The 287,431-nt window shown below is 46.5% G+C and overlaps 3 protein-coding genes and 1 long non-coding RNA gene across 13 annotated transcripts; 2 read left to right on the forward strand and 2 right to left on the reverse strand.

The window, feature by feature from the left end:
* The first annotated feature begins 7,218 nt into the window (after nt 1–7,218).
* On the forward strand, nt 7,219–225,166 carry Tead1 (TEA domain transcription factor 1). Of its 10 annotated transcripts, none has more exons than NM_001198589.2 (13): nt 7,219–7,435; nt 80,411–80,666; nt 162,155–162,219; nt 164,764–164,826; nt 177,795–177,806; nt 178,589–178,723; nt 179,595–179,641; nt 180,473–180,534; nt 182,266–182,390; nt 195,757–195,930; nt 209,876–210,016; nt 212,711–212,863; nt 217,128–217,241. In NM_001198589.2, exons 2-13 carry the CDS (start codon nt 80,510–80,512, stop codon nt 217,239–217,241), a joined length of 1,248 nt encoding a protein of 415 aa, NP_001185518.1. In that variant the 5' UTR covers nt 7,219–7,435; nt 80,411–80,509. The 10 variants fall into 10 exon arrangements, with proteins under 10 accessions (NP_001185518.1, XP_063123542.1, XP_063123552.1 ...); XM_063267472.1 differs by lacking the exon at nt 177,795–177,806 and adding an exon at nt 164,612–164,674 and having other exon boundaries at nt 7,305–7,435; nt 217,128–225,166; XM_063267476.1 differs by lacking the exons at nt 7,219–7,435; nt 177,795–177,806 and adding exons at nt 63,430–63,708; nt 164,612–164,674 and having other exon boundaries at nt 217,128–225,166.
* On the reverse strand, nt 93,298–105,676 carry LOC120099907 (NADH dehydrogenase [ubiquinone] 1 alpha subcomplex subunit 2-like). The gene has a single exon (XM_063280979.1). The coding sequence runs from the start codon at nt 103,395–103,397 to the stop codon at nt 103,098–103,100; it is 300 nt and encodes a 99-aa protein (XP_063137049.1). The 5' UTR covers nt 103,398–105,676; the 3' UTR covers nt 93,298–103,097.
* LOC120099908 (uncharacterized) lies at nt 128,468–130,818 on the reverse strand. Its single transcript, XR_005499383.2, has 2 exons — nt 130,729–130,818; nt 128,468–129,898 (listed from the first exon to the last, which is right to left on the reverse strand). It is a non-coding gene; the product is annotated as an uncharacterized LOC120099908 (long non-coding RNA).
* Nucleotides 225,167–272,857: 47,691 nt separating the features above from the next.
* Nucleotides 272,858–278,171, forward strand: Rassf10 (Ras association domain family member 10). The gene is given in 1 exon segment (NM_001400602.1): nt 272,858–278,171. A coding segment is annotated over 1 exon segment (1,524 nt). The 5' UTR covers nt 272,858–273,081; the 3' UTR covers nt 274,606–278,171.
* Nucleotides 278,172–287,431: the final 9,260 nt, after the last annotated feature.

A 287,431-nucleotide genomic window follows, 5' to 3' on the forward strand; every position in this document is an offset into this window, starting at 1 on the left:
GGGATTTAAGGTGTGCTCCACCACAGTCCAGCTACTTTTCCCATTCCATAGTCATCACCAGTCTACATTCCAAACCACTTGTGTTGTTGTTATTGGTTGTGTTTTATGATGGGTTGCTTTTTTTCTTTGTTTAAAAATAGGTTCTCATTATGTAGCCCAGGTTGGCCTGGAACTTGCTATGTAGATCAACCTGGTCTCAAAGCTCACAGAGATCCACCTGCCTACCTGAGTGCCAGGATTATCTCACTGCAAATGAAGGGGTCTGCTTAATATTTCACTGTGTGTACATACCACAATCCTTTATCCATTCACCCAGTGATGAAGATGAGGTTGATTCTATTCTTAGGTACTTTGGATGATGCTATGATAAATGTGGGTGTACTGTTATCTCTGTGCTACCCTGGGCACTGGCTTAGGATTGACACTGTACTATTTGAGGCAGTGTCTCTTACTTTAAGTTAGAGCTCTGTAGCTAGTCTAGCCAGGCAGCCTGCTCTGGGGAGGCATGTACTGTCTCCCCAGTGGTTTACAGACAAGGCACCATGCTCTTCCAGCATTTATGCGGATTTTGGAAATCTGTACCCAACTCCTCATGCTGTACAGCCAGGATTTTATTCAGTAATCTTCCCAGGCCTCAGACAAGAAAAAAAAATCAGACATGTTGAGACAATAATAATGGAGACTGGTCTCAGTGCAGAGATGGGTTACTCTGAGCCAGAGGGGAGTGTAAGAGTCATGTTCTCCTGGCCTAGTCCTATGTCCAGTGGGTTTTTGGGCAGTTGATTGTTTGGTTTAGAGACTAAAGTGGGACCATAGCTCAGAAGACTGATAGGAGGAGAAAACACCGTCCTTTAGTGGCCCGTCTGTGTTCTAGACTTAGCCTAGGCTGGCTTTGAACTCTGAGTGATCCTCATATGTCAGTCTACATTGGCTGTTTCAGGCATTGCACATAGCTATAACAACACTTGTTTATTCTCTATGGGAGTGCCAAGTGTTCCATTAGGAACTGGAGAATAGGATCACAGCGGTCAAATAGATAGAAGTCTTTGTAATGAATTCTTTGAGACTTATGCATGCCAGGAAAAAGTCTCCTATCTAAGCCTCACACTCTCCCCCTAAGAGCTCTCTCTCACAGGTGTGATCAGAGTCTAAGTGACTCACTTCTTTTTTTTTTTTTTTTTTGGAGCTGGGGACCGAACCCAGGACCTTGGGCTCCCTAGGCAAGCGCTCTACTGCTGAGCTAAATCCCCAACCCCTCACTTCTTTCTAGTGAACAGAGCGTTATAGACATGAAGCTCTGCAGCTTCTGGGGTTAGTGCATCTAAAGGATGCCCTTTCCTGCTGTCTTCTTCCCTCCCTCCCTCCCTCCCTCCCTCCCTCCCTCCATCTCTTTTTCCTTCCCTCCCTCCTGCCCAGTCTCTCCCTTCCCTCCCTCCCTCCCTCCTTCCCTTCTTCCCTCCCTAAGTCTCTCCCTCCTTGCATTTACCCCAACCCCATCTGTCCATTTCTTGATTTTGAAGTCACTTCAACATGTAGGGAAGCTCAGGAAATGTGCATTGGCCAAAGCAGAGAGAGACTGGGGCCCCTCATGATGGCCAAGAGGTGCCTGCCACATAGGTGAACGAACATTCTGGCTCTAGAAACTTAGCACCAGGCCAGGAATATGGCTCAGTCAATAAAATGTCTGCAAGGAAAGCATGAAGACCTGAGTTTGAATCCCTAGACCCTCTGGAAAAGTCCAGGCACAGGGAAATATGGCTGAAGCACCAGTCCTAGGTGGCTGGAGGTAGAATGGGTAGACAGGAAGTCCAGAGCTCACTGGCCAGCCAGCCTAGCCGAATTGAGGTATTTCAGTTTAGTAAGAGACTTTCAAAAAATAAAAGTAGGGAATAATCAGAGAAGATAGCTCCATTTTCCACTGGAACATACTTGTGCATGAGAATGTCCACACATTTACACTAACAGGTACCCCCCACCACCACACACACTTTTCCCAGCAGTTTCTGATGAGACCACCAACAAGAACTACCATTTCTAAACAACACCCATCCCACAAACAGGAATTGATAATGAGTGATTATTACTATTTCAAAATAGTAAATTTTAGAGTGACTTTTGTCATACAGCTTTAAGTAAGCAATACAATTAGGTCATCAGGAGATAAAATAGAAAAGATAAAGTAAAAAGACTTGTTTTGATGAAGCAACATTTGGAGAGGATTCCTTGGGTAAAAGAGGACAAGCTAGTTTAAGGAGCTAAACACCCTATAGGCAAATGACAAATCTGAGGAATTAAAAGTGACCCAGCATGGGTACTCTCAAAGAGTTTTAGATAGGAGGGGCTGATTCAATCCTGACATCTAGTTTTCTGTGAATTTCCTAGGAGATGACAAATGTTTAGGGAAAGCAGAGTCCACAGTGGGAGATCGTGGTTCTACACAGGCTGTTTGAGGCATTCTGAGGTATTCAGATGGTGGGGTCAAGCAAGAGATTTGGTACACCTTTGACACGAGAGAGAGAGAGAGAGAGAGAGAGAGAGAGATATTACACCTGTATGGTGAAATGACAACCAATATATAGTACTGAGATCATGGGAGTGAGATAAGGGATATAAAGTAAGGCCAGCAGGAAGTCCCCCATACACAACTACAAACTGTGAAGCCAAGTACAAGAGAATGAATTCTCAGAGGAAAGGGAGCAGAAAAATCCCTGGGAACAGGAAGAAAAAGAGGAAGTGGTCGCATGGAGGTGACAATCACAACCGATTAGTAGCTTGGATGAGGAGTAGAACCCTAAATGGATGGAGTAGATGAGCAGAGAGCCCAGCTGCAGAGGCTGAGGGGCCAGTGGGAGTACTAACAGCTCCGTCCACAAGGCCTGCAGTGAGAGGGAGGACAGGGATGCTGAAAGGAAAGAGCCCATCTGAAACTGCAGAGCCAGAATAGTGAATGCAGAAAGGACTTTTTGGAATCAGAAGGGCAGAGATTCAGAGCCCAGTAAGCTGCTGGTCACTGGGAAGAAGTGAAATATAGGTATGTATTTTATAGTTCTTAACAAGTATAGATCTAGGCTGGAGAGATGGCTCAGCAGTAAGATCATTTGTGGCTGTTCCAGAGAACCTGGGTTCAGTTCCTAGCACGCACACACTGGCTTATAACCAGTTCCAGGGGATTGGATGCCCTCTTCTGGCCTCTTCAATCACTAGGCACTCAAATGGTACACAGATATACATGCAAGGCAAAACACCAGACATATAAAATAAAATAGGTAAGTAGTAGAAGAGTAGTAATATAAACCTTTAACCCCAGCACTTGGGAGGCAGAGACAGGAGGATCTCAAATTCAAGGTTATAGCAAGTTTGAGGCCACCTCAGGCTACTTATAAGACTGCCTAAAAAAAAAAGAAAGAAAGAAAGAAAGAAAGAAGAAAAGAAGAAAAAGGAAAAAGTTGGATGTGATATATGTGGTGGTGCATGTTTTAATCCCAGTACTGGGATGGTAGGGTGGTAGGGTGAGGTAGAGGCAGGTGGATCTTTGTGAGTTTGAGGACAGCCTAGTCTACATAGTGAATTCCAGGTCAGCCTGGGCTATCTAGTGAGACCCTGTCTTAAAAAAGGAAAGGAAGGGAAAGGAAGGGAAGGGAAGGGAAGAGAAGGAAAGGGAAGAAAAGAGGCAAGCTTAATTAGTAGAAACAAATTATTGTTACAATGTATTTTAGTTTGGAAAGAAGTAACTGTCTTGGCCATGCCCTTCCTCAGGGTTCTACCAAATCAGAGGCCTGGAAACCTCTTTCTCAGGGAGATGTCTTAAAATCTCTCTTATGTGTTACAAGTTAGCCGTTAGCTTCTTTCTGGGGTAGGCTTATGCGAAACAGACTTCTTGTATCATTAGATAGTATAAGGTTACTACATCTCAGGGTCAGGGGCCCCTTCAGGCCACTGGTTTTTTTAAGTTCCTTGAAGTGCTGCATTTGGGTTACTGAGAGGCATGGCTAAGAGCACAGAGTCTTAAGTGGAACTGCCTGGGTTTACATCCTTGGTCTGTATTTACTAAGCACACAACCCAGGCCAAGTTATCTTACTTCTCTGGTCCTCAGCTTGTCTGTCTATAAAAGGATAAAAATAAAAGTACTTAACTCAAGGCTGGGAGAGATGGCTCAGTCGTTAAGAGGGCTAACTGCTCTGAGTTTCTAGTGCTCAAATGGTGCAGCTTACAACTGTTTTAACTCCAGCTTCAGGGGAATCTCACTCCCTTGTCTGGTCTCTGTAGGGACTGTACTCACATTCACACTCCCCCTCCATATGCATACAATTTAAAATAAAATCTTTAAAAAAAGCAGAACCTCCATCACAGTGGGTCAGGTGAGGCAATGAAAGGGCAGCACTTAGAACAGTGCCCGGCTAATAGTGCTTTCTGTATGCATCAGAAAGAATTTGGATTTAGGTTTCGTTTTCCATCCCCTGCTTGTCCTTGCATCTTGTTTCTCATCTGTATAAACTGGGGTGAGAATTACACTTTGTACAGGTGCAGTGGGGATTAATTGAGATGGTAAAAGCAAAATACTAGAGGCTAAGTATGAATTCGACTCGGGAAAGCTGCTCTCATTTTAGCAGGTGGCAGCCACTGTTTCCACCCTCAGATGGGTTCAACTGCTCACAGCTCAAAACTCTTAAGGCCCTGTGTGTTGACTGATGGGGAGATGAGGAGAGCACAGAGTATGGGATAGATGGGTAGAGAGATGACGTTGCACTTCCTATTTGTGAGTGAGTTCTAGACAGAAAAATCTTAGCTGAATGAGACCTAACCATTGTCTCATACAGGTGAGTCTGTCCAGTAACACACATATGCTGTGAACTAACAGACCAAATACACAAGACATAGATAGCTGGACCAAGTGGCTTCAGGGGCCTGGGAAGGAGACATCTAGTTAACCAGTCTTCCCCCTCACACCCCAGCTCTTTCCCCACTCTCTCCCTCTCCTTTTCTTTTCTCTTTCCCTTCTCCTCCTCTTCCAGACAAGATCTAGTTCTTTTTTTTTTTTTTTTTCCGGAGCTGGGGACCGAACCCAGGGCCTTGTGCTTGCTAGGCAAGCGCTCTACCACTGAGCCAAATCCCCAACCCAAGATCTAATTCTTTAGTTCAGAATTTCTTCAAACTCACACCAATCCTCCTGCCTCAGCCTCCTGAATGCTGGGATTATATTGCCAATGTGCCTGGCTCCACCTGAACAGACTTCCTTGGAGAAAAGGTTTTTAGCATACATTTCAAAGAAGGTGTGTGTGGATGAAAATAAGTTGTAGAAAGCACAGGCCAAGCAGTTTTAGCACATCATGAGCGGCTTTGGAAGTTTGGTCAAAGAGTCTTTCCTAACTCAGTAGAAATGAGAGAACACCGAATCGCCAGGAGCAACTGGAGTCTGAAGGGTAACCAAGCCTGTCATGGGCAAGATAAATACTGGTTTAGAAATTTACCCACTGGTAGGCTGGCTCTGCTATCAGACTTAAAAAAAAAAAACAACCTCTTATTTATTTATGTATATGAATGTTTTACCTGCATGTATGTACACCATGTTTGTGCCTGGTGCTCCCAGAACTGGAGTTACAGATTGTTGAAAGCGACCTTATGAGTGTTGGGAACCTAACAGGAGCCTGGTCATCTACTAGAGCAGCAAGGGCTTTTCGCTGGTGAACTATCTCTCCAGCTTCTTCTGCTCTCCGGAGACTTTATTCGCTGGTATTATGGGGGGTTATCTGGAAAAGAGATACACCTCTGGAGTTTTAACGGGAAAATAGTTGTGCATTTTCTAATACTCTGCCAGGTGTATGAGGTTCTTATTGTCAGCCTGTCATATTGCTGCATATTATTAACTAAAAATAATACACATTTGTACTTGATTGTGGTGGGCATCTACACAGGTGAGAAATTATAGAATTTATAGAATTAAACAAATACACAATGATGTGTTTAAGTTGATCTGGAAAATCTGCCCGAAAATTAATACCCCGGCTGGGATAAAATTTTGGCTGACATGGCTAGGGAAGAGCTGGGCAAAGCGAACAAAGAATGTCTCTGTATTACTTTTTACAACGGCATGGGAGTCTTCAATTCTCTTGACATAAAATTTTAAAAAACGCATGGATGGAAGATATTTTTGCCTTAAAAACGCACTGGTAAACGTTGTTTCCGAGCAAACAAGGCGTAGTGAGTCCCATTCGCTTTCCTGAGTTTATGCACACTCCAGGAATACTCCGGCACAAAACAGGCGCCATTAGTTTGTTCTGAAGCCAGAAGGAAGTCCCAGTGCGGGAAGGGCCGTCTCCTTTCTGGGAAACTACGGACTGCAACCGGCCCAAACTGCCAGCATGTCTGTCCCAGCCACCGTTAACTTTACCCGAGTTTCTGAAGTGCTGCGGTGTCGTCCACTCCAAAAACAGAGTTCAAACCGTTTATGATTGATTCTTACGTTCTCCATAAAGGGACGGCGCGAAGCTGCTTTTTGCAGCCAGGCAAGACTTTATTTTATTTAAGTGGGTGCAGGATTTCCTTAGACTAAACTCGCAGTACGAGTGAACTTCACTTCTAGAAAGACAGGGCAGGAAGCGGGCGAGGACTCTGCGACGCTCCAACCCAGTCTGCGAAGCCCAGAATTTGCGCGAGCACCGCGAACTTGGGTAAAGCGAAACGGCTTGAGGAGGAGTGGCGGGCTGGGAAGCTGCCCACTCCGGCCTCAGTTTCCTGAAGAGCAACCTCCCTTCCAGTCTGGGAGCGTCGCTGCCAGCGCACACCAGGAGGGGGTAAACTGAGTCACAGCAGGAGGAAAGCGCACACCCCGCCTTTCTAGTACCCGGCCGCCCCGCCTCGGACCGCACAAAGCCCTGAGCGCGCGCCATCGCGCGCGGCTCGCTCCCCCGTGGGCGCCAAGTCCCGCCCCACGCGCCCCGCCCCACATCATGACGTCACCGCGGCGGCAGGCCACGCCCCACCCCGGGCCCGGCGGCATGACGTCACCGAGGCCCCACCCCTCCGGAGCGAGTTCGGTCCTGGCGTTCATTTCATTCCTGTCCTCATTCCGCACATTCTTCGCATCGCTCGCGCCGCGCCGCGCCGCCCGAGCCGAGCCGAGCCTCCGCGGCCCCGCCGCCCGCCGCGGGCGCCCCCCAGCACTTCGCACACTCGCTTCCAGCTCGCGGGGAGTCCGCGCGCCGGGGCCCGGGCCCGGGGCGGCCGCGGCGGGGCGCAGGCCATGCGCTGACCCCCCAGCGCGCAACGTCGCCGGAGCGCGGGCAGCTGCCCCGGCGCGCCCTGCTGGTCCGGGGAGCCGGCGAGGCCGGGCTGGGGCGGCCGGGCGCGGGAGTACCGCGGGGAGTACCGGCTGGAGTAGCGCGGGGGCGGTGGCCCAGCGCCCCGAAGTTTGCCGCGCCCGCTCGGGCGGCCGAGGTAAGTTGCGCGCGGGGCGGACTCGGGGGCGCGGGCTGTCTAGGCGTCACCGCGATCGGCGCTTTGTGTGCGGCTCCCGAAGGGGAGCGGCCCCGCCGCCCAGCAAGTTGGGCCGCAACCTCGCGCGGCAACAGGCGGCCCCGCTCGGCTTTCTGCGCGCCCCTCTCTCCAGCGTCTCTCTCCCGCGCACCTCGCTCCTTGTCTGGGAAGCGCCGAGTTCGGCGCGATCACGGGTGGGGAGAGCGTCCGGCGTGCAGCCTAGAGCCTGCAGCCGGGTGACTCCCCCGGCGCCCGGCCCCTTCGGGGTCCGCGCGGATCCCGGCTCCTCCTCCCGGGAGATGAAAGAGGGCTCTCTCGCCCTTGCCGCCTCTCCAGAGCTGCTGCCGCCGCCGCCGCCGCCGCCGCTCCAGTGCACATTCAAGTGGAAAATTTTCAGGAGTCAGCAGAAACATTGTGTCCAAAAAAGACTGAGTCGCACTTACCACCAAACCCGGGAGTAGACTCTCCCTGGAAAACTTCCCTTCGGTAGGAAATACTGGGGGATTTGTTTGTTTATTGGAAGAGAAACGATCCCCAGGAGGGCCAAAAAAAAAAAAAAATTCTGGGGACACTTTTAGCCTTTGTTCGCGGCAGCACCACTTGTTTTCAAAGTCCAGAGGCCCGTTTGAAAGAAAGTTCAACTTCTAGGAGTTTCCTTTTTCTTTTTTAATGCATTAAAAAAAAATCAAAGCTACATTTAAAGAAGTAGAAAACAATGAAAGGCTCACACTTATCTTCCCGTGAAAATAAAACCCAGACTAGTTTTCCTCGGTCTTTAATCGTCTTTCTTTTTAAGGATTTATTTAAAGTTGAATGGTGTCACCCGTATAAAAATATTTATGAAACAATGAAATGCCAGCCACCAGCGTTTCTCAGGAGGCTTGTTAAGTTCTTAGAAGCTGTCTGTGATTTACAGAAATGCAAATTGATCTCAGCACTGGAAACTTACAGACAGATATTCCAGAAATCGGAGTGTAGCAAGGACGGGTTTTAAAATAGCGCCATTTGAAAGGAGCTAAGGTCCTTGGAACAAAATGGTCTGTAAATACGATCATATTTCAAAATAGTGAAAGGAAAATATTTCAATTCCTATAGATAATGCAAAGTAACAGAATCTTAGTTTCCTCCACGCCTTGTGGCCTGGATTCGTTCTGGAAGTTTAGGTGGTCTGGTGGCTTAGAGTGTGCTTGAGTGCTGGCAGGTGGTTCCCCGGGTGGACAGATCCTTCCCGTTAGGGAGACTCAATCTACCCGGAGCCGAGGGGTAGCTTGTCTGTGCAAGCCTGAGCTCTTGGGTGGGGGCTAATCTGCCTTGAGACTGGGGCTGGGAATAGTCCTCAGGCTGTACAGACTGTGCCAGGGGCTTCCGCCTTTCAGCGGAGTCTGCGATTTTCTGTGAATAGCAGGATCTTTGGGCCCAGGCACATCTGAATGCTTATAAGGGCCAGACTTAGATCCAACTTTGGTAAGAATCTTTCCTCTTTAGAAGGAAACAGTAGACCCAGTTACAGCATGACTCCGGAAAGACAAATGCGTTTAGCTGAACCTTTGTCAACAGCAAGGTTTTAAATTGTTGATGATTTTAAGGAGGAAAGGCGCATTTTTCTAATCTCAGTATTTCCATAAATGGTCATAAGATATTTTTGTGTAGTATTTCTTTGAATGTGTAACTCTGTGTTGGACTCTTAGATTACAGGTTTTTAACAGAGTTTGCAATTCTTTTATTTGTTGTTTGTATAAAAAAATAAACTGATAAGCTGTCTCCATTACTGAGTCTTGTTCATGTCCTTTAGTAAACCATTTTATTTTCTGTTTAATGGCAAGTATTGTTTAAATTAAAGATTTAGGGGAATATTAGAATACTTTTTTTATCTTTTTAAAACAAGTTTGAAACAAAGCCAGAAAGACACTTTGCCTTTACAAAAGAGTTTAAAAAAAGGAGGTGGGGAGAAGGAGGGGGAGAATCTTTGTGTGAGTTTCTTCTTCCTGGAGTTCTTTATAAATCCTAGGGAACATTCTGGGATTATTGGAGATTTTGTACAAGCAAAGGCCAGGACTCACCAGGACGTGTATATAGTTAGTGACCTTTAATTTGAAGCAGGCAGACATTGTAGCATAGTCTGACCCAGGCTGTGGTCACTGCATGAGTTACTTGCTTGTACTGGGCATACAGTGTGTGCTTCCCACCCTCGATTGTACTGTGATACATACAGTCTGTGCTCTCCTTATAGCACCGTGAAATCATGAGGGTGGGCTTGCCTGGGTCACCTGGTGGGAAGCTGGCTTCCTTCCCCTCCCTTTCTCACCCCCTCTTGCTGTACACAGCTGGGATTATACGTTCACATAACTTCTTTGGATTCTGGCATCTTCTGATTTGGGAAGAAGAGAGAAAACTTAAGAAAAAGATTTTTTTTTTTTAGAGTTCAGTAGTGCATAACGAGTTTTGATTTTAGTCGGTTCTGACGATACGCAGAAGCAAATGTAAGAAGGTATACCTTTATGGAACTGTGTTGGGAAGGTATATAACAAGGGCAATTGGGGGGATGGAGGCCCCACCTGTGAGACAGGCCGTTAGCAGCATTAGGAAGTTGTTGCCAGCATTGGAAATAGATAGATTCCCTCCCTCCGTCCCCGTCCATGCGTGTACAAGAAGAGCCTGAACATCTGTAGGATTACTCTGCTCTCTAATCTCGTGTGTTACGGGTTAATTGTGAGTGTAATTAAACTGCTTGCAAATGGAAATGGTGATGGTGTCTTAGTCACTCCAGAGGTCCTCGCAGATAACTGTGTACGACCCAGTGGGCTTAAAAAGGTGAGCCATATCTGTGCAGAGAAATTAGGGCCCTTGCTTCGAAGCTACCATTTTAGGCGTTTGGCTCTGTTTCCCCATAAAGGGAGTCTGAAAGCAGAAGAAGTCTATGTGTGTGTTTCTGAGTAACAGCCGTTCGGAATCAGTCGAGTGGCACAACTTTTGAGTAGGGTCTTTCCTTTTCCTTCACAGGCTTAAGAAATACTGGCTAAGGCAAGTGCTCAGCTTTCTCCCCCAAACTGCAAGAAGGCCTCCGTCATTTTTGTTAATTAAGGCAGGCTTCTCTTTTATTAGAGTTCTGTGACTGGAATCGCACACTGCTTACATCCTACTTCTGAATTCCGTAAGAAAAAAAATATATTGTTGCTCACCCTCATTGGCCAGCATGAGCTGTGCTTGGCTGCCTGGGCACTGTGAGGGCTGCCGTTACGTTCTGTAGCTGAGAGCTGCTGCGTTTTCTTCTGTTAGCTGAGAAGGCTTCAGATCATCTTAGTTTATGGAGGAACCCAAGTCATGTAGTGTTAATGTGTTTTATTTGCTATTCATCAAGTTGAATAAAATACGGCAATCCAGGTCAGTCCTTAGTACCGTATCAGGGCTGGGTTTTTGGTAGACACCACTTAGACCCTGTTGTGTGGCTCTTGTGCATATCTGAACAGGCTTCTAGGGCATAGCGTGTAAAGTTGGGATATTCCGGTCTCCTTTTTTTTTTTTTTTTTGAAGGGCTCTTGTTCAGCTTCAAAGATGTGAGCTGTGTTGCCAGTCCTTCAAGGTTCTCTCTTATGGTTCTCCTTAAAGCTGGTCCACGTTTGAACTTGAGGTAGGAATAGGATCATTTTGTGTTGGGGCAGAGCAGGAGAGTTTTGAAATGTGTGAGCAAATGGCAGGTTTTGGTTTTGCAGGGCAGGGATCAGGTCAGTGTAGCCCAGAGGGTGGGCTACTCCTTGATCCCAAGTTCCCATTTTGTTCACTTACACAATTGGGTGTCTCCAGATGGTTTCCTCAGGCTGGGGGTGGGGAGGATAATGGATGTGTGTGTCACACACACACACACACACACACACACACACAGAGCCTCTTCTGATTGGATAATGGAATGGTATTTCAGAGAAGCTGTCTTCACTTTTGTGGCAGTCATAGGGAAAGCTGTGTACTCCTCACCCCCTCTTTTGAAGCTGGTATTGTCTATGTTCTTTTCTCATTCACACCGGTGTTTAATGCTTTGTCATTCGATTTCATTAGATTTTTATTTGTTTTTTGAAGCAGGTCCCATGCACCAGACCTTCAACTTACTGTGAGTCCAGCATGATCCTGGCCTCACGATCTTCATTCTGCTGCTCACATGCTGGAGTGCAGACCCGTGTCACCATGCTGGGCTTCTGTTTCATCCTTGCCTGGGATTGTACCCTGGTCTCATGAATGATAGGCACCTCCATAACAACTGAGCCACATGTCAGCCCCGTATTAGCATTTTTTTTAATGGGGAAAGACAGAGTGTGGGGAAATGAGCTTACACTTAAACGTGGGCTGATTCACCGATGAAGAAGTTAAGTTCCTCTGCAGGGGGAAGTTCTGGGAGCCTCTAGGCATCTGACAGTTTTGTATGTATTATAGCACTGAGGCTTGGGAATACACAGCAGTACTGATAGGTAAACTGAAAAACTGCTCATACTGCTCATAATGGTGGGAAATGTTAATTATGTGAGAACATACTGAACTTATATTCTCTGGCATGAACTTTTATAAAAAAATAGATCAACTCTGCTGTCTGCTTAAAAATTATAGGCACAGCTTTCTAATTATCATAATTCAGTTCAGCTTAGCTCTTGGATGGAGTTCAAGTGCAGTCTCAAATTAACTTGAAAGGAGATTTTAAAAAAAAATCTGAGACTGTTTAAGAAAATTTGAGAAGTTCATCCAAGAATGTTGTCCACCTAGGTATGGGGATGGTGTCACAGATGAAACCAGCATCTTTCTGCGGAAGCTCTGTTGAGGGTATTGAGGGAGAGCCTTCTGTCCCCATTTTTTGCTATGAACAACCTTGAGGACCTGCATCGCAGGACAGCTTTTATGTCACCTGATACTGTAGCTACAGAGTTCTTATTGGAAACCAGTGCCTTGTCTCTGATAGGTAGTCAGCTAGATAGATGAATATTTTATGATCATCTGCAAAGACAGGAAAATCTCTGGGAAGACACATAGAACACTTATGAATTCATTGGACGAGAGTCCCGGTCAGTCTTCTGCCCAGCCTTCGGAAGGTGATACCCGTTTGCTTTTGCACCGTGACTTCCTGATGGAAACACCATATGGGGCATCCATTCTAGTGCCCCACATCCTAGAATTTCACTACGGCCTTACTGCCTCTTCCAAGCAAACTGAGTTAATGAGGAAAGGACAACTTAGATGGCCCGACTCCTACTGCTGAAGTGCAGAGAACCTACAGAAACCAAATGACTTCATTTGCTCTGGCTCCGAAGAACTGAATTCACTTCCATGGTGGTGGAATAAAAGAAGCCAAGTGTTTTAAATAGCCACTCCCCGAGGCCCGCCTGGCCAGAGTGTTTTGTTTTTTTTTTTTTTTTTTTTTGAGAAAAGAGCATTGTCTCTGCTCTCGCACTAGCTAGGAGCCTGCCTGCTCACCCTGCCCCCACCAGCCATGTTCTCATTCTGAAGTTGACATCTGCTTTTCTTGTTCACCTGCTCTGTCCCCATTCACAAGCACATATACAGCGCCCAGCCATGTGCATTCTGCAGGTAGCTCTGGTGTCTTGACACGAAGCATATGTGGTGTGCGTTTCAAGTTCCCGCTGGGGGACACGCAAAGCTAACAGCGCAAAATAAAATGTAAGCACCGCGGCCGGGCGACGTGCCTCTGCTGCTGAGCTTCCGTCCCACCACAGTGCTTTCTGGGCAGCCAAGCCTATTGTTGCGGCAGCAACAGGCAGCAGAAGTTGGGGCACCATATGGTCCATGAGGGCCTTAGATAAGCTGTCTACTGAGTCAGCTTATCAATAGCACTTTGATATGCCTTGTTTTTCAGATCACCCATCACCCGGGCTGGGGTGTGCTGGGGCCCGATTCCCAAACCATTGTGAGCCCGTGTTTCCTTTGGAAGCATTTCTTTCAGTCCTTTCCCCCTCGCTGCCTCCTCACCTCAGAGCCTCTCCGAGACAATGGTGGTTCAAGTCAGCTTCCCACCCACTGAAAGGGACAGGGGTGCTGCCCCGAGGTTGGTGACTGTCGCTGTCGGCAGACCGGCAGAGACTGGCAGAGAACAGGATGCTAGTGTTCATTTCCTTACTGGTAGAGCTAGAGTATTGGCGAGATAACATTGCTGATGTTTCCAGTGTGGTGAAAGGTTTCTCGTAACCTCCTGGAAACTTCCCTACTTTTCTTTCACCTTCATCGTGAAGCACATAAAACAGTTGACATGTATGTCTGGTTGACATGTATGTCTGGAAAGGGCCAGTGATTTGGAGATGGGAAGTGGCTCTTAACCAGGAATTGTTAATGCTTCTAGAGTATCGCTTAGGTGTCCTGCAAGGCTGAATGCGGTCAGAATCACCCCATCGAGGAGATGGCTGGAGCTGTTGGGCTCCGTGCAGCCATGAGATGGTTTAGGATGGCTGGCTGTGTACATGACCACTGGCTTATCAGCTGCTGAGCAGATGTTTTCCCTCAGTTACACATGCCTGGGAAGTTATGGTGAGACCCTTTTCCCGTCACCTCCCCACCCGAGTGTGCTCTTCCGGTCCCTCACCTGTTTTCACATCTTGACATTTGGATTTGTAACTGAGGGCACAGGGACCCATTTAGAGGCTGACTTCTGCCCCAGACCCTGGTCAGCCTCTACTTCTGCCTATACCATGAGCACCAGTCATAGAGCCTGAAGGGCTGAGTTCCTTAGAGTTCTGAGACCTTGGAAGACCTGTGAAGACACCTCCTCAGGAGATGTTCTACCTGTTTTTGTTTTTACCCTGTGATAGAGTCAGGGTAAGTGGTTTCTCAGTTATCTGTGCCTAGGAACTTACAGGAATCTTCCTGGATAAAAAACAATGTGTACAAAGTCCTACCTTATAAAGAAACATTATTATTGAGTGTGAGTGTGTGTGTGTGTGTGTGTGTGTGTGTGTGTGTTTGTGTGTGTGTGTGTGTGTGTGTGCCATCTCACTGGCCCATCTTTTTGTACAAAAGAAGCAGACCGGCCTCTCTCTGTCTGGCATTACCACGTCCCCTGGAGAGGCCGGTAGTTGTTAGTTGTTTCCAGATGTGATTCCTAGGGCTTAGAGCAGAGTTCTGCTCTGGCTGCTGAGGTCCTATTCTGAGTGGGATATGCTCTAGAGCCCCCTCCTGCGCAGTTGCGCACTGAGGGGTCAGGGGCAAGCTCAGTAGCAGCTCCGAGTCAGACTTGCAGGGACCGTGGTGCCCAGCCTCTGTTCCTCATGCTTCCTCTCCCTAACTCTCCGGCACTAGGGCATCCAGATGCTCCTGATGTTTATAGAGCTGCTGCTTGCCCCTGTGACAGCCACTTGGTGATCAGGAAAAGACAGGCAGTGAGCAGTCTCCCAGCCCCTCCAAGAGGAGTGAGAAGGTAGAGGTAGTGAGAAGCTAGTAGGTATGTGTATTGAATTTCCTTTCTCTTTACTTTGGTGGTGAAGAGGAACCTCCCTATCCCCCATCTTTTTCTTTTTCTTTCATGCTTTCTTATTTCATGTGTCTCAGGCAGGCCTGGAACTCTCTCTGTAACCTGAGGATAACTTTGAACTGACTGTCCTGTTCCTACCTCCTGAGTGCTGGGTTTATGGGCATGTGTCACCGTGCTGGGTTTATGTGGTGTTGACACCAGAACCCTGGGTTTCCTGGCAAATGCAGGCACTCTACCAGCTGAGCTATACATCCCCAGCCAACTTGAGTGTTCTGGAGTTGGGATGTGTGTGTGTGTGTGTGTGTGTGTGTGTGTGTGTGTGTGTGTGTGTAGAAGGGGAGAGAGAATCTTGTGGCTGGCTTGATCTTCCACATGACTTCAAACACACTCTTCAAACAGCCTTTATTTAGACTGCAGGCAGTTGTCCTGAGACATGTCAGTAGTAGTAAGCACGTCTAAGAATTATCACCAGGAGTGAGGTTGTATGGACTTTGGTCATTCCAGGCTGTCTTGGCTGTGACCTTGAGCTGATCATTTTTGTCCTTAGGCTTTGGTATCTTGACCTGGAAGTTTTCTCTCCTCTCCCATCCCTTTCCCCTGTCCTTTTAGGGCAGGGTCTTGTAGTATACTCCAAGTCATCCTGGAATTCATGATCCTCTTGCCTCAGCTCTTGGGATGCTGGTCTGCCTTCCTGTCTGTAAATCTGTAGAGGAGGTTCACTGGATCATAACTGTGAAGTGCTCGTGCAGTCTTGATTTGGCAGATCGGGACTGCCTGGGAGTCAGCCTGCAGGGTGACTCCTCCAAAAATCAGGGTCTCACTGAAAACCGGCAGCCCTGAAAAGATTCTGCCTTCATTGCTTATTAAGCTCCCCAGTACAGTAAGTGGAGGAATCCATCAGCAAATATATAATAGTTGGAGTTACCTTTGCAAAGTGCTAATAAAGAATTAAGTGAAAATTCTTCAGAAAATATGTGATTTATATCTTTCCAAAAGAAAGGTCTTTTTGAGGCGTTCTTCCCGATTCTGAGCTTCGTGTCTATAAATTCTTTTGGTGACTGTTGGAAGGGACCATTTCCTTAGGGAGACAGTGCAAAGGGCTTGGACCTGGAACCTAGTTTTAGGAGGCAGAGAGGGCCACAGCTCATGCATAACTTCATTGTTCTCATTATAATTTTAGTTTTTACTAAAGTAGTTGTGGCTCACCTGGATCTCAGGCTAGCCTCAAACTCTGCCTCCCCTCGTCTGGTCTTTGAAACTCTGCAACTACTTAAGGCAGGCTGTCTTCTATTTCCTCACCTGGAAAATGGCGTCAGGCATTGGAGTGATGCTTCCACTGACTGGTCAGTGGCTGCTCCCAGCAGGCTGCAGGATTGGCTCTTAGCTCCCTGGCGCCCCCCCCCCCCCCCCCCCCCCCCGTGCTCCCAAAGACTGCAGACTGCACAGTTGGTCTTTGCTCCTCTAAGCCTCCCTTTTTCTGGATCAGGTACATTTCACATGCTAATTCAGGTGCTTGTGGGGCGGGCACAACCTTTTCCCTCTGTTTGTTCTCTATTTGCATATTTAAGGGGACAGGACATCTGTTAGGTAGCCTAAGTGATGAGTGTCTAATTCCAGGTATTTGCTGGATAAGTGAGCCTTCTGCTGGACTCCCCCTTGGAAGCCAAATTGCCTGTTGAGTTGTTTTTTATTCTTTTGAATCCTTTCACAGTTTCTTGTGAGTAGTTTTTGAAGTCAGCTGTTCTAACTGGTCCTGGTCTGTGGAGATTCTCAGCTACAGCTCAGGGTGTGTCATCGACCCTGGTTTTTAGGTCACTCTGGCTGAACAGGCTGAGTAGTTAAAGATTGCTCTGTGGGAGCCCGAGCCGGGGACCACCTGCTTTTTATCAGCTTCCTTTCCTTATCTCTGAAGAACCCATGTGTGGAAGGGTGTGCTGTGCTGCTCAGTCAGGTTTCCCAGTCTGAAAAAGTTAAAACTAAAAATGTCTCAGGAGGAGAATGGTTGGGAAGGAAGGAGGCCTTCAGGCGGCAGGCAGAGGGACAGCAAGATTTCAAAACCAGACAGTGCTCTCTTCTTTTGCTTTCCTGAAGACAATGTGTTGTATGCTTTCAAAGGTTAAGTTTTACACTGTGTGGATTGTGTTCAAAGTAGCGAACCTGGGATGTAGTCTCTGCTCTGATTGCTCCCCTTGCCATGTCCCCTGCCATGTCCCAGGGGTTTTGTTGGTGGTTCAAGCAGTTAATATTTAGACCCAATGAAAAAAGCTTATATCAGTCTGCTGGGTTTAGTGTAGAAGGGACAAGAAGACCCAGAGAAATCCTTTAAAGCAGCAGCCCTCAACCTTCCTAATGTTGCGATCTTTTACGCAGTTCTTTGGTGGTGCTGACCCCCTAACCATAAAATTATTTTGTTATTCATAACTGTAATTTTGCTACTGTTACGAGCCATAATCTAAATATCTGATGTGCAACTGCAAAGGGACTTGGCTCATAGGTTGAGAATCACCGCTTTTAAAGGGAGCCACAGGTGGATTTCAAACGGAGCATATTGGGTTGAGTGTAGCCCAGTAGTAGTCCTGGCCCAGCATGTACCGAAGACCTGGGTTCTAGTGTAATCTGAGCCCTGTGAGTCAGAAGCCAGCAAGCAGATCTGAGTTCCAAGCCAACCTGAGCTATATACTGAGACTCTGTCTCAAAACAAAGTGTGGGAAATGTTTCACTTACTAAAGCTTGTCAGGTTGAGCATTGGGCTTCCAAATGATAGATGCCCTTGTGAAGTTACTGATTTACTTTCTTAATATTTCGAGACAGGGTCTTATGTAGCCAGGCAGGCATCAAACTTGCTTACTGTATAGCTGAGGATAACCTTGAGCTTCTGATCCTCCTGCCTCCACCTGGTGTGTTGTGATCTAAACCAGGGAATTGTGCCTGCTGGGCAAACGCTCTTGTCAGCTGTTCTTAAGCTTGATGGCATCTAGTGAAATGACGTCATGAGGATCAAGTAGAAGATGAAGTCACCCGTGGACACCATTACCATGTCCAGTTTGTAAATCGTAAGGTGGTAGTGGGGGAAGTCTAAGTCATTTTAATTGAACTTTCAGTCTCTGGACTGCCCAGTTTTCTGAACGTTCGCAGGGCTTTTCTTGCTCCCATCCTGATTGTCTTCTTCAATATGGTGGACACTGTTTATAGTTTCATACTTCTGCTCAGTGTGGCATGTCTTGGCACCCTGTTTACTTTCACAATACCTCAGTTCATAGGATGTGGTAGATAGCATTTCTAATAAGAGAATGGCCAACTCCCTATTATTAGGTAGAAAGGACAGGAGGTTTGAGTGGCCTTGCACAGTATGCTTGGTTGTGTGTGTGTGTGTGTGTGTGTGTGTGTGTGTGTGTCTGTCTGTCTGTCTGTCTGTGTTTCAGATCCTCTTTTGGAGCCTGTAGTACTGTGGAGAAGGAAGGAGTAGGGGTCCTTAGGCTTCCAGTGTCCTTTGGTTCTTAGGAAGACTAGACTAAGGTCCCACACATGGGTGGAATAAATGGGTTGGAGTCTGAAGAATGTTTGGAAGAAATCTTTGCCCCAACCCAGAAGTCAGTATGAATCATTTAGTGCTAGTGGGTCTTCTGTGTTTGTCTTTGAGATAGGGTCTCACTGTATAGCTTGACTGGCTTAGAACTCTGGACCAGACTTGCCTTTGAGTTCACAGAGATCCCTCTGCCTCTGGAGTACCAGGATTAAAGGAATGTGCCGCGCCCGGCAACTGGGGCTTATCTGGCTGTGCTGTCTTGCGGTTGTATTCAATTCAGTGTCTTTGAGGTTCGAGGGAGACTGGAGCCTCTGGATTTGGTCTATGAGCCCAGGAACTCATCTTTTCATTGGTGTTGTTGACTGAGGGCATTGGAGGTACTCAGGGAGTTTAGGGTTTGGTCTCTCTGCTCCCTGGCTGGTAGTGTAGAAGTGGCTGGAAACCTCTGCCGTTGGTTTGTTTGTTTGTTTATTTATTTATTTTTTCCATTTTTATTAAATTGGGTATTTCTTATTTACATTTCAAATGTTATTCCCTTTCCCATTTTCCTGTCCATCAGCCCTCTAAACCCCCCTCCCCTTCAATATGGGCATTCCCCTCCCCATCCACCCCCCATTACCGCCCTCCCCCCCAACAATCCCCTACACTTGTGGTCCAACCTTGGCAGGACCAAGGGGTTCCCGTTCCACTGGTGCTCCAATAAGGCTATTATTTACTGCTACCCCAACAATGCTTATTCACTGCTACCTATGCAGTTGGAGCCCAGGGTCAATCCATGTATAGTCTTTGGGTCTTCTAGCTTAGTTCCTGGAAGCTCTGGTTGGTTGGCACTGTTGTTCTTAGGGGGTTGCAAGCTCCTTCAGCTCTTTCAGTCCTTTCTCTGATTCCTCCAACAGGGGTCCAGTTCTCAGTTCAGTGGTTTGCTGCTAGCATTCGCCTCTGTATTTGACATGCGCTGGGTGTGTCTCTCAGGAGAGATCTATATCCAGTTCCTGTCAGCCTGCACTTCTTAGCTTCATCAATCTTATCTAGTTTTGGTGGATATATATACATATATATACATATATATATATATATATGTATATGGGCCACATGTGGGGCAGGCTCTGAATGGCTGTTCCTTCAGTCTCTACTCTAAACTTTGCCTCCCTTTCCCCTCCTATGGATATTTTTGTTCCCTTGGCCTCAGGTTTGTTCTGGGCATGGGACTCAAGGTTTCATATGGGCCAGGTGAGGTCTCTACCAGCAAAGCTCTCTACCAACAAAGTCATGCTGCCAGCCAAGTACGGGCTTTAGATCTGGGGTGATGTTGGGGTGTCTGTCCCTGATGCTGCCTGAGTATGTGAGATGCATCTGGGAGCCCACCGAGCCCACACTTTTAAAGTCAGTTCCCCTTTTGTCCATTTTAGTTGTGATAATTCCTGGGCTCTTCCGGGTTGGAATTTGGGTAAAAAGGGGAGGTAGGTTCTATTTTAAGCCTGTTCTTAAACACCAGCCATTCAAATGCAAAAGCTCCATTTGTAATTGAGAGCTGTGAAGAAGCTCCAAGAGGTTTAGTGAGCCTCCCAAGGTCACAAGCCAGTTCTTAGATATGCTGGCTAACAAAGGATTTAGGATTAGCTCACCTATCAGGTTTTATTGTGGAATTTGAATGAGTTAAGGTAGCCTTGATATGGAAACAAAGAGACTTCTCTGTTAATGGTTTTGCCTTGGAAAGAGGAGGGAGACTTTATCTCTGGAAGTTCATTTTCTCCTTCTGGAGTATAGATGTGTGACTGAGATCTTAAACAGATGGGTGTGGCCCAGAGGAGCCTTCAGTTTGTCTGGCAGGTAAAGAGCAAAGGTCAACTGTAGCTTTTGGCTTTAGTTTTTCTGTGCTGTGGGGACCTGAGACTAGCCACTGGAGGTCAGAGCTAGGGGTCTGCCTGTTTCCCGTAGCCTGGGGGGAGGGGCAGCTGTGGGTGGGACGCTGGAGGCTGCTCTGCCCTACTGGTCTCTAGGCTGGTGTTAGGCTTTGCCTTCAGTTCCCCCAAGGCTCCTTGATGTAAATGACTCAGGGTACCCGCAGGTGATCTGGATGAATTCTACCTTCTCCTTCCCCTTGGGCTATCACCTTTTCACCTGAAAACGGCTATCACCTGAACTTTGAGATGGGGTGGAGAAGAGGGTGACATTCATCTCTGACATTTTGGTTTTAGGGGTAGGGGTAGGGGAGAGAAAGGTTCTGCTCCACTCTTTTTTTTTTTTTTTGGTTCTTTTTTTTGGAGCTGGGGACCGAACCCAGGGCCTTACGCTTCCTAGGTAAGCGCTCCACCACTGAGCTAAATCCCCAGCCCCTGTTCTGCTCCACTCTTAGGTCTGTCGGTGGCTGCTGTCTCTGCTCACCAGTTGTGAGTTCTTGTCTTTCCCTCCATCACAGGCAGCGAGCGCTCTTCCCAGTCTTTTTAGATATTTGCATTGTAGAGTTTTGGTGTGACTCCAGCTTAGTCACTATTGGGCTTCTGCAGATTAGGTTGGCAGAGTGTCCATGCCATCTGACATAGGTCCAGGCCCTTTCTGCTACTGGCAGTGTGACCCAGGCCAGGGGCTGTGTCCTCCTTGAAAAGTGGGTTAAGCAATAGTGCTCGAGGGTGTAAGGCCCATGAGCCTCACAGCCAGCCTTCGGGAAGAGGCTTTACCGTGTGCCCCTCCAACCTTACCTAAGCCTTTGGCTCCTTCCCTCTGTCACAGGTCTCAGTACCTCTAGGACAAGGCCTTTCCCACCTGCCCCCACCGGGGAAGGGGTGCGTTTCAGGCTTCCCATCCCTCTGTGCCGGAGTTCTTCTTCAGACCCCATCCCTTTCACCCTTTTTCTTCTGTCTTTCACCCGCCTTTGAGTATCTTGCTGTTAGCCTAATCTAGCTTCTAGCATGCATCCTTCCCCTTCCCCTCCCCCTCCCCAGGTCTTCTGAGCTCTGGGATTACAGATCGCCAGCACTGACTTTTCTCCCACTTCAATCAGTGGTCCCCCTCCTCCTCCTCCTTTTCTTCTTCCTCCTCCTCCTCTCTCCTCCTCCTCCCTCCTCCTTCTCTCTCCCCTCTTTCCTTCCCCCCTCTCTCCCCCCTCCTTCCTTCCCTCCTCTCTCTCCCCTCCCCCCATCTCCTCACCAAAAATGGCTATGGGGGAACCTCTCTCTCCTTCTGTTGTACTGGAGTTCTTGGCTTATAGATCACAGCCCTCAGTGTTTTTGCAAAGATGGCAACGTGTGATTTTCATCAGCCTTTGCACTTGGGAGTTTGACTAATGTTCCACTCCAGGAGCTTCGTTGATCCCGAGGAACGTTCGTTCTTACCTGTGGCATAGGCAGTTGTGGGCTGGTGCCTTATGAACAATGAATGCGGTTGTAATTTGGACTGTGGTCACCGTCGCCCTGAAGCTGACCGCTGCCTATTGCCTTTGCTGTCTGACTTCCTTTTGTTTTACATTTTCGGTCATGAGAAAGTGCAGCCTAGTGGAGGTCAGGGAAAGCACCCCTCCGGCACCCCCTTGAGCCATTTTTGCTACTCACCAGCAGCCCTGCTCTGGCTCTCCTCCAACTCTGCCTTGAAGCATTTCTGGGTGCTGTACAGGTTCATCTGTGAATTTCAGTCTGTGTCCCTACAGTGATCGCTTTTAAGAACTGCAGGGTGTGGGGAGGTGGAGCTGGAGAGATGGCTATGAAGTTAAGAGCCAGCACTTGCTGCTTTCTCAGGAGAGGACTAGAGTTCTGTTCCAACTACCCCTGTCTGGCTTGTAATTCCAGTTCCAGGGGATCCTATGCCCTCTTCTGGTCTGTACAAGCACCTGTGCTCAGAAACATACACACCATTACCACATGAACACTTGTGCGTGAGCACATGCGAACACACTCACATGTACACACACTGAAACATTAAAATCTTTTTTTTTTTTTTTGGTTCTTTTTTTTCGGAGCTGGGGACCGGAAACATTAAAATCTTAAGCCCCACCAAGCACAGTATCACAGTCGCACTGGCACCTTAATAACTGCTTAGCATCGCTACTCAGCTCCTTGATTGCCTCATAAATGTTTCCTCTAGTTAAGTTGTTCAAATCAGGGTTCAAGCAAGACCAGCAGGTCAGGCTTGGCTGCTGTTTCTTAAAACCCTGTGGGGTTGTGGAGATGCCTGGGTGGGTAACGTGCTTGCCACACAAGCATCAGGACCTGAGTTCTGATCTTTAGAGGCCACATAAAGCTGGAGGAGGAAGCACGAGTGCCTGGAAACCCAGTATTCCTACAGCGATGTGAGAGTTGGAGGCAGGAGAATCTTTAGAAGGCCACAGGTCAGCTAGCCTGGACCATACACCAGTGAGCAAGGTCCCTGCTCAGACAAGGGAGAAGGTAAGGATCTTCTGACCCCTGAACTCCCTCTGTGACATGTGTGCACTTGAACTTACACATAAATGTTTACATGCATTTGTGTGTGTGTGTGTGTGTGTGTGTGAGAGAGAGAGAGAGAGAGAGAGGGAGAGAGAGAGAGAGAGAGAGAGAGAGAGAGACAGTGTTTCCTAGCTGTCAGTTCCATCTGGATTCTGCAGCTGCACCACACAGTACAGTTGATCGTGCTCTCTCCTCTGGGTTGTATTTCAGCAACTGAGAGTTAGGTCTGGAAGCTCTTAAATTTGGAGTCTGATCTGTTTTGGGTTGGTTTAATTTTTTGTTCTTAAAAATTATGTCTCTGTGTGTGCATGTGGGTGTGTAGGTATGTGTGCGTGTGTATGTATGTGTGTGTGTACACGCTTGTGAGTGTACATGTGAGTGCAGGTGTCTGCAAAGGCCTGAGGGGTTGAGTTTTGGAGCTGGAGTTACAGGTGGCTGTGAACTGACGGTTGTGAGTCAGATGGCCGAGGACGCTCCAGCCCCTAGTTATTTAATTTTTTGGTTGACATGCACATAATGTCTGCTCTGTCTCACGATGGGAACGTGATTGGTTATGCTTGCTGACTTTACGATTGGATACTCCCTATTCCCGCTCCATATCCTGGATTTCAGTTGCTTTTCCTCTGTTAGAGTGCTATTGCAATGAGATGCGTTTGGCAGCTGTTTGTTTAACCTTGCCTTCCATTGCCTTAAAAGGAAGGCAGTGCCACTCCCAACCCCTTGCCAGTGTCTGCCATTCTCCGTTGTTTTGTGATTTTTTTTTTTTTTTGTTGTTGTTGTTGTCATAGATTTTAGGTTTTCTGCTGTGTCTGAATCCATTCCAGTCACTGGCCCATGCTCATCGCTGGCCAGCAGTGGTGGCTTTCATTGCTTCCTGGGTCCTAATGGACACCTTCCTAGGATGCTTCCTTCATGCTCAGCCTCTTGTGAACTCTGAAGTTTATGACAGGTTCTCTGCAGTTATGTCCCTTCTATGGGAAGGATTTTGATGTCACACTTTATTTTAGCCAGAGTCTCGGATTATATCCTGCTCCGGTTTGGATCTCACTTAGTACAAATGTCTACTCCTTGATTCATCCTAAGAATGCTTTATGTGCGTTCCCATGCTTGGCTCTTTTGGGTCTCCTTTGCCGCTTGCTCACATCTGTGGTTACCCTGTGTTTTCCTAAAGAAAAACTCTAGTCAGGTACAGTGGCATGTGTCAGACAAAGCACTTGGGAGACTGAGGCAGGAAGAAAGCCTGCCTGAGGCTATATAGTGATCCTCCCCATCCCCAACACTCTTCTAGCTTCCAAATCTACCAGACATTCCCCAAATGGAAGACTAATTTTTTTTCCACTATGGTTCATGGTTTGACTCCAAACACCAAACCTCCTTTCCCATGTTGACCTGGTAGGTGTCTCACCTCCTGTCTACCTAACCAAGCCCAGGGGCCATGGTGTCTATGGGTCCTGCATCCTGCATGCTTTATTTGAAGATGCTACTGGGGCCATTTACATACATCTGTTCAGTAAGTACTGGATTCAGTCTGGTAAGTCCTCTGTGAAAAGTATTTAAAATAGAATATATATTTAATGTTTCAGCCATTTAAAGAATTTATCACTAATTTATTATCTTTATAAGTAAAAAAAAAAAGGTGACTTTGTAGTTCCTGGCAGGTCCCTGAGGAGCACAGCCATCGCTTTACTGCATTATGGGAATGTGCCAGCAAGCCCTGTCCATCACAAATGAGTGTATGTTTTTTGTTCGACAGCCTGTTACTTAACTTACCTATAGTTATTCTTGCCTCTGCTTCTTGGAAACTGTTTCAGGCCCATGTTGATACATCACTTAGGTAGGAAAAGGTGCGGGGAGGTTTGTGTTTAAAAGTATAGCTATAATCTTTTCAGAAGTTCAGTTGGCCCCTGGGCCTTCGCCGGTGGATTCTTTCTTGCTGGCAAAACAAAGCCATGAACACACACAGCCTAGAGACAGTGTGAGGGAGTTATCTGAAATTATGGTCTTCTAACTCCACTGAGTTGACCTCCCTGGCCTGGGCAGTCATGTGCATTTATTGTCCCAGCAGTGTTACCAGGTTTGTCTCCACCCTTTTGCTCCTTGGGTACCCAGAAATAGGTGCAGACCTTCTTAATTCACAAGGCAAGTCTCTGCCTGGAGGGAATTTTCCTTGCCACCCTGTGGCTTCCCAGCACAGTGGAAGCTACAGGAGGCATTGCTGAAAGCCGTCAGAGAACTCTGGAGAGGAGTGCCTGCCAGCCCCTGCCCTTTGGCCTCCCCTGGTCTCCTATTCTCTGCACTCTCTCATCCAGCCTGTGCTCTTGTTTTCTTTCCTCCCTGTCCCCTTTCCCTCTGTGCAACCCAGCTTGTATTGATATCTGTAAACACCTATGAAAACCACTCTTGAAGCTTGTCTTGTGCTTCTTGTTCTGTATTGGCATTGGAGAGGAGACCCCAGCATCCATGGCTTATTGGGTGTGGAGCTGAGGATCCCCGCACCCCCAGGTGGGCATGTCTGTGCTGATAAACTGATGGAGATTGTTATGGGGGCATCCAGAAGTGCAAGATTCCAGTACTAACAATTTTATAGTTTATTCTTTGACAGTCTCATGCATCTATAATGTATTTTGATCATCTTCTTCCTCTATGAAACCCTCAACACCCTTTATATTCACCGAACCCTTTCTTCCCAGAAAGCCCCTCCCTACTTTGGTGTCTTCTGTGACCCACTGAGTTTAATTAGAGTTACTTACAAGAGTATGGGGGCTGTTCTTTTGCAGATTATTGCTCATAAGTCCTGCGCTGTGTGTGTACTTGTGTGTGTCTATGTGCCTGTGTATGTGCAGAAGAGAAAGAAGTCTGGTCAGTAAGAGTATGAATAAAATTTCAGTCTTCCTGCATACACAGTGAGTGTTTGTTACCCATTGCTTATTGTTTCTCAAACAATTCCATCCAGCCACGTGCATCTGCACATCTTGGGTATATGAAGTCTCAACCTCACATGGGCCTAAATTAAAATATTGCTCTGCTGAATCTATTTTTATATCTAGGGGAATGATGTCTGAAAATAACCCTATCCCACCTGTTATCCACTTTGGGGAAGTTGGGCTGTTGTCAAGTCACAGACTGTGGATTAAGCTCTGCTCACCATTGCCACGTGATGTTCTTCACTTTCCCTGCCTCTGCCTAAGGAATGGGAATCTGGTGTCCGGTTTATTTTGCCCTAAATAGTCATTTGTACTGTAAGAATGGAGTATGACTTCAGGTTGGTTTTGAAGTTCCTCAGTCTTTGGGTCAGAAACATATTAAAGGCAGTATCTTATCCATGAATCATGGGATGAGTCAGTTCCTGAAACCACTACAAGCCTCATAGTTCTTGGCTACAAGTAAAAGCAGGAAATCCAGGCTTGAACGACTTCCTTTCCCAGTCCCCGGCTGTAGCGGCGGGAGGCTCCGCTGCCTGCACGGGTGTCTGAGGAACAAAGGCTTCCAAGTCAATTTGCTGAAACTGTTGATAATTTGTGGTCTCCCTCTGAATCTCAGGCTGTATTGACACTCCCTGATTAGCTGTAGAGCCCTGCACAGCCCAGCCCCAAAGGCACAGACTACATCCCCAGAATTGCTGCTGCACACTCGGGGCACACGGTGCCAGGGAGTCCTCTAACCTGGGGGCTCAGGAGCAGAGCTCTTCTGTTTATTCCCCTTGTGGGGGAGAGACTGATGGCCACAGAGAAACACAGAGAGGGAGAGAAGCAGACAGACATATCCTCCCTTTAGTCATGCGTGCGTGTGTGTGTGTGCGCGAGTACACACACACACGCACACACACACACACACACACACACACACGGAGAGAAGCAGACAGACATAACCTCCCTCTATGCACACGCACACTCATGTGCACACGAGTGCCCGAGGTGGGGTTAGTTAGCCCAACAGCCTCTCTGCCTGTGTCCTGGCCTGTATCCTGATTTTTCCTGCAGTTGACTCCCTGATGTGCAGTCTTTTGTGGCTGTTCCTTTCGCAGTGTTCCAGCCAGTCTTCCATTTGTTTCTTGCTTGCTGAATCAAACTGTTTTGTGAACTCTCTTGAAAGAGTAAAGGAGAAACATGAAGCAGTCTCTAAGCACCCTGGCTCTGGGGCTGCAACTTGCATTTCTTTCCCAGCCCTCTCTTTGCACAGAGCCAGCACTGGTCCGTGCTGGGCAGGGACTCACTCTGTGTGAGTGTGCCTTGGTAGATGTTCTCAAGCTTGGAAAGCGTTTGAATGAAGAGCTTGCCTTTTTTGGAGCCTTTCATGGGTCCCCTCTGATAATTGGTGTTGGTTGCAAATTTTGCTAAAAAAAAAAAAAAAAAAAAAAGGAAGAACCTGCAGGAGACCTCTCTCCCTGCTAAAGGTTTTATGGAGTAGTCTGTCATTGGAAATTCTGATTGGATTCTAAAAATAGTGGGTCAGCAGGCCAGCAAGAAGCCACTGAGAAGAAAGACAGACAGACAGACCAACTGTACAACGTGTCTTTAAGTGGGGACTGTCCCCAGCTCATCCCCAGCAGCCATTCTTAAAGGCCAGCAGCTCTGTCAGTCCCTAGAAAGAATAAAATCAGAGCAAATGAGGAAGTTTGCCTTGATTTTTGTTTTATTTTTGGTGCTGGGGACTGGAAACCAGGGCTTACTGCTTAGCACGCAGCCGCGTGGGGGCCCTTTATACTTACCGGTCACTTGTGTTTGGGGTGCGTAGTAGGTAGTGCTCTGTCCAGATTGAAGGACTCTGAAGGGCTTTGAGAGAGACGGGTTTATTTGATCTTAGATGTTCCTCATGTCGGCCTGGTATGTGACACCATCCCCACCCCTTTCATGTTAGGTGAGGTGTGTGGAAACCATTCTGAAATCTATTTCCCTTACTCAGGTGGGGCGGGTACTATCTAACCATAGAGGGGTTTTCCCTCCGCTTGCTTGGGCACTGAACTGAGATCCAATTTGTTTTTATAACTATTGTCTGGCATTGAGCAGAAAACACCTGTCTTTTATTTTGTAGATTCAAGGCTGGGGTTAGAGACGAAATCTTTGTATTGCTTACTTGCTGTGGACCTAGTTTTTCATTGGGTCAGAATTGATTCATTAATTAAAATCAATTTAAATGGATTTGTAATCCTCCTGTAACAGATTATCTTATTAGCTATCTCACAGAGCAGCCCATGGTCTGTGAGGAATGTGCTTGTTTCTTTAGGTGCAGTGGACACAGAAGATGGGCTCTGAAAAGTTCAGTGGTGTTTGTCAGGATGGGGCTCTGGCCTATAACCCCTTCTTCAGATGTCTTCCTATTGCAGGAAATGATTCCTGATACTGCTCCAGAGTGCTCCAGCTTTGTGTATGTTGTATATTTTATAATGTTGTGGATTTTTGGTTTGTATCTTAGATATTTCCTGCTAAGTTTTGTGTGTGTGTTGTATGTTACATTTTGTGTGATATATGTGCTGTTTGTGTGTCATGCATGTCTGTGTGTGCCTTTCCAGAAGTTTTCTAGGACCTTTGGGTGTCTTGGCCAGGATCTGCTTCTCTACACAGGCAAGATCCCTGCTGAGAACTTTCCTCTAAGGAGACAAAGAGGAACCAGAAATAGCTTCCCATTTTATAACAAATGTTCCCCTACGAACATGTAAGCTAAGAAGATGCCTACTTATCTTTTGAGGGTCTGATGGAAGAGTCCTGCTCCTTGGATAGATGATAAAATTACAGGATTGACACCCTTGTAAAACTTGGGCTGACAGCAGAGTCGGGTATCCTTCAGCTGATGTCATTGATGTTGGTGTTAGTTTTGCCATTACACGTGACATGTAGATGCTTCCAAGAGTAAGACCACCATGCCCACTGCTCCTCCGATGTTAGGATCAGAGAGCCCACTGACCCAGGTTTGGTCACCTCTGCTTCCCAAACTCGGGGCTTAAAGTGGTATTCCCAACTCATGCAGTAGAGCTCAGGCACACAGTGTTTAGGCAGATGCTACCTGGGGAGTAGGCTCTGGTGTTCGGAGAAGCATGAGTGAAACTGGGGTTGAGGGGCTGACAAAGTGTGAGTTCAGAAGACTGGAAAGACCTTGGGAATGTTGGCATTTCCTGTTTCCTGCTGCCTGTCTTTCAGGAGAGAGTTAGGGTCTCTGGTAGACTAGTTTTTTAGTGAACCTGTATCCTTCCCTGCTTGTCCCTTAGGTGAGTGGGAGTGGGTTCTGCTGATGGAGCCAAAGGCTGTCTGGTCCACACACTTGTGGGCAAGTATGTTCTATGGAGTGCTAGAAAGGCAGCTTCCTTGGACAGCTGTGCCTCCAAGCTCTTCTGCCTTGGTTCTTGTTCTCCCATTTGATCTAAGGGACATCATTGAAGACAAACTCTCCCCCTCCCCCATTATCTCCATAACAAGAAAGGGGATGTAAACTGTCTCTGACTTCCATGCCAGTCTCCTGCCTTCATTTCTGCTGACTGTCCACCCTATGGATGGGTTGAGGCTGTGCAGAATGTGGTTCGAGTGCTTGGCAGGTGAGGAATTTTTCCAGTCTGCCTCAGGGCACCATAGAGTTCTGGTTAGCTGAGCATCTGGCAAAGAGGCAAGCCAGGTGTGTCATTAGACCTGAGCGTCTTGCCTGGTGGCCCCTCCCCTTGCTTCATTCCATCTCTGAGCAATATGGAAGAAATGTTCTAGAAGCCCTTGGCAAGTGCTTGCCTGTGATCAATTGTATAAATATGCAGCGCACGTGCCGAGGCTTCCTGTGTCAGAGTCTTTGAAATTCAGTGAGTTTTACTATTGGATGCTTCAACAGCAAAAGCCCAGGGACTCACACATTGGGAGGAGACAGACTTCCACAGGTTGTCTTCTAACACACCATGGCAAGCATTCGCTTACACACGCGCGCGCGCACACACACACACACACACACACACACTAAATGTATTACAAAACTACAGTAATTAGCTGACAATGATAATAGAATATATTGAATTTGGCGTAGGGGCACATTAGGGAGGTCAATGGAGATGTCACCTCTGTGGCAGGAGGCCAGCCATTGGGTCTCATTCCTAACCTCACTTCCGCTGAGCTCTATCTGACTGGTTGGTGCTGTCAAGTATTTAATATCTAACTATTCATTTCTTGGTATTTTTTAAAAAGATTTTTTTCTGTCTTTTCCTCATCAAGTTTACATTTACTTACTGAACTTTAGAAAAAGCTTATTTGGGGGGCTGGAGAGATGGCTCAGCGGTTAAGAGACCCGACTGCTCTTCCAGAGGTCCCGAGTTCAATTCCTAGCAACCACATGGTGGCTCACAACCATCTGTAAAGAGATCTGATGCCCTCTTCTGGTGTGTCTGAAGACAGCTACAGTGTACTTATATATAATAAATGAATAAGTCTTAAAAAAAAAGAAAAAGCTTATTTGTATAGATTACAGCAGGCCTTTCATTTGTGTTAGTCACTTCCTCTACCTTTCAAAGAGACACTTTGTCTAAAGTGTTGTCTGTTTAGTCCTTTCAGTGACAGACCTCATCATCCAGCTTGCCCACTAGATGACAGCCTCTCAAGAGGTCCTGTGTATGTTGTGTTTGCTGGTGTGATTGCTCGGTCTCTGGTACCTGACTTCTCAAGCTTAGTCTAATCGAGACTCCCTTTTCACCCAAGAAATGCTTTAGTGTCTCTGGTCTATAAAGTGAGTGTGTAGTTCAAACATTTGCTGAAAATGCTGAGAACATGGTTTTGCATAAATATTTAGTACCAAATGATATAGAGTTATAGCTAGTAAGAGCTAGGCTATATCTTTTGAAGAGGACCTGGGCTTGGTTCCTAGCAGGGAAAAAAATGGCTCCTAACTGCAGTTCCAAGGGTCTGATGTCCTCTGTCTTCTATGGGCCCTGTGTGTGTGTGTGATTCATGTAAACTCACACAGGCTTACCCACACATACATTTTTAAAGATATGCTTAGGACTATTTCATCTCAGTTAGCAAGTTTTAATTATGTGTGTGTTTTTGAGATGGTATGGGTGGGTGGATGGGTGTCATGTAACACACGATAGTGTTGAACTGTGTAATCAAGGATGGCCTTGAGTTTCAGATCCTCCTGACCTCATTATCCCTACTTCCAGTCCCAGTGCTGGGATTACAGTAGCGTTTACCCAGAGGGTCTACTCAGTGATCCATGATACCCACCAGGGCTTAATACCTGCTAGCACTCTGCTAACTGAGCTACATCCCTAGCCCACAAATAGCAATTTTAAAAATCGAAACCACATTCCAAGATAGAATTTGGTGTTCACATGTCTACAAAGTGCGCTACAGAACTGTTGCATTTGCTTACTCTAGACCATGGTGTCTCTATAACAGTTGGGCACAGTGCAGTACAAATATTCCTGTAGCAGCATCTAGTAGCCTTGGATCTGAATCAAGGGGTTCCACATAGCATCTTTGGGGTTACATGGGTGACATCATGCGCAGTACAAAGTGCACGTGCTGTGAGTTTGGAATCAAGGTTGTAGCAAGTGCTATGATCCATCATGGCTAAGTGCAGCTGGGAGCACTATGGGTTTATAATACACTTGGTTTTTAATTGTTTGGTTTTTTTTTTTTTTTTGGTGGTTGTCCTTTCAGAAACTTTATTGTTGCCAATTTTTTTGGTGTCCTCCCCATTCAGTTGTTTGACTGAGCCACGCTAAATCCCAACCCACAGTTTCTAAACTGTGGTCTAGGAAATTCTGGCATGTGGATGTTCCACATACGTTGGTTACCAGAGGCTCTGGCCATGTCATAAGACGGTCAGTGAGGTGTGGGATGGTCTGACATGGATACTGGTTGAATTTGTCACACATACTGAGATTACCCTGTGTTGTTTGGCAGATACTTAAGTTCTCTGCCACTATATCAAGGCTGGATGCGGTGACCATTCTTTCAGTGTGCTGACAGGGTTCCTGAGGAACAGCCGAAAGTAGGAGGATTTTAGTTTGGTTCATGGTTTCAGTGGGCTCATGATGGAAGGATGAAGTTGATCACCTGCTGGTGGCCAGGAGGCAGAGACAGAAAAGTTCCAGGACAAGATACAGCCTTTCTTCACCTAGGTGGCATCCCTAAAACTCTGAATCATTTCTCTGAAAGGCCAGCGGACCGTCAGTGAACTAATAAATAGGTCAGAGCCCTCAATTCTAGTTTCCTCTCAGTGATTTGAGCCCACAAGCCAGGAAGTCTTCTGTAGGGAAACTGATACCTAAACTATAACAGTGAGGGTGTCCTGAAGTCTGACAAGGCGTGGATTAGTGTGCAGAGTATCAGCACAGTCTGCTGGGACCGTTGGGAAATAATTCTGTCACATTGTATTTAGAACCATCTCAGTTTTAGATTGTTCTGGGAAGCGTGTGGTGGTGGTGCATAGCTTTAGGAGAGGCAGAGGCAGGCAGGCCTCTGAGTTGGAGACCAGCCTTGTCTGCAGATCTCTGAAGAACAAGTTCCAGAATAGCCAGGGCTACCCAGAGAAACCCCCAGGGCTACATAGAAAAACCCTGTTTCAAAATAAACAAAGAAACTAGATTGTATTTGGTAATAGTTTTAAAAAATAATTATTTTAAATATTTACATATTTATTTGTGTGAGTATTTGTCTGCATGTTTATAGGCCCGGTGCCTGCACAGACAGAAGACAGAGGAACATGTTGGATCCCTGGAATTGGAGTTTGAGATGGTTGTGAGTCACCATGTGGTTGCTCGGAACTGAATCCAGGTCCTCTGCAAGGGGCTCTTAATTCCCGAGTCATCTCTCCAGCTCCTGGTATTAGTACCATTTTAATGTGAGAAAATAAAAAATAACATTTGGCTTAATTTTTTTATCATGTAAAGGTATACATGTGCACTCGTTATCACGCCTATGTTGAGATGAAAAGACTCAGTTTTCTTCTACATGCTAGTCATACGGATTGGAGTCAGGTGATCAGGCTCAGTGGCGAGCATCTTTACTAGCTGCAAAATAAAATGTTTTTGCCAAGAACTTTTGTTCTTTATTTTGTAAGTAGGGATTCCTTAGAGAAGATTGCATTAACTAATTAAGCCATTTCATTTGAGATACAGGTAGCCAGGAGTAGACTCTCTTTGGTTTTGTAACTGCTAACACATGGGTGTTAAAAAATGCTCAAATAGCAAGCAAGGACAACCAAAGAACGGGAGAATACTCAATGCATTTGAAGTCCCAGGCAAATTGAGAGATTATATCTAATTTAGTTTTGGACTTGTGGATGCATGCATAACACACACTCTCTCTCTCTCTCTCTCTCTCTCTGTGTGTGTGTGTGTGTGTGTGTGTGTGTGTGTGTGTGTGTGTGTGTGTTGGTAACTCCTGATGCTAGAGATCGGAACTCAGGTCTTTCCCCCTTCACAGCAAGCACTTTATTTACCAGGACATTTCCAAAGCCTGATGAAAGCTATTTTGAGCAGGGCATGGCGGTGCACACCTTAATACCAGCCTTTGGGAGGCAGAGGCAGGCGGATCTCTGTGTTCTAGGACAGCCAAGGCAGTTAGAAACTCTCTTGAAACACACATGCGCATGTACACGCACGCACGCACGCACGCACGCACGCACGCAGGCACACAGCTATTTTGAGCTCAATTACCTCGGCCCTTATCAGGATGTTATCTTCATGTTACCTTGTCTGCCAGTCCCCAAGTAGCTTTACCTTGGACAGGATAAAGCAGGTACCTGGGCCCTTCCTGAGTCAGTTCAACTTTTGATTTGAGCAAACCATAGTGGTCCTTCCCCAGGGACCCTGTTACCTCTCCCACCCCTTTGGATTCCTTATGTGTACAGTGTACTGTATTTGGAAAGTGTAGAGCCATTGCGTTTTCTTTAATAAAACTGTGTTTGTCCTTATGTGGATAGACTGTGTCCAGATGCTTAGCTAGCAGGGTGAGCTGTTGACTTAGATTATTTTTTTCTTTCTTTAAATAAAGGTTTCCTCTGGTTCATCAGCTTTAAAACTGTTGAAAACTAGCCAGAAAAAGTCAGTCAAAGGAAAAGGCAATATTCTGGAGTGTTTTTAATTTGAGTAACTATATTTCAAGGATAATACAGGTTTTACTTTGCCAGAATCTGTAGCAATAAAAACAAAGAACTGAAGATGTCAAGCCTAAGTAAGGTGAACTTTTTCATCTCAGGCTGGAAGTAGACGTTTAGGGGAGCTAGTCAGGGTAATAGTCAGTCAGGGTACTAGTCAGGGTACTAATCAGGGTGCTAGTCAGGGAAGCTAGTCAGGGAAGCTAGTCAGGGACGCTAAGCTCAGGATACTTAAGTCAGGGTAGCTAATCAGTCAGTTCTCAGTGGGCTGAAGAGTCTCTGAAAGGGAGGGGTCATGTTTCGGGTTCTAACTCACTGTCTAAAAGGTGGTGTGATATTTCAGTTCTTCTCCACCGGAGTCTGAAGTGTATGGTAAAGATTCAGGAAACAAAAGAGAATCCCAAAACTCTACACTATTGGGTCAGGGAACCTCAAGAAAGTACCGGCATCAACCAGCAAGGCTGTGAAAGCATCGTTCCAGGCTACTGCATCAAGTCCCATAGGGGAGGTGTGCGGAGGTGTGGGGCCTGTCTGAAAGCCTTGGGGCTGGGGCTCCGGATTTTTTTTTTTTTTTTTTTAAAGACAGCTAAAAGTCTTATCCTTCGTGAATAGGAGCCCATGGGTTACAGAAACTACATAACATTAAAAGCAAATTGCAAATCTATATGAAATCCCATCTAAGAAGTGAGGTGGTAAGGCAGGAACTGAAAACACATTGGGTTACAGATGGAGGCAGTGCGAGCGCCTCTGCCTGGCTGGGGCAGACTGCTCCTTAGCTCCCCAGCCCCCTGTGGCCAGCTCCAGATCCCTCTCTTCCTGGGCTGCTCACCTGCTTTATGGCTTTATGGCTAGGAATGAAGCAAGGGCTGTTACTTTTTTTTCTGTTTACTTCCTTGATCCATGCAATACCTTGCTACAGTGAAGTCCCTTGCAGGGCTTGGGGACTGCCCCTTAGACCAAACTCTTCGGTATGTTTTCTGTTTTTTCCTGTGGCCACCAGACTATTCCCAGGCTGGGGACGCATAGGGTGAGGTGTGGGACATGGCACCTGGGTGATCCTATCTTCTACCAGTTAGGTTAGTGGGTTTCCTTCCTGTTTGCACTCTCTAGGTTAGTTCCTTTTCTTTGCCTGTTCGTTTGGTTCATGGCACCATCTGTGTTCTGTATAGTAAATCTGTGCGGCCAACTTGAGCCTCTTAGCTTTGCACAGAGCAGGGGATGTGAAACTTGGTGAGTACTTTTAGAATTGGAAGGCCTGGGAGAAGTGAGCCTGCACGTGTGAGGATGGACTGCAGGCTGCAAAACTCCTGGATAGGACAGACTGACTTCTTCCCTCCTTCAGCCCGCCCTCCCTCCCTCCCTCCCTCCCTCTCTCCCTCTCTCCCTCTCTCTCTCTTTTTCTTTATTCTTTTGAATCAAGAACTCATAGAGCCCCAGTTGGCCTCTAATTCACTATGTCTCTAAGAATGACCTTGAACTTCAGATCTACCCTACCACCTCTTTGTGTGTGTGTGTGTGTGTGTGTGTGTGTGTGTGTGTGTGTGTGTGTGTGTGGTGGGGGGTGTTACAAACATGCACCACTACACAGGTTTATACAGTGCTGGGATCAATACCAAGGCTGCTTCAAGTATTCTACATAAGCCCTTTAATTGTGCCACACCCCAGTCCTGTTTTCAAGGGCTCATTTAAGTGTGTATGTGGGTGAGTGGTGGTGTATGCACACACACACACACACACACACACACACACACACACACACACACACACACACACGCACAAGTGTGGTGGCCAGAGAAGAATGTCAGGTGTTTTCTCAGGTCAGTCTCTGCCTGACATTGGGACAGGTCTCTAGTGAGGCAGAAAACCTTGTAATTTTGGGCTCTTGGTGTCTCCAGCCCTCATTAACATGGTTGCTAGGAGCTTGAATCTTGTCCTTAATGCTTGCAGTACAACTGTTTTTACCCTCTGAACTATTCTTTTCCTTTCTACCTTTCTTTTTAAAGATATTAAAAATAATATACATATACCTGTGGGGGTGTCTTTAGAGGCCTGGGGTGTCAGATCCCCCTGAACTTGGAGTTACAGGCATTTGTGAACCACCCGGTGTGGTCTGGAAGAACTCGTAAGCGCTCATAAGCCTGTCGTCCAGCTTTTGAAACTGAACTCGTGCCTGTCTTGAAGAATGCCTCAGGAGAGAGGCTGGCGGGTGCTCCGGTTCACTCTTCCTCTTGTTGGTTTGAAGGATGGTGGCTTTTGTGCCATTACATATTTTCCTATGACCACAAGTTTTTACCCTGTTCCTCAGAATCCTAGAAATCCACCACAGATTTTGAGGTGTCCCAAGTTCTCACTTTGGAAGCTGCCATGAGTTCATTTGGTGCCATTGTGGCACGGTGATAGTTCAGAAAAGAGCTCTGGTTGATCCTGTGGTGAAAGCTCAGCTAATAAACACAAGTAAGACCTGTTCCTTTAGATACTGGAGAAAGCTTGATCTGATATCCTGAGAACAGTGGTTAGCAAGACTACCGACAGGGTGGCGTGTGTAGCTGCTGGAACCTACAGTGGACTTCGAATATGCCGGCTCTGCTTCCTGAATGCAAAGCCTTTGAGGACAGCATGGAGTGTTTGTCATGCTAATAGAGCTTTTTTATAGATTCTTCTGGACTATTTCTGGCAATAAATGTAATAATTCTTAGAAGCCGACGTTTGCAAACCAGTTTGTTGACTACTCAAGGTGAATCTTGAAGTGCACGTGTTTCAGTGATAAATGACATTTTCAAAGGCCTCGCCTCACAACTTCCATTTCTCTAAACCTCTCAAATATAACAGTTGTTGCTTGTGTGTCTTGTGGGATTGTTAAGTACGCTGCATTTAGTACTGAACCAGTGGACGAAACTTTAGGCTTACCTTGAGCTGTTCAGGGGAAACGCTGCAACTGGGACCCACATTTAAGGTTTGTGTTCAATAACTGTTGGGCTATGACCAGGCCTCTGGGTAGATCGAGAGCTGACTTTGTTATATTTCCCCAGATAGAGCTAACCTGGCTGAGGAAGTCATTCTGTAGCCACTTCTCAGTCCAACATTTTCTAACAAGAAGTAGAAGTAGGGCTTTACTTAAAAAAGATTTTATTCTTTTGAAACATTTTTTTCATGCACTATATTTTGATTATATTCTTTCTCTTCCCCCCAGCTTCTTCCAGATCTTCCACTACCTGTAGGGATGAAACTTTATGCCATTTCCCTTTCTCAGAAACAACAACAAACCAAAACATAAGTCTGAACAGATAACCTTAAAGAAAAAGAAACAAAAACAAGGGAATGATAAGACACAACACAACAAAACCAAAAGTGCACAAAATGCCATGCAGTCTTTCATGTTGGCCAACTGCACCAGGCATGGGGCCTGCCCTAGAATGTGGGTGATGTACCAAGTGACACTCCACTGGAGGACAATATTATTTTCCCTTTCCCAGCAGGTATCAGTTGCAGATAGCGTCTTAGTTAGGGATAGGAGATCTTGAACTTGTGTCTTAGGAAAGATTTATTCCTTTAAATAGTGTGTGTGTGTGTGTGTGTGTGTGTGTGTGTGTGTGTGTGTGTGTGTGTCACTCTTCTCCTGGAGGTCAGAAGAGGGCATTGGATCCACCAGAGTTGGAGTTACAGGTGAGCTGCCAGGAGTAGGTGCAGAGAGCCTAACTCCAGTGCTCCACATGCAGTATATGCTCCTAAGTGCTGAGCTGGCCCTGCTTCCACAGCTTCCTGTTGCCCTGTGTGGCAGGAGGCTTGCTCATGTGCCTGGGTGCTTATCTCCTTTCTTCCCTCTGGGGGACCAAGGTTGATATGTTGTTTTAAAACCCTTGTCCCAAGTTCACCCTTTGCTTCTCATTGTTTTTATCCTGGTGGCCAGCTGGCTGCCTGGTTCAATGCCTCCAAAAAAAAATTCCTTTATTAAAGGATGTGTCTGAGCTCTGACAACTTTGAGGCTTGATACTCCAGATTTTTTGTTTTTTAAAGATAGGCTGTTGCTATGGTAGTACAGACTGGCCTTGAACTCAGCGGTGCTGCCTCCTGGGCTGCCACGGTTCTGGGGATGAGTCACCCGTACCTGGCTTCAGGATTCAGATTGTGTGATGGCCTTAGAGAATATCTCACTCCATACTCCATTTCCCCAAGCAAATGCTGAGTCCCTCTCCCTGAAGTCTTTCCCTGAGGGGCCTGGATATGATAACTGAGGCCTCAAGTTTGGACCAAGTTCTTTATTCATCGTTCATTCATTTGTTGGTTCCTTCCTTCCTTCCTTCCTTCCTTCCTTCCTTCCTTCCTTCCTTCCTTCCTTCCTTCCTTCCTTTTGAGTCAAGGTCTCTGTAACCCTGGCTATCTTGGAACTTTTTTTTGGCAGACCAGGCTGGCCTTGAACTTACAGAAATCCACCGGTTGGGATTAAAGATGTGTATCATCATTCTCAGCTGTCAAGTCCTTTCTTAATTGCTACCCACATCCACTTTAGTCCTTCATGTTCCCTTCGCCAAGGAGTGATGGTAGAGTCACTCGCCCCCTAAAGCTCAGCAAACATGCCCTTTACCCTCCTGGGGTTTCCTAAGAGCCACAGGGAAGCTGGTAAGAGGGGAAGAAAACAGTAACAAAGGTAACCACGGAGGTGAGGTTACAGATTGATAGTCCCAGTTCAGCAGAGAGGCCCTCTCAGAAGCCATTGTCCCGATACCTTGTTCCTGACTCCCCAGGAGGCTCACTAGGCTTCCATGTCATCTCTTACTCCCATATGCCCTCAGATATGCTAGCTCCCCTCTTCCGCTCCCTTTCTCCAGCTCCCCCTCCATGGCAGCTCCTCTTAGATGTCCACTACTCACCTGGATAATGGGACATTCTGAAACAGTCCTCAGCTATTAAGTAGCCGGAAGTCTTCCTAAAGTATTTCATGGGATTACCCATCTTCCTTAGAAATCTCCCCCTGTCTACCCACTCACCCACCACCTGTTTGTCTGTCAGATAATTTACGCTCCCTTTGGGACCTGTCTCACTGTTCTCCTTTGCCTCTGCCCCTTTGCCTCAGGACCTGTGGCTGGTATGTGGCCTCTTCCACTCAGTTTCACTTGGTGTCTGGGCTGGGACTGCCTTCCTGCACAGCTTTTGGTGAGCTCCTTCAGCTTGTCTGTTGGCATGTGGACTCACTGTGCTTATCACAGCTTTCCTTGAAGATGCTGCTATTAATTCATGGGAAACACTTGGCCCATTGGTTGGTTCAGATACCGCGGTCACCATCATTACTGTCAGAACTGCCACTGTTACTAGTGTTCTTTTTACCTTTGGGAGACTTGGTTTTCTGTCTAGATACTGGATTGTTTTTTCTTACTCCATTTTTTTGGGGGTGAGTGTATGTTTTTGTGTGTGTGTGCACATATATGTGCATATGTGTGTGATGCATATCCATGAATGAGTGAATGCATCTGGGAACCCGAGGCTGATGTCAGGAGTCATCCTTGGTCATTTACCTTATTCATTGAGATGGATTGCAGCTCAGAGCTCAGTAATAATTGTGCAGCTCTCACTTCCTCTGGGCGCCCTTTGTCTCGGGAGATCTTCCGCAGTTGAAAGTGCTGGGGTGTCCACTCAGGTTCTGGGACTCTGAACTCTGGTCTTCCTGCTTATTTCTGTGGAAAGCACTTTAACTACTGGGACATCTCTCTAGCTAACAGTTGGATTCTTTAATTGAAGGGTAAGTGCTTTTTGGGTGTGCTTTGAGGTCCGTGCAATAAATTTTGGGGTTCTGAACCCCTTGTGCATGCCCCTGAGTGTCTGCAACTCCGTTTGGTGGTGGGAATGTCGTTGTGGTTGACACATGGGTGTTTGCAGACCTGTCTGAAAGCCTAACATGCAAATTCAGGGGAAAATATCATCAAACAATCTTTTTAAGCGATTGGTTCTTTATCATTGCATATTTAAAAGTAGGACCCTGTCATATGGGTGAGCTATAGAATGTTCTTGTATTAAAAGGAGTTCCCAAATTAGTGGTCGAGTCCAGGGCTATAGATTGTACCTGTGAAACCCAACGGCTGGTTCTGGCAGGCAGCCTTCTAGTGTGTGCAGTGTGACTGGAGGGTGAAGTCCATGTGACATTGAACATGGCTTGGCAAGGACAATAGAGCTCTTACAGGACAAATTCCCAAGGTAGGCAACCTTAAATTGGCAACTGGGGATCATCCAACACCCAGTTCTTCCCATTTCCCACTCTTCTGTCCTTTAATTGTTATCTTTTTCCTTTGTGGTCCACAGTGGCTACAGTAGCTCCAGCCATCACATCCCCACAGGAATGCCTGGGAGTTGTTCTTTTTCTCAGTAGGAATCTTTTCCTGTTGTTAGTCATCCCTCAGAAATCCTTTCATGCCTCATTTGGACAGTAAGGTGTAAGTGAAGTACTTATTCCCAGATGAAACCAAGAACCCAGCGAATGGAATCACCATGCTCAGGAGTCTTAGTAGAAGAGGACCACAGTCTGGGTTCAAAACTTAGGAAAGGTGGGTAGACTGCAATTCTACAGGCAATTGAACCATTAAACTCTAGGCAATCAAGGTCTCAGTAGGATAATGGCCACACAGCCTGTGACTGTCCCCTGTTGCTCCAGGTGATGTTCAGTCTTAGGGACAGAATCTAGGATCTTGTGAATGCTTGCCTAGCACAGCACCTCTGAGCTAAATCCTTACTCCTTCTTTTTGGCCTTTTTACTGAGCGCTCATCACTGTCAAAGGCCTGGAAGATGCTGCTGAGAAGAGAAGTGACAGGCATGGGCGCGCCCTCCTCTTGGCTGGTTTAGTTGTTCTCAGGGCTGCCATAAAAAACACCACAGATGAGGTGGCGAGACAATAGACATTTCTGTTTTCACAGTTTGGGAGGCTGAAGTCAAAGATCAAGGTGTTGGCACATCCATGTTTCTCTTGAGGACTCTGTCTTTGGCTTGCAGACAGCCTCTGCTGTGTCCTTACATGGCCTTGCTGTGTGTGTGTGGGGGAGGTTGGGGGCTTAGGGAGGGAGGAAGGCTTGCCTGCTACCTTTGGATGATGTCAGGAGAAAACATCAGATCCCTTGGAACTGGAGCTATCATGTTGATTGATGATGGAAACCAAACCTGGGTCCTTTGTAAGAGCAAGCATTTTTAAGCAGTGAGCCATCTCTACAGTCCCTAGATCTCCTCTCTGGAAAACAGTCAAATGAGAACCCATTTTAACCTAATATTACCTGAGGACATTTAAGGAGTCCAACTCCTTTCAAAATCAGTCACATCTACCTTTAGTCATTAGGAGTTTGGGTTTCCATGGATTTTTTTTTTTTTTTTGGTGGGGGGTCATAGGTCAACTTATAACGATCTCACAGTTATCTCTTGGATGCGAGTGTCAAGCATGGTACTAGACACTAGGATGACAGCTGTGATTTACTGTAGATACCTTGGGTGGCAGCTTACTGTTCCCCGGTTACTGCCTCTGGACTTGTTCTAGGAACCTCTAACAAAATGACGACAGTGCCTCTACCTGCAAGGCAGCTCCTTCAAAACCTGTATCATGTACATTGCTCATCAGCTCAACACCAGTAATGGTGGCCCGGTGTCGCCAGGAAGGGATTTTTTTTCTAGTTGGAGGGGTTTCCTGAGAGAATGCAGTGGGGGCCAGGGTTGGGTACATTAGGAATAGGAAAGGCAGGAGATCATCTCTTTTGGGTAGCACTAGTTGGCATTCCTGTCAGCTGCAGACTAGAGATGGTTGCTGTGTGACTGGTAAGGCTGGAGCCTTTATCCTGTGGTGGCCAGGGGAGCTGCACTGAGGCAGGACCAGGTCCAGACAGCTGTCATGCTGGGGTTCAAGGGGTCACCTCTTTGGGAAACAAGGAGTGATTGTTTCTGGCTCGAGTGCTAGGTAGGATGCAGGATGCCCAGGATGCACATCGGATGACAATGCGGATGACAACGTCACTTCTCTGCACATCCACGATTACATTTCAGGGCATCAGTATTTGGACCAAAGGTTTACCTAAAAAAGGAACAACTTGAGCTTCAAGTGGTGCCCTGTTTAAAAAAAATATATTTATGAAATCTTTAACCTGAGTGATTTGCAGAACAAAGGAGGCAAGGATGATGGGGGGAAAGGAACAGAGTCAGTCTTAACTCATTACAATATGAAAAAAAATGTGGCAAAAAAATTGAACTCAGTTAAAAAATTTTCGGATTTAAACATTTAGTTTTCATACAGTATATTTTGATTGTATTTTTATCTCCCTCAACTTCTCCCAGGTCATCTGTCCCTACTCAGACCCCCACAACCACAAAAAACTAATATTAAAAAAAAGAGGGACTCATGTTCTGTGTCATCCCATTCACAGTTCCCCTGAGCCTGATTGTCACTGTCTTTCCCACTAAGCAGCCTCCAGAGATGGTGGCTTCTTGATGCTGTAGGCTGGGCCTCACATCCCTCTTTCAGTTGTATTTGAGCTACAGGATAAGTGCAGTGTCCTGGTTGCAGATTCTCTGGGCCGTTCATCAGGCAAGGGTACTTGAGCCGTCTGACGAGGGCTGAGAAGCTATTGTGTATGTTTTCATCCTGGACTGTGCCCTTATAGGTCAGAGCCTTTTCCCACTAGTGCTATGGCCCTGGCTTGTATGTTAGCAATCAGCAAACTTTAAAAGCCAGGCAGTAAATATTTCTGACAACACGTGCCATATGGTCTGAGGCACCCACCACCCGGCTCTGAGGAGTGAGTGTGCAAGTACCCACAGTGTGTAAACCTGTTGCTGTGATTGTGCCCCGAGAAGAACTCTCTGGGGACACTGAAATGTGAATGCTAAGTAATAGGCCCTTTGGGTTAATTTTCAACCATTTAAAAATGGTAAACTCATTCTTGTCCACAGGCCCTACGAAAACAGATGGTGGACCATATTCGGCCTGTGAGCTTCAGTTTGTCAACTCTCTTCTGAGTCATGGACACAAGAACATAACAGATCAGAGGCCGGGCTGCAGTCCCCAGGCTGAGTGGTTTCCCTTCCTCATGTCACAGCTTCTGCACCTCCCAGGTGCCAGATCGGGCCAGGATATTAATGACTGGGTTTAACTTTTCAGCTACCCTCCAGTGTAGGTCCAAGAGCACATGACATTGTTAGCTACCCAAAGAAAGTGGTGGACCTGTGAATGCACCATTCATAGACGCTCAAGTCTAGCCAGAGGAGAGTCAGTATTGTAATGAATGTAGTTTATAATGATCACAGACTACAATATCCCGAGTAATTTTGGGCTAATAAATAAGTAACCAGCAGAATTGCACGCCGGACATGATGTGTCCCTCTGGAGAAATGCCACCTGGTACACAGAGCCCTGTGCATGCTCACCATTGTGTGGTCTAAATGGAAAGATCAGATTAGCTTTGACTTCCTGTCACCAGAGCAGAGCTGGCTGCACCTTGCATCCAGGATGGGAGGCAAGACCTTTCATTCCTGAGAACCGTGACGGATGGAGGCTTTGTGCTTTATGGATGGAAGATGTTCTGGGTGCAGCGGACAATGGAATTACACCTCCACAGACATCACCCCTAGATCGAGAATCAAGTTTGCACGTGTGCCCTGTAGCATTCCCTCTTGCTGAATGCTGAGACCGGCTTCTTATTAGGTTATGTCAGAGCAGTGCTCACTGCAATAATGCACGATGCTCCTGTGGTAACTCAATAAAGTCGAGGGAGGGAGATGGGAAGGGTGCTGACTTGCTTATTTCTAAAGTGCTGGGAACAGCAGGCAGTTAGGGTTCTGGGTCCAGCCCTCTCCCTGGAGCCTTGCTTGCTGGTGTCGAATCTGCCAATGCTGAGGCCTTCAGTTAGGAAGTTTATCTTGGTGGTCAGTGGAGCAGCATCCTGCCCCCGCTTCCTGGCTTCTGACCCACCGGCTCTTTCTGCTTTAGGGACGATCACTAGATTTTGTTGTTTATGGAAGTGCCCAGTGAGGCTTGTACCAGACCTTTTCTGACGCATGAGTCATCTTTTTTATTTTAAAGAGGGGAGGGAGAGAGGCGGGGCGGGGCGGGGAGAGCGCTCGTGATAAGCTCATGTGCATGCATGCGAGCAAGCATGCCTGCTCCCTCACTCCCATCTTCTTGTGCTTGTCCTATGCAGTTTTTCACACCTGTTCCATTCTTTACACTGTGCTAATGGAGTCCGGGAATGATTTCACCAGAAAAGAAGATGCTAGGAAACACCTTGTGCCCTCTGTTTTAAACACTACCACTGTTTTGTGGTGAAGTATTAAGTAGAGAGAGCACCAGCCTCTGAGTAAAGCCCCCGTCCCCTCCCATGCTCAGTTTTATGTGGTTAGGGGGATGGGCATGAGAGTCTGGACGTTGGGACCTGGAAGCTGTTGGCCGGTTCAATGCCTACGTGAGAGTTGCTTGGAGAACTCGTTTAAAGGCAGGCTGTGGCCCCTCACTTTGACATGCTCTCATTCAATGACAGCTGGCCTTTAGCCTGTTCTAACAGGAATCTGGATGCAAGTGGTCAGAGGACTTACCTGGAGGCAGCGCTGGGACCCCTTCCTTTTATGGAGGGAGAAACTGTTTTCAAAGAGGAGAGAGACCTTAGAATTTGGAACTGCAGTGAACAGTGTGGACCAGGGCTTTGGCACTGCATCACCTCATAGCCTCTTGCAGGCACCTTGTCTAAAGACAGATGTAACCCACTTCTCAGTCACTCTTCTTCAAGCTTCTTGCTGGGAGCCATGTAACTGGGGACAAAGCTAGGGCAGAGGCTTGAGGATAAGTGCAGTCTGTGCCCGACCCCCCCCCCCCCCCCCCCGTATGTGTTTGGTTCTCTGAATGTGAGCAAAGCAGTTGTTTGTCCCCCCATGATTTTTTTTTATTTCACAACCCCCTCCCAAAAAAAACCCCAAAATGACAACACCTACTACAACAAAAATCCTGTAATCACAATAAAGGAAGCAGAACAAAAGAGCAGGAAAAAAAGTTCTGTTTTAAAATAACCAGTAGCCCCCCATGATGTGTCATGTCTCTTCCATAGGCTTACTGGCGCAGAGACTCCGTCAGACCTGCCTGCTGTTCTCCTCAGTAAACCTTAAGTAAATGCTCTCCTTATGGCTCTGTCCTTTGTCAGGATGACTTTTAATGGTCTCACCCTCTCATCCCACGGACTGAGTTTACTTAACCATTCCTCTGTTGTTGGGCATTTAGATGCTCCCCTCTCCCGAAGTTTTATGCTTTTAATAAAAATAATACTTTGAGATGCAGCTTCCTTGTGATTGTAGATTATTTTCTTAGGGTCAATTCCCAGAAGCAGGATTTGAGGGGTTAAAAGACAAAGGATTTTTTTTTATCTCAATGGATACTGCTAAATTGTTTTCCAGAGGAGTGTCCGGAACTCCACTGCTGATGAAGGACCCCGGTTTCAAGTCGTGGCCCACTGTAGACACTGAAGGTTTTGCAGAGACTGCTGTTCAGTTCTTTCTTGGATGGTGGACAGGTTGCATATGGCTTTATTCTTCTTTTTAGGCTTCCATTTCCTTTGCTTTTTATAGGCAGCTCCTCGATAGCTAGCTCAGGTCAAGTGGTTTTTTTGGTTTTTTTTTTTCCCTGTGTAGAATTTTTTAGATTCCTGGATTTTACAGATAAAACACAAACCAACTAAATTAACAACTGAACCCAAATGCCATCTGTATAATAAATACTTTGGACATATTTTATGGTTGGATTAGCTGTTTGTGATCTTAACTTCCTTACAGGTCATGAGTTAATAGGGTGACATTCGGGGAGAGCCGAGGGTCTTTTCCTCTTCTTCTTAGACTTCTCTTTGTTCTTTCCTTCCAGCCCCCACCCTCATTTCCTGTCCCCCCACCCCCATGCACTGAGTTTGCGTCTTTGGAGATAAAAACATAAAAGGACTGGTTTTTACTCATGCGCCTTCAACTCTCAAAACACAGCTTTGCTAAATTATGTACCTCAGAATGAGAAGAAAATCACAGCATTGTAACAAATTGCATGTGACTAAAGCAGGAAATCTTAGAAAGGTGTGTTTGAGGGTGCAATCTTAGCTGGTAGTGTGGGGGAGTCCGGCGTGTTTTTCAAGTTGGTCTTGACTCACCCTGTTCTTTCTGGAATGTTTGCTATCCTCAGTATGACAGCGTCTCCTTGATGACAAGCTCTCTCACTGGTCCATGCATACCAGGGCCCCAGAACTGGTTTGCTTTTTTGCCTGGGGTAAATTGTGGAAACACCCCTGCAAGGCGGGGGGTGGGGGGGCAGCCTTGCAACAGCAGCACTTAGCATCTGATGGGCACTGGGTGACTGCTCTCCAGGCTCACGGTGGGGATACCAAGCTTAGGTCTGGCCTCACAGTGCCGCCCTGTCCTCCACCCCTCCCCCACTCCTCCCTCACTTAGTGATGGCCGCTCTACCTGGGCCATGCTGGCCAGGCAGTTGCCTGGTGGGAGAATCTAAAGTTGGCAGTATAGCCGGGTGTGTGGCAGCTCTGTTGCTATTTAATTTGTTAATGAAACAAGGGGCACATTTTCCCCTCCTGCACACCTCTCGGCTGTTTGCGATGAGGCACAATTAATTTATTTGTGCTGTCTGTGGAGGCGGATGCCAGCTAATGCAGTGAGGGCTTTTATCTTTACGTTTGTAATGAAGAGGGGCAGGCTGCTGGCAGAGTGACAAGGCTTACAGATGACTCACTAGCCGACTGCAGATGCTTTCTTCTGAAATAATAAAATGTGTGCACTCTGAGGCCGGGTTCCTGCGTGAAACAGGCAGAGCAGGTTTGGGAAAGTTCATGCCAAAGAAAGAAGAAGGAAAAGGCGGGAAGCTCCCTGTGGGCTGCCTGGCCTGACTGGGGAGCTCCCAGCCTCCCCTCCCTGCTCTAAGCCACTCTCTGGGTTGGCTCATTTGTGTTGCAGTGGACACCATGCTCACAGCCACCTCTTGTGGGGTCCGAGGCTTCCCATGCCCCATCCTGACTCACCTGGTGAGGCCTACTTAGGAGACCCCCACATCTAGGGCCCATTTGGTGTCAGCCTGGGAGTGTATCCGGGGTTCCTCTGGCTTTTGTAGCTCTAGGCCTGGGCTTTGGTGGTGGAGTGGCTCTCTGTCACTTACTCTGACATAACAGTTACTATAGCAGCTTATATAGTAACTGCTACTTAATGTAGGAAAACTGCGTTTTATAAGTTGAAGGTAGTGGACTAAAATGACTGTTCTTCTGACTTTCCAGTTGCAATATTCTGACGTTGAAACTTACGTGAGTTGGATTTGTTGTATTTGTACTAGAGATCAGGAAATGGAGATGGGTAGATATTAAAATATAACATGTCTGTATCCACACGGGAAGGTACTGGCCTTGAAAACCCAGTGTCCAAAACCTGACCTTAAGATCTTTCTATGACATTGATACCCTAAGGATGAAATGAAACATTCATAAATGGCTGGCCATTACAATTCAAAAATTAGAATATATATATATACACATACATATATACACATACATACATACATACATATATATATATATGTATATATATATATATACAGACACACCCCCCCACACTCATGATATATTTCCATTGTTCTGTAGGCTAGCTGAAACCACAAGATACTGAACATTATCTTTTAAGCATACCTGCTGTTTAAGCACTCATGTGGCTGAGGCAGGTAAATTGTCACTTGTTCGAGATCAGCCTGAACCTGGACTACAGATTGTGACCTCCCACACCTCAAAGAACCAGGGGATGTGGGGGAAAGCATAAAGTCTGTGCTGGGTCTGAGAAATGCATTGTAAAGTGTATCCAAGAAAAGTTTCTTTGCCGATCAGTCACCTGGTACAGCTGGTTGTGCAGAGGGCCAAGTGTCAGCGACTAGTTGCACCTGCTCCTGTGCCAGTCAAGCAGACAGGAACGTGCCTTTCCTACCTGAGCCAGAGGAGCCGTGCAGGTTTACAGATGAAGCGACTCTTAGGAAGATGCTGTTCATTTATCCAACCCATGCATCCCCTAAATAATCAACTGAGCTCCCGAGGGCTGGGAGACAGGCTTGGGCTGGGAGTGGAACATGCAAGCCTGTCTCCAGGGAACATGGAGCCGGTGGAGAGAACACAGTTGAGCGGCTACAGTCATGGCAGGTGGCAGGGGCAGCGATGAAGAGGATGCTCCAGTAGAGGGACATCGAGGAAGAGGCACCTTAAAGAAATGGCACTGATCGGGACACTTGAAGGTTTTTTCAAAAGTTAAAAATTAGGTTTTTAGGGGTTGGGGATTTAGCTCAGTGGTAGGGCGCTTGCCTAGCAAGCACAAGGCCCTGGGTTCGGTCCCCAGCTCCCCTCCCAAAAAAAAAAAAAAGTTTTTAGATGAATTCTCAAATTCAGTTAAAGTCAGTTGTAAGTAGGCGTGGCAAGAAGCTGCTGAACAAAGCCACTCTGTGGACAGCAGTGCAGTTTATTAAGAGCAGAACTGCTGAGCTGCCTGGGATACTGGAGGACAGCATCCAGCAGCAGGGACTCCAGCCGGCTCGTGATGGTGGGAGACCCGAGGAGATTCTGTCAGAAGAATCTGGTTTACTGACCATCTGGTCAGTTTATTGATTTCTTTTCTTTTCTTTTTTTTTTTTTTAAATTCTTGAAAAAAAATCTGAGGAGATGGGGCAGTTGTCACTCTGATACGAACATTGGAGGTCAAAGGGCTGAGGAGCATGATCCAAGGTCCCAAAGAGCCAGCACTCACAGGTTTTTAATCCCCTCTTCTACCTGGTTGGTATTTATTCCCATTGGACACCTACCCCAATCCAATCCTCTGGGAAGCAAAGGTATTTGGGATTATCATGTAACTTGGAGCTGGGAGGTGGGGTGAGAGGCTGATCTTCAACAGCCTATGGAAGTGGTTAAGTGTCACATTTCCTAGAGCAGGATGCCTAGGGGGTTGCAAGTGAGGTCAACAACCAGAGACTGGGCAAAATGTGGTACTGAGGATGAACCAGGTTTTGGTGGCTTTTATCTTTAGTGCTTGTTGCCTTGTCTGGTGGGGAAAATGGAGAATTCCCAGTAGCAGCGGAAGGAAGGAACCCGTTATTAGGTGTCCCTTGGATGGAAGGCAGACGAGAGCTTAAGCTTTAGTGGTCCTATTGACTGACAGACGTGCTTACTAGAGAATGGATGCAGAGCCTGTTTGAGCTGTGACAGATCCACGTTGAGACTTCCTGAGGTTTAGCTGCCATTGTTGTGGTGAGGATGACCAGATGTTGACTGCTCCAGCATAGATTGAGGGCCTGTGGGCTAGAGGCTTTCAAATAAATCCAGTCTTTTGGTAAAATGGTGGGTGATGGGATCAGTAAAGGGCAGAGGGAGGACGTGTGTTCCCAAAAAGGTGTCTTAAGAGTGAGGAAAGCTAGCAAGCAGTCCTGGAGTGGCCTGGTTCCAGAAGACATACATTTCTCAGAAGGATGGTCCCTTTACCTTCTCCGAGGACTACAGAATGTAAAGGTGCTATTGTACCTCTGGAGGCCTAGAAACTAGCTGGGTAGCTTTAGAGATGAGTGTTGGGCCATTGTCCACTTGTACCCTGGAACTGGTGTGGACTGAAGGAAGGAGTTGGCCGTAAGGTGTGCTGTGGGGAGGTTTGGGTGCATGCAGGTGGAGCATCCTTGGGTGACAGTCTTCAAAAGGGCAGAAAGGCCAGGGTGGAAGAAAGTGGTAGAGAGGATGAGACCCAGTGTGAAAGGCCTTGTGACTTTCTGTCAGAAAGAACTTTGCTTGAGCATCAGGGGAACAGTACCTATCTAGTAGAAGCTAGGCTTGGAGCCCTGCAGTGGCTTCTGAGTCCTGGAGGGCTTGTCTTTGGGACTCAGAATAGGTAGGAGTTAAGTTTGGAGGGGTGGGGAAGAGAATGGAGAAACGTAAGTAGGGGTGGGTGTTGGCTGACCTCCACAGTCTTGTCGGATAAAGCAGTTCCCAGTTACATCATTGATAGGGGCCAGATGACCTCAACAGAGAATAGCCGCCACCTGCTTGAGGAGATAAGAGGCTTCTAGCACTTTAGGGTTATCAGCCCAGTGGTACTAGATGTGGCCTTGGTGATGGGGGAGCCCCTCTCCTGCCAAATAGAAGCATGGCAGTGTAGCATGTGGGATGCATACGTGTATTTTGATGGTCGTGTGCTAAAGTGAGGGCCTTGTGAGAGCTAACCTTTGGTGGTAAATGGTGGATTCTGTAATCTGGTCAGAAGAGCTTCAGGCATTGTCTGCTTGGCAGGAGGAGCTGAGAGAGCTTCCATCTACAGTCAGGGTGTGGCAGAGGGGACATAGGGAGCTTTGGATTCTTGTAGGTGAGGGAGTCTAGTGATCCCAGACAGGAGCGAGCGGGTAAGGGTGGTAGTTGGAGGGACGAGCGGAGCTGAGCTAGGAAGGGGGCAGGGGTCGAGAAATACTGGAACCTGCCTGCCTGCCTGCCTGCCTGCCTGCCTGCCTGCCTGCCTGCCTGCCTTTCTTCCTTCCTCCCTCCTTCCGTTTGTTTTTTGAGACATGGTTTTTGTGCTTAGCCCTGGCTGTTCTGGAACTTAGTCTGTAGACCAGGCTAGCCTCTGGAGTGCTGGGGTTGAAGGTGGGCATCACCCACTTGGCGTTCTCTCAAAAAGTGATATAAAAGAGGTGGGAGTTAGAGGGAAATAGAGCAGCAAGGCTTCTGTGTGTCTGTAGCTCTTTGAGCCTGTGAGAGGAGATTGACCAAAGGTGGCTTAGAGGCTTCCTGGGTTAATAGTGAGTCTGCTGCTAGCACCCATAGGCAGGATGTCCCCAGTTGTTTGGAAAGATAAAAAACAGGGGCAAATGTGTGCCCTTCATCTGACCCAGGATCCCCAAGGCCACTTGTCATTTTTCAGTAGCATAGAGATAGACGGTTGGTCAAAGTCTGGTAGAGCCAGAGCAGGAGCTTGTAAGGACAGCATTGTGGGGACAAGAGTAGGCAGATGTGACAAGTGTGATAGATTCCAGAGCTTCCGATAGGGACCCCTAAACTGCTTCACAGAGGGGGCAAGTGAGAACAGCAGAGTTGGGAATCCGGGTTCTGAGGTACTGAGGTATTCCATAAGACCCAGCAAGGAAAGAGCAAATCTTTAGTGGTGCAAAGATCAAGGGACTTTAGACACCATGCTGAACAGTGAGCTTGAGAGAGCCAAGACAGCAGAAAATCTGAGTTGCACCTTGGAAGGAGGGACCCCTGTGTCCTGTTTCCTGAAGGTTGAGTAGTATGTTGATGTGATAAGAACGGGGTCTGTAGAGTGGGAACTTATCTACGTAAATACATGTTGAATCAAACAACTGGGAGATAAACCAAAAGGTCAGTGTCTACAGCTTGGAAAAAAATGGAGGCGATCTGCTCTGGTGCCTGGGTCCTCCCTGGTGAAGAAGGCATGGATGGTGTGCAGGTTGGTGATGTGATAAGGTGGGAAGGGAATCCCAGAGAGTAGAGTGTAGAGATTGGGCACCACAGGGTGGATAGGGAGGACATATACCTTCATAATCCTAAGGTCCTAGACCAGGCTGCAGAGTCGTCAATAGGTAGCATGGGGCGTCGAAGGGAGAGTGGGGGACTTGATAATATGTTTGTTGAGTTGTGAGGGAGGTTTCAGGCCTTGTTTATGTTTTTCAGGAGGTATATGGTATTGAGGGTGACAAGGGTGGGGGGTAGGGTTTGGAGTCAGAGCTTCTTAGGGGAATGATGGAACACCATTGGAGGAGAGAAAGTACTACATACCTCGGAGTCCACAAAGGAGGCTGTGAGAGGGTTGGCTGATGCCCCAGTTTAAAGAGGAGCAGGAAATGCCCTGAGAAAGTTGGATGAAAAGACAAAGAGAAGTGTATGTTAGCCATGATGTCTCTACCCAGAGACTGGTTATAGTGAGGAAGGGTGAGTGATCAGATAGCCCCGGGGAAGCAGGGATGCAGACCTGTAGCCGTAGGCTGGTGGGTGACCCTCAAGTCCCATGGTAGATAGAGAAGTTGAACTGAGTGAGCCAGGAGCTATAGATCAGGTGACCCCCATATGAGTCAAAAAATGACAGGGACTTACTACCATCTAGACCGTTACCACAGACTCACTACGGCAATCCTGATGGCTTGATGAAGGCAGAGGTCCCGGGGAAGGTGCCCAGTCTACCCTCAGGTACAGCATGTATGTAATAGGAGTGGTCACAGACTTTGAAGATTTAATACTGAGGGTTAAATGCAGAAATAACTTACTAAAAATGTTGCTTATGTTACCTCTGAGTCAAGTTCAACATGTTTTCAACATGGGCTAATAGTTATTAAAATTAATTTTTCCTGTTTTCTTTGAACCTTAAATAAGGTTTCTGTGGGTGGTGAAGCTGGGTCTGGGGGTGCAAGAGGAGGTGAGGTTAGTAGAAGAGACAAGGTTTTTTAGAGTGAAAAGTTATTAGTAAGATTTGAGGTATAACTTGTGAGGTGTTTCGCACCTCAGCTTTCCTGCTATTTCTAACATGGCCTTAATTGAAATAAAGCTAAAATGTCTATGAAAAACATTTTAAAAATATCTAAGCAGGGCAAGGGCATGGTGGCACTCAGGAAGCTTTGAGGCAGGAGGATTGCTGAGTTTTGAGGCCAGCATAGTGTCCCTGTCTCCAAATCTCATTCAGTCCTTCATCAGGACTGACTGACTGAATGGGACCCTGTTGCAAGCTCTCAGGTCAGGGTGTAGTTTCCCAAATCTTAAGTGAAAAGCTCATCCCACTGAGAACGGTGGCTCTCTTTGTGGTAAGACAAACACCTTCTATACATTAACTTGTGCACTGATGATGTTTTCCAAGGTAGACAAGAACTGTGGTCATTTGGAGACTCAGAGCCTAGTATGTAGAAAACATTGTCCATATGCACTCAGGGGGTCAGGTCTGTGAGGTGCTGTGGATAAGAAAATTTCTTCTGTGTTGCACTTGGCTGACTGGGTGGTAGGAATGCCCGAACATTGAAGCCTAGTTCTAGGCTTTCCTGGTTCTCAGACCTATATTGTCTTCCTGAAGCTTGTCTATTCTTGATAAAGGTATTGCCACTTGACTGCTGTTTCCTAGAAACCTGGGATGGGGAGGAATCTGCTGGGCTATAGGGTGTGATAATGAACTGGCCACAGCCCTGCACCCAAGGGGTTTCTGCTGGTAATGCCCGGACCAGATCTAGGAATAGGCATTCCTCATGTGCTGTGACTGACAGGGTGATTCAAAACACCAAAGGGAGTGGTCTTGACCCTTGTCTGGCTGCCAGGAATCCTGTTTCTTACCTTTCCCCCTTGGAACATTGAAGCCACTGATCTGTGTTGGTTTAGCTCTCTGCCCACTCTCACGAGCTCAGCACCTCACAGCAGCACTCAGCACCTGCCTTTGCTTCCACCAATTTACTTGTGCTGACATGGGGCGTAGTGCCTCTCCTGACAAGAATAGCACAGGCTGGGGCTGGGGATTTAGCTCAGTGGTAGAGCGCTTACCTAGGAAGCGCAAGGCCCTGGGTTCGGGCCCCCAGCTCCGAAAAAAAGAACCCCCCCCCCCAAAAAAAGAATAGCACAGGCTAGCCAGAAGGCTCTCAGAGGACAGAGTCTGACAGCTCAGCAGGTGCATGAGGTAGCTATGACCTGGTATAGTCAGCAGGCAGGCAGATAAGTCATTGGAGTGGCTAGCATCTGATATATACACATCCCTCCAGGCTAGTCTTAGAATGGTAGTGCAGAAATACACTGGCCTCTAGTGTGTTCCCAGAATATCTCTATCTGCAAAACATCTTTGAGGAGATGTTTGACTTGCAAGCTTGTGGTTGATAAAATAAATATATTTTAAAAATGTAAACCTCTTTGGGAGAGGTTTGAGTTTCTCCTGTCCCCAGGGGAAAGGCAGGCCCTTAGTTAACCTCTTTTCCTCCTCAGTGTAGAATTCTTGCTATGCTTTGTAAGAAGAAGAAGCATCTTTGGAATGTGGCACCTGCAGAAATAGAAGGAGCTCTGTTCAAACCGTGGGGCCTGGCTATTGTCTGGGCGTGTCTCAGCCTGACACCTGAGGCTTTCGAGGGTCTGGAATCCATGGCTCTTACTCTATGTGTAGCTGAATTCTGAGGGCAGGCAGCATGAGTGTCACTGAGGGAGTCTTCTTCCCATCCAGTAGAGATGCTTGGGACCTGTAGAGATGACATGGCAAGATGTAGGAGCTGCAGTTCCTGAGTTGGTGAAGGGCTGAGTGAATGAGCCAATGAGTAGGGTTCCCCAGGCCTGGTCTGTGGACCAGCAGCATCAGCCCTGCCTTGTTTTAGTGTGTGTGCATCTAAAGGCACATTTGGACTCTGGGTCTAGAACAGGCTCTAGCATCTGATTTCTCAGACGCTCTCAGACCATCTCAGCAGTGCCCAGTCATTAGTTACACTGTCATCATTATATCTCGAGTAAGTGTCTAGTGTGCACTCTGGATTATGGGAAAAGGGGGAAGCCTTACATGATGAAAAAAAGTCACAATCCATCCATGTAAACCGGAGAGAAACTCCATTACTTTTGATTGGTAGGGTAGGTGGTCAGAGGAAGGCTAGAGGGGTGAATGGGCTTCTCAGATAGCTTCACTCCTTTGGCTGACGGGAAGACTTGTCCTGAGGCAGGCCTGTAGGGGTTCAACTGTACCTATAGGAGAGTTTTAACCTATGTAACCTTGCCCAGTGGTCTTGTCATTGGGTGGACACTTGGAGTGTATGCAGGCAAGCTTGTAAGTGTGTGAGGCAGATGAAGTTGACTTTTCCTGTGTGCATGGTGGTGCCTGTCCCACTTCCCTCAGCCATGAGCAGGCAAAGTTGCACTCTTCCTGCTGACTTGATTTACCCAATAGGTATATACATGGGAGTGTACACGCATACACAAATGTTTGGAGACAGACCTCTGTTATAGAAACATCTCAGAACCCAGACATGGTTTCTTAGAAGAAGGTAGATGTAAAATTAGGTTCATTTAGCTTAGAGCTTTTGTGTTGATCAAGTGTTAACATTCTGCAGTTACCCTTACACTTTAATAAAGGAATTTAAAATACAGAGATTAGGGGAAAAGAACTCAGTGTCCAGACTTGGGAACAGTCCAGAAAAGTAGGAGCTGGAATGTTCCAGGTTTCCAAGGACTTATCCTTTAGGTTCAGGAGTACAAAGACTTCCATCTAATGATATGCAGTCTTTCCCTTGCCGCACAGTGCACAGTTAGCCAAGGAGTCACCACCCCACTCCTTTCCTTGGGTCCCTTTTCAGTTCATTCCCCAAGATTTTCACACTAGGGAAGGAGCACGGAGAAGGAAAGGAAAATAAACTGACAAACAGCTCCTCCTTTCCCCTCTTACCCTCTTGTAGTTCTGGGTCATTTCTGGCCCCGCTCTGGGCAGTGAGCAGCACAAGGAAGCCCTGAAGCTTTTCCAGGAGCAGGGATTGGGGTGAATGCCTTTGCCTTGGCTGTATTCTCTGTACTTCTTACATCACAGGCCTCCCGAGATCACACAGGACACTGAGTTTCACCGAGGCAACTGTGGTACCCTGGAGCCCAGCTGCAAAATGTGGCCTCTTGGTCTGGGTCATGTCCCACTCTACCTTTCTTCTAGTTCTCTGCAGCTCCTTTTTGCTTCCAGGCTGTCTCTCCTCCCCTTCCCCCACCCCCTTTTCTTCTCGTACCTTCCCTCTTGTGTTTTTATTTTTCTTTGTCCTTGATTCTGGGGTTACAGGTGTAACCAAGGCAGAAAGATACCTGCGTGATGTGTGTTGACATGCACCCCCCGCCCCCGCCTCTCCTGCTTTCTCCATTCCTGCCCCCCTCCACCATTACTGTGGCCAGGGCGCCTTAATATTCCCTGCTGCTGTGCCTCTAGCACTTCATGGTGAGGCCTGTGAAGGAGCAGCCTGTGATTATCTACACATAGCACCTAGTGTGACCCGAATCTGGCTGTGTGCCTGCTGGGTGATTTAGTCTTATACGAGGACAACCAATGTGTGATTTTTTTGACTGAAACCTTATTATTTAAGAAGGCCCCGCCCCCCAATCACATACCAAAATTATCAGGACCCAAAGTCTGCACATCTCAGTTGGAATAGTGGTTCTGAAGCCTCGGGTTTTTACATAGGACCTTATACTTTATCAATATGTTTATGTACTTATCCATGACCAAGCCCAGAAAAAATCCAGGCAGCAGCATTAGAACTAGAGTAGTTAGCCTTCTCTTTCTTTCTTTCTTTCTTTCTTTCTTTCTTTCTTTCTTTCTTTCTTTCTTTTTTCTTTTTCTTTTTTTCGGAGTTGGGGACCGAACCCAGGGCCTTGTGCTCGCTAGGCCAACCCCTAGCCTTCTCTTTCTTTCATAACCATATCGATTTCCTACCTTCAGCCCATCCCTACTCTCCAGTACTTGGCCGTTTTTATTCTCTTTTTTTCTTCATGTGTACATGTATTATTGGCTAGGTTTGCCTATGAGGGAGGACATGCTGTTTTCTGAGACAGTGTGATCTCATTCAACGTTCCACATTCTAAGTCCACCCATTTCCCGCCGATTTTAAATTTTCACTTCTCTTTAGAGCTGAGTAGTATTTACTTTCTTCTGTGCACCAGCGTTTTCATGCCCACTCATCTGTTGATGGGTAGCTAGGTTGATTTCAGTTCTTCACCTTAGTGAATAAAGCGCAAATACCTCTGGGAGGGGATGGAGTTCTCTGGGTGTGCACCAAGGAAAGAAATAGCAGGGTCATGTGCTGGCAGGTGTCCATGCTTCTCAGCGATCTGGGCTGAAGTCTGGATGGTGGACTCGGGTCCCAGGTTTTCTGGTGCAGATTTAGCGTCCATCTTAACTATGTGGTTAGTGGTTGGGGGGAAACAAGGGAGGTACCTTGCTCAGTGGCAGATCCAGACATTCTGTTTCTCTTACCTAAAACATAAACCAGAAGTAAGCTTGGAGGTGTGGTTCCTGGAATAGCTTGGGTGGGGACATGGCGGGAACCATGGACGATGGAGTACGATGGCAGCCTTAAGGGATGGAAAGGACTTGAATCCAGGAAGGAAAGTAATCACCACCCAGTCCCTTCAGAGCTGACCTGTAAGCAACACTAGTGCTTTAGCAGCTGTGACAGGTTTTCTGAGTTTAGTCCAAAGAATAGGTGTCTGACAATGGATCAAGTTTCAGTTTAAACTTCCATTCTTGCAAAGAGGGAAATGCAGTTGTATCCTAGAGAACTGGAAGGGCGGCACCTGTCAAGCTCCCTGTACTGCATCTGAGTCTTAGTCCTGGGCTCAGATGAGTGCTTGGGGGCTGACCTCTGTGAACGTGGACATTCTGGAAATCACCTAGCTCACAAACAACTAACTCACACACATGCGAGCCCCCCCCCCCCCTCCAGAGGAAATGGAGGAGACAGAATGCTTCCTCTGTGGTGGGATGTTCTTCCATTGTGTTTCGGGTGAAGCTCTTGTCTGTTTGCTGGGTCTTTAATCACCTTACTCACCACCCTGAAAGAGGCCATGTGTGTGAGCTCTGAAGATCAGCCCCCTAGCCCACCCCTGCTCTCTGGCCTTCAGCAATTTCTGTGTGGATTCAGTATTGCTTAAAGAGGAGAGGTTCCGAGCTGAGTCAGAAGGAAGGACAGGAAGACAGGATGCTGCCTTAACTGACACTGGGAAGGTGGTTGTGCTGGCTGGTTTTACAAAAGCATGAGATGTCATCTGAAAGAAGGGAAATCTCAGTGAGAAAATGCATCCGTAAGATTGGCTATGGGGAATTTTCTTATTCAATGACTAATGCAGGAGGGCCCAGCCTATTGTGACCAATGGTCCTAGTTTCTCTAAGGATGCAGACTGAACAAGCCATGATAAGCAGTATCCCATGTGGCTTCTGCATCAGCTCCTGTCTCCAGTTTCCTGCCCTGTTCTAGTTCTTGTCCTGATTTCCTCCAGTGATAGAGACTATGATGTGGAAATGTAAGCCAAATAAACCCTTTCCTCCCCAAGTTGCTTTTGGTCACGGTGTTTCATCACAGCAAAAATGAACCTAACTTGGACAGTGGTCGTGACAGGGAGATGCTTAGATGCAGCAATCAAGGCTGTGGTGGGGTGGGAGCTTGTAGCAGTACTGTTCAGATGGATTTGGGTGCCCAGGAAGGCTTTAGGAGAAATGCAGGTCTGTCGATGGATGGACAGACTCACGGCAATGTATCAAGCGTCTGTTAGATGCCGATCCCTCCATTGGCAGGAGTTCATGCTTAGAGCCTGTGATACAAATCTGATATGGTCTGATTTCTTCCAGGCACCTCGGATGAGCGAGGTCATTACAGTCCTGGTCCTTTTGTTCTTGGCTTATTTCACTGAGGGTCCTCTTGTAGCATTTGTCAGAATCACCTTGTTTTCCAAGTATGACTATTCCAGGTCTTATTCTTACCCCTAGCATGTGTGAAGTATTTCTGCCCAGCACACTCGTCATCTTCCTCCTGTCACCAGTGTCTGCCTCTCTTCCTGACTTTCAGCTATATAAAGTAGGTGATAAGCCCTTCATGCATGTTTATGTGAAGAAAACAGAGGGCTTGGACCAGTGAGTGTAGAAGAGAAGGATTGAAGATACCATTAATTATCTTTGGTCTCTGAGCTTTCTTCTATTCAGACGCTCAGCTGTCTCAAGATCTGACATTTACCCAAACCTTCGTTAGAAGCAGCCAGAATACTTTTTAGAAATTGGTTCGTTTTGAACATGTGTGTGCTGTGCTTCAGTATGGGTGCACATGTGCCCCATCGCACAGGTGTGGAGGGCTATGACAGCTTTCAGGTGTCACTTCTCTCCTGCCTTCTGCAGCACCGGGCCAGTAGTTGTAGTGCATTAGTGCATGTTTTTGCACTCATTCTGGTTTCCTGTTGAGTTTTCTTTTTGGTAACTTCCTAGGAGGTCACAGGATTTGAGCCTCTTGAGGCTGTTGTCAGTGTAGCTTGTAGGGTTTCCACAGTTACCCTCAGAGTGTTAGTGGGATTTCTTCACCTTGTGTCGTGGACATGTGAGTCTGCTGATGTGTTTTAAGGCCCTGCCGTAAGTGTGCTGGATATGGCTCATTCCCCTCTCTCGTGGTGAAGATGCAGATGCGCCCACTGCCCGCTGTGGGTTCTCCATCTGTTTCCACTTGAGCTCTGTGTGTATTTTCCAGTGTAGATTTTAATTGTTTATCACCACAGAGGTTGGTGTTGTATGGGAAGAAAGTTGAGAGGCAGGGTCCTAGGCAGGCAGTGTCAGACTTTCCTGGCCATTGAGGGTGTGGAAAAGCAGAAGAGGGCAGTGCATTTTGCTTGTATCTTCATTCTAGTGATCAGCTGGGCTCTGAAGCTGCCTTTTCCCAGGTTTGTCTCCAGCTGCTTTTAAAAATAGGTTTTATTTGTGTGTGTGTGTGTGTGTGTGTGTGTGTGTGTGTGTGTGTGTGTGTATACATATATGTGTACATGTGAGAGCATGTGTGTGGGGAGTAGAGATAAACCTTGGGTATTTTTCTTTAGGTACCACCCACTTTCTTCTTTGGGAGACAGTCAGTCCTTCAGTCGTCCCTGATCTTTCCAGTAGACTAGCCTGGCTGGCCAGTGAACTCTAGGCTCCAGCTGCCTCTCCAGCACTGGAATTACAAGTGTGCATTAATGTCCCCAGCTTTTTAGAAAATTATTAATAGGTTCTAGGGATCAGGTCCTTACTATTGTGTGGCAAGCTCTGTGCTGATTGGACCATCTGCCCAGTGCTTGGCTGGCCTTCCCTGCCTTTTGAGAGCTGAAAGGTGCTGTGTCCTGTAATCTTAGTTTAAGGTATGTTCATATCATATGTAGCCTTGCTGGCTCTTTGTTTCCCACCAGCACGTCTCCCAGAATGGCTACACCTCCTGCAGAACCTTTCTGCCATTGTGGATCAGAAGATGGACCAGATCGCCCCTGACAACCTTCCCTTTCCCAGTCTTTCTCATATATTCCCGTTAAGACAGCCTGTAGCTATTGATTATGTCCAGTGATGTGAGCATTAGCACCTCATAATACAGTTAGACCTTAGGTTCAAGGTAACAGGACTTGGCTTTAGTTTCAAGTTTACCTCTATCAGTGGTGTGACTTGAAGTCAGTAATTTAATGTTTTAAAAGCTATTTTGTTGTTTCAAATACTGGGAAGAAAGATTACATCTCTACCTCACAGTAATGTTGGGGATAAACAAAATAATGAAACCATGATGGATCCAAGAATGTGGAAATTGGGACTTAGAGGAGTAGAAGGCAGGTTGGTATTCGTCCACAGGCTGGGCATCAAGCACAGGAGGACTGGACAGTGAGACGGCAGGTAGGTGGTCGGAGTTCAGGGAGGGATGAAGCCAAGACTCTGCCCTCTATTTCACAGCTCTATGGCCGTAGCTAAGATTAATGTCTGTTTAGGGCTCTACAGTGTAGGTACTTGTCACCAAACCTGACAACTTGAGGTCCATTCCCCTGAACCCACGGTATGGTAGGAGAGGAAAGAACAGAGTCCCTACAAGCTGCCTCCTGATCTCCTCAGGTGTGCCCCAGCGTGCACATGCACACAGGTACAGTAAACAGAGCTAAAGAAATTATTTTTAAAAGGTTAATGTATATATTTAAATGACAAAACTGGAACTTTAGACAGAGATGATAACATATTTGAGATGATAGACCTGATAGCATTCTAACACACTGAGTAAGGCATCCAAAGGTCGATATTGATCCTGTGCGATACTAGAAATTAACTTCTTAGTCCTTATGCCTCAGGTACAGGTTGCAGAAACTCACTGTGAGCGTGAGGTGCTGATTAGGTTTTGACCAACTGGATACAAGCTACGTTCATCTGGGAAGAGAACCTCAGTTGAGAAAATGTCTCCGTTAGATTGGTCTGTTAGTAATAGATGTGAGAGGGTTCGGCCCATGGTGGGGATAGTGTGTGTGTGTGTGTGTGTGTGTGTGTGTGTGTGTGTGTGTGTGAGTGATTTCTGTGGTCCTGGATTATATGAGGAAGCCATGAAGATCAAGCCAGTAAACAGTATTCCACCATGGTCTCTGCTTCAGTTCCTGACTCCAGTTTCTGCATTGGCTTGCCTTGGTGCTATGACTTGGAATATGCAAGCCAAATAAAGTCCCTTTCTCCCCAAGTTGGTTTTTATCGAATCAACAGGAACTAAGCTGAGACGCTTAGCATCTTGCTAGGCTGGTGCCAGAGCCGTAGCTTTGCTTTTCGCTTCCACAGTGGTTCTGCATTCGGAGTTTATTCCTTCACAATGTAGACTGCTGAGCACTCTCTTTGAGCTTCTTCTAGTTGGGGCTGAGACCTACCCCCGGGCTGGGCAGGGCTGAACTGCATCCAGGTTTGCATCTTCTCTGCTTTCAAAGTCTGCTTATACAGGCCCCTTGTTTGTCTCTCTTCCCTCCTTGGCTGGTTTTCCTGCCTTGGCATCCCCACTAGAGGACAGATGAAAACATTGCAAAGAAATGAAACTCAGTCCACATGCTATTATCTATTCCTTTCCACGGGAAAGCACCAGGCTTTGCCTACAGTAGCGGGAGAGTTGTTTCCAGATGCATAGCTGTGTGCCCAGCCCGTAGCTGTGTGCCCAGCCCGTGGCTGTGTCCAGTCAGCTTTGCTTCTAGTGGTACTGTGGGTGAGTCCAGATCGGAAGGGTTCTGGCAGAAGGCTGGGCTCTGTCTGCCTCCTGCTCAGCCCCAAACCCCAGCATCTCTTAGCCTTTGCCTAGGTTTCGCTCAGAGGCCAGTTGGAGATGTGCGAGCTCCCTGAAGTCCCGTGTGGTTCAAGCAGACCCTTGGGCTCTCCATGCCATTGAGATTTACTACTCTTCTGTCTAAGGGGACTGTTTTGCATTGAGCAGAAACAGTTGCCGGTGAGGTGTGTTGGCGAGAGTGTCTTAATGATTGTTATTTTTGTTTCTTAAAAGGAAGTATTGGGGTTGGGGTTGGGGAGTTTTAGCTCAGTGGTAGAGCGCTTGCCTAGCAACCGTAAGGCTCTGGGTTCAGTCCCCAGCTCCGAAAAAAAGAAAAAGGAAAAAAAAAAAAAGGAAGTATTAGGGAATTTAAGAAACCACGTCAAAGTGATGCCGATAAAGATTTTAAACACTTGGGAGGCTGAGATAAGGGAATCACTGTGAACTTGAAGTCAGCCTAGCTATGGTGAGTTTTAGGCTAACCTGGGTTAAGAGTGAGGCCTCATCTCTGCACCTTTAACAATGAAAAATGGCTCGTATGTTAGCATGATTTTATACAGCAAGTCTTAAGTAAAAGTGCCTGTGAACAGGGTTATTTAAAGTATTATCCATCATTCTGTAAGGGTGTCCCAATAATAGGACCCATAGTATGCTGGGCTTTTATTCACCCTTTACTGTTTCAATGTAGGGCAGGGGAGTTGGCACTTGGAGAGAGGGCAGGATCCTTGTGGGGCTGTGTGTGTGTGTGTGTGTGTGTGTGTGTGTGTATGTGTGTGTATGTATGTATGTATGTATGTTTGTTTTAGGCAGCCAGCATTGCTGTACCAAAGAAGTATGCTGAGGGATGAGTGGGGACCTGATTTGTCTGGAGCAGGAATCAGAAGGGCTGGAGGTCTCTTAGCCCATTGCTGAAGAACTGAATGTTGTGCCTAGACTTGAGGGATGTCCTGATCAACTGAGATGTTCTTATTTATGCAGAAAGCACTTAATGTCAGAACTGTGGGAGACACATGGTTCCTTCTTGTGGGGTGATGGGCAGTGGTCTTCAGTCTATTTCCAATTGTTCCTGCCCTGTGACTCTAGGTATGTTTGGCAGCCAGGTGGTGGTGGCGGTGACCGCTGAGTAGGCCTTTAATCCCAGCACTAGGGAGGCAGAGTCAAGCAGGTCTCTGAGTTCCAGGCCAGCCAGGGCTACACAAAGAAATCTTATGATGTGTAGGTGTGTACAGGGTTTGTGTGGATTCTAGGGGAAATGTTTGGTACAACAAGAAAACTTTGGACAAAAAGCTGACTGTGATACAGAATGAAACCTTGAAACAGGTATGGTCTTGAAGCATATTTCTTTTCCAGCAGTGGGAGAAAGGGTCTTCATGCTGACCGGAAATGCTGACCGTAAGATGTTACACCCAATCTTCAAGGCAGGGTGACAGCAAGTATTAATGCAGAAAAACAAAACAAAAACTGCCGAGTGCATGGTTCACACCAAATATCTTGATGGTACAGTGTGGTTAGTGTTTTCTGGTACATTTCTCCATGTGATGAATGTTTATAGTGAGAGCTATTCCTCAAATACTAGACTTGAGGAAAAAAAAATCCCATTAAATGTCTGAAGCACAAACCGTCCGGTTTGTGGAAGGATGTGTTGAATTTGTCCTATTAGAGGCACATCGGAGGTTGTGTGGATAGCCTGTGAAGGAAGCCGCTGACTCGATGGGATAAAAATAAGAGCCTAGGTCAGCCTCCCCATGCTGCCACCTGGCTCTCCCAGATGCAGGCTTCCGAGAGGCCCTAATGGGCTTGTTGAAAGGCCCCACTTGGCTTCTTATTAATGTCCCTCTCTGAGCCGTGCTCAGCTCTCTGGCTAACCTTGTCAGAAGGTTACCCACGGCCCTCCAGGGCTCAGCTAATTTTAAACCTAGCCAGCCAGTGCGGTGGCATTGTGCTGCAGAGACATCAGTGGCTCCCTGGGAGACGCGGCTGGGGAAAGATGAGTTGAGCCTGTGTATTTTTCTCATCCTCCTGTAAGTGGCCAGGCACACTGACCAAGCAAAGAGAGCGGGGATAATAATGAGAGCTTTTATGGTAAACACCAGGATTCTTACAGAACTTTGAGCTGGTTGATATATGCATGGTGTGCAGAGCTCCGCATGGAGTGTCTTGATTACGACCACTGGGGCAGGTAGATGGGATCCTGGGTTTGGGAATGGAGGCATGGGTTGTGAAATGGGATTCTTGGTAATGGGCCCTCTGAAGCGCCTCACTGATTTAACTGGGAGAGGGGCTGTTTCTTACAAGCTAAGGAAAAAAAGGAAAAAAAAAAAAACCCAACAAAACCAGAAATCCCACTGTTCCTGCCTGTCTGCATGTCTACTGCTGTTGTTGCTTGCACTTAAATATTCTTTAAAAATTGTTCTTATTTTGAGCATTTTTAGTAGTTCCTTGTTTAGAGACTCATCCCTTTGTTTTAATATAAAACATAAACCAACTACAAAGCAGTGTGGTTTTTGGGGGACCCACCCCCCTCAAAATTAAGTTAAAAAGAAATTTTAGAGCCAGGCAGTGCATGTTTATGATCCCAGTACTCAGAAGGTAGAGACTTAAGAACCAGGAGTTCAAGGCCAGTCTCGACTGCCTATTCACACAATCAGAGGCTCTCCTGAGCTTCGTGAGGACCCCGAGAATATGAAGAAAGCTAAACCCCAAAAGCGAAACCCAAAACACAGGGCTCCTTCTAAAAAGTCTGAGATGCTGATGAGTGTTGGTCTGCTCACCCTTACACCCCCACTTTGGGAGTCTCTCCTGCTTTTTAGAACGAGCTCAGCCTTCCTGGTATTCCCAGTTTCTTCCCCACCTGTGGGATTTCAGTGGGAGACTTAACCCGCCCAATCGATGGCCTGCTCTTAGGGTTACCAGCCGGGTCCAAAGGAGAGGAGCCTTGGTGCTGGGTCCACACCCACCCACTTATAAAACAGTTTCCAGGAGCCAATTAAAGAGGCCGTGAGGGGAGCAAACGGAGATGAAAGCCTGATGGATGGAGAATCAATAATGTGCGGACTCTGAGGAGTGATTGAAGTTCACTTTATTTGAAATGGCCAGGCTGGGCCAGACCACATCAAGCCAACTGTGCACCTGTGTGCACGAGGGCAGCGGCACGGGAGCGAACTTTGATTTCATCTTAGAAAGGAACAGAACATCGAATAAATGCCTTTTTACTAGCATTTTCTTTCTTGAAGGCCTGCCTCTCCTCCCGTAGACCTAATTAGCTTTGTGGTGCTGGAATTTGGTTTTGAGAACATTGCTTTAAAGCTGAGCAGCATCAGGGATTTGTAGAGTTGATAATCCTTGTACAAACCTTTGACTCCAATCTGACTTTTATGTATGCTATTGAAAGAAAACCTCCTCTCCAGCTTGCCCCTGAAACAGTTTTCAAAAGCACCTTCCAAATGGTGAAGTATCATAGAGACAGAGTTCCCCTGGCTTCTGAGGGAATTAGAAATTGTGGGGTCCACAGTGGAGATATGGAGAAGGCAGGTAGGAATTCTGACATTCTCTTAAGGTGGAGGATTCACTCTCTCCTACACCTATTCACAGGCCTGCCGCCTTTCCTCTGGGGCTCCTCTTTCTCACCTCCTGGACACTCCCCTCCTGCTCTTGGCAGGGGTGTTGACTGTTCTGCTGTTATTTTTGTAGTAACCGGACACTTAGAGCAGCCCCCTGGCCTCGGGACTCAGACTGGCCCTAAATTGAAAATGGTGCTCAGACCCATGCTGTTGCAGTCACGCAGGCCAAGCAGCTGCCTTGGGGGAGGGGTGGGGTCACTAGCACAGACCTCAGGTCCCTGCTCAGCTGGTCCTACTGGGATGGGAGGTGGGGGCCTTGGAGTCAAGAAGGAAAGGGTTGGTGAGTTATTGAATCCAGTTGGGATTTGGGGAAATGAGGAATATTTTTAAGTCAGCAAGCTACCGCTTTTGCTCTATGGGTCTAGTCTAGGTAGGGTATGCCTGAATCAATCCTTGAAATTTGTTAGATGAGGAGAAATTTTGTGTGCAAAGCGCCCCCCCCCCCCCCCCCCCCCCAGTGTACAGCCCAAGCAGGCCTTGAAGTGCAGTCCAGCCTGGCTTGATTTCTTAAAAGTCATAAAAAAGAATTAATATCTGACGTTTAAATAAATTGGATGGTTATTTACTGAATTGTGTTAGGTGTCATGAGGGGTACAAAACAGAATGGTAAATAGTTCCTGCCTTTGAAAATCGGTTATATAGAGGTGACATTTAAACTGTAATTATCAAGTGTTGTTAAGTGCATTTATTCAGCAGTTGCTTGAGAATCCTGCAGCCTGCCGACAAAGTCAAGATGCGTGTACACTGAGGTGTGGAGGAACACACCTTTAGTCCCAGCACTGAGGAGGCAGAGGCAGGCAGATCTCTGAGTTTGAGGCCAGGCTGGTCAGCATAGCCCACTCCAGGTGTGGCAGTGCTATCCGCTGAGTCTCCAGAAAGAAAAGATGTGTTCACACCAATGTGTACAAATCCAGTGCGTTCACACCAATGTGTACACATCCAGTGCGTTCACACCAATGTATACACATCCAGTGCGTTCACACCAGTGTGTACACATCCAGTGCATTCACACCAGTGCGTACACATCCAGTGCGTTCACACCAGTGCGTTCACATCCAGTGCGTTCACACCAGTGTATACACATCCAGTGCGTTCACACCAATGTATACACATCCAGCCCATAACTGCCTGTTAATGACAGAGGCATGCAGTTTATTTAGGATTTATAATGATTCTTATCATTATAGGATTGTTCATTTATACCATCTCACTTATTTATCATGGTGGTTATAGTTTACCTTTGAGGAAAAAGAAGCTGGGGACAGTTATTAAGTGTAGAATTAAAAGTTCACGCAGACTAAGTATTCAATGAGTGCTGTCACAGAGACAATAGTCACTCCCTGCTGTGGTTTTGGTTAGCTCCTGCTTTAGTTTGTGTTGGCTTTGCTGGCCTTAGCACAGGACCCTGGAGAGGTGAGGCTTGAATCACCACACTCATTCTCAAGCTCTCTGTAGGGACCAGGGGAATATGCTGGAAGATCGAAGACAGAGTTGGGTGACTGACTGCCCCCTCCTCCAGCAGAATCAATCCACGCCTGTGGCTGTTCAAACAAGCCACCTGTGTAAACTGTCTCCCTGAGTTGTCTCTCTGAGTTGTCACTCTCATGCATTTGTAAATTTGGAATTCTTAAGAAATACCTACACTGTTATTCCTCAGATGATCTAGGGGTTTTCCTGGTCTCAGACCACACTGAAAATGCGTTTGATTTAAAAACTGTGGTTTCAGATTGATTAAAATAATCTTACCCTTTCTCCCTCTAAACAGATATACACATTCGTGCATATACATTTCCAAAGATACATGTGGACACTTATACACACATGCATAAAGCACACAGTGCATGCGCACGGGTACGTGTGTACACTTACATGCACACTTGCACGCTCGCGTATGCACTCTTATGTACTCCTTCTGTAATTGTTTGCCCAGTCCTGGTGTTCTCTGGCTTGCTTTGTGAACAGTTTCTGTTCCTAGCCTTTGGGAGTTTGGCGCTCTGTTACTGTGTCTTGGCTTCAGCCTTTCTGCTTTCATTCTTAGCTGTGACTTCAACACATTAGTGCTGCTGTATTCTTACAGAATGTATTATCTCCTTCCAAGAAACTTTTGTTGATTTGAGTCACAGAGTTGAATTCCATTTCTGTGCTCTTGTGTGCATTAAATAGTGGGGTGTGTGTGTGTGTGTGTGTGTGTGTGTGCGTGCGTGCGTGCGTGCACGAGTCATTCAGTCTCTTGTTCATGTGTTCCCCCTTGAGCTCAGTTTATTAGTTATTCCTTCAACTAATATCTGGAAAGTCAGTTAGCATGTGCCAAAAATTCTATTGGATATCAAGGACAGAAAGATCCACAGAGGTCTACAAACTGGCAAGGGTGATAGACAGACAAACTATCCTGTTTATACACCAACTATAAACTACTCGTGGGAACACAGAGCAAGCTGGAGGGTCAAGTCAAGCTTCTAGGGAAGGAGGGGATCTTGAAGGATAATTAGTCTCCTTTATGCCTTCTGAGCATAGAGTGCTCTCTGAAGTCTTAGTTGAGTTTCTGTTGCTGTGATAAAGCACCATGGCCTAAAGCAACTTTGCAAGGAGAGAGTTTTACGTGATCGATTTTATAAGTATGCATCCAGAGAAGTGAGGACAGGGACTCAGGTAGGAACCTGAAGGCAGGAGCTGATGCAGAGGCCATGGAGGGGTGCTGCCTATTGGCTTGCTTTGTATGATTTGCTCATCCCGTTGCTTAGCACCCAGGACTCCCAGGCCAGGGATGGCACTACCTACAGAAAACTGAGCCCTCTACATCAGTCCTCAGTCAAGGAAATGTGCACAGACCTGTCTGTGGTTCAGTCTTATGGAGGCACTTTCTTGATTAAGAGTCCTTTGTCCCAGATGAGCCTAGCCTGTGTGTCTTGTTAACATACAAGCTAGTTAGCACACATAGTATCCTTAGTGATCTCCCATCTCTTGTACCTGGCCGTGGATAAGGAGGCACAGAGTGTAGGCCTCATTCAGTATACACTTTATTACATTAAATGAGAATAACTAGAAATTAGAAATGAACACCCCATCCTCAGAATGAATTTAAGAGAGCTTAAAAAAATGCAGTATAGCAAAAGCACAGAAAGAAGTAAATTATGGAATAGGAATAGAGGACCAAAGTAGACTTCAGGAAATAACCCAAATTTGAAGACCCAGATGGCCTTCCGGTTTGCTTGGGGCACTCCTGTGTGTTTCAGTGCATTCTGGCAGTCGGAGTGGAGGGTAAAGCCTTTGCTGACTGTGGTGTTCTCTCTCTCTCTCTCTCTCTCTCTCTCTCTCTCTCTCTCCCTCCCCCCCTCCCTCCCTCCCTCCCCCTTCCCTCCCTCCTTCCTTCCACCCCCTTCTTCCCCTCTCCCCATCTTCCTCTCTCCTTCTCTCCCTCCCCCCTGCCCCTCCTCTCTTTCCTTTCTTTAAGGATCTTTGTAAAAAACTATGTGTGTGTGTGTGTGTGTGTGTGTGTGTGCGCGTGCGTGCGCGCGTGCCCGAGCCCGAGCCCGCCCAAGTGTGAGCGTGCACTGGGGAGAACCCAGTGCCTGATCTCATTGGATAGTTCTGCTGTGCTAATCCTTGGGTGCTCATGGCAACACATCCTACACCTCACAGTCAGAACAATTGTGCTCAGAACTACTGGGATAGACTCTTGAGTAACCCAGAATAAGAATGGTCCTGAAATACACAGGTGGTTTTCATTATCTTCATCCCCTCTCCCCCCAACACACACACACACACACACACACACACACACACACACACACCCCGCGCGTGCACTTCTTCTTTCTTTGGAGATAAGATCTCTCTGTATAGCCCAGGTTGGCTTCAAATTTGTGACCTTTGGTACATGGGGCATGCTTGGCTGGGTCCTCTCCCCTCCCCCACAGGCTTTTTATTGAAGTGTAACTAACACGCTTAGAAAAAGTGCATGCATCATCAGGTTTAAGTCCCTGTATTTTTCCTTTGAGAACACTTACACATCCAGATCTTTTTGTTTTGGAGTCAGTCTCTTGTAGCCCAGGCTGCCTCAAACTTACTTTGTAACCAAGTATAAAATAAGAATTTATGCTCCTCTTACAGGCATGTGCTATTACTCTCAACCTCCAGGGTAGGGGTGGGCTGTTGTACTCACTGCTAATAACATTGGTTAGGCTTTTTTTTTTTTTTTTTTTTTGGTTCTTTTTTTCGGAGCTGGGGACTGAACCCAGGGCCTTGTGCTTCCTAGGCAAGCACTCTACCACTGAGCTAAATCCCCAACCCCTGGTTAGGCTTTTCTTGTAATTCAGTTATCTTACTCTAAAGACAGGCGAGGTTTCACTATGCTGTCCAAGCTGACCTTAAATGTGAAGTCTTTCTTAACTTTGCAATGCTAGAATTGCAGACATGTGCTGCTACACCTGGCTCATAGATTAGTCTTGTTAGTGCTTGAACTTGTGAATGGATGCCTGGAGGACATTTTTCTTTGTATCTGGTATATGCCACCAAACATCACAATCACTGTGCACTAGCAGCATCCTGTAGGACTTTCACAGTAGCAAAACCACTTCTTAGCTGTTTTGTATTACACTGTAGCCACTAGCCACAGGTGGCTCCTGAGCTCATGAAATGCTGCCACTTTAATCTTAGTGACTGACATTTAAACGTTCCTGTTACTAACGTGGACCATATAGGACTGTGGGTTTTTCTAGCATCCATTTTATGAATATGATGTAGGCTATGTGTGTATCCTGTAGTTAGTAAGAATTTGGCCATTTCGGGCTGCCCTGATGAGTGAGCATATAAACGTTCTTATACCCATCCTCCAAAGAACCTCTCCTGTGAGGTTGGTGGGAAGGAAGAAAGGACGGACAGAAGGAAGGGCTGAGTCAGCAAGTGTGCATCGAGTCAGTTCTAGTGGTACATGGTGATTGTCAAACAGTTTTCTAGAATGCTTGGACTACTTTATACTTCATCAGATTTCTGTGAGGGTTCTGGGTGCTCAGCATCCTTGACAACATTTGTCAGCATTAGCCTTTTATTTTCTGGCCTGAGAAGATGGCTGGGCAGGTAAAAGTGATTGCTGTGGGGCCTGATGTGTAGGTCGCTTCTGTAACTAGTGGGTTCCTAGTTCCTCCACAGTGGAGGCAGAGACGGGAGTCAGCCACAGGCTTCCGGGCCCGCTAGCCCAGAACATGCAGTACAGCTGCAGAAACAACTGGAAAGACCTCAAGGACGTTGGAGAGAGAGACCTGAGTGTAAAAGTTGTCCTCCGACTCCACATGGGACACATAGCTTCACTGTGGAGTGTGTAGTAAGTTTATTGTTCCTTTGGTTTTTTTATATAAATTTGCCGTCTGATTTCTTATTTGGTAGGAATTTATTATGTATCAAGGAGATGAGTGTCTATTATGTGACTTTGCAGATATGGTTTCTTCTTAAAATTTGAGACAGGGTCTTACTGTGTAGCCTTGGATGTCGGGAACTTGCAATCCTCAGTCACAGAGACCTGCCTGTATTCCACCATGCCTGGTGATTTTATTTCCTTAACAAGCAAGTTTTTACTTAAAACAGCCCCTCCCTCCTTCCCTCCTTCCATCTCTCCTCCCCTTTCTACCTCCTCCCCTCCCTTCTTTCCTCCTTCTGAGTCTTGGTTCGATATAAGCTGGCCTTGAATTCCTGGGTTCAAGTGACCAAGTATTTACTATTTCTGGCCACATTTTCTTTTTAGTATTATTACTGTTAACTTTGTTTACTTTTGTGTACATGAAAACAAATGCCCAGTGAGACCTGAGGATTTTTGACCTGGAGTTACAGGTTGGGAACTAAACTCAGGTTTTCTGCAAGAGCGGTATGTGCTCTTAACCAAGGAGCCATCTCTCCAACCCCATGCATGAATATTTCAGATCTGTCTGTCTGCCTGTCTGTCTGTAGTGTATATGTACACAGGTGAGCAGGTATGTAAGTCATAGGACAACTTGAGAGAGTGGGTTCCCTCTGTCCTTAGTGTTGAGCCTCAGAATTGAATTTAGGTTAACTGAGAATTGGGCTTAGTTCCAAGTACCTTTACCTACCTTTCCAATTTGCAGCCTCATTTTATCCTTTTACAGTAATAGTTTGATATGTTAAGGTAATCTTCTGGGCCTTCTTCTAAAGTCTTACAATCTTGCTTCTGAAGTTCAGATTTAAAGTCCCTTAGGTTGAATGTAGAGTATGGCATGAGGTCGGAGTCATTTATTTTGGTCATGGATATGGATTACCCTTGTTCATGTATTGACAAAGTTGCACTTTATCAAAGGCGACACAATGCTCCCTTCTCACACCATGTGCACACACATGCATCGGGTTGTTCCTGGACCCCTGAGCCATTGCTCTGTTTTGTATACCTTAGTGACATGGACTTACTGTGTAACCCAAGCTGCTCTCAGACTTGCTTTGTGACCCAGACTGACCTCTTACACAGGATCCTCTGGCCTCAGCCTTCTGGATGCTGGGGTTACAGACTGTGCCATGGTGCCTGACGTGGGAGTTTTAATATAGGCCATTGTAAGCCATTCTGCTTGGGCTTCAGAATTGCATGGGTGAGGATTTGTTACACCAGGTAAGTCTTACCCACTGCTTTATCTAGCTCCGTTTTTTTATTAGTGTCCTAACAGCCACTGTCCTAGGTCCTAGTGACCGCACAATATCAGGTTCTGTACCCTTGGTGTTTAGGGATCATGTTTGGGACTCAAAACCAACATTCAAGCATGATTTAGGTTAACTGTCAAGGTGTCTGCTCGGATCCTTTAAGAAATGGATCCTCAAGGAAGTGGTGGCCTGATTTTTGACCTGCTTGTTGGGAAGGAGAAAGAACGAGCAGTGACAGATCCTTTCTTGATTACCTTAGCTTCTTGGCAGGTATGTTTTCCTTTGGGTGTGTTGGAGCCTAGATGTTTGCATCTAATGCAAGTGCTTGGGTGATGCATGAGGATCCTCTGGGTCTTCAGAGAAGGTTTGAGGCCAGTGTTTGTGGTAGGTGAACTAGAGCAGGGTTTGGGCTCCTTAATTCTATAGCTCAAAATGCCACCTTGGTTCAAGATTTCTTGTTGTCTGACTTATGACCCAGTGAGAGATGAGCTGTGGATTTCTTCCCTCTCTCTGTTCCCCGTAGCATGTGCGTCAAACCCATCAATACTGATGGAGGCCCAGAGAGAAAGAGAAGCAGTATGAGTCCCAGAAGCTGGAGAGAAAGACAAGGATGGGTCCCCCAATATAGTGGGAGTGATAGTTCTGAAGCTGAGAATGTGCCTCCCAAATCACCTGGGGAGGGGGTGATCTGCGCAGGTCAGTTGCTGGGCTGAGTCCAGAGCCCCAACACATTATTAAGTTGGCTGGCAGCAAGCAGTGACACTGGGTGAATCTATTTTGTAATCAGGTGACTCCTGAGGCATTTTCCTATAGACCCGGGAGTTCTCTCTCTACAGGCATCACTTGAGGTGTGTGCTTGAAGACTCTTTGGGAATGCTGGTTCCATACAAGGTTTAGTCCAACACTTTGTACGTATTTATTTTGGTATGTCTTAAAGTATGAACTTTTGGGTACAGAGATTGTATTGTCAGCTGTATGAGCACTGGCTGCTGTAAAATACTTTTTTTAAAATAAAAAAAATGCTTGTTTACTTTCAGATCTTAAAAGAACAAAGCAGAACATGAGTAGCATCTCTGTAGGCGTGTGCACACGTGAGTCCAGGTCCCTTGGGATCTAAAAGTGTAGGATTTCCCAGAGCTGGAGTTACAGGTGGTCGTGAGCTGCCTGACAATGGGTGTTGAGAACCGAACTCTGGTTCCCTGCAAGAGTAACATGCACTCTTAACGGCCGAGCCATCTCTCCAGTCTCACTAAGTGCTAAGATAGTCTGAGAGTGAACCAGACTTTCTGAGCAAGTGGGGTTATGGCTATATATAGGTTACTGCCTGGGAAGTGTTAATCTTACTGATTTTTATTTTTAGCATGAGTTATGGTTGACCTGTCTACCTGAGCAGCATTTGTTTGTTAGACCTGTTAGAATTCAGAGGTACTCCTGGGGTTTTGTCTGTTAACCTCTGGGCATAGTTTTCTTCTCGAGACAGTAATGGCTGCTGGAGGGGGAACTCATACTGTGGTCATCTCTTGGAACTGGAAAGAAGATCTGTGTGTGTGCGTGTTAGTCTGTTTCTCCGGGAGAGTTGTCTACTGGGCGTATTCATTACACTTCTCTTGCTGTGACAAGGTAGCTGGCAAAAACAGCTTATGGAAGGAGGATTTCTTATGGCTCACATTTCAAGGGGTTAGCCCATCGTGGCCAGGAAGGCACCCTGTCAGGAATTCGAGGCAGTTGCTCACACCAGGTCCGCAGCCAGGAAACAGAGTAACAAATATGCTCTGAGCTTTCTCCTTTTTACTCTGTCCAGGACCGCAGCACATGGATGGTGCCGTCCATGGTGGTTAGTGTGAATCTTCACATCTCACACAGTCCAATCTAGATGGTCTGTCACAGACAGGCCATCTCTCTCCTGGGTGATTATAGACCCTGTTGAGTTGGCAATCAGTATCAACTCTCACATTAGAGGTTCTGGATGAGAAGTCTGCTGTCTGCATCTTACTGTGTTCACTGTGTCTTTATGTCGGGTTTTGCATTGGAGAGGGCTGGGTGGGATAGACTGCATGACACTGGGTAGGTGGCTGCATCTTTTTTGAGGAATTTACAAAGGAGGAGGAACTGTGGTCACCTCAGGTGGAGGTGGAGGAAGGGACAGGGTTGCTGTTCTTAGTGGGTCATGAGTGGAGAAGGTAGTTCCTTTAGTGACCAGTAGCAGTGAGGTAGGAGCTGTATCATATAGAGTCACAGGTTTTCTTGAGCCTTACCTGGGCATATACTCAAGCCTGGAGGAGCTGGGAAATGGAGTATCTCAGGATGGTAATGTTAAGCCTGCCGGTCGGATACTCAGGAATGGAGGAAGAGGTATTGGCATGGGATTCTGGGACAGGAAGGTGAATTTTGAAAGGAGTAATTATAATTAGCCTTTCTTTATTGGAGCTCATGACACCAAACTGCTCACTGGTTGCTGCTGGCTATGTGGCCGACACTGGTTCATTCTAGGGAGTTCTGCCTTCTCTTGACAGTTACACATAGTCTTTAGTTCCACCCCTCTGGCTGCTGAGCCTTACGTGATTAGGCTACTTGTTAGCAAGGTTTGTGAGTGTCTGAAATGATAGGAAAATAATTACATGTCCCACTTTACATATGCAAAAGCAATTAACTGTCATTAGTGCCCGAAATTCCTCCCCACTGCCCAGGGAGGTGAGTCAGTGAGTGTCCTCACTATTCATTAGGAATTAATTAGGCTGCATGGTGATGTCAGCTGTGGACAGAGCTGGGAATTCAGCACTGCCTTCCTTCCACCTACTGAGGATGGCAAGTCGGTCGGTCTGATATGCCTATGGATTCACTCCATCTGGACAAGAGACTCCGTCTGTGAAGCTCTTGACTTTGGGCAACTTCCATCTCTGGACCTCCTAAGGTGGGGCTAATGCAGTGATAAAGGGCCTGCAGACACAGACTCTTTGTCCTTGTTATTCTCCTGGGAAGCTGTAGAAATGTATTTAGATGTGCTGACTGAGATCATATTGGAAGGAAAGTTCCTTGCCACCTTGTGTTTTTTTCCATATAGCTTTTTTTCCTTACATAAAACATCTGGGTCTTTGTGAAGATCACTGTGACCTTCAAGCTGTCCAATTCGTGGTCAAGCTGAGGGCTATAAATACCTCTCTCTGTGATTCCCTTTCCCACACCCCCCTCCCTCAATGGCTCCTGCTTCTGGCACCTCTTGAGCTAGTGAAGATCTTTGCCTATCAGCTCTCCACTCTCCCGCCCACCTGCCTCCTCCCTGATCCCTCACTCGTAGGTCGTAGGTCGGCCTTACCAGTTCACCCCTTTTTGAAGTCCTTTCTAGGGCTTCTTGGCCACTTGGTCTTCACATCACTTTGCCATTCCCTGCCTTCCTTACAGCACTGCCTTCTGGTTCTCTCTCTTCTCTGGCCGTCCAAAGAAGAGGGAACTGGAGAATGTTAGAAGTTCCTAAATAAGGTGTGTGATGCAAGCAGCTTGCCCCTTAGCATCAGGACCCTGTTGTCTTTTGTATATAACTGCTAGTTGTCAGGAGTAATGACTGGTGCACAGGAAGTGGGACTGTGCGTGCTCTCTCTGCCTTCTGTTTTCTTCGACATGTGTCTAATATGGTGACCTATCTTCTTGTGGTATTGTGGATGACCCCAGGATCGCAAACATGTTTGCTATTCACTCCATCACCAAGCCCCACCCCAGTGGTTTCTTAAGTACTTGCTACTCAGTGAAAGTTTAGTTAGCATGAATTTGGGGCATGAGCAGTCATGTTATCAAAGCATGCTCGGGTCATCTGGGTGATGTCCACTCCTTTATTAGCTGCTTCTGTATCAGTGTTGCGGCACCACCAGGGTGAAAAAGATGTTGTTACGGTGAGCATAATGGTCCCTTCCTTCAAGTACACTGGGATGCAGTTAAAGGGCATAGTTCTGTTGTAGGCACGGTCTGTGGGAATACAAGATGATGGGTAGATGGACAAACTGGCCTTCTTCATAGTTAACAGTGGGCACTGAGGCTCATGGGATACGGTCCTGGGTACTTAGGGAGACATCTAACTCTTAGGCTGGCTCCATTTCTGTTTTCATAGACAATTAAGGCATTGGCTAAAACAAGGTTTATGAATTTAACTTGACCCTCATGCTCAGTGAGGCTGATTTTAATGAAGGAGTAAGATGTTTACATGGTGAGGCCTCCTGGGAACCTGTGAAGGAAACAGCACCTTCTCTTGTCACATGTCACCCTGTGAAGAGTGGAGCTGGTGTCAGAAGTGCCTGCATTTGCCCTCCCTTTCCTTCTGTCCCAAGGCTCTCGGAATAGGCTGTGTGGGTCAAGTGCTCTCTCGACAACTCCCCCTGCCTCATGCTCTTGTGACCCTTCTTGATGTGTCCGTGGGTTCTAGGAAAGGAATGTCTATGATGGGAGGGCGGCTGTTTAGCTAATTAGCAGGCTACTTGGGTTATTCAACAGCTGTGTTTTAAGTATCTCACGCTAGGACATTTCAGGAGATGAGGAGCCTACTGGATGGAGCTCCTGATGAGCCTGAGGTCCTCCGCTTGCTTACACATGTTTTTGTTGGTTTTAACAGCCTTTCCTTGGAGACAGTGAACCACCTTGCCCAGAAGAATATGGAAACTGTAATTTGTGAGAAAGGCTGATCTTAGATGGATATTATTGTCAACAATCTGAAACTTCTCTTTTGTCTTCTGAAAACTTTTGCGAATTGATTTCCCGATTAAGTGAGCTTTCAGGGGAGGCACTGTCCTGTGTTTTGCAGGTATTTTGGCCTCATAGCGTGCTGCTGTCTGGAGAGGACAGACTGGATAATGAGTGAGTGAGGGCACATGGATTTCAGATGTCAGAATTCTTCCTCTTATCCCATTTAATCTCATGGCAATCATGGTGCAGTTGCCCTCTTCCCATTGGTTTTCTGCATTAGGAATAGAATCTAATATTGTGTGTAAGTGAAAACTTTAGCTTTAAAAAGATTATTTGTGGGCTGGTGAGATGGCTCAGCGGTTAAGAGCACCTGACTGATCTCCCAGAGGTCCTGAGTTCAATTCCCAGCAACCACATGGTGGCTCACAACCATCTGTAATGGGATCCGATGCCCTCTTCTGGTGTGTCTGAAGACAGCAACAGTGTACTTAGATATAATAAATAAATAAATCTTTAAAAAAAAAGATTATTTGTTTGAGCCACGTGGCTTGTGAGTCAAGATTGGATTCTAGATCACAGTCTCAATCAATCAATCAATCAATCTCTCTGTCTCTCTCTCTCTGTCTCTCTCTCTCTGTCTCTCTCTCTCTGTCTCTCTCTCTCTGTCTCTCTCTCTCTCTCTCTCTCTCACACACACACACACACACACACACACACACACAGAGGGAGGGAGATTACAATCGCAGAGGATAGAGAAAGAGAGTTCTTCCTTCTGAGGGAAGGAACTGAGGGAACCTGAACTTAGACTTTCAGAAGCTGTGTGGGGAGAGAAAGACATCAGCTCCACAGTTTGTCTGTGAAATCCATTGTATTCTATGGTGGGGGCTGCGGCGGCAGCAGCAGCATTGATTGTGATGGCGGTGGTGATTGAGACCAGGTCTCACCATGTAGCCCACGTTGGCCTTCCTTTCAGGATCCTCCCAGTCCCACCCCAGAGTTCCGAGGTGACAGGTGTATGTATGCCACTGTGCCCGACTTGATTAGATCTTACTGTTGGTAATAGTAGGCAGGTGCTTTTTTTGTATGCATTCAAATCAAGTTGGATTGAGCAGTAACCAGCTCTACATATGTAGGATGCTCATAAGATGTGACTGATACTCTCAGAGTCACTAGAGTGACAAGGACAGTTTCCAGGATGAGGTGGCTTTGGAGCCGAGGAGTGAACTGCCAGGATGGTTATTTTGGTACCTGGTATGGGGAGTTTTCTCAGCCAACCCCACCAGCCTTGTGATCGGAAACTCTCTGCCCATACAGAGGCTCATCTTACAGTTGGGTTGTAAAACCAAGGGCCTGAGTAGCTCTAGATTTTCTAGGTGGTGTTTTCTGTTTCATGCCCAGAGGAGGTAACTCCATCCTGCTGAGCAGATTGCAAGACGTCCTTCTCTTAGCTGGAAATGAACCAGAATGTAGGAGTGTTTAGAGCAGTGTGTGTGCATCCTGGGTGGATAGATCAATTAATGTGTGGGATGCTGAGCCCAAGAAGCAGCTTTTGAATGTTGTCAGAAGACTTCGCTGCTAGTCTTCTCAGTGAGCCATTTTTGTGGACAGCTGGGCTAGGGGACAGGCTTTTTTTTACCATGGCCCCTTCTCGAATCACAGCGATGCGCTGACTCCTCCCTTGGGATTACCCTTGAGCAGAGTTATGAAGGTCCGGAAGGATCCCAAGGGCTGATCAGGCCATGGGAAATGGAGAAGCTGACCTAAAGGATGGATAGACCCTTGGGTGAATAGGTTAAAGTCAACGGGGGAAATGGCTTTGACCTAATTGGCCGAACAGTTTCAGCACAGCAGCGTGATGGTGGGAGGTGCTGAGGAACCAGTGAGTGTCCTCCCACTGGTGACATTCCAGCATAACCTGTGTGACCAGCTGGGGAGATGGTCTTAAGACTTTGGGTGGGGGTTGTTGGTATGTTTTCTTCTGGAGATTTTATTTTTGGTTGCGAAAGAACCTTCTTCCCAGGCCTGCGAGGGCCCAGGCTCCTCAGCCCTCCCTTGCTGTGCTGAATTCCATCCCTTGGCCATACCAGTTGAGCACACACATGTCTTATGTATATCTTTAAATCCAGCTTCCTTGAGTAAATTCTTTTCCTGGCTTGGCCCATGGCTTTACATGTTGTGTGCTTTGCTTTGTTTGTTGGGAGAGAGGCCAGCCACTGTCAAAGCGCTCCCTCCTATTCTTGTGATTTCTCCAGTAAGCAAGCACTGTGGTAGTTACAACTTCGCTCAAATTGTATAGAACTCTCAGATCGCAACCCAAAATATAATCACTTGAAAATTCAAAAGGCCCACGAGGCAGGCACCCAGAGTTCATCTTGAGGCCAGTCACAAAACCCTTTCTAGTTTGATAATTTAAACCTTAACATTGGCATGTTTTGAAGTCCTTTGTAAGCATATGTGTGTTGGTAAGGGGCTGTCAGTATGTATCTTGCTGACATGTTCTCTGAATGATGGCTTGGCGGTAACAGTTGAAAGGAAGCACGCTAATTTTTTTAATGTGCAAATGCTGCCAAGTTGAGAAAGTCAAGGTGAGGAGTCCAAAACCAGCCATCAGTTAGAGCACAGATTTCACAATATTGAGAGTTTCTGTCCCTGGGATTGGGGTAGCAGGTGATCGGGTGCAGTTAGTAGAGTCAGGGAAGAAACTCAGTTTTGCTCAGCTGACAGGAACGTGGCCATGCTTTCCTCCGGTTTCTTGTGTTGAAATACTTCAGGGATGTAAGGGAGGGAGCAGCAGTGGTCACACGAGACCTTCCCTGCTCAGCACACTGCAGTTCATTTCTTATTCCTTCTTTTGGGGAGTCACTTGCATTAATGATCTGATGTGGTTTTCACAAAGCAATATTGATATGTTAGTGTGCAGCCAGCGGGAGTCCTGGATTTGATCATTTTCAGGTTGGTGTCAAGCCAGTGTGACTTTTGTTTAGAAAGCTTATCCCCCTGTGGCTGGAGGGGCATGTATAATTGAAGGGGAATTCATCTACGTCTTGGAAAGATTTCTTCTGGTTCAGTTATCTTCATTGCCCTGAAACTTAAGGAAAGATTGCTCCACAGGTTCCATGTTCAGAGTGTGCTACAGGGCGCTGCTGCCCCATGGGGACGGGACCTTCCCACAAGAGTGGCAGGTATAGGAGAGGACGGGACTGGTCTCTGTTTCCTGCAGGGATAACGTTGTGACCTGCCTCCACAGGATAGGTTCCACAAAGACAGATGCCTAGGTCTAGGTCAGCTGGCATTGCACCTCCGTAGGACAAAGTCTGCCGCACTGAAGTGCTCTCATTTCTTCTGTCTCCTGCATCTCGACGGCCATTATTGAGATGGCTTGACATTTCACCCAAGTTGTCAGTTTCTAGAGTGAGTCTGACATCTTTTAATTTCTTATAAACTTGTTCTGCCAGGGGGACTTGGCTGTCCTTGAGCACAGGTCTGTTTGTCGGTGTGAGCACTTAGTAACAGGTTTTCAGGTGAGTCTTGCTGATGGGTAGCTCTGAGTGAGTGCCATCATTGCTGAGAGTTTTCCCTCATCCAGGAAGATTACCCAGCTGCAGTCAGCCATTAGTGTCTTTGTAGGGCACTTAACAGGACACACAGTGAACAAAATCATCTGGGATCTCAGAATTCCATAGTCTCCTCCAGGAATTATTGCCCACATAACACTACCTATGACCCGAGAACCCATAGTGCAGCTTGTAGTTGTAATGTTGATAGCTACCTCAGCCTCACAGGACTTTATGATCTCTTCTAGGTTTGCTTTCTTGAAAAGGCTCCAGGCTTCGGCTTGGAAAATCCAACCGCCAAGATTGAGCCGAGCAGCTGGAGCGGCAGCGAGAGCCCTGCCGACAACATGGAGAGGATGAGTGACTCGGCAGACAAGCCGATTGACAACGACGCAGAGGGGGTCTGGAGTCCGGACATTGAGCAGAGTTTCCAGGAGGCCCTGGCTATCTATCCGCCCTGTGGGAGGAGGAAAATCATCTTATCAGACGAAGGCAAAATGTATGGTAAGTGGCCTGGAACATTCCTTTCGGGGCCTCCAACCTGCCGCAGCGGGAGGGGATGTTCTCTGAAGCCGGCTCGGATGATCTTTGTAGAATGACATTTGGCTATCCCAGAGACCAGGACTCCACCATGGAGAGGATCGTGGTATACCATCCCTTGGGGTTTTCTCTTCATGCTTGACAGGCCTTCTGGCTGATGCTGTCAAGGTTCAGGTGCCCACGGTGGTACAGATGCAGGAGAGAACAAGTTCTTCAGCATGCTCCCTTTATCTCAAGAGCGCATGCTCATTTAGCCCTCCGTGGCTGGCGTCAGGAGTTGGACCAAGTCTCTGGAGTCCTTCCCACTCTTGCAGGAAGATCCTGTGATTTAGATTTGTACTTGAAATCTATTCTTTTTATTGGCTGGGGACGTGGCTCAGCTTGTGCCTAGCAGCACAAGTCTCTAGGTTTAATCCACAGTACACGGGAAACTAGGCATGGCAGTGCTCGATGTAATTCCAGCACTCAGGAAGCGGAGGTAGGTTGACCAAAGTCTTCCTCTACTACATGGAGAGCTTTGGCTAGCCTAGGCTACACGAGACCCTGTGTCAACATTACGCCCCTGTAAAAATACTGAAATTCCCCAGTATAGGAACAATCCTTACTGGCCTCATAAAACACACACACACACACACACACACACACACACACACACACACACACACACACACACACACGAGCTTGATTGGCCTGTTTCCATTCTTCCAACCTGCAGTTGAATGGCTAGTTGAGGTGTTGTTGTGTGTCCTGTCCTGTTCCGTCTGTCTTTCCCACAATCTCCAAATGCATGTGCCCAGCTTCCCCTCCCTCAATGACTGTCCTCTGAGTAGGTTCTGAGGGAAACTGTGTGAGGGTAAGGAAGGCAAGCCCAGCTAACCAAATGTCTCTAGATGCCAACAGTGAAGGTCCACGCCCTAGCTAGTATAAAACTTACCTGCACAGAGTTGGGGTATTCTTTTCCTTTCCAGAGTGCTCCCCGCTGCAGACCTGCGGTTTTTTGGCTATCTACCTTCAGGGAAGCAGATGGCAGGTGGTTGCTTGTACATAGTGCTTGTCTAATTGAGTTGACAGAGTTTGTGTTGTCACCAAGTCTAAAGAGATGTAGCCAGCATAAATTCCAAGAACACCGGCTCATCCACTACCTGTGGCTCTTAACTCAACAGAGGAGTGATTTATTTCTCAGTAATTCCCACTATTTCTGTTATAGGGTGTTGTACCTTTAACCCTGGGTGTCTCTGTCAGGAGCCCAAGGAGGCTGTGCTCAGACCAGCAAAGGCTTCTGAGGGGAGAGCAGATGGTAGTACAGCTGCCACCAGCTGTGCCCCGCCTGCCCTCCCCTTTCACCACGGATGATGTAATGGAAACAAAGACACTTTTGCTTTCTGTGGCACTGAGCCGCTCAGCCTGTCATGCACCCGGGAGTGAGAACCCAGACTTGTGGCATTTGTTTTAATGCTCTTGTGAGCAGCCAGAGAATCCTCTTTTTATCTAGGGTAGAGAAGTCGGACCCAAACCGCTCAGTGGCTGCAGGTGGATAGTTTCCAGGCCTCAGGTGTCCTGCATTCTTTCTTCCCTGCTTCCCCTTCCTCAGCTTTTGTTTGAAGATGATTTGAAGATGGGGTTGTTAGCTGTGCTGAAGTGTAGCTTTGGTGAGGCTCCCACTTGTTTGCTCAGGAATTGTTTTAATCTAAGTTGATGGCGTAAGGCAGACTTGGTAGTGTACAACACTCAGTCCCAACACTCAGGAGTGTGTGGCAGGAGGAAGGTGGGAATTAGAGCCAGCTTAAGCTATCCAGTGAGATCATATCTCCTCAGGAAATTGTCCCCCCCCCCCTCTATTTTCCTTTGTGAATAGTTGCTCACCTTGCCTATAGCTCAGTTGTAAACTTTTTATGTGGAAATGGTTGTTAGGATCTCTTGCTGGCAACTGAATCACGGGAAGCTTCAGATTGGAGTTGTTCTGTCAACAATTAACTTGATCGCTTTTGTGCTTGGTGTCAGTCTAGGGCTTCTGGGAAAAATGATCAAATAAATGATGACCATGGGTCCTTGGGGACTTGCCATATTGGTTATTGTGGTTTGGGGGTATGGAATTCAGCAGGGTGATTGGACATTGGTAAGTTTGGTGTTGGCTGTGGGACATGTCTCTAGGACCAAGGTAACTCAGTTCCTAGTACTCTCCAGTTGTATCTGTTTTTGAGTTTGGTGTCTTTTTCCTTAAGTCAACACTATCCGGTTACTGTCTGTGTTGGTGGCCAGCCAGATTTAAAATGAGGCAACCGTTTTTTTGAGCAGGCAGTCTCAGAAATCACAATTCACTAGGGAGAAAGAGTCTAGTACAGTTGTGGGTTTTCACAGGGCAAGAGAGTACACAACCTGTTCCCTCATCAGGAAGAGATGGATTTTCTGCACTGGCCTTTCAATATCTCCATCTCTCCAGGGAGGAACACTCCTCTTGTCTCCCTGTTGGAGACTGGATCTGCTTTAATCTTGTCAGGGACTTTTGAGATAAGTTAACTCTCCACAGTGCTATCTCAGCCAGTTGGGGACAGAGACATGTGAGCCATTGTAAGGCCAGGGTTACCCTTTCTGATCAAGCTTCTGCTATCATCACACACATGAATCTGGACATGGCTAGACCAGGAGTCAGCAGTCCCTAGAGCATTCCTTTTCTCTAAGACCTTTGGAAATGAATGCAATGTGAAGTCAGTCAAAGTCATATCCAAGTGAAAACGCCTAGCATGTGTTGCTTGAGGATTTCATCCCTCCATTTCTGAGCATTTACGGAGCTCTCTGTGATGTCACTAGCTCTGAAACACCGCAAGAGGCAAGGTCAAGTGATTTATTTTGGTAATGAGATTTCCATCGTGGTTGGCAGGATAGTAAATGGAGAGTTCTTTATGATAAGCTTTCGTCCCTTGGAAGAGAAATGACTTAATTTTCTGTTACCTTGGACGTTGGGCAGCTGAGGCTGTGTAGCCGCCCGCCTGCTTCTGTGTGTCTAGACCTTTTCTGTGCTCCCTACAGTGCCTGCTCTCGGTTGCTGCCTCTGACTTTGCTCTTAAGGTGCACAGGCCTTTGTCTTTTCTCTTTCATTTCTTAGCTCAGTTTTGCATAGTTGTGTGTTTCTTTTTTTGGGAGGTAGAGAGGAAGGATGGGATAGGAGGGAAGTTTTTAGTGAATATGCTTCTCTGAAATTGGACACCACAGTTGAAAACAAGACCCCCCCCCCCCAAAAAAAAAAAAAAACGAATAAAAAAAAAAAAAGCGATCCACCGGAATACTTCATCTGTTCCCTCTGTAACTGAAGACACAGTCAGACAGTGTGGTCACATGTCCTTGGAGTCCTTCAAGGGTTGGGACAGGTCAGGCTGCAGTGATTGTCTGCCCTAGAGGCAGGCAGGTACAGCACCTTAGCAGTTTAGACTGTGTAAGTAATATGAATCCTGGCCCAGCACTTTTAGGTCTCAGGCTTCAGGCAAGGGGCCTTAATTCTCTTGTGCTTCGAAGCCTGAAACTGCAAAAGAGAGTGCTAAATAGACCCAACTTCAGAGGAGTGTCACAGACGTTAACCGGAACCATTGTGATGTGGGACCATTGTGATGTGGGATCATTGTGATGTGGGACCATTGTGATGTGGGATCATTGTGATGAGGAACCATTGTGATGTGGGACCATTGTGATGAGGGACTGCCTACGATGCTTGAACAGCACCTTGTGTACAGTTGAGTGCTAAATAAGTGTTTGTGAACTGAAAACAGAGTGGAGGTTTCTGCCTTTGCTGACTAGTGTGTTATTTCCAGCTGACATTCCTAAGAGCTCTCTGAGGTGTTGTGGTGAAGGGTTGGGTGAGAGGGACAGCATAGTCTGAAGCTAACTAAGATAGCTGGAAGATTAAGATCCAGGCCTGTCTAGCTCCAGAGCCTGGGCTACCCCTACTTTGCTTTCTGTCTTTCCTTGGTAGAGGCCATTGCTGTTGAGCATGAGCTGTACGCCAGCCTCATGCTGGGGTGGCCAGGATGAGGGCTGGGAACGAGACACACAGTCAGAGTCCCTGCCCTCATGGAGCTGTCACAAGTTCATTTGCCGGCATCTGACCTGAGGTCAGGGCTGGGTGCCAGAGATTTCTGGGAAGTCTGAGGACGCTTTGAAGATGGTCACCTTCCACTTAGCCTTTTGAAGCCTGTTCTTGGCTACCAAAGTCCAGGACACCTGGCCTGCTGCTGGCAGGAAGAGAACACAGCAGGGAGGGTCCAGATCACAAGGCTGGCCCTGGAGCTGGCCAGGAAGATGTCTGGAAGGTTCTAGTGTCCTAGGTCGTTGCAGGCTGACTGGGCACAGCCATTGGTAAGCTTTTTCCTGTGAGCAGATGCCTGTACTCTTCTTCTTGAGAATAGCTGGGTGGGAAGCAGGGAACCCTCACCTCTAGTTGTATGTTTGGTTATTTTTTCTGTTTTGCTGGGGGTGAACCTAGGATCTCATGATTGCAAGACAAGGATTCTGTCAAGTGATCTATGGTTGGGGTTGGGGTTGGGGAAAAGCCATTGTTTCTTACTGGGATACTAGACCTACTACTGGTCAGTCCTAGAGAGAAAGCTGTTCAGGAGGATGGGTAAGATGTATGTATGCCTCTGCCCCATTGCTGACCTGTGCCTTGACAGTCATGCACAGGCTACGTATGGATTGCCTGCTGGCCTGGTTTCAAGAGGAAGGGGCTTGCTTAGTGAATCAGGGAATCAGCGGGAGAGGCTTGCAACTATGTGTCAGTCAAACAGCTTGGCGGCAGCGGGAGGATGCTGTTAGAGTCCAGGGGCTGCCCAGCACTAAGAACCATTGAGGAGAAACAACTGTGTGCTTCCACAGGAAAGCTGCTCTCTCTCATGGTTCATTTTGGGGTGAGGAGGAGGCTAAGTCTGTGGAGCTCTCAGAGTCTGGTGAATGACACCAGTGAACCACAGTTGCTGGTCCTTAAAGTGTCTCTTGGGGCCTGAGTTGAGCATACTCTTGCTAGTTCCTCATCTGGGCGTCCAATGGCGTCTTTCACCTTTTTGACCTGTTGTTTCTGGCTGAGCGGTTAGACTAAAGCTTATCTTTACCCTGGAACAAGCAGGAAGCCGCAACTCTGTGTTTCTTGCATGCTTTGCTGTAGGGTCAGTGCTTGGTTCTTGTGCTCTGAGAACTTCTTCTGTGGGAAGAAATGCTGGGAAAGGGGAAGAGAAGAGAGAAGCATTTGCTTATTTTGTTGCATATATCAGGGCAGAGGAGCTCCTGGTTTTGTTTTGTTTTGTTTTGGTTTTTGTCTTTGCAGCTAGTGTGGGCAATTCTTCATGAAAGTATTAGGAAGGAATTATGATTCGAATAGGGACAGAGGGGAGGAAGCCAGGGTGAGTTCTAGATGAGTAATAGGGGATTTTGACCCAGCCTGGTTCCTGTGAGACTAGCCAGTGTCATTAGTATTTCGATTGGGAAATAATGGGGAGGGGTTGGGGGCAGGCGGGCAGAAATTTATTCCCAAGGTGTGTGGCTTAGGAATGGGTCATGAGGGAGGAAAAGGGAAAAAAAATGCTAAGTCATTCTCAACTTCTACCTCTTAATGTCTTTGCCATGACAATGGACAACCAGGATTTAGAAGATTCAGATGTAGAAATCACTGGCTGAGGGCTGCAGTACACTCTGAACATGAGTGGGGCAACATATAGGGAGTAAGGAAAACCGATGACCTGTTTGATTTGCCTTAGAATGGCATTGTCTTGCTTAGTCTTCCTAACAACCCAGTGACAAATGAATTCTATGAGGAAGCTTGCGATCACCATCGAGGTCAAATTATTTTTTTCAAGGTCACTCAGCAAAGGAGCTGTGAGGTAGACATTTCCAACCAGGCTAGTCAATCACAATAAGTGTGCAGTGGAAGTATATTTGTTCTAGGGATACACAGTTTAGTGTTGGAGGGTAGAGTTGGGGAGGGAGGGAGCGAAAATGATCCGGAATTTCTGTATGTATATTTGAGAGTGGGTGAGAGGGCAAGTGAGAATGAGAGATAGGCAGTTTTCTGCTCTAACTTTGAATTTTGGGAAAAGAACCATTTAATGGTTTTCTTTGGATTATAGACCTCTTCTGGCCAGAGATGGTGAAGGCATGTTTGTAGATAGTCAAAGTTGTGGTAGATGACCACACAAATTAGCTTCATTCAGAGTGGTATAGCCCTAGATGTTGGCAGGAGACATCACATGACTTGTGGAGCCTTAATTCAGAATGGTGGGATGAAGGGGTGGGCTCCTTACCATGAAAAGGCACAATTCTGAGCAGGGAAATGAGTTGGCCACCTGGGCACCTGCTAGAGATGCTGCTGTGTAACTTGGTACTGTGTGGTGGACGGCACGCACACCATACCAAGATGTCTGGTGCTCATTCCCAGTGAAAACCTCTGCAGTGGTTCAGGAAAGGTAACAGCTCATCCGTGTGTTACAACACCAAACCTGCAGGCAAAGATGAGTTCAGTGGCTCTTGCAATCTTCCTTGGCATTGGCACTGATGCTGGAGTATGGCTTGGGGATGGTTTGTGTTTCCTAGGTGGCTTGTGAAAGCCTAGGTTTATGCTGGGGTTGTACCCCTGGGTGGTGGGGAGGTAGGTGGACTATGAAATGACGTGGGGAGTGGAGACAGGAGAGGCAGGTTTGGGAGAGGGTGGAAAGGAAGTGCCTTGCGTCATGTGGTTGTCCCAGGTATCTGTCAGTGGGGCTTGCCCTTCGGGGTGTTGGGAACGCAGGTTTAGAGCTCAGGCTAGGATGCATGCTGAGAAGCACACCAGTGTGCCCCTTTAGAAATAAAGGACTAGGCCCTTGGTTCCTCTCTGCTTGATTACCAGGAGCAGAAGCCTGAGGAGCTGAGAGGGGGAGAGGGGACAGGACAAGTGCTCAGAGTGTCCTTGAGCTCCGAGCATTTGGGTGTGTTAGGTGGTGATCACACTTTGAGAACCCCAGGGCTGGGCAGCACTTTAGTCTTGCAAGGTGGTAAAAGAGCCAGGGGAGCACAGGGGCTCCTGACCTCATGTTTCTAACTGAGTTGACTTTTTCCATTCAGTCTGCTTTTTTCCCACCAGGCTCTGAAGTGCAGTGAGGTAGTGATCTTTGACCACAGGTGGGAAGAGACATGATACTTTGGGTGGCTTTCAAGTTAAGAGAAGACTTAACTTTTAGGGCAGGGACAGGTTTGGCCACTTGGTGAGCTGGGGAAAGGAGTTTGTGAATTAAGGGCATTTTTGATGGAGCAAAAGCCAGAAGGAACTTTAAAGGGTAGGGTTTCTTCTGTTTCCAGGCACAATGGAGGGGAGAGGACTTGAGGGCTGACAGTGATTAAGGCCACATGGCTGAGCTGGCCCATAGGCTGTGGAGAAATGAAGCAGGCCTATTACAGCTGTGGGAGAATGGGACCTAGACAGACAGGGTGAGCAGAATTGCTGGCCGAACCATGACGGGCCCAAGGGAAGTTGGAGGCTAGTACTTTCTTTCTTTATTGAAAATTTTATTGAGATAATTATAGATCCACATGCAATTGTAAGAAATAATACACAACGGGTTCCTTTGTGTGTACTTTGCCCATTTCCCCCAGTGGTTAGATTTTGCACAATTGTGATACCACAGCCAGGATGTTACATCAGTATAACCCATTGAGCTTACTTAGATTTTCCCAGCAGTGTGTGTGTGCAAGCACATGAGTGAATGTTTATGTGCATGCGTGTGCACATGCATTTAGGCATGTTGGGTTGTATATAGTGTCTTTCCTGTTCTGTCAGTCAGAGTACAGAGTAGTTCCAGCACCACAGGGAGTCCTGGGTTGCTCCTTATTGACCTTGCTATGCTCTGTCCTACCCTTTCCTTATCCATCTCTGTCTTCCGACAACCACCAATCTGCCCACCACTTCTTAGATGTTATCATTTTAAGCTTTTTTTTATTAGTAGAATTGACTGTGCTCTGCACTGTCTTTTACAGTAGTGTTTTTCTACTTCACCCCATCTAGTCATTTAGGGAAGATGATCCATCTGTATGTTCATATGCCCTTTTATCATTAAGAAGCATCCTCTGGTGTGTGTGAACAACAAGCCATTTAACCTCTGTGTGTTTGTGTATGTGGTGTGATATGCATGTACCTGTGGGCATGTGCACTTATGTACACACATTTAAAAGCCAGGTAACATCAAGCATTTTTTTAATTGCTCTCTGCTTTATTCCCCTAAGACAATGTCCCCCTGAGGAATCTAGATCTACCTTTATAACTAGCGAGCCCTAAAGATGCTCTTGTCTCTGTCCCCTGCACCACAGTCAACGGGTGTGTGTGCTGCTGTGCCTTGAGTTTTACATGGGTGCTGGGATTTCGTGCTTGCACAGTTACATTCTTAGCCACCAAACCCATCTCCCCATCTTAGGTTCAGATGGGTAAACATATGTTGGAGGGCCTCTTCGGTTGACTAGCCTTTTACCACCTCTCCTCCTCCTCTATGGACATTTGTTTTGGGTTTTTTATTTGAGCATGTGGGGCAGATTTCTTTCTGAAGGGTAAATAGCTGGGGCAGAGGATGTGGAGCTCTGCTGTTTTCCAGGATGGCTGCACTGTCACAGGTTCTCGTCTATATTCTCTGTATCCCTCACCACCATTCGTCCTGTATCTTTTATTTCAAGACAGGGTTTTTCTGTGTAGCCCTGGCTGTCTGGGAGCTCACTCTCTAGGCCAGTCTGGTCATGAGCTCAGAACTGGGATTCACTTTCCTCTGTCTCCTCACAAGTGCTGGGATTAAAAGTGTGTGGGGTTGAAGGTATGCCCTGGCTCTACTGTTAAATCTTCTACATTGTAAACAGTGTGGGGTCAGGAGCTCCTGTGTTCCTTATTTGCATTTCCGAGTGACCTCGGAAGTTGACTGCCTTTTCCCTGTGTTCATTCAGGTTATGGATGCTCCTGGTTGGTAACGTCGTTTCTGGTGTTTTTTCTCTTACAACCAGACATTTGGAGAATCTTCTAGAGACAGGGCTTTGTAGGGCTTCATGGTTTACAAGTATTTTCTCCATATTGTAGTTTGGTTGCTGTCTTTTTTACATTGGGGTGGGAGGGGTGAGCACCAATCCAACCAAACAAGAACTTCCAGGTGAGTGAAACTTGAGTGGGGTGTTTGAGACAGGATCCGGCCTGAGGCTGGCCTTGAACTCCTGATTCTTTGCCTCTTCCTCCCAAGTACTGAGACTAAATGTGTGTGCCACCATGCTCAGTTGGGTAAAACTTATAACAAAAAAGTAGAAGCTTAGTTTTCACACCGTCTGTGGGGTTAGCCTTGCTTTCTGCCGTCACGCTCTGTGCCTAGCCAAGAGTTTCTCTGTTCTGTTACTCTGAAAGTGTCATGTTTCAAACCACATTGTGCAATCTGTTTTGAATTAAATTCTGTGTAAGGTGAAGAGCTATTTTTTTTTCAAGAGAGGCCATTAGGCTGGTTGAACATCTTGGGTCTACCCATAGCCTTGCATCAGGGTAGGAGATAGTGTGTGTGGTAGTGCAGATGGAGAACTGGGAAACCCGAGGGGCCAGTCATGACTGGTGGAGACTGTTAGAGGCCTGTTGGGTCTGGGAATGGGGACAGGATTGCAGGCTCCTGAGTGGTATAGCCAGGACATATGAGTGTGGGCCATGGCCATGGAGACCAGGAAGAGGAGCATCTGGGCTGTCAGCGCTCTGTGGTGAGTTGGGTTGACTAACTGCTTCCTTCTGAAGAGGCACAGTGCACATTTGTAAATTTGCTACCTGAGTAACCCTCCTGGGGGACTGTAGGTGACCCCTCAGCTATGAGCAGGACTTGATAGATTTCAATAGCATAGACCCAATAAACATCAAGTGGCAGGAGGGATTTTAGGGTCAGAAGACATGTTTCTCCTTTTTTTCCCCTCTCATCCCAGACCATAAAGTACGTGTGAAGGTCTCCTTGGGCCAGTTGTCATCAGAAGATTGGAGACAAGAAAACCGGGGTATCCCTCCCTACTTCTTGGTGGTGTCTGGGGAGAATGCAGTCATGTGTGAGAACATGTTTTCAGCAGAACTGGTCTAGGGTCTGTCAGGATGCTTGGCTCTGTTAAGGAGAGATTGGTCTGAGCTTTCATTTTGCAGACTTTCTACAAAGGCAGATAGTGGAGTGTGTGGAGAGCAGACTTTCATGGGCCTTTGTTATGTGTGATGGGAGGGGCAGGGGGTTCTGCAGCCTCAGAGAGAAGGAAGAGGGTACGAGCTGTCAGCCATATTGCCCTTCTCTGCCAACCCCTTCTAAAACCCCAGGTCTTTGCACAGTGATAGCTTGCATTTCACCCGAGAGTGTGTGGTTTAGTTTATCTTTTTGCACCCCATTCCATTGATGCTGAAGTCTGTCAACAAGTGTAAATTACCATTTATACGTAATCCTTGCACTGCTTTGTTGATTACTAAGTAAAGGTTCTGTCTTTGATATCATTCAGCGTTAGTGAGTTTGAAGTATTATAAATGCATCGTGTGGGTGGGATCACAAAACAATCTGGAGTCATTTACAACCACTCACAGTGGCTGCCGAGGAGAATGGCATTGCAGCGCTCCTTTCTATTATAGGCTTTGGTATTAATGGGCTTTTAAAAATAGTGAGCATATGTTACTTTTGGACTTAGAGGAAAAGAGATAATTATATCAAGTTTATTTTTTCCTCCAAGTAAGAACTACTCATTAAAGACAATTGTGATGAGAGGCACGGATAGAAAGGGAGCCATGATGCCTGGGTGCACTTGGGTAAGGTGTCTCCGGGGTCCTGGTTTGGGCAGACACAGCAGGGTCCCAGGGTGGGAGTGTGTTGTTTAGTGAGCATCTCTTCCCTCACTTGGGGTGGTTGGGATATCAAGCTTGGGCACAAGGGGAGGGGTTGCAGGTCTTCTCCTGGGATGGAGAAGACAGCATTGTGTTCTTAGCATGAGTGCGGAGTTAAACAGCTGCCCCACCACTTGGTCCGTCAGTCAGCTGTCCAGACCAGCAGTCAGCCATATCCTGTGTATGGTACAGTGCTGGTGTGGGTTGCTGGGGGAACATTCATATCTTTTCTTTGGATGCTGGGGGCTGGGTGCCGACAGAGTGAGTTGGACCTCTGCCTAGCTAGGATTTTCTCTGTTGTTCAGCCTGTACTTGACAGTAGACCTGTTTTTTTTCTGGGGGTGTTTGGGGGAGTGTCTGTTTTTTAAAATGCCAGTAGTTTTTCTGATGACATGCTATTCTTTGTAACAGATTCCTGGCAAGTAATCATCTTCTTGCCCTGCCTTTGGGCACAGTTGGTGCGTTTAGCGTTTGAAAATGCTCCAGGGACTTTATGGCGTGTTGCAAAGTCTCACTTGACTCTAATCACTCATTAGATTATAGTTCATTGCAGATGGGTTTCATTGACCTGATGCTTCTGTTAAGAGTCTATCCACCCTCCTTCCCTTTCCTAAATGCTACCACTTCAGGCAAACAACAAAGTCAAATCTGTACTTTGAAGCCGGTCCGGATGTTATTTCCTCAACTTTTCTCCCTGTCTCAGTGTCCTTCCTCTCCCTCTTGGCCTTCTAGAACAACTGCTGAAAGGTGTGGCCATGAAGCCTGGTGCCTGAGTCTTTAGGTTTATTGAAAACATTTGCCAGGAGTAGGTGTACACTCTTAGCAGGTTGGTCTCTGTGAGTTCGAGGCCAGCCTTGTCTACCTAGTTAGTCTTAGGATAGTGAGAGCTACACAGTGAGACCCTGTCTCAAAAGGAGGAGAGGAAAGGAATGGGGGAGGGGGCAGCATCCCTCCCTCCCTCCCTCCCTCCCTCCCTCCTTCCCTAGGAGTCATTACCTGAAAATTTTCTGCAGACCATTGTTCTTTTTGCAAGTATCACAGAATCCTAAAGAAGGGACTTCTCTGTAGGATGTTAATGATGAGCCCAGTGGCGGGTAACATTTATCCTGTTTACAGGTTGAGTGTTCCCTGTGACTTGCTCTTGCCTGTCCTCTTTATCACCTGTGAGTTGTTCACTGCAGCGTTGAGATAGCTCTGGCAGCTGTCCCCAGATGAACGATTCTATTCCAAGCACAGTTGCTTCCATGACAGCTTTAGGAGAGCTAGCTTTTCATAGCCACTTTCCTGAGTAAGGTCTAGGGCATGCATGGCGATGTCAAGAACTTGCATACCTCCAAGTAGCTATTGTGAAAAAGGTATTGGGAGGCTGCATGCCCAATGTTATGTACCAGATTGTGTGTTTATTTAGCTTTCAAATTACTCACTGGGATGTGTGCTTGTGTTTTGTCTTACAGCAACACACAACTTACAGTGGAGATAGATGTTGACTATGAAAGATGCAGTCATCTGACTTAGGCTACTAGGGTTGTAAACTGTGTGGGCAGCATTCTCAGTGGCTGGGTGCCCTGTAACATTTCCCATGAGTGTTTCTAGCTGCAGAGGCTTCTTGTGTAGCTTGTGCAGCTTGAACACTGGCATAGTGATAAGAGCCTTTAGAAAGGTGTTTTACTATGGCTGGGTGTGGTGGTCCTTCAGAGGTAGAGGCAAGCAGACCTGAGTTTGAGATCAGCCTTGACCAAAAAAGAAAAGTGAAAGAAATATATGCTACTAAGGCCTGACCTGAACTGGGCGGCTGTTATCACAAGGAATCATAGCAATACTAGTAAGAACAACATTAATTATTATTATCATGTGTGCAGTATGCCTGATACTATTCCAATACCTGACATTTAAGCCTCTGGATCTTTACAAATGACTACTGTCATCATTTCATAATACATAGACCATGTGACTTTCTTAGGAGAGCTCACTGGTTTTGTCCATTTTCTTTCTGAGAAGAGATCGAGGGCGTGGGCAATGTCTGGATAAGGACATTCATACATCTAAAGTAGCCTCACACATTAGCACGGTTCAGAAAAGTCTACCACCTTGCCTAGGTTTATATAGCTGGTTACCGTTCCTGCCAAGTCACGAGGCTCAGTTTGAGTTTGGGTCCAGAGCCAGCATTCTGATCTCTTTGCTGTCCCAGGAGTCTAGTGTCACCACATTGCTACCCGCTCTGGTGGTTTGGATCCACGGAATAGTGTAAGAGGGAGAGTAAATTTTTCTAGATCTGGGGACATCCTTGATCCTGCTCTCCTGCTTGCTAAACTCCTACTGGACTTCAAGGCCTTATAAAAATAAATACTTCATCTAGGACTGGAGGTGGCTGAGCAGTTAATAATCCTGGTGACCTGTGCAGAGGACCTGGGTTCCTAGCACCCACGTGTTAGCTCATAACTGCTTGTGGCTCTGGTTCCTGGGGGATCTGACTCTTGGCATCCTCAGCACCAGGTGTGTACTTGATACTTATGTATATGCCTGTGGGCCCGCACGCACGCACGCACGCACGCAAACACACGCACACAAGCACACACACATCACACACTCGCGCACGCACAAATGCATGCAGGTACTCCCAGGTATTCATAAAATAAAAAGAAATCTTTTAAGGAAGACTCTTGGTCTCTGAAGCCTGTCATTCAGGCTAGATTTCTAGGATCTTTCTAAGACATCATTAAGCATCTGTCAAAGAGCTTGGCAGACTTGACTCTCTTAAATTATGCCAGGAACTGTTGAGTTCACTTTGGGGTGTGTGTGCGCGCGCGCGTGCGCGCATGTGTCTGTGCCTGCCTGCCTGTCTGTCTGTCCCCAATCCCTTAGGACTCTTCCAGGGCAGATGCTGTGAATCGGCCGCTCTCTGATTCTCTGTCCTCAGCACAGCAGCTGCTCCACTGCAGGCTTTGAAAACATGCGTGACCGAGTGGAAGGTGTTAGTAGAGAGCTCACTATGCATCCTGAGAGGATCCCCTTTATTACAGTTTCATCTTTAAAAAAAAAAATCACATTTAAGGATATTCTGATGAAGTTTTGAGGATAGCCCAGGATGTTTTTTCTGGTGAGAGGAAGCTTGCAGTGGAGCTTTGGTGGCTGTGTCCGTCTGTGTGCCTGGGGCAGTTTTACATGACAGGAATGGGTGGGTGCACATGTGCAGGTGCTCCCTTGCATGCTGCATTCCCTTGATCCACTCTGGGTTTGAGAGTCACTCTCAAGAGTGGCCATTCCCAGATGACTTTGTATGTGTGTGTGTAATCTGGTTCAGCTTGGGTTAGAGTAATTTACCAGACTGCAGTACTGACTGGCCACTGGCTTAGGGACTTGTGAGCCAGCTCATAGGAGTCAGCAGTGTACAGATTGAGAGTAGAGGTAGGATGTAATGCATCTAGAAGGACAGAACTGGAGGCATGGTAAAGTCCAGAGAGCCAAGGCTGGGAGGAAATACCGTAGATGTACTTTTAGACTTCACTGCTCGTGGGTCTCTTCCATGAGGACTGAGGCTAAGGGAGTGACAAGGACAGGATATAAGGTGGGAATGGGTTTTTAGGTTATTTATCTATTTATTTAATATAAGTACATTGTAGCTGTCTTCAGATACACCAGAAGAAGGCATTGACTGACACTACAGATGGTTGTGTTGAATTGCTGGGAATTGAACTCAGGACCCCTGGAAGAGCAGTCAGTGCTCTTAACCACTGAGCCATCTCTCCAGCCCGGGACTTTAGGTCTTATATCAGAGACTAGTTATTTGAGCTTACAGTGCAGGGGTCGTAGGATGGTGACCTTTCATCCACATGGCTGACTATCATTTGCAGAGAATGGTAGGCAGCAAGGAGGAGCAGGCTTCAGTGGGCAGCTCAGGAGTGGTGCATTTGGATTGGGGAGTTTCCATGCAGTGGGGCTTTCTGCAGGTACAGTTAAGGATTTGAGACATCAACACAGTTAGGGTTAGGATCTTGGAAGTGGGTGAGATTGTATTGTTGATATATAGAGAGGAAGACTGAGAGAGAGCCCTAAGGAGGCTGTCAGAGCCACCCATGGTCTCAACTCCATGTAGCTAAGCCATGCAAAGTCTTAGTAAGTATCTGATGGTTCATGATGGTGGACGAGCCTGGAGTCCTGTGCTGGCTGCATAACACGTTCACTGTTGAGACATACCTTCTGGCCAGGTGGGATGCAGGCATGATGGTTTTCCCATAAGCCTCGGCATGTAAACGCCCTGACCTGCTCTACTGTAGGGGCTCCCCCAACCCTCCATGAGCCTAGCCTTTCTTAACACCAAAGCTGTCTGGACCCAGTGCCTGGGGTGGAGGGGTGTGCCTTGCTCCAGCCTCCCCAGGAGTTTGACTCCCTATGTGGTTTCCTTTTTGCAGCTCCATCTTCACTAAGTGGAGATGCTGGCAGGAGATAGTCCCCAAGCCCTCTTTGACTCATTGTTCTGGATCCAACCTCAGGGTTTTGAAAATTGTAGAGAAAACCCAGAGATGGTTGGTAGGCGGGTCCTGTCAGAGTCGCAGGGCCTGCCCTTTCTCTGCATCAGATCAAAGGTAGCTTCCCAGTCATTTGATACCCTCATGTGAAGATGGCTGGGGCTTTCTGGGGGCCTGGGAGCTGAGGACGTGTAGGCCTGCATGTGCTCCTGTGGGCTGGGTGGAGGGGAGGGCAGGGCAGGCTCACAGCAGCTGCCCCTGGAACTTAAGGCTAAGAGATCTGGCCGCCTCAGCTTTCAGAGAAGTGATGCTTCCAGTGAGGCCCTTTCCTAGTTCCAGTTCTGGGGACACACTGGCTGCCTTGTTTGCAGCTGCTCCCACATAGCTGTCCCCTTCTGACATCCTAGTCCCAGGGCTCAGATGTTGTTCCCAGTGTGTCCCCAGCCTAAGCTGGCTGTCCTGTCTAAAGTCCAAACAGAAACACTTTGGAGAGTAAGTGGGTGGTGATTGTAACGACACCAGGAGAAGCAGAATCAAGCAGGACCATGTTAGGCAGCGCCTCAAGTGGGACCTTCCTTCCCATACCTCCTCTTTGGACCGATGACACTGACTTACCCACCAGCCTCCATCCCGGGATTTTGGGTACCAGGAACTTTAGATTGAGGTATGGTCTATGGAGCAGAGACTTCAGACCCCTCCCACACCAGAGGCCCAGGAAAGCAGATAGGAACCCTGAGGAAACCCTGAAGACTGCTCCTTTGAGAGCCCATCCATGATCGAGCAGCATCTAGGTGTGGATAATTTGATTTTCAGGACTTGGGATGGATCTGTTAACATTGAGTAGCTTTTTATTCTAAACAGGCTCATGGGCTTCCCATGACCTGCTGGTGGCACATGAGTCACAAGAGACATTTCTCCTCCAGGGTCCTGACTAGCTGAAGCCCTAATCGGAGGCATTATGCAGGTGCAGAGCTAAGCCAGAGGCTGCAGGCTCCTGGCAGGAGGGAGAGGGGAGCTGGTTACTTGCCCCTCCTGTATTGTTTCCATCTGAGCAGCTGGGCCTCTCAACCCTTGGCAGAGCAGGATCTTTGACAGCAGAAGAGGTGGACGCCAGGGCTCCGTCCTGTGGCTGCCTTAGCCAGCACCAAGCCTTTTCTCATCCAAATCTGGCACTACTCGGTCACCACAGGGCCTCTGTAATAAAGGACAGAAAAGGTCACTGGGTCTTCAGATGGCACCCTAGAGTTTTGCCTCCCCTGGAGGTCTTGGGTGGGCTGAGTCTGACCATTCTCTCCTATAATTAATACTAAGATTTCCTTGTTTAATGCGAGGTGCCCAGTTAGATTTGAATTGGGCATAAGTCATTTTCTAAATCAAGCATGTCCTATGCAAAGGTTGTGTTTTACATGGCAACCCCAGTGAGGATGGACAGGCCAGGTTTGCTCACTGCAGAGGGAAGCCAGTCATGTTGCTCTTTTATTTAGCCCAGTGGCAGTTTGTGGAGTGTCAGGAACAACATATGGCGAGGCTGTCCCAAGCACTGTGGAGACTACAGTGAGTAAAACCAGGTGTGAGCTCCTGGATTCGTGGAGATTACAGTGGAGTGTGGTGGAGTGTTTGAGGGAGTGGTGGATAAATATTAATATGTTAGCCCCATATCCAGTTAAGAAGAAACAGCCAGAACAGATTGACCACTCCTCCATGGTCCTCTCTCCCCTTCTCTTGCTTGTCTGGAAAACAGGCCCTCCTACTTTAATGTACATCTGTATATAGGTGTATATACGTATTTATAAAGTATGTATATAAATTCCGAACAGAAATCATGGTATTTTGTCTGCCCCAGTGCCTTCATAGAGGCCACACTGAGCCTGTCCTACCACTCTCTCCTTTACACTCTGAAACAGCCTCTCATTGAACCTAGAACAAGGCTCAATAATACCCCCGTCTCCACCTTACACAGTGTTAGAAGTGTGGCAGATCCCATGCTTTTTTGGGAAGCCCTCTTTCTTACCCACTGAGTCATCTCTGCAGCCCTGAAGTTGTTTTTGGTAGACTAATTGACTAAAATTGAAATTGCCAGAGAACCGATGGGCCTGACAACTTCTTTCTTTTCCAGTCTGAAAAGGCAGATAAGGAACTCTGCTTTACCTGCAGGGGCAGCCTGCTTGGAGATTCAGAGAAGCCAGGAGCCATCTTTACAGGTGTAAGCCCAGCCCCAGGGCTGAGGTGAGAGGGTAGAGAGCTCGAGGCCAGTTGGGCGACATATCCAGACCGACTTCATATGCAGTGTGAACAGGGTCAGTATGGTGCATCACAGGTAAAGAGCTTGCTGCCAAGCCTGGTGACCCGAGTTCAAGCCCTGGAACCTACACAGTAGAAGGAGAGAGTGGACTCCTGTACGGTGTCCTTTGACCTCCATACCTGCCTTGTGGCTCACATGCCAGTGCGCATAAAGACAAGTAGACATGAGGGGAAAGATGTTTAAATGTCACACAAATAGTGATTATATTTAAAAGTAAAGATATTCGTTTGATTTCATAAAATATGTTCTTTGTGGGGGGGAAGTACCGAGTCTATACAGGTTTGGCTTTTAAGTAATGAAAATTATTCTAAATGTCAGCAGTTTTGATGGGAATTTGACAGTACAGGCAAATATTTTCCAGAAACTGTTGACAAGCCTGCTGACTACTGGCAGCCTGGCAGAGCAGCTTTGCTGAGGACTCACTGAGCGCTTTCAGAGGACCCATGAAGTGCATCTGAGAAGGCGCACACTTGAACCCATCAACCTCCCACAGTTTCAGATGTGAAAACAGACCAGGTCCCCCCAGCTCAGGAGCTGCTATGAAGGCCCAGTTGGCATCTCACATGAGAACTGAGCTGACCCGGCAGCCAGTGTTTGGTGCCTCAGGCACAAGCTGAGGTAACACGGAAGGGCTGACTACTTGGAGTGAAGTTAGAATCCAGGTGTGTGTGCATAATTAACAAGAAGGGCAGTTGTTTATAATAGCTTTCTTTCTGTATGGTAACAGCTTATTTTTGGTAAGGGAGCGGGTCAGATATTTAAACTCAATTTAAAAGTGTTCAAGTGTATTTGAGGCTACTCACTGTGGTGAGGGAGGGAGTACTTACTTTAGAGGAGAAAGATCTAGCATTATTGCCCATCACTCTTGACCGATTTCTTTAAGTCATAGAGCCCTTTTGTAGAATGGAACTGGCAGGACGGCCCAGTGGTTTGGTAAGGCTTCTCTTCTCTTCGCTGAGCCTGGCGGCCTCAGTTCTGTCCCAGGACCTCAGATGGTGGAAGGAGAATTGTCTCCTGCAAACCGCCTCAGACCTCCACACACACATTGTGGTAAACCACCTCCCTCCATAAATAAATAAATTAAAAATTGTGACTAATAAAGCCAACATGGAAGCTTTCCGAGGTGAGGTGGCTTGTATTGGCCCGTTCCACAGTACCCAGCTTTTCACATAAGTTGGTGGTCTGTCTTGGCCAACATCATCCTTATCAGAATTGCTTTTGTTATTAAAGGTTTGCTGTTTTGTTTAATATTTTTTAAATTAAAATATTGCCTTGCTTCTCCCTTCCAACCCATTTGCTTACCCTACCTTTTCTTCTAATTGTTACACATACAAATGTGTATATGCATCCCTATATGGAACCTGCTAAGCCATTTTTATTACTTTAAAATTGTGTGTGTGTGTGTGCCTGCCTGCCTGCCTGCCTGCCTGCCTGCCTGCCTGCCTGCCTGTGTACATATGCACAGGAGTTACAGGGAGTTGTGAGTGTCCCGTTGTGGGTGCTGGAGCTGAACCTTGATTCTCAAGAACAGTCACTTGCCTTTAACCAAGCCATCTCTCTAGCCCCATTATGTGTTGCCTGAGACCTGCTGATGTGTTATCCACGGACATGCCAGTTCAAATTCTAATGCCTTGAGGGGGAGCAAGCAGGTGAGGTAGAGTTATAGGCCCCGAGTAGGTGGGAGCCCTAAGTTCCAGGGAACGTGCCTTTCTGGCTGCTATCTCTCCAGATGGTTACCCAGCTAGCTTGATAATTAGCATCAGCAAATGTAAGCTGAGAATGGAGCACGCAGCATGTAGAGATCTGTGTCTGGCTGGGGGTGCAGCTGGGCTCAGCTGGGCTGCTGTAGGCATCACCCTGAGTTGGGCCTATGCTGGGCTCAGCTGGTACACAGACAGCACTTCACATTCTGGGTCTTGCCCACTGGGCTAAGGGAGCAGAAGGGCCCCGGTAGGGGGCTGTGGCCTCCAGCCGCTTTGATGCCTGTGTTAGGCCTGAGCTGCATGAATCCCTGCACTGCTATTTAAATTTGTCACTGGCTGGTGACAGATTCCTACCTCAGCAGTGTGTGTGTGTGTGTGTGTGTGTGTGTGTGTGTGTGTGCGCGCGCGCGCGCGCGCCAGCCACAGGTTTCAGCTCATTACCTCCGCAGGGCTCTGGTCTGGGGGATAACCGTGATTGCAGACCTTACTCTCCAGGGGCAGTTCTAAGCTGGAGATGCTCCGAAGCCTCTTCGAGTACCTGTTACTTGCCGCAGGGGACCCTTTTTCCCAGCATGTCCAGAGATGGTCTGGTTCGGTTTTACTTTGATACTTACTTGTGCATAACATGTACATGTTGCTGAAGTCATCGTACGGAAGCTGCGCACAAGTATTTATCTCTGTGCTCCTTGGGGTAACCATTTGCCCACTAAAAGACTGGTTGGTTAAATTTGGACAAAGAGGACAAAAGTGTCCTCACCCCTGTGTGAGGCTGAGGAGAGAAGGAGGGTGCAAGTAACTTGTTTTTTCTTTTAAGCTGGGGCAGAAGGGACTCTAGTGAAGGGACATTTGTATCCATTTACTCTCTCTGATATGACATAGGCTCAAAGAGAAGCTCTTGTGTGTGTCTCATTTACCAACCCAAACTTTCACCAATGTCGCTCGTGGATCTAAGCCGGCATTCTCTCTTAAGAAGGGCATAAAAACTGCCAAAAGGCACACAGGAACACCGACTCCACTGTCTGCTGCAGACACCTTCCAGTCCTTAGGACAACTGTGCTCAGCAAGCCTGATAGTGGGGAAGACCGGGGAGTTGGGCTTCCTCTCACATAAGTGGGGAGAATTCGAGAAGTGAGCTTTCTTGGACAGCAACCAGGAAGTTCTTAGATGTTCTGCATAGAGTTGTTCTGCTTGAGTCAGTCTATCCAAGAGAAGCAAACACATTTATATGCATACTCACACTTCAAGGAGCACTGCTCTCACAGGTGGCCTCCTAGGGACTGGGTATGAGGACACTGCCAAGATGTTCCCGGGATGGTTTTGTGTAGTGGGACTTGTACCTAACAAATGCCAGGTATTTCTTTACAACCTTTGTGTTGCAAGAAAGAATATTGGTTGTCTGGTCTTGGGAATGCATGCCTTTAAGCCTGGGGCTCCGGAAGCTGAGAAAGGTGGTGGAAACATTTATCCATGAAAGATGTCTGTCTAAGGTCTCCCGGGCCTTAGTCACCTACATTCCTCTGAGCCAGCGTGGGTGGACCTCTGCTGGTTATGTGGGTTGCAGGCTTTGGAAGAGAGATTCCTGGCTAATGGAAAATTCTGTCAATACTGAGATGCGATAAAAACTTGTCAGTTTCTGAGGTGGGTGGGATCTTCTTTTAGAAGTTACAGTGATTGAACTTCTCGTGCACTGGAACAACAGGCTTTTCCTGGTTCCAACCAGTTCTAGGTGACAGGTGGTTGAGTGAAGGGTAGGAGTTACGTTAAGTATCAGCCTCAGGGCCTTTTGACCAGGATAGTCTGGATCAAACAATCTCCCACATTTGGGATATGAGTTCTCTAACACTCATATTCATATAATACTCATACTTATGTAATGGCTACTAGGATAAAGTAGATGGCCCCAGGAAACCACAGAGCTCTAAACACCTATGAGACCTAGAAATGCTCACCAGAGAACAGTTGGAGTTGTGGATTCTTTCCTGAAACTCAGGCTAGGGTCTGGGAGGTGAGGCTGCAGGCTTGACCTTGGGTGTGTCGGGGACACTCCCGAAAGTGCGTGGGGATACTTGTTCGCCTTCCTTATTAGAGCCCTTGGTAAGTGACCTAGAGTGACCTAAGATGAAAGTAGGTATTTTTAAGATTGATTTCCATCACAGTCTGGTAGGTAACAGTGCCCATCCCCTCTGGGGCATTTCTTCTGGCCTGGAACTTTCACTGGGTTGGGGACGAGTTCTAAGGACTCTTGAGGGCAACAAGGAAAGGAAAGCTGTAAGCCCCGTGCAGTGTGCAGTACTGTGAAGAAGGTTTGGGGCCAGTCTGGAGACGCTGCTGTTTTGTCTTAATGGAGAGTGTGCCTGGGTGATGCTCACACATGCTTACAACGTGGCTGTTGGGGACCCCTCCAAATGCTAGACTCTCAGGAGTCCTGGGGTTAGACTATGAGGCTGGGATGTGCACTGAGAAGCTTTTGTCTGCAGAGCCTGTGTACCCATTTCCTAGTGGGAACCCTTTAACACCGGGCAGGCCTGGGGAACAGCTGCTGCTGTGAGGATTAAATGAGACATAGGAAGGTTGGTACGCTGGACTGTGGTAAAATGCTCCATCAGGGTTAGTGACCGTATTATCTTCTATGCAAATGATTCTTAGTGAAAATTGTAAGTCAGAGTTTCTAATCTTAAAGTATACTTGTTTTCCATTTTACTCGTAGCATTAGAAGAAATTGAAAAACATTAAAATTAAGTTCCTATTCTGGAAATTAGTCAAGTTAATATTTATTTGTTTAGACATTGACCAAATAGGAGGTAGTACAAGGAGCTGCCAGGAATATTGACCACAGCCTAATTAATAATAGTTTGGTATATATCCTATCTCACCCCTCCCATCGCCCCCAGCTCGCAACTTTTTATATAACTGACATTTAAATTAGCTTCTTTTTTAAAATTTTTTTGAAGCAACACTGTACAGCGTAAGCTTTATAAGGACCAAAAGAACACATTTCCCCACATTGTCTTCAGTCTGGGAGGTTCTGGTGGGCTTGTTCAGTCCTCAGTGGAGACACTTCCTTCAAGCTTTGCTGCTTAGCACATTCTCCATGGCTCTGGTCACCTCAGCAGCACTCAGATTGTTCAGAGACACGTTCTTCTCTTGGCCAAAAGCATAGTGGGCCCAGAGCTTGGATTGCACCTCTGAACATTCGCGGATTAGAATGGGCAGGTCGGGGTGTACCTTCTTCAGCTCCACGTACCATTGCTGGATGAAATCCCTCCCACCCTGGCTGCCTGGGGAACGCTGGCATAAGTGAATGTGAATCTCATGCAATGCTGGCTTTGCACCGACTACTGGGCTTGCAGCAGCTGCCGCCATCTTTGCTAGCAAAGGAGCACCTAATCTAAATTATAGCTTCATAAAAATACTTTTTTCAGGACAGATTTCTGTATGTGGCCCTGGCTGTCCTTAAACTTGCTCTGTAGTCCAGGCTGGTCTGGAACTCAGAACCGCCGGCCTCTGCCTCCTGAGTGCTGAAAATAAAAGAGTGTACCACTACTCCCAGCTCAAGATTGTAACTTACATAACCACACATCATTGAAAAAAAATCTCTGAAATTACTCAAAAAATGGTTTTGTGTATCAAGAAATATAAACAGGAAGTGTGTTACATATTCAAATATGCTTTATTTTAATCATTTTTCCTTCCATAAATAGCTATTATAAATGTTATAGAATGATGAAGTTGGTAATTTCCTTAGCACTAATTCCTTTTTTTTAAAGATTTATTTATTTTATGTGTATGAGTACACAGTTGCTGTCTTCCAACACACCAGAATAGGGCATCTGATCTTATTACACAGACGGTTGTGAGAGCACACACACACACCACACACACACATACACACACCATACACGCTTGGTGGTTGCTGATCAGAAGTGATGCATGCCTGTCCTCTGGCTTCCACCAGCTCTTACTGGACCGCTCAGTCTTATTTTGGTTTCTTTCCTCCAGACTTGGAGAGTATGTCTCGTCTAGCATGTTTCTTTAACTTTGTTGTAACCTGATGTACTTTGATTGACATACTACCCAGGTGTTAGCCCAGCTCCTTGAAGTCAGGTTCAAGTGGGGTTAAGTTGTCTTCTTTAAAGGCTAGAATTCGATTGCCATTTTCCTCATCAGATTTGGTCCACACTTAGTAGAATCTCAGATTTCAGGTCAAAGACATGCATGAAGGGAATTGGAGCCAGTGAGCTTGTTTATTGAAACAAGCACATGGAAAGGCCTTCCGGTATGTAGAGCACAGGGTGCTGTGTGTGATCACTGGAGGCAAACATCTTGCATTTGCAGTTGAGCTTAGCTCAAAAGCAGCCCTGGTTCCCAATTTTCCTTTAGATGCTTGAGACTCTGGATTCCAGGTCTCCATAAAAGGAGCCTGAGTTTCTGTAGTGGTAGTGATTGATGTCTCCCGGAAATCCCATCACTCTTAGGGGAGGGGTAGGGATGTGAGCTCACCAACTGACTTATCTTTACTCTCCCTTCCTTTTTCACCTTAAATAAGCAACGAACAAAAGCACAGACTTGGTGATTGGCTCGATGGCACGGTGCTCAAAGTAGAAAGATGGGCTTGGCCGATCAGAGCAGTGGCACAGTTGTGTTTTAACCGGGAGCTGCTAATGGTTCACTAAAACCTGAGAGAGTAGCTTTAGAAGAAGTGCTTATTCACTGTTTGCATGTAATTTACCCGTGGGTTTCACTTGTCATATGAGAAACAAGTGTGAACTGGTTTTGCAGTTTCTTAATATAGATCAACTTATTTAAGTTTAAAATTATTAAATGAGTGACATCTTAAAACACCCCTGAGAAGTATGTGTACCTGTCCTCCTTTCACAGATGCCAGTCAGTGCAGTTAAAAGTCATTTTAAGGCTAGAGACCTGGCTCAGCAGCTTAAGAGCACCTCTGCTCTGGCAGACAGGACCTGAGATCGGCTCTCTGCACCCAAGTTTGGCAGCTCACTACTGCTCATAACTGCAGCCCCGGGTGGATCTGGTGCCCTCTTCTGGCTTCTGTCCATACTACATTCACATGCACAAACCCACATATAGACATACATAAAAGAAAAACCTGTTTGAAAAAGGCACTTTTTAAAACTCCATGGACCCCAATATTTATGCAGATGACAATTAGTTCATTATTACCAATTTAATATCCAATGCTATGCCTTTTAGTCTCACAAATCTTTGTATTTTTTTCATCTCTATTTTGCATAGCCTTATCCTAGGCTGGCCAGGAACTCTCTGTTTCCTGCCTCCCAGTGCCAGGGCTGTAGTATGCTCCCCCAGACATAACTTCAGGTTTTCTCTCTCTTGTCGGATTTTGTGTGTGCCTGTCTGTGTATCTGTGTGTTAAATTAAAAAAACCAACCACTCAAGGCATGTATCACTTTAATTTATGGTTACTGTTTCAGATACTATATCCCTTAGTCGAACAGCACGAACATTTGCAATTTGAACCATAGGAACTCCCAGCCCTTGCTCCGACAGCTGTGTGTGACCCGAGTCTCTGTCTTGGTTCCTTCCACCGGGAATCCCATGTGTACATATGCAAAACAGCAGAAGTAGGCAGCTGAGAATTTTTTTTTTTTTTTTTGGAAGTGGGAAAATTAACAGGTGATGCAATGATTTTTTTTTTTTTTTTTAAAGATCTAGTTTGGTTAAAAAAAAAATCTTTAGAATTTCTAGAGTTTTCTTGGGCTGTGTGGCCTGAGAAGCCTCAGGAGAGTTACTCATAGTGGTCACCGGGAAATTCTCCTGGTAGAGAGCTGGTTTTCAGAGGAGATCTGGGCAGTTGGTGAACCATGGTTCCACTGTGATTGGAGTGTAGGGGATCATTTTTCTCCCTCCAGAGCCAGGCAGGCTCTACCCAGAAAGGTCTGCAGCCATTCATGTCGGGAGTGAGGAGTCAGAGCCTGACTTCTCAGCTAAGGTTACTCTCTTTGTGTTTGTGATCTCAGACTTCAGCTATTTCAGCGTAGAGACTTTACATGTCATAGTGGTGGCATCTGGACAGAGGGTAGGTGAGCAAGCTTCTGAAGGAGGGGCGGGGGGGGGGGCGGCAGTTTTTATACCACCAGAGGTGGCTGATGGGAGACACGCTTCTTGTTCCCTTGTGCTTGAGCTTGGCCCATGGAGTTGACTCAGTGGTGGGAGACAACCAGGCCAAGGAATTAGGTGTCAGAGGGAGTGGAGAATAATATTACCTAATATCATACCCGATATCCAGCCTTCCTGCCTTTCCCCCTATACTGGCCCCTCTTGGCTTTGCAGGCTGGGATACAAGTGGTGGATGTGCATGGTGGTACCAAAAGGAATAGTGCCCGACATCCCTGTCTTCTTCCTCTAGGAAAACCACCCCTCAGCACATGTACTCTTAGAAGGCCAATCTCCCTGGTTTGTTTTTGAGACAAAGTCTTATGTCGCTCAGGCCAGTAGGCAGCTGAGGCTGGCTTTGAACTCTTAACCCTCCTGCTTCAGCCTCCCATATCCCTAGATTTACTAGCATGCGCAACCATGCCTGACTTCTCACAGTTACTTATTCACCGTGGGGGAGTACCTGCCGCAGCCCTTGGGCGGACGGTGGAGGATGACATGGGAAATCAGTTCTCTCTTTCCATCATGTGGGCTCTGGGGGATTGATAGCGGCTGCCAAGCTTGGTAAGAGCCTTTACCCACTGAGCTATCTTACCAGCTCCTTTTCATAGATTTTTAAGGGTCCTACGTCAGTGATACTGGCTTACGAACCTCTTGAACCTCTTGTGAGTTGGAATCAGGTTTTTGTGTTCTCTGCATTAGCATACTATGTCTGCCACAACTTTCATGGCTGGTAAGTTCTGTTGAATGAGTGGATGGATGGATGGATGGATGGGGACAATCTGGAAGGAGTAGAGGAAACATTGAAATGAGATGAGGTGAGATGCCCCTGGGCACTGGCTGATGAAATTTAACCCAGGCAGGGAGGGGCCTAGGCTGCAAGCCTTATTTAAAAACTGCCTGCTGCAGAACAGTTTAACTCCTTGTTTTCATAAGAACAGAGCCAGTTTATACCAGCAACTGAGCCTGAGTGTGACAGGTCCAGTGCCCACCATTCACTCTGGACATTGGACACAGTCATTTGTATTGTGGGCAGAGAGTCACAAGTCCCTATTGAAAATACCTATTTCCTTTACTGGGGAATTAAAGTCTCCAGCAGCTTTATGCCATTGTAAAGGGAAGCAGTTAATAAATGGAGACTGCGGTAAGCAGCTGTGGTCTCTTGACTGCTCGCTGTAGACGAGGGGCTGGAGCAAGCGGGCAGCCAGCTCAGTGACTCTCTGAAACTGGTATCTTTGCAAACGTGAAAGCCAGAGCTCAAAGGGGCCAGTATTGCAAAAGACCGTACCACAAGGACCTGGGTGTGATCCAGCATGCCTGCTTTGACAGCTCGTGCCCTTTGCTGGATGTCAGCCATGCCAGAACACCATCAGCCTTTTCTGAGGTTGTTTATGAACACCCAGAATCCAGCTGAGAATTCTCTTATTGTGTCTCTGAGAATCATGGCCTGCTTAATCCCGACTCTGCCTCTGCTAATGAAGGTAGATGCTCCAGGTCGCATCGATCTGAGGTTCTTCTTAAGAATAAAGAGTGTTTGATGTGTTCTCTGAGGCGAAGCTTACTGGGCATTTATGCAATGCAGATATGTTTCATGTAACCTGGCATAAACAAGTACTTGGGTCTCAGTGGAGGTATCAGAGTTCTTCGAGTCTTTCCAAGACCCGGCGGTCACTAGCTGTCATGTGCTAATGCTGCTTCAGTGTTGATGTTGGTAAAGGGCTGTGGCACTGGGGCCAGCCCTTCAGAGTATAGCATTGCTGCGTTGGGATAAGCCCAGTAACTTTGGGGTGGTGACGGAGGAGGAAAGAGCGGGTGACAGATACACACGTTTCAGTTGCGCTCTTGTGCGCGCTTATTGAGTGTACATGGTGTTGGGCTAAGGTGTACGGTGTGGCTAAGGCGCATGGTGTGGTTGTGGTTTATTGTTGGGTCTTGAGCTATATCCAGACATAAGTCTTCCACGGGGAACTTGAATCCCAGAAGAGGAGAGATTTGTCTGTTTTGAAATGAGTTTTTTTGGGGTCTATAATAAAGCACGAACAGTTAAACTGAACGTTTATAAATTGGAGTGGAGGCATACTGAGATGATGCCTCAGTGGTAAAAGTGCTCGCTACACACCCAAATCTGGATTCCCATGCACAAGATAGGACTGGTTGCGTGGGTCTGAGCCCCAGTGCTGGGGTGTAGAGACAGAATATTCTATAGGGTCTCTCACCAGACAGCTAGGCCACATTAGTGTGGTCCATATTCAGTAAAAGACCCTGTCTCGAAATATAAGACAAGAGCACCTAGTCATGCATGCTCATCAGAAACACATGCCTACATACAAGTTACTCATTCTCCTGCATTATCTCTTGGGTGTAGTTCCATGATAGAATGCACGCTTAGCATGTATGTGCAAAGCTCTGGGTTCAACCCCAGGACCCAAAACAAAAAACGTTCCTCTGCCCAGCCCTTCATTCAACCACCTCCCCATTGTCTTCAGGCAGCAATGGAGATAACTGTTTAGGAAAGGACCAGGCTTTTGTTGATTTCTCTGAAGTCTGCCATTTCGTGCTTCCCTGACAGGTTCTGGTGGCCAGGTGCTGTTAATCCAGGTCAAGATGAGGAAAGTGTACTTTTGTCAATTCCCCAGGCATCTAGCAGACCAGCCGGGTCTCAGGTATTCCAGATATGAGCGACGTGCTGTTGCGCAAGCTCGAGGCATTGCTAGCTTGGAGATACAAAGGCCTGCCTGCCCTGAGCCCTTTGTTCTCCTGCTTGAAAGCAGTTAATTAGCAACTGTCTCCATAGCAACTACCTCATAGTCCAAAAACATTGTCTAGTTTTTCAGTTTAGCTTATCACACTGTTTACCTGAAGGGCTTTTCAGTGCTCCGAGTCTCATTTGAGTTGGCACCGTGCCTGTTGGGGAAGTGAATTGTCAAGAAAGAAAAAACACCACAGTAGCCAGGAGCCAAGCAGCCTTCTGACCAGGGCCATCCTGGGTGCTGGATGTGTAGAAAACAAAAGTTGCGTAGGACTAATCTTTTTACTTATATTTTTCTGCTTGGCAGAAAATTGCTGTCCTTGCCCACCTGCCCCGGCGTCCGGGGGCTGCTTTCTCCCTCTTTCCTGAAAGGCTTTCTAATTTTGTTCACATTCCCTGTTTATGGTAAATTTCCCATTATCACTGATCCTGAAACCCCAGGTGTTCTCAGCCACAGAACAGTTGAGGAAATTTCTTCCTCCTGTGGGCATTTCTGAAGGATGGTGGGTTTAGAAATGTGTGTGCGAATTTAGAACCACTTTGTTTTTCCATCCTCTTTCCTGCCTCCGGTAGCTTAGGTGGGCCATGTTTAAGACCAGGCAACTTCAGGTGTCTTTGAGTGGAACAGGAAGAAGAATTACGGCTTTTCATAAGCCACAAAGATGATAATACTTTTCATGGCTTTTGTTGATTGAGTGCTGTGTGTGTGGCCCACCCGATAAGACGAGGTGGGAGGTGTGTAGGGAGGAAGGCTCCATCCTGGGCACCTGCTGCGTGTGGCTCACAGACACTGAACAAGTCTTCGTGGAACTGGCTCTCCTGGGCTGCTCCTGGTGACCCTGCAACTTGGCCCCCTACTCAGCGGTGCTCCACAGGGTTGTTGGGTTTAGTCTGTGTATATTATAGACTGTAGTGTGCTGCTGCACACCTTTGCTAAGAAAGGTAAGAGGGGCTGGAGAGGTGACTCAGAAGTTAAGGGTACTTGTTGCTCTTTCAGAGGATCCACATTCAGTTCTCACAACTCCAGTTTCAGGGGGATCCAACTCCTCTTTCAGGTAAAACACTCATACACATAAGGTAAAGTAAATCTTAAAACATTATACAAGCTGGATGGAATTAGTGGCAGTGCTTAGGCTGGGTCTAGGGGGAAGCCATGAAACCTTTCTGCAAGCTCTCCCAGAGCACCTGATAGCAGAGAACAATGTGCCTGAGGCCTTGGCTGGAGATTCTGGCAGGGGAGTAGCTCAGAACACCCTGGAGGGTAGGAAGGTGCTCCTTTGTCTGGGGAGGTGGTTCACTTCAGTGTGTAGCCTTTGGAGGGACAGATGCCAAGCAATGAGGATGGGAGGAGACACCCACCTAGCTAGTCAGATCAGGTGACTCACTCCTGGGCCTGTGTACCAAGGACATAACCGGGTACAGGTGTTTCATGCCTATCAACCCTCAAATCTAAGAATAGAATGTTTTTTGAGGTATCCCCAAGATTATGCTAAAATAAATTTTTCTTCAAAACAAAGACCATCCTATGATGTCCCCCTCCCTGGGTCCTTTACATTCTCCTCTTTCCATCTTACCATAAAGCTCAGGATGGTGAGGAACTTGCTGTGTATCCCAGGCTGGTATTGAACTGACAGATTCCTGACACTGCCTCCTAACAGCAACAAGCATGATTCTTCAGTCCTTTAAAGGACCTGAAGAGGACGGTGCTTGTGCCTGAGCTTGTATTCCAGAGCTTTAAATTAAATTCTATGGCTCATTCATGAGTATTTAATGCCTTTAAATATGGCCGGCTTTTCCCTAGCGGAGATCTCTCATACCCAGTATAGGCTCATTAAAGCCCAGCCGTTCCAGGCAAGCTGTCTTCTTTTCTTTGAGAAGCATATTAAACAGAAACTGAGGTTAATGTAGTAAACAAGACATCTGATATGATTTAATCATGCCTCCTTGTTAAAAATAGACACATTTTATGGGCTGAATGCAGAGACTGATCTGAATTGCAGCTGGTTAGGATTCAGGGGTGAGAGCAGGTGAGGAAGTGGTAGAGCCTTTGGGGGTGGAGATGGGGGTGACCATACTGTTTTCTTTAATACCTGGGCCTTGCATGGTGTCTTGAGTTTGCTCCTCTGTACTTGACTCCTAATGCAGAAAGAAATTTGATAGTGCTGGAAGAGTGGGGTCATCCAAGGAAGGAGATGGTCTAAACGTCCAGGTATAATGCAAACATGACCACCAGACTCAGTAGCTTTGTTAACTCAGCGGCCCAGTGAGTGGTTCATACACATCACGCCCACAGAAGCGAACCTCGTCTCAGGCTGCATAGCTTGAGGAGAGGATGCCTTCTGTTGACTGACACATGGAGTTTGGTGTGCTTTGCTTCACGTCCTTGGTACATAGGCTTAGTTACTTCTGAATATGTTGGGCATACATGGAGGCAAAAGGAAGCTGCCCTCTCAGAGAGAGAGAGCAGGCAGAGATTATAGTTGTTTCTTCAGTAGAGGACAGCTCAAAGAACCAACTTCGCCCTATTTACTTGACTCTTGCTGTGTTATGTCATAATTATGCATCATGGGCATTTAATTCCTTTTTTACTCTAGAAGTAAAGATGATGAGATGCATCCTAGTGATTATAAAAGCATTATTAAAAGAAAACCCTAGGAAGCGCAAGGCCCTGGGTTCGGTCCCCAGCTCCGAAAAAAAAGAACCAAAAAAAAAAAAAAAAAAAAGAAAACCCTACCTACCTCTGATGTAGACTCACTGAAGTTGGGGCTCCCGTTCTTTGCACAGCTTGGTGTCTTTTAATTTGCAATATGGTTGCTCTTCATATGTGCCCATCTTAGTGTGAGCGATAAACTGGTCGTGCCACTTTGCCATGCAGCGTGGTTCAAAGACAGCACACGGAGGTTCTGCGATTGAGACTGTCAACAGAACCATGTGCCCTGTGATTAGATAAAGATTAGTCGGCACAGAAACCTGTGGAAGCATTGATTGGTACCTTGTACCTTCTTGAGTATTGATCTAGTTGAATCAGGTTAGTTTATAGCTTCTTTATTGCTATTCTAGGCTGATTAGGTGACCTCAGGAAGTTTGCAATTGTTGAGGGTATTTATTTATTTAATTTCATGGATTGAGTGAAAGTTTGTGTAGGGTTCTTATTAATCTAGTTCAGATGATAGTACTCCTTGGAATAGGACCAGACCTGCTCCCTAGTATTCAGGGCCCACCTCAGCGGGTCCCCTGGGCCACTTCTGTGCACACAGTGGTGAGAACGGTTGAGCTTCAGGATGCTGACCTTTTTCAGCCCTGGAAGTATGGTAGAGTTTGGGGCCAGAAATCCTGGCATCTTGTCCTAGATCCCTGGCCTAAAACATGAAAGGGAGGATCTTCCTGATCCCCAAAGTCTCTGTACCACTGTAGGAGGAGTATGGCTAACTGAGCAGCCAGCCCTTCCGCTCAGGTCTTAGTTCTGAATGTATGTGAAAACACAACCAGCATTGGGTTGACTGTGGCAATTAAGATTCCAAAGTTGACGGCATGATTTCCGCTATTCATTTAGATTTGAAGACTGTATTAGGGTTCTCTAGAGTCACACAGCTTATAGGATGTCTCTGAATATTAAGGCAAGTTATTGGAATAACTTGTAGCCCTCAGTCCAACTAGCCCAACAATGGGCAGCTCTGAGTGGAAAATCCAAGAGTCCAGTAGTTGCTCAGTCCCACAAGGCTGGATGTTTCAGCCGGTCTTCTGAACAAGCTGGAATCCCGAAGAAGTCTGGTTCAACAGATGCGCTGGGAACTGAGTGTAACTTGTTCTGTCCCACTCTGACTTTGAACTCAGAGATCTGCCTGCCTCTGTCTCCTGGGATTGTACTGCCTTGGCTGTGCCTAAGCTTTTCCTGGCCACTTTGGCTCAAGATCAAAAGCCTCAAGTTCTGGATCACAGGTGTGCTCCCCATTTCTGCATTGCGGTTCCTTCCAGCTGTAGTCAAGGAGTTGTACCTTACCCCACCTTACTCCAGCCTGAGTGTTCAGTGGCAAATGTGCAGCTACCATCTGGTCGTTTGAGTTCGCTGTTGTTCTCCAGTTTCTGGACCCACAGGCATGGGCTATACAATCCCCACAACTATGAAGTCACATGTAAAGATTGCAGGATGCACCAAGCAGTCAAATGAATTGGTAGTTGGCCTGAACAGGCAAAATCCTGAAGCTGCTTTTGGTGTGTGGGAGATTGACATACTCTTAAACTAAAAAAACTCTCTCTGTAGAAGCAAATCTCATTGCAGGTTTTTTAAAAAAATGTAGAAAATGTAGCGAAACAGCACAGTGAAAAGATGTTATGCTAATTTTCACCATAAAAGCTCCAAGTATGAAAGCACGCTCTCCTAGGGAAAGGTCCTGGGAGTGGTAATGCCATGTGCATATTGAGCTGAGGTGTTGTAGAGGCTATGCCGGCGGAGATGATTTTCCAGGAACCTTTTAGAGTGGACATGTTGTTGACTGTTGGCCTTTCCCTGCAGAAGAAGGATTGGGGCTGGTCATTGTCCCCTTAACTAAGACCCTAGCTGTTTCTATGTGATTCTGCTCTGATTGCATGTGGCCTCTTGGTCATGTACCTGTGTGTGTGTGTGTGTGTGTGTGTGTGTGTGACATGTAGTGTGGAAGATCATCTGATGGGCTTCATCTGTGAAGTTATGGGAACGTCATCATCCGTGCTGGAGTGACTTTGTGGTGCAGCCTCGTTTCCACACTGCATTGACTTGAGGTTCCTTTTTAAAGCTCAGTTTCTTAGCTTTCTGCAGGGGCTGCTCACTGTCTGGATGTTCTGTGCATATGACCTTTGGACATAGATGTCTCAGCCAGTGTCTCTGAAGGGACTTCTTGTCCTAATGCCTGGCCCTGAAATGAGTTCTTGGGGCTGCTGTCCACTCCTCTTCTAGTGGCAGCTACACTTTTTTCTTTAGCTCAGGAAGCTCATTTTGGCAGTGGAGGCTAATAGGCACTTGTGCAGAGGTGACTGAAGGTGCCTGGTGTCCCCCAGTTTTGTAGGACAGGTGCCTCTACAGCCCCCATTTTCCTCTGCTTACTCAAAGCCAGCCTCTCCTATGTATAGCGGATGATCTGAGTAGCTCTGGCCTCATTTGAACTCCAGATGTGGGTTCCAGTGTACACAAGTCAGACAGCCATGCCCTTGATGACTGTTGAGGGATGATGTGACAAGAAGAGGATTTGCCTTGCTATGGCTTCAGGCAGAGAAGAGTTCTCCCTTATTGGAGTGTGAGGAAGTCAGCCTGCCTCCTGTGATGGCTGAATCTAAGGACAGGAAGCCTGTGAGTCTGCAATATGGAAGGTGTGCATGCTCGGTCACTGCTGAAAATGAGTCTGGAGGGAGCAAGATTTCTCATGGTACCACAGAAGCTGCTAGAATGTGAGACTTGTTAGTTAAATGAGTCATTCAACCTTCCTCCCACCCCCTCTGCTTGAAAGCCAGATTCATCACAGGTTTTGGGAAGCATGTGGTCACGTGATACAAAGACTCATTCCACTGGGAACCAGTGGCTTTGCAACAACAGCCTGTACAAATTCTGTGCTGGGACCACATAACTGAGGATGACCCTGACCTCCTGACTGAGTCTGGAGCCAGGGTCTTCCTTTGAATTAATTCTACCCTATGTCAAAGGGGCCTTCCAAGCAAGAGTCAGTTAGACAGGATCCCCATGGAAAGGCTGACTGGGATTGGTATGGATCTGTGAGAGCTTATGCTCACTCTGGAGTATCCCCAGATGAACCAGAGACCCCAGAAAGAGCCCAGCCTTACCTAGGTTATACGTGTACCTCTGTGTATCGGGAAGGGGAGCCCCAGTTCTATTGTGTCTCAGAAGTTGTATCGTGGTTTTTGTGGCTTGTCAGGAAGCAGCAATAGGTACTCTCTGCTTGTTTTGCTGTGATTTTTGGGTTTCCAGGACATATACCTGTGACTGGCCCGGTAACTCACATATCTTCACACCGGTGAGGGCCAAGCTGATGGCATGGGTTTTGTGAAGAAGTCCCCTTCCTGTGTTTGCAAGGAGGGGAAGGACTCCTTTGCTACCACCTACTGAGTGAGTGCCAGGGGACTAGGAGAGCAAAGGGCAGGAATGCTGTGGTAATTTGGAAGAGCAGCAGCATCTGATCCCTTCTGGATTGTGTCATTAGAACTCCAAAATGGTGACAGTTAAAATTGAGTTGCATGTAGCTGGTCAGACTCAGGAGGCAAAGGATCACTGAAGGTGTGAGTCTAGCCTGGTCTATGCAGGGAGTTCCAGGGCAGACAGTGGCTACAGAGCAAGGGTGTATCTCAAAAATAAATCACATAGTCTGCTGATTGCCATAGAAGAAAACATCGACACAGCTTTTAGAATCCCACCAAGCTCATGTCATCGAAAATGACAGATTATAGGGGCAGTAGATGGATTGCTGAATACTAGCCCTGATTATTTAAAAAAAAACCCAAAAACCAAAAAACTATACACTTCATGGTCATTAGTCTTCTTTCAAATATAGCAGCCAGGGCTGTTAGTTCATTAAATTTATTAAGAGAAAGTATAATCTAGTTATTTGGTTAGTCTTAGGTTTTTCTTAAATCCTCAGAATTGTGAAGACACCGACCGACCATAATGCCATCTCTTGGGAGTTCCAGAACAACCAGGCTAAGTGGGATTTTTTAAACTCAAAGATTACTACCACCACCACCACCACTAGAAACCCCAAGGGGAGATGTCATCGGGTCTGTGTCTGCACTGAATTGGGAAAGTGGAGCTAGTTTTCATCTGGGTTCTGGAGTGCTGATCTGGAAGACCCCTCCATGTAGGTTTCAGGGCAGGCTGTCATCTCTATGCACTGAGCAGAACCATGCCTTTTGTGAAGGTTCCAGGCCAGGCTGGGCAAAGGCCTCGTGGAGAGACAGAGTTCAGAGCCTGTGTTGAGGAACCAGGGTTCTGCTGGTGACCACTGAAGCACCTGGTCCATTCAGAGAAGCTGGCATTTAGCTACTCCTGGGAAACGTTGGTGGGCCAGGGTACCTAGGGTGGTTTAGATCTGGAGGGAGGAGGCTGGACCCAGTGAGGATGTTTGTTGTGCCTGCAGAGCAGAGGCTGGGGGCTGCCCTGGAGTTCTAAAGCACACTGCTGGTTATTGGCAGGCAGGCTAGTGAGAGGTGGTGGTGGGAGCTCTGCAAGACAAGTTTGTTTGTTGTTTGTTTTGTTTGCTTTTTTCCTTATGCAACTGTGGAAATTACAGCTTTCATTCATCCATGAGGATGTCCGCAGTTGAGGGAGGCTCAAGTGAGTCCTGTGGTAAGATTGGAGGGAAGTGTGATGCTGGAGGAAGTACTGTGGGGTACGCTGTGTCTTCTTCTCTATTGCACCCCATGTTTGGAGCTGGGAGAATAGCTGTGTGTGTGTGTGTGTGTGTGTGTGTGTGTGTGTGTGTGGCCCCTGCCTATTTGTCTGTTCCTCTGTCCTTTTGTCCATCCCCATCTATTCATGCTAATCTGTCTGTGTCTGTATGTTTCATTTTTTCTTACCCCAAAGGTGCTTTTAAATAGGTATCGTACTGTTGAAGCCATGGACTTTGATTTATTTATTTTTTACCATTCTGGCTTAGAACAACCAAAAAAACAAAAAACAAGAAAACAAAAGCCAAATATAAGCTACGTGGATTTGTGTGATCCCCTTCACTTCTCCGAGAACCTCAGCATGCAGGCTTCATGAACCTTACAGAGCCCTTTGAGACTTAGGGAGGTGAAGTCTGCCATGCCTGTGGCTAAGAAGGGATGCTTGATTGCATAGTCGCCCCACGCGCCCCCCCCCCCCCCGACTCTATCCAGGTTGCGTGGTGCTTGGTGAATGCACCCTGAGTTCAGAGTTCACTTTTGAATTCTCCAGATTCTATTCAGTCTAGGCTGGGCTGGGTTTTGAGTTACTTTAAGGATGAAAGGACAGAAGCTGCTGTCCATCACAGGTCTGGCTCTCCTAGTCCTGAGGAAGTACTCCAGAAGGGGTGTATCTCTCTGCACTGGCTTGTTCAGCATCCTGGTTCTGAACACTTGACTACACACAAGCAGACTGTTCTGGAAACTTTCTTATTCCCCTTTACCTCCCATTTGTTGCTCGTCCCCCTCACTGGTCACAAGGACTCACTATGTGGGAGAAGTGACAGCATAGGTCACGGTGAGCACTCTCCATGGGTGGAAAATGTTTGGCAGAGGGAGGTGACTAGAGCTGAGGCCTCTGTGTACCTGAGTGCACAGAGAGTACATCTGAGCTCCCGCCTTGAGTGCATGGTGTTCTGGGCTGCTCGGATTGTCCCCAGTGCTGGTTTCCACCCTTGTTCTTGAGGCAGTTTGCTCTTTGAACTGGATGTGTGCACAGTGCCTTGATAGGTAGTTGGAGTGTGCAGAGGGCACTTTATAGACCTGCACTAAAGAGGTGCAGTTGCCCACCTCCAGCCCCCAGTCATTGCTGTCCTAGCCAGAAAAGTTAACATGGAAGGGAGCTCCGAGCCTGGATTAAGAGGTCATCTGTGGGCTTCAGGGAACCTGTTAAAAATGTCAAGGAGGGAAGATCAACTTGAAGGGGAATTCAGAAATCAATGAAGAGCCAAATAGCTGTGGGGAGTCTCCATCCTGGTTCTCTCAATCCCATCAGCAGGGAAGATAGAGAGGGGAAGTGTGACCTCAAGTCTGACAGCTCTAGCAGTCTCAGAGCTTGTCAGTCCGTGTCTGTGTGTCATCATCAGTCTGTTGGTCTCTCGGTCCCACCCCCGCTACCCCGTGTGTGTGTGTGTGTGTGTGTGTGTGTGTGTGTGTGTGTGTGTGTGTGTGTGTGTGTGTGTGTGTGTGTGTGTGTGCGTGCGCGCGCGCGCGCCTCTGTCTGTGGCAAGGAGGGGCAATGCTTATGCTTGTTCCCTTCAGTCTCTCTGGCGAGGCACCTGGTGCAGAACTGGGCCCCCTAATGGTTGCTGACTAAGTGCTTAATGGAGATGCAGCTGCTGATAAGTCGCCTTTGAAAAGGGATGCAGGCAGTCGGCAACATCAAAGCAAGTTTTGTTTGTAGATTAGGGTAGGTTTCTTTCTGTGGCTCTAGAGGCCTTTCTCCAAGTTGCAAGACAAGATGATTTTGAAAGGGAGGCTGCCAGGTCTGTTTCTTTGGGATGGCCACACCACTGTCTTCATTTGTGTGTGGAATGGGGAGGGCTTCCAGTACCCCTTCCTTTGGGATTTCTGTTTGGTTTGGTTTTCAGATTTTTTTTTCCAGTCCACAACTAGGCATGGCAACACACTCCTGTAGTCTTAAAATCAGGAAGCTAAGACAGGAGGTGGCAACCTCAAGGCCAGCCTCCAGCTTAAAGAGACCCTGTCTCCAAGTGATAACTTTCCAGTCATCCTTTATTGTAGGACATTTAAAATAATCTGAAAAGCGTGGTTATTCATAGAGGATGGGGGTGGAGGGGTGGATCAGTGGCTAAGAGCCTGGGCTGCTCTTGCAGAGGGCCTGAATGTGGTACCCAGGTCAAGATCTCAACTTCCTGTTACTCTTCCTATTACTCTGTCTCCAGAGTGATCTTGTGTGAGCATGCAGGCACAGGTGTCCACTCAGGCACATATACACACAGCACTCGGCGTAAAAAACAAACAAACAAAAAAACCTTTAAATTGGAAGTGGGTCCAGAGATAATAACCAAACTAGGACCCACCAGTGTTCTCCCATGGTGTGTGTGCCGGGACTGTGTTCCTCCATCAATCCTGGACACCAGTTTGATGCTGTATCTCTGAAACTGGTTCCAGGTTAAAAATTCAGCCAAAAGTGATTGGGGGAAATGGTGCACTGATTTGTACTATATTCAGAAGCATTAGGTAGGGACTAGGTAATCTTTAGAATCAGGTATATCTCTTTCTTACATGTTTTCAGAACCTTGGAGGAGGTCACACATTTCTTGTGTATTTTTAGCCTTGGGTTGTGTACGGCAGTAGGCACAGGTTGCAAGGGATACATGGGGGGTTGGGGATTTAGCTCAGCGGTAGAGCGCTTGCCTAGCAAGCACAAGGCCCTGGGTTCGGTTCCCAGCTCAAAAGAGAGAGAGAGAGAGAGAGAGAGAGAGAGAGAGAGAGAGAGAGAGAGAGAGACAGACAGACATGGAAGTTGTTGACTGCCTTACAGATCAATGAATTCCTTCTTGGCACAACCCTGGCTCAGGAGGAAGCATAGAGGCTGGCCCTTTTCAGTTACCTACTAATTGCTATACTTTGGGTTTTGATTGGCTCCTGAGTGAAATCTTCAGTGTTTCAGAACGCAATGGGTTCTTAGGAATCCAGGCATGGCTTGTGTTGAGGTGGGACAGCTGGGGACCACCCTGTCTTCCATTCTCTGGTGGTAAGCTACTGAGGGGATTGATGCCATGCTTGTGCTTGGCAAATTCTTTTGGTTCTTTTTTATTTTTTTTTTCCCGGAGCTGGGGACCGAACCCAGGGCCTTGCGCTTCCTAGGTAAGTGCTCTACCACTGAGCTAAATCCCCAGCCCCGGCAAATTCTTAATATCTGTGTTCACATGGGGCTAGGTGGCAGGCAGACTGCTCTTGATACCCCCAGGTTTCATCTCATGGTCTTTCTGGTCGCAGTTTCATTGTGTCATCAGTAAATCCTCAGAGTTTTTTACAGAAGGATCCTGAGGATGTCTGTCTTAAACATGGCTTAGTTTTCAGGATACCCGAGTCAAGATCATCTGTTCCTCACCAAGGGATCCCCTTTTCTTCTGCACACTTGTTTTCCTGGGATCCCAAGGTTACTCCACTAACAATTAAATCTCCTCACCTCCCCTGAGTAATTGAAAGCATTTGTCTGTGTATTCTGGACATTTCCATGGGAGGCCCTAATCCGGAGCTCAGGAAGAGGCCATGTGGGTGATTTGTAAAAATCCTATTGGGGTAGTTTAAGAAGAGGAAGCGTTGACCTTCTGCATGTGAGACTCTGAGCACAGACGGGAGAATGCATACCCTGTGGCTGTTGGCTCGCCACATCTGTGCACATCTTCCCAGTCAGCAAAGGATGGTGAGCAAAGGTCACGATGACTCTGGGGCAGCCGGCCACAGACCACAACAGCATCAGAACGAGAAAGGAGAAGATGCAGAGCTTGCAGTGTCCCTTCCCTGTGGTCCCACCTTCCCTGTTTCCTTGATGCCTTCTGTGGCTGCCTGGCCAGTATGTATGGCCACAGGCCTCCTGGATTGGTTATTCCTGTGACTGATGAACTCTTTCCCCAAATCTGTGTGAGGTTTATGCAAACCACAAGCTGAAAGAGACGCTCATACATGTTCACTAGTGGCTGGATCAGCACCTGGGGCTGGGCACTGTTGGGATCAATAGGGTCCCTGGGCCGAATCACATACCCTGGCACTGTTGCTATCTCACCTGTCCAAAATTAGTGTGTGTCAGGCATGGTGGAACATGCCTGTCATCTGGCCAGGAACGTAGAGAAGGAAGATTGTAAGTCTGAGGCCAGCCTGGGCTGCATATCGAGACCTTATCCCAGAAAACCCAAAAAACAAAAACCCTTGAAGCCTATGTTTACAGTAAGCCTCTAGGAACAAAAGAAGTTCAGAGAAGCAGCAACTGGGACTCCCTCCTTCTCAAATCTAGAAATTAGCAGGTCTTACTTCAGAGGGAGTTGAGGGTAGACATATCGTGGTTGACATAAGGGGAATAAATATCCAGTGTTTGGGATATTTCTTTCCTGTTCTTGTTTGTGGAGAGAAACTGGCATTAGACCTCATAACCAACTTGTTGATCTGTTCGGCCCTGTTTCAGTCTTCCTGGCAGATGCAAACATCTCCCATCTTTGTGGACACTGTGTTCACACAGCTGTCACATATCATGTGTTTTCTGCCTGTGAGTTCCAGCCTCTTCAGAGCTGTCTGCTTCATCACCCGAGTGCCATCCAGCAATGAGATCCCAGTGCCCCCCAAATGAATTATGAAAAGCTTTTCATAGTAATATAATTGATCCACTGTTGGCCACACTTTAAAAAAAAATCAATGTATCATGTTAATATTTCATGAATGCCCACGTTGCCAGCTTCTTGCAATGGGACTCAGCTATAAAGAATGGGAATTGTTTCCCAATAGTGGAGCGCATGGACAGAGTGCCAGGAAAAGAGGGTTTCGGGTTGACTTTAACGTTAGAAGTGCAGTTGGGCCATTGAGAAACAATCCTCTGACTCATGTCAGATTGTTATAATTATTTAATGTCCACAATGCAGCCTTGTCCCCACGGATTTATACTGGAGAGGTTTCTTACCCACACATTGTGGTTATTAGCTGCAAAGAAAGCAGCATTTGTTTATAATGACACAGGGTATATCAGTGCGGCAAAGAAAACACTACAGATTCTGTCCTAGGAAGAAGGCAGGAATTTGGCAGGCAACCTATAGGAAATTAGAAGACACATTCTCATTATTTCTCATACATGTGGGTAGGACTGTACGATAGCCATTAAACACCTTTGATTTTTTTTTTTTTTTTGTTCTTTTTTTTCGGAGCTGGGGACCGAACCCAGGGCCTTGCGCTTCCTAGGTAAGCGCTCTACCACTGAGCTAAATCCCCAGCCCCTAACACCTTTGATTTTTAACCTTTGCCCCAAACTCCTGTGATGGCGAAAGTGCACATGCACTTTCATCCACAGAGTTCACAGTGCCCAACTGCAGTGCTCAGGGTACCACTTATCTCTGAGAGACTCTGTTTTTTGGAGCTGGGGAAAATAGAACAGTGGGAAAAGTGCTTGCCGCACAAGCAATGAAGGACTTACTCCAATCCCTAGAACTCAGGAAATGCCATTGTGGCATTCTCTAGAATGGATCTAGAAACCCCAGCACTGGCATAAGGAAACAGGGGCATCCCTGGGACCTTAATCACCGACCAGGCAGTCTAGTTCAGAGAGAGAGGGGAGTCCAGTGAGATCTTGTTTAAAAAAATAAGGTGGAGAAGCCATTGAAGAAGCAAGTTATCCCGATCCCCAGTCAGTACTATCTAATACATAGGCAAGTGTATACACAGATGAGGTCTGTATAGTTCTGACATTCCACACCCTATTAAACTCTTCCAGAGACAAAAAAATTGCAGTAAGACTTGAGAGTGTCCTGGAAATATGACAGACAGCCTTGGAGGTGAATGGAGTCATTTAGTCATGACTCAAGGTGTCCAGCTTCTTGGGTATGTAAACCCTTTGTAACATCTGACTCCATAGAGTTGCCCTCCTGTGTGGACTCCCCACCATCATTGCCTGAGCTGTCAAGTGAGATTCATTATCAATGGGTTTCTCAAGCTTAGAGAACAGGGAGGAGACATAGAGCCAGAGCAGTGTGAAATATCCGCGGGGCACTCACAAGCTGGGGTGTGCAGATGCCATTCAGAATTGCACCGGAAATTCTTGTAACCTTTATCAGCTCAGTGGTGAAATGAGAAAGCCCATATGACTCAGCTGAACGCTGACTTGGTACCAGTGTGAAACAACTGAGTCCTCTCAGGTTTTGGGAGAAGACAAGTAGGAAGCAGACATACAGGCTGTGGACTTCCAGGCTTTCATTGTTGGAAGTCTGGGAGCTTCGTAGGCCTCTGGACATCACTGAGGTTTTCTAGAGAACAGAGAACCTGAACTTTGAAACTGACACAGTCTTGGGTAACCTGGGGTAGATCTTGACGAAGATGTAGACAGTGGGCAATGTGTGCCATGCAGGTGGGAAGCTGGTGAAAGCCAGGCTTGCATCTCCCTGGTACAGGATGGCTACACGGTGGTGGCATTATTGCTGGCACTTAGGGGACTTAACATTTTTTTTTTAAATTGGCTACATATTTGGATATTTGTTTACTTTTTCCCTTCCTTTCAGTCCCCTCTATTATTCTCCTCCCTTTGTTATCCTCCTCCTCTTCCTCTCCTGTACTGGGGAATCACAGTGGACAAGTGTCATGTTGGATGTCTCCAGCCCTCTAATCCTTCATTTACACATTACACTCTGTTTCTCTCATCTTAGTTCTGTGTATGTTATAGGAGAATGGAAGCCTAAAGGAGTAGCCTCACTTTGTCATCCATTGGGTTAGTTTTACAGCATTGGACTTAATGCATCAAGACGGCCCCCCCCCCCCCCCCCCCCCGACAAGGAAATGGCTTGCTTTTACTGCTTCTTGAATGCTAACACATTCTTCTTGCTCTGATGGGAGTTTCTTGAGGGGAGTGATAGCTTCTCACCCTTACTGTTACTAAAGGACCCAGTGAGCCAGTCTTTGGGCGCTCAGCCCCGTGTAGTCAGAGAAGGGGGTGAATCGGCTGAGGGGTCATGATGACAGCTTATGAAGGGTGCTGTATGCCACCCCATTTAAAATCCTTCATCAGTGCAGAGCCATGGGACAAAGGTCTTAAAAGGAAAAGTGTGATGTGGATGGGTCATGGCCCAGTTTGAATACCGAATGCTCAAGGCTCTTGCCTTACAATAATTTCCTTCAGTCCCCCAGACCCCGTTGCTGTCAGGGAGGGAGAGCAGGCTCTTCATGGAACCCTTATGGCTCTATGTCACCCCCACTCTGTTCACCCGCAGGCCATCTAGAGCTCTGGTTTAATAGCACTTTGTCTTGTGAGAAGAAAGACACAGTTGTATGTCCTTCCCTCTTATCCCACTCCCAAAGCGTCTTCCTTCTCACCCAAACCATGATCTCAGAGGTTTACAAGTCAGACATGTCACGGAACTGTTTGGAAGCAGTTGTCTCCATTAGCGATGAGATCGCAGCACCCTAAAAGAGGGCTTTGGAGTTGGAACTTATAGGGCTATTAGACATGCTTGGCTTGAGAGGGGAAGTGCAATTACAGGAAGACTCAGGACACAAAGTAGTGACTGTTCACAGTCAAGGCTGCTCTTCCAGGGGGCCAGGGCTAGACGGGTGAGGACCCTTGGTTTGTTTGGGCTATGGGAACGTGAGTGCTGTCTTCCCAGATTAACTCTATTCCTTATCATCATATTTCATTGTGCTGTGGATGTACACATATGAACTTAAATAAATCTAAGCAGTTTCAAGCTGGTAAGAATCATATTGTAAATCAGGTGGGATCAGGAAGTATAGTGTCTAGTGTATACAATTCTAGCTGCTTCTCTTTCAGACATTGGCTGTTGGCAGAGGAAGGACTGAAGGAGAGGGAGCATGTGCAGCCCTTGTTGTGTGTGCCCCATTCTTTCCCACCTGGCTTGTTTTGCCCCTACCCTTGGCATTGAGGAAACAGTGGTACAAATGGTCATCTGTGTACAGGGTTCTTCAAACACCTACAGAATTACTAAGGAAAAAGAGCTTGTAACAATTTACCTTGTATTTACACAATACTAGGCATTCTGAGTGATCTAAGGGCCATTTAAAGTGTATAAGGAATTTTCAGATTGCACACACACACACACACACACACACACACACACACACACACACACGACAGCATTCTGCAGAAGAAATGTTAGCATTCAGATTGTGGTATCTCTGGTACTCCTGGAACTGGATTTGAACCTAGGCATTCTGGTTTCTGACCCCTCCCCATATATGCAAGGTGTAATTCCCCCACCTGATGCATTCCCATTCGTTTGACAACCTGTAAAACGTGATGTCACCACAAGAGGAACACTTTTTCCCAGTGTGTACTCAGATTGCCCCTCTGCTTTTTTTTTTTTACCTTCCATTTTTGGTGTGTGTGCCCGTAAGCACATGCATGGGAGGCCAGAGGCAAGATATGGATGGGTTGTCCTCTGTTGCTGTCTGCCTTACTGCCTCAAGATAGAACTTTTGGCTAGACCAGTGAGCCCCCAGGATCCACCAGCCTCCACTCCCTGATGTGTGGTTATAGGCATGCCCAGCTTTTTACATGGGCCTCAGGCACTCAGATTCAGGTTCCTATGTGTGTAGGGCAAGTGCTTACTGAGCCACCTGCCCAGCTTCCATGTGGAGTCTTAACTATGATGAGCACAGAGGGGAGTAGCTAGAGAGCCATAATGCCTTTCTTTTCCGAGACCATGCCTTGTGTTCTCCAATCTCAGCAGCCACAGGGCAGAAGCCTAAGAAATGTCTTTTCTCTGCTATGCACCTTGGAGAAAGGGGTACGTGGAGCAACTTGAGTTTCAGGAGCACCCTGGTTCTGTTATCAGTATGGCTGCACAGACGAGATTAGCATCCGTATTAGTAACACCCAGCCTGGAGAACCCTGCAATTATCTCATGATTTTATCTAATGACTGCTCCTTTCAAAGCTTATTGGGGTAATCTTCCAAGCATGCCTGATTATATGTTGTACAGACAAGTGAGCTGAAAAAGCTCTTCAGGACCTAGCCTGGGTTTAATTTTCAGTTTTCGAATTTCAAGGCAACATTTTTAGTAGGTAATGGTCCAGTGATTTTTTTTAAAGACTATATGTCAGGGTTTTTTTTTCTCATTTGAAATTTCCACCCCCTTAGCATACCTCACCTGTGGCAGTAATAACTGGAGAGCTGCTCCGTCGGTTATCCCTGTCTTCCTCACCAGTGAATGTCTCTGAGCTTTTTAGAAATTTTAATATGTTTTTACTAAATGTGTAGTAATGTTTTGCCTTCACCACATGCCTGCCTGTTAGATCTGCTGGAGCTGGAGTTACAGAAAGTGAGCCACCATATTGATACTGGGAGTTGAACACAGGTCCTCTGGAAGAGCAGCTAGTGTTCTCTTAATCTCTGAGCCTCTTTAGCAACTAAGGGCAAATAAAGCCTTTGAGCACTTGGTGGTGGAGGTGGTGGGGCTCGGAAAGTACTGTGTCACTGGAGCAAGTTACTAGGTCTCTTGAGCCTGGAAGATGTTTCCATCTCTTAGACCAGGCCTACTTTGAAAGGCCATGTATGAAACTGTTGTGGAAGCCATTTGGAAGTAATCTGTAAAACAGGCCAGAGACACACTTCCCTGACAGCTGCCTGCTGGAGTGCTGGGGATCTCTTAAGTGACCCTGATTGGTCACAGAACTTCCCCATTCAGAGGAGCTTTCTGTAGTGGGGACCTTTGTAAGTGATGGGTTCCCATAGCAGGCACGCATGTTCTGGACAATGTATTCTTCCTCCTAAACCATTGGGGATGGCATTAGTGTTTCCTGGCAATATGCTTCCAGAGAGAGGGAAGATGGGACATTCCTGGACCCTGGTTGTATCCCTGGCACTGGCTTTGGTGCTGCAGTGACAGTCATTGGGAGTGGATGGGGTGAGAAGCTAAGGAATGACTGCCTGTAGAACACAGTGGGTTTGTTCATGGAGGAGCAGGTGGCTCTTGAGAAGTCGGAGACTTTCCACCACACCCAGGGAGCACAGAACAGGGTGGGTGATAATGATTCCTCAGTTTTCCAAGGCCCTGTGAAGTGTGAGCTCCCATAAACTGGAGAAGGAAGCCGTAGAGTTCTGTTCCTGTTTCCAGCTTCTAAAGACCTTCACCTTTCCTCCTAAGGGACCATTTATTTACATCCCTATTATTTTCTACCGGATCCTTGGCTGCAGTGTCTGGTTCGTTTGTTCATTCTTGTGTTTCTGTCTCGGATTTATTCCACTGTACAATAGAACGTATGGCCCTAAGATACATGCACACACTGGGGGTTTGGGTTTCTAAGTGTGGAAGGTATCCAGCTGCAGTGAGCAGCTTGTCTAGCGTGTAAATAGTGGTTGTCTGTGCAGGGAGGGAGTCTGAGTGTGTCAGAGTCGGAGTGAAGCCAGCAGTCACATCTGAACATGCCCTCGCTGGGCCATCTAGACTTTGGCCTTTTTGAGAGGGGAAAAAGTCTCTGGAACCAGTTTGTTCTTTCAAGCAGTTTTTGATGCTGTCTGATGGCTGCTGTTTCCATCCTAGAATCCAGTTTTGTTTTGTTTTAAATTCTGGCTGTTGGGTAAGTTGCAGACTGTGGTGTAGAAGCTGCTAAGTGAGGGGTGTCCTGCTGGATGTTCCTTGCTCTCCCGACCCTTCGGACTCACTCCCGGTTGGCTCATAGGGTAGTGGGAAAGATGCCTCCTCTGCAAACCCAGTCCTGGACACCCACATGTGTGGACAGCAGAGACTGTGCTTGGGGCCCCATTTCTGTTTTTATAGGACTAGTCCATCTTGGACCTTGTTGGAGAACCTGTGGGTAGCAGGCCTATTCTCAGTTCGCAGCTGCCCTGGCCTGTGAGATGCTCAGTTTTTTCATGTACTTATTTGTTAGATTCTTGTTAAAGTTAGAACATGCCTTTATTTTTTTAAGTTTTTAAATATATTTTTCATTTGTGGGGTGCTCAGGGTCATCAGTATAAGAAACTTTATCCAGTTCTCTAGAGAAATACTTGGGTAGCTGACTACATGCAGGTGGTGGTGGTGGTGGTGGTGGTGGTGGTGATGGTGATGGTGATGATGATGGCAGCTTCCGCCTAGATCCTGGAACACAAAGTGCTAACGTCCTCTCTTGGTACTTTTCACCAAAATGACACTGCAGACTCAGAAATTATGGTTCTCCAGATTATAAAGAAGTGACACTGTTCTTATTTCTTGATAAGTTGGGCTGGTATTGAGAAGTCCTGAGAAATGTAGACAGACAGACAGGAGCCAACCGGGAGTGAGTCCGAAGGGTCGGGAGAGCAAGGAACATCCAGCAGGACACCCCTCACTTAGCAGCTTCTACACCACAGTCTGCAACTTACCCAACAGCCAGAATTTAAAACAAAACAAAACTGGATTCTAGGATGGAAACAGCAGCCATCAGACAGCATCAAAAACTGCTTGAAAGAACAAACTGGTTCCAGAGACTTTTTCCCCTCTCAAAAAGGCCAAAGTCTAGATGGCCCAGCGAGGGCATGTTCAGATGTGACTGCTGGCTTCACTCCGACTCTGACACCCCCCCCCCCCCCACACACACACACACACAATTCTGCTCAAAGAATAAGTTTGGTTTTTTGTTTGCTTGGTTTTTGAAGCAGAGTTTCTCTGTGTGGCGCCGCCTACAGCTTTCTCTGTAGCGCAAGCTGACCTCAAACTCAGATGTCACCGGCCTCCACCTCCTCTGCTCTGGGAGTAAAGGTGTGGGTCACCAGTGCCTGGAAGAACAGACTCTTATGAATAAATTTAATGAAGTAAGTATGAGATGTCAACAGTGAAAGGAGTCGAGCTTTGTGGCTGGGGGGAGATGCAACCAAACAGATCTGTTCGATTCTCATGGAGTGTAAGACCCAATATGACTGATTCTCCCCAAATTGACTAAGATGCAGTTTGAGCTTTAGAAAGATCCAAACATTTTTGTTTCCTTAAGGTGAAGCTGGCAGCCATTTCCCAAATCACCATATAAAGCAGAGGACCCAAGATAGCATGATTTGGAAAAGGCTTAGAAAACATAAACATTCATTTCAAAACAGCACACAACTATAACGATAGGCCATGTGTGTTAGTGGTGTAAGTCTAGATAGTTGAGCAGAGATGAGAGTGCAAAAATTAAGCCATTATTCATTCTTGCTACAAAGGAGCCAATGCAATTCAGAAGTTGTAGAGTTTAATTCAGTAGTCTTTACAAACACTGCTAGGAAATTGGATCACCATACGCACAAAGATAATTTTATAACCTTATCTTACATTTCATATATACAGAATGTAGTTAAAAACAGAGTTGTAGGGCTAAGTAGGACAGTTGGCCACACCCCCTGAGCGAGTGAGTATGTATGTATGTGTGCATGCATGTATGTATTGTATGTATGAATGAATGTATGTGTGAATTATTGGAGCTATCTGGGCTATTCTAGACTTCTGTCATACATTTTTTAAGTACACAAAGCCTTGGTGGAGAAAATACTTGCAGAAGAACTTGAAATTAAAGCAGGTGGGCATTATATGTTGGATTACATTTTTTTTCTGTTCTCTGTGAACTCCCAGAGTATGGGGATCCGTAGTATCTCTGGTTCTTTGGCAAAGAACAGTATATGTGTGATTTTCAAGACATTATGAATGTGAATTGGACACAGCCCAAACAAACAAGCGATCGAGATGGGATAAAAATTAGCATGGGTTCAGAGCGTGTTTCCCTTCTCAACTGCTCAAACTTGAGGCTCATCACTTGATGTCATACAAGAGAGATAAAGAAATTATTTTTCCTGTAGGGCTGCTCTGAGCATGAACTGGAAGAAAATTTGTTTAAAGGGTTAGTGCTGGACCTGGCAGATAAAAACCCATTATTCTTACTGCCAAGCAGTTGGTGTTCAGGTTTCCTGGGGTCATACCCTAGAGGTTCCTGATTCAGGTCCCAGCTCCTCAGTGTTTCCTTATAGAATGCACTTCGAAGTCTGAAGCAAGGTCTCCTGTCACTGCAGGCGGAATTTCCTTTGGGCTGTAGCTATCCCCATAGCTTAAATTCATAGAGTAACTAAAGCCCAGGAGGGAGTTCTTCTCAACTCTGTCTCCAAGAATCCCCTTGGTGGGGCTGGGAGGTACCATTCAACTGATCTCTTGTTATTGTTTTGCTGGCTGCGAACCTTCTGGGTAGAACCCAGTGGAGTTTCTTGCGGAAGAATTAAGTGAGTCGAATAATAACACTTAATTATCTCCAGTGACATCTGCCTTACCTGGCCTTGTCACTCAGCCTGTATAGTCTCACTTCAACTAGCATGCGAGTTCTCAGCGGGGGAACTGCACCTTCCGATTGTCTGTCTGCATCTCTTGCTTAGCAAGGGGCCTCTGCCTGGCATTTCCTGAGTATCACAGATGAAGTAATAGGCTCACATCTGTGTTAAATTCAGAGGCTTAAAAATCTCTTCTGTGTGCTTTCCATGATGCTGGAGCAGGATGGTGTGAGGGAAAAGGAAAGCCCTTGTAAACGAGGAACTTGGTGACATTGTTCTTCAGGGAGGGTGGAGATTGGAACTTGGATCTGCAAACTCTGGGTCCTGAGGAACACTTGCAGCTTCTTCTGGAGGCTATAGGAGGCACCAGAAGGGTGAAGATTACCCACTTCCATGCTTAGTGAGAGGAAGACAGATCCTAGGCCCCATTTCTCTGAGCCCTGGATAAACTTCCCTGGCCTTGCTATTTTGTTGTCATGGTGACTCATGATGACGTGGATAAATGCTTTGGTCCCTTCCCCCCATTTGTCACAGGCTGTTATATTCCTAGCCAGTAAAGCAATGTAAAAATGACCCTTCCCAGTCAAGGAAAGTGGCGGCTGGTGAAACCTGAGGAGAACTATGTTCCAGAAGGAGAGGTGGCCACAGTAGGGTATGAAGCTCATTTGACTGAAGAGTATGTCTACCTCCTTCAGGGTTGTCAGTAAAAACCCAGCCTTGGCCCTCTGTGTCTCCTGCCTGTGTTGATGCTGGGTGTCTTCCTTATTGGATCTCTGACCTTATTTTCTGAGACAGGGTGGGTGTCACATAGGGCCTAGAGCCCACCATTTCAGTTAGACTGGCTGGCCAGTGAGCCCTGGGTGTCCTGTCTCTTAGTTCTGGGATCTAGGCCTCACTCCCACAGGTTAAGTGCTGTGACTGAACTAGGGCCCTTCTTTCTGCCCAAACCATTCCCCTAACCTCCCAGCTTGACTCTTGAGGGCAAAAGGTGCCATTGCGCCAGGGTCACCCCAGGGATGGAGACCTGTTCCTGGCAGACACTTGACTCACAAGGGCGCTAATTATTCCTGCTTCCTCCAGCGGCTCCTCAAACAATCATCCCGCTTGTGTAGTGCACAGTGTGCAGTTGGACAGTCGGGCCTTTTTGTTTAACTGTGTGTTCATATTGTTCTCTATGTACTTACTTTATAGCTTATGCAGCAGACATTCCCGGTCAATTAGCTTCTTGTCCTGCAAACTGGGCGCTGCTGGGCTCCTTCCTTCCTATGTTGTGTGGGTTGGTTTCAAGTTACAGGGTTTTTATTGGCTGAACCCTGGTTTCCAAAGCCTGGTATTTATGAGCTGAATTTCTTAAAGGCATAGTTTTCCTTTTTTTACGAGTTTCAATGCCTAGCACATTTAATCAACAGCAACAAGGACGGAAGTAGGAGAAATATGAGGTGTATGTGGAAGTGTGTGTGTGCTTTAAAAGAAACATACATTAGTAAAAATTTGAAGTGAAAGATAGGAAGTTGGCTCAATGGATATAACTCTACCTCTCACTCCCAGCCCCATTAAAGACAAAGTCTCATCCTGGCTGGCCTGGAGCTCCTTTTGTAGACCAGGCTCACCTCAAAACTCCACAGAATGGAGAATAATCAAGGAAGACATACAGCATTTGGGTCTCCATACACATGTACCCACATACATGCAGGCATGTGTACATGCAAAACACACACACACACACACCCCAAGTGAATAGTTCTTACCCCCCCCCCCCTCCCTCATTGGTGTCAGTCCAGGCAACCGTCTTGGTTTTCATTTTTCCCTATTCACCCCACAGCCATCTCCTCTTTGGTAGGTAGGGCTCCTGCCTTTTCATCTTGGGTTTTTGGAGCCTGCCTCAAATACTTGGGAACAAGTGGGAGTAGAATGAGCTGCTTAAATTCTGTCTGTATATTGTAGGCACCAACCAGTTGTACCATGATGATAGTGTTATGGGATGTACGCAGCGTGGCGTCACTGTAAAAGTTTATATTGCTGTTTAAATATTGGAAAGTAAAATTTACACACACACACCCCACTTTCCCGGTCGTTTGCTTGTTTGTTTGTTTGTTTGTTTTGACACAGTCTGGTGGAGCTCATGTAGCGGATACTGGTCTTGAACTCCCTCCTGCTCCTGTCTTTACCTCCCAAGTGTTGAGATTGCAGGTGTGCACCACCATGCCCACACCATGCCCAGCTCCCTCTGATCCCTCAAGCCTTTACTTAGATAATACTGGTGAGCATGTCCTGATGGCTTCCCAACCTGAAACACAGCAGACAACATTTACCCTGGTCTATTTTGATCCAGAATACCCCAAGTTTCTACATGATAGTCTTGGCTATACCCTTGACTTCCCGCAGTTTCTCATGGTACTCAGCCCAGAATCTGTGAGAATGTAGGAGTTACTCATCCCAGCATCTCCTTCCTAGCTCCTTGAGTTTGTCTTACCCAGTTCACTGGGGCCTGCCCTGGACCTGGAAGGTGAGTCATAAATGCCAACTGTGATTGGAACATAAGGCGTTTCTCATCCCAGTGCCTTTGTGCTGAGAGTTAGTTCTTATTCTAGCTGATTTTTGCATATGAATTAGTAATGTTCCTACTGATGCCCTTCTAGATTATCCCTTTATCCTTGTGTTCATTGAGTTCTGTTGTTGCACGAGAAATGATGAAGTATGAACATGAGGTCTGCAGCCCCTACCACCCCTTGATAGACAGGATTCACAATGTACAAAACACTGGCATCAGCGTATTCCAGTACTACCCTACCCTGGAGTCTGCACCTGCTTGTTCTTACATAATTCCTGAGATGGGAACATAACATATGTTGTTATCATCAGACTGCAGAGACTATTTCCAGGTCTCTGAACCACTCAGTATGACATCCAAGGGCTTTTAATGGACACTTTGGATGAGGGAGAGGTTTGCTGGTTGGGTTTGTGAAGCTGAGTCTTGAGAATGAGCGTTAAAGAGGGCTCGACACAGGAACATAGAGTCCAGGGAGTCACCAGGAGAGGATGGGCAAAAGCCCCTGTACTTTGGCAATCAGGAGATTATCCTTGGAAATTGAACAGAGCCCCAGTGAATGATGTCCTGGTTGAGGGGGAGAGAGATGAGCTAAAGAATGAGAGTTCTGGGGGTTGGGGATTTAGCTCAGTGGTAGAGCGCTTGCCTAGGAAGCGCAAGGCCCTGGGTTCGGTCCCCAGCTCCGGGAAAAAGAACAACAACAACAAAAAAATGAGAGTTCTGGGAACCTACGGATAGGATCCCTCACTGTAAATGAGGGCTAGCCTGTGGGAAGGAGCAGCTAGTGGATAGGCAATGTGACCTGCAGGTGGGGAGCCCTAGGTATGTCTGAGGGGACTTGGCTCACTCTTTACAGTTTCCTGCAAATTCTAGTGCTTATTTCACCAACAACTTTAGTAGATTCTGGTTTTTTATTTCTTTTTCAAGACGGGGTTTCTCTATTGTAGTCCTGGAATTTGCTCTGTGGGCCAGGCTGGCCTCGAACTCAGGGATCTGTCCCTGCCTCCCGAGTGCTGGGATTAAAGATGTGCATCACCATCGCCCCAGCCTTTTAATATCTAAACCTGTGGACAAGTTGGTATTGCTCACCTTCTTATCTCTTAGTTTATGTTGTATTTTTGTGTTTTCAGGAAGTAAGTAAGGTAGCTTCTCCCTGATGGTCTTGGCTGCCCTACTGGGTGCCTTGCTGCTGGCCTGCAGTGTTGATAACACAGCCATTCTGGGCTTTGTAAGGACTCAAGGCTGGGGCTTGGTCTCCCCTCATCCTCAGAGATCAGGGAGTGATGCATCAGGTCCCAGAGCCTTGGCCCAGGGGACAGTGCTGGTCTCTCGCCACTGACTGAACCCTTTGTGTTAGGTACCTGCTGCTTATGTGATTTAATAAAGCCAGCCTGCATCGTGTTCTTTGAAATGAAACATATATAAGAGGTGTTGTGGCCAGCTCAAAGAGAAACCCACCTAGCTGGCATGGGCAGAGTGTGCAGTACACATCCCACTCACCCACTGGGTCTCTCTTCTTCTCTCTTCTATTGTTGGCAGAGCTCCAGCTTTGCCAGACCCCTGTGTCAGTTGCAGGGCACAGTGCTATGAGAGGAAGCTGATGGCTTCCCTTCTCCCTCATGTGGGTCTTTCTCTGACATCTCTGATAGCACTCTCCCTCTTTTTTCTTGGCCCAGACTTGCCTTGAACTTGCAATAGAACTGAGGATAGTCTCTCTTGATCCGTAATCCTTAAGCCTCTATCTGTCGAGAGGTGGGTGTCAGACAGGTATGTGCCTAGTTTGTGCAGTGTGAGGACTAGAACCCAGGGCCTTGGCCTATGGAGAGCTAGCCCTTCCTTGTCCTTTCCAGCTGAAAGCTTCCTCCTGCCGGAATTCCCCCAGTGCAGGCCTCTGGTCTGACATCTGCTTTGTTTACTGTTAATTGGCCTATACTCCCCTCTCACCCTCTGGGCGGATGCTCTACCTCATTATCCTCCTGTCTCTGAGATCTTGCTCCAGCATAGTCATGAAATCCTTGTTTGGATTAGTTTTTGTTTATAGAGTTTGTAGAGAGCTATCTTCCCCCATAGAAAAATTATGATAGTCTAAATTTCTAAATTTCGCTTATTAATACTTTCACCGGTACTTTGAAATAGATAATTAAATCGAATGTAACCTTTGCACCTTTAAATTGATATGCCAGGCAGGAGCTTTCCTGTCCTCAACAGGTCTGCAGCATAGCGGGAAGGGAGTGGCGGGACCAGGTAGATGCCCTTTCTCTTACTGTCTTTCCCTTGGAGCACACTGGCCCTATCTTTAGCCATTCCATTGTTGGCTCACAGAGATGTATTAGGTTGCAAATTTTTATTTGTTTATTCCAAACTTTCTTTAAATGTTCTGCACCTAAATACTTGTGTCCTTCAAAGATTATCCCTAAATTCAAAGCAAGCAAACATGAGAAGAGACATTGTCAGAGGTGGCTCAATTAAGATAGAAGTTCAGAGGCTGATGGGATGATGCAGTAGGTCCTTGTGCAGCCAAACTGGATGACTCGAGGCAGGTTCTGTCTGTCTGTCTGTCTGTCTGTCTGTCTGTCTGTCTGTCTGTCTATCTATCTCTGTGTGTGTGTGTGTGTGTGTGTGTGTGTGTGTGTCTGTCTGTCTGTCTGTCTATCTATCTATCTATCTATCTATCTATCTATCTATCTATCTATCTATCTATCTCCAACCAATATAATTAAAACTTTTTAAGAGTAAAAAAAGTTGGAAGCTGGAGAGATGGCTCAGTGGTTAAGGGCACTGGCTGCTCTTCCAGAGGTCCTGAGTTCAATTCCCAGCAACCATATGATGGCTCACAGCCATCTGTATTGGGATCTGATGCCTTCTTCTGATGTTCCTGAAGACAAACAATGTACTCATCTACATCAAATAGATAAATCTTAAAAAAAAAAAAAAGATGTTCATAAGTGTTATAGAAGATTGGGGAGAAAAGACTGATTCTAGAGATAGAAAAAGCAGAGGCGTTCCCAGAGCTCTGCTTCATCTCCACACTGTTGGTGAGACCGCTGACCACTTCACCTCTCTTGCTAGCTGGGCTGACATTTCCTTCTGCGTTTTGCACTAATCATTAATAACTATACTGTTGTCACAGCTCAAAACTTTCCCATTGACACTTCAATCATTCTGTAAAGATCTCAAATGTTCAACCTTTATGAAGCTAACCTTTTGTACTCTATTAAAATGTAAGAACCGCTTGATTCCCAGCAAATGCTCTGGCTACTGGATCATGAAAGCGTTAGCTTGTGCCAAGGGCATGAGGCAGTACACTTGTTCCCTTTTAACAAATAATAAGAAGTTTGACTTTTCATTTACACATCCTGCCAATTGCTAACAAGTTTCCATCTCGTTCAAACACCAGATTGATCCTAAGAAATTGAAAATATTGATTTAACCCTCCGCCTGGTTCCTACTGCAGGCACCTGCTAGTGCAGCCTTCGCACATCGCAATTGCTTGGCCGTAATTCCTCAGGGGACCACTAATAACTACCACATCTGTCTTTTCATCTTTCGAAATTATGCTAGCAGTTGTCCGAGTCAATTGTGATTCATTTGATAGTGCTCTCCTCCAAGACATACTGCAACCAAATAGACTTGCTCACCAGTAATATATCTGATGACATAGTTAGCTCTCGTTAATTGACAGAATGATTCAGGCTTTTATGGATGGCATTAATTGGTCCCTTGTGTCCATGCAATAATTGACCAGACAGAGGCAGCGGCATTAGCTCTCATCCAGCCAAGAGAGTTTGGAGAGGAGGTTAATGTAGTAAGGATGACAAAATGTCTGTATTTTTAATCAGGACTTTATCAATGAGTTGAAGAAAAGAAAAAAAGAGAGAGAGAAAGATTCAAGGGGGAATTCATATAGTCTTATTTATGAACATTACGTTCCAGCCTGCAGAGATGCAACCGAATGCAGCCTGGCCTTCTCCCTGGTCCTCAGGTGATCCTCTAGGATCTAATCTATGCAGGGCTGGATATTCCGTACCTGAATCAAGGTGACATAAGGGAGATCCTTAGTCAGCTGTTTGTGAAATTCGTCCTTAGGAACGTGACATCCAGAGCCTTTAAAATCTGAACATGTGGAATTTATCTTCAAGTCTCTTGCTGTGGAGGATATCCAGAATGTTCTATCAACTTCCTGAAACTCAGTTGTCTTCTGTCACCACTCTTCTAGGGAAACACTACCCCCACCTCACTATGATAGAGCTTTTTTTCTGTGTAAAATTGTGTCACAGTGGGGCTGGAGAGACGGACAGCTCAGCAGTCAAGACTGCTGGGTTCCTGGTGCCCACTTTGGGGATCTGGCACCGTCTCCTGCCCTTGACAGTCACCTGCACACACCCGTACATACACACATGCAAATGTTGAATACATCTTTTAAGAACAAAAATAAAACACTGTTTATAACTGTTATAGCTGTGTGGTTAATCCCGCTGCTTAATCATTCATATTCAAGGTACAGTCACACATGGCAATTTTAATTTATCCTGTTTTTCTTTTAACTTGGCATGGTCTTTGTCACAATAGCCATTCTTGATTCTCTGGTTTTTAAAGCCCCTGAGCCTCCACAGCGTTTTCTAAACCAAATCAGCAGGTCCTCCTTTGTGCTCACAGGATGGTTACTTGTTTCACAGAGAGTACCTGGAGCTCGCCTTGGGCAAGGGCTGTGTTTGAGGACATGACACATGTAATTATGTAAGGGCTTAATAAATGTTTTTTTCAATTGAGTTGCAATCATTACCTTTTGAGGAATGAGAATTTGAAGTTTAAGTCCAAGAAGGACAGCTTGGATCAAATTAGATATTATGAAATCCTCTGAGTAAATGGTTGGCCACCAGCCCTGGGACATTATTACAGTGTGGAGTAAAACCATTTGAGGTATGGGAGACAAGTCAGTGTCTCTGAGGAAAGGAGAGGACAAGATGAGGTATAAGTCAGAGCTGATTTTTTTTTTTCCTGATGATTGATAAGCTTAGACTGTTCACCCTATGCGTGCTATGGGTGTAGACTGTATGAGACAGGTATCCGTGGGCACTTGGCACTCAGCATGGGTAGCAGGATCTGATAGACCAGGCTAGCATCAGTTGATCAGCTGTGCTGTGGGGGAACACAGATCTCAGACTCTGCTTCCCCACCTGTCAGGTGGAAAGTGACGCACGCCCTGTGCCTCAAGTTGTTAAACAGTAGTGAAGAACTGATGGGCTGGGTGTTGAGTACCTCAGGGTACACGGCAGATTTTCCACACCACAAGTGCTTCTACTGATTAAACATAAGAGTCTTCATTGCAGTGAAGTTACATTTTTTAAAATTACATTTTACTTACTCTGTATGTGCACACTTGGGTGAATGCCACAGAATGTATTGGCTGTTGGAGGATAACTTTGGGGGTTTGTTTTTTCCTTCCAATCTTGTGGGACCTAGGGACTGAACTCAGGTTTTTGGACTTGGCTACAAGCACCTCTACCTCATTAGCTGAAGAGAACCATGATCTGTTTCCTGGTCCTCCTGTCTCCCCTTCCTGTGTGCTGGAACCACAGGTGTGTGCTGCTGTGTCTGTTCTGTGTGGTCCTGGGGATTGAGCCCAGGCCCTAGTGCATACTGGGCATGCTGTCTACTAACCTTGTTATGTCCCTACCTCCTTAAATCCTACCCCTAGTTGCCTGTGGCTCCCATTGCTTTCTTATCTAGGACCCAACAGTTGCACTGACTGTGGGAACCAGCAAACTGCTTTTCTGGGGTTTGTTTGTTTGTTTGAGTCAGGGTCTCAGACTATGGCCTTGCCGCTCCTGGAATTTTTCTTTTTAAAGATTTATTTATCATATATGAGTACACTGTTGCTGTCTTTAGACATATCAGAAGAGGGTATCAGATCTCATTACAGATGGTTGTGAGCCACCATGTGGTTGCCGGGAATTGAACTCAGGACCTCTGGAAGAGCAGTCAGTGCTCTTAACTGCTGAGCCATCTCTCCAGCCCTCTCCTGGAATTCTTACAGAGGGGGTAGCCTGGAATTCATGGAGATCGACCTCTTCTGCCTTCTGGGAGTTAATGGCACACACCATGACCTGCCAAACCTTGCTTTTCCTACTGGAAAACATGCACCCCTCTGTGTGACGGAATCTGAGGGGCACTGTTGCAAGGACGATGTAGCAACAGCAATGGCACTAAGTAGTGTTAGGCTAGACATTACTCCTCAGAGTGTTTTCATACTGGTATGAAATTCCATTTGTTCCTCAGTGAGATCTGAATGGTGAAATGAACAGGTGTGTATTAACCCAATGCTGTCATCCTATAGTGTGCGTCAGAGCGGTACCATATACCTCACCATAAAGCTATCAATCAAAAACCAAAACAGTTTCTTAAGCAAGTAGACAAAACCCCCAAAGTCTTGTGGCCTGCTCCTCTTACCTGTTGTTGGGTAATAAATGGGGTTTTGTAGTGTGACAGAGTTCAGCCAGAATGGGCTCCTTGGGAGTACAGGATGGGAGAATAGGTCCAAATGCAGAGAGGGCCTTTGGAGTCCAGCACACACTTGGGTTAGGGTATTTGGTACCTACCAAGAGGCAATCAGAAGGAAGTGACTGCCTTCCAAGTTTCCCTTATCCCCTCAGTGCTTGGAGCAGACATGCTTTCATGGCTCGGCCCTGCACTTGCAAGCTCATGAAGGTGATGTGAACCAGCTGCCAGTCAGGCTGTGTCGCCTGCCTGCCTGCCTGTGCGGTGCTGGGCTCACAAGCACGCTCCATCACATTGGCGTTTACCAGAAGCTAGGACTTGTACTCAGGTCTTCTCTGCTGAGCTCCCCAGCTGAGACGGTCTAGGTTTACTCTGGTAGTCCTTAGGCTGCCTCTCTGCCTTGACAATGGTTTGACAATCTCTTACCACATCTTGGACATGGCAGAGTAAAAGCTACGTTTGTCACAATAAGATCTGTTTCTTGGGGCTACAGAGATGCCACAGTGTTTAAGGGTAAGCAGTGCTCTTGCAGAAGCCCAGAGTTCAGGTCCCCAAACCCAGGTTAGGCGAATCACAATTGCCTGTTGACTCCAGCTCCAGGGGATCTGACTCTTCTGACTCTGATCATACATACTGCATTTACATACTCATATGAGCAGTGAATTACGAAGAATGAAAAGAGATCTCTAAAACAAAACAAAACAAACAAAGAAACCCCAACCCAGATCTATTTTCCCTTTGCAAAGTTAACCTTTGAAGGCATTGTATTATGAAATACAGTTTCCTTTAATCCAACTAACTCTTCGGTCTGTTTTTTTTATGTTTAGCAATTAATCAGAAGTTAATTAATGCTGAACATCCCGTAGTGACTCTTTCCCTCTAGCCAAGCAGCCACATATACCCTAGTGCAAAGGCAAACAGCTTAATTAACTTACCTCCAGCCACTGTCGGTCATCTGAAAATGAACCATTTATAATGTTCAGGCGTGCACGCCACTAGTCATTTTCAGATGTGCTTAGGGGTACAAGGAACCAACATGGCTATTTTCCCTCTTTCTTCTCTCCGCCTTCTCACTTGTTGATCTCAAATGCTTGGGAAGTGGAAGCAGGACATCAGAAGTTTAACTAAGAGGGAGATGACTAACTTGTCATACAAGTATGAGAACGGGATTTTGGATTCCTAGCGCAGGTATGTGCGGTGTTAGTCTGCCTGTGATCCCACAATTTTGGAGGCAGAGAGTAGCTATTTGTAATGCTAGAATTAATTTATAACCAGAAAATTGACCATTTAATTAGTCTAGCAAGCGGGGTAGCTAGATTAGTGGACACTGTGTGGTCTGAGGGCCCCAGTGCCAGCCTCTGGTTTTCACACCACATACATACACACTGAGACTCAAACCACACACATGTAAAGCACACATGTAAGCACACATACATAGACACACATCATACACACATAAGGCACACATTCTCACACATGCCACACACACTAAATACAGACACATGCTACAGACATGCAAAAGCAAAAGAGTATATGACCATTCTCAGACACAGAACGAGTTCGGCATTAGCCTAGGCTGTACAAAACCATCTCAACATGACAAAAAAGTGAGCTCTTCACATCATACTATAGAGCTGTGTTTACGTTCTTAACCACTGCAAATACTCAAAGGCTTTTGAAAAACCCTTTTCTCTGGTCCCCATACTGTAGTAAGTGTGCAGTGGGCTGTGCTGGGCTGGGCATTTGGGTGTCTTTATCATTGAGGTTTGAATCTGTGAAGAAGGTATAGATACCTTGGGTTATTCTTGTGGGCCTGCCACACTGTTGATGACCTAAGAACAGCACAGTGTCCAAATGTCGCTAAGTGGTGACATCCTCCAGAATGTTTCAGGGAAGGCAGTGCCATGCTGCTACAGAAGCCAGGTTGTCATGGAGTGGTGCTGTTGAGCTCGAGGGCATCCTCAGCTGCATGCAAGCTCAAGGTGAGCCTAGTGAAACCCACAGACAGCCATCTTCTGGTTCTGCAGGCTGAAGCCAAAGGCAGATGCCTTTTCTGGAAGCCATTCTGCTCGCCTTTTCTCTGCATACTTCCTATGGTCCTCGCTCTGAGCAGAGGCCTGCCCCTTCCTTAACTCTCCCTTTTCCTGTAAAGGACACCATCCCTATCTGATCACAGCCCCTCTCCTTACATTTTCCTTCATCCTGAGCTTCCCAAAGTTATTCTCGGACCTGCACATGCACTCTCTTGATCCTATCCCCATACCCCAAAATGAAGGGGAACACAAGCATAAAACAGAAGAAACTCCCAAACTCAGTCCGGCCTCAGTGTCACCGGGATCAGTGTCTCTTCACTTTAATCTTTTTACCTCTGACATTGGCATGGTCCTTGGACCTCAGCTGTCCTCTGGAGTCAGTCATTCTGTCTCCAGAGGGTTCCTCCCAGTTCAGTCGCAGATACTCTGATTGTTCTCGCTTTGGTTTTTTTAGTGATAATGTTTTGTAATTAGGAAGCTTGGAGAGATGAGATCCACACACAGGCAATTACAGCGTTTCTCAGCAGAAAGAATGTGTGTGGCTCAAATTGGGAAAGTAGTGTTTGACAGAAACCACGTCACCACAGAGGCAGCTCATTGAAAAACAACAGACAGACAAACAAAATCCTCTGAATACTGTCATTCCTAAGTAAGCCCTTTTTGAAAATAGTATCTTCATTTCAAGTTCATTTAAAAAAAAACCCCACAAACCCACACACTTAAAAGAACCTTAAACTTAGTACTACCTGTTCTTCCTATTTCTGCTTCATTATTTCAGGGAAGTTGTTGATGATGTGCTCTCTGCTAGGTAGTGCTGGAAACTTGGGGATATAGAAGTTACAGAAAACACACTTGCTGTAGAGCAGCAGATGGGTAGACAAGTAAAATTTTGACACCAAGAACAACTGAGGCTTTGGAATCAGAAGGGTTCCTAAACAGCACCCAGGGAAGGCTTTATTTCAGCTGGTTCTCGGCAGGTGAATGGAGGCTTGCAGGTCGCAAGGAGTGCCGACATTCTCTGTAGTGTTCGTGATGTAGGATAGTGTGTGTTAGGGGCTCTAGTGATGAGTAAGAAGTGAGGGTGTCCACAGGCAAGACTTACTGAGAGCAGACAGAATGGTGAAGGCTGTGAAGCAGCCATGCTGGGTACGCAGCTGATGCTAGCTGTTGCCTGCCTCACTCTGAGCAACTCCCAGGCGAAGGGGGAGTGACTCGTATGAGATATTACTTACAGACTAGGAAACCTGCCTTTGAAACTTCTAGTGCCTGAAGTTCAGCGGCTCTAGGTAGTAGTGGTGCTGACATTTTATAACAGACACACACCCCTAATCATTACATATTGGCTAACATTTTACTATTGTCAAGCATTAGTGTCTTGCAATTTTCAAATGCTAATTTCTGTATAGGCTATTGATTGCCACAGAATACATTGATTTCCTTTTCCCTAAAAATTTTATGCAAGTAGTTCGGCAGCTCCTGGACATGCGAAGACATCTTCCACATGTCCTCAGTGCTCACACATGTTTGGGTGTGTTCCCTCCACTTATTTCCTCTACCCAAGAGGCTCTGCAGTGTCACCTCTTTCTCTACCTGCATACCGCCACTTAGTCACTTCTGGACTTCTTTTTTACATGCAGTGAGACTGAGAACATCACGAATTAGCAGAGGTGTCATGAGGAATGTTCCCCAGCAGCCTCACAGTGGCTGGTGCCCAGCATCACACTGTAGACTTTTGGACTCTAAAGACTATAACTTCGTTATTCCTTTCTCCATCCCCTGAGCCACCATTGCCTGCTTTCAGACCTCTTTCCTCCGTTCTGCCAGGCTTACCTTTTATTCTCTTGGGTTTGTTGTCAGCTATGTGACCTTGGAGTCTGCTCTGCTAGATTCTGCCCTCTGCACAGCCAGCTGCTTCCTGGAGAGCTCCTCGTGGATGGCTTTTCTTCTCAAGTTTGCCTACTCAAGATGCAACTCACTGTCTCTGCCACTGATCTTGCTTCCTTCTCCTGTGGTATTCTGTTTCCAAGAATTGTGGAGCTAAAAATACCAGTAGCCCCTGAGATCCATCCGTCTTTCCTCCATTCTTTCCCTTCCTTTTCTTAGTTCTCTTGTTTTGTTCTGTCTTACCTCGTAGTCTAATTTTGCATTCTAGAGTGGCCTGAAACTCACTGTTTAGCCACTGCTAGCTTTGAACTCACAGCTGTGTTCCTGTCTCAGCTTCCCAAATGCAAGGATTAAAGGTTTACACCACCTTGCTGATGTCGTTTCTTTGTACCTACACTGTAAGTCATACAAGTTAGTTCAGTCCCCCAATCTTACTTTCTCTATCATCCAGGTGTTTGGGCATTCCTTTCTTGACAACATCATCTGCATCGAGTCCCTATTCACAGGATGGAGTCTGACCTCCTACGTGGCTTTTCCAAAGTTCACCTTCTACTTTTCAGCAGAAACATTGTGCTGAAGATACTCAGGGAGTCTGGGACTCATCTGCCTTGCTTTTGCATGAAGCTATATAAGCACTCAGTTGCATTCTTGTAAAGATCTCATTAAATTGCAGAGAAAGTTCAGTCAGCATTCCTAAACTGTGGTAATTGTTTGTGGCGATGGTTCCCACTTAACTCTCACATGTTTATATTTGCATGAGTGAAGTGTCCATCTCTAATAGTTAATATTGGTTGTCAGCCTGACAGGATGAATCAAATCTCGACAGATCTGGAATTTCCAGATCCAGCCATTTGTAGTAGATAGACTCAGAGGACATGTGAATGGTTCTGTTCCTTGGGTTGGTGTCCTGTACAGGATAGACAGGAGGAAGCCAGTTGTGCTTCCTGGCCCCATTAGCTGTGAGGACATTTCCTCCACTTAAAATGCAGGTCCAACCAAACCCTTCATCTCTTAAGTTGCTTTTGTTAGAGCAATGAGAAGCTTTGTCAATTCAGAGTCTAAAGGTTGGCTGTATGCCCTTCATGAATTGAGACACCGACTCTATTAGAAATGGTGGTGCCCCTGCACATGACCCCTTGTGTGGAGTAGAACATGGTCTACATGCAGTGGTGCTCAGAATTCTGATATTTGACAGCACCATATCTTCTTGATGGTACCATTTTGACTTTCACAGAGGTTGGGATCGTGCACAGGAGAGACACTTCCTGTCCTTAAGCTGGATTGTCCAGAGACAGACATGTCTGAAATTGAATCGGAACACTCTTCCCCTTGTGATAATGACTGTAGCCACTTGCTGTCTGATAGAGCCGATTAACTTGAGAACCTGCTATATGTGAGGGTATCTGGTGGGGCACTACCCTATCCTGTGGTTACAGAGAGGGACTTATCAAACTAGGTTATTCAGAGATTTAAAAAAAACAGCCATTGTGCTGTGCTTTTTCCCCACCTACATTTGCTGTGCACTGTGACGTGCAAAGATGGGACTCCGTGGCTACAGAAGGACAGAAGGCCCTTCCTCTCTCCCCCACTCCCACCCCCCATAGCTGCCTTCTCCCAAGTCATGCCTCGAGTCTCAGTCAATGACTGCTGGTACTTGAGTCTTTCTATGGAGCACTGTGCTTGTGAAGGCAAGATGATTCCTGAATAAGGAGTGTGTTACCATAGACTCCATCTTCTCCAGAGCTTTTCATTCCCCCAAGAGAAGCTGGGGGTGGAGACTGTCGGTTCCATGATGTTTTATAGTTTGTTTTCAAATGATATCAGATGGTAGGAGCCTCCTTCCCCAAGCCTTCTGGGCCACTGGCATGGGAGATACATGTTCCTTGGTTTGCAGTATTGAAACACAGAGTTCAGAAGAAAATAAGAGGTTATTAATTCATGATCCCTAATAAAACGGGGACTGCTTTCTGGTGCTGTCTACATGTGTCTGGGGGAGAGTGTGCAAAAGCGCTCAGAAGTTACAGCAGCACTGAATTAGACCCAAGAAGAAACTAAAACTAAAAAGGTTAGCAACTTTGCCACAAACTAACACTGTTCATGGGAGATTTCTAGTCTGTACTTACCTGTAATTCTCTCCTCACACGGAGGAAAAGTGTATTTTTTAAGGTGTATTGTGAAAGAATGCAGATGTCAGGATTATAGATGTTAAAGAGTCAGGGCTCTGAAGCGGCCCAGGTTGGAAAGTAACCGCTATGCATCCATGGTAACTGAGTTTGGATTTTGAACACCCATATTAAAACTGGGCTCAGCCACTTGTTGACAATACTAAGGCTGGTGCAGAGGCATGGGGATTCTTGGAGCTGAATATGTGTGCCCCAGGCTCTATCTCAAAAATACGGCAGAGAGCAATTGAAGAAGACACCCAGTGCCAATGCACATAACCAGAGAGGGAGAGGGAGGGAGTGGGACGGAAGGGGGGAGAGGGGAGGGGCGCCAGAGAGAGTGAGCAGTGTGTTCAGATGTCTTTAGTCATTGAGTTCTGGTAAATCAGACTGTTGCCACCCCTCAAACCATCCCTGTAACACACAGAAAGAAAAACCAGACTAGCGTTAATCACAAGAGCCTATTATGTTCATATATAGCTTGTCATAACACATTATAATATTACAGCAAATACATTTAACTCATTGAATGTTCTCAGGAGGCTCCTAACTCCTTTCAGATTGTTCTCGGAGCCTCCTGCAAGGTCTAGCTGTAAAGCCTTGTGAACCTGCCAGGCCACGTTTGCCAAAGAGCAAGATTTAGAATTCCTCCTAGGGGCGGAGTGGGGTGGGAAGTCTCTGCACTGCTTGCTGGTACTTAAAAGTCTGTCTGGTTTTGTTAGCACCTGCAAACAGGAAGTTGAGATTTGAGGAGAAACTTTTGGCAGCATGCACCAAGCTTGCTGGAGAGCTAGAGTCTCTGTTACCATGGAAACCACACTGCCGCCTTCTGCATTAATGGAGAATTGGTGGACTTCCGGAGGCACTCATGTTCAGGCCTGTAAATCTTTCCGGAGAAATTAAGGTTGACTTTTAAGACATTTCTCCGTCTTCTGTCAGGCATCTCTTACCCCGGAGAAATGGTGTGCCGCTTCAGAGCCACTGGTTTCTGCCTGGCAGGAATGTCTGAAATCTGTTTCCTTTCCCTCATGTTTAAATCACGTTTATTCCCGCCCGCCTTGTGCCATGAATGATTTAAAAAGTTACTGTGCTGCCTATTGTAATTATGTGGGTTGAAAATAAAGGAAGAAGGAATGGGGCAGCACGCACACCCTGCTTGGAACACCTGATGCTGGAGGGTTGTTCTACCCTTGTGAACCTTTCCCGACTTGAACTGTTCTAAACTTTCCCTAACCCTTTGTTTTTTTCTCATTCCAGTGAGACACCTTAAGATAATGCCTCTGCTGCTTTTAAAGTAAACCAGCCTGATTTCACTAAGCAAGTCTTTTCATCCAGGCAGATGAGAAATACTTGCTAGTTGCTTTCAGCCCCCTGGACGCCCCTCCCCCACAGCCCCACTCCGTTTTCCCCCAGCTAATTGTTTATCTGGGAGAATGCAAATGGTGGTTTTAAGTCTTCTAAGTCATCCATCATGCCTGGCAGCCTCCATTGTCTCAGTTTTGGGTTTGAGCCAAGCCAGACTCTTTCTGTTGGTAGAGGGGGTGGGGTAGGGGATTCGTTCATGCTGCTCTGCCAGATCTGTTCTTGTAGAGCTGAGCCCTGGTGTGAGTCAGGGCCCAGCAGGCACGTCCATCCTCCCCGTGGATCGGGAAAAGAAACTAAGGGCTCCTCATTTTCTTAGGTCACATTAATAGGAAGTAGCTCCTCATTTCAAGTGGAAGAGGCGGGGCTTGCTCTCTGTCTGTGTCATAGTTCCTGCTAGCTTTTTAATGCATTTTTGTGGATGTAATAAAATACTGTTTATAGTCAGCTACAAAGTGAGTAATTACCATGCAGCCAATGAAATTCAATATAGGTTTGTCGCGGTTTTTTGAATTTTAATTAAACCAGTCTTCAAGTAAATGAGAAATGCTGCTGCTTTTGTTGTGACAAGTGACATTGACAAAATATTAATCTAATGATGTATTTGCATCCTCTAGTGTTTTGTTGTTTCAGTCTGTTCTTTCTAAAGTGCACAGGGAAGAGTAAGCTCTTTAAAACTACAGAAAATTATATCTCTTCCATGTATGGAATATTCCATCATTGATAACTTGCCAGCCACAATTGCATGTGTCTCTTTTATGGCACGGAAAAAATTTTATGTTTTTAAACCAGATGTCCCTGTGGTTCACTTTTTTTCATATCATTAAAACTGTAGCTGGGATAAATAACCAACGATTGACTACAAAGCCTAATATTAAGGAGTGACCAGCCCGCGTTCCTGTTACATCACTTCCTTTTTATCTTTATAAATCACCTTGTGGCTTAAAATGACATCTTGGTGGTGGAGTGGTATTCTTTTTATGAATGCATTATTTAAGTCATTTTCTTAACTTGAATTTAGATAGTCATCTGGAAAGAATGTAAACGTTTAAAATTGGATATTCTTTCTGTCAATTTTTTGTTCTTCCCCATGGGGCATGATTTTTAAAAGAGCAGTTTGATTTCAGGTTCTGTTAGTTCTGAGTCGTTATTACAAAGTAGATTTTATTCAAATGGTAAAGATCTTAACATTTTCTCATCCTTGGAACTGACTTGAAATCCAAAGGCTCAAGAGCGAACTCCCTTTGGGTCTTTGCTTTCCCCCGGGTTAGGGGTCTGCGACAAGTAGAACCGCTACTACTTTTCCTTGTTTGTGAGTCTGTCCGTAAACCCCACTGTTCACTTTGCATCAACCACCACTACCACCCTCAGATTGTGCAGGAGTAGGGGTTGTGTTTAGGGGTGCAGGACGATTGTTTCTGGACATCCAGGTATGGCAGCAGACAGACTGGCAAAGCAGCACGTCCGGGAGCATGTGCCGACTCAGAGCACCAGATCAACCCCAATATTTTTTCAGGGATGCTAACCCTCTTGTAACTGCCAAATTGGATTTGCCGCTGAATGAAGTATCAGCTGCTGTTGGACAAGGCCATAAAAGCCAGCCGGCTGGCCCCTTTGTAGGCGAGGCTTAGCCAACGATTGATATGTTTTAGCACTTTCAGAATTATTGTGATTAGGAGGAAACCATTCTGAATGAGAGAAAAGGGGGAAGGACTTACAGTCACAGCTGGTGAGCAGCATGTGTTTGCAAAGAGGAAGTCACCATTATGCTTTCTCCTGGTTCCTGCCCTCAGTGTGAGTGTGAGAGCTGGAAAAGAGGAAGCCCTGTCCCTGCTAGAGTCTTGCCCCGCAGCATCTGGAATGTTGTGGACTTGAGAAACCTGTGCATTTAGAGAGTTGACATCGAGCGAGGTGTGTGCATGCACGCAATACACACAGTGGCTAAGTGCACTGGTCTCCACATGTGAGTTAAGTCAATCAACTGTAGAGATTTCACTAGTAACAACAGAGTGTCCTGATTTCCCATACCTAGGCTTCTGTGACACACTTTGAAAATATGACTCTGTGTCACCTGGCCTCAGTGTTGCCTTGCAGGCTAACTGGGAAGACACAGGACCTGGTTTAGGCTGTCTGGGTATTGCAATATTTTGGGGTGACTTTTACACTGATCTTAAGCCAGCCACGAGGCAGCTCTGTGAGGGACTCATCTTTGTGCAGCTTTCCCAGTATTCCCAAATGCACATGGATCGGTTGCCTCTCTGGCAGTCCCCAAGGGCACCCCATTCCAGTTCAGAGTTTGTTCAGCAATACGACTCAGGAAAGAGGCTGGCTTGCCAGGTCCTGGGGAGAGCCGTTCCAAGCCTGTGAAAAGCACGGAGCATCCAGCAGCCGAGCCTGCTTACAGCTGGCCCTCCTGGCCCTCTGCTAGCTTTGATCTGCGAATCAGGCCGCACCGTGAATGCCCTTATTGTCATGTTCTGTGTACACAGTGTGTGAATTATTGAAAATAGGGAGGCCTGGGCCTCATCTGGTAGAGATTACAGTGCAGGCATGCTGGGCGAAGGTCTGTAATTGAAAATCCCCAGATGCTGTTTATTTGCCCTTTGTCACATGACCTGCAGCAGGAAGATTGTCTGAACAAAATGCTGCCTGCGTGGAGAGTAGAGCCTGCCATCCCCCACCCCAGAGCCTCCACAGGCGCAGTCAGTACACAGCTTAAACACCTGCCCGAAGGATTTTTAAAGGCTTAAAATAGATTCGCTCATAGCATTTAAATAGAAGGCATCTTGCTTGTTGGTTTAAACTGCTTAAGCGGTTGTTGACTTGTGGAACCTTCTATCCACACAAGGGTTTGCTGGATAATTTCACTTTGAGATATCTTTACAAAGCAATATTCAAGGCTAGAGCTATATAAGGATATGACTGACGTATGGGCTCTTGAGTGTAGTGGGTGAGCTCGCAGATGTATAGTCCTTCTATCTAGAGAACATTATGGATACCCAGAATATGGCCCCGAGGAGTGAGTTGATTCTTACCCGTCTGACCTGTTGTAAAGAAGAGATGCTTCCTAGAAAGCATTTTCTCAAAGGCTGACTTACCCTTTTTGTCTGATGGATTAAGGCAGGCTGATTCTTCTAAAAGCCGTGAAGGCCACCAGAATTTTAGTAAAGGGAAGCCAGATGCCCCAGTACAAGCCTCTCAGCCAACTTCTCCAGGCTCAAGACGGAAAGATAACTTCATGTACAATTTTCAACTCCAGCCTGGGCATCATAGGGAGACCCTGTGTCGGATGGATGGGTAGGTGGGTGGATGATGGTGGATGGGTGGGTGGGTGGAATTTGAAGGTACAAAGTTTTCTGAGTTCGTTCCACTAGAAAATAGAGCAGGCTGCTCATCCTACCTGTGACCCTCTGACTTAACTGCCTCTCAGAGGGGAAGGGATATCACAGATAGTTCAGCATTCCAGTCTTTCCACCCAGATCCTGTTGTACCTTAAGGACAGGAGCCCTGGCTTTCCCTTCTTCCGCCAGCACGGAGCTCTTTCATGTTCCCTGCTGCAAGAACACATCTGATTACTGCTTCTCATGCTCCTCGCTGTTCGTTGCCCTTCAGAATAAAAGTGTCCTAGGAAGGAAGGGAAACCAGCATCGTATGACTGCCATTCGTAGCTTCTCCTCAGGTTGCTGGGAGCCAGGAAGACTGGAAACAGAATATGGTCCCTGGCTTCATGAAACCCACAATTTGTCAAGGAAATTGGGCAAATCCATATACCATATCACTAGGCAGTTCCTGTGCAGTGCTCTGGGGTATCCAGAGAGGCAGGGTATCAGAGAGCCAGTCAAGATGTTCTAGGCCATGGTGTCTTAGGAACTTTGACATTATTGTTCAGCAGATTTGGGTGGATGGAGGCAGGAAAGAATGAGGTCTAGTCATTTTATCCAAAGGGAACAACTCCCAGCAGGATGTGGGATGTGTCACGGAAGTGTGTGCAGAGAGTGGCAGGTAAGAAGGCCAAAGGTAGTGAACACATCTAGGTTTTTGTTTTGTTTTGCAAGGTGAAGAGGATTATTTGTGGTACCTGTGTAATTAGAAATATAATAAGTGAGTGACTCTTCTGAATCTCAAATTCCTTCTAGAGAGGCGATGTATTTAAATGTGATCAGTCACTGTGTTAACAGGGAAGGACAATTTCCAAGCCTCTGGGTTTTCTCTAGCTTGGCCTCACAGGGCCTGGAAGCATTGTTAGGTCACATGACCCAGAGCCGGGCAACCTTGGGAGACAGCACTTGTGTCCCAGGCTGTACCTTAGCACAGCTCTCCCTCCGGCCATAGTTGGTCCATAGTAGCACTGCTTACCATCTTGCCTCAGTCTAGGACTCTGAGATTTATATAGCAAATTCTAGGCCAGCCAGGGCTACATATTGAGACCGTGTCTTAAAAAAAAATAAAGGCGAGATGGGGAAGGGTGGGAGAGAGACAAGAAGAAAGCAGCAAACTTGAGCTAGGTAGAGAGTGGGCCTGCCTGAAGTCTCAGCCCTGGAAGCAGACACACCCAGAGTGGGAACCAGTGCGTCAGTAAAGAGTCTCCGTGAAGACCAGTGGTTCTTAGCACTTCTCATGTGTGGATTTCACACTTCTCTAAGGCCAAATAGTTAACAAACAGACAGAGTGTTCTTAGCGAAGTTTTTCATTAACGAGGCTTTCCTGGGTTAATGTTGAGATTAGCTCTCCTTTTGGACTGGATCCCTGTTTCTGTGGCAGGTGGGGGGTGGGGCACGAGGAAGGAAGGAGCAAGTGGTGGCCACACTGGCAGTGTTAAGTCTCAAAAGTGTGCATCTCCTGAAATTGTGAACAGAAAGGACTTTTGAGTCCAGGTGATAATGCTACTTCCCAGCTTCCATGTCCTTGAGCTTTTTCTTTGTTCTTCCTCATACAAAAGGGAGGAGATTATTTAACTAATTTACCTAATTAAAAACAAAACGTGTTCTGGCGTGTGTGATTGGAAGGTGCTGAGTATGGGGCCAGAGGGGTCAAGGGGACTCTGTAGAGTCTCTGCTGTAGGAAGTGAGGAATGCAGGCACAGCAGGGCGCACCACATCCTGTTGGGTGCAAAGGAGTAAATAAATAACCCATTTCATTTCTGCTGCCTTTGGACCACCTGCGAGACACAAGGCAGTTAGGACAGGGGAGAACGGCTACACGTCAGCCTAGACAGGCATGGAAAACAGAGTCGCCATGTGGAGAAGCTCCCTCATCATCCTTTAGCAGTAGAAGATCCCCTGTACTGGAATGCTGTGAGGAGGACCAAGTGTTTTCCTCAGAGTTGACACCGGAAGGGTATTCCTGTTACGTTTCACATGGCTTTGATGGCTTAGCGCAACTTACTGGATAGATTTATGTGGCTCCTGGTTTGAGGAACACAGTCCATCATGGAGGGAGGGGCAGCATCGTGGCAAGAATGCCTCAGTGCTGTTCCTTTTTTTTTTTTTTTTAAAGATTTATTTATTTTATGTATGTGAGCACACTGTCGCTGTCATCAGACACACCAGACAGGGGCATCGGATCCCATTACAGATGGTTGTGAGCCACCATGTGGTTGCTGGGAATTGAACTCAGGACCTCTGGAAGAGCAATCAGTGCTCTTAACCGCTGAGCCATCTCTCCAGCCCTCGGTGCTGTTCCTTAATGGTCCTGACCTGAATCAGAGATGGGGCAAGGGATAGGGTTGGGATGTAACCTCATATCCCTTCTACCCCCTCAACCCACTTTCTTTTTTTTTTTTTTTTAAATATTTTATTTATTATATAGGAGTACACTGTAGCTGTCTTCAGACACACCAGAAGAGGGCATCAGATCTCATTACAGATGGTTGTGAGCCACCATGTGGTTGCTGGGATTTGAACTCAGGACCTCGGGAACAGCAGTCGGTGCTCTTAACCACTGAGCCATCTCTCCAGCTCCTCAACCCACTTTCTTAATGAGACCCCACAACGTCGTCATCTGGGGATCAAGTATTATGATGTACCCATTAACAGAACCCAATATAAACAGATGTGAGCCTGAAAGAGTTGAAAGGGACTATCAGGACCCACTTCGTTCTGAAGGCCCTAGAGAGGAGTATGTTCAGATCACCTACAAGGAAGGGAAGAAGAGCTGCAAGACTAGGATGATGTGTTGCCTCTCAGGCTGATTTACCAGTGGCAGTTAAGTCATCATCGTTCCTCCTGTGCACTGAGTGACTTGTTTTGAACTCAAAGTTCTTGTGTCTCTCAGTTTGCTTTGTATGTAATCCCATGATCTTCTTGGAGGGGATCTCCCGCTACCTGAGTCACCACTCATACCCCCAACCTCTACTCCCATATGCCATGACCTGTGTGTTTCTCATGGCATTCTTTGAGAAAACACACACTGAGGTGGACCTGGATGGATTTTGATCGACAGTCCTGTTTTTATCTGTTACCCTGACAAAAGTTAATTAAGGAGAAAATAAGCTTATAAATCCAGATTTTAATCCATCGTAGCAGGGACGTTAAAGTAGCAGGACTTTAAACAGCTGGGCCCATCACCTGCACAGTAATTTGCTTGCTTCTCATCTCTCAGTCTCTCTACTCCTAATCAGTCCCGGACTTTGTGCATAAAAAGTGGTACCATTCACTGTGGTGTGGACCTTCCTACAGACATGAACCACAGGCCAACCCAGTATAGATAGTCCTCCCTCACTGAGATATTCTTCTCGGGTGTTCAGTTGAGTTGACAATTGGCACTAACTGTCTTCCTGTCTTGGTGCATAGTGAAGCTGTGAATAACTTGAACAGCAGGGTGGTAAAGAGAATTAAATGATGGTGGGAGGGTGCCATGAAAAGGGTAAGTGGGGGAGCAGATGGCGACACAGTGTAAGACACCCCGCTAAAGAGATGGCAGAGCCTTGAAGGTCTTGAAGCTGTGGATTGGCTATCCCACGGCCATATTGTAAGCCCCGGTCAGTGAGGCACGGATAGTGCATTGAAGCACTGAGGGGAATGCTCGCTATCCGTTGGGGGGTTAAGAAGGTGACTGGTATGCCTTCATTGCTTCATAATGAATTAGCTGTTAGAAGCTATCTTGCCTTTTATTCTTCTACAGAGCTGTGATAGCATTGATTGTGTGTATGTAGAATCAGAACTGTCACGCTCAGCTCACAGCAGTCCACGCTTACCTGCTCTTCTGTAATTCCATGCAAAAGTATTATAAGCTTTCTTACTCCCAAGATGAAGGTATTTTATGGGGCTATCGTTTGATAATGCTGTCAAGGTGGTGGACCGATGACATTCCCAGGAAGCTAGAGCTTGAGTAATTACCAGTACTTTTAAAGAGATTCTAGAAGAACTGAACTTCTAAGTGAGCAGGGGTCTATCAACCTTCTCTGTTTACTCTCCTTTCAAGTGTGAGCTGTTCTCCTGTACCCTGAATGAAGAGACCGGTCATCTCAGGGAACTTCTACTAGTCCGTTTTGTAGACCTTTAGCTCAGGAACATGCAGTGCTAGCACCCAACGACCTAGGAAGGTGCCCTGGCCTTTCCTGGTGATTTTCCATGTCGGCACTGGGTTTTGGTCAATGATTTATATTGGAGATTAACTGAGCCATTGGCTTAGCTACTTCCTCCTTGATGGTGCTCTGGGACTGATTGAAATTCCCCCTTTTATGAAGTCACCTGCTCACACTGATCCTGCATCCCTCCCATGGAGCCATTCACTCCACCTTTGGTGCCTACCCATTGCCTGCCTCGGAACAGTGAGCAGAGAACTTCCTGCCTGGTGTGTGTGGGGAGGTGGGGTGTTTGAACTATGCAGAAAGCCTGGTAATCAGGAAGAGACTCTAGGCACCTTGTGAACACCCAGTAGGACCCAGCCAGGTCCTCTTGGGGGATTCTTTAAATATTATAAAGTCCTTTAGGTAGCATTGCTTCTCTCCTGTGCTGCCTGTCCTCCATCAAGCACACCTACTTGGGTTTGACCAGTGAGTGTCTTCCCCACTTGCTAGACCGCCCCCACTTCCCACTATGCCAGGACACGTTGCAATGGTGGTAGTGGCTAATTAATTATTAAGCCTTGAAGTTAATAAAGAAAGGCCAGTGACTCTAGCCAGGTCCACAGGCGCACATACCCCAGACCTCTGCTGAGCTGGTAACACTTGGCTCCTGCAGTATCCCCTACTCATGTGCCTTTTGTTAGCATTCATCATTTAAATTCATTCTCTCTCTCTCTCTCTCTCTCTCTCTCTCTCTCTCTCTCTCTCTCTCTGTGTGTGTGTGTGTGTGTGTGTGTCTCTGTCTCTCTCTGTCTCTCTCTGTCTCTCTCACACACACACACAAACATACCTTTTATGTAAGTACACTGTCATTGTCTTAAGACACACCAGAAGAGGGCGTCAGATTGCATTACAGATGGTTGTGAGCCACCATGTAGTTGGTTTTAGGTTAGCTTTTCCTTCTCGTTTAGATGAATTCCAGCTTAGTGAAAATGAATCCCAGGGCTAGAAGCTATATTAATACCATCCTGTTTGAGAAAATCCCTCCCCACTCCCCAATCCCCGCACGAGTCCTCTGTCTGTGCTGTGTGTTGCTGCTGGCATTGGAGGATAGAGCTTCCATCGAGCCTCTCTTCCCTCAGCCCATGGCCATGGTCCTCTTGGAAAGCTTCCCACTGCCTCTTCCTTGGCCTAATGGTACTGGTCCATGAGCAAATGTCTATAGGGATGTTTATGTCCCATCTGAGGGCATGCCCACTAGCACTGAGTGCTGGGTAAGGCTGCCACAGAAAACCTGCATGCTGCTATTTCAAAGGCTATGGGTGTCTAGAGAAGGGAAGGTCTGGTCACCTTGTGTCAGGTCAAAACTCTGGGAAGATGGTGCCATCAGATAGGTAGATGGACTCTAGATGTGCAGAAATCGGCAGGGACACTCCAGGTACATAGGAAACTTAACATGTTCTTAGAGAACATTCTAGTAACCTACTAGAGCCCTTTGGGCTAGAACAGGATTTGGGGTGGTATCACTAACCCTATAGCTGTACCCATGGGCCAGTGCCTTAATGATAACAGAAAGGTCAGATACAGCTTACATCCCTGCTTTCCATACTTCTGTGTAGCTAATAGGAGGATGGGAGTGGGGGTCATCACATAGGTCCACTGTGGTGGGGGACCTCACATAGCTCTTCTGGACATTGAAAGGAGGTTTGCTTCCAGTACTGGGCCAGAGCCCTTTCCATACGTGTGAGATTCCCAGAGCCTTGCCTGGAGTTGGGTTTACTTGAGGCTGACTGCAGCTGGGAAGATCTACATTCTGTCCTCCCTGGCAGACGACTCCATTCAATAACAAAGTGGCTCTTGCTCCTTAAAGCTCAGTGTCTCTGGGCTACAATTTGTAGCCACAGACCCTGCATTTTCTGAGCCTCAAACAAGACCTCGAGGCCACTTTCCTTTGCATATACAGCCCACAACAATGTTAACCAGTCTCCTCTGGGTTTAGAAGCTCGGTATGAACTCTACTTTTAAGCCAGAGGCAGGACTGCTGTCAAACATTAAATTTAGAGATCTAAGGGCTGGGGAGGGTGGTGTGGTCGGCTAAGCAAGCTGTGTGAGTTGTGACCATGCCCTCCTGTCTATAAGAGAAGTAAGCTCAGTGTGTGTGTGTGTGTGTGTGTGTGTGTGTGTGTGTGTGTGTCACCCAGGAGTTGTGACATGAGGCGACATTTAATAATGAAATATGACATGGCCATTCAACTCTGTAAGCTCTCAAGGAGCAGAGTTGTATTAGGAATGCTGTGTGTGGCCTGTGGCTTCCCAGACAAGCACAGAGAGTAGCTTAGCAAGCTCAGGGAGTCTGAGGGCAGCCAGTGTGATCTTTTCTTTTTTAATAAAAAACAAAAAAAACAAAAAAACAAGAGTTCCTAGATGCCACTTGTTTTTTTTTTTTTTTTTTTTTTGGTTCTTTTTTTTCGGAGCTGGGGACCGAACCCAGGGCCTTGCGCTTCCTAGGTAAGCGCTCTACCACTGAGCTAAATCCCCAGCCCCCTAGATGCCACTTGTTAAGAAAAGCTTTTATCTGTCCACAGTGGTCTTGTCATTCTTGGTAATGATACCTTCATTCAGGTATTCCAGAGAAACTTTAGATGCCTTCATGTTACAACAAAATAACCTGTCTTGGTGACTGGGGAAAGCAAGCAAGAGCCTGTGGTACCTTACACACTGTTAAGCTCAGCTCTTGAAAAGTGGAAAAGGAGGTTTAGGTTAAAGTTCAAGGTCACCGTTGGCTACATGAGGTCCTGTCTCAAAAACCTTAAAGAAACAGGAGATTAGTTATATCTTGACTATCCTGAATCTTATTATCTTATTGTAAAATTTCAGGTCTACCTCATGTGAAAGGTTGTAGTTAGAACTAGCCCCTCCCCCAACACACACACACACACACACACACACACACACACACACACACACCTACCTTTTTCACATGTATTACATTCTCCACAAGCTAGTCATTAAGAGGAGCATTTATTTTAAGCATGCATGGGTTTCATGTATAGATATGGGTCCTGCCCACAGTTTACAAGATGCTCCACTTATATAATTAGGTATTGCAAAAAAAAAAAAATCTCAGAAAAATACACAATTCAAAGCCATGATTGCTTCCAAGCATTTCTATGCAGAATCTATGTGGGGTACAATGGAAATTAAGTTTACCTTGTGGAAGTCAGTTTTACAAGGTAATGTCATGGGATCATGTGCCTGTGCATGGTGGCAGGGGATGGGGGTGGGGTGGCAGAGCAGAAGCCAGAACAAGCATTTCTATTGGCCAGTGTTCTCATTGACACTGGGTGTTGTCAAAGACCTCAGAGAGCAGACTGGTCACCCTTCCCAGTTACTGCATCCTGGCTCTTGAATCAGAAACTTACACAGTTCAAGTTGAGGGTTGTGGGTTTTATAGACCCACTGTGCTTTGAGAGAAGGTGTAAGTGGGGGCTGTGGTGATAGCTTCACGAGCTGAGTTTCCATACCTGGAACCCCCATTTAAACAAACAACAAACATGTTTTGGGGCAGAGTGAGTGGAGCAGACACAGGAGGACTGCTGGGGCTTGCTGGCAAGCTAGCCTAGGTGTGAAATGGAGAGCTGAGCTCAGGTTTAAATGAGAGAAAATAGATGAGATTGTGACTACAGTACAATATGAATTCTCTGGCCTCTGAATGGAAGCACTTGTAAGACTAGGTGTGTGCATGCACGTGGGTTGAGGAACTACATGTGTGTACGCACTCACTCACCAACACAAAAGAAAGAGAAGTAGCACTCAGGATGTCCTGTTGAGGTCACAGAGAAACACAGACATTTGTAATGCCACCCTAGTTCCCCTAGTAAGTCAGAATATTTTGATTTAGGGGGAGATTTAGAAATAAATGTAGAGGGGGCTGAAGAGATGGCTCAGTGGTTAAGAGCACTGACTGCTCTTCCAGAGGTCCTGAGTTCAATTCCCAGCAACCACATGGAGGCTCACAACCATCTGTAACAGATTCTGGTGTATCTCAAGACAGCTACAATGTACTCGTATACATTAAATAAAATATTTTAAAAAAAAGAAATAAATGAAGAAAATTAAAAAAATTTTAAAGTCAGAAGTTTTAATAACTTTTTTAACTTTTAATAACTTTTAAACTCAACCATAAGGTGTCTATTTTGGTGTAAAGGATTTCTATTTGCTATTTTCAAATAATTATTTAAAATAAGTTTTATCAGCTCATGCCTTTAATCCCAGAAGTTGGGAGACAGAGGCAGGTGGATCTCTGTGAGTTTAAGGCCAGTCTGGTCTACAGAGGATTTAGGACAACCAGGGTACACAGAAATGCTCTGCTGTGACACCCCCATTCCCAATAAAAACGATCAGGTTGGTAGATTAGCTCATGCTTCCCCTTTAAACCATACAGCATGGTAATTGAATTAGATGGAGTGGGTTGAAGTCACACAGGCTTACAAGCCATATTAATATTAGCACATTCCTAGCTAGAGAACTGCTAAGGCGTCTATGCATTCTCTTGGGGAAGACACTCTCTTCATAAGTTAAAACAGGCAGTTTTAATATCTAAAAGACATAAATTCTGGAGCAGAGCATGAAAGATAAAACCCAGGCTTTGTGAAGTGGCCCTGATTATCTCTGCAGCAAGGATGCGAGAGTAAGACCATGAGCTTTCTTAGAATTGTAATACGGGATCTCTGCGTAGCCCAAGCAGGTACTCTCCATACTTGGCTTAAAGTAAGCTTTCAGCGAAATGACCAGAAAGGCGTACTTAGCACATCCCTTCGTTAAGGATGTGGTTTAGAAGAAGTGACCTTTAGAATCGCTTTTCAGTGTGATTAAAGTGCAGTGCCATTTGCATAGGCTCTGGGGATCTTGCACACTTGCTGCGCTCCCAGACTTCTTACTTCTTCAGCCTGGTGCTCTGAGAAATCGAAAGTCTTTATGTTGGTTTCATGTCACTTCTCCTGAGCCATCTTTTCTGTATTCACAGATAATAAGCAAGTTTGGGGCAAGAGCCTCTTTTGTGCCACCTGGACAAGATCCAGATGAAATTGTGTTTTGCACAGAGCTCTGGCCACTCAAACAGCCCCGAATGGCTGCCCAGAGAGGGCCTGGGGCTGGAGAGTACTCAGTTGATCTGTGGACATTGTCATTCTGGTCTGGTTCCTGGTAATTAGGCACTCCTGGCTGGTCTCGGCTGTCAGTGAGCCTTTATGACAAATTGCGAAATCTGCACAGCCTTCTGAGAGATGGACAAGTAGGCCCGATGACACTACAGGGGATATTGGCAGCGAGCAGTTTGAAAGGGGATGCTCGCTGAAGCCATCCCCAAGCTGAGTTCAGAAGCCCATCTCTTCTAAATGCTCAGGAAAAGGTACATTCAGTTACAGAGTTGAGATCTGAAAAGATTTTGACAGGCTGGAATGATAGGCTCAATTTAATAGGGTGAAATGGGAGTAGAAATAAATGGAAAGCTTTATCTTGGGGGCTTGAAAATACCAGCAGATTTGAATGGACGAGGAACAGGGTGAGGGTGTATGTGAGGAACAGCCTCTACATAGTGCTTACGTCATTTTCAACTCCAGTCCTTGGGGACCCGACAGGCCTTTCTGGCCTTTGTGGGCATGCATATCATGCACAGACATGGAAACAAAACACCCATACACATACAATTTTAAGGTGATAGGTACACCTCACAGCAGGACCATTTCTAGCTCTGCATACTCTTCTGAAAGGAAGGTAGACAAGGACAGACTAAGGATCCAAGAAGATCCCTGAAAGACAGCTAGACATCTCTTAAGAACACCTAGAAGAGTCTAAAGATGAAAGTTAGAAGAAACCCTGTGTAAGTAGGACCTTTGTCTTGTAAATCTGCTTTAAGATCCAGCAGGCCTCTTCACCTGTTCTAAACATGTTGGCTCACGCTTGGGGGTGTTTTATGGTTTCAGAAAAAAGAGCCGGTAACCCAGGAGTACTTTTGCGGTGCCAGGACACCTTTGTCTTCTGTGCTCCGTGTATTCTGTGAGGTCCTAAAACAGGCAGCTGATGGGCTCAGGTCCCTGTAAGGATATGAAGTTTTAGGCTGCAATGAGTTGTCTGAATCACGGCATCTCTGAGCATAGTTTGGTGTGTTCTGTCAGGGCAAGGGGTCAGCTGCTCACCAAGGCAGGAGTGTTGTCACTGACTCACTGGGGCAGTGTATATGTTAGTGATTTCTGTCTATTTGATCAAATAACTGACAGAAACAACTTGAGGGAAGCAGGATTTGTTTTGGCTCACAGTTTAGAGGGCACATCCCTGGTAATAGGAAAAGCTTCGTGCTTGGCTCGCCTTAGTTCTTTGTGGTTACAGTGCCTTCAGGAAAGAGACAGCATTAGGTTTTAACCCTCAAAGCCTGCCTTTGCTGACCTCATCCACCAGCTAGAGTCCATGTCCTTAAGGCTATACAACCTCCCTAGACAGTGCCAGTGGCTGGGAAACGTGTTCCAACGTGAGAGCCTTTGGGGAGTATTTCACATTCAAACCAAAGCACTCTTTTTCTTACATTACTCTGTGCCCAGCAAGGTGTGGACTGTCCAGGACAGTTGTATAAGAGAAAACAGTTCCTGTGCTATTCAGGTGTGCAATGTGTCTGGAAAACGAGACACAGAGTACAAGCTCTGTAGACAGTGCCTTGACAATTCACGTGCATGCTAAGAGGGGAAAGACCGGAACTTACTGCTTCCATAGCTCTGGTGTTTTGTTACATGCTGAACAGGACAGGGAGACACTTGCCAGAGCGATTGCCTTTACACCTGATCTTGCCTGTGGGACTGATTAAAGATTATGAACTATAATCTGAAGCTGTGTGGGATAGAGTGTGTATGTTCCTGTAACAGTTGATGAAGCGGTGTGGTGTAGAGTGTGTATGTTCCTGTAACAGTTGAAAGTGACTCATTGGACCACTCTTAGAAGGATCCACATCTTCAGGAGTGGGTTTTCTTTCTTCCGGTAGCTTTGTGGTACTTTTGGCCTCTTCAGCTTCTTGGGGGGAATGCTTTTTCTCTCCCGTCATAACTGTTTAAAATTTCAGTTTGCTAGCAGCAAAAGAATGAAAAGTTTTTCTGTTCAGATGTTTTTTTCTTGGCTCAAGGTTACAAGACTTGGAGAAGGTTGAGTCACTCGCCCCAGCACACAGGCATGCGAACAGTCTTGTGTGTAGTTAGCTGAGGGTGCAAAGACCACATTTTGGATCTTGTGCTTCCATACTGTTGAGCTTCCTTTGGCTGCTGTATTTGGCAGCCATGAGCTTGGCTTTCTTGTGTCTGTAATGAGGTGACCACAGGGAGAAGGCTTGGATGAAGAAGAAAATGGCCATTTAGAATTAACGACTCAAACAGAAGACCTGGGTTCTCCCAGACTCAAAAATGTGTGTGTGTGTGTGTGTGTGTGTGGGGTGTCTGTCTGTCTGTCTGTCTGTCTGTCTGTCTGTCTATCTCCGTATGTCTCCCCGTGTCTCCTTTCCAATTCAGCAGTTTGATATGCAAGCAAACCAGATCACACAGGCTTGTTTGTTTGATCATTTTGAAACAGGGTTTCTCTGTGTAGCCCTGTCTATCTTGGAAATCACTCTGTAGACCAGGGTGGCCTCTGAGATCCTCCTGCCTCAGCCTCTTGCGCTCTGGGATTAAAAAAAAAGTATGGTCATCATGCTTAGCTATACTGGCATTTTCTTAAAAGACATATTTCAATCTCAGTGGAGGTTCTTATCTTATTTTCCTTAGTAAATATTTTTCCAGACATTGTGCTGTTTTTCTGTCAGGAATGAACTGAAAAAGCTCCAATTTAAAAAAAAAAAAAAGAAGAAGAAGAAAATGAAAACAAATCAAGGCCTCACCTTGACCAGGCTGGTCTGTAAAGGTGCTGAGCCTCCTGCCTCTGCCTCCTAAATGCTGGCATTATGGGTGTCCAGCACCATGCTTACTGCCACAAGCAATTCTCCCACCCATTCCAATGAAAAAGCCTGCCTTTTATTTTTGTTTTGTTTTTTTCTTTTTTTCAGAGCTGGAGACCGAACCCAGGGTCTTGCACTTGTTAGACAAGCGCTCTACCACTAAGCTAAATCCCCAACCCTTTTTTTTCTTTTGTTTTTGTTTTTTTCTTTCCTGCCTTTTCTTTTATGATTTGTTTTTATTTTATATATGAATATTGTGTCCATGTGCATATATGTATGTGCTCTACCTATGTAGGTGTCTATGGATACCAGAAGAAGGTACCAGATCCCCTGGAACTGCAGTTTCTGATGGTCGTAAACCACCATGTGGGTGCTGGGAATTAAACTCAGGACCTCAGGAAGGAAGAGCAGCCAGTGCTCTTAACCTCAGAGCCATCTCTGCGACCTCAGCGATTTCGACTTCTTGGATCATGTTTCTGTTCTTAGCTTTGAGGGCTTTTGCTTCTTTCTTCATTCTTTTTTTTTTTTTTTTTTTTTTTTTTTTTTTGGGTTCTTTTTTTCGGAGCTGGGGACCGAACCCAGGGCCTTGCGTTCTTTCTTCATTCTTAAGTAGGTCCTGACTCATTGTAAATTGTTTTTTCTTGCAGGTAGAAATGAATTGATAGCCAGATACATCAAACTGAGGACGGGAAAGACAAGGACTAGGAAGCAGGTACAGTACCCGCCTGCAAGGTTTGCATGTCAGCGAATGGCCCGGAGACAGTGGGCTGCCTTGGCTGCTGTGCTTTGGCTCTAGGAGCCCTAGTCCCAGTGCCCTGTAAGGAGTCTGTGGTGTGTAGTGGTTTTTCTGTGGCCCAAGCATGTGCTACTGCACTGTCATACACACGTGGGAAAGTTCCCTGCCAAGCCAGTGTCTGAACTTCCCCTTGCTGTGTTTTCAATCCTGTCTTTCCCCCCTCCACCTCCCTAACATTTGCCAGAGTTGCAGAAGGCTGCAGGTGCACTCACCCTGGCAAGCAAGAGATTCGGAAGGTCTGTGCATTTTAATTCCCTGCAATGGCTATGTAATTACCATGCTTTCAATGAAGTCACACCAGTGGCCTTTAGCAGTGGCCTAAACTCAACACTGAGCAAGCGATACACTTCCAGGGCACTGTGGCTTCTTTAGCAATGGCTCTTTGTCAGCCTCTGCTGTGGCTGTGAAGCAGGTACACGTTTTAAATGCCGCAGAGCAGTGATGGGAGTTCTTTTCTGACGCTGGCCAGGGTTCTGCCTTCCCTGGTTTTTCTGGACACAGAGCAGCCCAGATCTCTAATGTGACCAAGTTCACAAATGAAATGGGTCGGAAATCAGTCTCTAAAAACAGAAAAGGAAATGAAAACAAACAACCGATGTGATGGGTGGGCCCATGACAGGAAAACAGTTATTTCTGAATGTTAACCTATGTGCACAGCACAGGGTTAGGCAGCTGCAGCTGACTAGATATGGTGGAGTGTACCTCCAGTCCCAGCTACTTGGGAGTCTGAGGCCTCAGGATTTTTGAGCCCTGGAGTTCAAGACCACTTGGATAATATAGAGACTTCATGGCAGAATAATTAACGTGAGTGAGGCAAGGGGCTATAACTGAATCCTGAGTGCAGTCAATTCACCTGTGTCTCTTCAAGGTTGACTGGCATTAGGGTGCCCCGGTGGGGGTGGGGAGGAAGCCTCCTTTCAGGAGTCTGGATCAGGGGGCTGGGCTGTGCCTCAGAAATGCTGCCCATGCTGGCCCCGTGCTGAGTCAGCAGAAAGGGGTGGCCTCCTGCCAGTGGAGGCAGGCAGGCACTGTCTGCTGCAGATGCACCCAGCCATGGCCCTCATCAAGGCAGAGAATCAGAAGCGATTCTGGGTGCAAATGAGTAACAGCGGGAGCCAGATGAAGGGGCAAAGAGGATGGGGGAGCCCTGCTTTCCTAGAAACGGGAAGAAAGGGAATTATCAAAACTCAAAAGATCTTTAATAATCTGGAGTCACTGGAGAGTTAGAAATAAGATGACTGCCACAAAGCCCAAGTCTCTGAACTTGTAATGAGAAGGTTCAGAGTCTCCCAATGCAGACAACAGGCTCTCTTTCCATCGCAACTGCCGAACTGGCCTGCTGGCCGGCAAGCTCTGGTCACTTGCCCAGTGACCCCTTCATTGGGGGCTCTTCTAAGTCTAATCACCTCCCACTGAAATCGATGCAGTTTTGCTTGCCCAGTGGAATCACTGTGTGTTAGAGGCCCGCCTGGCAGCGTTTCCACACCCAGCATCCCCCTGGGGGTGCCTGTAGACCTCAGTTGGCGACACCTCTCCAGTGTTGTTCAGCAAAGCTGAGTGGCTTCAGACCAGATTTTTAACTGGCTGGCTGGTTGTACTCACACATTTCTTTTTGTAATAATATGCAGATCCACTTGGCTCCCAGTTGATTTCCAAAAGACTGGAAGGATTAAAAAATTTGAAGGGGTCGGGGTAGGGAGGCTCTGCTAACCGGGTCCCGGTTTTCTTTGAGCTCTAACTTGCCAGTGTTATTTCAGCGCTTGCCACAGAACCAGGAGGTCAGAGTCCAGAGCGAGGCCTCGGCTTCCGTTCTGTAGAGCATGCTAATTTAGGGCGGTTACCTCTAAATCGAGAAAGGGGGATTTTTTTTTCCCCTTCTGATACCAAGAAGCTGTAAATATTTTCTTTTATCTCTATCCCCGCCTTTTAAAAAATTTTTATAAAGAAAGCACCCTTCGTCTCTCCTCTCTCGGCTCTCCAAATGAGGTTTCCCCCAGCACCCACCTGTCATGTCTCCTGGTGGGAACTTGGAGGTGTGAGCCCACGCTAACTTCTGAACCAAGTCACAGCAGTGAGGACCCTGTCCTTAGAGCTTTGGAGTTGAGTGCTGGGGGCTTGGTGTCTGGCTGGGACTGTATGTTCCTAACCGCAGAGCTTCGTTGAGATGCAAATAACCTCCCCTCCCCCACCCCTCCCAAGGAATAGAGATTTTATATTTGATTTCCTTTTTTTTTTGTTTTTGTTTTTTGTTTTCTTTTTTTCTCGTTTTGTTCCCACCCCACCCCCTGCATAAACCCGAAAAATGTAGGTGTCTAGTCATATACAGGTCTTAGCAAGAAAGAAAGTTCGAGAAATTCAAGCCGCCATTAAGGTACGTCTGGCTTGCCCAGTTGTAGGGGGCTTTTCATCTCCATGGTTACAGGCTTTTCCTTTGTTTTCCTCCCTTCCCCTACCCTGCAGGTGTCTAGTCACATTCAGGTTCTTGCCAGAAGGAAATCTCGTGATTTTCATTCCAAGCTAAAGGTATGCGCTTTTCTGCTTTTTGGCTCGTGGTTGCTATGCACCTCACTTCCTGTTTTCCATGGTGACTGGTGAATGCCTGGTGCTGGGATTCTTGTAACCTAGCTTCCTAGCATGTGAGGGCTGTTTACATCTCTTTGTGTCTAACTCTCTGTTTCTGTCCTGGCCTCACATTAAACTCTGTGTGTGTGAGTGTGTGCAAGTTCCCAGTAACAATGCAATCGCAGCAGAGAGCTGATCTTGATAACTTCAGCACAGAAATATGATTAAAAGAAAAAGAAAAGAAAAAACGTCTTCTAATAACTGTCCTGGGCTAGCAGTTTGTCCCCAGAGAAACAGCTGGTGTCTAGTATACCTAAAAAACAAAAAAGAACTGAAAAGAAAGAAGTTCTCTCAGAGGTATTGTGAAATGACGTTTATAATCCAGTTACCATGAAGACTGGGGAGCCAGCCCAGAGAGCCCTGGTTCACGTCCCAGAAGCCTTGTGGCAGCTCACAGCGGTCTGTAACTTCAGTTCCAGGGGAGCCAATGCCATTTTCTGGCCTCTGCCAGCAAAACACACATACACATTAAATAATAATAATTAAAAAAATATATTTTTATATGACTCTCCAGCATATCTTCCACGTTGTCTGATAAGCTGGTTGTTTTAGTGGGTCTCCTTAGTAGAGAAGTGTAAACCAGGCGTGGTGACTTATACCTGGGATCCCAGTAGGAAAGAGGCAGTCAGGGAGGGTTGCCACAATTTTGTAATGAGACACCATCTTGAAATTACAGAATAGAGCGCTGGCATGGTACCTCACGCCTTTAATCCCAGCACTCAAGAGGCAGAGGCAGGTGGATATCTGTGAGTTCCAGGCCAGCCTGGTTCACAAAGCCAGTCCAGGACAGCCAGGGCTCTGTCACACAGAGAAACCTTATCTCAAAAAACAAAATAAACACAGAAAAGAGATAGAAATAAAGAAATCTGCAGATATGGCCAGAGGCAAAAACAAAACAATAAAACAAAACCAAACGATGGGTCTTGAAGGTAAAACGATCAAGCTTGGTTCACGTGGAGCTTTTTTATGTGTGCCTCATTTATGACCAAGTACCATCCACAGTAATAAACAATGAAATAAGAGCTTAAAAATTAAGCCATTGACGATTTTTAATTCTGAGTTCCTTTTCCTGCTCCAGTTTATAGTAAAGTATGCATGACATTTACTTCTCTGAAATGCAGTAATTCAGAGCCCCTTGGGAAGGTCTTTATTTACTATTTATTCATAGTAAAAATTAGTTTAGGGTCATGTTGTTGCTATTCTCATGCATCTTCCCCCACCCACTTATTATGTTTGTGGTTTTGTTCCACAACAAAACAGAGCCATCCATTTCATAGTGCTGAATGCTGGCACGCCCCTCCCCCAGCAGAAACAGAAGCCTTCCAACTTTAACCATGCCAACCAGGCTAACTGGCATAGGACTAGGTAGGAAGAACATAGGGTATGCGCTCTGCAGTGGGCAGCATGCTCGCTCGCTTGCTCGCTCGCTCGCTCGCACGCACGTGTGGCTGATGGTGGCTGGCTTTGAGCTGCACTGGCTGAGCAGTTGAAAGGCTAAAGGAACTTTCTAGATCTTGCTTTTTAACCAGAGGTGCTATACTCTCCATGTATGTAACGACCCCAGTGCTTGCTCAAATTCTCACTCTGATTCTAGTTTCTGTAGGCTAATGAATTAATGATGTACAAAGAAGTTTACAGATACCAATTTTATATTTCCATCTCTGATGTTACAAACTATCTCTCCACTGTGTGTGTGTTTCCTATAGGCACGTGGGGGTGGGGGTGGGTTTTGGGCAGGGGTGGGAGTGGGGATGGGGCGGGACCTGAATGGAAACCTCTGAAGGTAATAAAAAACTGAAGAGATTCTCTCAAGATATGAGGAATCACTTGGGGGTTTTCAACTTTCTTCTTTAAAAAGATGTCACAGTATTATGCATAACACCTAAACAGACAGATAAAGTTGTTTATATGTTTATTCTAAACAGTGAAAAGCAATGCTTTGTCTCCACTTTCAACCCACTTGGAGCAGGCATTAGGAGCAGGTGTGAGGCAGAGGCTGTAGGATGGCAGAGGCTGTAGGATGGCGGAGGCTGTAGGATGGCAGAGGCTGTAGGATGGCGGAGGCTGTAGGATGACAGAGGCTGTGGGATGGCAGAGACTGTAGGATGACAGAGGCTGTGGGATGGCAGAGGCTGTAGGATGACAGAGGCTGTAGGATGGCAGAGGCTGTAGGATGACAGAGGCTGTGGGATGGCAGAGGCTGTGGGATGACAGAGGCTGTAGGATGACAGAGGCTGTGGGATGGCAGAGGCTGTAGGATGGCAGAGGCTGTAGGATGGCAGAGGCTGTAGGATGACAGAGGCTGTGGGATGGCAGAGGCTGTGGGATGACAGAGGCTGTAGGATGGCAGAGGCTGTAGGATGACAGAGGCTGTAGGATGGCAGAGGCTGTGGGATGACAGAGGCTGTGGGATGGCAGAGGCTGTAGGATGACAGAGGCTGTAGGATGGCAGAGGCTGTAGGATGACAGAGGCTGTGGGATGGCAGAGGCTGTAGGATGACAGAGGCTGTAGGATGGCAGAGGCTGTAGGATGACAGAGGCTGTAGGATGACAGAGGCTGTAGGATGACAGAGGCTGTAGGATGGCAGAGGCTGTAGGATGGCGGTGGGCTCCACATCTGACCCCCAGAAGAACTTCTAGTGGCTTCTTTAATTCTTTTCTTGCATGACTCTTGCAGAAATGGAGTCCTCTGCATTCTTTCTCCATTAGACCTACCAAATGTTCCAGGCATGGCACTTATGTGTGCGCTCTTGATAGCCAATCCCCTGTCTCAGAGCTAGCTGTATAAATGGGACTCTGAGATACAGGACACTGTTGGCTGTTAGCAGAGAGCCACAGTTTGATGTGGAAGTAGCTACGTGACCATATGCCTGGAGAATGTGTCTGGGAGCCTGGGATTTCAAGGACAGATGTCGTGTTCTCATGCAGAGCCCTCTGTGTTCTCTCATTGAAACTCACAAATTAGTGCTATGTTGTTTTGATTTCAAGAAGAAATATGGAATAAATTATGGCTCAGTGGGTCAAGTCCATAATTGATTTAACAAAAGCTACCAAGCCTCATAAAGAGCAAAGAGAGGGTTTGAACTCAGCTCTTTCTGAATCCTAAACCAGAAGAATGCTTCCTGACAGCACAGTGTAGAGAAGTGTTCACCCCTCATTCTCTGGTTCAGGACACATAGTACTTCCCTTAAGTGTCTACCCTGTACCACTGAGCCTGTGGCTAATACATGGAGATAATTTAGAGTAGACACTGGTGGTCCTTAGTAACTTAGTCGGATGGTAGTCCATTCTCTCAGGGTAGTAGGACAGTAAAAAATAGGCATTGGTGTATCTGCTTGCCGGTCATTTGTCCTGTGGATGAAGTTGATTTACTATCCCTTGGCAGAACATGAGTGCATGTCTGCAGATCTTGTAGCAGGTAGGTGGTCTCAGGCCTGTCTCAGCTTTCTCTGCTGGGCTCTGGTATCTACCAGCACATTTGAAAGACACAGTGACAGGTATCTTCATAGAGTTCACCCTGGGGACAGACTAATTGTCCTAGTTGAATTCCCACAATAACTGAGGAGATAAATTCACTATACAATTTGAAGTCATCTTGAAAATGTCACAGGTCACTCCTGGGTATGCCTTGAGGTGGCAGGAAATGGCCAAGACTACACGAGATGTTATGTTTTCCTTGAAAAAGGTGTAAGAAGGAGGCTTGTTGGAAAAGGTGACTGATCACTTGGTCATTGCTGGTTTGTACTCAGTGGTAATGCCTCTTCCTGGCTAGCCACCATGTTTCCACATATCCAGAAATCAAAGTGGGGTACCCATGGGGTGGGTCTTGTAGTGGGTTGAGCAGTTGTCTGCATGTCCTGTGAACACTGAAACCAATGTCTCATTTCTTTGTCTCCCTAAAGAGTAGGTAAAGTGGCATATGTAGAGCTGGGTCCCTCCTGGGTACACTTTCCCATAAGCCTGTTTGCTTTAAAAGTGTGTGTGTGTGTGTGTGTGTGTGTGTGGCGGGGGACACACTTATTAAAGGTCAGAGAACAACTTTCAGGCATCTGTTCTCTCCTTCCAACAATATGGGTCTCTTAGGAGGCAGTGTTTTTGTCCAGTGAGATAATCTCTCCATCTCAAGCCTGTTTACTTCTCCTTTTATAGAACAGGGAGTGAGAGAATTCTTCAGGCTACTGGTTTTCCAGCAACCCTGTTGTCTGCTGTGATAAGACCAAAGGCAACTTGGGGAGGGAAGTGTTTATTTCAGCTTACATTTCTCAGGTCATTCTCCATCACTGATGAAAGTCTGGGCAGGAACTGGGAGGCAAGAGCTAAAGGAGATCCATGAAGGACACCTCTCTTGGCTTGCTCAGTCTGCTTTCTTACACAGCCCAGGACCACCTGCCCAAGAATGACACCACTCCTAGTGGGCCGTGTGCTCCCACATTAATCATTGATCAAGAAAATGCTCCTAGAGTTGCTTACAAGACAATCTGATGGAGGGTCCTCTTTCCTAATAGCTCTAGCTTGTGTCAAGTTGACAGAAAACCAACTAGGACCCCCCCCCCCCCCCCAGTGTGTGGGTGTGTATGTGTGGGTGTGTCCGTCTGTCTGTCTCCCATGTGGCAGATGTTGATATTGGGTATCTTCCTTGATTTCTCTCCACCTTGAGCCACAGTCTCTCTTTTACTCCAGAGCTCTGATTTGGCTACTCTAGTGATGCAGCTTGATTTCTTATGTGTTGGGTTACAGAAGTGGCCACCACTCACCTCCTCCCATATTCATGTGGGTACTGAGGAATTCAGACTCAGCTCCTTAGACCTCCAGGGCAGGTGCTTTACTCACAGTCACCTCTCCAGCACCAAAACACATGTCTTAAGCTGGAAATCGTAGGGAAGCAATGACCTGAAATAGTAAAGGTGGATCTGACTGAAACCCACACTCTCAAACCCTTCGTTCTACTTTGTCCTTTGGCTGTTCTGTGGAATACTGATTGGGAAATTGCCTTCACCATCCCTGCCTCAGGCAGAAGGCCAAGGAGGCCACTAATCCCAGGGTGTTTTTTAGTCTCAATGTTTCAGTTATAGTGCTGGTTCCTGACTTGTCTTTCCCTGAGCAGAAGACTCAGAGAGGTGACTGTACCTCCCTCCCTTACCGCAGTCTCAATGCATCGTCCCTTGGTGTTCCTGTCAGTTCTAAAGGTCAGCCGCTCCTCCTGGCTGCTTTTCAGAGGGACTGTAGGCTCAACCATCCCCCAGATATGCAGATTCTAAGTCTGTTTTCATCTTCACAAGCAGGAAAAGGTTCTGTTGAACTTTAAAAGCAAGGAGGTGATGTTTTACTCAGCCTCTGGGGTTTTTCAGATCTGGTGCATCCTAGGCCTTGACTTCGTGGAGCTGGTATTCTGGGTAAATACTAAACCTTGTGCTAATTCCCTTGTCAAATTCCCACAGCTACGACTCTGCAGTAGACAGAAAACAGGGCCTAGTAAAGAAAGAATACCTAATCCAAGAGTGGTTATCTGGATTACCCTGAAGTGTACCATGGGGGTAGACCGTGGGCAGTGATTGGAATGGCTCTGTCACCTAACTGAAGAGGGAACGTTTGCCCAGGTGCCTGGGGAACATTCACTAGACTCTAAGAGGATGGCTAGTAAGAGAGGACAAGCTGGAGGAAGGGACTTAGTGACTGAAGTATGACAGTATGGAAAGGGTGTTTGACGCCTGGGCTAGGGGCTCCCCTATAGCCTGAGCCCTGCTCAGTGGCCTTCAGTTGTCCCTTATGGCCGGCCTCCACTGATTCACCACCTCAGCCCGCTATGTCTGCTTGGATCTCCTCCTCAGTGTTTTTAAACAAAGAGCTATGAATACAAGTTCTGTTCATAAGTTTGTAAAATATATGATAGAACTTCTGAACTAGGTTTTTTTTTAAACAAAAATGATTTATTTGTGTGTTTTATGTATATGAGAATTTTGTCTACATGTTTGGCAGCACACCAGAAGATGGCATTGGATTACTTACAGGCAGTTATGAGCCATCTTGTCAATGCTGGGAATTAAACTTCAGACGTCTGGAAGATCCGCCAGTTTTCTTAGCTGCTGAGCCATCTCTCCAGACCCCTGAACAAGATTTTCAGTAACACACTTAAAACATAGCTTTTTAAGAGCTGCGAAGTAGCTGAATCAGCAAAGCCCTTGCCAAGCAAACAGGAGGACCCGAGTTTAGATTTAGATTCATAGCAGCAATGTGTCTACAGTCCTAGTGCTGGGTTGATAGATCCCTCGGGGTCCATGTGCTGGCTTCAGGCAGTCAGTGTACCTTGTCTCAGAATAATAAGGTGGAGAGGGAGGGAAGGAGGGGTGGGTGCACCTATGCAAGGGAGAAGGAGGAGAGAGAGGCACACAGAGAGACAGACAGCCCGAGAGACACCCCCCCCCCCCAGCTTCTTAAAAGCTTGGAGTGTATCAAAATGAACTATGAATCTGTTACTTAAGTGTAAAAAGTTGGTACCTGCTCAGGTGTGCTTGCTCATATGTGTAATCAGTGCTTGGGAGGCAGGAGGACTGGATTTAAGGTCAGCCTCCGAGGGTGACCATTGCTACGTCTCAAAAACCAAAACATAACACCCAGGTTCATCTACTTCACAGGAGAGTTTTTTTTTTTTTATTAAAAAAAAAAAACAAAACACTTAATCAAACAGAGAAACATCATCCTGTATACTCTTTCTAATTTCCTCCAACCTCTCTTCTTTCTTAACTAAACTCAGCCCCCTCCCTCTTCCCGCACCTTCAAGTCTTTGTCACCTTGAGAAAATAAACCAACTGAGAACTCCGTCCTCCTCTTGCCCCAGACAGAGTTGAATTCAGCTGGTGGTCACTCATTGTCTACCAAGAGTTCTTGCTGGTGCCCTCAACACTGACACAAGACAAGGCGGTCAGCAGACTGACCTAGTCATTCGAGATGACCCCAGATGCAGGCCATGATCATATGGAGAGATATAAGAAGAGAGTGAGATAGACTGGGATGTAGCTCATGGCTGAGGGCTTGCCTGGTGTGGTTGGCTCTCTAACTGCATAAAAAGAAGAGAAATAGGGAAGACACCAAGAAACAGTGCATCAGAGCAGGAAGGATGCTTTGGGCCACTTCCAGGAGACGCTCAAGAGGAGCCCATGAAGATGGCTGAAGGATGACAGTAGAAATCATACAGTGAAGAGTTATCTTGATCATGGCAGAGAGCTTAAGGTTCAAATGGCTGATTTCATTCCTCCAAGTTCAAGAACGTCATGGGGGCATTGCTTAAGTGCAACCTGCATACGGTTGTTGTTGTTGCTCCAGGGGAGGGAGACATGCTGTGCTCCCTAGGCCGCACATGAGGAGTAGGACTTGAACAGAACACAAGGTCCCAAGCCTTGATGGGAACCTGCATCCTCTTGGCCATTTCTTGGGTTTGGGAAACCATGTCACCTTCTTCCAGGTTCCAGTCTTCAGGTTCTTCGCCATCATGACATGATGACATGAGTCCTATGACCTCATAGGTACTTTAGCTGATGCAGGAAGGAATCAGAGTCTCCACCAGGAATGTGGCTGTGCGGGGCTGAGTGTGAACCCAGCACTAGATCTGTTTGCCTTTCTGTTTTGAGCCAAGCCTAGAAGATTTTGTAGGGTAAACGGAGGCAGCCCTATTCTGAATTGAGCGATCTCTTGCTTGCTAAGAAGCCTCCAGTGTCTATCAGAGAATACTCTAGAATAAAGTTGTAACCAAAATTGTGCAGTAAAGACCAGAGCTCCTGAGCAGCAAGTCATAGCAGGAGAAGAAGCCTAGAGGGTGGGCCAGTGGGAAACCATCTTGTCTGAGCTGAGCTGCCTTTGTCCCTGCTTTAGCAAAGAGGAGCAATAAGGGCTTACAAAAGCTTTGTGACCTGCATGGGATTGCAGATCTGACCCTGATTTTTAGTCTGTCTGGCGCCAAAGCCTAAGTTCCTCATAGAATGACTCAGAAGGGTTCTCATCCATGACTGAAGGTGGGGTGCATGGGCTCCCCACAGCTGGCCTTTCTGTGAAGGATATGGCAAAGATAGCTCTCACCCTAGAACTCAGATGCCAGCCCCCAGACAAAAGGGCAGGAACAGGAAGGCATCTTTCCCTCAACACCTAGCTCCCTGTCAGTAGCTGGCCTACATCCTCCATTCCTAGGACAGTCTGGAGGATCACCTTCCTGGCTCCTCCTCTGTAGTTCTTTGTGAGAGCTGGAGGCCCACATCAGAAAGAAAAGAACCGCTGTGGACAATGACACAGTGCTAAACATAGCTCTGTACATTTGAAAGTGAACAATGTGTAAAAGCCTTGAAAATTTTTTCTTTGATGTGAATGGAGTCTTCGGCATTTCGAAATACAATGCAATGAATTAATTGCTACTCATTAGGCAGCAAGTCAGGCCAGTGCTGAATGTGCCTTCCCTCCTCCACAGCGGCTATGGTCTGACCAGAGTCGCCCCTATTGTATTTGCTCCCGCCTTCTGCACTGATAAGCAAATTAGAGATCATGGCTAGAAAACATTCAAGTGCCCCATCGTTTCCCCAGACCACCTTGTGTTTTTGTGATGTTTATCTGCTCAAGAGTCACGGCTAATTATTGCAGAGGTCACGTGAATCCACACTATGCTTGATTAGAAACATCTGCAAAAGTAATTCTCAGAGAAGTATCTTTTGTGTTTTGTCCTTTTCTGCTGGGGAAAAAGTGTGGTTTTTCATCAAATTGCTGTTTTCCCTCCCTTCCATTACAATTTTATGTTGCTGGGGAAAATATGTTTACAGGAAAATATTTAATAGCTTATGACAACTCTTTTACTCCATGGTCTCTGTGACTATACATGTTTTTTCCTGTAGTGTTACTAATATTTCCATATGAATTTCTGAGATGATAGTTCATAAATAAATTGGCCTGTTAGATGGTTTGTATATACACACCGTATAATCTCTGTATTAGAACTTTACAGGCTCTCTCTATGCTGTGTTTAGCATGCTACTCATTAATGGATGGCAGCCGGGAGACACTTCACATGGGAGCATACATTCTCTCTATGTTTATTACCCTCAAAGTTTGTCTGTGGGCAATGTGGAGAGATGAGATCATTTGCAAGCCAATGGGTGCTGGGAACGCAATGAGCAAGGAGGGATCAATCTGTGCAGTAGCCAGAGGCTAGTTCATACAGTCCTCCTCAGCCATGTGCATCCACATTGCTGCCTTCCCAACATGTATATTCCATACAGGCATTTCCCTCACACCACATCCATTGTGATCATGAAGGAGAGGCAGTCAGCAGAACAGAGCTCAGCTTCATGAAACATGAAAGCCCGTTTACTTGCTAACAGTTTGCAAAGTTCCAGGCCGAGGAGTTTATGAGAGACTCAGCTGAACTGGACAGGGGCAGGGATTCTAGGTGGCATCAATTGAATGGTGAGGAAGAAAGTAGATAATGAGACTGCTAACCTAGAATTTACCAGCGTCTTTGGGCAGTGTTTGCTATTCTGGTGGAGTTCTGCAGGCCACAGGCTTGAGAGGAGCAGAGTATGAACTTGTCCTAGGTTTTCCCCTGAGACTTTTTATTCTTCTCCTGTTTTCCTGAACACGCACGCATGCACACTCTCTCTGTCTCTCTCTAGACCTCTCTCTCTGTCTCTCTGTCTCTCTCTCTGTCTCTCTCTCTCTCTCTCTCTCTCTCTCTCACACACACACACACACACACACACACACACACGGAACATAACTCATTATTGACTTCCTACAGTGTTTTAAGATAAAACAGTTCTCTTACCCTTTGTAAATCTCATCCTCATCTCAGAGACACTGAGAGATGTAAATACATCTTAGAGTGAAATTAATTTGGTGTGTGAGTGTGGTTCACGTTTCTTGCCTGCACCAAGACTTACTAGGTCCATCAGCCCCTCTCCTTTTTAATAAGGGTGAGAGGAGCCAACAGATAAAAGGCCAGAATATTAGTGACTCGGGCAGGCAATTTACCCAGGTTTGACACTTAGGGTGATAATTTTTCTAAAGCCAGGCCCGGATCTTGGGGCTGTAAACGACAGCCGAGAGATCATCTTTCTCAACTCCAGTCTAAGGTAAGAGGGTCTGAGGACAAGCTCTCTCCCTGTTTTTCACAGAACCCTGCCAGTGCTTATTATCTGTCTCCAGGGTTACTTCAGGATTTTAGCCCCCTCACCCCCAGCCACACACAACATAGCCCTCTTAATTTTTACACGTATATTGTAGATGAAGGGCTACTGCTGTGAAATTCAACGAATAGGTAGGAATCGGGAGAGGACATTTTAGTCCATTTACAGAAAATTGCCCATTCACAGGCAGGTGGGTCAAGTGCAGGAGCCACTACTTGAGATAATATTTCCGTCCCACACGTAGCTGCCTGTCCTGACAGACAGAAAGCCAAGAGGTGCCCAGGATTGAAAAAACTATTTGGTTGCTGCTGGTCGTTAGTTCAGTGGCCTTATAGAATACGATGTGCTGGTTATAATGGAATTCACTAGCCACCCTCACAGTTACAAATGCACACATCTATAATGAGACCAGAAGATGTAAGCTATGAAGGTGAAATCCTTCGTAAGTGAAGAAAGTAAAAGGTGTCATGTGACTTGCCCTAGGAAGGGAAGAAGCCAGGCACTTGACTTCCCAACTGTGTGTGCTTGGCTTCTGGAAAGCACGGGGTGCTAAAGAAATCACAGAAGACAATAGCTCTGCTCTCCTGCCTTTGGACTTTGTTTTTATTTATGCACCTTCTAGACAGAGTGGCCAGTAGCCATTAAATAGGTGAATTAGATCATGTTCTGAGGCTCTGAGAGTTAGGCAACAAAGAGAGTCGAGGTCTCCTGCACACTCAGCCGGCCCCCGCCCTCACCGACTTCCTCAGTGTGGCTGGCGAGATGGCTCAGCAGGTAAAGAAAAAGGCACTGGCTCCCAGGCCTGATCTGGGTTCAATCGGGCTCTCCCAGGGAGAGAACCAGCTCCTACAAGCTGTTCTGACTCCGTATGCAGGTAAATATATACCTAGTAAATGCTTTACAAAAATTTTAAGGAAAACTATCAATCCTTCATGGACATTTTGAAGAACCTTTGAACATACCTGGCAACGAGAAATGTTTCCAGCAGGTCCCATGTCAGTAGGTCTTAGAGGTTTAAGGTGCTCATTCTTCTCCCTACCTGGGCTATGGTTTCTCACTAAAATGCACCAACCATATTCCACACTGGTGAGACAGAACCACCTCTCATAAGCACCTAATAAACACAAGAACTCCTAGGTCTCTGAGAGGCTGCATGGCTTTCTCATGAGACAATTTTGTAGTTCTTCAGAATTCACAACAGCCAGGCAGGATAAAAGTCTGGGCTTCTCTTTTCCAAACCACCCCATTCTGGGGCCAGCCGGAAGAAGATGTGATGCCTGGGGAAGGCACCCATGGCCATTCCTCTGCCATTACCTCAGTCACAGCAAATTACCCCAGAGAGCTTTTATAACCTCTCACTAGGGGTTAAGTGGCTTCAGGGCTGAAGTCCAACGTGATGGGTTCAAAGCAAACTTAGCCAGTGTGTATTGGTGTCAGGCCTTCTTTACTGTGTAGAGCAGAGCCATGCTCACTGCCCTTCCATTCCTGCTAAGGGGGTGGGTGGGGCCAGCTGAAGCCACAGGGCTTTCAAAGTGAGCGAACTGGCACTGACACCTGTGTGTGCTCCCCTAAGTAAGCTCTGCTTTAGGATACTATGATACTTCCAGCCTATAATAAAAAAATTCCATCTCTGTGTGTGTGTGTGTGCGTGTGTGTAATTTTAAATTTTAAATTTTAATTGCCTCAGCTTCAGTCAGACAGGCTTCAGGTTAGAGGTTTTACTGGGTAGCTAATAAGGCCTGGCTTAAAGAGTGCCTGCTAGTGAGGAGATATGAAACAACATTTCTAACCACACTAGGCCATTCTAGCAGGGACCAGCAAACAAGCATCCCCAGGTCTTCACTGTGTCCTTGATGCAGAAAGTGCCATAGCCTGTCAGACAGCCCCAGTAGGCAGGGACAGCCTGGAGAGCGGACTCACTAGCTTTCAGATACAAAGTGCAGAAATGTAAAAGTGCACGTTTAGCTCCTCCTCCTTCTCCTCCTACTCCCCCTTCTCATTCTTCCCTCTCAAAAATATTCTGTAATAGAATATTTTTATTCTTTGAGAATCTGTCCCTTGACTTTAAAAACGTTTCATGGTGTTCCTGGTATGCTGGGGCAACGTGCTGTCCACACTTTGGAGAAGCGAATGTATCCTTGCCAGAAGCTTCCAGAATTGTTTTCTAGTCTGATTCCTTTTTCAAGCTTCTCTTGACCTTCCCTTTGGCAGCTCGGCTTGTTTGTTCCTCACCTTTGGTTAGCTCTGCAAACATGGTAGCTGCCTCCTGGCTGGCATTTCTGTTGTGTCTCAGCCACTGTTGTGTCCTCACCCGTAGACTCTTGAGTGGCAGCTTGGCGGGAGGCACCACAGTCTTTGTTGCTGTGACTACTTTGTTCCTGCTCCAGTGACCTCTGGGTTCTGAGTTTAGACCCCTCAGTTCTGCATGCTCCCGTGGGTCCTGCCACACACAAGGCCTGACCATTGCTCCATCCATAATGGGGACACCACATAGCCCCACATCCAGGGAGTTGGGTGGTCAGTTCTGTGAGTGTTGGCTGTTAGGTAGCATCTGGATAGCTTAGTCCTAAAGTATAAGAATCGACACATTCGCATATGCATTTTTATACACATGAATGTTGTGATACATGCTTTTTTTTAACTGAAGAAGAAAAGTAACCCTGCCTTTGTATGTGATCCTTTTAACAAACTGTTTATTATTGTATCCAGGTAACAAGCATGGTAAGTATGTTCTTTGAACTGAGTATTCTGTATTTTAGCTGTGCTTGGCAGAATTTTATTTTATCTTTTTATCTTTTTCTTTCTTCTTTCTTTCTTTTCTTTTTCTTTTTTCTTTTCTTTTTTTTTGGGCTAGTTTTATGTTACCAATCTTGGCTTTGTAGAAAAGATCCATTTTCAAAAGGAAACACTGTAGCATCCCCCACACCCTGAGCTTTGGTAAAGGAACCACTGTAGCCTTAGCCCCATAGCATGTGCCCCGACAGCATGCTGCTTGGCTGCTCCCCTGCCCGTCTGCTGCTTTTTGAGCTGCCCCTCCACAGATGTCTGCCAGGGTTCCTGGGCCTTGGATGACCCCAGCAGGGGCCTGGCACTGTGGCCCAATGACAGCAGGCACCCAAATAGTGCTCTCTTCGGTCTATAGATGGCCCTACCCCTGCTGGTGACCTTTCACTTGAAAGTAGGGTCACCCCTACCTTTGGTGTGATTAGCCATTGAGAATTTTTCTGGAAGTAGAAACAGTGATTATATTGTTTGACTTCCTGTGTAATGGAAAAATGGATCACGGGTTTAAAACCCAAGCTTGCCACTAGCTGTTGCCTGCTAGTAGCCCTAGTCCCATAAGCCAGAGTCACTGCCTCCTGGCCGTGTTGATTTCTCTCTGTGCATGTGTGCTTTCATGGCTCCTGTGTGACTCTGTATTTTAGTCTTTGTGCTCGTACTGTTTAACCCGCACGGTAGACATGTGTTCTCTATTAAGTCAGTGTGTCACTGTCATCTTCAAGGATCAGACTGCCAAGGACAAGGCCCTGCAGCACATGGCTGCCATGTCATCAGCCCAGATCGTCTCAGCTACCGCCATCCACAACAAGCTGGGACTGCCTGGGATTCCCCGCCCCACCTTCCCAGGGGGCCCGGGGGTAAGTTAGTACCTGAGTGCACAAACGATGGCCACCGTGGGCGTAGCAGCGCAGTGCCCAGGAGGCTCACATGGAGGCTCACATGTTTTAAAGCCTCCTTGGACTGTATAGTAAGTTCAGGGTCAGCCTGCCCAACTTGATGCAACCCTGTCTAAAACTAGGGTGAAAAGGGACTGAGGATGTGGCTCAGTAGAGCACCTGCCTGTCATGAGTGAGGCCCTTAGACAATATCATGGAATAGGTAGATGGGCAGGGAGCTGGGTAGATGATAGATGGATAGATGGATAGGTAGACAGATGAGTAGACAGAATAAAAGATAGATGAAAGATGGTAGGTGGATAGATAAATAGGTGGATGATTGACAGCTGATACATCTGGTTTCACCCCAGAGCCATCTGCAGTAGTCTCAGTTCCATGCCCATTTTATAGGTGACAAGGCTGAGGTTACTCGTTGTGAGGCACCATTAGATGTGACTTGGTCATTTAGATAAGCAGTGGTGTCAGGATTCTACCAAAGGCTTAGGAATGCTCACAGCAAAGACAAGTGTCCTAGTTGCTTCTCCACACTTTGACTTTTTCGTTTCAAGTCTTTGTGTTGCTCCATTGGACCTTGGGAGCTACACAACTGTGGGTTGTGCAGGAAGCCCTTGCAGTACAAACTGCAGTGCTTCCACATTGCCTCTTGGCCTTACGAGAGTTTTCAGGACGCAGTGGCTGAAGGAAGCTCCCTGGGGTAGGCTATGGTCTTGAGCGCTGCACTGACCACATCGGACTCCAGGAATCTGGTGTTCTTCAGCAGATAATTTGAACATGTTACAGTGTGTTTTGATGAGAACTCATAACCCTAAAGCCTTTGCCTTTTGCCTTCCAGTTCTGGCCTGGGATGATACAGACAGGACAGCCAGGATCCTCACAAGAGTAAGTCTTTGAAGGCCCCAGATGACAGAGGCTAGGCGTCCCACCCTGGGGGACATTTTACTGTACCAGGCTTTGTCAGGGATTAAGGGAGAAGAGACAGTCAATCAGAAGTTTGACCCTCCTTATGTCCCCATGTTCCAGGACGTGGAAAGGGACCCACCTTTGAGAGTTAGCAATGGTATAGATTCCTTTCTCCCACCTGCAGTATTAGCAACAACACAGCTAGGCACTTGAATTAGATCTGTTATCCTTCATGACTTTGGCTGCAGCACCAGGGTCTTCCTCATCTGAGAGAGAGTGGTCTCTTTCCATTGTGGATGACCCTGTGATAGGAGTGCCTGATAGAAAATTCCAGAGAGCCCTTGAATCCAAAGAGCAAGCTCAGCCCACGGGAGTCAAGGGAAGCTTGGGGGTAAAACAGAAAGGAATTTTCTTTATATATGTTTGGCCTAGTGGTCTAGAGGCGGGAGACCCTGTCTCATGGCCTCCTTAAACACCCCCCGGCCATGACAGTTGACATCGGTCTGTTCAGGGATGAGAAGTACACTCCATGGGTATCTGCTACACTGTGGGAAGCCAGGCCCACTCCAGTCACACCACATCCTTGAGGGTGTTTGTACTCAACAGCCTGCTGAGTGGCCTCTCCTAAGGAAGTAGAAACTTCCTTTAGGTGGATACAGCTCTGCGTGGCATGGGCATCCCACTGCAGGGAGGGAGGGAGCCAGGCAGAAGGGATGATGGGGAAGTCTACTGCAGGCCAGGGCCAGGCTTGGGCAGTAGCCACCACTGCATCCCGTAAATTTGACTCTTGCTAACCATTTTTTCCCCCAGCGTCAAGCCCTTTGTGCAGCAGGCCTACCCCATCCAGCCAGCAGTCACAGCCCCCATTCCAGGTGAGTCTTCCTGCTTCTGGGATGAGGGGTGAGGGGCAGTGGGGCCTCTTTTGTCCCAGTGCAGTGATACAGGTCTTAGTCAGCAGCTGCCTCTCTTCTTTTCCCTAAGGGAGGTCTCTCATCATCAGGCCCTGGGTTTCTTTACTCAAGAGTTCCTTCTCCTGGGGCCTAGAGAGATGGCTCAGTGCTCAGGAGCTGGGATTGCCACTGTGGAGGACCTGGGTTTGTTTCCTGGTACCAACATGGGAATGTTATAAACATTTCTTAATCCAGTTCCAGGGAATATAGTCTATGCTCTTTTCTTACCTGCAAGCATCAGGCATGCACATGGTGCACGTACATATATGCAGGCATACTTAGATGATCAAAGTAAGTAAATAAAAACAGATTTTAAGGGGTTGGGGATTTAGCTCAGTGGTAGAGCGCTTACCTAGCAAGCGCAAGGCCCTGGGTTCGGTCCTCAGCTCCAAAAAAAAAAAAAAAAAAAAAAAAAAAAAGATTTTAAAAAACCCCTTTCTTCTAAGAGCTCTTTCTGTGGGACTGTCAGGAAACAGGAAGCCTGACCACTTTCACTTACGACGCTGGGCCCCACTTAGAAGGGGAAGTTGTTGTGGTCAGAAGCTGCCAAATCATGTCACTGAGTCAGGCACAGATTACTTAAGCTTTCTTTTTTTTTTTTAAGATTTATTTATTTATTTTATGTATGTGAGTACACTGTAGCTGTCTTCAGACACCAGAAGAGAGCATCAGATCTCATTACAGATGGTTGTGAGCCACCATGTGGTTGCTGGGATTTGAACTCAGGACCTCTGGAAGAGCAGTCAGTGCTCTTAACCACTGAGCCATCTCTCCAGCCCTACTTAAGCTTTCTTAGGTAGTGAAGTTCAGTTCCCTGTTGGTTCCCTCCTGTAAGAGAGGGCTTACATGCAAGCTCATAGCAGAAAGTGAATCTGAATGACCCATCTGGTTCTCCTTCTCCTGAGCCCCCTCTCTCAGGGAACGTTCGATAGTGCTGGTGAGCATGGTCTTGAGATAGAAGATGAGCCAATACAAGCAGTGTACTCTGGGTCCTGGCTTCACAGGATGCCTTCACAAACCTTTCCCTGGATGTTTCCACCATTCTTAGCTTGCTCCCCAGCCAGTCCCCTTTACCCAGGATTAGCTGTCAATATTGGTTGCTGTGGCAAAATACCTATACAAGCAAGCAGAGAGAGGAATGGTTTGTTTGGGTTCGTATAGTTTGAGGGTATAGTCCCGTCATGGCAGTGACATCATAGAGGGAGGAGTGTCCCATCATGTCCACTGGAGGAAGCAGAGTGAATGCTGATGCTCAGCTCTCTTTCTGTTCTTCGCTGTTCAAGACCCTAGCTGTGTGATGGTGCTGTGCACACTTAGGGAGGGTCTTTCCTCTGCTTCAGTTAAACTTCACAGATGCTTCTCCATGGTGATTCCACATTTAATCGAAACAACAACAGACCTGAATCATCACATTGTCCCCTGCCACAGCTCCTCTTGAAGCTTACCTGAGGCTGGCTTCATGATGCACTTCATGCAGTCTGCTTAGCTGTCACTATCTGCAAAAGCCCCAGCTAGAGTGTCACCCAGCCTGAGTGCCAGCAGTGGAAGGATGTGTCCTTCCCTTCTTGGTCCTCTGTGTTCAGAATTCTGCCCCATGGAGGTCTGGAGGGAGGTGCAGGTTGACTTGTGTAAAGGTGACAATTGTTATTTCAGGGTTTGAGCCTGCATCAGCCCCAGCTCCCTCAGTTCCTGCCTGGCAGGGCCGATCCATTGGCACAACCAAGCTTCGCCTGGTGGAATTCTCAGCTTTCCTTGAGCAGCAGAGAGACCCAGACTCGGTGAGTGTACTTAGAGGGGTGTGGCTAGCAGGAAATGCTTCCATGCCTGCTCATGTCTTCACCCTGTGCTCTGTCCCTTACTGACCCCTTCCCTTACACATGTGTGAAATGTCCTGTGTAAAAGCATACGGAGCCACCAGGCCACACTTCCTCACCCAGGGAGAAGGAGGCTGTTGGCAGGTATCTTCTCATATCTTCCAATATGAGAGGTCAGTGTTTATTGCCGTGTAGACCACAAGCTCCAGGGGGTACCTTGGCTGGAGGGCAGGCCTCACCAGGCTTGTATCATAAAATTTAGCAACAGGGAGTACATATTGAGCCTTGTGTGGCTGATGGGATATAAAGTATCTGTACAGTTAGAAGTGTGAACCCTGAATTAGTATCTTCTTTAGTCACATAGTTATATCTTCTGGGTTAAACATTCATCCTAAAAGGCTAAAGGCTAAACAACCAATCATATTATCTGGTATTTCTAAGCCCCACCCACACCCCACACCCCACACCCCAAAAAAGTGAAAAACGCAATTATCTTCTCAGAAGTAATGTTGGTGCTTTGATAGCTACTGTAGACTGCAGCGCCTTGTCATGTTGTAAATACCAGAAACACAGGCATCTGGACTCTGTCTGTCATTTTCTTCTTTTCCTTCCCCGCCCACTCCATCTTGTACGCATCATCCCATGCATATGTGAGCCTCCTTTCTTCCTCGCCCCCCATAAGCTTGTACCCTTTGTTCGCGCCCACTCCTTGGCTCTGAGTGTGAGGGTTGCATCTGTGTGTGGGTGAGCCCCAGGCAGCAATTGAAACAATCATGAGTTAGTGTTTGGGATCCTCACCAACTCCTTTCTCCACACTCTGTATCTCCCAGCACTGACCTCTTCGGGGGACATGTTAGGTTTGTGGGTCTTGCTATCATCTGTTTTCTAGAGAAAGAACCAGAGGCTGGCCATGGTGGCACACACAGAGGCAGGTGGATGTCTGAGTTTGAGGCTAGCCTGGTCTATATAGTGAGTTCTAGGGCAGCCAGGACTATATAGTGAGACCCTATGGGAGAGAAGTAAGAGAGGGCGGAGAGGAAGGTGCACAGAGATGAGCACACAGTTTGTCATACCTGCATGTACTAGTCACTCTAATGGTGAGCCTTAGAGGTGACCTTCCAAGCTTCTGCTTGACTGGGTGCAGAGGTGCCCAAGGTTAGGCAGTGTACCACATGTTACCACTGTACACCGAGAGCTCGTATGGGGGCCTCTGATATATCCACCTGTTACTCTGAGGGCTGTCAGAAAACAGGGCTGCGATGACGTAAAGTAGACACAAAAACTGGGGCTCTTGAGACCGGCGCAAGGTTGAGGCTGCCTGGTGTGCTCTTCTCCAGTGCAGGAAGCCACCCAGGAAGAATGGCCTGCTGGGCTAATGGTCCACACAGGTGGGAGCACTTTGATGACATAGGTCACCTCCTTGTAGTGTCTGCTTGGAGACTGGACTGGCCTTCCCCCTGTGTCTGTGTTTGTTTCAGAGTGCTTTGCCATTGAGTCCATCATTTGTCTCTTTCAGATAGGTTCCGTTTTCCTCATTTTGCAGAGGAGGAAACAGGTCAGGCACATTTGGTGACTTACGGTATGTAGTTAGCAAACAGAAGGACCAGACTACACTTTTCTGAAGTGTTCTCTCATCACACCCATGCTGAAGGCCCTCTGAACTGCATGCATGGCCCTCGATAGTCCCCGATGAGCCTGGCTCTCGCCCTGTGCCCAATTGCTGATGTTTGAAATATGCCTTATGACCACGGCCCCTCAGTGTGGGTGGAACATTCTAGAAGCTTCAGATGCTCAATTCCCCTAGAGCCTACACAGGCCCTCCCCTTCATTTAAATCAGAGATTATGTACATATAAGTGGTTTTATACTTCACTGTTCAGGAAATGTAGATGGTACCGTTCCATAGACTGAGCTCCCAAACTGAATAAAAAAGTACACTGAGGGCCAACTAAGCGTAGTCTGCCAGGGCCTACTAAGTGCCGATGTAAAATTACTCCTTTTCCTCACAATTGAACGTTGCTTGCTCTTCATGTACTGCTCCTGTAGAGAACTCACCCATCCTCAACTCTTCTGTGCCCTCTTCTGGCCCTCAAAGGCACGTGTACGGAAAGAGACATCACACAGAAACATAGTGAAAACTAAAATCTTTACAAATGGAAGTTACTTGATCTTAGTTTAAAATGTCCACCTTTTCAAGGCTAGAAATGTAGCTTAGTTGGAGAGCGCTTATTTAGTATGTACATGCAAGGCCCTGGATTCTACCCACAGCATCTTAACACCAAGACAGTATAGTTTCAGACCATGAAAATACTTTCTAATGTATCTTGATTATTTTTGACTTGGGGTATAATGTTTAATAATTTCACCCACTGAAATCATAATTTTGTGTTCCCTACTCTTTCATTTCTTTGCACACCCACTTTGCAGTTAAGTGTGTGCAGATGAGTATACAGGGACAGGCTCAGTTGGTAGCGTGCTTGCCTAGCGTGCGTGGAGCCTTGGGTTTGATTGCCAGCACCATGTTACCTGAGTGTGATGGTGTGTGTCTATATCCCAGCATTTGGGAGATAGAGACAGGAGGATCAGGACTTTACTGTCATTCTGTGGATCCATCAGGAATTGTAAGCCACCTCGAGTAGCATGTGTAGAAGCTGAGAATTGTGTACCTTTGATTTAGTGAAAGCATGAAGGCCCTACGTATGCTTTTTGTTCTGAGAAAAGTGGTAATTGACACGTTGAAGTAAAAGGGAATTATCCAAGTTATTTAAAGCATCTGACAGCATCTCAAGCACCAGCCTTTGCAATGACCTCACAAGGCAAACGCCCTGTGCTGTCCCATGATAGGCCCGAGTGCTGCTTCAGAATTAAGATTAGGCTGAAATATTTGAAACATGTGGATGATTTCTTTGGTTCTTGAGACTTTCAGTGACATTAACTTCATTGCATTTTTGTTCTAAGATAGAAACATTAAGGTCATCTAAAATACTCTATTGGTATATTTTAAAAACGTTTGGAAATAGTTAAAATTCAATGTGAAACCATTAAACACATTAATTTGATAAGGAAACCAGCAAAGTGGCCAATAATTCAAGGACCATAACCAAATTAAATGTTGCAGTTGGAGTCTCCAGGTCTTTGCTCCATGCCAACTTGCAGGTGTGTGTTTTCCGTTTCTCTGCAGCAGTGTGGGCTCACTTACATCACAGGGAGGTGAGCCATGCAGGCTCGAGATGGCGCTAAGCTGAAGGATACTCTCTGCTCTCACAGAGCGCTGGTGCTAACTTCACAGCACTATATCCGGTGGCTCACCAGGGCTCTGCACCTGTGCTCCTCTGTACATCCTACACACAGACACACGTGCACATATGTAATTGAAATAAAATAATCTTGAAGAATATTCACAGGAGGAGAACTTCCGCTCTCACTAGAGCAAAACAGAAACAAAGCAGCCAGGCACAGTGTTGGTGAACTAGTTTATACTCTGTAGCTCGCCACTGAAATAGGTCACTACCTCTTCCTGGATAAGAGGCTTGACCGGATTCTGTCTCCTAGGCTGCTTTGAACCCTGGTCTTGTGTACTGTGATTGCTTGGCTGCCTAAGAGAATGGAACCTAGCCTGCCTCCCTGGTACAGGGCTGCACATTCAGTACCAGCCTTGTGTGAGACCCTGCTGGCTCACCTCGGGACTTCTCAGGTTTGTCAGTCATGCACAGTGCTACTTTAATGAGCAGTTATGACCAGTGCCTCTTAAAGCTTCCCTGTGTGCCCACACTGTGTGTTAGCTTACTTAATCCTTATGAAGTAGTTTGTCTAATGTTAGGTTGCCATCTGATACTAGAAATGGGATTCATATCCAGGTCAGATGAATCTTGAGTCCTGAGATTGTGACCAGAAGGCTGTCTGGTCCATTTATGTCTGAGGAATTGTGTCTGTGGCCGAAGGCTGTGAGGCTCTAATGGAAGAATAATGGGTGGGTGCACGCCCCCTGCTGGCATCGGGTCCTGTGTGCAGCAGATGGCAGCACTTCCCCAAGTTGGTAGTTGTTTGTGTTGGTAGAAAACCAGCAAGGCAGTCCCTCTGTTACCTTTGGCTCCACTAAAAGCTGAGAGAAAAACAGCAGAGGGTGAAGAAAAGAAGGAAGAACCTAAAAAACAAAGACTGTTTTAGAAATGGTTGTGGATGCTTGAAAATACACTTTCTACATGGTTTCACAGTTGTGCTTCATGGGGCTTAAGAAGTGTAGTCTCCTGCTCGTAGCCAGGTAATTTAAAGGGCCAGTCCTGCAATCGGGGCCAGTGTCTTGAGAGAGTGTTTGGCAGTTGCTTCTTTGTATAAACAAAATCTCAGAGTAGGAAAGCTGTGCGTTGTATCCTGTGTGCCTGGTAAAGCTTGGATAGTTCCTCAGTCCCTGCCCCATCTTGGTCCTGGGACAAGGAAGGTTCCTTTAGTTGAGCATTGCCCTCTACTCACCCACAGCACAACCCCTCCCTGTCAGTCTTTCCCTGGCCTCGGGTTCTGTGTTTCATGTCTACTGTGGTCTGAGTGCTGGAATGACCAGGAGCCGAGATCAGGAAAGGGGAGTGTGCAGGGTTGCTTAAGTGACGGCTGTATTAGGGAAGGGGACACGGGGAGAGGAGATGGCTGACACATGGTCCAGCCCTCTCAGATGTGTCACTGGAGTACCCTTGACCAGGTCAGGCCCTCCTGAGTTTGCCTTTTGTGTACCTGTGTGGTAGTCATCACCAGTCCTTCCTTGGACACACCATCAACACTGTGCTAGGCATTTTGTCCCCAAAGTGTGAGCCTTCCAGGAGAAAGGCTTGGTGATACCAGTCCCTTTGTGGATGGAGAGAGGAACCAGTGTTCCAGCATTCTGTGAAGCCGAGAAACAAAGAATGTCCTCACCTGAACTCCTCTGCCTCACTCTAATGACGTATTGCATGCAAAGATAGGGTTCCTTGACTTCTTATCGCTGTGTGAGCCTGTCTCCAGGCTTGGTGTAGGGTCTCTGAATAACTGACTATCTCAGTTACACTTTGGTGCTGTCTTTAGGTAAATCAAACAATGCCAAAATGTTTTTTGAACTGGTCTTAAAAATGAGATCATGGGAAATAGGACCAGATGGTGGGTAGTGAGGACAAAACCTTGGGGATTAGGCTGCTGCAAGAGAGAGCAGGTACCTGGAATGGCTGAGCATACCGATGAAATGCAGAAGAGCATTGAGCAGGAGAGGAAGCTCCTAATGCAGTTTCCTGTCAGCCTCAAACTAAGCAAGATGTTGGCATTGGTGTTGGGACCCAGCCTTAGAGAGCTTAGGTAGCATTGAAGCAATTCATACGTGGATGAAAGGGTGCTCTGTTTGAACTCTGAATCAAAAGCCAATGGCTTGAGGCACTTTAGGGAAAGTCCAAGCAATCAATTACTAATAACTAGGAGGTCGCTACATGGACAAGTGTCCTCCCACAGAGTTTTTTTCAGTGAGAGGATAGACAGCTCACAGATGATCGTATGGGTACAGGGGGAGGAGAGTTCAGACACTTGGGTTCTGTAGATGGGAGAACTGCTGAAGCGTGCCTAGGCTGGGGAGCTTGCAGAGCCTGGATTCTGCTCCTCATCTCTCTGTGAGTCTGGAGCTGGGGCCCTGGGCTGTGGTGTGAGTCATCAGTCCTCCTTGCCTAAGGGAGCCCGAGTTCTCTGAGGAGACTGACCACTGACCCAGCTCTTACCAATGTTCCACAGATGTACCATCAGATAACCTGACTCCTTCCAGTAAAGTGCTTGGGCCAGCATAGGCCCAAAGATGATTTAATTTTCTTATCTTTATAGCTCCTTTCAAAAGCTTAAATTCCCAGATCCTGTAGAATTCCTTTGTCAGACCGCAGTTCTGACGTTGGTTGGTTTGGGAAATGTCATCAGAACAAGTAAAAGGAAATGAGCATCTAGGAGTCTTTGTGTGAGAGGAGGGTGGAGGGTTGAGGGTGAGGATGGGGCCCCGGGCTGGATTTCTAGATTTCTAACTATCCTTGCGTCTGGCCTGGGTGATTGGGACAAGGTACTGTGTCAGCTGAAGCTTCCGGGCCCAGACTGTGTAGAGGCTGCTAGGGCACTTACTGTCTCACTGAGGGGTCTGGCCAGCTGGGCAGGTCTCTTTCAGACTCTGTTGCATCTCTCTCTTTCACTTGACCTTTACATTGACCCCTGGATGAGACCCAGCCATAGGTGTCATTTTTGTGTTCAGATGACACAGCGTGGAATGATGAGCAACATGTGTCATGTGGCACAGCTCGCACATAGATCCCTACCTGTGCATTCTTAATATCCTTAACACAAACTGCATCATCCCAAAGCACATCTAGCCCTCCAGACCTTGGGGGTGCGGGGCAGGGGTGCTGCAGCTTGGATGGATGGTCGGCTGGGTCTGGGTGGGTGTCTCTTCCAGGAGGACCTGAGAGATGGGGTATCATCCAAGGCTCTGCATGATGGCCTGGCGTGGTGTGGTCCCTCAGCTCACACTACACTGGATGATGCGAAGTTGTCCCACACCAGCACAGTTTCCCATGGCTGCAGTCTGTCCTCTGGGTGGTTTATATTTTCTGAGCTGCTCTGGGAACTCACCCTCTTTCTTCATTAGCCTGTGGGGAAGAAGCAATTGAAAGCATCTGGAAATGCAGGTTTTATAGGCATTTCACAGAGGCCCAGCCAGGCTCCATCTGCTTTTCTTGGCCGGTCACCCCCCTCCCCCACCATGCGCTTGCCTTCCCGGTGAGTACCCTTCGTTTCAGCCTTTGCATCTCTTCAGCTACACTGGGTGGAAATAGGAAGCAGGAGGTATCACATCCCGAAACTACAAGGGACATAGCCTGCTGGAAACTCCTGGTTCACCTTCTCTCTGGCAGCCCCATAGACACCCATGCAATCCCCCATCCTCTCCTGGCTGAATCTGCAAGTCACTTTCTTGGCTTGACTCCATTCCCACTCCTGCCATCAAAGGCTGCCCAGGCCACCCTGAGGGTGCCTGGACAGACAGTCCGGGCTGGAGCGTGACAGGAAGCAAATGCAGGTGATTTGTCCTCATTCTGATTCAGCTTAGACGTTAGTATCCTTCGACATGAGTTATTTGTCTTGGTTTCTTTAAATTCCTAAGTGGATTATAATTTTTCTCTTGGTATTATTTGACAGCAGTCATTTTTCAAGGTTTTACTAAGTTCTTCAAATACTTGAAATTTTTAGGAGAAGTTTAGGAAAAGATTGCCACCTGCAGGTGGTATGGTGTAGTGCAGCTCTCACTTCTATCCCAGGGCTCAGAGGGTTATTTGTAAGGTCTCCCCTCCCCACCCCTCCCCTCCCCTTCCCTCACCTCCCCATCTTTCTCCTCCCTCCTTTTCTTTTCTATTACTTCTTTCAAAAATGAAGCAGCCACATCAAATTCCCTAAGCAAGATAGATTATCAGTCCTATTGGGGAAAGGAAAAAGGTTGAGGAGAGAGAGGAAAGCAGTGAAGCCCCAGTAGCCACTGCGATCTACGTCCCTCTTTGTCTCCAATTGAGTATACCCCAGCTGTTCCATCTCATTTTGGAGGACAGACCTCTTTTGCTTCCTTTTCTAAAGGAGTCTCCAGGGATGGAGTCTGCTATCTGAAGGGAAACTCAGAGCCCACCTCAGCTCCAGTAGTGATAATGAGTGACCTCATGACAGTGGGAATCACCCTGATGAGCCTGGAGCTTCCCACCCTCCATTTCTGGTTTAAGCCGTCTTTCCATTTCCTTGTTGTTTAAGGGACCACACTGATTATCTCTGCTGAAGCAGGGGACCGTCACAACTATGGAATGAAGAGTATTCATGACGGACTCTTGGACAGGCCCGGGTTGATAATGCAGCTTCCATGCGTTCTCTCACTAATCCCCGGATGCTCATGCAGGGCAGCAACCTCCTTAGAATGGAGGCAGCTAGGATAGAGTGGCTGAAAGCCCCAGCCGGAAGTTTCTAGAAAGTGGATGGAGTCGGCAGCAAATCCAGACCGAGATCTCAGCCAACTAACTCTAGGTCCAGGTCTCGATGGTTTCCATAGGCATCGAAGGGCAAATGGAACATGGACTGGAAGACGGAAACCTTGCTTCCGCGAGGGGGACTGTCCACCCTTCATTCACCCTTTCAGGCTCTTCGTGACCGTGAAGACAGACTAGGGTCACAGCGGTAGAAAGTGGAGCTGAGAAACTCCTCAGATCCCAAGTGGTCTGCCTGTTCTGGAAATCTCACATGCACACAGGAGAGCTCGATGGGGTGACCCAGCCGGGAAGCTTGGAGCCAGTGCATAACAGACGTCCTGAAAACCACGCTTCTCTTTCCTTTTGCTTTGTCCCCTCCTCATCCCACCTGTCATGTTGCATGGCTGTTTTGCAAGGACTATTTATTTAAGCTAAGGCAGATTCAACCACATGGCCCACGGACACAGCCATGTGTCACCTTGTGTTCTCACCTGCCAGTCCCCCTATTAGTGACAGCTATGGACAGCCCTTGCAGTCACTTCTTCAGTTTTGTTTTTTTTTAGATGTAATTTGCTATCTGTGTGAGTGTGTGTGTATGTGTCTGTGTGTGTGAGTGAGTGTGAGTGTGTGTGTATGTGTCTGTGTGTGAGTGTGAGTGTGTGTATGTGTCTGTGTGTGTGTGAGTGTGTGTGTATGTGTCTGTGTCTGTGTGAGTGTATGTGAGTGTGTGTGTATGTGTCTGTGTGTGTGTGTGTGTGAGTGTGTGTGTGTATGTGAGTGTGAGTGTGTGGTATCAGTTCCCTTCTGTCGTGTGATAGAACTCAGGTCTTCAGACTTTCAATGTTTGTTTGTTTGTTTGGGAAAACACTCACTGACTTCTCACTGTGGGTGAATAGGGATTTAACCCTATGCTTAGCCAGTGCTACATTTAAAATTCCAGCTTACGGTCTGCTTTCCTAACTCTTTCATGTAGCTTATCAGAATTTTGGGTTTAATTTTACTTTGTCTTTATATTACAAACTGCTTTTATTTTTAATACCACGATCTGATCTGTTAGCACCCTTTCTTTTTTAAAAATTGCTCCTAGTGTGATTGCCTCTTTTTTTAATCTGTCTAGTTTTTATTTTGTTTTTTTTTTGTTTTTTGTTTTTTATTTACACAAGTGTCTTCCTAGTTGCTCCACGTGTACACACACACCCCACTTCTAGTACAACTTTCTCTGGATGTTCCAATAGAGAAATCTCAGGCCCGTTTTTCTTTCTACGACCCATCCATGAGTGCACTCCCCACATCCTTATTGACCCTGTTCCTGGCCAGGTCCTTCTGGGATGAGCCCTTCTCTGAATATTAGAAATGTATCCCGTAGCTACCAAAAAACTTCAGAATGGTCAGTTTTCTGAAGCCTCCTGCCTCTGAATGTGGACTCTGCTCTCACGTAAATGGGTAACCTGATTTGTATGGTTTAAGTTTATAAAATCATTCATATTTTCTGGGTGGACTCTGCCAGACACTGGTTGGAAAGACACTATGGTTCATGGAAGATGTGTGGGAGGTGTTGTTGTTGTTTTGTAGATAAATTTATTCTTCTTTTGTGTGTGCAAGTGTTTTGCATGCATGGTACAGGTAGAGGCCTGAAACCCACGGAGGCCGCAGCCCTGAAGCTCGAGTTGTAGATGACTGCGAGCTGCTCTGTAGGCTCTCAGCTTTGCCTGTGAAGAAAAGCAGCTTTAGTGCTTGCTTATGGATCAGTGCTGCTAGCTCAGTGTCTGGTGGACAGACACCAGCTGATAGGCATTTTGGTTGTTCTACTAAAATCTACATTTTGGGTGACTTTTTTCTTTTTGGTTTTCTGTCTGCATGTACATGTGCATGCCAGAAAAGGGCACTAGATCACATTGTAGATGGTTGTGAGCCACCATGTAGTTGCTGGGAATTGAACTCAGGACCTCTGGAAGAAAGGCCAGTGCTCTTAACCACTGAGCCATCTCTCCAGCCCCTGGGGTGACTCTTTATAGCTGTTAAATGCCTGTGAAATTTTATTTTTTGAATGTTTTATTTTTTGTGGTTTGTGTGTGAGCGCTGGTTAGCATGTGCTGGGGGATACATGAGGAGGCTAGAGGACAGCTTTGTGCATTTAGTTCTCTCCTTCCACCTTTATTTTTTACATGTTATTGTTTTCATCTGAGCTGGTTGTGTTCTTTAGAATCATACACAGTCCTGGGCCTTGGGGCAGGTCACTCAGCAGCTGCCTTCTTTTGAAAGTGCTTCCCTGCCCTGCCTTTTGGGTGTGTGTGTCACTTTTAGGGAGAGCACCACCCTTTGGGTTTTTTCAGGAAGGAGGCAGCTAGTATCATCCGGTGTTCTTTAGAATTTTGATTTCATTTAAACTCATTTAGCTCAAGCACATCAGTTGGCTTCCTTCATTTTGCCCTTTGGAATTTCGGCCAGGACTCATGACCTGCCCAGGTTGAGTTGAGGGGAGAGCTAGGTCTGTTTGTTCCATGCTGTGGTCTCCTTCTCCAGTCCTTTGTATTCTTAGAAATAGAGTCACCCCTTGGCAGCAATAAAGCCTGCAGACAGCCCTGGCCAAGGTCTGGTTTCAAATCTCCAGCCTTGGGGAGACAGCTCCGGCTTCTCTGTCTCTTCTCTGTCCCTTTCAGCCCCTCAGGCATAGAGGTCACATCCTCAAAATAGAAAGCTTTGAAGGCTCGGTCCACTGCACTTAGGGCTTGATCTAGAATTCTAATTTAATTTCACGGACTTGGGAAATGCGCTTCAGCCTTTCTCCTCATTCAGCTTTCAGGAGCAGTTGACTGCACATTGGAAGCATAGGTAGCTCTTCTGGGAGACAGTGCTGGTGTCTGTGCAGAACAAAACCTGGCTTTCAAAGGCCCAAGCTTTATTCTTAATTCCAGACCTATTTCTGAATGTGTGGCCTCAGGCAGCAGTGTGTAACTCTCAGCTCGTGTTTCCTCCTCTCTTAAGGAGAGTATGAAGTCCACTGCAGCAAGGAAAGGTATGACTCACAACTGCTTGGGGACACCAGACCTGGTCCTTACTTCCTTCTGCACAGGCAAGAGGTCAGGCTCCCCTGAAGCAGCTGACTCTAAGGGTCCAGCTCCAGCATTTAAACCTTCAGCTGGGTGGATATTTTCTTTCTCCTTCAGAATGCAGTGACTATTCCTACCCCAGACCATTGGTGGTCTTCACAGCCTGTTTATCGACTGCTTGGTGTCTGGCAGGCTTTATGCCAAGGTCCACCTGCCTGTAGTTGCCTCACATCTTGAAACTCTTCTACTGTACCAGCTCTGCACTGCCAGTGTACACAGGAAGCTCAGAGGTCTCCGTTGTTATGCCTGGTCCACACCGCGGTTCTCAAACTTGTTGTATGAACCCATTTTGGGGAAATGAAAACATCTCCTGACCCCAGATTAGACATCAACAACAAATCAGTAAAGATGTCATTCAAGTCCAACTTGGCAACCCCTGAATCCACTGGGCTCACTTAAAGGGTGTTTGCGAGGGGTTGTGTATAGTGCAGTAGTAGCAAAGAGCTCTCAAGGGTCTGATGAAGGGAACCTTAACAAGCCAGATCTTGAAGGTCTCTAGGAGGCAATCCCAGCTGCTCTCATGAAGGTGGTAGTGTCTTTTAGGGTCAAACAACACAGCTGTCCCTTCTTGGCCACCATTGGAGTGTGTTAAAGTTCACCTTCTTGACCTCTTGGCATCAGCTGTTGTGCAGGGACAGTTTATCCACCCAGTCTTACTGTGTATGGGATGCTGGCATCAGATGAGACGCCCTTCCTTCTCTTTCTCAGTGTTCTTCTCTTGGACAAAAGTCAGGATACCAGCCAGCACTCCTCAGGGTGTATTTCTAGAGTTTATAGCAAGTCCAGTTGAGGAAACCGAATTATTCATGGCCCCAAAACACTTCCTTTATGGCAGTACTTCTAGTATGCAAGTATTCACTGTGAATCTCAAGAGTTCCATTTGAGTGCTTGCTTTTCATTGGCTCTAGGATCTGTGACAAACTTTGAAGTATGGTGTCGTTTAAACCTTCTGACAACACTGTGAGAATCATTCCATCATTGCTACCACTCATGGGACACTAAAGAGGCAAGGCTGCTGCCACAGATAACATACACCGGGCCTAGGGTTTGTCCTTGAAATGGCTGAATCTGGACTCTACCTTCTTTATCACCACTGGGCGGTAGAACATTTGGAAACATTCAACAATTTGAATATTACTGTCATAGTCTCACTCAGGGTCATAGTTGGTAAACAATTGGCTTAAGCCTTGTTAGGGTGGAGAGGGACTCTCCTTTGTGAAGAACTGGAGCTGTAATATCCCTTGTGATTCCCTGAGTTCTCCTGGATGGAGCCCCTGCACTCCTGGACATTTTGGGCCATGCCACTAGGTGGGAAATGCAGGCCTGAAGTGTCTGGTATCAAGAGTCTAGACAGTAGCTTCGTATTCAGCTAAATATTGACCTCACAAAGGAACTTTAAAAATGGCCTGTGCTAGGTGTCAATTCTCAGAGATTCCAGTGTAGTGAGAGTGGGGTCCAGGCACTGGCGAGGTCTAAATAATTGTTGAGGATCAGGACATATACATGCCTTTGTATTTCCTGTACAAGGTCTTACGCCAGGTGTGGTGCCAACAGTGGTACCAACAGTTCTTCCCAAACAACCAGCAAACCTTATAAAACACATGAGAGTTTATAGCAAGGCAAGGGAAGAGAGAGTGCTCTTTGTGAGTAAATGACTTTCTTCGTTCCCTGCTGACCTCTGCTTTTTTCTTTCTGTCCCTGTTTGGCTTTGGAGACTCTTTATTCCTGGCCCTCACTTTGCCCTCAGCTGTGTGACCAGCCCATCACACAGAGGTTTTGTATGGTTTCCTAAGATGGCTATTGACCCAGAGGCTCAGGACTCTGATTTTTGCCGTGTGTGCCATCAACCAGATGGCTGTGCCCACCCCTACTTGAAAAGCGGGGCTAAGGGTGCATTGTGGGTGATGCTGTCAGCAGCTGTAATCATAGGCAGTTTATGTCGTGGGTAAGGAGATGTAAAGAGTGAGCCAGATGAGGCTGGATAGTAGGACTGTTTCTTAGTTTGGTAGTTGATGTCCTGAGAGGCTTTCCTTAGGCGTTTGGGAGACTTACCATTGCCTGGAGACAATGGTTAGACAACGGTCATTTTTCTCTACGCTCTAATGACTTTTCTATAAGTGCGTGAATCGTTTCAGAGGGGAATTTGAAGATTCCCACTCATGCTCCATTCACACAGGTGAGTTCCCATTTTATGGAAAAAGTTGGTAATGGGAATGTCTCCGATGGTTTCTTGCAGTACAACAAACACCTCTTCGTGCACATCGGGCATGCCAACCATTCTTACAGCGACCCGTTGCTCGAATCCGTGGACATTCGTCAGATATATGACAAATTTCCTGAAAAGAAAGGTGGCTTGAAAGAACTGTTTGGAAAGGGCCCTCAAAACGCCTTCTTCCTTGTCAAATTCTGGGTGAGTAGACCATGCTTCCCGGTTCCTATGAGGAGGTGCAGTGTAGCCGGTCGTGGCCCCACACTGACTGGCTGGGTGTGTCCTGGGCTTGCCCATGTGGTAACTCACAGGTGGCTGGAGTCAGAATGCAAAACTTGAGACATTGCCTGCCCCCTTTCTTCTGATTTTCACCCCATCAATCAAGTGATCTCTGACTTTTGCTGGAAGATAGAGTTGTGTGCCTCAAGATTTTCTAAGTGTCAGAGAGACTACACAGTGACTTTGACAGTAGCCACTTCTTTCCTGGGCTGGGAAAGTGACTCCACAGTGCAGTGTTAGCCATACATACAGCACAGGGATCTGGGTATGATCCCCCACACTCGTGTTAGATAGACAGGCGTGGAGCCTGTGTCTCATCCTGGGGAGGCACAGACAGGAGGCTCTGTGTACTTCTCTGACCTGCTTAGTGAGCTCCAGACCAGTGAGAGACCAAAGAACCAAGGGGGATGGCTCTTGAGGAACCATATCTGAGGATGTCCTCTGGCCTGCACACACCAAAAGAGAAAAAAAGAAAATTTGTTCCTGTTTGCACGGGACACAGGTCATTTGAATTTTCCCTGGTGCCTGGGCTGGCTGATGTCCTGTCACCTCTGGAAGAAGCTCTAAGTCTCTTTGCTCCCAGTGGTCCAGTGTGGGCCAGTATAGACATGGGTGTATGTGGGTCCTGGGTGGGGAGCATGGGAGACAAACCACTAGGATTGAGAGTTGGTGAGTACCCAGTGTACAACAGGAAGCTTCAAGGTTTATGTCCTTTTGTGTGCCATTTAAGGCTCCAATGACTTGCTTCCAAGGCACTTTCCTCCTGGGTCGTGCAAGCCCTCAGACTTCCCTTCCATTCTGTGTACCTACATACCCTTGTACTGTTCCAGACACCATTTTCTTTTCGTCTGCGGTCAGCAAGCCAGCTCCTTCCTGTCTCAGCCCCTTCCTTCTGACGCAGGCCATTGATTTTTTTCCCCTTTACCCCTGTTCCATTTTGTGGTTAATCAGTTCTCTTGCTGGGTCATAATTATTGGAACATGTGTTCAGCTTCCCTCTGGACTCTGAATGCCCCCAGGGGACCTTATTCACAGAGTGGCTTCCATTTATTGAATGCCTGCTGTGTGTTAGGAGCGGGCTGAGTGCTTTACATAGATTTCATGCTGTAAGTGGAATTTGTCTCATATCCAACTAAAGAGGCAGACCTGGGCATGACAGTGGACCAACTGCTTGAGGCTCGGGGCCTGGCGCTTGCTATCAGATCTGTCAACCTCAATACGCCTCCCTATGTCCAGGCAGCTTAACTCCCTATGGGTCCCAGGGTTTGTCACCCTAAGATTCTCCATATTTGTGATACCAAGCATATGTCCTAGGGGAAAAAAAGTCTAGCCAGTGTGGAAACAAATGGGTAGATTGAAGAAAAGAATGTATGATTTACATTCCTTTGAGGAATTTGCATATTAAATTTATTCAACTTTTCCAAACCTCTATGGTGACTAGGTTACACGACTGTGCCATCAGCATTGAGACTTGGATGGGTGTGGCCACATTAACACAGGGCAGCCTGAGAAAGTTACACTAGCCACATTTCTAAGTGGTGGTTATTTGTAAGGATTCGAGTGAGTGCTCAGGGATTTCTTGTAAGCTTAGCACCGATTGGGTTCCTTGGAATCCCGCTTGTTTGTTCCATTAATTCAGCAAATCCCCCCTTATCCTAGCCCGATCTGCCTGTGTAGCCAATGATGACCCCAAATTCTGATTCTTCTGCCTTCACTTGTGAGGGCTAGAATTGCAGGTGTGTGCTACCTGCCTGTTTGGTGCTGGAGGTGTACCCCAGGGCTCCATGCATGCTTGGCTAAGTGTGCACTTCACCAGTAGAGCTCTGCTGCAGCCCCTCCTCGGATCTCCGAATTCAACACCAGCCCGCTCTACAGGACAGCCAGGGTTACACAGAAAAAGAAAAGCAACCTGTCTCGGAAAAAAATACTGATATCTATGTCTGTCTGCCTGTCTGTCTGTCTGTCTGTCTATACATGCATGCTTAAAATTTAAAAGGTGTATATTAACATATAATTTGGTTTTTGAGGCTACCAGGAGGTAAGGTAAGAACTGTCTATAGCACAGATAACAGATGTGAGCTATGAAAAACAAAATTTGGGTTTTAAGCCTGAATGGTCCTTGAATCAAGTTTGACAGTTATTGCTAAAGGCAGGAGAGGGGATTGTTTACCCAAGTTAATAAGAAAGCGTAAGAGAATTCGAAGGAACCACTTTCACTACTTTTAAACAGCAGTGGGTTTTAATGATGATAAGATTTCTTATAATTAACATTTCGTTTGAATGTGAATTGGTGTAGAAGGTGCTTGAACAGATATTTTTTGGCTTTGCTTCAAAAATTGCCCCTTTCCCCCAGTGGATTAGCTGCTTTCCCTGAGGGACCCTTGGGCCATGACTTGCCTGATAAGGTCTCCTAAGAAGGAGGCCTGGATTGCGGCTGTGTGTGGCTTGTGGTGTGCAACTTTGAATGTTAGTCTGTGAGCCCAGCCTCTTACCTGCTCTATTCAGATTTACAGGATTAAGATCGAGCACTTCCGTGACTATGATAGAAAACGTGACTCGTTCAGCACCACTGCTGGGAGTCCTCAACCTTCAGGAGGAAATTCACTCGGAACTGTTAGGGCAGAGGAGGGAAGGCAGTTTCAATCAGGGTGCAGCCTGGAGTCTCACCGGCTTCTATAATGACTTGGTGAGGATGAGTTGTGCTCTTAGCAACTCCATCCTTGGGTATCAGCAGGTGCGTGCCGTGGAGGATGCTTCAGAAGGTTTAATGCTCCCCTTGAAACAGCCTTTATATTAGCAATTCATTCAGCAGATTCTCTGCTCAGTAAATTACAACAGAGACCCCCATGTCCAACCACTCTCCCTTTTGCCGCTTTCCCAAATCAGGAGGACTCTTAATTTGCTCATTTGATTACTGTTGAAATTCCATTTTCAGAGCATCTAACCTGGGTTCATTCAGTAAGGCAAGACAGCCTGAGGTGCTTCCTATGGAAAAATAGCTGTGCTGTGATTTCATTGACTCACAAACAAAGCAAATGGCAGAACCCAGAACACCGGTGTGGACACCCCAGGCAGTGGAAGCCTTATGCTGAGCTGGGCTGGGCAGAATTTCACCAAATGACATTTAAAGAGGAAGTAAATGTTAGCGTTTCACTCAGTGAAGAAGGCAGATGAAGCTAGTATCTTTGAGAGGATCTCAGGAGTGTCAAGATTGGAAATACTTGTGTAAAGAAAGCTGTTTGTTTTCACCTTACAACCCAACTATTCATAATACGGTTTAATGTGATGAAAACTTATTCTTAAACGTAATTAGAGTAATGAGCTGGGTGCTGGAGAGAAGACAGCTGCCAAGAGAGGCTGTTGCTCTGACAGAGGACTAGGGCTCCTATTTCTGCACCTGCATCAGGTGGCTCCCAACTTCTGTAACTCCAGCTCGAGGATCTGACATCCCGTTCTGGCCTGAGTGCACATGTGCGCACACACATAATAAAATAAATCTGGTGGGCTGGGGATTTAGCTCAGCGGTAGAGCGCTTGCCTAGTGAGCACAAGGCCCTGGGTTCGGTCCCCAGCTCCGAAAAAAAGAAAAAAGAAAAAAAAATAAATCTGCATGCATGTGCATAAGCACACATAAAAGTAAAATCTTTTTCTTTTTGAGAGGTAGGTGTCACCTGGCTAACTGGCCTGGAATTCACTCTGTAGACCAGGCTGCCCTTGAACTCACAGAAAGCCCTCTGAGTCTATGTCTTAACATCTTGGGATTAAGGTATGCGCTATCATGCCCAGTCCAAAATACAATAAATCTTTATGAAACTTATAGATGTATAACTTTGTATCTTCTTGCCAGGCATGATCCATTTAATAATTTGTTTTTCTTCCAAATCATTGCAAGTAGTTATATCTTAGGACTAAGACATATGTCTCTCCTGTGTGTTTTTTAGAATTATTCACTTACTTTTATTTTGTGTGCATCGGTGTTTTGCCCACAGGCATGTCTGTGGGCGCCAGATCCTTGAAACTGGAACTTCAGATGCTTGGGAGCTGCTACCTGGGTACTGGGAGTTGAAACAAGATTTTCTTCTCTCCAGCCCCTTCACTATATTTTAAATAATGCTTTTCTCACTATAAATAACAGTGTGTTTATGTTCACTTAATTTTACCTTATTAACTACCATGTAATCTTGACTGTCCTAGAACGCACTGTGTAGATGGCTGGCCTGGAACTCATGAAGATCTGCTGTCTTCTGCCTCCCAAGTGCTGGGGTTAAAGGTGTATACCACCATGCCTTCATAACTACTTTTTAAAGGAATTTAAAAGGCAAGGTTAATTTACTAACCATACCATATGGATGTGAGAGAATTTTATGAACCCGAGAAAAGGCGAGCCAGTTGTCTGCCTGGTGCCAGCCTGTAGAAGCCGCAGAGAATCTCTTCCTGTGGGGATTGCCTTTACCACACTGGGAGAATCCCACTGCCAGCTGGCCAGTCCTCCGTCCTCAGCAGCTTTCTCTCCTGGGTCATTGGGCTTAGTGTTTGCTAGCAAAACCAAGGACAGGGTGCAGCCATTCCTGTGTGTGTTTAAACATTATCGATGTCTTAGGGGAGCTGCCACTGAACAGAGGGGTGGGGGCCAGGCAGGGACAGAGTGGCACTGTTCTTCCCATTCTTGTTTTGGTTTTTGTTGTTTGTAGTTCCATTAATACCGAGTTTACATCCTCCAATCCAAGGAACCCTCCAATCTGCTGTATGCTGAGTCGAGATTCCTTGTCAGTACTCTCTCACTCGCATTAAAAGTAGGGGGCTAGAGAGAGGTGGCTTGGAGGTTAGCAGTTAAAAGCATATACTGCTTTCCAGAGGATCAGAGCTCAGATCCCATGCATCCAATTGGTGAGAGCTCCACCTCTTAGCTCTAGCTCCTGTGGGTCAAACACCCCCGGCTTCCCTGTACACCCGCACTCATGTGCAGACACACGCACACAGAGTCAAGAAAATTATTAAATTAAAATCTTTTGAAAGTAATACAAGTTATTTACAAGTAGTTCAAGCAGATACAAGAATACAGTTTAAAATGTGAGACAGACTCTTGGCCCAGTTACCTGTCAACCAAGTCTGTGAGGACTGTACATGGATACTTGTGTTTTTACTACAATTATAACATTTTCTTACAGCTGTCAGAATTTGAGGATATGTTTTAGTTTTTTTTCTTCTTAGTAGAGAGGACTCATTAGCAGTAGAAGAGTTATTGGTGTAGTAACTAACACTGAAGGCTTCCCACTTAAGTTTAAATTCCAGCACAAGTGTCTGAGAGCATGGGAACCTTTGTATACCAAAGTGCTGGTGGTTATGTGCCATTCCGATCTCACTGGGTGGCCTATAGCTTATTCACATACAATTGCCATTTCCCTGTGCGTGATTGGCTGCCTGATGGTTGTTGTTTATTTAAGAGGGACATTTCATGGGTGGAAACTCCAATCCCGAAAACAGTTCCATTTCTGGACAAGTGGCAGCGTCTTTGAACTAGGTAGGGTCAGGTCACCACCGGGAACCCAGGACTCATCATCTGACTCAGTTGAAAAGCCCTTGCCCGAGAAGAGACTTTGATGGTAGGGCTAAGACCTTGCCTCTGTCACAGTTCCAGTCTGTAGTCTACCGTGGGCCTTACCTGGAGTTGTGTGGGTAATATTAGTTGCCTTTTTTTTTTTTTTTTTTTTTTTTTTTTTTTTTTTTTTTAAATGAATGCTGGTATTGGTGGGAAATTTGCAATGCAAACAGACAGCCTTTCAAACTATGCTTATTGTAATTAGAGCAAGCTTTTAAGATTCTTTGAAGTACTAAATGTTTATGAAATTCAAATGGGGGTATGCAGTCTGCACAATAAAGGGTCTCGGTGGAGTTTTTAAAAATCGTCTATTTTGTGGATGTAAATATATGCCATAATTAGTGGGAAGTAAGTTGGAGAGCTGGGCTGGCTGAGCTTATCCCTGTTATTCTTATTTAAAACAGCTGTGGCCAGAGAGCTGCCTCTGCTGCTGGGGTGTTGTGCCAGGGCACAAAGGCTCCAGTGAATGGTGCACTCAGGGGGCCACTTCCTGCCGGCAGCTCCTTCCTTCCCTGTCCCCATAGGCAGGCTGTCAGACTGGAGAAGTGTCCTGCACAACGCAGGCCTCCCCTGCCCAAAGCCCTGAAACTGGTCTGAGCCAAGGTACAGATGCATGCAAATGAAGCAGTCTGGGAGGGCTCTGGGGCTGCCAGCTTTCTCCAGACCTACCCCTTCAATCCCCAGATAGGCCCAGTCTCTCAGGGCCCTTTTGCCCTGTGCAGAGCAATTGTCCTTTGGCGCCTGTGGGAGCAGCTGCAAAGCCCGCAAGGCGTGCCCTGCCTGGCCCAGCCTCACCATGTGGCAGGCCTGGACAGCCGCCCACAGCAGGACCCAGTTCCTGGTGCCGCCTGCCAAGCAGCCAGATGCTGCCATTGGGAAAAAATTGCTTCACAATTTGAAATCTTGGTCCTTTGATCATGGCTCAGAGAGGATGCAGAGGAGAGATTCAAAGTGGTTTGAAAAGGGCCCCTCCATCAGTTCCTATTACACTGGCTCTTGTCAAGGACAGTCCTGGGTGATTTTCATTTCTGCAGCCTCCTGATTCCTGCCCAGCCCTCTGCACTCTCGAGTGAAGGGAATGTCCACAGTCCATCCCTGTCCCTTTATATCCCTACCTTAAGAGCTCTCGCTTACTCACAGTCCAGCAGCTTTGCCTTGTCAACCTGTGACACAGCCGAGTGTCCTTTCTATGTGGGCTGTTAGCTTCCAGGCTTCACTGACAGCGTGGACCTTTCTCTCTTCCTGGTTTTGCCCCTGTAGCCAGTTCTCCAGGGGCCACAGGTTTTACAGGGACAGTTTCTCTGATCTTGGCCTAGCCCATGGCCCGGTCCCCTCTTCAGAGTCTGGATCTGACACACCTAGACCAGGCTTCATTTTTAAGATTCCTCCCCACCCCCCAAGACAGGGTTTCTCTGTGTTGTCCTGGTTGTCTTTGTAAACTAGGCTGGCCTTGAACTCACAGAGATCCACTTGCCTCTGCCTTCCAGGTGCTGGAATTAAAGGTGTGGGCTACCGTGCTAGACTGATAATTGCATTTATAATGCTTACCCCAAAGTACTCCCTACCCCCCAGCCATGAAATTGAACAGTGAACCACAGCTTTGAATAAATAGATCTATAAAGGGTCTCAAGTAGCAAAGACTGGCCTTGAACTCATGATCCTGCTATTTTTACATCCCATGGCACACAGGCGTGTGCCAGCATTCCTGGTTTATGAAGGCTGAAGACTGAACCCAAATCTTCATGCGTCATCGTCAAGCACTCTCCCAACTGGGTCACATCCCCAGCCCCAGGGGTACTTTTTTTTGGTATTTGTTTGATCTGCCTTTGACACCTGCCTCTACCCTCACCCTGCTTTCCAGAACTTGCCTACAAACAGATCTTTGAGCCTTTAATCCACCCAGGGTGTTAGTGACTTCTTTTTTGTTGGTTTCTGGAGGAGACTCCATAATGTGTCTCTACATATGCCTTGGTAGAGAGTGGTGGGTTTGTACCTGTTTGAGTAGTTAAACCCAGTGTGCCAGACATGCCATGAAACTCACAACCCAGGGACACATCCTACTTTGTTTATCTGGGAAAATCCTGGCTGCTGTTCACCCATGTGGACCGAGGCTAAGCTTGATGTCTTGGTGGTCACCATCATGTTTATTGATTATCAAGTATAATCAATATACTTATAATCCAAGTGAAGGTGTCTGTAGATAGGACTTGAGGCTCTGTCCCGGTCAGTGTTTTAGTTGTGGGGTCGACAGGAGGAGTAGTGGGTGCTTCTCACCGTCATCACTGCGGCAGCTTGCACGCGCATTGCTGTGCACCCAGTCCTCTTCACAGCAGCTGCTCATGTCATTTCTCCAGTAAAGGTGAGAAATGTGAGGGCCCGCTGCCCGTGCCATTGTCCCGATGACAGAGACGAGGCAGTGACAGGTGAAGTGGCACCTGGAATATCTGGACTAGATAGAAGGAACTCTAATACCAGAGGGAGGCTTAATGAGAACAGGTTTGTCATTGGAGCCCTGGGGTAGCCCGCAGGAGAGTCTGGGAGAGAATAGGAGAGCGCGGCAAAACTGAAGAGAGTGTCTGAATTGTCTTCTAGCACCTGGAGATCTGATGGAAACTACCAGAAGCAGTGATACAGGGAAACTGAAGGCTCCTCTTGGCGTTCTTAGTCTCATTAATACAAGAATTTAAGGATGGATCGAAAGGGAATTAGAAGACAGTTACTTTATAGAGTTTAAAATGAGATCCACAGGACAGACAAACTGCAAATATCAGCACTGCTTGCAGAAGGGGATGGGGCCACGCCACTTCAGTTAAACTGCTATGGAGGTTAGCCAGAGGGGCTTCAGAGAAAGCATAAGGAAGCCCAAGGTACACAAGGAAGCATGGTTAGAACGGAAGAAGGAAAGGAAAGATGAAGCTTTTCTTAGTAAGTCAGGAAAGTGGGCAGGGTCCTGGAGCCCAAGTTGTGGCCCCAGTCCACGGCTGCCTTAGGGACAGGAGTTCTGGAGGAAAAGTATAATGTCTTATTAAAGCACTAGTTTTTTCTCTGTTCTCTCTTGTGTGACTTTAAGCAAATCCTTTCCTAAGACTGGTACCATCTTCCTGAAGGGCAGCCCCTTAGCCAGGTTCTTGTCCCTGTCCAAGCAGAATGCTAGGTCAACAGCCAGGCCAGAGGTTCCGTCCACTTGACTGAAGGAGAAGCTTTTCTCATAACAGGCCTTTATGGCTGCCTTGTCAGCATCTGTGCTAGACAGAATCTGATGGACCCGGGAGTGCCATGCCTGCATCTATGGGGTCTGTGACTGTGTCACACTACCCACAAGGTGCAGGGAGGATAGCTCACATTTTCCACCTGAGTCCAGTGTAATCCTGGGGTAAGAGTGATGTTGAAGGAACAGAAGGAATGGATCCAAGAGCCACAGAGGAGGGATTTGAGTGATCCTGGACACTAGAAGAGGCTAAGAATCAGATTTCCACAGTCTCCCAACAAGAGACAGCCTGGCAAATCCATACCTTGCTTTTAGCCTGGTGAGACCCAGTAGGGATTCTGACTGCCTGGAGTGCAAGATCAATTAGTGTTGTTTTAAGCCTCCAATCTGTGGCAGTTTGTACTAGCTGGTTTTGTGTCAACTTGACACAAGCTAGAGCCATCAGAGAGGAAGGAGCCTCAGTTGAAGAAATGTGTCCATGAGATCTTCCTACAAGGCATTTTCTCAATTAGCAATCAGTGCGAGAGGACCATTATGAATGGTGACATTCACTGGGGATCCTGGGTTCTAGAAGAAAGCAGGCTGAACAAGCCAGAGGAAGCAAGCCAGTAAGCAGCAGCCCTCTGTGCCATCTGTATCAGCTCCTGCCTCCAGGTTCCTGTCATCTTTAAGTTCCTATCTTGGCTTCCTTTGCTGATAAACAGCAATGTGGAAGTGAAAGCTGATAAACCCTTTCCTCCCCAACTTGCTTGTTGGTCATGGTGTTCGGTTGCAGCAATAGAAGCCCTGACAACAGTTTGTTGCAGCGTTGGTAAGAAGCTAATTGGACAGAGAGGGAGCGAAGAAGAGCATTGACTGTATCCAGAGTAGTACTGAAGAAATATGTGTAAACACTTAGACGTTGGGTATCTTGGGCCAGGGGGCTGGGAAAGGGGTTTCTGCATGGAGAAGAAAGAGTCGAGCTCTGAAATTCATACATCCATAGGGCAGCTGAGTGCGTCTCTCAGAAGGGCCACCTCCTTGGGCTGCTTCCCTTTCAGAGCCCTCTCCATAGTAAACCTGTTCAACTAACCAGGGAACGAGATGCATTTTAAGTTTGGTATGCACCCAGAGGAATGGCTTTCTTTTTTCCTTGTGTTTTTGTGTTTATTTGCCTTTAGAAAATACTCTGTGGTTAGATTAAGAAACAAAAACAAAAACCTGGCAGCATACTTTTTCTCCCTTATCTTCTTGCCTTCAGAATTCCAAGGTCATCCTTGAACTTCTTGGGGCAAGTAGTGAGTTCCTGTGAGCCTCAGCCTCATGAATAGCTGTCTTCTTTGTTGCTCCCGTTCTTTCTTACATTGCTTTGCTCTCGGGTAGTTATGACTTATGTGTCTTTCTAGAATAGTTCCAATGCCATTAGTACCTTCTAGAACATTCTAAAGAGCATCTGTGATACAGTTGGTGACTGCAGAATTATTTTTCACGTGGATAGATAGTTTTTGTAAAGCAATTCTGATGTCACCTGTAACTAGGTGATTCGCCATTCTCTGGGGAAACCTTTTAAAATCTAAATTCTGAAATTACAAATCCAATTCGAGGTTCTCTCGGTATGTTGAAGTAATGGGTAAATGAACCGTGCAGAATCCCAGGACTGAACATCACAAGTTAAATGTCAGAAAAGCAAAGCACCAGGGTGAACATCGTGTGCCCTGCCTTGAAGTTTGATTGGTTTTGTTTGTGAGAGCATCACATACATCTCAGACTGGCCTCAAGTACACCATGTAACAGGGGATGACCTTGAACTTTTGATTCTTCTGTCTCTACCTTATGAGTGTCCAGTTTCTGAGGTGCGGGGGATTGAACCAGGGATCTGTCCTGTGCATGCTAGGTAAGCATTCTACCAACTGAAGTTAAGTCCAAGACCTTCAAGTTTTCTCTCCTTCTTAAAATTTCCATTTATTGATTGATTGATTGATTGTGTCTGGATGTTTTGCCTGTGTCCACTCTTGTGAAATTATCTATGTACCACATGAGTGCCTGGTACTCAAGGAAGCAAGAAGAGGGCATCAGATCCCTTGGAACTGGAACTGCAGACAGCTGTAAGCCACCATGTGCGTGCTGAGAATCAAGCCCAGGCCCTCTAGAAAAACATGGTGGTGCTTTTAGCCTTTAACTGCTGAGCCATCTCTCCAGATCCTTTTTGTTTTCTCCAGACATAGTTTCTCTCTGTGTAGCCCTGGCTATCCCGGAATTCTTTCTGTAGACCACATTGACCTCAAACACCTAGAAATCCACCTGCCTCTGCCTCCCAGAGTGCTGGGATTAAAGGAGTGTACCACTACCACCCAGTTCCTCTAGACCTTTAGTAACTTCTTTTCTTGCCCCTGGGGGATACTGGGTCTCATTATGTAGCCCTGGCTGTCCTTGAATTGACTGGAGACCACTCTCTTCAAACTTGCTGTCCTTCTGTAATGCTGGGATTGCATGGCTGTGCCACCACACCTGACCAATAACTTCATTTTCCAGGATCAGTATATGGTAGACGGTCAACCTGGTCATCTAGCTCATCAGCATATCTGCATGGCCCTGAGACACAGCAGTGATGCAAGGCAGGGTACAAATGAGCATGATCTTGTGCAGGCTTAAGCTAAGAGGCTTGCTGGTCTGTGGGGAATTGACAGCGGCAGAAACCATTTGTTTTTCTTAAAAAGTCTTCTTTTTAGTATCGGGTGCATACCATTTTAAGTAATCCTACTGGTACCCCCCCCATACTATTTACCTAATTCCTAATAAAGGAAATGATAAATTGGAGGCTTATTTTATATACGCAGCACATTGTGCTTTAAATTAGCATCCATTAGCTAATAACACGTGTTATTAGCCTTTCTCAAAACGCACAGGTGCACTACAGGGTCTTCTCTGGAGTTAAGTGTGTAATGGCTTAGAGATGTCTGAGCCTCCTACATTGCAGCTCTAGCTTGAACAGGCAGTGCCCCAGGTACAACCCCATGCATTGGTTTCTGTTAACAGACCTGCCTGTAAGTGAATGACAGTTGCTCAGTGATGGTGAGGATGAAGGGCAGGCTCAGCCACTTCTGGCCTCTCCCTCTCTCTTTATAGAGTTTGACATAGACTACCAGTTAACACGGGGAGTAAAGAGATGGAACACCCAGTTCACTCTTGTTCTGGGTCTAGATTTGCAGCCAGTAGGGGTGTCTTTCCCTTCAGCTCGTGAGGATGGAGGTGTGAACACTGAACACTGCCGTAGGCTTTGCTGATGTCAAACCATTACTGTAGTTCTAATTTGGTTGATATTTTCAAAATGTGATGTACACTGACAAGTCATCATAGGTGTTTTAAGTAGTCACTGTCCCATCAGCCCTACATCTGCCCAGTCTTCATCTCCTGTTTCCTCTACTCCTTATTCCAAAATAAGGAATAATCCAAACGACCTAGATTGTTTAATTTAGAATATTAAGCTGCATCATTGTTTTATAGACACTTTTCGTTGTTGTTGTTTTTCCTTCCCCATCCCCGACTTGATCTCACTGTGTAGTGTGGTTAGCTTGCGATTTACTATGCGGTGCACACTGGCTTTGAACTTACGGTGAGCCTCCTGCCTCTGTGTCTGAGTGTGGGATTATAGGCATGTTCTGCTTATAGTTATTCCTCTATAAAGATAGGACTTTCTGAAGCTGAAACTGAGGAAGAGTAATCTGGAACCTTCTTTCCTACACAGGCATGTATGTACTGTTGAGTTGTTACAGACAACAACTGGTTGCAACCTGCTCCTTGGGTGCTGTTCTTAAACAGTGTGCTGGGAACTCTGGATATACAGAACCAGATTTATCATTTGAATTTTGGGAGACTGGAAAGTCCAGGGTCCAGATACCAGTGTCTGAGAAGGCCTCTTGTAGTGGAGGGCGTGGTCCTTTCCTGTGATTGTTCATTCTTTTACAAGGACAGACTCCTGATCACATCCCCCAGAGCCTCACATCCTAACATTTCCTGTGGGAATTGCACACCCACCACAGTCAGACACCAGCAGTAGCATACGCCTACGGCCATGGCGTTCCTCAGTGGTGCCATGCCCCAGCAACAGCATACGCCCACGGCCATGGCGTTCCTCGGTGGTGCCATGCCCCACACACATTGTGCTCTGATCCTGGCACCAGAATTTCCTGGTCTCCCATTTGCTCCAAGATGCAACCTGCTCTTTTTATTTAGTCCTCCACGGCCTGAGCTACATCTGTGTGCCTCTTCGTTTCCTTGGTTCATGCATGAGCACATGAGTTGGGAAGAAACCTCCAGACCTCCTTTCTCTCTGCATATAAGACCTCCATTAACCCTGGGTGTGACACTTGGACTGCATAGGCCTTCCTCTGTGCTTGTTTCCTGCATTAGCTTATAGCCTGGTGCCATCATGTCCAATGTGAGCCTTACATGCTAGGCCATTCATAAGAGTGTGTTACGGGAGTAGCTGTGGTTTAGGGTGGTCATTAATAGGAAGACTTTGGCATGTGGTAATCGTCTTTGTAGCAGTGATGAGTCAGCTGCAGGGACTTGTGTTTTTTTGTTTATTTTTGTTTTTAAGTCTCTCACAAGATTGACAGAGGACAGTCATTTCATGCCCCACTTTGCACACTTTAGAAACTTTAGAATTTTCGTTACGAGGGTACAGTTCTGTTCTAGTACTGAATGCAGGGAAGTCAGGCTGAATGCATCCTGGTAGCATGTCCTCAAGGGAACACTTTCCAGATGTGTACCCCCACTGCAGGCTCAGGTGGTAGGGTGCTTGCCCAGCATACACGAGGCCCTGGCTGGTTTCCACCCCTGGCACCTGGGAACTGGGTATGGTAGCACATTCCTGTAAGCTCTTAGCAGGCAGAGACTGGAGTTCAGGGTCATCCTCAGCTACACAGCGAGCTCGGCCCCACCTGGGAAGGAAGTGGCTTTCCATCAAACTGGTATTGGTAGAGAGGAAGCTGTCTTTTCTGTTAAATGGCTTACCAGAGTGCTTCTTTGCCACTGTGACCCTAGGATGAGAGAATAACCTGCCCCTACTTCCTTCCCACAGGCGGACTTAAACTGCAATATCCAAGATGACGCCGGGGCCTTTTATGGTGTGAGCAGTCAATACGAGAGTTCTGAAAACATGACAGTTACCTGTTCCACCAAAGTGTGCTCCTTTGGGAAACAAGTAGTAGAAAAAGTAGAGGTAAGTCGGTAGCCCATTACCTTCCAGTCAGCAAGGACCTTTTCGGGTGTCCTTTCCCTTCCCTTTGTACCTTTCCTGGTTACATAATAAAAGCGCCTGAGATCCCAGGATGCTCTGTGCTAGCCTTCTCTGAGGGAGTCCTGCCCAGCTCATCAGTACTGGTTTCTTTTGTGAGAGGCCCCCCTGGGGTTCTGGCTGGTCTTCTAGATCAGATGCTTCCCCACTTCCTAGCTGCAGGCCTTGGGGCTAATGATCAAGGCGGTTTCCTTCTGAAACCTGACACCTTCTGTCTGATACTGTTTCTTGGGGTGTGGGGTGTTTTTGGTTTTGAGGTTTTTTTTGTTTTGTTTTCTGTTTTCATTTTAACTGTTTTTAGGTTAAATTTCAGAAGGGAGTGTTGCCTGTAATCCCAGCACTTGAGAGGGTGAAGCATAAGATTCCTGAGTTCTAGGACAGCCTGGGCTACTTACTAGAGTCCTGTCTCAAAACAAATACAGAAAAGTAAGGCATTCTATCCTGTGTTAGGAAATAGTTGCAGTCAACGTGCACCTTTTGGAGACCTGTTTGTCTTATCAAATAAAGTTTGTGGTTGGCAGTCGGGTCCCCAACCTAAGATTGAGGGTTTATTTTTGCATCAGTTCTGGATGCTCCATCCTGGAGCCTCAACTTGCCTGTGGCAAGGCTCTAGCTTCCTAGCCAAGCCTGGAGGCTGCCTGTTAGGAGATGGGTGGGTTTAAGAGCTTAGGCAGCTCTGGGGGGTGTGAGCTGCCCTGGAGCCTCCTAAGCACAGCTCTGGCCATGCAAGACTGATGTTAAAATGGCAGGAAAGGATACAGGTGGGTTGAGTTGATGGTGAATTTAACAAGGGTCATGGGCCTTCCCATAGGAAATGGCTCTTATAAGAGGTTTTAAATGGAATTTAGTAACTGCATATTAAAGCTTAAAGAGGAGGAGAGCCAAGGTCACACTCTTTATGCTTGCCAGCAGCAGTGACCAGGAAGGGATAAATAGGGGATAATTAGTGATACAAGAGAAGGCTTGAGAGACAGGAAATATCAGTTAGGAACACTAAGGATAGTGAAATTGGGGTGTTGGTGGTGTGGCTGCCCTGACAGCGTAGCAGGAGCACAGAATTAGGATTAAAGGGGGGTTTGCGTGGGGAGGGTGGCTCAGAGGGTAAGGTGCTTGCTGCTAAGCCTAAGATTCTGAGTTCAATTCCTAGCATCCACACGGTAGAAAGGAGAGAAAGAACCAAGTCCTGTAGATTTTCCTTTGATCTCCACCTGCATGCAGTGACACACGTGCACTATCCATACAAAATACAAGTGGAAATAGATATACTTATTAAGTAGTAATCTTTTTCCAGCCAAATCTTTCTCTGTAACATTCCTGTTTATCCTAGGAGCTTCTGGGCCCTGATTTTATAACTAGGTTCTAGGGTCAGGTGCAACAAATTGTTCTTACTATTCTTTTTCTATCTTTGCTTAGCTAGGAGTCAGCCTGCCTAGTTCCAAACAATGTGCACTTCATTTAATGTAGAGAAAGGCATACGGTTTGAACAATATACTTATATTTAAAATGATGTATTATTAATATAAATTTATTTGCATTTCTGTCTCATTCTGTTTTGTTAGAATTTTATGTTTTTTTTATCATGTCTGTTTTGTTTCTTGTTAAATTCTGAATACTTTGTGATTTGTGTTGGATTCCTATTCCTAGATTCTAATTTCTAGAATAGATGGGCTTTGGGTTTGGGAGCCTGATTTAAAGATCCTTACCAAAGGCCTTTCTACAGAGCTGTGCATGGTGGTGCATGTCTTTAATCCCAGCAGTCAAGGCCAGCCTAGCCTTCATAGCTACCTCCAGGCCAGCCAGGGCTACATGGAGAGGTCTGTCTCGAAAGAAGATCTGTCCTCAGAGTATCCAACATAGCAGATTCTCCAGTTTAACCAGTGATTCCTCCCTTAAGGTTTTGAGCTCTATGTATACAGGCCTACTGGTCACTCCTATGGCTTCCATTCACCATGCTCAGCAGACCCTTCCGGTTCAGTACTAGCGATTTATATTTTTCTGGACCAGAATTGTGTCCTCTTAAGTTTGTGTTTCTTTGCCTCTTACTTAGGATTATTGGAACACACACTTTCTCCCCCCTTCACACACACACACACACACACACACACACACACACACACACACACACTTTTTTTAATATTTTAAATTTATTTTCTTTTTCTTTTTTTTTTTTTAAGATTTATTTATTTATTTATTATATATAAGTACACTGTAGCTGTCTTCAGATACACCAGAAGAGGGCATCGGATCTCTTTACAGATGGTTGTGAGCCACCATGTGGTTGCTGGGAATTGAACTCATGACCTCTGGAAGAGTAATCGGGTGCTCTTAACCGCTGAACCGTCTCTCCAGCCCTAGCCATCTCTCCAGCCCACGCACACTTTTACTGAAAGGATTTGTCTTGCTTTAAAGATCACCCTTTACAGCATTTTTTTAAACTTGAAAAATAATGGATTCTGTGCCTGACTGTAAATTTAGAGGTAAGGTTTGTTTTTGATTAAGTAATCCACAGAAATGACAGAGCTTGTCAATAGATGACTCATGTTGAAAAGTTTGTCCTTTCAAAAGCAGCCATTCTCTGGTTGGAAGTATAAAGATACTCAAACCTCTTTTTCCTCACAGACGGAGTATGCGAGGTTCGAGAATGGCCGATTCGTGTACCGAATAAACCGCTCACCAATGTGTGAATATATGATCAACTTCATCCACAAGCTTAAACACCTACCAGAGAAATATATGATGAACAGCGTTTTGGAAAACTTCACCATTTTATTGGTAATATTTGTCTCTCCCGGTTGGCATTGGTAGAGCCTGCACTGAGGCTTGTTGGGGACAGTGAAGAAGGTGGGTGGGAAGGAAGCCAGGTTTTCAGCAAGGGTACATTTGAAGGTCAGGATGCCAAAGTACACTCAGTGAACCCAGTTCTCCTGAGAGGCTGGTAAGGGCACCCTGTGGTCCTACAACCTCTGAAGGCCCACATTTCTCTGCTGGAGAACGGGGAGCCTGAGTGTTTATCCAGGGGATCCCTTACTTGGTGTGTTGGTTCTCCATCAGATGTGTACTGTTTTGGTTTGGTTTGAAAGACTCCTTTCTACCTATCCCTTCCCTTTTAAAAAAGAAAGAAAGGAGAGAAGAAAGGAAGGAAGACAGACTGATTTAAGCCTTATGTGGCAGTACTTGCCTGTAATCCCCACACTTAGGAGGCTGAAGCAGGGGGATCAGGAGATTGAGGGCAGGCTGGACTACATAGTGAAACCCTATCTTCAGACAGGCCAACAAAGTGGCACAGGTAAAGGCCCTTGCCATGCAAACCTAGGTGGTCATGGCATAGTCAGCGTTTGGAGTCACTGTCATCAGAGACTGGTATCTCAGAGCTCAGACCTAGGATCAGCATTTGTGAATGGATTTTGCATACAAGCTTGACTTTGTCTAGAGATAAACTTACTGCTTTTCTGCTCCTGAAGCTTAGAGCCTGGGAGTCTGGGGAAAACCGTCTTTCAGAGTCCCCAGTATCGTTTTGGTAAAAGACGACCAGTCAGCAGTGACAGGGCACAGTCTCTGAACTGTATCCTGCTGCAGTCTAAGACTGTGGGAACTGGGGCGGATGGTTCAGTAGTAAGGACCTTGCCACACAAACATGAGGGCTGAGTACTGTTTCTGTGCCCCACAAAAGGTGAGGGCTCCTGGCACTGCCTCTAGTCCCCAGCCCTGGGAGAGTGGGAATGGGTAGCTCATTGGCTGGAGGCCATTGGCCAGCCTAGTCTAATCAGTGCGTTCTGTATTTAGATAGAGATTACATCTTCAAAAGGGAAATTTTGAATTAGGTAAGACAGAAGAGTGAGCAAGGAGGACTTGCAAGATCAAACTCTGGCCTAAACACACACACACACACACACACACACACACACACACACACACACACACACACACATGTGCGTGCCACTGCAGGCCTTAACACTCAGGAGCAGGTGGGGAGTGTGGTCTTCTTTTCTAGATTTTAAAACCATGCAGTGACTTGAATTCTTAGCTGGTAGCCACCCACCTCTCTTAGCAGGAATTTGTGACTGCAGGTCGAGGATTATGATAGCACCAGTCTGGACTCTGCCTCAGAGGGCCTGGCGGAATTGAATGTGGCCCTCAGATGTCAAAGCCAGGCCCCTAATTGTCAGAGAGCTTAGGTACCTGTCAGCAAACATTCCTCTGGGACATATGACTTCCACCATCCCCGACCTCACTGGGTTTGGTTAAAATGAGTCATTAAAGCCAGTCATAATGGCACAGACATATAATTCCTGCATTTGGCAAATGGAGACAGGAAGGTCAGGAGTTCAAAGCCAAGCTAGGCTATAGGAAACCCTTCTCAAAACAACAGCAAAGTGTCATTAAGCAGTTAAAGTATTTTGATATAAGCAATTAATAATTTCCAAGAAACATTTGTTAGAAATAATATCATTGCCTTAGAAAACAGTGGAGTTCAGGATTCCAAAACATCCAATTGATAGACAGGAGAAGTTGTACTTTCTAGCTCTTGTTAGCAGCTGCTGGCCACCACTTTGCTAAGTAAAAGTGGGTCACTGGGCCAATTTAAGATCCCCGTGACCTGTAGGCTAGGCTGTCTGGTTGCATCCTGTGCATTGGGATTGAGGTGAACACATAAAGGCAGTGAGAGCCCCAAGCAGAGGCGGGAAGGACAAAGGTGAACCATGTGCCTGCTGCCTTCTTGCCCTAGTGGAATAGGCCTGTAAATGTCACCTGCTGAGGAAGCCAGGGCAGACGGATTGCACATTCAAGTCTGCCTAGGCATCTTAGTGAGACCCTGCCTTAAAATAAAGAATGAACCAAAAAAAAAAAAAAAAAAAAAAAAAAACTACTACTAAATAATTTAGGGGCTGGGGATTTAGCTCAGTGGTAGAGCGCTTGCCTAGGAAGCGCAAGGCCCTGGGTTCGGTCCCCAGCTCCGAAAAAAAAAAAAAAAAAAAAAAAGAACCAAAAAAAAAAAAAAAAAAAAAAAAAAAAAAAAAAAAAAAAAGAATGAACAGATGGGGCTGGAGAGCTGACTTGACCGTTAAGAGCACTTGCTCCTACAGTTTCCTACACTTGTCATATAACCATCTGTAACTCCAGTTCTAGGGGCTCTAACAGTCTTCTGATTGTAGCCTCTGAGGGCACCAGGTATATGTTATGCATACACACACACCTGTAGGTAACTACTCACACATAGAAAATAAAAATCAAATAAAATATAAGCAAAATGGGGGTTGGGGATTTAGCTCAGTGGTAGAGCGCTTGCCTAGGAAGCGCAAGGCCCTGGGTTCGATCCCCAGCTCCGAAAAAAAGAACCAAAAAAAAAAAAAAAAAAAAAAAAAAAAAAAAAAAATATAAGCAAAATGAAAAGAAGCCTAGGGATTCACAGTGGTAGGGAACTTGTCCTACTATACATCAGTTCCTGGGTTTTTAACTCCTGAGGATGGACGGATGGATGGACTGACGGAGTGGATTTACAAGAAAATGGATATATCTGATAATTCAGGAACCTTTGTAACTGTTACTGTAAAAGTCTCACCGTGAACTACAGTATCATTTTTGTGGCTAAGGAATCCCTATGACATGGTGAGTAAGTCATGAAATCAGAAAGCTTGAACTGAAGCTTTCTCTATGTGCCCAGATAAGCTATTTAAAGTCTCCATAGCTGTCTCCATTAGTAAATGGCTCACTCAGATCTGTATTCTTCACCTCCAGGATGACCAGTGAGCATCTTTAAATTCCCTCCGTTGCACCATGGGCTCCTGAGAAGTGATTTTACCATCACAGTGTGCCATGCTAACTTGTGGCCTTTGAGTCGAGGAAGAAAATGAGCAGATTAAGATAGATACACAGTCATTTAGATTGTTGAATATTTCCGAATGAGACACCATTAAAGTCTAGAGATAGGTGGGGAGGGACTCTCAGGAATGGTGAGGAAGGTGTGTGTGTTGAAGGATAAGCAAACGTTTTCCATATTTACCAAGCAAGTAAGACTTTTTCCTGAGTGCATACCTGGGTATCAGGTGCTAGGAATAATGGGACGGACTGGTTGAGTTGGGCAGCCATCCCAGGGTCAGATGAGGGAGGCAGGCATTCATCCAGGAGACAGATGGAAACTAAAATTATCACCAGTGTCCTGCAGACATGGGCATAGCACTGAGGTGATGTGACCTAGCTCAGAGGTGGGGAAGACCTGTAGGTGAGGTAGCAGCTTAGAGCCCATTAGTCTTGAGCAGATGGCACCTCAGCCTCCTCTGCGCCATGGAACAGTAGCATCCAGTCACAGAGTTGTGAGGTCTGTGCCAAGCATCTTATACTGGGGTAGATACATAGTGGGCACACAGCATTGGTGGCCGTCATAGGTTTTATTCGCTCAGCAGATGCTTGATCATGTTGCACCATGCCTGAACTGGTTAGCCAGAGACATGGTCTCAGTTCTTCACAGTTCACTGGAGGAGCTGGAGATCGGAAAACACCAGTCTATATGAATCACAGAACTCCATGGAGAAAATCAGAAGTGAGCCTTTATTCTTTTTGGTCAGGGACCTTGAGCTTGGAGGCAAGAGAAACTTACATGGGTGAAACAGACCATTGCAGAGGGGAAATTAGGCCCCTGACAAGCTAGATAAGGCACTCAAGCTCAAAATGTTTTTCAACATGAAAGTCACAGAGAACCACTGAAGTGTTGTGAGGTACATTTGATCAGATTGTCCTTCAAAATGTTCCTTCTGAGGTAGCATGGGGGCCTCAGGCCAGTATGAGGAGGAGAGCCAGAGCTCAGATCTGAAAGAGGCTCTAAGATCATAGATGTGAGGAAGAGAAACCCATGGGGGCAATGAATGGGTATTTCCTAACACACTGTGAGAGGGCCAGCCTGTGTCAGCTGAGAGCAGCAGCAACAGCAGCAGGTGGGATTCGTGGGGTCCCAGTGAGACTTGTAATCTGCGTGTCGCACAGATTGACCGTGCTGTCATCTATGTGGCCTGATGGTACATATGTCTTTCTTTTTAAACAGGTGGTAACAAACAGGGATACACAAGAGACTCTGCTCTGCATGGCCTGTGTGTTTGAAGTATCGAATAGTGAGCATGGAGCACAGCATCACATCTACAGGCTTGTAAAGGACTGAACCGGTTATTTATATAGAGAGATATCTGTATATACACACACATATGTGCACACACACACTCTCCATTATCGAACGACTGACTGTAAACCTCACCACACAGGGTGCTACCCTGGCCCTCCCCCGGGTCCCACCCTGACCTTTCTAAATCCTGTTCGAGTGAACTTATTTTTTTCCATGTGTTCATGCTATCACTGTAGCTGTGAAGTTGTGATGCAGTTTTTTGTGTATTCCTCAGATCTGCAAACCACAATCCCTTGGGGAAGGTGAATCTTACCAGCCTAAGCTAAGCCTCTCTGCAGACCTGTTTCATGTTGTGGTAGAAAATACTGAGGCAGAGGATTGGCCGTGGGGCATTGACTGCCTTTATACAAATGTATTTAGTTCTTTTCGTGTTTTTCCAACATAAAATTCTTGTTTTAAGATACAAGTAAAATTAATCTTTAAATATAAATGTAAATTAGTACAGGAAAACTAAGATTCTTTAGACTTATCTTTGTAACTAATTAGGGTGGAAGTTATGGAAGAATGTAATTCACTAAATTATTTTTTAAATGAAATCTTTCTTTCTTTTTAAAACCAAATGTTAAACTATAGCCTTAAGACATACTTGGTTGAAATATCCTAATGAGACAAATTTGTACCTTCCCCCAACCCCCAAGGTTAAAACTAATACCCTAATTCATTAAACTCTTGAAACAGGTGTTACAAAGGAGGAAAACATCACCCCTTTTCCTTAACATATATAGTCTATTTAAAAGTGTAAGATTGTATTGTACTAATGTGATGATTCATTATTTAATGAGAAGGACGAGATGGCTCTTTTTGCAATAAGTAGATAACACTGCAACAAGTCTAGGCTTACGATGTTACAGTCTCGTGTGTGCAGTCACATTATATGGTCAACCGCATTTTTTATCGAGACAAGTTCACATTTGAACCACTGAAATTTAATAGCAAAATTTAAAATTGGCATGAATACTGCACTGTGAGTTGCAAAGGTTGCAGAATCCTGTGGCTGGAAGAAAATTGTCATCAACCGAGCAAGCAGAAGGCTCTTCAGGCTTGGTGTCTCTGCTCCCCGGAATGGCACTGTCACAAGCCTCTTCCCCAGCCTGTGAATAGGATGTTGCTGGTAACCCAGTGTGCATGGCGGCCCTTGTGACTATAGCTGTGTGTTCACACACATGTGCATATTCAGCTCTCTGAGCTCCTGTTTCTTGTCAGTTTGCTCATCGCCTCTCTTGGTCTGCATTATAGACGTGGATATATATTCTCTAAGGGCATCTGTCCATAAGCCTCAGTGGCTCGCTCGCCTGATCTCTCTCTCTCTCTCTCTCTCTCTCTCTCTCTCTCTCTCTCTCTCTCTCTCTCTCTCTCTCATTTTGAAGCAGATTCCCCCATTCTCTTATCAGGAGAATCTTCCAAAGCATTGCCCAGCAGAGTTGGTCTGATGTGGCCAGCCTCGGGTTACTTCCCTAAGTGCTTCTTCACTGGGGAAGCAAGAAAGGTTACCCTCCACTTCCCAGGGAAGGTAAGAGGAAAGTAAGGGTCTCTTTACACACTCACACGTGTGAGCACTGCTAGGAGTATGTAAACACATTAGAACATGGTACAAACTTTTTACCTTAAGAAAATAAAAATCATGGCTTGTTTTTTGCACTAAGGCTATAAAATAGAATCCCACACCTGCTCTATCCAGGACACACACACGCCTTTGTCCCTGCATCGGCTCTGATTGCTTACATCACATTTGGCAGCTTTTGGTCATCAGTGGGTGGGTGTGGCTGGCATGTAGTTAAAGGAGCCACATGGATTGACTCTGTCTCCTCCCAGCAGCATCCCTCATCCCTGGGAAGACCAGAGAAGATTTTGCCATTCGCAATGTGCCTCCCTTATGTAAGCCAGCGGGGCACCTTTTCTCCTCAGGAGAACTGCCTAGGTTCTGTTTCTAAGCCAGCCCTCAAAGGAATGGCTACCCTGAGTTTCTCCCCTTTATCTGTCTACAGACCAGGTGTTTAAAGATGTCTTCTGGATGTGACATTAATCTTTGGACAATCCTCTTAGGGAGGTTTCTTTAGCTTTGATTTCCTATGTCCTTCCTCAGGGGGAACCCCCAATGTCTCTCGACCAGGAAGATAGGAATCAGTGGGTACAAATGATCTTCTATGGCTATAGGTCATCCCAGAATGTGATGGGGAGAGGTCTGCTGCTCAGGAGAGGAGCTGCTTCTCCGTACCAGCTAGAGGACAGTGGTTGGCAGTGGGAGAGTAAGACTTCACAGAGCCAGGGTGGCCTCACTGTCTGGTCCTCCTCCTAACAACTTTTGGAGCCGTAGGAGGTGGGGGTGTGGATGACCTGACTTACTTTTTGCTTTTAAAGCAGCTATAAAGTTCTTTAATGTATATTCACCCCCACACTCCCTCCCTACCTTCTTATTTTGCACCCTACCCATATCTCCACCCCTCCCAACTTCTCTGTCTTTCTTGCTTTTAAAAAGAAAATAACCTTACTCTTAGTTAGAGTTATATTGCTATGATGTTAATAGTGCCCAAAGCCAGTTGCAGGATAAAGTGGGTTCACGTTTCCACATCCTAGTCCATCACTGAAGGAAATTGGGGCAGGAACCTCAGACCACAGGTTCATTCCGAGGCCATGAAGGAGGGCTTGCTCCTCACGGCTTGCTCAGCCTGCTTTCTAATAGAATCCAGGACCATCAGCAGCATCAGCTCATCGATGGCACTGTGCACAGTGGGCTCTCACCCCGCCCCCCATTGCTGCTTTAATAAAAAGCCCTGCGCCTTGCCTACAGCCATTTCTTAGGGAGAGATTTTCTCAATTGAGGTTCCCTTTTCTCAGATGACTATAGCTTATGTTGACGTAAAACTTGCCAGCACACCAACCATGGCCAATTTATGCTGCACATATACTCATGGGTGACAGGACTTCCATTGGAACACAGTCAAGCCTGCCAGGAACCACATTCTTTGAGCTCTCTTCCCCCAGAACCATCAACTGTCAGTAGTTCCTCAGCCTTGGAATGTTGATCAGCTTGCTTTCATGGTCGCTAGAGTTTATGAATACAATGGCCCTGTCCCATCCAGAAGACACTGTTTTGCTCCATACACCCCACCCCACCCCACCTCCTGTTCTTAGCTCTCTGCTCTGTCTTCAGCGCTGGTAGCTATATCTGTAAGTCTTCTAGAGTTTCCCTGTCTAATCAGTGGCCCAGTCATCCCAAAGTTGCTTTATTTCCTAGGTGGAAGGCTGGGTTTGGGGTGAGAGGTTGTGTTCTAACCTCTAATCCCAGGCTCTAATCTGCCCTCTTTACAGCTTCCTAAAGCTTATGGACGCCATTGCTGAGCCCTGCCCTCACCTTCCCCACCCCAGTCCTGTCTCACAGTGACTGGGACAGATCTGTCATGGACATAATGTCTTCATCTTGTTAGCCACTTTCCAATGAAAGAGACATGAAGTCAACCCAAGCTTCTTCAGAACATGTCCTAGGACCCCCCCCCCCCCCTCCCAGAGTCCACCTAACTGGAGGCCAGGGACATTTTGGACCAGGTAATTGGCCATGCCCTGTGTGTGGTTAAGAGGATATAGAATTTCTGGCTACTTCCGAGTCTTCACAGCTCATTGCCCTGGGTCGTGCAAGGTTCATCCTCAGTTGAAAATGGCTGCCCGTTCTCTTTCTGGTCACATTAGCATGTTGAAAACCAGTTTTTCTCGGATCTATGAAATCTTTCCTATTACGTGACACCCCACCCCCCACCCCTTTAAGTTAGGAAGAAGCAAGTAGCCACATTACTCCATCTGCATTCTTCTGTTAGAGGCTTACCCTGCACAGCCACCACCTCTTCCTGCCACTCTTTCTCTCCTGTCTGGGACAGCTGGGGACAACTAGCCAGCACCCTCCCTGCAGCCATCTGACATTTAAAGAGCATTCCTGATTTGGCTTAGAGCCTACCCTTTCCCAGGGCTTAAAAAGAGAAAATCCCTTCCCCGAATTGGTTCTTTCTCCTGACCCGGCCGGTCTCCTCCTCATCCTTTCCCGACTGGTTCTATCTTCCTCTCCCCCGCTTGTGCTGTCTGCCTCATGCTCCGTGCCCTCTGTTGCAGCTCCTCCCTCTTTATGGGCGGAGCATGTCTGGCTCTGTTCCAGAAGGTGCCCCTACTCAAGCTAAAAGAGTGCACAGTCCATCCCCCTTCATCTTGAAGGGCCGACAGGCGCCTGGTCCAAAGACTCCCAGCTAATTGGTCACAGGACAAGGGGGAAGGCTTCTCCTTCATCTTTGGCCTCTCCTGGGTGGAAGCCATCTTTCCTTGGTGCTCTGTGCTTAAGTGACCCCTGAGAATGGACGGACAGGGGCATTTCAGACATCCTGTAGCTGTCTGGGGACCACAAGCAGATGGCGAAGCTGATACTCCTTTTGTTTCCTCAGAAGACAGTTCTCCAGCCACAGGCTTTGAGTCAAATCTCTTTTTATCACACATCCCAGCAGCAAAGTCCTGCCCACACACCAGCCAAAAGAGAACCCTTGGTGTTAAAATTCTTTAGGGGACTTTTAGATCCAGATCTTCATTAGGCTTCAATACCACGGTGGCATTAGCCTTCCTTTTTATACAACCATATATTATTGAAGTCACACGATGGTCAGTTTTACAAACCAGGTACCTGTAATTTGTATAATTTTGTATGTGCTCTGGCGTACCACGCCTGTCCTAAGGAAGGGTAGAATACCTGTTGGTGTCCTCAGCTGTGACATTAGGAGGATGCTTGAATTGCTGGCTTCTATGTTGATGTTTCTGTGGCTAAGCCCTGCACGTGTCATTTCTGAAAAGCCTTAAACCTTGGAGAAGCCGCGTCGCAGGGTGCCGGTGTGGCAGGCTGCCTGGGAACCGTGAGCCCTTTTGTAAGCTGGAAGCGTTTCTCTGACTACGGTTACTCTTCATAGTTTTCAGTTCACCGCTGCCAAAGCCTCCCAGTAAAGCAGTGCCTTAGTAATACCTTGTAGCCGCCAGCCTTTACTCAGCCTGTTCTGGGTGTCCACTTGCTAATTGGCCCCGTATCAGAAGCAGGACAAGCCAAAATCGTTCCCATTTGTTTTTTCAAAAACGCCCGTTTTTTAAATCCAGCTCTATAGGAAGCGGATGACTTGGTTTCAAACAACCTGAATCAGAACCCAAGCCCGCCCTTTGACCTTGCTCTCACGTACACATCCATACCAAAACTAAAGGCGGCAGCTCGCTCCGCAGCTCACCCTGAAGAGCATTGTCCTTTTCATCGATGCCTTTTTCAGTCCATGACCAAATACTTAGCTATTTGCGAATCTTCTGCACTCCAGCTTGAAAGTGCCTTTGGCTCGAGATTCCAGCTTAGAAAGTGCCACCATGATAACGACAATTTGTAGAGAGACCAAAAATATTTCGAGATCACCATAATGCCTTTGGTTAACCGGGATGGATAACCAACTGCAGGCTTGTATTCATGAGAGCGCCGTGTGGTCCCTGCCTGCTGTGAGTCCCTGCCGTGTGGTCCCTGCCTGCTAGCGGGGAACCCTGCCACCACTGTCCTATACAGCACAGCGTGGCAGCCGGGAGCCCTGCGAACTGTTGTGTCTGTGTGTGCCACCTCTCCCCGGCTTGTCCACCAACTCATCGCCCAGCTCTGCATCCCTGGGAAGGAATCTGCGCACAAGCACCCGAATCCCGGCCAGTGGGCGAACACCATGGCTCTGCCTTCCCCCTGTGTCCATGTCCAGACTGTGGAGACTCCCGTCCACCTGAAGGACAGTGCGCACTTGCCTGCCTACACGTTTGGTTGTTGGAAGCCTCGAATTGAGATGACAGTGCAGAACAAAAATTAAAAATGGGTTCATTGCGTCATTGCAGTGTCTTTGGGCAGTTTTGCTGGCTCCGGATGTCCGAATGTGCTGTGAGAGACTTTGGAAGAGCACACCATTTGCAACTCGGCATTTTCAAGGATGTTCTAGTCCTCAGCCAACTCTGTGAAGTGTGTGTCAGCTTAGAGTAAAACCTTTCTGCACCTGGAAACCCCATACAGTAAGGAAAAAGAACAAAGGAGGCAAAAAGAAGCCAGGAAAAAAAAATAGGTGTTTTGTTTTTTTTCTTCCTTTGCTGATCTAAGTTTAAAAGTAATGACAGACAACTTTGAAAGTTAGCCTCAAAACTCTACCCCATACTTTCTCTCGGTCTCTTCTGGTGTCTGAGGAATAGCCACTCTGGGCCCTGAAGCTGCCCAAGTGGTTTGTATCCACCCCAAGTTGTGAGTATGTATAAAAGTCCAGTTTTGGGTTTTTGTTGTTGTTGTTTTTGTTTGTTTGTTTTAAAGAAAAACAACTATCAAATGAAAAGGACAATTTCTCAGCACAGGTTAGAGTTAGTAGTTTGCTGTCTTGTACTCCTCCCTGGCAGGGACACACCACAACTTGAAGAACTTAGTCAAATGCGTGTTCTCTTGTGCCTCTTTCTAGCCATTGCTGTCTTGTTTGCGGTAGTTTTCTCTCCTCAACTCTTCGCTTATATCTTTTAAAAATGAAGGTTCTGTGTTTTAAATTTACTGTGTTGCAAAGGGTAGGCCTCACTGAAGTCATGCACCATTAACTAAGATGAGATATTTGTATTTATTGTTCCTTCCTAAGCCGTAAGTTGTTTTCTCTGTGAATCTGCATTGGGTCCTGTGCCCCACACTACATCATTTTAGATAAAAGCAGCATTTGTGTGTGTCTCCCGCCCTCATTCATTCACGGCCATGGGGTCAGGTCCCACTAGACTCCAGCTTTGCTCAGTCTGACCCTCGTCGTTTTTACCACGGGCATTCTCTCTCTTCTCTCTCTAAGAGAGGCAGGCAGAACCCACACATCCATCATGTTAGAAAACCTGTCTGAGTTTTGTGTTTTTATTTTTCAAATTAATTGTTTTCTGTGATTAGTTTCAATGTGTAAAGTAGATTATTAACTGCACTTCTTTAAAAAAAAAAAAAAAAAGGATGTACGTCTCCCGTTACCTCCTTGGAAGATCAACTTCTCTAGACCTTTTTCAGTGGGCTTATGACTTCAGACAAGGAAAAAAAACAGTAAAAACAAAAAAAGTACGTGCCTGAAAAATGACAAAAAAAAAAAAATTCTTTTTGTAACATTTAAAAAACCTGAAAAGCCTTTACTTCTTTGATACGCTCAAATTTTATGTAAATTGGTTTTTGCCACGTGTGTGTTTCTTCATATTCTAAGTGACTTCATGGCTTCTCTGTTGTCTCTCGTGTAAAGTGTATAGGATGGGCTTGTGGCATAAGCATTTCATCTGGTCAGTGGCTCTTTTGATGCTGTACTGCTGCTGGGACTGGGCCAGAGCCTGAACCTTTGGGTGACTGGGTTCCTCTTGGGGGAGATTGGAGAGAAGAGGGTGAGGTGGCTCATCCAGGGTTTCTTAAACTGTTCGCAGAAACTTCAAAAGGCATCGGCTAAACCTCCCAGCAGTACAGTATTCTTGTATTCGTTAACGTTTGTGTTTAGGTACTGGTACCTTTTTGTTTAAGAAAATGTTCTAAGTGTTGGCTTTAAAGTGAATTTATCTTTAGTATGATAGTTATATGAAAATTATAGGGTTTGTGTGCAGAGAATTTTTTTATAAAGTGCTTTGTAAAAAAAACAAAACAAAACAAATGTATTCTAGCTTTGGCGGTACATATGTGTGATAACTTTAATACCCATGACAGTTTAAGTGCAATTATTTCATCGCTCTAAAAATGCTATTTTTGTGTCAGTTCCTGCAGGTGTTTTCATGTCTTTGCAAAGTGACACATTTTGATGCCTTCTTGATAAAGTGGTAGACATTTTGTAGCTTTCTAGAAACTTTGTATCCATACGGTATCAATGAAAAAATAAAGAAAATAAAAGTGTGGGTCACCTTTCTTATCTGCAATAGTCTGTGTAGTTAAGAATCAAATCTGCCTTCTTTTTTCTTAAGTTACTTTTGTTGGGGTGGGGAGTCCACATCAGTCAATGGCTTGCTCAGTCCTCCCCTTCCACTGTATGAGTGTTGGGAATTGGACTTGGGTCATCAGTGCCTCTCCTCATTGAGCCATCTTGCCTACTCAAATGTGCCCTGTATGTGGTTAATATGTGGCCGGAAGGGGATTGGAGCTGTGGCTGTGTCCACTGTGCCGGACCATTATAGCTTTAGGTATTCCCTACAGGGTTTCTTAGCCCCAAATCAGTTGTTCTGTCTGTCTTCCGTGTGCTGTTAAAGTGGGCTGACCGTGGAGCTCATTGGTAGAATGCTTGCCTAGTGAACACACAGGCCTTGTGGTTCTGACCTCAGCACAGAATACCTGAGGTGAAGTGCCCCACGCCCTTGATCCCGACACACCGGAAGTAGAGATGAGAGGATCAGGAGTTCAAAGCCACTCTCAGCTACATATTTAGTTTTGAGGATAACCTGCTTCCAAAATCAACAAAAGTTTTGTACAGTAGCTTAGCATGTCTGTGGATGGCAGACACACCCCAAGAAGCCTTCTCTCCTCTGAATCACAATAGCCTTAGAATAAAAGGCACACGCTCTTAGGTTGTTAACTTGCTTGCGCATGCCAGGGGTCAGGGACGGTGGAACAGGGAGTCCGGGACAGAGATAGGTGCACTGTGAGCTTCCGACTCAGTGCCACTTTTCTTGCAGTTGAATGTTGGTTGAGTCCTGAGCTCAGGCCCCAACTGCACTGAGGTCTGGGTGGTGAAACAGCAGGAGAACCAACAGCAGTGAGGAGCATAGGGCAGGGCAAGCCAGGATCTGAGGGGACAAAGCATCACTGGGGATTCCTGGTGCATAATTCCTGCCACACTGCCTCTGGGTACTAATTAGCACAAGCATAGAAAGCCAAATTAGCTATTATGGTAGAATTACTGAGTGATTGACAGAAACCCAGTCAAAGTCCATAGTGGGAAATTGTGAAACTTTGCAAAGATGCCCTGCTTCTGGCCAAAGCCTTCATCGAGTTCGTCCCGGTTGTCATAAACAGCCTGACACTCCAGCAAATGTTTTCATTCACTCTAACTTCTAAGAGGATAAGACTTAAAATGTGTACTTTGTACTATTGTTAAAGGACCAAATAAAAATGTAAAAACCAGAGAAAGATTGAAGATAAATAGAGTTAGCAAGATGGCTCAGTGGGTAAAATCACCTGCCACCAAGCCTGGCTACTTGAGTTCAATCCCCAGGACCCACAGGTTGGAAGGAGAGAACGAATGGATTTCCATTAGTGTGTAAATAATCTTAAAAGAATAAAAATACAGAAAGCAAAGCCCAACAAGAAAACTAATATAACTTCATTAATCTTCACTCATGGTATAAATTCTGACTAGAGCCAGTGAGGATTACTTCCCATTGGTACAAGTTTGGTGTGGAATAAAGTGCAAAAACTAACATGTGCCCCTTAGCCTAGCTACAGAGTAAAGTGGATAAACTGATAGTCATAGTGGGTGTAAACGGTCACACGCACGCACGCACGCACAATTGGATAAGCATGTTCTAATGGACTTAAGTACAAAGTGATGTAGTGCACAGCTGGCAGCTATACACTATTTTCAAGTACGTACGGAATTTTTATGAATATTGGCCATACCCAAAGCCAGCGGTCAGGAAACTGGCCCGTGCAGTGTCTCACTGGGACACAGACATTACCGTTTGTTAGTCTACTGCCATGACTTCTTTCACGCCCATAGCAGAGCTGACTGTGACAAAGACCCTGTAATCCACAGAATCTAAAAGAATTCCTTCTGGCCTTTTGCAGTGTGTGGGGGAAAACTTTCCACCCCACTATGCACCATTAAAAAAGTCCGTATGTTCAATAATCCTAGGGTAGCTTCTCTTTCTTTGGTGCACAGTGGATGCCCTGGTGAGTGGTTGACTGTAACTCCCTCAAGCCACCCAGTTTCCCTTTCCATCAACAGGACAAGCTCAGCTCTGGACAAGTTGAACAAAGGAGGTATTTTAAAGTGGGGGGTGGGGCGCCTCTGTGGGTGTTCATAGACTGGAGGGCAACCTCAGTATCACCCTCAGGACCATTCGCTTCCTTTGGAATAATCTTGGTCCTAAGGCTTGCTGATGAAGCTGGCTGACCAGTGAGTCCTAGAGATCCTCCTGTCTCCACCCCTTCAGGGCTAGGCTCCCAAGTATATCCTGCTACATTTATCTCATTTTATAGTGATGGTTCTTGGGGTCAAACTCAGGTCCTTCAAATGAGCTCAGTAATCCCTCCAACCTGAGGAATGGTGGCCTTGATTGAGTGCAGCAGCTAATCTCCTCACCCAGGCAGAACATTGATTTCTAAAGCAGCCAGGCAGTGCATCCAGTGGCTGGCACTCTTTCTCGCCCCTGGCTTGCCCTGTCTGCTTAGTGTCATCCTAGATCACTGTGGCTGCACTCCTTGGTTACATACCTGACCCCTGTAGTCATTTCTGCATTGAGTCCGGCAGCTGAGTGCTGCCATCTGATAGCTCCATACAATTCCATATCAGTATCCTCTGTCACCAAGTCCCTGACTGCAAGCCACCAAGTTTCAGCACCAGGTCCCCACTGACTATAATTTTAATGCAGTGTCCAGGTCTTTGGCACATAGGAAGGTGGACACTCTAGTTTCCACTCTAGTTATCAATCTGTCCCAGGAGTATGGTCTTGACCATAGTTTCTTTCAAGCATCAAGGGGCTTCCCAGCAGCACATTGGAAACAGCGCCTGGTTTCCATTGGAACATTAATACCTGAATTGCAGAAGGGCACCCAGTTTACCTGTGTCTATCCATAATCCAGCCCAGATTCATGTTCTCAAGACTTGCTCCAAGGCAGTCTCCCAGTTCCTGTTGGGAGGAATTCAGACTGGGCCAGTCCTGTAGCCCTTGCCGATCCCCATCTTCCATAAGCAAGAACCCAACTTTTCTGACCGGACCTTAGTGAGGATTTACCCCTTAGTGTAGAAGCAGTAATAGGAACTGGGGCAGATCTTGGGGGAAGTGTTCCAAATTTAAGTGTCCTCTTGATAATTGTGTCTTAATGGGCATGTGACAAAAATAAGAAGCTACCTCAAATCAAACACATTTCTCCTAAGTCATCAATGAAACAAGGCAATGTGAAGAAGTGTATAGAGATTTTGCATTAGTGAACACTGTACAGTCTATCCCTGCTTTTTCAAATTTAAAGGAGCAACCGGAAACCATATACTTGCAATTTAAGCGCATCTCTACATGTAAAGTATTGCTAGAGTAGAATGCTTTCTGGCCTTAATGCAACTGAAGTAGAAATCAATATAGAGAGGGTCTTTAAAGGAGTGTGTGTGTGTGTGTGTGTGTGTGTGTAAACAATTATAACTCATAAGAAAAATACGCCACGGGAATTAAATTAGCCTTGGAGTTTGATAGCTCATGCATAGTCTTAGTAAAGTTAGGAGGTCAACATAGGCTACACTAGTGTGAGACCCTAGCAAAAATAAAGTTAAGGAAATGTCGCATACTAAAATATATAGAATGTAGCCAGGTGGTAATAGCGTACACCCTTAGTCCTAGCACTTAGGAGACAGAGGCAGGGGGATCCCCCCCCCGGCCCCACTGTGTGTGTGTGTGTGTGTGTGTGTGTGTGCGCGCGCGTGCGCACGTGTGTGTTGTAGACAAATTAGTCTCTGGGATGCATGCATTTTAATACTTCTAGAACATTGTGTAAAAAAGGGAGGTTAAGACTGAGCCAGGTGTTCACTTCCCAAAGTTAAAGAGCAAAATAAATACAAGAAGGAAAGGAGGAGGTGGAGAAAGGGAGAGAAAAAGACTCGTGGTAACTGTGGCAAGCTAATGAGGAATCAAATAGGTCAACAGAGTTCAAACTTTATCCTTCAGATATCACACAGGGAAGTCCTCAGTTTTGGAGCAGTGCCAAAACAACAACAGGGGAATGGGACGTCGCTACAGAGTTTACACTAAATACCACAGATAGTAAAAGCAGACTACTAAGTTTTTATGCCAAGAAAGCTTAAAATACAGATAAAATCCTGTCCTCTTCTATACAGGATTCAAAGCCTAGATCTTCTAGAATGCGGAGTCTGAATAAGAGTGTAGCTGCTAATGTATAGGAGATGCACACTCAGGGCAGGGTGAACGAGAGGGACACCGAAGTCAGTAGACATCATTGACATGGGTCATGTGTCACTCTGGACTGCCACCTTACAGTCCTTGAGGTGCCCATGTCATTTACCCAGAACATATAGGACCCAGAGTATTTCAGATTTTTAAGTTTTTGGCTGTAATAATGAGACAAATTGAAGAAGGGACTCAAATCTCAGCAGGAGATTCACCGTTGTCCCACATGCATTTTTCTCACATCGTTAGTATATTTACAGGTTGTAAGTGTTGGCTCCGACCCATCATTGTTCGTCAGATGGGGATTTTCTTTCCTGAAGCCTCATGTCAGTACTTGGGAAGTTTCATAGATGAGAATATTTCAGCTTTGGCAATTTAAACTGGAGTTACTCACCTGAGGTCACTCAGCAGATGATTCTTGGCATTTGGGGTTTTCTGGAAATGTGGCAAGGAGGGAAGAAAGTCTTGTAGTTATCAATGGAAGAAAGAAAAGGGAGCAATTGGCTTCTCAGGTAAGGCCCCGTCTCCTAGTTGCCATTGGCTGACAGTCTTCCAACAGGGCTGTTACTGCTTGTCCTCCATGGCCTGAGTCGTGAGCCGTGAAAAGTCTGAAAGTGAAAGGCTGGTGTAGAAAGTGTATGGGGGTTGGGAGGGGGGAGAAGGGTAACCAAGGGCATCTGAGATGGTGCACAAGACTTGTTTCTAAATATGCTCCTGCAGTTGTTTAAGATGAATGCCTTACACTCACAGGGCAATGAAGGGGAAACCATAGGGTAATCCCACTACTAAGTATAAACAGGTCAAAGTACCAGCAAGTTGAGGGCAAACATTATGGTCGGTGACAAAACGGTGCCCATTCCAGGGAATGCAAGCTTGGTTAAACATTAGAAAAGCAGCACACATAACTCCCATGGAAGACAAAAGGAGCAAAATCACATGAGATAGACCGGTGCATCCAATGACATCCAGTGTCCGCCGTGTCCCCAACCCTGTCACATTCCCATGTTGAAACTCCAAGCCACTGTGATGATATTCAGAGACAGAGCCTTTGGGAGGTGATCACAGTTGCACAAAATTATGTGGATAGGGTCCCTGTGAAGGGGTTTTGGGGCCTTTACCAGGAGAGGTTAGGGCCTTCTTTATGCAGGATCACAGACAAAGGAGGCCATCTGCACAATAGGGAGGCTGTTATCAGCGTTTAGAATCTCTAGACACCATGGTCTAGACCTGGGAATGTGAGAATTAAATGGGTTCTGTTTAATCCGAAATACTCATAGACCTCCCCCTCCTCCCCCTCCCCCTCCCCCTCCCCCTCCTCCTCTTCCTCCTCCTCCTCCTCCTCCTCTTCCTCCTCTTCCTCCTCTTCCTCCTCCTCCTCCTCCTCTTCTTCCTCCTCCTCCTCCTCCTCCTCCCCCTCCCCCTCCCCCTCCCCCTCCTCCTCTTCCTCCTCTTCCTCCTCCTCCTCCTCCTCTTCCTCCTCCTCCTCCTCCTCCTCCTTCTCCTCCCCCCCCTCCTCCTCCTTTGGACTAGAAAGACCCTTCCTGAACCTATATAAGGCTATCAAAAAATAAGTTCTCTGTTCTTCAGTTTTAGAGGAAGGAGATGCCTCTTTCACCTGCTACTTCCAGGAGAGAGAGAGAGAGAGAGAGAGAGAGAGAGAGAGAGAGAGAGAGAGAGAGAGAAACACATACTATCAGAAGAAAGGCACTGTGGAAGCCAGAAGAGGACATCAGAGCCCTGGATCTTGAGTTACAGGGAGTTGTTGAGCCACCTAACAGAAGTACTGGGACCAAGCTAGGGTTCTATGCAGCCTCTCAACCTCTGAATCTCTTCTCCATCCCCATTAATTATTTATTGACAGAATGGACCATTACACAAGTCTAAAGGACATGAAGATATGAACCTGTATCTTGTAACTATGAGGACAAGCTTCTCAGCTGTGATTGTGTTTATTAATTGGGAGTCATGCATTAATGTATATGAGCACACACGCCCATACATGCATACGTAGTCCCAGGAGTTGACACTGGGCTTCCTTTGCTGCTCTCCACCTTATTCTTTGAGTCAGGATCTCTCACTGAACCAGGAGCTCCCTGGCCAGCTAGACTGGCTGACCAGCCAGCTCTGAGGAGCCTCCTCTTTCCACCTCCACCCCACAAAGCACTGGGGTTACAGACTGGGCCATCACCCAACCCATGCTGTCTTTAAATCCAGCCTTTCAGAAGTGTAATTTGCTGTCATTAGAAGTAAATAATTAGTTTGGAAAATTGTACTGAGTTGCATAACCATCACCACATAAAGTACAGCACAAACGCGCCACCTCCACCACGAGCTTCCCACTCCTCTGCAAGCCATCCATCCCCTCCCCGGACAACGCCAGACTCAGGCAGGCAGGCAGGCACCAGTTTGTGTCCTGTTTCTCTACCTCTGGCTTCTCTGAGAGTTTGTGTAATTGGCGACATGCAGCATGAAGTCCCTTCTATTCGCCTCTTTCACTTGGAATAATGTGTTTCAGGGTCATTAATGATATTTCTTACAGCGATAAACAGTTCATTCCGTTTTCATCTCTGACAGTGGCGTCCCAAAGCACTCCTAATCCCCAGCTGATGGGCATTTGAGTCGTTCCCACCTGTTGTACTTGAGTGTAGCCTGTTGCTGTGGGAGGTGTCTGCACTAAGCCTTTTGGTAGACGTGTGTCCGTGTTTCTAGAAGGGGATCGTTGAGTCATTGACAAGTGTGTCTTTATAAGAGCTTGTCCCTTTATTTCTCCACACAACCGTGCCGTTTCCCAAGGCCTCCCAGCAGTGAACGCCCTCTTCGGAATTGGCAGTTGCCGTTCTTCACTATTTAGCCTTCTAGTGGGTAGGTAATAGCATCTCTTTGTGATTCTCACTTGAACTTCCTGGATGACCCAGTGAGACTAAGTGCCTTTCACATGCCCCTTAGCTCCTCATTCATTAGGAAGTGATCGCTCAAGTCTTTTCCTCATGTTTATTTCTTTTAGTCCCTGAGTCTTGGGAGGGTTTGACACAGTCCGGATACACGCCCATTCTTGGACGGATCCACTGCCAATCTTTTCTCCCAGTCTGTGGCTTGTCTTTGCAGCTTCTTTTTTTTTTTTTTTTTTTTTTAAAGATTTATTCATTTATTATATATAAGTACACTGTAGCTGTCTTCAGATACACCAGAAGAGGGCATCGGATCTCTTTACAGATGGTTGTGAGCCACCATGTGGTTGCCGGGAATTGAACTCATGACCTCTGGAAGAACAGTCGGGTGCTCTTAACCGCTGAGCCATCTCTCCAGCCCCGTCTTTGCAGCTTCTTAGCTTGACCATTTGAGGGGCAAAAGCCTTGAACCTCAGTGAAGTCTGTTTCATCTTTTTAAAAGATGTGATTCTTCTTCTTTTTTAAATCCCACTTTAATCTACCCATTGTGAATACATGGGAATTTAGTTGACTTGTGGGCTGACCCTGTATCCACTGTTGGTAAAGTTGTTTATCAGGTTGAATAGTTTTTGTAAAGAATTACAGGACCTCGTCATGCAAATTTAGACAGTTTGCCTCTCCCCTCATGATAAATGTGTCTGTCTGCCCCTCCTCCCTTACTTCTAATACAGGATCTGACCCAGCTGGCCTGGCACCCATCAGCAGCCAGCTCACCCCGAATTTGTTGCAGTTCCCCCCTGCTCCTGGGGTGCTGCACCATCGTGCCCACCTTCATGGGGGTTTACTTGACTGACTTCTGACCAGTCTTATTTTGTAGCAGTGACTTTTTTCTAAAGTGTTTTTGTCTTTAGCCGAGATGCTTCATCTTTTCCTGGGCATGCTCAGTTCAGGGGTTAGCCAGCGGCAGGAGCAGGTTAGCATTTGGTGAGGGCTGGTGGTGGGGTAACTCAGGCTCCCTACCTTCCTGGACTCTCTTCTGCTGTCATTGCTCTGAATGCAGCCTTCTGTTTCAGGGACCAACATGCTGGCTGCTTTTCACAGGTAATAGCAGTAGCCCATACACCACGGGGTACCCCATCCCCACCCCTGGGCTCAAAGAGCAGAAGCAGGGAGAGGTCTCACTTCTGTAACAACTCTGCCTCATGCCCGAACCTGCCTACTGAGTTCACTCTTCAGTGCCTTTGGGTAGCTGTGTTCAAGTGACATCCACCCGGCAGATGTGTCCGTAATCACTTCTGTGAGCAGGAGTCTTACTAAGTGTACATTATGCCTGTTCTCTTGATGTAGATGTCTTTTACTTTCTCTACTTGCTGAGTCTTCTCATGAAGTCAGTACATTGATTCTAGTCACAGAGTAAAGAAAGTTTGGATTAATTTTTATCAACACATCTGGACATTTGGATTTGGGGCTTCTTGGGCATTGCGGTGGGAATGGGGACAGGGGTCATGCTGTGTTTTCATAGTCTACCCTCTTTCTATTCAAGAAATCCACTGTCCAAGATTCTTTTTGGGTGTGTGAAACCACAGGTGGTATGGATCCCTGTCTACACAGTGTCTTCCAATATGTCCTAAATATATCATGACCGCGGAGTCCCACAGTTGATCGATCCTTCCACAACTGATGTTCTTGTGCTTCACGATCTTTGTTAGGTAGAGTTAAGGTGACTTAAACAAAAGCACGGAGATATACCATAGCTAAGGTGATGGCTTACTAAGTAGCAAACGGTGGGGTATATGGGTGACCTGGACAGAGGGAACAGTCATGTCCCAGGGAGGATGGAGCAGTGGGAGCTTTCATCACAGTATTCAAATTGGGATACAACTCAAAAACCTCATGAGCTGATTATTTTTAAAATTGTCCATTTGCTCTTCTCCAACTGCAGCTGACTCAGTGATTAAAAACCACAGGGGCTGAATCCACCAACAGAGATGGACTACTGTCGCTGGCTGTACGGAAATATTTACTGGAAAGTAATACATAATACGTGTAATGACCTTGACGTCAATGATCTCGTTGATGGGAAACTAAGGCGGAGAAGAAAGAGAATGGAAAGTTAGAAAAGAACGGGAGAGAAAGCAAAGACAGAAACAAACAGAAGGAGGGGTGGGGTTTAAGGGGAGGGAGAGAGAAGGCAGAGGAGGAAGAGTGAGAACGGTGACCACAGAGAGCCCCAGGAAAAGGAAGCAAGGCTAAGGGCCTTTCCACATGGCTGCAGCGATAGCCTCTGAAGGTGAGCTCAGGGGCTTGGTGAGCTCAGGGGCTCGGTGAGCTCAGGGGCTCGGTGAGTTCAGGGGCTCGGTGAGTTCAGGGGCTCGGTGAGCTCAGGGGCTCGGTGAGTTGTGCACATGCCCAACCCTTGCCTTTCCTCTTTGTCACCTGGACTCTGACCTTATGAGCTCTCCTCCCCTGGCTCCTGTGACAGCTGCCTGTCAGTTCTGTGTGGCCAGGAGAAGTTAAGAATAGAAGCTGTGCAGAAGCCAGGATTCTGTCCTTTCTCTGAACCAGCAGATCTGTTTTCTGTGTTTTCTGATGCCCTCAGGTCCAGTCTGAGGGATGCTTGGTGTGTGCGGTCCCTGGGTCTGGGTACATCCACTTATGTCTCCATCTAGAGTTTGAGTGATTTTCCACTGCTGCTAATCTGAGCTTCATTCTCCTTCCTTCCATCACCAGTTCTGAATCCACTCCAGGCTGCCCCTGACTCACTGCCATGATTCCCTCACAGAGATACCCGCACCATGCCCCCCTCCAGCCCTCCTGGCACCTTCTCTGCTTCTTTTTTCTTCCTCAGATGTATACTGAGTTACCGTGTAGCAGATGACAGCCATGGGCCCATGCTCTCTTTTGGAATAATCTCTCTTGGAGAACTTGAGTCACCTCTGTCCCTAATGTAGCTGTCCTTAATGTTTGGAGTTGACATCTGAGTCCCTATTGGTCCAGCTCCTGAAACTGAGTGACTCCCAGGGCCTGGACAGGGGGTACTGAGTTTTTGGTCCCTCCTGGTCTTAATAGTGAGTTGGAAAGAGACTGGATTTGTGATACAGTCTACTCAAGAGAAGTCTGTTTACAAAGCCGTCCTGTTAGAGACTTACCTCCATCCGCTATCTTTCAAGGTCTGAAAATCCTTCAGGGGATTAGTGGTCCATTTAATGTCAGGAGAAGGTAGAAATGAAGTCACAAAAAGCTGTTACCTTCATAAGTGTCCAAAACTTAGCTTAAAACCATGTCCCATCTCCTGTGTTTCTTTTTTAAAGTTTTTAGTGTGTGTGTGTGTGTGTGTGAGACAGAGAGACAGAGAGACAGAGACCGAATCAGAGAGACAGAGAGACAGAAACACAGAGACAGAGAGATGGAGTAGAGGGAGGAGGAGAGGTGGAGGTGTCACTCAGGTGGAAACCAGAGGACAACTTGCAACGTAATATTTTAGGAAGGCCTTTGGGCCCCCCAGACTATGCATCCAGGCCTGGTCCTACCATTTCTGGGGCTATTTTCAGAAGAGTAGAACAAGTTCTGTATAGCTAGGCCACCTGGGGCCACAGGTTTCTTGGAAATTAAAAAACAAAACCAAAAACAAAAAAACCTTAGTAAGTTCCTCTTGTGGACAGCAGAGGGCAGCAAACTCCCATGTCAACACTACTGGAGGAAGGCGGCTTTGCTGAGGGCTTAGGTAGGAGACAGCAGGTAACAGGGATAACTACGAGGGTTGGTTGGCTTCATGTTTTTAAGCATTACAAACACATGCTGGTCACCCCAGAACTTTGGGGGCCAATCAGAAAGAACATGAGGTCAAGGACAACTTGGGCAACATAGCAAATTCAGTTGGCTGTCTAAAACAAGCCAAACAACAAAAACACCCTGAAGCCAAGGGCTTGGGCTGTAGTCCAGGCCATAGAGCACTTTCCTGTGTACATGAAACTCTTGACTCCATTCTCAGCACATCGTAAACCAGGTCCAGTGTCCTACACCTGTAACCCCAGCACTGTAGGTTCACAAATTCAAGGACATCTCCAGCTACATAGCCACTTCAAGATTAGACCAGAATGCATGAGACCCTGTCTCAAGATAAAACAATGCTCTCCACCTAACCTAAAACCTAAACAAGCAAAACCCAGAACTCCTCTGTAAAGTCATATGTGGTTACTATCCTTGCAAAACCTGAACTCATTCCCACAGCTCTGGGAGCCAGGGAAGGTTCTCTAGGACCACCGCCATGCTGCTGCTGAAACAGACAGACCTATTATAGAGCCTTCCCAAGTACCTGGCATCGAGTCTCCACAGGGTCGCCTCTCATCCTGACAGCAAGGTCTGTATTGGCGTCTCTCCTTTCCTCAGGAGGACACTGGACTCCAACTTGAGGCCACTTTTCAAGGCCTCACAGCTTTGATGTGGATGAATATGGATTCCAACCCTTATCTACTGACGTTCCGAAAATGATGTCTGCTCCCCCCACAAATCTAGTCTCTAATAAAATAGATATAAGAATGTCAGCTCGTCTCCATATGCTGTAAGTGAAAGTATGTTTAAGACAGCAATCCCTCAGGCTGTACCCCAGTTCTGTCAGATAATTTGTTCTATCACTGGTGCCCAGTGTATGCCGGTGCTCTGCTGGCTCAGCTTTCTTTACTAAGTGTGCTGAGTAGATTTTTGCTCACAGCACACTGCTAGAGCCATTTGACATCAAGGAACCTTGTGAGAAAAGCGACACCATGAGGTCTGGCCTGTAGGCAAGTTTGTGTGGACATTTTTCTAGCTCATGATTGATGTGGGAAGGACTAGGCCACTGTGGGAGGTCCCAGCCTTGGGTAGCTGGTCCTCAGTTGTATAAGAAAACAGGCTGAGCAAGCCATGGGGAGCAAGCCAGTAAGCAACATTCCTTCAAGGCTTCTACTTCAGTTCCTGCCTCAGGTTTCTGTCCTACTTGAGTTCCTGCACTGGCTTCTCTTAATGATGGATCAACACATAAAAGGCAAGTAAGCCCTTCCCTCCCCAGGCTGTTTTTGGTTGGTGTTTTATCACAATAGGAAGAAGACTAGAGCAGTAAGAAGGCCTTTGCAACCTTTTGGTGGTTGCAATCCCGCCTCAGTCCACTCTGCAGTCCCAGAGCTCTGTGTTTCTCAGAAGCTCATCATCCATTGGAACCCTGTTAAAATGATTTTTCTCCTGTTTATAGCAACCCAGGGCAGTTTTGTTTCAGTGGGTTGATTTAGAAGCTATGTAGAAGACTCAGTCACTCCCGAGGTAGTCCCAAAGCGAATCAAAGTCCAAAGAAGACAGAGCTGTAAGTTCATATGGAATGGAAGTGTATTTAGGAACGGACTCCAGATTCCAAGGCATACCCATATCAGGTAGAACTCATCAGTGAGGCAAGCAGAGTCCGTATGAGAGACAGGACATGTCGTTGCCAAGTCAATGATTGTCACCCAGCTGAGGAACTGAGGCCGTGCTCATGGCCTGCATAGATTCGGCTTTGCCTTTGTGGTTGTAGATATAAGCAAGGCTATGTCTGACAGCGGCAGCTGTACGGGGTGGGGGGGGGGGGTAGGGATGATGTCACCTAGTCTGTACTCAAACCAGACTCTCTGAGCAAAGCAGCCATTACCATCTTCAAAACGTGACGACACACGAGAGACCGTCAAGATGTCCCTGAATGAGATGAAGCAGTTTCTGGCCAAGCAGAGGATGTGCTGTCCAAGGAAGTTAAACATGGGGGCCTGGAGAGATGATGGCTCAGTGGTTAAGAGCACTGACTGCCCTGCCAGAGGTCCTGAGTTCAATTCCCAGCAACCACATGGTGGCTCACAACCATCTATAAATAGAATCCAGTGCCCTCTTCTGGTGTGTCCGAAGGCAGCTACAGTGTCCTCATATAAAATAAATAAATAAATCTTAAAATATAGAAGAAGTTGAACACAGAGAGGGGACTAACCTAAGAGGGTCTCTGTGTCATCTCTGCCTGGCACCCACACCCCTTTGTGCTTTTGCAGTACCTGTTGGGGTTCTACAAGACTCTCACCTGAGATTCTAGCCACTCTTTCCTACAACCAGAAGCCTGTGGTCTCAGGGTCTCTGGAGGTGGATAGAGTATGGAATATTAGCCAACAGGGGACTCCATCTACATAGCTACAGGAAAGTCATCATCCATACGGGTGTGAGGCTTTTTGGTAATGTGTGGCCTTGAAGGCACTCAGATAATGTTTCACCTTTGCCCTGTAAGTAACCTCTCACCTTTGCCCTGTAAGTAAGCTCTGTAGACACATTGGCTGGCGAAGTTGGACTTTGGTGGGGTTGTTTCAGGCTGTTGGTATCGTAGCTGAGGCTCGATGTTCTCTGCAGCACCCATGAGCCAATGGTGATGTTTATCCCATGGGATTGTAAAAACATAAGGGAGTGTGGGTGCCATGCAGAGGTGACACCCAGGAGTCCTCAGGCTGCTCCTCTCTCCATGCTCATCTCTTTGTTTGGACAGCACGACAACATCAGTTCGGCGGAGGATGCCTTGTCTCATGCCATGCTTTCTCAACCCCCGCCCCCCCCAGCTGTTTTCACAAGAAAGGCAGCCATGTAAGCTCATGACCAGCATAAACAAAAATGAGCCCAGAAGCCCTTTCCTAGTCCCCACTGTGTTCCTGAGCTGACACAGCTGGCCTTGCCTGGGTTCCTGGCGGAGGAGAAAAGCCCTGCTCATTCCCAGGGTAGACCCAAACAAATGCCTGTCTCTGTGAAATGGGGTGGGGGGAGCACCACTGAGTTTCCCACAACTCAGGATTTCCCAAGAGTGGGGCCTCTCATAGCCGCTCCCTAGGGACAAAGCTGGACCCTCCCCTGCTGAGCTGGGCAGTGGCCAGGAGGCCTTTTAGCAAAAGATTCCGGTTTCAGCCAGCTCTGATTAGTTGGCTCCTGTAGGTTCGATCCTTTATGAGCAGTGGTGCAAGTCTGGCCAGAAAAGGGGCTGAGGAGGTGTGAACATTGCAGAGTTCTGGGGGAGGGAAACCCTGCTCCTCCCAAATCCCTCCTTCCAATGCAGTCCTACAGTTCAGAACTCAGAATCCAAACCCCAGGCCAGAGAGCTGTGCCACACCTGGGGGTCACATTTGAGGAGTACAGAACTTTACAAACACCTCTCCCCCACATCGTCACCCCCAAGGCTATTTTCTATGGTCAAGACGCTCCTCTTAACAGTGTGCATTATCTCAGAGGACTAAGTACAGTGTACGTGGTTTCTACCCTGGAGCCGGGTTTCAAAGGTACTTTCCCACTGGTTTTACGCTAAAAACCAGAAGCAGCATCCGTACTCTGTACTCTGGGCTGTGCGCAGGTGTCTGGGAAGAGGGTGGAGAGCTGCCTTTATCAAAGCAGTCACCACCTGCAGCTTCACAAGCTGCCCCCAGTCCTTTTTGGAATGGGTATGAAAGTCGATAAGAACAAATCTGATGAAAGCGTTATCGTGAAAGTGTAGATCACTGTCAAGGGATCTGAGACAAGGAGGCAGGAAGGGGTTTGTGCAGGCAAAGAAGAAAACCTTCCAAGTGCTAAGATCCTGGGATGGAGGCGCTGACTTCCAGATGTGGAGCTTCGATAGGGGAGGCATTGGGGTGGATCTCGAAGGCACATTTCCTCTCAAACTGCCTGTCTCTGTGGGTGGGTGGCCTGGGGCAGACTTTGGGGCCCCATGAGGTTAAGTCCACAGGGGGAAGGGAGTTGAAGGGGACTGAATTGCCCTTGAGAGGAGACTGCTGTTCTCAGAAGCAGAGAAGAGGAACTGAAGACTTAACCCTTGACTCCCCTCTTCCTGCTCTTTCTTCTCCAGCTCTCCCTCCTTGCCCCTTGGAAACTCCAAAAGGGTTCAAGTGGCATTCCGCCCCGCCCCTTACCTCAGGTCTCTGCCACTCTCAAGTGGAAATTTGAAGTCTCTTTCTCCTGTCCCTTGCTCTAATGGAGACAAGCCCCCTTACCTCCAATCTTATCTTCCTTTTATAAACATCTCCGAAATTCTTGATCCATGAGCATTCCTTTAAACTTGGAACCATCCGCAGAGAAGCCAGACCTGAGAGTCCTTGGTAATTGGCTGGTATGACTATAGCCCCTTTTCAACTCTAATGTGCCACTAGCCTTCTTAATGTCCCCGGTGCCTCTTTCTCCCCCCCTTCCCCCCCCCCCCACCTCCTGACATCACTCCCAGGACCAAGCAGTTAACTAAGAACGGCCACCTATGGAGCAAATTGTTGTATTGAGTAGTTACTGTCTACAGCCTTCCAGGAGGTCGGTGTTGGGCTGCTCCAGGTACAGGACTCAGGGGATGTTTATTGAAAGGGAGATGGAGCCCTGAGAATGTAGTTCAGCTGACAGAGAGCTTCTGGTGTGCATGGGTTGGATGTCCAGCAGTGCATAGACCAAGTGTAGCAGCACAGGCCTCTGGAAGTGAAGTCCAAGATCATCATCTGTACATAGTGGGTGTGAAGCTACCTCAGACCCTGTCTTAGATAGATAGACAGACAGATAGACCAATAGACTATAAAAGGGAAAGGGCAGTAATCGCAGTTGAAACTGGAGACAGGGTACAGTTCCCCGACTTTCAGCCTAGTCTGCTCTTGACGAGGGAACAGGAGAGAAGCAGGGCTGTCTGGGAGTCATCACAGGTGGTCCTTGCACCTTCGCACGATGGCGCTCCTTCTGCGGACCCTCCACCTGCAGCCCTGGCTCCCACACCTCCATAGCTTCTCGCATGTGATCCAACCAGGAATGATGCTGTGGAAAGTCATTTGCAAGCTGACTTTGGCAAGTCCTGGCTGGTGCATCTGCCTGCTGGGGGCTGAGAAGGGGGTGGCAGCCCTCACTGGTTGGCATGGAAAGGAACACCTGCAGGCCCCAAAACTGCCCCAGCCCTTTCTCCCTCCCTCCCTCTCCGGCAATCTCCCACTGATCTTGTGCTTGGGAGGGAGATCAGACATAAAATTCCAGGGGCTAAAAATTCCTCCCACAAGGACATCCACCTCCCTCCTTATTTTCAGTCAAGTAGAAAGTTTAACTCTTCAGGGCAACATTTCAAAGCCAAGTAACTACCCATTAGACACTTCAGTTCTAGCATTTAATACCATTCGAATGAGGAACCTGGAAATGTATCTTGAACTTGGGGAGCAGGACCAATTAGAGATGAAAAGGGCCTATGGTACCTCCCACAGCATGGGGGAGGGGGGCTGTTGCAAACTAGCCTTCCCAGGCTACAGTGAATGACTTTCTTTGAAAGGTTCTGAATTGACCCCAAAGCCCTTTACCTTCCTGTTAATTCTTCCCACAGCCATGAGCCCAGCCCTGGAAGGGCTGAGCTTGGTGGTAGACCGCCCACTGCAGCAAATGAGTGTTTTGGACAATGCTGCAAGGACAAATTTCCAAGCACTCCGGAGTCACTGCAGTCCATGGAGACCCTGAAGCTGTCAATCAAGGAAGGGTGCCCCTTGCAGTCAAGGATGCTGGCAACCTGAGAGATTTTACAAGCCTGTTTGATCCACAGACCCTGCATTGCTGAAAGCTCAGAAGATCTGACTCCGTAAAATTTAAATATTGAAAGCTTAAAGTCTAAAACAATATGTAATTCTGAAAAAAATAAATTTTAAAATTTCTTAAAACCACAGACACTTGTGTAGTTTTTGTTTCTTTAAAGAGTAGATTTACTATCTATGCCCCAAATACAAGGGCACCTACATACGTAAAAGAAACCTTACTAAAGCTCAAAACACACATTGCACCTCACACAATAATAGTAGGAGATTTCAACACCCCACTCTCATCAATGGACAGATCATGGAAACAGAAATTAAACAAAGATGTAGACAGACTAAGAGAAGTCATGAGCCAAATGGACTTAACAGATATTTATAGAACATTCTATCCTAAAGCAAAAGGATATGTACCTTCTTCTCAGCTCCTCATGGTACTTTCTCCAAAATTGACCATATAATTGGTCAAAAAACGGGCCTCAACAGGTACAGAAAGATAGAAATAATCCCATGCGTGCTATCAGACCACCATGGCCTAAAACTGGTCTTCAATAATAATAAGGGAAGAATGCCCACATATACGTGGAAATTGAACAATGCTCTACTCAATGATAACCTGGTCAAGGAAGAAATAAAGAAAGAAATTAAAAACTTTTTAGAATTTAATGAAAATGAAGGTACAACATACCCAAACTTATGGGACACAATGAAAGCTGTGCTAAGAGGAAAACTCATAGCGCTGAGTGCCTGCAGAAAGAAACAGGAAAGAGCATATGTCAGCAGCTTGACAGCACACCTAAAAGCTCTAGAACAAAAAGAAGCAAATACACCCAGGAGGAGTAGAAGGCAGGAAATAATCAAACTCAGAGCTGAAATCAACCAAGTAGAAACAAAAAGGACCATAGAAAGAATCAACAGAACCAAAAGTTGGTTCTTTGAGAAAATCAACAAGATAGATAAACCCTTAGTCAGACTAACGAGAGGACACAGAGAGTGTGTCCAAATTAACAAAATCAGAAATGAAAAGGGAGACATAACTACAGATTCAGAGGAAATTCAAAAAATCATCAGATCTTACTATAAAAACCTATATTCAACAAAACTTGAAAATCTTCAGGAAATGGACAATTTCCTAGACAGATACCAGGTACCGAAGTTAAATCAGGAACAGATAAACCAGTTAAACAACCCCATAACTCCTAAGGAAATAGAAGCAGTCATTAAAGGTCTCCCAACCAAAAAGAGCCCAGGTCCAGACGGGTTTAGTGCAGAATTCTATCAAACCTTCATAGAAGACCTCATACCAATATTATCCAAACTATTCCACAAAATTGAAACAGATGGAGCACTACCGAATACCTTCTACGAAGCCACAATTACTCTTATACCTAAACCACACAAAGACCCAACAAAGAAAGAGAACTTCAGACCAATTTCCCTTATGAATATCGACGCAAAAATACTCAATAAAATTCTGGCAAACCGAATCCAAGAGCACATCAAAACAATCATCCACCATGATCAAGTAGGCTTCATCCCAGGCATGCAGGGATGGTTTAATATACGGAAAACCAACAACCTGATCCACTATATAAACAAACTGAAAGAACAAAACCACATGATCATTTCATTAGATGCTGAGAAAGCATTTGACAAAATTCAACACCCCTTCATGATAAAAGTCCTGGAAAGAATTGGAATTCAAGGCCCATACCTAAACATAGTAAAAGCCATATACAGCAAACCAGTTGCTAACATTAAACTAAATGGAGAGAAACTTGAAGCAATCCCACGAAAATCATGAACTAGACAAGGCTGCCCACTCTCTCCCTACCTATTCAATATAGTTCTTGAAGTTCTAGCCAGAGCAATCAGACAACAAAAGGAGGTCAAGGGGATACAGATCAGAAAAGAAGAAGTCAAAATATCACTATTTGCAGATGATATGATAGTATATTTAAGTGATCCCAAAAATTCCACCAGAGAACTACCAAAGCTGATAAACAACTTCAGCAAAGTGGCTGGGTATAAAATTAACTCAAATAAATCAGTAGCCTTCCTCTACACAAAAGAGAAACAAGCCGAGAAAGAAATTAGGGAAACGACACCCTTCATAATAGACCCAAATAATATAAAGTACCTTGGTGTGACTTTAACCAAGCAAGTAAAAGATCTGTACAATAAGAACTTCAAGACTCTGAAGAAAGAAATTGAAGACCTCAGAAGATGGAAAGATCTCCCATGCTCGCTCATGGATTGGCAGGATTAATATAGTAAAAATGGCCATTTTACCAAAAGCAATCTACAGATTCAATGCAATCCCCATCAAAATACCAATCCAATTCTTCAAAGGGCTAGACAGAACAATTTGCAAATTCATCTGGAATAACAAAAAACCCAGGATAGCTAAAACTATCCTCAACAATAAAAGGACTTCAGGGGGAATCACTATCCCTGAACTCAAGCAGTATTACAGAGCAATAGTGATAAAAACTGCATGGTATTGGTACAGAGACAGACAGACAGACCAATGGAACAGAATTGAAGACCCAGAAATGAACCCACACACCTATGGTCACTTGATTTTTGACAAAGGAGCCAAAACCATCAAATGGAAAAAAGACAGCATTTTCAGCAAATGGTGCTGTTCAACTGGAGGTCAACATGTAGAAGAATGCAGATCGATCCATGCTTATCACCCTGTACAAAGCTTAGGTCCAAGTGGATCAAGGACCTCCACATCAAACCAGATACACTCAAACTAATAGAAGAAAAACTAGGGCAGCATCTCGAACACATGGGCACTGGAAAAAATTTCCTGAACAAAACACCAATGGCTTATGCTCTAAGATCAAGAATCGACAAATGTTATCTCATAAAACTGCAAAGGTTCTGTAAGGCAAAGGACACTGTGGTTAGGACAAAACGGCAACCAACAGATTAGGAAAAGATCTTTACCAATCCTACAACAGATAGAGGCCTTATATCCAAAATATACAAAGAACTCAAGAAGTTAGACCGCAGGGAGACAAATAACCCTATTAAAAAATGGCGTTCAGAGCTAAACAAAGAATTCACAGCTGAGGAATGCCGAATGGCTGAGAAACACCTAAAGAAATGTTCAACATCTTTAGTCATAAGGGAAATGCAAATCAAAACAACCCTGAGATTTCACCTCACACCAGTGAGAATGGCTAAGATCAAAAACTCAGGTAACAGTAGATGCTGGCGAGGATGCGGAGAAAGAGGAACACTCCTCCATTGTTGGTGGGATTGCAAACTGGTACAACCATTCTGGAAATCAGTCTGGAGGTTCCTCAGAAAATTGGACATTGAACTGCCTGAGGATCCAGCTATACCTCTCTTGGGCATATACCCAAAAGATGCCCCAACATATAAAAAAGACACGTGCTCCACTGTGTTCATCGCAGCCTTATTTATAATAGCCAGAAGCTGGAAAGAACCCAGATGCCCTCAACAGAGGAATGGATACAGAAAATGTGATACATCTACACAGTGGAATATTACTCAGCTATCAAAAACAACGGCTTTATGAAATTCGTAGGCAAATGGTTGGAACTGGAAAATATCATCCTGAGTGAGCTAATCCAATCACAGAAAGACATACATGGTATGCACTCACTGATAAGTGGCTATTAGCCCAAATGCTTGAATTACCCTAGATGCCTAGAACAAATGAAACTCAAGACGGATGATCAAAATGTGAATGCTTCACTCCTTCTCTAAAAGGGGAACAAGAAAACCCTTGGCAGGGAAGAGAGAGGCAAAGATTAAAACAGAGACTGAAGGAACACCCATTCAGAGCCTGCCCCACATGTGGCCCATACATATACAGCCACCCAATTAGACAAGATGGATGAAGCAAAGAAGTGCAGACCGACAGGAGCCGGATGTAGATCGCTCCTGAGAGACACAGCCAGAATACAGCAAATACAGAGGCGAATGCCAGCAGCAAACCACTGAACTGAGAATAGGACCCCCGTTGAAGGAATCAGAGAAAGAACTGGAAGAGCTTGAAGGGGCTCGAGACCCCATATGTACAACAATGCCAAGCAACCAGAGCTTCCAGGGACTAAGCCACTACCTAAAGACTATGCATGGACTGACCCTGGACTCTGACCTCATAGGTAGCAATGAATATCCTAGTAAGAGCACCAGTGGAAGGGGAAGCCCTTGGTCCTGCTAAGACTGAACCCCCAGTGAACGTGATTGTTGGGGGGAGGGCGGCAATGGGGGGAGGATGGGGAGGGGAACACCCATAAAGAAGGGGAGGGGGAGGGTTAGGGGGATGTTTGCCCGGAAACCGGGAAAGGGAATAACACTCGAAATGCATATAAGAAATACTCAAGTTAATAAAAAAAAAAAAAAGAGTAGATTTACAAAATGTGTGTGGTGCTTCATGTCTGTTATCCCAGCACTGGGGAGACTGGGGCAGGAGATCACTTAGTTTGACCAGTCCGGGTTACATAATGAGGTTCAGGTCTGCAAGGGCTGCAGAAGGAGAGTATCTATGGCTATCTGTACCTGAATCTCTACCTAATCTCTATCTATATCTATGCGTCTCTACCTAACCTATATGTCTTTCCTTCTCTCTCTTCCTTTTTGATGTGGTTTCCTTGTGGCATGGTTCCATGCTGCCCAGACTGGACTAACCTTGAACTATTGCTCCACTTGCTTCCAACCCCAAGTTCTGAGATTGCAGGCAGGAGTCACCATCATGCCTGGCTTTGAGAGGACCTGTTATAAAAAAGCAAAAATGTCTCTATTTAAAAAGATGTTTATCCCCAGTGAACGTGATTGTTGGGAGGAGGGCGGCAATGGGGGGAGGGTGGGGAGGGGAACACCCATAAAGAAGGGGAGGGGGAGGGATTAGGGGGATGTTTGCCTGGAAACCGGGAAAGGGAATAACATTCGAAATGTAAATAAGAAATACTCAAGTTAATTAAAAAAAAAAAGAAATGAGCATGTGCAAAAAAAAAACAAAAAAACAAAAAAACAACAAAAAGATGTTTATATTAAAATTGTATAATTTGAAAAGCTTTATCTGATCAATGAAAACATGAAAAAGCTTTTTTAGAGGGCATTTCACACGTTAAGATAGAAAATCGTCTCACTTTTCTATAAAGATAGCGAACACCCAGGTTTGTCAGTAGTGCCCAATAGGAGCAGATGAACCCTGTTCACAGGGAGACAGGGCAGAAACTGGAGCAGTGGCGGCTGGGCACACCGCTTTACCTCTGCTGGGAGTCCTGAAGCACTAGAGTGAGCCTCCCAGCCTTTGGACAGAATCTTTCCAAACCCAGGCTGGATCTCCTGGCATCTCATCAGCTGAAGAAGTTAGTTCCAACACGGATTTGGCGCAGTATTTTTCCTTCAAATACGAGGTTTAAGTTTATAGGTCGAGCTCACAGGAACAGCATGGCCCTGGGGTTTGTGATTTGGGTGATGTGGGCTTTAGGGACTTTGTTCTTCTGGGATTCCTACACTCAGGGCCACAGCATCCGAGCTGGCATTTGGGGAGTAGAGTAGCAACCATGCCCCTGTGCCAACCCCCCTCAGCTCAGAGTAGGAGCTATGGTATTATGAATCAGGGTCTCGGGTGTACAGGCGACACACAACTGGCCAGACTCCTATTTCAGAAGCCTCATGTCCCTCCCATGGTTCCTGGCTCTCCACAGTAAGTCAGAACCCCAGTGTGGGACAAGCAAGGCCATGCGTGTTCCTGCTCTGGTGATCTTGGGCCTGCTGTGTATGGGAGCCGGTGGTGCCTGGTGGTTGTCACAATCCTGAGATTTCTTGCTCTATGGCAGCAGGGACAAGAGATGGCTTACTGCTCCTGGTTGGGAACTGAGGAGGCTCTTATTGTTCTTCCTGTCCTCTGAATATTGGGTGTCCTTTGAAGCAGAATGCCCCCCTCTCCTTACGGCAGGAGCTACAGCATAACCAACCTGATTGGTTTTGTCTTCAATGTTATTTTTTAAGGTTTATTTATTTTATGTATATGATTTCTGTAGCTGTCTTCAGACACATCAGAAGAGGGCATCAGATCCCATTACAGATGGCGTGAGCCAACGTGTGGTTGCTGGGATTTGAACTCAGGACCTCTGGAAGAGCAGTCAGCGTTCTTAACCACTAAGCCACCTCTCCACCCCAACCTCCACCCCCCCTTTTTTGAGACAGGGCCTTATTTATCCCAGGCTGGCCTTCAACAACTCCTCCTCTTTCTCCTCTTCCTCCTCCTCCTCCTTTTCCTCCTCCTCTTCCTCCTCCTCCTCCTCCAAAAATTTATTTATATGTCACTTTCTTCAGACACACAAGAAGAGGGCATTAGATCCCATTACAGATGGTTGTGAGCCACCATGTGGTTGTGGGAAATGAACTCAGGACCTCTAGGAAAAGCAGTCAGTGCTCTTAACCGCTGAGCCATCTCTTCAGCCCTGTTTTCAACTGTCTACTTGGCTTTGGTCTACTTCTCTCTGTGTAAGCCCAGGCTGGCCTCAGACTTACACTATACAGCACAGGGTAAACTTGCACCCTACTTCAGCCTCTCGATTACTCATTATAGGCACAAACCTCCATGCCTGGGTAAAAACCTTTACAAATTTTTCAAATGTAATAGAATTTTTCAAATGTAATAGAAAAGTGTTTTTGTTTTTTAAAGTCATGTATGTAACCCCAGCCACTCTTTCCAGAGGTTCTGCTTTGTGTTAGTGTTTGCCTTATTCTTTCTCTCAAACAGGTGTGTATAAACACACACACACACACACACACACACACACACACACACACGTACGCACGTGCACATACATTAGAGTATGTATTTTTTCAGAGCCCTTAAGGATACATCCTATACAATATGCTTTTCTACTGTGTGTGCCCCTAATCTTTTAAACTTCCAGTCCTAAGAATAAGGATATTGTTCTAAAAGTTACTAGTGAAAGTCCCCCCTTGTGACAAAATCTCAAATAGCACAGACTGCCTCAAACATGCTTGGTGGCAAGCACGACTTTGAATTTCTGATGCTCTTCATCCAGAGTGATGGGATTAGAGGCACGCACGTCCATGCCCAGATAAAAGGGATACATTCTTATGGTTTCCAATACCATATCTCGCTGTGATAGCTGTGTTTCCCACAGGATCCAGCACTGTCATTTGATGGAAGTCCCTTATGATAACCTTGTGAGTGGGAAACACCAGCCATGACGTTGTTCTAGGTGGAGTCAAGAAGAGCTTATGCAGTGAGTGTCTGAGCCATTGAGTGGATGAACTGGTGTGTGCGTTACTGCAAGAACCCTGGGCTAGTCTTATTACTTAACACTCCTTCCTCTCTTTTGTTTGTTTGTTTTTTGAGACAAGGTCTTACTTTGTTACTGAGCTCACAGAAATCAATCTGCCTCTGTTTTCCAAGTCCTGGGGAGTAAAAGTTTCCATCACCATGCCTGCTCCCACATGTATGTGCATGTTTATGGATAATTTGCTTTGTTTGTTTGTTTTCTTTCTCGGCCCTCTATTTTTGGTTTGGTTTTGTCTTCTTTCTCAGCCCTTTAACCAGGATAAATCTTTGGAAAACATACGTCCCGGGCTGGGAATGTGGGTCAGTTTGTAGAGTACTGATCTAGCATCCACGAGGCTCTGGATTTGGTCCCCAGCACTTCAGAAATGAGGCACAGTGTTACAAACCTGTAATCTCAGCACTGGAGAAATGGGGACAGGAGGGTCAGAAGTTAAAGCTCATCCTTGTTTCCACAGTGAGTTTGAGGCCAGTCTGGGCTACGTGAGATTCTATTTCAGAAGGAAAATAATGAGAGAAAGATAAAAGAGAAACCATAAATCAGAGTGTGAGAGTATGTCCCTGTTCACCCCAATACTCTTAACAGCTTCTTGAATCATTTCATGCTAAAAACTAGCATCCTCAAGATGGTTACAATAGTCCGTGTGATCTCTCAACACCACCCCATGTCTGTCGTCCTTTTGCCTTACTACTGTCAATACCCCGACCCCCTTATTTCATCTGCTTAGTTCATACTGACAACCCACATTTCCTGAAGATACTAGGAATACTTCTGCCCTTGGGCCTTTGTACTTGGTGCAGTTCTGTTTTGCACACACCTGCCCGCCTTTTCTTCAGTTTTTCAAGTCTTCACTAAACACTGAGCTCTGCTCTCCAAGTTCTGTTTTCCAAAAACAACCCCCCTTGTTCCTACATCTGAGTGGGTGTTAAGGGCTCCACAGCATTTGTAGACCACTTAGAGTTCCGAAGGTGGAGACCTAAAGTTCTAGTTCCTCTCTTTGTTTTCTCCTTGTAGACCTTTCAACACTTTCCGAATTTAGACGTTTACTGTAATTCCTTGCCACATGCAGCTAGCAGTCAAACAAACTGAGGATCCTCTTATCCAAACACCCTAGATCAGAGGTCGGCAAACAACAGCCAAGCAACTAATTCCCCACTGCTACCTGTCCTTGCAAGCAGGATTTAATCTCATAAATCTGTTGGTGGAGCCCTGTGGATTCCCGCTGCACAGCCGCTGCAGGGTCCTGGGAGGATTTCTGGTGTCTACCCCGAAGAGTTCCTTTTCTCCTGAGAGTGTGGGGCGCAGACAGATGTGATTAGTGGGAGAAGGGGAGGGAGGCAGAGGGAAGAGGGATGTGGAGAAGACCGAGGAGAAAGAAAGGAAGGAGATACTGGAAATCACAAAGAGACCAAAGGTCTTCAGAAGCCTGTGAACTGCACTGCAAAGGCATCATTTAAATCCAGGGTATCATTAGGACTACAAAGCTATCGGCTCAGGTCAGTGTTAGTATTTAACACAGTGAATCAAGCTTTTTATGACTTGAAGGAACTTCAAAAATAAATGTTGCTTTCCCGGTGTCATTGAAGAAGAGTTCCGAGTTCATTCCTGCTCAATAGATCAAGGTAACAAATCATGTTTTCTACCAAAAGGGAGTGTTTGGAGAGCTTCGAAGGGAGGGCTGGGTTCTTGGCCTGATAGAAAGGAATGTGGGCTCCGTGCCCAGTTCTTTCTTCTGACCCTGTTCATGACCCTGAGAAGTCACATAAACCTTGTTGGAACCTCAGTTTCTCTCTTTGAAACAATCACAGCTCACCTCCCTGGGCAAGCTGGATGATTAATAATGACGGTGTGAGTAAAATTTCTTTGAGGTCTTTGGATGAAAGACAGCTATAAACCAAGCTAAAGCTTTATTGCCTTATTAAAGGAATTGCTGTATATAGTACTCCACAGATAAATGCTGGCAAAGTAAACAGGCTTCATTCATCTGGGAAAGGGTAGGCTGTGCATCTCTTGCAAGGACAATGACAGAGGTGTGTTCCTAGCCCACAACCATGGCCATTAATGTTCAGAAATGTATGCTGGCCCTGTATGGAAATGGTCACCTGTGGTTGGAACTAGAAGAGCCAGCCACCGGGGCTTAGAGAACAATTAATGATAAATGAAATGAATGCTCGTGTCATGGCTTGGTCCCCTGACTTGAAGATGAGAAGAATAGCAAGGGCTGCTACTTAAAACATTAGAAATGAAATGAAGGTAAAACAAGGAAACAAGCCAAGAGAGAGCGATGTGGAGGGAGGTATGGCAGGGCTGGCAAGTCACGCAGGAAGGTGCGTGCTGGCCACGTAGGAAGGTCACGGGGAGATGTCATAACTGCTATCAGTTCTGAATGTCTAAGCTTCTCATCACCTCGGTCTGCAGAAGCTTGAGCATATATACCCAATCCATGTCACCTAGGGGTTTTTTTGGTCCTATGTAAGAAATTCAAGATGAATTCAGGAGACTTTTTGTCACTAGCTGGGTAACCTTAAACAGTTTTCTGAACATCAGATACATGATCTATTACATGAAGACATTGGATTAGCTGGGTTTATTGGAAGTAATATTGGGTACCAGCCAAGCACCAGACCCTTTCTGTGCACTGGCGTGCCTCTTCTTATCTAATCCTTAGAGGCAGAAGTAATTGTGGCTCAGAGTTGACTGTTGGCTCAGATACACAGTCGTGCATGTAGTTGATAAATATTTTGTATCTACCCAGTATTGATATAATAAGAATCAAGGAAGGCCATGTGATCCCCATCCTTGAGACAATTTAGGGGTCAGACCTAGAAAAGAGAAAACTGAGTTGAGGAAAGTCTAGCCATAGCCTTGTCAAGGCAACAGAGGCCAGCACTCCAACCTGCTGATAGTCACCAAGAGTGACATGTGTGTGACTTCCCACCACTTCTGCTGACTCCAGTGCTCGATTTGTTGCTTCTTTCTTATTCCTACAGGGAGCAGACTTCCTCGTCTCCAGCCTAGCCTCTCCTCTCTCTCGGACTCACCCACGCCAGCTGTTAACCCACACACGATCTCACTGTGACCTCCATCTGCTAAGTCCAGTGGGTGGTTCTCACCCCTCGGCTTCCTCACAAGCATTTGACACTGTTGAACACCACTCTTCCCTGATGTGACTTTTTCCTCCTGGCCGTCAGGCCATTTCTATATTTCCTCTTTTTTTTCCCTTTCCTTTTCCCTAGCTATATCTTTGGTCACTGTTCATTGTTTTTGTTCAATTGTGTCTCTATCTTTCCTGAGATTTTTGTTATTGTAATATTTCAGGACCACTCCACACCCACTCTCTGGTAAAAGCAAATAGTTTCAAGGTTATCTTTATCCCAAGAATTCTCAATGTTTTTTGTCTTTAATATAAACCTTTCTCAAATCTCACTGTTACTCAGTCTCTAGACTTGGATGGCATATGGATACCCAGAAGGCACCTGTACAAACGAGAACCTCTTCCTTCCTTCCAGTTTTCTCCACCTCTGATGATGGTTTACCCTCCAGGCTCCCAAGCCAGAGCCATTGAGTTCCCTTCCCTTCTCTCTTGTATTTTCAACTCAATAAGGAATCCTTTTGGCTTTGCCCTCAAAATGTACGTTGAACCCGACGTCTCCACCACTTGAACAGTTCCCATTCTTACTTGGTCATTTTGTCTACGTTGGGCTTCGTACCATGTGCTAGCACATAGGTGACAGACCTGGCCCACACAGAGAGTGATCAGTCTACTGGAAAAGGTGGGCAGGAAGCTTAGAAACCATCACGAACTGTGATTAGGTGCTATGGCAGATCTGGAAGTTTAGAAGGAGTAGAATATCTATTTCCCCTCTCTAGTTTAAATGTTAAAGCTTCTTGATTTGTCATTTGTGTGTGTGTGTGTGTGTGTGTGTGTGTGTTACATGTGTATAGGTATGTATGTGTGCATACAGAATGTGCATGTAGAGGACAGAGATTAATGTTAGATATCTTCCTTTATTGCTCTTCACGTTGTTTCTTGAGGCAGGGTCTCTTGCTGACCCTGGAATTCTCCTATTTGGCCAGACTAGCTGGTCAGCAAGTCTCAAGGATCCTCTTGTCTCCACTGTGACAGAATTGGGATTACAAGGACTCGTGTGGTGTGTGTGTGTGTGTGTGTGTGTGTGTGTGTGTGTCTGTGTGTGTGCGTGCTTGTGTGACAAGTGCTTTATGGATAACCGTCTTTCCAACCCTGCTCACTTATCTTTGAAGTGAAGTATTCCACAATGTGCTAAGCCCTGTAAAACCAATGAACACAATTCCAAGTCATTTGACGGGTGCTGAACCACATGTCTGCCTTTCCTTTCTGGCCTGGTACTTATGAGATTAGAGGCAGAACAGAAGTCAGGTTTGTCCAGAGCTGACATTAAGTTGTGATTCCCAGGATGTCGTCTGTAGTGACCCTCCTTTTCCCCAGGAACTTCAGCAAAGTTCCCAGTGCACTTTCTCTGACCCTGGGGAACTCAGTGAGCCCAGTAGCCTGGCTGAATTGAGTCTGTGTAGGTTGATAGTGGACCTCTATCATGATGGCATTACAAATTCCAATTGAATTGACTAATTAGGGTGTGGCCTTGATACCCTTTGCATTTGATTTTTACCAACTCCCTGTATCCCAGCCCTTTCCTGTTTGCCATTCTCTCCCCAGCCAGTCCACCTGGTTCTTCAAGGCGATCCAAAGAAGTCATTGCTTAAGAGGACAGTAGAGTTCTCCAGAGGCCACCACTTATACTCCAGTATCACCATCATGGATAATTGTCCTCCTCTGGGGGAGAGGTCAGCCCTGTGAAGAGTTTGCTGTCCCTAGAATCTAAGGTGAGGGCAGGTTTAGGACAATGACTTACCTTTGTGTCTTCAAGTGCAGTAGATCAGCATCACATCAAATGACTGCAGAAATGCCAGGCCTTCCTTCATTCTGCTTCTAGGTACCCCTAGAGTGGTCAACGCTTTTGGTCAAAGACACTCTGTGAACCATGGCTATCAAAAGATGGGAGAGAATGTTTTATCTTCTAGATTTGTTATTTTTAAATTGTGTGTGTGTGTGTGTGTGTGTGTGTGTGTGTGTGTGTGTGTGTGTGTGACAGGTCATCCTTCAGGAATTAGGTTTTCTCTTTCCACCTCATGGGTCTTGAGGACTGAACTTAGTTAGGTACTCAGGATTTTCAGTAAGTGCCTTTATCCAGAGGGCCATCTCAAAGGCCTAAGGACATATTTGCCGAATTTGTGATCTCTGCTGTCCACTTCTTTGAGAGACTTCATTTAGACATATACCCATGTTCTTCCTCTAAGTTTTGACATTTTTTACCTGCTCATTCTTAGACACATTTCTGCCTCCTTATTCATTTTGACTCAGCAAGGTTTCTCCACATGTGACCTCTTAGAAATAAAAACAGAGCTTGGACCATGATTAAGGCCAAGGTGAGGCAGTCACCAATAAAAACCAGCTTCTCTTCCACAGCTGGCTCTTCCGGAGGTGTAGACAAAGGAACTTGAGACCACATAAAAGTCTTTAAGTAAAGAGGACTCTGTGAAGTTATGCTGGTGGCAGACAGGGGTTTCCTCTCCAGTGTCCTGCTGAAGCCCAGAGAGTTGAGAGAGCATTCTGCTCCTAGTTCTAAGCCTCACTGCTGATGGAGACGTAAGGCATACTCCACCTCTCCCTGGACACTGAATGGCCTCCTTCCCTCTCCTCGTGATCTCAACAGACCACGAGTCTCCAGACTGTTCTCAAGCAAAAATCTTTTATCCTTGCATGCTTAGAGAGGAGATCTTAGATTTTTCTTCCTGTACAGAAAAGGCAGGAAGTAGATTCTTTTGATGTGCTAATTCTAGGGCTTGTCCTGTGACTTAATAATAAAACACCAGCAAATCAGGGTCTCTTGTTCCATGGCTCTCTCTCTCTCTTTCTCTCTCTCTCTCTCTCTCTCTCTCTCTCTCTCTCTCTCTCTCCTCCTTTTCTCTCATTCTCCTTTCTTTTTTATCTTCAACAGATTTTGTTTTTTTTTTCTGCTGGTTTGGCTCTATCTTGCCCACCCCACCCCCTCCTTTCCCAGATCCACCCTCTCAGTTTCTCTCACTGTACAATAGACTTCTGGTGAGCTTCCCACCTCCAGGACCTTATACCATTTATTGGTTTTTTTAAGTAAAGAAAAAAAATCGAGGCAGAGTCTCATGTTACCCAGGCTGCCTTTGAACTCACAATGCAGCAAAGGGTGACCTTGAACTCCTTATTCTCCTGCCTTCAAATACCAAGTAGTGGTAATAGAGATGAGTGCCACTTTGCCCAGTTTCTTACATCTTAAAAAAGAAAGGAAGGAAGGAGGGAAGGAAGGAAGGAAAGAAAGGAAGGAAGAAAGAAAGAAAGAAAGAAAGAAAGAAAGAAAGAAAGAAAGGAAGAAAGAAAATCTAGAAGGCTGGTTTACTCTCTTGTTGGCCCAGAGCTGACCAGTTTAGCTATTACCCAGGAATTTGAGTTATCTCACCTCAGTTCTACTCAGTCTATGAACTGCTGGAGCACAGGAAGGAGCCGGTTGTGCAGAATCAAAGCTGCAGGATCTCCATGGCTCTGGGCAATGGCAGGTCTTAGTGAGCGTCCAGTGTTGGTGTGGCAGAAGCCAGAGGCCTTGAACCAGACCAATGACTCGTGCAAATTGCAAGTAAAGCTGTTTGAGCAAAAAGGTAGACCGTAAGACACAGTACAGCTTCCAATGCCACTGCAGTAAATGAAGTATGATGGGAAGGCGGGAGGATGGCGGGGGTGTGCAGATGTGACAGGTGTGGGAGAAGGCTGTGGATGATGAGGGAACAGGTGATTACTCAGAAGGTTCAGCAGGATGGTATTCAGGAGCTTGGAGCTCACTCGGACTCCGCCCCCAAACAAACTGCCCAGCCATATCAATCACCCTGGCTGTGAACAGCAACAGAATGTTTGAGGTTAAGAATGGCTCGTTTACTGGACTTAACCCTTTTGAAAGACCTCCATGGTCCATATTTCTAGAGGCCATGCTGCTTTGGCAGAAGGTCACGTTGATGTCTGGATGAATTGCCACTGGAGACCAAGTGGAAGTCCTTAGCATACACTGGTCCTGGGGGGCTCTGTTATCAGAAATCATGTAGAAGCCCAGGATCCATGCTCCACTGACTGTGAAGGGTAAGGAAGCTCCTAGTGCAGTGGCAGCAATGCCTGCAGACACACACTTGAAGAAGAGGGACATGGAAGGCTTCTGTGACAACCCCCCCCAGCCCAGCCCACCCCAAAAGTAGCAGCATAAACAGGAAGCCATCAAAGAGAACTATTAAACATCGTGATGTGGATGCTGAAGTGTAGCTCTCCACAACTGATGGCTTCTGGCAGGGGTGTGGGTGGAGAAGGGCTCAGCTTTCCTTAGGGTTTGTCAACTGGGAGATCTACCCTGCTCCAGGGAGAACACAAAATGGACTTTGTTTTCTTGATTCTTTTTTTCTTTTTCTTTTGATTCGGGAGGTCACAAAGGAGGGCAAGTGGACATGCGATGACTGGGAAGTGAATGTGATTGGCTTGGTGTACGTGATATGAAATCCCAAAATAGTAAATATACTACACTGAGGGAAAAAGTCTACCTTTGGGTAAATATGATACAAACACACAGTGTATGTATGTATGAAATTCTCAAAGAATTAGTGAAAGTTATATAAAATTAAAAATCTATCTTTGTCATGGCTTTGGTCTGTCATAGCTAGTGGCCATGGGCTAACTCCTCATTGTGTACAGAATAGGGTCCCAATGTCTTAGATGATATGAACAATGTCCCACACTGTGGTCCTCCTGCTCTACTTCTGTTTCCCACATGCGCGTGCTCTTTGCAGAGCTCTTTTCTGTTATTTCAAGGAGTCCAAATCCTTAAGCTGCTGCCTCCATGATTGTATGGGCTGTGTTCTTCCCTCTCCCCAGGCGAGCTTCCACTCATCCTTCAAGACCCAGGTTGGAAACTTTGGAACTTCGAAAAAGACAACCCCAAGCCTGTGTTACTATCGCAGTATTTTAAATGTGCTGCTTTAACACTCACCAGTCCATGTTCTGTAGGGCAAGGACTGAGGTCTGTTTTCCACAGGTGTTCCCAATGAGGCTACAGGTCTGGTGTTAGGAGGAATTGCAGACATCTGAAGGCTTGAATGGGGCTAGAGGATCCAGCCCAAAGTTCACGCAGCTCAGAAAGTGGCTGATGTGGAAGTTTAGCCTCTTCGCCAACGAGGGCCTTTTCTAATGACATGGTGAGTTCTGCAGAATGCGCCAAGGGAGAATAAGTCAGAAACCGTTGTGCCTTTCTTGACCTGACTTCCAAGTGTTAGAAGTGTTGGACATGCTTCTACCCTGTTCACACATAGGAATACGCATGAAGGGCCTCACACAGTGGACACCAGGAAGCCCAAAACTGTCTGACTCTGAGACTTCAGCTCTTTCCATAACAACAAGCTGTCAACCTAAAGATCTAACTTTCTTTCAAAGTCTATTTCTAACACACGACCAGCATTTAAGAGACTAGCAGATCACGCACTACCAGTCATGTCATCAATAACTTGAGTGGTGTCTGTGCAGGGAGTAGGGGTAGCCAAGCCCCTTCAGGTCTTTGCTTCTACAGACATTCATGTCAACTCTATTGGACCTTCCCATAAGGAAATCAGTATAGGGTTCAGGTCCCTCAACCCTTCTGTTTTCCATCTCAAGGGCAAGTCGAGATCCGGAGGGCAAGTCCCTGGAAGCATCATGAGACTCTCAGTGCCATCTTGTTTCCTTTGAAGCCAGGGAGTCACTGTTTAGAGGCCAAAAGGGTAGGCACAGGAGCAGCCAGAGGGTTTCCTTACAGATTCCTCTCCACTTGTCTGTGCCTTAGGCAGCAGCTGCATTCCTGTCCCACAGCTCCTGCTATGTGGTCGCTCTGAGAATGGCTCTTACTGGCCCAGAGGTTATTTCTTCCCCCAGTCCTGCAGGCCTAAGGTTCGAGTTCCTCGCTGCTGCTGCTGCTAAATATGCAGCCTTCTAAGCTAGTGTCTGGAGTCCATGGGTGCTATTACCCAGCAAGGCTCTCTAAATATTAATTCTCATCAAGGGGTACATTTCAAACCCCATTGCTTCATGGAGGTTCATCAGACCTTTGTCTCCCTCTCTCTCTCCCCACCTCCCTCTCTCCCTCCTTCTCTTCTTCCTTCTTTCCTCCCTTCCTTCCTTTTTACCTTCCTTTTTATGACAGGGTCTCATGTATCCCTGGATGGCCTCCAACTAGCAGTCTTCCTGACTCTGCCACACTACTTCTGGAATTACAAATATGCACTCCGGGCTCAGCTTGGAATCTTCCAGGAAGCAGGAGTTCAGACACCACAGTGGAGAGGAGCAGTGACTGAAGAGCTTTTCAGGACACCGGGCTGGAGACAGTGCCATGAAAATACTGGCTTCTGCGTGGCAGGATGCAGTAGACACTTTAAAAGAAAGGGTCATAGCTCAGGGGAAGGGCAAAGAAGGCAGTCAAGATAGAGTCAGAGGACACTCCACAAACTCACCTAACACTCGTCTTTTTAAAAATGTGTTAACATCCTAATGCAGCCCACATTGGCACCTTCTAAATTATTTTTAAATTATTTTTAATTATGTGTATGTGTGGGTGCCTATGTGGGAATATGTGCGCATGAGTGCAGGTGCCCCAGGAGGCCAGAGGCATTGATTCCCCTGAATCCGGGAGTTTGGGAGGTTGTAAGTGGCCTGACAAGGGTACTGGGAACCTCAGTCATGTCCTTTGGAAGAAGAGCAAGCTGCTGTGAAGCCCTGAGCCACCTCCCCATCCCCTAATACTGGTTTCCATGATGCACGAGGGATGCTTCCTGTCTTTGAGCTTCTGGTTTATCTTTCTGAGTATGACTATAGGTCATTAGCAAAAGTGTTTAATATCCCTGGAGGAAATGTCTACCTTAAATGAGACACAGGCAGATGTGGGTGTGAGACGAAGAGTTGGTCCATGGAAAAAACATGGACTGGGGATGGTCAAGGTTGGCTCAGCACCGATGTGCTATGGAGGTCAGCATCCACCACGCTGATTTGTTCTGAAGCAATGTAAGCAGATTCCTGGTTCTGCTGTGTGGAAACATGAGGGCTGTGTGCTCCCTTTCAGAGACTCCTGAATTGAGCGTTGGAACACTTCTCACTCTTCTAGAAAAGTTTACTGTATTTGAAGCTCACACAGACCTACAGAGGTCGACAGAGGCTGTTTCTGCTCTGCTCTGGGTCAGGACAGTGAGGACTGTGTGGACTGAATCTAGCAATCAAATGGCAGAGCTGAGCATGGACCTCAGCTTCTCTGACTTCTAGGCAAGGATTCTCCTCAGACAGAAAGGACAACATCAGTCATGCTGGCTGACTGATGAGGAAAGGCACCAGAGAAGTGGCAACCTCGTGTGGTCCAAATTCTGCTCCTGAACAGGACCAGAAAAGCTCTGCGTGAGACACAAAGGTGCAGGGACATGAACCTGGCCATCCTCCGCAGTCTACTTCCAGCTTTAGACTCTCCATCCCCACAAACTAGCCCATTTACACCTTATCCAGCACCCTTTGCTACGGTGGCATGTAGAAAGTTATTAAAAAGAAATCTTTTTTTTTTTTTTTTTTTTTTTTTACTATAAACTACTATGTGGTGGTGGTGGTGATGCTGATGGTGGTGGTGATGGTGGTAGAGTGGTGGTGATAGTGATGACATTGTGACAAAATATCCAACAGAGCCACTTCAGCAGGATGCTCCAGCAGGGCCCTTCAGCAGGACGTATTGATTTTGGCTCAAGTTTTCAGAGCATTTTCAGTTCATCATGGCAAAGGGGTGGGTTCAGTTTGTGAAGTGGGCGCACACGACAGGTTTCTTTACGTGCTAGTTAGACCAGAGAACACAGCACCGGAACAGAACTTGGGCTGCCCCCAGTGACTACCTGCCCCCACCTAGCCACACCTCCTAAAGGTTCCAAGGCCTTCCCAAACAGCACTGGGAACCAGGTGTTCAAACACAAAATGAGCCCGTGGGGGGCATTTCAGACCCAAACTGTGACAGCAGAGGATTCAAGAATAGAGGTTGGCTTCTGGTCACAGAAACCGAAGAAAACTAAGATCAAAGTGGGGGTTGAGGAGCTCAGAGAGCAACTTTCCCAGGATGCAGGGTAGAGTGGTTTCAGAACTACAGGTGACAGACAGGATTCTTGATGCTTGCCTGGTGCTCTGTGCTCTATCCTCGTCCCCCAGTGTGACCTGCCCTTAGTGTCAGGCACCCGGATTCTGGTGCTACAGCAGATGGAGCACAACGCTACCATCTAAAGGCCACACTTGGCTGTCTGCGAGAGCTTCTAGACTATTTTGTGCACTTCAGAGTCTGACTTCGAATCCACTGATACTCTCCATGGATATGGCTCCTTTTCCCTTATCATCAGCCAAGCCGACCATCTGCCTCAGTGGTGAATTCTACCTGCTTTGTCTCCCGGCCCCCTCAGCATCCCCCAGACAGATGGCCTGTATCTCTGGGCAAGCTCATCAATGGCCTCCTCCAACCTTAAGACAGGCATCTCTAATTAGACTCTAGGTCAACCTGTTTGCCTTCTTCAACCACAGATGGCTCCTCAGACACTGGATGGGGTGGACGGTCATTAGAGGAGGAAATAAAGCAAACAGGGCCCGGGGCTTCTGACCTGTGCTTTACCTTAATTTACTTGATTAATAATTGCCTTGATTATTTAAATCATTCATTGGCTTAAAAAGAAATTTAAACTAGATTAATTTATTCATATGGATATGTGTGTGCGCCATGCAGCACAAGGGTGAAGGTCAAAGGGCAACTTGTGAGAGTCAGTTTCTTCAACCACATGTGCTCCAGGGATGAGCTTGGGCTGTCGGGCTTTGTGGCAGGTGCTTTTACCCTCTGAGCCATTTATTATCATCATGTGTGTGCACATATATGAGCATGAGTATCCCAAAGTGTGTACGTGGTGGTCTGAGGACACGTTTGTGGAATCAGTTCTCTCCTTGCACCTTTTTGACTTCTAAGACTCCAACTCAGGTCATTGGCTTTTGGGCAAGTCCCTCACCCACTAATCCAGTGCACCAGCCTTGTCCACTTCTAAATGGAATGGTTTCGGTGACCAGTCTTCTCGCTCTGAATATCTATAAGGACTACTGTCCTTGCAGACACGTCCCCATGGAACCCACAGTGTGTCACATGGCTAAGAAGCACATCTCCTAAGTACCATTTCCCATATCTGTCACTGAAGCCTCTTGACATCTCTGTTTCTCCAGAGGATGCCGTGGCCACTTGGCTTTGCTTATTCAGAAGCCACAGTAGGCGCCCTGAGCAGCCTTGGCTGTGCCTTGTGAGTGGGTTCTCCACAGAAGCGACTGCAGAGTGTGCATCTGTGGATTTGAGTGTCAGCACTGGCCTGGCGAAGGCTGTGGGGGAGCCCCAGTGATCCCCACATATAGAAATCTAGTTCTGGGCCTGAGCTGTCAGCCGCTCTGATTCACCTTCAGAAACCGTAGACAATGACAGTTTCCAGTTTTCCCACAGTTAAACCACAAGTACAGATGCCTCCTTTCCCCTAACAGATTCCAGTTGATGGGCATCATAGCTAGATTCCCTGGTACGCCTTTCCTTCCTCGAAAGTCTCCAGGTGTGTGTGCGTGTGTGTGTGTGTGGGGTGGGGGTGGGGGTTGGGAGCCAGCTCCTCCATCTTTCTGTCTCACTTGGAGGAGGCCTCACGTGTCACCTATCAGCCAACCCCAGCAGTGTAAGGAAAGCTTTGGCACAGCACTAAGACTTTCTTGGTTCTGTTTGGTTTGTTTGTAGCACTGGGGATTGAACCCAGGCCCTCACGCACGCTAAGGAGGTGCTCTGTCTTTGTCTGTCTTTGAGTTATTGCAGCCAGCCTTGCACCAGGATTTGAAACCCGGACTCTGCAACTCACCCGACTAAATTCTTTATGGATGGACCAGGAGCTTCTACCTGCTTCCAGTGGTGCAGCTGTGAGAGACAGATGGTAGGAAAAAATACCCAGTAGCTGCTCTTAGCACAGCTCATATGTCTGAAGGTGTTGCAGCCCCTTATAGTGCTGAAATGCTCACCCTGAGTGGAGATCAAAAATGCTACTGAGACACATGACACATGACAATGCAAGCTGGGTTACATGTAACACAGCATGCATGAGAAAGCACACACACACACACACACACACACACACACACACACACACACACACGCATATTTGCCCATATGTACTGGGGTCATCTGCACTACTAAACTCTGTTGTCATGTTCCAGCCTGCTTCCCCCCTGGGAAGTGTAGCTTTTCTTAATAAACTGCCCCCCTGTTTCTGCTGCAGTTAGGTTTCTCTGCTCAATTTCTTGTTCTGGAAATAAAAACCTAGAACCCACGAGAGGTGTCCTCTGAACCTCCAAATTAGTGTCAAGCCACCCTGTGTACCTGTGTTTGCTTTGCCTGTTGATTGCAAGAGGTCATACTCGGTGACCAGCCCATGCCACTGGGGGTCAGTGCAGGTGTACTTCCTTCAGTGATGACGTCACCCAAGGAGGTTCTTGGAGTGTCCTCGTGGTTAAACAACTCGGACTGTACAAACACACAAATGCAGTCTCACTAGCTGACTTAGAAATGAAGGCTTAGCTTTGGTTCCTGTCACCCCGAGACAGGAAACCGGCTTAGAAACTTAGTGCTCCAGGGCACAGGGATGAAGAGCCTATGAATCCACCTCTCTCTCTCTCTCTCTCTCTCTCTTTTGTATTACTGCTTAATCAGCAAATACCCTCTGGGATGGCGTGTGCTCCTGGCCGCAGTTTCTAGGCACTTCAGCAGTCTGCATGCTGTTGATTCTGTGGATAGCTTTGGAGGAAGGAATATCAATCTTAATAAGAATAAAAATATGCTTTGTTAAAATAGAGAAATACAGGTTCCTCAGCGCAGAGTTATTGGTACCCAGCCATCATTTATCAAGCTTAACAATGTGTGTGCATGTACCTACTTGAGTTTCTGATGAAGACCAGAGCAACGAAGCCACAAAAAGCACCGATGACTAACGACGCTCACTCATACACAGAGCTGGGGGGGGGGGGTGAAGGGAGAAGGAGGACAAATGCTTTACTCAAGTGAGTAGTGACCAGGAATTTTGTGTCTCAAAAAGGGAAGGAGTGTTAATGAAGTAGTATACTTACTTTGAAAGTCAGGTAAAAAGTATTTTACACATCCTTGAATTAGTTGAAGGCTCTTTTAATAAGAAACACAGTACAAAGTCTTTACAAACTATTGTTATTTGGGGCTGGAGAGATGGTTCATCAGTTAAAAGCACTGGTTCCTTTTGTAGAGGACACAGGTTTGATTCCCAGCATTCACATGACAGCTCACAAGAGTCATATAACTCCATTCCAGGGAATCTAACTCTTCTGGCTTTTGTGTACTACAAGAAAGTTGTACTGACATACATTCAGGCAAAACATCCATGCACATAAAGTTTTTGTTTTTTAAAGAAAAAATATTATTTTCTTTTAAAGATTGTGTGTGTGTAGGGGGGGAGTATGGTGTGTGTGTGTATGTGTGTGTGTTATGATGTGTGTGTGTGTGTGTGTGTGTGTGTGTGTGCATTTATGTGTGTTGTGTGCTCCAGGTGCCTGAGGACACCTAGAACCAGAGTTAGAGGTGGTTGTGAACCACCCAGTGTAGGTGCTCGGAACTGAACCCATATCATCTGCAAGAGCCATAAGTATTCCCAATTGCAAACTACCTCTCAACCCTTTGTTATTATTTTCAAAAGTAGTGAAATATACATAACTTAACATCAGTTATTTTCCTATTGCTGTGATTTAGGACTAGGAGCAAGGCAACTTGTAAAGCAAGGCCTTATTACTTGACGTACATTTCCGAAGGGTTGAAAGACCACCATGGTAGCATGCAGCAGACAACACCTTGAGGACAGAGGCCAGAGGCTCTTGAACCATAAGCATGGGAGATGAGGTGGAAGCACTGAGTCTTTAAACTCTCGAAGCCTGCCTCCAGTGACACACTTTCCCCAAAGAGGCCACACTTCTTAAACCTCCCCAGACAGCACCACCAACTGGAAACAGTGTATTCAAATGCCCAGTATTATGGTGGACATTTCATTCAAACCAGTAGAGCCTCACGACCGATTTCAGATGTGAATTCAGTGGCATTGAGTATGCAAACCTATTGTGCTGCCATCACTCCTATCAGAGTCCAGAAGTGTCTTCATACCCCAAAAGTGAGGCTATGTGAAAGAGAGCCCCTCCATTTCCTCCCTCTGTCCTGTAAATCATTGGATTCTCTGGCTCTATGCACCGGATCATCCTGGGTACCTTACATAAGTAGAGTTACAATTGTCTTTCTGTAATGTCCTCCCTTTGTTTGGCATTATGTTCTCAAGGTTCCTAAATCTAATAATAAGTCATTATATGTATATACCACATGATATCTACTCATCAGTATATCAATGGACCCCGCAGTTGAGTCTACTGTTGGTATTGTAGTTGATGAAACAGATTGTGAGCGTCTCTGAGGTCCTGCTCCTGGTCCTTCGGGGCGTGTACCTATTCAGAGACTATTGCTACACCCGATGAAGGAAGTATATTTTGAAGCATGCATAGTTTTTGCAAAACGCTTAAAAGGTGTATTCTAAAGCAGCCAGCACCCACAGGTTGATAGTCCATCTGATTTCATCTTGAAATTTAACTGCCATGAGAGAGAAAGCCACTGCACAAGAGTTTTGTAAAATCAAGTAGCTTCTGTGTTATTCATGGAGGTTTCAGCTAATAGGGGTCCGATTGTGTCCTGGGCTTGCATTTGTGTGGGTCTCCCAGTCACGGGATCAAGTGTAAGAGATCCATGGTCTAACCCAGGTCTAACCCAGAGCACAGTCCAAGAAAACAAGGCTGCACTTCAGGAATGAGACAAAGGGAAGCTTCTTCAGCAGGCACGGAAAAGAATGCCAGGATGCCAGATGTAACCTAGTTCCCTTATCTGGCCCACGGCCTCCTTCCTCTTCTAGCCGGATGGCTGTGATGACAATTGAAAGATATCCCCATGTCTTCCTTGGTGGAGAAAAATCAGAACATCTTATGATGATGGTTTCAGCATTTAAGGGTAATTTGCATCCAAAGTTCTGCTCAGTCCGACTTAATTTCTTCAAAACAATATTCCTTAAGTGGACTCCCAAGTCCTCGCAGTTAGTACCAGTTCCTAAAAGAACCTCATTTCCAAGCCAATCAATCTGGTATTGAAATGCCTCTTGACTCAATCAACTTTACTTCGGAAAGAAAGCTAGCATTCTGCACACAGAGAATGGCAGAAACTCAAGTACAGGCCTCACACTGTGTTCTGCGAAGTGAGCAGCTGACACACAGTAAGTTGGTGTTGGGGACACTTGGAGAGAAAAAGTAGTGTTCTCTACAATGAAGAAAGGGCACTCTTTGGGTCAGGGCTTATTTTACCCTGACAAAGCTGGGAATAGTTCAGCTACGGCATTGCAGACACTGTCTCGTTCACACACTCATTAATAGGATCACCTTTCATTACTGAGTAACGACAGATAATGAAAATTAATCAGACAAAACCCCTTTTGACATAGTCTTCAGGGGTGATGTCACCAACCTTGAATAGGTGACAGCCCCATTCTGTATGGACTGTAAATTCCCAGGAGGTCTCAGATGCCAGGCTCCTTTGCTTGGAACAAAGACCAAGCATGCTTACTCATTTACAGAATGCCTTTCCCATACCTGGAGCATCCAGTGCTTTAGCGTCCGTCACCTGAACATTGCTATGTTCTCATAGCAGTATAGCCCTGACTCCTACCAACCATTCATCAGTCTGAAGAGGAGAATGGGTGAGCAGTTCCTCCCATCCTGCCCGTGCTCTGCTATCTCCTTTCCACCTGAGCTAGTCTGTCACATGCTCCTGTCATTATCCTGTGTATCAATGTATATCATTGTCATCTGTGAAGGCAGAATGGACAAAGCACATTCTCATGTGGAGTCCTCATGAAGAGTTCTTAGATCCCCATATGTCTGGGCCAAGTTGAGTGGACCTAAGAGTCACCAGGGAAGGCCAGACGGTGGCTCATTAGGCGAGAGCATGCAAGCCTGACTACCTGAGTTCAGTCCCTGGAACTGTAGAAAGCAAGAACAGATTTTCAAAACTACCTCTGACCTCCACATGTGTGCTGTGGGATGCATGTGCCCCCTTCTCATACACGCACATGTTAATAATAATGATAATAAGTTTTAAAATTAATCTTGACTTTATAAAAAATAACCATCAGAGAAGACAGATTCCTGGGTTTACAGACCGGGACTCCCATGAATACAGCCCAGCAAACTGCAATTTAAAAAGCACTAAAAGCACTATGCCAGGTTTCCCCTCACTGTAAGAAGCCATATATTACTGGAGTAATAACACAGAATTTCTGCCCCAGCCCTGGGCTCAGTTGAGTTGGATAAAGGTTGTTCGTAAGGAGCATACGAGTGGTGGTTCTCAGCTTCCTCCACAGAGTCTGAGAGGAGACGCAAGTTTCTGTAAACACAGTTTGCCAAATTGTTTTTTGAAGCTAATCATTACAAGAGCCTGATTCAGTCAATAAAATCCAGTCACGTTTTTGTGTGGTTCAACATAATTAAGGTCGGAAGTTCCTGTTTGGGGTGTTCCGGACGGCTGTGAACCTTGACTGACAGATTGGAAAGGCAGAAAGTTCCAGAGAAATGCCAACTTCCACAGAGCCGTGTGAGCTGGGAAACTAGCCAATCCCTCCTCTCTGGCCCCAGTTTTCTCGTGATAAGAGACCTATGCCTTACCTCTCATAGGTCTTAGGAAGGTAAAAGACTGAAAAAACGCCCACAGGCTCGAATGGCATGCTACCTTTGAGAGCCAACTCGGGAATTTAATGAAAGGCCCTGCCACCTCTCTGAGAGCTGAGATGTATTTGGAAAGTGTCGCTGGAGAGAGAGGAGCAGAGCTGTGTAAAGCACACACTGTGGGATTCATGGTGCCTTCCCTCCGCTGCCAGAAGCATCATTATTCTCATGGCCATTGCTACTTAATGCCCTGCAGAGAGCAGGGAGCAGACGCAGCTGTGTAGTGGCTGGGGCCACAGAAAGGAGATGCAGGCAGGCGAGGGAGAGGCATAAAGAAGAGCCGACAGTGGGTAGTGATCCCGAGTCCAGCATCTCCATTTTTGAATGTTATTCATTCCAGAGATGTCTGTGGTGACACATGCCTATAATACCAGCACTTGGGAGGCTGAGGCACGAGGCTCACCTTGAGTTCAAGGCCATCCTGGGCAAAAGAGTAAGAGCCTGCCTCAATCAATCAATCATCAGTCAATCAAGCAAGCAAACAAGTAAAAGTTATTCCTGGTGACTGAATAGATAGATGACTAAATCCTTATAAAAGCCATTATGACGTAGGCTGACTTTAACACTCCCTCTGCAGGGAGTCACTACTTTGAGCTGAATGTCCACCAGGACCATTTCCTATGCCTGCCTGGACAGGTACCTGGACTCCTGAAATCACGGAGAGGATCTTATGTGTATGCACATGTGCTCTGTGTATGTCCTTTAAAATATAAACAAGATCCTCTCGGATGACTCTTTCTGAAGCTGGCACTTTGCAGTGGCCAACACATGTTGGAGACTCGTTGTTGCCCAGACAGATAGATCTGCCTGGCTCAACTGCGGTAAACCTTCAGAGCTGGGGCAACTCCTTGTCCGTGGAGTCTCTATCCCCATACTCTCTACTAACTCGCTACAAGAACAGTGATTGCTCTTGTGCACCTCCGTGTGCTGTGCTTTATTTAATGCTTCTGAGGTGACTTGTATTTTGGACCCCAGCCTGTGGGATGGTGCTGTCCATTTCCAGTTGGGTCTTAACCCCTCGGTTACTCATTGGCCCCTCACAGATATGCAAGAGGTGTGTCTTTTAGGTGATTCCAAACCCAGCGAGGTTGACAGTGATTAACTTGGACATAGGTATTTTAGATACTGAACCTTGCTTTGTTCCATACAATGCCCACTCTGTAATGTTCTTCTCATACTTTACCGAGATCAGAAAATAGGGGCTTACAAAACCTCTGGCTATTATGATATTATGGTCAGATTTCCTGAAACTGAAGCTAGAGATATTTTGAGCCGCTAAGTGGGTGCTGGAGACCAAACTCTGGTTCTGGGCTAGAGTAGTAGCATTCTTAACTACCGAACTATCTCTCCAGTCCGTATGATATATGGTTTTACATTGCTGAACAACAGGATAAAGGGGTACATTCTGAGAGATGCAGTAACATGAGAGTCTGTCATTGTGCAAACATTGCAGAGTATACTCACTTAAACCTACCTAGATGATATAGCTGATAACACACGCAGGCACACACACACACACACACACACACACACACACACACACACACGCACACACACACACACACAGATCACATACCCACTCCCCGCCCCCACCTGTGGCTGCTAGGGTCATTTGAGACAAAACCACACAAGATAAAAAATCAAACATAGACGAAAGCCTCTCCTGGAGTGATTCGGTGAACAGCTGTCTGAGTTGCTGCCTGCACAGGGCAATGTGCTGTTCTGTAGCCAACTGTGTTTTTTTAAAGTACAAGTTCGCTCTAAAATAACAACCAAGAGTGCAGTATACTAAGAACACAAACCACAAATGCAAAGCAAACACAGTTCTTAATTTCCATTATCGAGTAGTAACTGTACATGGTTTGCTTTCATAGTGCTGGCAGCATGGCAGACTTGTTTACATAGACACGTGACTCACATAGTGTGTGGCGATAGGCGGGTGGCTACAGCATCCCTAGGCAACAGGAATCTTCACTCTCCTCCATTCTGCTCTCATGAGACCACTACCCTATACGTGGCCTGTCCTCGGCAGGAATGTCATTGTCATTCGTGACTGCACATACTTCCTCTTGCTTACCAGCTCCTGGCTTTAAGCCATTGTAGTCTTTGTAATTTCCTAAATGATTTAGAGCAGAAAGGGCATTTTGGGGGCCAGACATTTGTTCTTTTGTCCTTGGTTCTTGCCAGAAGCTCCAGAGTGACAACAGGGACAGACAAGCTTTTGGTTTGTGGACGCCCTTGCAAGCACATGAGAGATCATGTTTGGGAAGCCTCTAGAATGGATACTGGGTGGAGGAGAGCAGCCAGCCAGATTCGGGGGGCCGCAGTCCTAATTCCTGCTCCTCAGTCTCCTACGAGGAAAGAAAAGCAGAAAGTCAGTGGCCAATGCCTTCATCCGCCATGCCTGTCTAATGACAGGACTTCCCCAAATGATCAGGTTGGAAAACTTTGGACAGCTGAATAAATGTCCCTGGAGGGCAACACTGAAGCACTCTCCTCCTCCTCTTCCTCCCCCTCCTCCTCCTCCCCCTCCTCCTCCTCCCCCTCCTCCTCCTTCTCCCCCTCCTCCTCCTCCTCCATCTTGCCCTGCATCCCTCCATCTGACCCTCAGTGTAAGCCTGGGCTTATAGCTGTTGTCTGAGGTAGGGTAGGAGGCAGTCTTAGGGACTGTGCTCCCGACCTGGCATCCCTCCAGGAAGACAGCATCAGAATGAAATTGAGTTAGAAGGTGCCCAGCTCTGGAGCCTGCTGCTTCTAGAACCACTGCCTGTTCAGTGCTTAGTGAGCCAGAGCCCTTTATTCCCAATATCTACCACTGCTGAGTGAGAAGACAGGAGAGCTTATCCTCAATGCAAATGAGTTGAGGTGACCTCCAGAACCCACACTCTGAAATACTGCTACATGATCATGCACATATCTCCTTATTTTTCTTTCTTTTTTTTTTCTTATTTTTCTAGAAGCAATAGAGCCCACCATCTCTTCTTTTCATGAGTGGGATTTTTTTTTTTTGGACAGGGTTTCTCTGTCCTGGAACTTGCTCTGTTGACCAGGCTGGCCTTGCACTTACAGAGATCCACCTGCCTCTGCCTCCCAAGCTCTGGGATCTACCACCACCACTGGGCAGGGTGGGATATTCTTTTAAGGGCCCTATGGTTCCCATACATGAAGGTCTGGCCATGTTATTAAGCACCGCAGTGGGAAGTCTCTCAAGCTGGCCCATGGTTCTCTACTTCCTCCACTCTGGTCGTTGTTCTGGTGACTGTGACATCACACAATCAAAGTGATTGTGCAGATATAGTTACGATGACTGTTTTGATGGGGTTTCTAGTGCTGTGATGAAAAATCATGAGAAAAGCCACTTGGAAGAAAACGGTTTAGTTCACTCACAGTTCCATGTTAAGCTCACCATCAAAAACACTGAGGGCAGGAGCTCAAGCCAGGCAGGAACCTGGAGGGGTGGGGGAGCTGATGCAGAGGCCATGGAGGAGGATGCTTGTCTACTCCCCATGGTCTGTCTGCTTTCTTAGAGAACCCTGGACTACCTGTAGAGGAATGGCCCTGCCCACAGTGGGCTGGGCCCTGTCCCATCAACCACAAATTAACAAAGTGCCCTATAAGTCTCCTACAATCCAATCTTACAGAGACATTTTCTCAGTTGAGACACTCTCCTCTCTGATGACTTTATCCTGTGTCAAGTCGACATAAATGTAGCCAGCACAGTGACTAATCAGTCGACCTTAATATAGTTTCTCCAGGTGGGTCTGCCGGACGATCCTGCCGATGCCAGGTAGATTTTTCTTTCAAGTAGATTTTTCTCTCACTGTTTGTAAAGGATGATGCCAGGATGATTAGATGCCGAGAGGACTGGGTGGCTCCGACCTGCCATTGCTGCTTTAAATGGGGCAGACACTCACACATGGGAAGAACCCATGAGAGGCTGACAGGTTCTGATGAAGGCCACTAAGAAGGTGGGGGTTTCAGTGCCACCATGGAAGGGAAGTGGTTTCTGGAAACACATCTGAATGGGTTTGAAGTGACGTCCCTCTCCAGCCGAAACTCTGCAAGCAGAAACACCCCACCTTTAGTCTGGGCCACTCTGTGCAGTCAACCTGAGACGAGTGGAATGAAGTGTGGGTGTTCCTTTCAGCTTCATGGTAATCCATTTTATAGCAATGAAAATCTTATACCTCCAAGCTTTCTAACCTTTCAATAAAAACCTCTGCTATACACTTACCGGGACCTGACATTTAATATCATAGCAGTTACTTCTTAAATTATCACCATTTTACATATAAGATTCCGAGGTATTATCCAGTTTTCCTAAGGATCACAGTAAGTAAAAGCATCCAGTGTAGCCTCCCCTCCCCCGGTGTCTGACTGTGCTTCAGGTACATTTGAAAGCACATGTGTGAAACTAAGGACCCTTCCTGACCGTGGTCCTCTCAGTTTATCCTTTTCAGATTCTTCTTTGCCTAACTCCTTGTAGCCTCTTGATTCTTTGAGTTTGCATATCCGATCCCTTCTGCCTTCAATGTACCCCATCTCTCAGTTCTTTGGCAATTGCAAATGACTCGGGTTTTTGGTTTTTTTTTTTGTCTTGCCTCAGATGGTACCTTGATGGAAAGATTGGGTACCCAATCTCCCAGATGGGGTCTAGGCTGCTGTGCAGCATCCAGACACATTCTTTTAATATATGGTGACTTCCCTAGTCAGTGTTGGAAATGTTTACAGCTATGATGAGCTATGGTGAGCTATGGTGAGCTGCTGGCAGGCCAGGAGGCTCATCACCACATCTCTTGCACTGGACTTAAAGCACAGTGGGACCTCAGCCAATGTTCCGGGAAGGAATCATTCAATTGACCAAGATACTTTACAAGAAATAATGAGGCATCCAAGGTCTTGAGGCAGGGGAGTGAGCTGTCAGATCAGGGCTTCCCAGAACAAGCTCAGGGCAAGCTTTTTACTGAGAGGAATTTTAAGCTTCGATTCGAGTGGCTTTGAATTTCTTGTGTTCTGATACTCGACTCTCAGCATTTCGGGACCACATTTAGAATGCCAGGCATCAGCAGAAACAGTCATAGTAACGGCCTCAGTTTCCCCTTTGGAATCAGGACTGGTGATCAATATAGGTTTGGCCCCAAGGTTTTTTTTTTTTTTTTGTCAAGGAGGCTGTGGGAAGTGGAGGGGCAAGGTGGAGACCTATAGATCTGACCTATGAGGAGTTGGGTACCATCTTTAGACCATTGCATATCTGATCATGTACTCCACTGTGGTTGAGGAAGACTGGAAAGTTTAGAGACAGCGCTTACAAATCTGAGCAGGTCAGGTAATGAATCATAACGCCCCTACTAGAAATTGTTGGGTGCCTCAGTTTCCCTGTCTGCGCAAAGTGCAATATACAGAGGGCACAAGACCACACACATCTTGGGACGCTGGAAAAGGAGGAAGTCGGGTTAAGGTGTTTCCAACCAAGTTTACACTAAGGCAAGGCGTAGCCGAGCCCGGGGTGGCGCAGAGCTGATACCTGGTGAGGTGCGGGGTCTAGGCCTTGTAGCAGACAGATACGGAAGTTCTTTGCTCGGAGAGGAGGAAACTGGACACCAGTAACCCGAGCCAGGGGCCCGGACCAGGCGGCAGGACTGGGAGGGGCTAGTCTGGGCGCCCGGCCTGCGGTGCTCTCAGCCTCGGCTCAGGGCGCTAGGGGCGGGAAGGGGTGGAGCCAGGTGGGGAGGAGCAAAACCCGGAGGCCTCGGGCACCGCGGGCAGAGCCAGAGCCGCTGGAACCAGAGTCCCGGCGCGCTGCTTTGGGACAGTCCGCCGTCCGAGCCGAAAGCACCCGCTGCCCGACACAGTCCAGGAGAAAGGCTAGTGAGGCCGGAGACCGGGCCACGGATTCTACTTCAGTTCTGGAGCTGCCAGGTTGTCTCCGCTGGCCCTGCCGCCCTAATAGCACCTAGCCGGACTTGCTCCTCACGTCCTGGTTGCGCTATGGATCCTTCGGAGAAGAAGATATCGGTGTGGATCTGCCAGGAGGAGAAGCTGGTGTCCGGTCTTTCCCGCCGCACCACCTGCTCGGACGTGGTGCGGGTGCTTTTGGAGGACGGCTGCCGGCGGCGCTGCAGGCAGCGGCGGGGCCAGCGACGGGGGTTGACGGAGGACCCTTCGGGCCAGTTGGGGCTGCCTGAACCCCCGGACGAAAACGACGAGGACGATGACGACGCGATGCCCCAGGGCATGCTATGTGGACCCCCGCAGTGCTATTGCATCGTGGAGAAGTGGCGCGGCTTTGAGCGCATCCTGCCCAACAAGACGCGGATCTTGCGCCTCTGGACTGCTTGGGGCGACGAGCAGGAGAATGTACGCTTCGTGCTGGTGCGCAGCGAGGCGTCGTTGCCTAACGCCGGCCCGCGAAGCGCCGAGGCGCGGGTAGTGCTCAGCCGAGAACGCCCCTGCTTGGCCCGGGGAGCCCCAGCGCGGCCCAGCCTAGCCTTGACCCAGGAGAAGCAGCGGCGGGTGGTACGCAAGGCCTTCCGCAAGCTGGCCAAGCTCAACCGGAGGCGCCAGCAGCAGCCGTCGTCGCCTTGTTCGTCCACGTCGTCGTCCACCGCCTCGTCCTGCTCGTCGTCTCCTCGGACCCACGAGAGCGCGTCTGTAGAGCGCATGGAGACGCTGGTGCATCTGGTGCTGTCGCAGGATCACACGATCCGCCAGCAGGTGCAGCGGCTCCGGGAGCTGGACCGCGAGATAGACCGCTACGAGGCCAAGGTGCACCTAGACCGCATGCGAAGGCATGGAGTCAACTACGTGCAGGATACCTATCTAGTGGGGGCCGACCTTGACCTCGACCGGCCAACTCCTGAAAAGGAACCGGAGGATGCGACGCTGGAGGAGAAGACAGAGGCGGCGGCACCCCTGGACGGCGAGGCGCAAGCGGCAGCGTTGGAGGAGCTGGCCCGGCGCTGTGACGACCTGGTGCGGCTGCAGGAGGAGCGCGCCCAGCAGGAGGAGTTGCTGGAGCGCCTGTCCGCCGAGATCCAGGAGGAACTGAACCAGCGCTGGATGCAGAGGCGCAATGAGGAGCTGGCGGCTCGAGAGGAGTCACCGGAGCCCGATGGCGGGCTGGATGGCGAGCTGCTGCTAGAGCAGGAGCGGGTCAGGACGCAGCTCAGCACCAGCCTTTACATCGGGCTGAGGCTCAGCACGGACCTAGAGGCCGTCAAGGCGGACTTGGATTACAGCCAACAGCAGAGGGACATTAAGGAGCGCGAGCTTCAAGGCCTTCTCCAGAGTTTGCGTACTTTTGAGCAGACGGTGGTGCGTGATGGGACTCTGGGTTCAGGTGAACCCTCACGCGAACCTCAGCCTCAGACGTGTGCAGAAATGTGGGTAGACCAGGCTCGCGGACTGGCTAAGAGTTGCCCCGGCAACGATGAGGACTCAGATACTGGGCTGAGCTCCATGCACAGCCAAGACTCAGACTCGGTACCCCCTGTGTGTGAATCCCTTGTGTAGAAGTTGTAGGGAGCTAGCTTAGACGCTTGCAGCATGCACTTGCTTGGCCTGCTCAGGGACATGAAGTGAGGCCATGGGGGTGAGCTCAGAGTTCCCATGGGTGGGTCTGGAGAGTGAGTGTGAAGGGGGGGGGGGGTCCTGGACAGGGAAGCCCTAAACTTCCTAAGCTTTAGAGGGAAGAGGAGTCAGGAGGTGAGAATCCCTCCCTGTTTTTAAAAAAAGCATTAGGTAAGTGACGAGGTCCAAGCCCATTTTCAAAACAAGAGAAAAGAAAAACATTATGGGACATTTTTACCACTCCTGTGTATGGGAAGGACCGATGACAGCTAGAACTGTGGTCTGTGTCATAAAGTGCTGCTAAAAGAAAACACTTGGATGGAAAGGAAATTCCTTGAATGTTAATTGTGACTGGAAACGTGTTCAAACTAGCCAAAGAGGACGCACTAGTGTGTTGGTCTCTGCCTTGCTTAACATCTTGATAAAACCATAGGCATCAAAATCCTCGCTGTTTACATTTCTTCAGGTTTGGGAATTACCCGTGTGCCAAATCCTTTGCCTTTTATTTCTGTCAAAGGCCAAACTGCACTGCGATCTGAGGCTGTGCTTCTCTCTACTAAATACGATGTGTTCAAGGCTCCCCACCTTCACCCCAAACATAGCACTTTGCGTTATAACATCCTGGCATACATAATCCAGGTAAAAGTGTAGTCTGGCTTTTTGGGGTGTTGCTGCAAAGGCAGGTGTGTGCTGCTCATCGCTTCAATTACAGTTTAAAAAGGGAAGCTGCGGAACTTGCCTCGGCCCCCTTTGCTGTTTTCAAAGAACATTCTGGTGTCAGCTACAACTTGGAAGCAAGAATCTTGGCACAGTGTTTAGCTGTTAAATACAGCTCCATTATTAAAACCAACTATGATCTTCACGAATTTTACCCAGACCTGAGTCCAACTTTAGTAGCTTGGGTTGGAGATAAGGTTCTGGTTCAAGTAAACTGAAAGTGTTCAAGTGCAAACAGCAGGGTTTACTAGCAAGGCCCCAAAGAGGAAAAAAAATGAAGCAATCTGATAGGCCACCAGGGGTAAACAAATAGATTGACCATAGCAGGGAGCCGTGGGGAAAGCACATGAAACTGGGTTAAGCATTTGAGTTGCTCCTGCCTGGCCACATCCCTCTGCGTGTGGCAGGGGAGATAGAAGGGTAGCATTGTCTCCTCTAGCTGGTGACAGTGTGGGGGGCCACTCAGTGTAATTGTTCCAGATACTTCAGTTTAAACTTATCAGTTGTAGTTAGCTATTGGGCCAGTGGAAGGAACCTGCTAGTCTATTTCCCTGTGGAGCCCTGTACTTTCTGAGGAATGTGGATCTAATCTGTCCAGAGGAAGTATTAACAATGGTGTGTGTGTGTGTGTGTGTGTGTGTGTGTGTGTGTTGCCAGTGAGGTACAGAAGGCTGGTATCAACTAAACTAGTTGAGTGGCTGGCTGTCATTCCCACAATGACATGAAAGATAAGTTCAGCGGCTTGGGATTTGTAACTATTTCTTCCCTTTTGAGATCACCTGTCTGAGGGTCCCCAACAGGAGCACGACCTCCCGAACTCCTCAATTCGCTATTGGAATGTCCCCTTTTCACAGACTGTCCCCACACTGATGCCACTGTGGAATTATAACACACGGGACCATTCTCGGATGTTCAAGTAAAAAGACACTTTTCTTAATTGATACTTTTTGAAAGACTTTACTTGGTGTAGTTACATTGTTGTTGCTTAGCTTCATCCAGGGCAGAGAACATCCACACACTTGGTCCGGTTCAAAAGAGGAAGGGACGAAAAGAAACTCCACCAGAAGAAACTCCTGGTCCCCAGACAATCATTTGATTCTGTAACACAGAGCTTAACGACAGCCTTCCTTTTTGAGGCAGAGGTAAAATCCTCATTAGAGTGTGACAAATGCCACCTGTCTGAATGGTTTATGCTGGCAATGGGCTGACCTGGTGGTTTTTAAAATTATCATGCTTTTTTCTCTTGCCCCTGGGGTTGTAGGGGAGGTGGTTCCTGGCCGTTTATTAACTCAGGAGGAACATTGAAGTTGGCAGAGTGCGACTGCCTGGCAGAAAGGACCTGTTTTCCTTTTGACTATTATTATTTTAAACTTTGATGGGTAGCTGATGTCAGCAGATATGCCTGAAAGCTGCAAAGCAAACACACCACATCACAGGAGGAGGGCCTGCAGGGGTTTGGAGAACATTCCCTGTCTAACACATGATGCTGCTGCCCTGCTTAAAACTCTTCAGACAGCTGGGGGGCTTTGCTTATGACTAAGGATAGTCTAGTCTTCTCCTTTTTCCTTTTGTTCCAATCAATTCTATTCCTGTGAGATATTCTCTGTGTGAGTAGGAGAAAGGAGAATTGGGGGGGAGGGGGAGGCAGTAGTTCCTTTTGTGAAAAGTTCTTGTCACAACCTTATGTGTAGGCTTGAAGTTTCACTGATGAATGAGTGTGCTCCATTTTCCTGCGTATGCATAGTTCCCGTGACACTAGAGGTGAGTCAACATTGAGACATCATCCCTGTGAGAGGGGCTCCTGCTCTCTAATGGTTTCCAGGCCTTATGGTAATCCAGCACCCTTGCGAAGAGAATGTCATAAGCTCCTTCCCAGCCAGCCCCATTTTTCTTCTGGACGATCCACTGTGTGGATCCTATGGACCCTATGGGGTCCTCTGCATCCCATCCAGAATGCTCTCCCAAACCCAGCATCCCATGTAGCCTTACTGTGCTCTTACTTCCTTCTATAAAGTATGGTCATTAGGTCCACGAGATGAGGGCTTAGTGGGTAAAAGGTCCTGACACCAAGCCTGACAAGAGTTTGATTCTCAGGTCACATGTGGTGGAAGGAGAGAACCGACTCCTGCAAATTGTCCCCTGACCTTCTCAGAGGTGCCTGGTCTTGCACCTGCGACCACACACAAGTACACAATGTACATTCACGTGAGTGGGCACATGTATATCCACTCATGCATGCGCACGCGCACACACACACACAGACACACACAAATGCTTTTTTAAAAGAATGGTTATTATTTTTATTAATAGTTTCTTCCCTAGAAAAAGCTGCAGAGCACGGTCTTGATGAAGAACTTGGAAACAACCTAAATTTTGGAAAGAAAGGCTTTTGCCACACGAAGCCTGTCACTGCTAAAATTTGCCAAAGTTCCCGTCAGTACATTTTGTGCACTTTGAAGTTTTCCTAGTTTGCTCTATTGTTGCAAGATAATTTTGAAATATTGCTGTGTGCATTGGCCCCATACCGTGAGCAACCACGCTTGAGCTTCATGGTTTCTGTGACAGCGCTTGCCATTAACCCATGTTCTAACTACTGTAAAATAACTCTGTGCCAAGCTCCTTTATGAAGGCATCTGCTTTGGAGACTCCCTCCTGCTCCCCCTCAAGAGATCCCTGGGAGGAGAATTCTTACCTTAAGGAGCAGACACATTTATAAGCTTCGTGTATATTTGTCACGCTGCGTTTCAAACAATTTATTCTAATTAAAGTAAGCTATGCATAAAGGTACTTTATCCTAAATGTCATTAGATATTGGTTTTTGTTTTTGTTTGTTAAAAATAGTTTCATCAAAACTTATTAATTCATATGGACTTGAAGTCAGGGCTGGGCATCGTCATCCTAAAATATCCCTGTAACGAGCTGGGGCAGTTGGTAGAGGTGTTCAGTCATCTGGGGAGTAACTTGGTGCTAGAGCTCTTGTGTAAATGCTCCTGGCCCTGGCTTTGCTCTCAAGCCACAACAACAAGACTGAAGCCTTTATTATAAGACTTAGGATGACATGACAGGGCCTAGGGGCATAACTCACTTGGTAGCGCTGCCTCGCAGGTAGGAGCCCTGGGTTTGGTCATCAGCATCATGTAAAACCAGGCACGGTGGTTCATAACTGTTATCCCAACACTCAACAAGTGAAGGAGGAGGGTCAAAGGTTCAAAGTCATACAATGAGTTTGAGGCCAGCCTGGGTTACATGAGATTCTGTTTTTAAAAAAGAAAGACAGAAAGAAAAAAAAAGGTAAAGAAGAGAAGGAGGGGATGGGGAGGAGGAGGAAGAGAAGGAAGAGGGCATAGTGTTCCCTTCATTTTCTTCTTTCTTCTCTGGGCAGATTTACCTGCTAAGCAATCGTGTCTCCTATCAGAATTGGCCAATGGTGTGAGAGTGGGAGGGGCCAATGCTCCACAGGAGCAGGACAAAGAGGATAACAGAAGAACTAGAGTTATAAAAACAGACAATTATCGTTTTCATCTGAGTCTAGCGGAACAGTGATTCTTAGAAGGTGATGTCATGAATACATGGTATTTCTCTTTACAAACCTTTACCGAAAATTAAACCTAAACACAATAAACACACAGGCCAAGTTGCTAATTAACAGCTGCTAACAGTTTAAGTTTCTCTGGGGTTTTCTTTCTAGCACCTGCACTCAGTTTTAAATTCTTTTTAATTTAAGAGTTTAGTTTCCATGTATCATTCCAGTTCTTAGACTCGTTTCCCTATTATTTATTTGGGGAGGGGCACACACCACCCTATGTATGAAAACCCGAGGATAATCTGTGGGAGTCAGTTCTCTTGCACTATGTGGGTTCTGGTGGTGCTCAGGACACTAGGCTTGGCAGCAAGCTCTTTATCCACCTAGCCATTTTGCCAGCCCATCCTTAAATTTTTGAAAAGGGAAGTGAAGTCTCCAGTGTGGAAATGTTTGCCCAGTGTACTTCCCTACAGGAAGAGGGTAGATAGGGAAGACACTGTTGTCTGAATTCTTCCAATAGACTACATCATAGGACGACATGTATTTCCCTGGGAGGTGGGCCTTTTGGATCTCCATGTTTAAAAAAAAAAAACTCAGTTTGTCTCTCTGATCAGTAGCTGACATGAGTGCTGGTCATGGCGGTGGCATTCACCTTTATCCCAGCACTTGGGAGGCAGAGTCAGGTGGATCTCTGTGAGTTTGAGGACAACCTGTTCTATAGAGTGAGTTTCCAGGGTAATCCCATCTCTAAAAGCCACACACACATACACACACACACATACACACACACACACACACGCACACTCACATTCACACACACACACTCTCACATGTGCACACACACACATTCACACACACACTCTCTCTCTCTCTTTCTCTCTCTCTCTCTCTCTCACACACACACACACACACACACATACACACAAAGCTGACAGTAGATTCCAGTCCAAGCCTGACCTCACAGCCAGCACCCTGCTTGTGCACACACCAGACACCTGCACAGAGAGCTTGGCAGACCTGTGAGATTCAAAGGCCCCAGCATTGGAAAGGCTTGGCGATTAGCAAGATCTTGTTCTGTTGTTTCCCCCGGAGAGAGGGAACCATCTCCCCCATACTCCAGAGCTAGTGATTATCTATCAGGTGAAGATTTAGCACAAGACAGAGGTGAGAAATTCCCAGGAAATATTTGAGTGGCAAGGACAATTAGAGAGAAGGATAGGCACAGTGGCACACACATTTAGTCCCAGCACTTGGTAGCCAGAGGCAGGTGGATCTCTGTGAGTTCAAGTCCAGCCTGGTTTACATAGTGAGTTCAGGACAGCCAAAGCTCTGTAGACCTTGTCTCAAAAACAAAAAACAAACAGAAGAAGAGGAGAAGGAAGAGGGAAAAGGAGAGAGAGAGAGAGAGAGAGAGAGAGAGAGAGAGAGAGAGAGAGAGAGAACTGTGTGGCCAGCTATATGAAATCCTTGGTGGTGACAACCCAAGTTGTGACAGAGCTGTCCCTAGCTTTTTAGTTTTATTGACAGGGTCTCATGTAGCTCAGCCCAGTTTTGAACTCTCTACGTGGCCAAGAGTGACTTTGAACTCCTGACTCCCTGATCTCCGGAAGTACAGGCATACAACACTATGCAGTTTATGTAGAGCTGGGGATAGAACCCAGGGCTTCCTGCATGCTAGGCAAGCACTCTACCAACTGAGCCACACCCCAGTCCACCCAGCGCTTTTTACTGAATCTTTTCTGGTGAGCCACTCCATACAGGAATCTTAGGGAAGAGACGAGGACAGGAGTTACTGTGCCCTACAAGACCCTGTTCCCACGCATTTAAACCTGCATAGCTGGGTTAAGGACATCCTTGGCCCCCCATAAGTGGAATAAGACCCAAAGGCCACTGTCCCACTCTTCCTTTTTATCCATTCCTTTGTAAATCATTGAACACTTATAGGATGTCCACAGAGCATTTAGGACAACATCTACATTCTTAGCTGGATTGGAGTTGTTGGCTTTCCATCTGTCTTAGGGTGAACAGACACCGTGACCAAGTTAAGTCTGATAAAGGACAACATTTAATTGAGGCTGGCTTACAGGTTCAGAGGTTCAGTCCAGTATCACTAAGGCCAGAACATGACAGCATCCAGCCAATCATGGTACAGGAGGAGCTGAGAGTTCTACATCTTCATCTGAAGGCTGCTAGCAGAATACTGGCTTTCAGGCAGCTAGGATGAGGGCCTTAGCCCACACCCACAATGACACATCTACTCCAATAAGACACACCTACTCCTACAAGGCCACACCTCCAAAGAGTGCTACTCCCTGAGCCAAGCATATACAAACTATCATACCATCTAAAGACCCTTTCCTCAGGCCAACAGGACCCTCAGTAAAGACTGCAGAATTGAGTCCATTCTACTTCTGCATTCAGATCACATTTCAACCCCCAAAGATACTCAGTGACATTCCTCTGTCTTATCTGACTGCATGTTCCCTGTGCTAGCTGGCCTTCTATTACTGTAACAAAACACTTTGAGAAATCAGTTTAAAAAGACAAAAGGTCCATTTGGTCTCTGAGTTTTGGAGGTTTCGATCCATGATCAGTTTTGGACCTGTGTGGAGAAATCACATTGTGTCAGGGAGGTCATGGTGGAACAAACAGTTCATTCTTATGGCCAGGAAGTAAAGTGAAAAAGGAATAGGAAATGGCCAAATCCCACAATCTCTCTGGGGACATTCCACTCAGGACCCCAAACTTTCCATTAAATCTACCCTTGTAAGTTTCCACAACATCCCAATAACAATGTGATGGGTCCCAGAGGCTTCTCCCCAAAAGCCTCTCACTGCAAATCTAAGTTACAGCATTGCCATCTCAGATGGCTTACCTCAACCATCAGCTTGAAGGCTCTGGGCCAGGGATTTACTTTCCTAACACTGAGACCCTTTAATACAGTTCCTCATGTTGTGATGACCCCCAACCATACAATTATTTTCATTGAAACTTCATAACTGTAACTTTGCTACTGTTAGTAATCATAAAGTAAACATTTGGGTTTTCCGATGGTCTTAGGTGGCCCCTGTGAAAGAAAGGGTCACTTGATCCCCCAAAGGGGTCTCAATCCATAGGTTGAGAACAGCCGCTCTAGATTCTAGAGTCTAGAATCACCTGCTAGAGAAGCCCTCTGGGCGTGCCTGTGACGGGTTATCGTGACTAGATAATCAAGATGGAAATCCAGTCAGAGAGGGCAGCACCAGTCCCTAGGCTGGTACCCTGCACTGTATAAAAAGAAGCATGTGAACCACGCACAAGCACTCATCACCCTCTGCTTCCTGACGGCTGACCCAGAAGGAGCCCCCTTCTCCTTTCTCTGCCAGGGTATTTTAATTACAGCAACAGGAAAAGTAACTAAAGAACCATGGTAACATTATTAATCTTCTATTCTGTAAACAGCTTGTCTGTCTGTCTGTCTGTCTGTCTATTTATATCTGTTTAACTATGTTGTCTTTAGCTTATCATAGCAATTGTAAAGTTTTCTGTATCAAAAGTTTTGCCCCTGCTAAAATCATTCCTAGTATTTTATTTAATATATTTTTTTAAATTCTGCATGTTATAGCAAATGGAACTGTTTTCTTACTTTACTTTCTGGGATGGTCACTGTTAGTGAAGAGAGTGTATATTGACTTCTATTTACTGAAACTTTGCTAAACTTATCGGTCAGTCATGCTTGCGTGCCTGCATATGAATGTGGCCTTCATGACAGTGTATGTAAGAATGTGCCACTTGGAAGAAGAGGTATTGTTTCTTTCTGATTTGGACTATTTTTATTTCAATTTCTTGATTATTTTCTTGGTATTTATATATTTATCTACATATATATATAATTTATTTATATGTATTTTGCATGTATATTCCTAAATATGTAAGCATAATCTGCTTAGTGCATAATGTTACTTGTATGTATGTTTTCAGGGCTCACCATTTGGTGTTGGATAACCAATTACTGTGCTCTTTCTCCAGAAGGACTTTTCTCTTGCTCACAGCATTCCTTAGCTGCCTGTAATTCTTTGTGTAGGGTTGACCCCTTCTTAGTTTCTTCCTCCCATTACCACTGTTCTTTAAAAACCGTATTTGTTTTTATGTATGCATCTCTGTGTGTTTATATGCACACAGAGATGCATGTGTGTACAAGGACTCATGGAGGATCCCCTGGAGCAGGAGTTGTAGGCTATAGTGACCTGCCTGCTGTAGGTGCTGGGAACTGAACTCATGTCTTCTGGAAGAGCTCTTAACCACTGAGTATCTCTCCAGCTGCTTCCCAACCCCATCCCCACACTTTCCTAGTCTCTATGTCTCTCATGCTTTCTTTCATCTTTGTTGTCCTCTGCCTTGAGCTTAGCTTACTCCTACTTTTCCAGACACTTAAGGTAGACAGTTAAGAGACCAATCCAAGACCTTTTTGTTCCAACACATGTGTTTAGTGCTATGAATGTTACTCTTAGCACAACTTTAGCTGCATCCCAGGTGCTTTGATAACTCAGCATTTGTTTCATTTCCATTGAGATAAAATTCCCCGATGAGAAGCAGGGTAGGGGAGAAAGGATTTATTTCACCTTATAATACCAGATTACATCCCACCATTATGGGAAGTCATGATTGGAACTCCAAAGAGCTGGTCACAGCACAGCCACAGTCCAGAGCAGAGGCAGAATGAATGCTCATATGCTTATCTATTTGCCTGTTTGTCAGCTTGATTTCCCTACTTACACAGCCCTGCTGGGGATGGGGCTTTGTTTTCATCTGTTTCAGGGATTCTTAACTTCACCTGTGACTTCTTCTTTGATGTGTTCATTAGGAGTTTGCTGTTTAGTCTCCACATACTTGTGAATTTTCTAGTTTTCTTTCTGTTATTTTTGCCTATTGTACTTGTGATAAAAAGATTTTTTTTAAAAAATTATATATGTGTATATACAGGTGCTCCTATAGGCCAAGAGTGTCAGGTCCCCTTGGAGCTGAGTTACAGGCAGTTGCAAGCTGCCTGATGTAGGTGTTGGGAATTCAACTCATGTCCTCTGGAAGAACAGTACAAGTTCTTAACCACTGAGCCCCAACCCATTCTTTTTTTATGATTTTAATCTCCTTAAATGCATTATGTACCTTGGAAAATTTTCCATGTGCATTTGAGAAAAATGTACATTGGACTCTTGGTGGGAATGACAGTCTATTTCTCCTGGGCATCATTGACCCAGGGACTGGTTCAAGAGCTCATGTCCTTTCTCTCGTTCTATCTGAAGGAAGTCTGTCAAAGATTTTTGCTGTAACTATACAGCTATTGTGGAGTTTTTCCTCTCTCTTATTTTGCTGACATTCATTTGCTTCATTCCCTAGGGTTCAGATACTTGTTTATAATTGCTATGACTCGTGAATTAATCTTCTTATTAATATTTGACATCCTTCTCTTTTCTTGTAACAGATAATGACTCAAGGTCCATATTTTTTTGGTATTAACAAAACTACTCCAGCTCTTGTTTGATCGCTACTTATATGTAATATATTTTTCTATTATTTCACATTTAGAATATTTTTTTTGTGTTTGAATCTAAAATGAGCTTTTTTCTTTATTTGTTGTGACACCATTTCCAAGTGTTTATCTATCTAATTGTTTATATGGAGGTTGGGGTTCACTAGGTTGTCCCTGCCTTGACTATCTGGTCTTGAATATTTAAGTTCAGATGAATTTCCCACCTCAGTCTCTCAAATAACTGGGACTATATAACCAGGTCACTGTTTCTGGATAAAGACTTTCTAAAATCACTGACTTTAAGCCAGGCTAAGTAGCCCACTCCTGTCATCCCAGGAACTTCAAGGCAGAAACATGAGGGTCAAGAGGTCCAGGCTAACATGGTGTGCTCACTAGTTTTATGTTAACTCGATACGAGGTAGAGTCATCTGAGAGGAAGGAACCTCAGCTAAGAAAATACCTCCATACGATCGGGCTTCAAGCAGCCTGTAGAGCCTTTCTTAATTAGTGACTGATCTGGGAGGCCAGACAGTTGGTGGTGCCATCCCTGGGCTGGTGCTTCTCGGTTCTACCAAAAATCAGGCTGAGCAAGCCACGGGGAGCAAAACAGTAAGAAGCATCCTTCCAAGGTGTTTATATCAGCTTGTGTGAGTTCCTGTGTGAGTTCCTGCTCACTGCTTTTGGTGATGAACTATTATAAGGAACTGGGAGTGAAATAAACCCTTTCCTCCCCAAATTGCTTTTGGTCATGGTGTTTCATTATAGCAGTAGTGACCCAAACTAAGACACCTGGACTACATAGAAAAAAATCCTACAACAATAATAATGATAATAATGATAATAATAATAATAATAACAACAACAACATCAACAACATGATTTTGTCTTTTAAAAAATAATTTGTAAACCAGAACTATGTAGTGGGCAGTTTCTATTGTGTACTATCCTTCCTGCTTGTAGACCATGTTTCTTTTCCTTTGTCTCTTTGCCTGCCCAGACATTATAAACACTATATATAACATCCTAACTCTGGAAATCAGAGTCTCCGTTGCTGTCTTTGATAGTTTCATTGGTTTGCAGCTTCTGCTTGTTTATTAGTGACTTTCTTGAATTGATCCTGTAAAGTATCCTGTGGCCACAAGTCCGCATAGGTAGTGGCTGTTAATGATTGGACTGAGTTCCTTAAATGCTAATTCATCTCTCAGCAATTCCCAGGGGCTCTGTGTGAGTCAGGGGCTGAGTCTTCACCTTAGGGGCTGGGTTTGGTGAACTTCACTTTCCCCTGGCTCTGAGCCCAGAGGTCATCCAGAGCTGAGCGCTCTTAGGTTTTCCCTGGTCACCTGCATTCCATATACAGGAGAAGACTGTCGAGATTCCTAGAAAAGTGCCAGAGCCCCCCCAAACCTCTGTGGGCATTTTATTCACTAGCTTTTCCTTTTACTTGTGTGTGTGTGTGTGTGTGTGTGTGTGTGTGTGTGTGTGTGTGTGTGCGTGTGTGTGATTTTTGATTTTCTGTTATAATCTCTGCTCCAAGCAGTTGTGATTTGAACAGTTATCTGTAACTCTTCATGACCAACACCTGCAGGGGAAAGGTGCCTGGTGAAGTAAAAACCAACCAGACAGGTCAAAGGATGGTGACACTCAGAGAAACCCATTGGTCCCTTGTCGTCCCTCCTGAGGTGTTGGCTTACATTGTAATTGCTTGCCTAGCTGCTGCTCTGCCCTGTGATTGTAGGGCTGCCTGTTTGCTCTGTGATTGCAGGGCTGCTGGTTTGCACTGTGATTGCTTGCAGGTGTGTGTGTGTGTGTGTGTGTGTGTGTGTGTGTGTGTGTGTGTCCTTGTGATTCTGGGGCTACTGGTTTTCAGGGCTTCTGTGGAGCTGGGGGGATGGGAATAGTGTAAGTGCAAACACCAGAGAGCACAGGTATGCTGGATCTTCTCGTTCAATTAGTTTCCTCCTCCCTCCCTCCTTCCCTCCCCTTCCCTCCCTTCCTTTCTCCATCCCTTTCTTTTGATTCAGGGTCTCATTACATAGGCCCAGACCGACTTCAAACTTGTGATTCCCCTGCCTAAGTTCTGAGGTTACAGATCTCTTTGGTTTGTTGGAATCTGTACTCTGGGAGATATCTTGTTTTTCCTGACAAGTGGCTTTTCAGAGGTTCTCACTGTGCCCCTCTCTGCCACCACACTAAACAGGATGTTTTCTGTTTCCCCTTTCGTGGGATGGATAGAATTTTCTTTGGTCAGTTTGAGAGCAGTGTCTTTAATTTAGCTCTTCTGTTTCTCCAAACTTACCGAGAACCATACTTACATTTCTTCTGTCTGACCAATTTAGAAACGTATCGAGCCTATGTTTGCCCTTAAGCAAGAGGAGACAGGCTAACGACCCACTCTCTTGTCTCTAGTTTCTAGGTCTTCATAATGGTATCATTCTCAATTGTAATTCTAGAAAGCTGTCCTTAGCTGGTAATAGCCTCTATCAGTGTATTTTATTGGGACTACATGAAGGTATACACTACCTTAAACAAAGCGATAACTTCCTGTTTTACTGAGACATTCAAGTCAAAACTAAGATAACAAGGCTGAGAAGGTGGCTTCATGGACAACATGTGTGCATGCAAGTATGAGGACCTGAGGCCAAATCCCCAGGACCCACAGGGGAGCTCTAAGATAGGAGCATGGGGGTTAGTATGGTGCTTCTTGTAACCAAATGCTAAATTCTGTGCCCCACGATCTGGTTGCTCCAAGAAGAATAGATTGAGTACACCAGCCTTTGTTGTGTAAACCTTGGTCCCCAATTTAAAATAATTGGTTAAATAAAACTGGCAACAGCCAATCACTGGGGTGGGGGTGGGGGTGGGAGTGGGGGTGGGGGTGGGTTGAGTTACCACATTAGGGTCACAGATAGGGACCACGAGGAGAAGGAGAAAAGAGAAAGGCAGAGAAGGAGCTCAGAGGAGGAGAAGACAGAAGAACAGGTCTCCATTACTCATGATGGAGCAGCAGCATGGGCCTGAGT

This window comes from Rattus norvegicus, chromosome 1 (assembly GCF_036323735.1).
Source record: "Rattus norvegicus strain BN/NHsdMcwi chromosome 1, GRCr8, whole genome shotgun sequence".
Taxonomy (NCBI): Eukaryota; Metazoa; Chordata; class Mammalia; order Rodentia; family Muridae; genus Rattus; species Rattus norvegicus.

Bases quoted from the DNA above. Each gene is read 5' to 3' on its own strand.
- Tead1 (XM_063267458.1), top strand. The intron at 164,827-178,588 runs GTATGCGCTTTT...GTCATCTTCAAG, and splicing joins ATTTTCATTCCAAGCTAAAG to GATCAGACTGCCAAGGACAA. The intron at 195,931-209,875 runs GTGAGTAGACCA...TCCTTCCCACAG, and splicing joins TCTTCCTTGTCAAATTCTGG to GCGGACTTAAACTGCAATAT.
- LOC120099907 (XM_063280979.1), bottom strand. From the start codon at position 103,397: ATGGCGGCAGCTGCTGCAAGCCCAGTAGTCGGTGCAAAGCCAGCATTG.